The sequence below is a fragment of the Nomascus leucogenys genome, chromosome 7b, assembly GCF_006542625.1.
Source record: "Nomascus leucogenys isolate Asia chromosome 7b, Asia_NLE_v1, whole genome shotgun sequence".
In the NCBI taxonomy this organism is placed as follows: Eukaryota; Metazoa; Chordata; class Mammalia; order Primates; family Hylobatidae; genus Nomascus; species Nomascus leucogenys.
Window position 1 is genome coordinate 106,971,242 of NC_044387.1, and position 288,358 is coordinate 107,259,599.

Genomic DNA, 288,358 nt, shown 5'->3' on the forward strand with positions numbered 1-288,358 from the left:
GCTGGCACCATGCTGCTTTTACAGCCTGCAGAATCATGAGCGACGTAAGCCTCTTTTCTTTAAAATTACCCAGTCTCAGATATTTCTTTTTATTATTATACTTTTAAGTTCTAGGGTACATGTGCACAACGTGCAGGCTTGCTACATATGTATACATGTGCCATGTTGGTGTGCTGCACCCATTAACTCGTCATTTACATTAGGTATATCTCCTAATGCTATCCCTCCCCCCTCCCCCCACCTCACAACAGGCCCTGGTGTGTGATGTTCCCCTTCCTGTGTCCAAGAGTTTTCATTGTTCAATTCCCACCTATGAGTGAGAACATGCGGTGTTTGGTTTTTTTGTCCTTGCAATAGTTTGCTAAGAATGATGGTTTCAGATTCATCCACGTCCCTACAAAGGACATGAACTCATCATTTTTCATGGCTGCATAGTATTCCATGGTGCATATGTGCCACATTTTCTTAATCCAGTCTATCATTGTTGGACATTTGGGTTGGTTCCAAGTCTTTGCTATTGTGTAGTGCCACAATAAACATATGTGTGCATGTGTCTTTATAGCAGGATGATTTATATTCCTTTGGGTAAAACACCAAAAGCAATGGCAACAAAAGCCAAAATTGACAAATGGGATCTAATTAAACTAAAGAGTCTCAGATATTTCTTTATAGTAACACAACAACAGATGAAGACAATGAATGACTCTAATCTGATTCAGTCTTGGTAGGTCATATGTTTCCAGAAATGTGTCCACTTCATCTAGGCCATTCAATTTGTTGATGCACAATTTTTCACAGTACTCTCTTATAAGCCCTTTTAATTTTGTTAAATTGGTTATAATATCCCCTCTTTCACTTTCAATTTTAGTTACTTGAGCCTTCTTTCTTTGTATCTTAGTCATTCGAGCTAAAAGTTTTCAATTTTGTTCATCTTTTTGAAAAATCAACTCAGTTTCATTGATTTTTCTCTATTGTTTTCTATTCTCTAGTTTATTTCTGATCTAATCTTTATTATTTCCCTCTTCTGCTAGCTTTGAGTTTAGTTTGTTCGTTTTCTATTTCTTCGAGGTGTGAGTTTAGGTTGTTGATTTGAGATCTTTCTTCTTTTTTACTGTAGGTATGTACAGCTACAAATTTCCTTCTCAGCACCATTTTCATAGCATCCCAGAAGTTTTGGTATGTTGTTTTCATTTTTATTTGTCTCAAACTATTTTCTAATTTTCCTGTGATTTCTTCTTTGACCTACTGTTTAACAGTGTGCTAATTTCCACATATTTGCGTATTTTCCAGTGTTCCTTTGCCACTGATTTCTAGTTTCATTCCACTGTGGTTGGAAAGGATACTTCGTACTATGATTTTAACCTTTTTAAATTTATTAAGACTTGTTTTATGGCCGAATGTGTGGTTTACCCTGGAGAATGTTCCATGTGGACTTGAGAAAATTGTGCATCTGCTGTTGCTGAGTTCCACGTGTTTCTTAAGTAGAGGAGACTGTCCTGTCAATGTCGTTAATATATCTTTACAGATTTATGTCTTTAATCCATCTCTATTTAGTATGTGGTAAGAAGGAATCCAACTTAATTTTTTATAGAGTCAGTCGGTTTTTCCCACATTATCAAAAAAAAAAAATAAATGACACTTATCTTCAGTCATTAAAATGAAGTCCCACCCATAGCATACATCGAGTTCCTTTTCATACATATACTTGCATTTTTCCTCTGTATTATATAATTTCTAAAAGCATAGTTTGTCTTAAACAAACCGATTCATTACAAAGTAATTGACATGTCTCTTAATCTTTGCTCCCCCCTCTATCTTTTTTTCTTTCAAATATATGTTAGAGTGGTTTCTTCGTACTAAAGATTTGGGTAGAGTTTGGGTTTTGCTGATTGTCTCCTGCAATGTTGTCTAGTATGCTTTCTTGATCCCTACATTTCCTGAAAATTTCTAGTTAAATCAGATTCAGGTTTGAGTTTTAGGAAGGTGAGACTACTTCCTAGATGGTGGTGTGTATTTGCATCTAGTTGTCTCTTTTGCTGATGTTAGCAGCTGCACTGCATTCTAATTAGGTGTGTTCTGTCCCCTTCCTGCTACATGGGAAGCACTTGGGACAATACATGCTGTGTTCATCACTTTCTCCCTACCACCGAGCACTGTTTCTGGAAAACCAAGGGATCCAATATTATCTAAATTTTCAGTGAATACAGGAGCTCATGGTTCAGACTTATCTCTTCTACTAACTCTAACAGATCATTGACAAGATGCTTAATTTTTGTGAATCTTATTTTCACAGTCTGTAAAATGAAGGGATTGGCATTAGCATGGCCCCTAATGTCCCTTGAATGATTCTACAACATGGTCATGCAAAGGTCAAGAAGATAGGCTGTCTTTTTCCTCCAGAAGTTGCAAGAAATAAAGAATTCCATCCTATGCATATAGACTGACCAAGAAATGTTTTCTGGGGGTCTTTTTTGTTTTTTTTTTTTTGCAGAAACACATTTGATTTGTGCAACAAATCTGTACTTAGAATAGAATAGCGTTTGTTGGTTACATATATCAAAATGAAGCAATGTTCAATTATGTTCAGTTCCATTCCATGATGGACTAGAATATAACAATATAATATATATATTATAATGTAGGTATGCACATGAACACATATGAATAACTAATTTAAATTCTGCTGAGAAAAATGCCAAAACCAAAGAGACAGGCCTATTGTCTATAAACAAATGCACGCATTAAGTAATTATAAAACCACCCTCCGTCTTTATTGTTGTTGCTGTTGTTTTAGAAACACGGTCTTGCTCTCTGGCCCAGGCTGGAGTGCAGTGGCGCAATCATAGCTCACTGCAGCTCAAACTCCTGGGCTCAAGCAATCCTTCGACCTTAGCCTCCTGCGTAGCCGGGACTGTAGGTGCATCTCATCTTTACTGGCTAATTTTCTACTTTTTAAGAGACAGGGTCTCGTTGTTGTCCAGGCTGGTCTGAAATTCCTGGCCTCAAGAGATCCTTCCACCTGAACCTCCTGGGCCATTGGGATTACAGGCATGAGCCACCACACCCAGCAACCTTCCATTCTTAACCAACTTTTGTTTAATTTCCAACAAATAACAGGAAAAACAAACTGTCCACCTTGAAAATAATGACATAAAATCATATTCATCTTTTGCCATATATACACATGTGTATACATATACACATATAACTTTTATTAAAACAAATATACACAAGCAAAGATCCCATTAAAGTTCATTCTTGGCAGTAACAAGGTACAGATATGAGTAAAAAGTAGTAAAAACATGCAAGTTTACTACATCATGGGCTGTGTTTTCAAAAATACAAAATTAAATCATCTTTTGGAAAAACAAGCTTCCTCAACTTTTATTAAAATTTATATCCAGACTGCAAGAAAATAGTTACCAGTATAAAACAGTATCAGAACTCAAGTTAACATCTTATCTTTAACTACTTTGAGTTTTCTAAACATTGTCTAAGCAAACACTTATTCTCTAGCACAGCGGTCAGAGAGTTAATGAAGATACAATTTTCTAGGCAGAAATCAGTTATGTTCTACTACGCAAACCAAACAGTTGAATTGATTCTCACTCTTGTATCGTAAGCATTGAGGCTCATCCAGTATTTGTTGGAATGGTGCTTGGTGGATAATCACTAGTCCCTTTGTGCACCAAAACCCAAGAGTTCTTAGAGGCTTGCTGAACATCATCATAGAAAGAGAAGGTACCACTCATTTTTTTATTGTAAGCAATTTTCTCTACTTCTCCTTAGCAAACTAGACACATCTGCTTCACACACTGCAACATAACAGTTCTATCAGAAATTAGAGCACCAGATTATCACAATAAAAGGACAAAGACAAGTGTCTTCTTTCTAAAAGCAATGGTAATCAGTTGGTTTTAAAACAGCCACGTTCATCATATTCTCCTGTAATCGGAACACAGAAGTGTGTCCTCATAATCAAGATACTCTTTTCTAGGAACATAGCATTACTTCATTATTACTAACAACACGGCACAGCACCTAAATAATCTTTTATCTCTTCAAAGCTGTAGAGGCTGTTCATATTCCCTAAGATCAACAACATTACAATTGAAAAAAAAGCAGCTAGCTGGCTAAAACACACACTATGCACACACGCGCACACAGACACACAACCATACACCAACTTGTTCTCTCACGTTAAGCTCTGTAACAGGAAAAAACACTCCTAAATAGTTGTTTCTATTAAACTGTTTCTGTTTCAGAGAAGAAAAATACAATAATAGATATGATTAGGGGTCATGATTCTAAAATCATTAACTTCGTATTTTTTTTATGATTGTGGTTCCATCAATTTAAATTTTCCTTTACCACTTTCAAACAAGGTGGCTGCACACTCGACTCCATTGTTCTTCTGGGGGTAGACAAGTGTGAAGTGACCCCAATTAGGGATGCCCCAACAGGCATTAAGTTGACAGCACAAGAGCTTCAATCACAACCCTCTAAACACTGCAACTGCCACAACAGTCTCTTGGTACTCATTTAGTGTATTACTAAATGTTTCACTTAGTGTATTACTAAATGTTTACCTTGTTAGTGATCATTACATTATGTGGATACTAATTTAGTTAGATATCTCTACCTTTTGGCCTTTGTCTGTCTTTTACGAATTTAGTTTACATTCAATCTTTGGTCTTCTAAAAGACGTTTGGTAAAATAAGTACACACAGCCGGGCGCGGTGGCTCACTCCTGTAATCCCAGCACTTTGGGAGGCCGAGGCTGGCAGATCACGAGGTCAGGAGATCAAGACCACAGTGAAACCCCGTCTCTACTAAAAAAATACAAAATTTAGCCGGGCGTGGTGGCGGGCGCCTGTAGTCCCAGCTACTGGGAGGCTGAGGCAGGAGAATGGCGTGAACCCAGGAGGCGGAGCTTGCAGTGAGCAGAGATCGTGCCACTGCACTCCAGCCTGGGCGACAGAGTGAGACTCCGTCTCAAAATAAATAAATAAATAAAATAAAATAAAATAAGTACACACTTGTCAGCAACATAAATACTGGACACAAGTAAAATCACTTTCATTTATTCCCTAAATTCTCCCCCTACAAGTTCTGGAGATTTCCAAAAACTTGTAATCAACATAGCAAAGTGGGTGCTACCATTGCAAAGATTAGAGCACTTTTTTTTTTTTTTGAGACAGAGTTTCACTTTTGTTGCCCAGGCTGGAATGTAATGGTGCGATCTTGGCTCACTGCAACCTCCGCCTCCTGGGTTCAAGCGATTCTCCTGCCTCAGCCTCCTGAGTAGCTGGGATTACATGTGCCTGCTACCACACCCAGCTAATTTTTGTATTTTTAGTAGAGACGGGGTTTCTCCATGTTGGTCAAGCTGGTCTCAAACTCCCTACCTCAGGTGATCCGCCTGCCTCAGACTCCCAAAGTGCTGGTATTACAGGCGTGAGCCACTGCACCCGGCCTAGAGCATTTTTTTACTGTACACAATAACTTTTTTAAATAGAGATGCTTTATTTTCAAGCATAAAAGTAGAAAAAAGTAAAAGGAAGAATGGAACAAGAAATTTAGAAAATTATGTTTTCAAAAGAAAAAGCTGCATATAGATTATGCTCACGTAATTCTCAAATATAATAATTCAGTCCTTTAAGATGACTTAAAAACATATTCCAAATGTGTTTGCTTATTCACAGTGAAATATTTGGTGATGAATCAGAGGTAGTCCAAAAGATGATCAAAATTCATTACCTAACATTCATGTTGAATGTGTTTAATCACTAAGCAATTATGGATTTAATATCTAAGATTGATTATCCTGTCAAATCGCCTCCCAGAATATTTAAAATCAAGTTGCTCTGCTGCTTTGTCAGAAAAATATGTGATTGCTTATGCATGTCAATGATTTACACATACACACATTTGGTAATGAGACATATAATAGAGCAAACTGAAGTTACTCCTTTCCCAAATCTATAGTATCTATTAACTTGTTATTTAAACAAAGAAAAACCATATTTTATATGACTATGAAGCTTACAGAATATAGTATATTGAGTATGTCCCAAACTCATCTGTTCCAACAGGTATAAAAAAATACAACAATATATGTTTAAAAGTTACATTCACTAAAGGCAAAAAAGATAATCCTACATGGTTTGGATTTTCCATAGGAGAATACAATTGAAGCAAGCTCTCCAGTGATAATATTCAAATAATTTATGTAAATTAGAATGGTCAAATGTTTCTGTCTATGCAATCCAACTGGATGTTAGTGTAGGTACTTAAATTATGGAATGCTTTTAATTGCACAGCATTCCAGTAACTGATAGAAGAAAAGACAATGATAGATGCTGATCCTTACTCCATGTCAAATGGCGTTGTATAGACTTTGCCTAATCAGAGTCTCAGATCCTACTGAGTGCTTTTAAAAAGGGGCATTTTTCCCTGTTATAACACAGGTACTATTTTTGGCCTCACAAAGCCTCCAGCCTAGGCAGTGAAATCCCAGCTATAGATACATGCAAATAATTCTAGAATTTGCAAATATGCCACAGAAAATATCGTTATCTCTTTTATGTCAACCCTCACATCACCACTAGTACTCCCATAGGCTGAGGGGAGACTGGCAAAGATTATTTACACTGGAAACAAGTGATTCTGATAGACTGCAGATACTTACCTCAATATAGGTTGATAGCTCATTAACACAGCTTAGTAGATTTCATGAAACAGTCTGCTTCCTGGCCGGGTGCGGTGGCTCATGCCTGTAATCTCAGCACTTTGGGAGGCCGAGGTAGATAGATCATGAGGTCAAGAGATCGAGACCATCCTGGCCAACATGGTAAAACCCCATCTCTACTAAAAATACAAAAAAAAAAAAAAAATAGCTGGACATGGTGGCACACACCTGTAGTCCCAGCTACTCGGGAGGCTGAGGCAGGAGAATTGCTTGAACCCAGAAGGCGGAGATTGCAGTGAGCCAAGATTGTGCCACTGCACTCCAGCTTGGTGACAGAGCAAGACTCTGTTTCCAAAAAAAAAAAAAAAAGAAAAAGTCTGCTTTCTTGACTAAGGAGCACATCTCCTGTGACACTACACAATATTACCCAGGTACCCATTAGTACTATGCAACAGTTATTTGATAAGTCCTAATCTAATGGTCTTGAAAGAGTTAATCTTCCAAACAGACTACAAAATAATTTCTACACTGAAAATATCAGGCACAACTGATTACATATCTGAGATTTTCAAGAGGAAAAAAACACAGAGCTAAGGACGCTCTACTTATTGATATCACAGTGAGGAAACAGAGAAAACACCTCGAATGATTTGAGACTTCTACATGAGGATTCTAGTAAGGGAAACCTGGGTATTTTACTTTGATCTTTATGAGTAGCTGTTTCATTGGCAATATTCTAACCATCTGATGGTAGTGAAAAATCATTTCAATATTTTAAAGTTACATACTTGATTTTCAGATGAGCTACTCTTGGCAATTTTTTAAAGGGCACAGTTTTCTATTCACTATGTTTGCTGACATACAATTCAAATATAGTACAATACAGAAATAAAGAAATAAAATTCCATAAAGGACAAAAGAATCATACTGTATACACTTAGCAACATAGTAATTCATACCAAGCATCAAGAAAAGAGTGTAAAAAAAAAAAAAACTGCAAAAAGCACTCAGTTAAGCATGGTTGATTTTTTAAGTTTCAGTTATCTGAAATTTGGAACACTGGCCTAAATATTATCTTTACTATTTAAATTTGATTTTGATAAGAACTCAGAACTTTTACACATAAATGACTTGGGTAAAGTTTTGGAGACAACGTACACACATACAAACACACACACACACACACACACACACACACCAACAATGACAAACATACTTTGGTGTTTTCCAAATATGCTTAATGAAAAGAATCATTAGCAAATATATCCAGATAACTTTTTGTCTTACGTATATAGTTGCAAATCGGCAATTTATTCTAGTATGTGACAGCTCTGCTACAGACTTTTAAAATACAAGAAAACATGGCTATCATCTGTAGCAAAACACTTGATACGACATACCTCACAGTAGTCTCAAATAACCATTTGGGGTAAATTCCTGTCAAAGTTTATGAAACCATAGTTTTGTGATGCATTTTTTCTCTCTCAGACTTTCAGTACTATTAGGGCAGTGAAATTCTAAAATGAATTATTGAAGAATATTGTTTTGCAGTATCTATAAAAGAACAGCTATCTGGTTTCAGTTATTTACTTGCACAACTAAAGTGTCAACCTAGAACACATTCAGCACCGTATCAAAAGGTCTACAGCAACTTGATCCTTTGTCATTTTTAACTGAGCTCATTCGACAAATTAATGAATGAACAGAGATCAATTCAAAACAGCTGCTCAGTGACACAATAATAATAAGCCGAATGTCTAATAAAGTTAACTAAAATTTTAAACGTAACTGCTGCTTTAAAGTCCCAGGGTAATTGACATCTGAATAAGAGCTCTGTAACATAATTTCGTTCTTTTTTTTTTTTTTGAGGTGGAGTCTCATTCTGTAGCCCAAGTTGGAGTGCACTGGCGTGATCTCGGCTCACCACAACCTCTGCCTCCGGGGCTCAAGGGATTCTCCTGCCTCTGTCTCCTGAGTAGCTGGGATTACAGGTGTATGCCACCACACCCAGCTAATTGTTTTGTATTTTGTTAGAGATGGGATTTCATCATGTTGCCCAGGGTGGTCTTGAACTCTTGAGCTCAGCTGATCTGCCCGCCTCAGCCTCCCAAACTGCTGAGATTATAGGTGTGAGCAACTGTGCCCGGCCTATAATTTAGTTCTTTATCTGGTTGCATGCACAACTTGTAATATAGAGCAGCAAACATTTATGACCATGAGTATAGCTACCCAATGCTAACTCTGCCAACTGAAAGGTTTGTGGTGTTGGTTGTGGTTGTGATTGTTGATGAGCCATTAACTGACTTATGTTCAGCCTTTCTCTCTGTAATAAGAGGCACTCACCCCACTTTCATTGTTTGTTCCATTTACGGAAAAAAAAAATTGTTCCATATGCTCATTTATAAATAAAATTCTCTATTCATTTTTCTGCTAGAAATCTTCAAAAAGTGAAGAAGAATGCAGTTACCCCTTTTGTGGCACTCATTTACAATAAAAGTTTGCACACTCCTTCCCCTGAATGCATTCAGCAGCTTACTCTCACCCCAGCCCTGAACCACATTCCTCAGTTAACATGTAACTCTCCATACATCCTGTACTTCTCTTGACTAGTAGAATTGGAGGTGTTTATAACGCTGACAGCACATTAGCTCAGAAACTATGGCAGCAGCCAGGTAAAAGTTGGAAGTTTCCCCCCCCACTCTGCTTTTCCAGACATCTGTCAAGAGCGAGGCCTCATGCAGCGTGTGCGTCTCACCGGGAACGTGGTGCTTTTTTAAACGGAGTCCACCTTTACTACATTATTGTTGGTCATCAGTGGAGACGGTTTGCATTTAACCCTATCGGCCACGTGGTTAGAGCTATCCACAAAGAACATCCTGGCTGTGCAGAACGAGACTATAATTCTCCTGTATTCCTTCCTGAAATTGTGGTTCAGTAGCCCGTATATAATGGCATTGAGGCAGCTGTTGAAATACGCCATGTAGTAACTCGCCACAAACAGCCACTCTGGGACCCTAGGCACCATGCTGGCAGGGTCAGAGGCCACGGCCAGGCCAATGAAGTTCAGAGGAGCCCAGCAAATGGCAAAAAGGACAAAAACCACAAACATGGTGACAAAATTCCTGAAGTCCTGTGGTTTGAGTTTGGGTTTGCGGTCAGGTTTCACCCTCTGTCTGACCTGGAGAACCAGGATCCATATTCTCAGGTAACAGAAGATGACTATGATCATGGGGATGAGGAAGTGGAAAACCACCACGGCGATGGTGTAGGCGGAGCTGACGGACTGTGCGAAGGTGCACGAGTAGATCCTGGGGTCGTACTGGAGAGTCCCTGCACGGAGGTTGGGCAGGACGGCCGCCAGCGTCAGGAGCCATATGAGGAGCACGTAGCAGATGGAGTTCTTGCTGCTGTACAGCTTGTCGTACTTGAGACTGTGGCAGATGTAGCAGTAGCGGTTGATGGCAATGCCAGTGATGTTGAATATGGAGCCGATGACGCTCAGGCCCATGAGGAACCCACTGATTTGGCAGTGCAGATAGCCCAGGTTCCACCCATTGTTAAATATCGACATCAGCACCAAAGGGTACGGATAAATGGCCACCACCAGGTCTGCCACCGCTAAGCTCACCACAAAGATGTTTCCTGAAAGAGAATCGTTTAGAAAATACAGTGAATACAAGTTCACAGCGGGTTTTCTGTTATAGTTGTTAAAGAAGGAGCTGCTTCTGCAGCTCTGATGACCTGACGTCACAGCTGCGGCGGCTGCACTGCAAATGAAGTGGAGGCCGTTTCACAGGAAGCCAGCCCAGGGCCGCTCCTGACATATCAAATCCACTGTTCACACACTCCCACCTCCCCAGAACAGGGCCTGTTCCATGTCCAAAACTGCTGTCTTTCAAACCGTTCAGTTTCTCATCTCTTAAAAAGTCCTCAGATCGGAATACTTGCACTGCATCTGTTGTTCTAGAGCCTTCTACATCACCTGAGAAATCGCATATGATGTCAAGCCAGCCACAACTTCCTTAAGTTCAAGTCTTCATTCCCTCTGTAGTCCTTCAGCAGCTCTCAAGGGGCCTCTAGCTTCTGTTCTTGCTGATCCCATGGAGAGGGAGTTAAGGGCAAGAGGGCTCTGTCGTCAGCCGTCTGGATGAGAACACGGCTTCACTCCTTACTAACTGTCCAACCGGGGCAAGTAATGCAAGTTACTTGACCTCCCCAAGCGTCTGCCTCCTCTCCTAGATGATGGGATAATGAGCATCTTCCTCTTAGGGCTGTGGTGAGCATGAGATGAGACTATCTGTGGTGAGTGCCATGCACCGTGTCTTACACCATAAAATGTTCTTATTCTATGACTCCCTCACCGTGAACCAAAGGAAAATGCAGAAATTCTCTTAGATTTTATAAAGAACTTACGTTACAAAACTTAAACCCTAAATAGTCTGCTAATTTTCTCAATTAATATAACAACATATTTAATTACAGAAAAAAAACTCTAGTCACTTTTTTATTTTTATTTTTTTGAGACAGAGTCTTGTTCCGTCACCCAGTCTGGAGTGCAATGGTCCGATCTTGGCTCACTGCAACCTCCGCCTCCAGCACTCAAGCAATCCTCCTACCCCAGCCTCCCAAGTAGCGGGGACCACAGGTGCTGGTGGAATTTATTATAATTTAATCTGAGTAAAAAGCAGTATAAAGTGGTTTTTGTTATTTTTGTAGAGACAGAGTTTTGCCACTTTGTCCAGGATGCTCTTGAACTCCTAGGCTCCAGCCATCCACCCGCCTCGGCCTCCCAAAGTGCTGGGGTGGCAGGTGTGAGCCATTGCTCCCAGCTACATTAGTCAAATATTATGAGATGTTCTGCAAATATGGTTTTTTCTTTTGCAGCTCTTCTGCCTGTTTTGTTTGTTTGTTTGTTTGTTTTTTTGAGACAGAGTCTCGCTCTGTCGCCCAGGCTGGAGTGCAGTGGTGCAATCTCGGCTCACTGCAAGCTCCGCCTCCCGGGTTCACGCCATTCTCCTGCCTCAGCCTCTCTGAGTAGCTGGGACTACAGGCGCCCGCCACCTCGCCCGGCTAATTTTTTGTATTTTTAGTAGAGACGAGGTTTCACCGTGGTCTCGATCTCCTGACCTCATGATCCGCCCGCCTCGGCCTCCCAAAGTGCTGGGATGACAGGCGTGAGCCATGGCGCCCGGCCCTGCCTTTGTTTCTTACTATTCCTTCTGCCTCGAATGGCTCCTCACATCAACTTTCTAAATCCTTCCCGTTCTCCCAAGTCTATCTCAAACAGAAATGCCAGAAGCCTTTGCTCATTTGCCCCCCCTAGTGGTAAGAGCTTCCTCCTTTGAAGGATCTTAAACCACTTTATACTGCTTTTTACTCAGATTAAATTATAATAAATTCAATTCAGTTTACATATTAAATGCATATATTTGGTGCGGGGGAAACAGGAATTGAGAGACAGGAAAAGCCAAAAAGATTACACTAGAGTGGCAGGGCACAGTGGCTCACACCTGTAATCTCAGCACTTTGGGAGGCCAAGGTGGGTGGATCACCTGAAGTCAGGAGTTCAGGACCAGCCTGGCCAACACCGTGAAACCCCGTCTCTAATAAAAATACAAAAATTCGCTGGGCGTGGTGGCGTGTCCCTGTAAGCCCAGCTACTTGGGAGGCTGAGCCAGGAGAATTGCTTGAACCCAGGAGGCGGAGTTTGCAGTGAGCAGAGATTGCGCCACTGCACCCCAGCCTGGGGGACAAGAGCAAAACTCCCTCTCGAAAAAAAGAAAAGAAAAAGAAAATTACACTAGAGTAAGCAGCAGCACCAGAGCACGCACAGAACCAGAAGCAGTGAGGAAAGGGGTGCGCTAGACAGGGACGGAGAGATCCCAGGTGGAGGTACAGAAGATTTCACCTTCTATTCTATTGACCTGTAGGCCAGGCTTCCCTGCGTCTCCAGACGGTGGCCCTCGTGAGTACATTTCCTCATATTTGCGTCCTAGACCACACCCAATAAATACAGTGACTTTTGCTCAAACACTTAATGAGTTCATTAAACTGTCACTTCCCAATATTTGAAATGAGACAGCCCATAGCAGTCAAGATGAAAGAAAGGCAAAATTTGTGCCATTTATTTAGGAATTTCAGGTAAATTGTCATAAAAGCAAATTCTTTAAAAATTGGTTGTATTTGTCCAAATTAAAGTTACAAAGGCAAATTTATTTTTCCCACAGATCACTTGCAATTAGTGTTGAAACATTTAAATTCTTAAGAGGCATATTTTAATAAATTATTAGCTCAAAATGCTTAATGCTTGAAAAGTATCTATAATATGTGAAATTCTGTTCCAAATTAAACTGTCATTGTAACAGCACATTTTTACCCAGTGTCATGATGACAAACTGGCCTAATATGGATTTATTTTTAAAAGAGCTTAAAAATAAAATCACAAATGATGTCATAAATTTCTTTCATGGCTCAAATACCCTGCTCCATTTATTTTATAGTAATTACGTTGCATTACAATTCAAGCAATTACATTAATTAGATCATTAGTTTAATTATTTGAATTAATCCCATTTTACAAATGCTTGGTAAAAGTTAATTAAGCCACAGACTCCATACAGGTGTGGCTGTCAGGTAGCGCACATAAAGCTTTAGCACTGGTGTTCATGTGTGCATGGGGGGTGTGTGGTGTCTGGGGGAGAAGGAAAAAGGGAATTTCCTTTTTTCTTTTATGAACTTCACCAGATAAGAGTAATTAAGTCATCTAATGATAATTATACACATTATAAGTTCATGTATTCCATACTCAAATCTATGTAACTCCAGACATATGGACAATCTACCCGTTTTTACAGATATCCAGGACTGTATGCAACAAGCTTAATAATGCATTCTGAAATGTAAAATAATGTCCGTTCATGGGTAAGAATTTCTTCTCTGTTGAATATAGTTCCAATCCTTACTGTGGCAGAATCATAGAATCATAGGATGTTAAAATTGAGAGATCGGTTAATGATCTCCCTGGATAATTCCCACTTTTTAAATCCGAGAAAACAAAAATATAGAGTTAAATTGGATGAAGTCGTATGACTACTTAGTGAAAGAGTCAGGATTATACCAGTGCTGTGAACTGGCGAGTGTTGTTCAATGCTATCTCCCTGAGGAAACTCCTGTGCTCCTACAGATAGGAGACTCAGAAACTGGGCCCTGTGGCTACGTCCTGGCTTACGGCCTCTCCAGGCACAATTCTAAAGAAGCATATTAGAACTAGAACATTCTCAAGAGAAGATGGGGGAGGAAACACCTAGAAGTCAGCATGCTGGCAACAAGACGAACAGCGATCAGCCTCGCGGTGATTAAAGGCACCAACTATAAAACGCACAGTCAATATTTGTTCCCAGGTATAAAACTTTAAATTGGAAGTGAAATATGGCATAGATATGAACAAAATAAGGTAACAGACAACTAAAATGCCAGCTTGCCAGGAGTGCCTTCCTCAGAACCAGTCCCGTGAGTCCCTTCTGGGAATGACACAGCAACACGGCGTTGCTTTTCTGTTAATCGTGATTATGTCTCTACTCCTTCCCACCTCCCACAGCCCCAGCTATCACCTCGGTGAGGACACTGCCTGTCTTAGACATCTTCTTCCTCCACCTGGAACAGTACCTGGCCGAGGGTTAATCGATGCACAGTGGGTTTATATTGTGCCAACTTCGCGAAGCTGAAAAGACTTTTCCTTGGACCGCTCCGGGTTAGTGTTCCCCACAAGAGGCAACTGCGTGAGATTTTGAAGGTGGAAGTGCAGCAGTAGCTTGCTCTCTGCGCTCAGAACGTCTGTGTCAAGTGCCAGACGCCACCGCAAGCTGGGCACTCCGAGTCTCACCTGCTGCCCTGCAGGGGGTGGGCGGCGGCAGTGTGCTCACAGCTTCTCCAGCTCCTGCTCACCTCCTCCTGGCTTGAGTTTCAACCATCCTCCAGAGCTCCAGTCCCTCCTCCCAGGTTCTAGCTTCCCCTGCGTCCCCTCCTAACATCCAGCTTTCCTTCTCAACTCCGTGGACTTTAGGCAGCAGCACCAGACACAGAAGCGAAAACCTCAAATACACTATTTAATCAGCTCACACAACTGCTCTAGCAATTTTGCTTCTTGGATTGATTGAACCCAGACTGATACAGAATTTGGTTCTGGAAGTGGATCAAGGAGAACCTTCAGGAGGGTTTCTCTGTATTGGTTTTGGGTTACCTGCAGTTGATTCTGTAATAGGACTAGATTTAAAGTATTAGAAACCCTATTTCCAGTAGTTAAGGGACACTGGTAGTCATGGCCTGCAGGGGCAAAAGAATTCCTTAAAAGACCACCTGGGCCGGGTGCAGTGGCTCACGCCTGTAATCCCAGCACTTTGGGAGGCCGAGGCAGGGGATCACAAGGTCACGAGATCAAGACCATTCTGGCCAGCATGGTGAAACCCTGTCTCTACTAAAAATACAAAAATTAGCTGGGCGTGGTGGTGTGCACCTGTAGTCCCAGCTACTAGGGAGGCTGAGGCAGGAGAATCGCTTGAACCCAGGAGGCGGAGGTTGCAGTGAGCTGAGATCGTGCCACTGCACTCCAGCCTGGCAACAGAGCAAGACTCCATAAAAAAAAAAAAAAAAAAACCACCTGTATTCACCTTCCAAGGTGAAAACAATGTCATTGCATCACCCTCCAACCACCAAGATGAAAAACAAAATATACCAACCATACGATGGGTTGGATGTACTAAACCAACCCATTTCCTGAGTGACTCAAAAAGCTGTCAGTGTTGACTGGAACCCAGAACAAGGCCCTGAAGGCTGCTCAGCCACCTGATCCATCTGATCCAATGGCTATGGTCTAAATGTGTCTCCCCCAAAATTTATGTGTTGACACTTAATCGCCAATGTGATAGTATTGAGAGGTGGGGCCTTTAGGAAGTCATTAAATCATGAGGGTGGAGCCCTTACAGATGAGATTAGTGCCTTTATAAAAGAGGTGCCAGGGAGTTGTTCATCCCTCCACCATGTGAGGACTCAGCATTCATCTGCTCCAGAAGACACAGCAAGAAGGCACCATCCTGGAAGCAGAGAGCAGCCCTCACCAGACTCCAAATCTGCCAGTGCCTTGATTTTGGGCTTCCCAGCCTCCAGAACTGTGAGAAACACATTTCAGTTATTTACAACTTCCTAGTCTATATTGTTATAGCAGCAGGAACAGACTAAGACACCAATGGTGCTTGAATTGTTTATAGGGTTGTCCCTTGGTATCAGCAAGGACTGACTCCAGGATCTCCATAGACACCCAAATTCATGGATGCATGTATTAGTCCATTCTCATGCTGCTGATAAAGACATACTCGAGAATGGGCAATTACAAAAGAAAGAGGCTTAATGGACTTACAGTTCCATGTGGCTGGGGATGCCTCACAATCATGGTGAAAGGCAAAGAGGAGCAAGTCACATCTTACCTGGATGGCAGCAGGCAAAGAGAGAGCTTATGCAGGGAAACTCCCCCTTATAGAACTATCAGATCTTGTGAGACTTATTCACTATCTCGAGAACAGCACAGGAAAGACCTGCCCCCCTGATTCAATTACCTCCCGCCAGGTCCCTGACGACACATGGTAATTCGAAATGAGATTTGGGTGGGGACACAGCCAAACCGCATCAATGCTCAAGTCCCACAGTTGGCCCTGCAGAACCTGTGAATATGTGAAGTTGGCCCTGATGTCTTTCAGTTCCACATCCCTCAAATCCTGTATTTTCAATCCATGATTGGTTGAATCCCCGGATGTGGAACCCATGGATATGGAGGGACCACTGCATGTTAATAGGAAAGCTGTAGGGAGGCCTTAGCAGGCACATTCAGATGACTCATAACACAGACCCTTAGTACTTTGCAGCAAATCTGTGCTCTCCTTTGCAGATACCATTTTTTACTTCCTACTTGGCCTTAGTAGAGTCTGAATGCTTGAACATGGACCCCCAAGTGACACGTGATCTGACAGCTCTCTTAAGGACAGGTGCTGTCTGACCTACCAAATCATAAAGTTGCCCATCACAGCATCAAACAGAAGCCATACACCCAAGACCTGGCTCCAGCAGCCCCTGAAGGCACAAGGAAGATGCATGAGCAAGTGGTTCAGAGGCCACAGCCCACATTCCCACCACCCTGCCTCCATTCCCTCAGCATGCTCCTATGGCCTCATGAGGACGTGCCCCTTACCAGCTGAATAACAAAGAAAAAAACCTTCTTGCCTGGTTTCCATATGGCTTTTCATGACCTACTGACACTACCTGAAATTGGATGGTTGCAGCACTACAGACCCAATCCAGTACAGCCCTGAAAAACAAGGATGGAGGAAGACCCTCCCAGGAAGCAGAACTTTGAGCAATGCTTCAAACTGCTTGTTCATTTTTCCTGGAAGGAGAGAGGGCCACAGGTTCAGATCTGCACTGATTAATGGGCAGTGGCTAATGGTCAGCTAGATCAGGGGTCCCCAACCTGAATGGGGACAGTGGCTAATGGTCAGCTAGATTAATGGGCAGTGGCTAACGGTCAGCTCGATCAGGTTGGAGACGCCTGGTCTAGCTGACCATTAGCCACAGACCGGGTCCGTGACCTGTTAGGAACCAGGCTGCACAGCAGGAGGTGAGCAGCATGTGAGCAAGCATTACCGCCTAAGCTCCCCCTCCTGCCAGCTCAGCGGCGGTATTACACTCTCATAGGAGTGCGAACCCTATCGTGAACTCCATGGGAGGGATCTAGATTGCACACTCCTTATGAGAATCTAACTAATGCCTGATGATTTGAGGTGGGACAGTTTCATCCCAAAACCATTCCCCCACCCTGTCCTGTGGAAAAATTGTCTTCCATGAAATTTGTCTTCCTGGTGCCAAAAAGGTTAGGGACCACTGAGCTAGACGGGCAAGGATTTGGAAGAAACATAATTAGAAAACCAGTTATGGGGCTCTGGAGAAGACGTAGCACACAGACCTCTCAGAATGGACACTCAGTGTGAAGACATTTGTGTCTTGATGATGCAACCTGTGTATATCAGTTAATCTGTCTTTGGCCACCAGTCCTTGACCGATGGGCTCACAAAGTTGTCATGGCAGCAAGAATAGAAGTTATTCATGAGCTCAGCAACAGATTACTCCTCATGGAAAGTGATCTGGATGCAGCCACTGCTGCACTGCAGAATACCCAGCCTGCCAAGAGTGGAGATAACACCAGCAGAGCACCATTCCCTGGGAAAATCAACCAGACGCTGCTGGTAGGTGGATTACATACCACTTCCATCACCAAAGGGAGCAGTGGTTTGTTCTGGCTGGAACAGAGGCATACTCTGAATATGGATTTGCCTTTCCTACCTTTTCAGGCCCTTAAGTCTTCCAGCAACCTAACATCCACGGATGTACAGGATGCCTTCTCCACCATGATGGTATTCCTCATGGTGCTGCTTTTGACTAAGGAATTTCTCTGACAGCAAATGAAGCATAGCAATGGGGCCATGTCCTGGGAATTCACTGCCCTTACCAGGTTTCCCATCTCAAAACAGCTGACCTGACAGATTGGTGGAATGGCTTTTGAAAGTTCAGTTTCAGCACCAGGTGGGTGAGCCTAGGGTACAGGTCCCTATCATGTGGCACCTGCTCTAAATCAGTGATTAACACAGAATGTTGTTCATCCCATGGCCAGGATTCATGGATCAGAAAATCAAGGGTGAAAATGGTAGCTCATCCTCCCAAATTACCCTGGTGATACCCTAGCAAAATGTTTGCTTCCTTTCTCTGAAACTTTAGGTTCTGTTGGGCTAAAATTTTAGTTCCCAAGGGAGCAATGCTTCCACCAGGAGACACCCCATTGGTTTCATTAAACTGGAAATTGAGGCTAGGCACAGATCCTGGCACTTTGGGAGGCTGAGTGAGTGGATCACTTGAGCCCAGGGGTTCAAGACCTGCCTGAGCAACATGGTGAAACTCCATCTCTACAAAAAATAAATTAGCCAGGCATGCAGGTGCATGTCTGTATTCCCAGTTACTCCGGAGGCTAAGGTGGGAGAGTCACTTGAGCCTAAGAGTTCAAGGCTGCAGGGAGCCACGATGGCACCACTGAACTCCAGCTCAGGCGACAGAGCAAGATCCTGTCTCAAAAAAAAGAAAACCAAAAAACTGGAGGTTGAGAGTGCCACCTGCTATTTGGGGCTCCTCATTCTAGTGAATCAATAGATAAAGAGGGGGGTTACTGTGCTTAAAGTGTTTAGTCCTGATTATCAAGGGGAAACCGGGTTATTATTACACAATAGGAGCAAGGAAGTATAGGTCTGGCATGCCAGAAATCCCTAAAGTGTCTCAGTACTCCCATGCCCTAGGATTGAAGCCAATGGGAAACCAAAATAACCCAATATAGGCAGGAATGCCAGTGTCCCAGTGTCAGGAATGAAGGCTTCAGCCACCAGAACATGCGAAGAGCCAGAGAGCAGAGGGAGCGGGGAGGGAATGGTAGTTCCAAATACCCACTACGGCCACCTGGCCAACTGCAGACATGAGGGCTAAAATAATTATGAGTATTTCCTGCTTGCTTTACCATGAACAATTTGTGCATATAGTAATAACTTTGTGTCTCTTTCCCTCTGCTATTCCCCTACCATCTCATATAAGATGTATCAGTGAACCTTGTGTCTCAGAATTTAAGTTATAGGATATCAAATGGGGAATGTGACTCAACTAGAATAACAAAAATCATGTAAAGTTGGATAAAGAGACTGTACTTTCTTTTACAAAGAGGGTTAATGTATTTTCAATTTTACAAGGGATAGTAGCTTTGTTAGATGGAAGCATAATTTTGATGTTTCCTTTATTTTGAAGTTAAATATGGTTAAAAGATATAGATAGAACCCAAGTTGCCAAGGGGTGGACTGTGTTGAATTAGTATTGTGTCAACTTAGCTAAATCGGAACTATGCTCCCCAGAATTCTGTTTTCTGCATAATTATAGGATAGCCTCATCCACAAAAGAATTTTGTATAAGATTTGGAAGGTGGAAATGAAGCAGCAGCTGTTTTTTTCATTTTTTCTTCTTGAGATGGAGTCTGGCTCTGTCGCCAGGCTGGAATGCAGTGCTGTGATCTTGGCTCACTGCAACCTCCACCGTCCCCCACCCCTACTGGGTTCAAGCAATTCTCCTGCCTCAGCCTCCTGAGTAGCTGGGACTACAGGTGCACGCCACCACGCCCAGCTAATTTTTGTATTTTTAGTTGAGATGGGATTTCACCATATTGGCGAGGATAGTCTTGATCTCTTGACCTCATGATCCACCCACCTCGTCCTCCCAAAGTACTGGGATTGCAGGCGTGAGCCACCATGCCTGGCCTGCAGCAGCCATTTGTGTAATGCTTTTTTATGCTAGATTTGCCATTATTAACTAGTGAAAGTCTTAGCTAAGTAAATCTACAGGAACTTCCTATCCTGGGCCAGACTCTTACCTTTTATCAGTCATTTCTGCTCTTTGTTAGAAATCCCATACTGCAATCCTCAGGCTGATTTGCATTTGAATGAATACTTCCGAATCACTTTGCTTTTTTGTGAATTACACAGAAATCTATCAACCTCTCTGACGCTGTGCAAAGTTTGGACCCTGTGTCTGAAGTTTTCACGAACAATGAAAATGTGTATTTCTGAAAAACTTCTGTTTCTACAGCTCTAGCCATCTTTTTCCTTATTTGATAATCTACAAATCTGTGCAATGATTAACCCTGCAGAGACTTTATTTCCTTCTGCGTGGGGGTTAGCAGGGCCCATCACCATAGCAAGCCTGGGCTCCAGGCGGCTTCTGCTCATCCTCTGTCTTTCACGGGTGTTGTCGTAGATGCTGCTGGCCTATTTCTCCCCAAAGTGTCTGTGAGTGCTGGGCGCCTTCATTTGGCAAGGACTGCCTCCTTCCCCAGAGACTGCCTTCACTGATCAAAGAGCCACTGAATAGGGTACAAACGACCAGTCCCTTTGCCTCAAGTAATGGCAACTCTGCTGGATTTATGCCCAGAGGCCCCAACTTACGGATGAGGCCAAGTCTCGGCTTTCCCTGAGACCCCATCCTTCCCTGACCCTTCCCCTGCCCTGATCTACTCTCCTCTCTTTCTTACAAGCTCCCCTGAGAGTGCTCCCTCAGCAAAGCACGAGTACCAAGCCTCTGTCTCAGGTTCTGTTTCTAGCAAACCTAAAATAGACCTTCAGCTCTATGATGAGGTTGAGTGGTTTCCTAAAGAGGTCACTGGCTTCTAGATAGAAAAAAGGAGCTACTTACTATGGTGTCTTACAGACATGAACCAACCATACTGGGTAGGACTTACAGACTGTAGCTGCCTCCCAGCATTGCTCTTCCATGCTTCCATCCTCACTACATGTGCATCTGCTTCCAATATCAAGGCAACATGAAAACACACACATTCGCACAGCAGTCTGTCTCCCTCTGAGACTCAGGTCCTCACTGTGGACGTGAACCTTCACATTCTCGCGGTGAGCACAGAGCCTGGCACATAATAGGGGCTCGGAAATAATTTGCTGATTGAATTAACGCACCCTTTGGCCTCTGAACTGCTCCCTCAGAAAAGCAGAAATTACTTGCTGTTCTGCTCGTATCCACTAAGATGCTGGTTTTCCCGGCAGGTCAATATTCACTCCTTCTTTCGTTTCAGCCTGGACTTTAACCATGTGGAAAGCGAGATTAGAGGCCCCCTGAACAGTACTGTTCATGAAGACTAAAAGAAACTGAGTGTGCCTGAGCTTAAGCATCACAAAGACCAGTAATAAAGAACTATTTACAAACTTGGTTTGTATTTTTAAAAATTCCACGTGCATACATGTTACCTGTATGACAAGGGAAAGCTGAGCTACTGCAGGTGTGTAGGGAATATTCTCTGGCAGTACAAGGGAAAGGGAAGGGCTTTACTTCCAGGCATCGAAGCACACAGTCAATGTTTTAGGTTCTTCAATGTAAAGAGAGTATACCTTAGAAACGTGTCTTTTCAGATTACTAGAGGCAGTGTGCACCCTGAGTGTAGAAACAAAAGCCAGATTCAGATCCTGGCCATGCCACTTGCTAATGTGACCTCAGGTAAGTCACAGCTTCCCACAGCCTCAGTCTCTTAATATGGAATAAATCAAGCTGCTTAGGGCCGTGGCGAGGATTTGAGGGCGTGTGGCCCATCTTTCTTTGCAGAATTATTCACTCATGTCTTATTTCTGTTCCCCTGTGATGGAAACCACACGTCTTGCTTCACGGAAGGTTCCTCCCTGGCACACAGTCCTGGCTAGGGAGGCTCCTCCCTGATCCCTGCAATGGAACAGGGGTCTCTCCATAGCCGATGAGCCTCCTCTCAGCCCCCGCCCCTCCTGCCATCAGCCTCACTGCTCCCCTCCACCTTCCACACACGGCTCTCCACAGTAGGCATGACAACTCATCACCCCGCAATACCCAGGCTTAAAGAGCCCCGCAGTATTCAGTGACGTTCTTGGTGACTCCTTCTCCCAGCCTTTAACTCCTTAAACTCTCCAAACTATAATACCCTTTTCATGTGACATGCCATCCACATCATACCCCATTCATGGCACATGTCGTCCACATCACACCCTATTCATGAGACACAATGCTCACCCTGCACCCTGTTCATACAACACACCATCCACCTCGCTCCCTGTTCATGTGACATGCCATCCACATCACACCCTGTTCATGGGACACGTCATACACCTCACATGCTGTTCAAAGGACACACCGTCCTCCTCAAACCCCCTTCATGAGACACGTCATCCGCCTCACACAGTGTTCATGGGACACACTGTCCCCCTCACACCCTGTTCATGGGACACACCGTCCACCTCACACCCTGTTCAAGGGACACATCATCCACCTCACACAGTGTTCATGGGACATGCCATCCACCTCATACCCTGTTCATAGGACACACTGTCCCCCTCACACCCTGTTCACAGGACACGCTGTCCACATGATACCCTGTTCATGGGACACACTGTCCACACCACACTCTGTTCATGGGACACACTGTCCTCACACCCTGTTCACGGGACACGCCGTCCACCCCATACCCTGTTCATGGGACACACTGTCCTCCTCACACCCTGTTCCTGGGACATGCTGTACCCATCAGACCCTGTTCCTGGGACACACCATCCTCCCACACCTGGTTCACAGTACTCGCTGTTGTTTGAACCCCGGTTCCATCCACCTCAGGGCTCCGTTGCCTCCTGGACTCCACGTGTCCTCCTGGCTCATCCCTCTCTCTCTCTCTATCCCACTCTGTCTCCAGTTCCCCATCTGGTCTCTAACTTGACTGTTGACTGCTGCTGTAGAGCAAATCAGTAGACCTTGGTACTGTTTTCTATTATACACGATATTGTACACTGTACACTTCACATCGCATGCTGTATTGCATATACACTGTATATGCAGTACAAGAGACCAAGGGCACCTGAGGTGGCTTTAAGGAATCATACACATTCCTGCTTGTTCCCATCTGGACTTCAGTCAGTGTTAAAGGTGTAACATCCTGCAAATAATCCTGCTCATTTTCTATGCCCAGTTACTGTCTTCTGAGAAGGGTGTTTTAGTGAGGCATTTGTAACTTGTAAAACATCCACAGTATAGCCTGACTGGTTCAGCCTTTCACCCTTAAACGGAAGATGAATTACTGATACTGTACCTCTATTCGTCTTAGAGAATCTAGGATGAAACTTTAACAAAAACAAAATCAGAATACTTCAGCGACGTTAACAGGCAATCAAAAAAAAACTATATGAACTCTCTTTAGGTAGGAGTCTTTTTTCCCTTAGGCACTTTTCGAACCTTGAAGGACTCAGTGAAAACCCCATCTTGAATAAACAGATTAACTGCACTAAATAATAACTCTAAATTGCTAAATCCAAAAGAGAGTTTTATTAAAAATGGTATAATCATAATAGAACCCTATTTATATATGAAAGTTAAATCAACGAGAGGAAAATAAGTTAACGCTACAAAAGTATAAAATAATATTCTCATAAAAGTAATTTTTCAAAAGTTAAAATTTTGACTCTATTTTTATGTACTCACAGAGTATTTAAAGACCTGTAAGTGTGAAATATTGCATTCTGCCTTAAAAATAAAAATATGTTTGCACATCAGAACTCTACACCAAGAATACCAACTAACAAAAGGAATTTATTCTGCCGCTGGGAATGTTATATTTAATTCATAATGCACTTCAAGTATACAGCAAGCCATTTAGTCCTTACGATATTAGTATTGTCCCAAATTAACAAGTGAGGAAACTGAGCAAATTAGGTCACTTGCCCTACGTCACACGCATAGGATGGCAGAGCCAGAGTTTTACTCCAGGCATCTGGCTCCAGAGGCCATGTGCTTCAGAGGGACATATCACAAAAAAAGACCTTAATAGCACTAATCTTCCATAGATAAGGAATGCTTAGTCTATAAAGATATATATATATATATATATATATATATAATATATGTAAAACAATCTTTTAAAAAAAAGTACATGGTAAAAGACTATATGATACCTACACAGACATATGCACAAATGAGAACAGTTGGAAGTATTCCAAATTCAGAGGGAACAATGAAAGGAGCTAAAAAGATAAGTAAATAATAAAAGGAAAAAATAGAATGAAAACTAACTGGCAAAAAAATTTTAAAAGTAAAAATTGCAATTTAAACCACATCTTAAAATAAAAACAAGTGAACCAGAATTTTCTCTTGAAACAAAATCGTGTCCTAAGCTCCTATAGATGGACATAGAGGCATCCAGCAAGTATTTAAATAAAGAAGGAGGGGCCAGGCGCGGTGGCTCACGCTTGTAATCCCAGCACTTTGGGAGGCCGAGGCGGGCGGATCACGAGGTCAGGAGATCGAGACCATGGTGAAACCCCATCTCTACTAAAAATACAAAAAATTAGCCGGGCGTGGTGGCGGGCACCTGTAGTCCCAGCTACTCGGAGAGGCTGAGGCAGGAGAATGGCGTGAACCCGGGAGGCAGAGCTTGCAGTGAGCCGAGATCGCGCCACTGCACTCCAGCCTGGGCGACAGAGCGAGACTCCGTCTCAAAAATAAAATAAAATAAAATAAAATAAAAAATAATAAATAAAGAAGGAGGGAATGAATGCAGGAAGGATGAAAGCACATTATCCCTTCCAAGATCATAAGAGTTTTATATTCCTAAACATGTTCAGAAAATCATCAAAGAGGAAATACTAATTACTAATTACACATTTTTATAATCCACCACTTAATAACTATGTGAGAAAACAAGTATAAACGTGAGTTAGCAGGCTAGTTCTCCAGCAGGTGTTTCTTCAAAAGACCTGAACCAGTGTGTTCTTCACTAATAGTTATGCCGTGTCTCCATCACTGATCAGTTTCTTTGAAATTCTCTCACTAATTCTGTCTCAATCTGCTGCTATTTCACATGTGAACTAGTTTTCACATCTCCCAGTTATTACATTGTTCTCTCCTCCTAAGATAACAACTCTAAAAAATTCTCATGATTGCTTTAAGCTCCAGCTACCATCTACCAACCAACGTTCACATTTCTCTTGAAAAAGTTTTCTGCTATGTAAATATGCTCCTATTTTCATACCTTTATACTCCATGTCTTATCTTTGTTTGAAAATAAAAAGAACACACATTTCTAAAGTGCCCTGATAGAAAGCAATCTCTTTGAAAGTAGGAGGCACGTTTGACCCAAGCTTAGCACAGGACCTTGAATTTTGACAAACCCTCAAAAATTTACCAACCATTTACATTCTGCCTTATACTGTAGGAATGCAGTAAGTATTTATCCAGATAAATGTTCAATTCAATAAGTACCAAAACTACTCAGTATCAAAGCAAGTGAGCACGCTTTTAAACTGTACGCTTAACAACTCAAATTCACCTCCATTAACCTGAAAAACATTCAGCACCATGCAAATGCATTTTCTTTCTTGTCTCTTCTTCTGAGACTGATTCCTTCAATGGGATTGCCGAAGGTGTACAGCTCTGTAGAAAGACAAGTGTCTGAGCACTTCATCCAGAGAATCCAGCAGTTCATTTCTTATCTGCAGCATTATTTAATTGCACTAAAAATCACAGAGATATCACATACAGCTCTCAGGTTTCTGGTCACCTTGATTATTTGAGAGGGGCAGAAGTGAGGCTGCTGATCATCTTCATGAAGAGGCAGAGATGGCACCAATGATAGCATGCAGAGTTCTGTGCATGCATAAACGATTCTTTAACAACAACCCACTAATTGCCTCTTTGGTACTAGAAAACTCTAAAGGAGTATGTGAGTTTCCTTTTTAGAAGAAAGGGTATTTCTGTCAGCGAGGCAACTTACAAATATTTAGAAAGAAAGGGAAAGCTCAAGGCACCTTGTAAAGATCTTACCATTCACGCCAGTTATTCTGGTGATTATTTTTAAAAAGTGCTAAGGAAGAAGGGGCAGAATGAGCTCCAAAGACTCTGTGGAGATTTAAAGTGACTTCCAAGGCATGATACTTTTCAGTGTAGATGTTTTTAAAACAGAACCATCAAATGGCAGTAAATACTAATAGAAGAAGGTTTAATCTAGGACTATTTTATCCTAGGTTAGCTCCCAAAATTGCCAAGAGAAAAATGATGCTGAAAGCAAGCAAAAGCTCTATCTTATCTGTGATTAATTTAACACTGAAAATTCCTGCCAGAAATACTTTCTTATGAAATGAATAGCTGGAGGAACCAAGGTTCAGACCCAAATTCAATCATGTATTTCAGAGTCTGAAACTACTGTCATAAGATTTACAGGGGATTCTGGGAATTACTTTGACATATTTGTAAAAACTTGGGGTTCCATAACAATGTACTATACAAACCAGGATAGAAAGTCATAGAAATCTGAACAACAGCTAAGAATACAAGGGGGAAAAATCAATAAAATGTCTCTAGAGTAAAAAATTGCCCTGAATCAGTAATTTCAAATATTGTGGAAAGCAACAGGAGGGAAACTATAGCAGCGCCAACAAGAAACCTCTCGGCTTGGAGATCACATGAAGTGGGGTTAGCTTGAAATCATTTTCCAAGTCTGTACAGTACAAGTTAGGTCGTAGGTTTTTGAATGGTAGCATGCTTGCCCAAGGAAGCTACTGTAGCTTCCAGAGCTGATTCGCTTAAAATTAGAGAAGAGCTGAATATTGAAATAATCAGTCTTTACATCTCAGGCCTTCTTGCTCCAGAGAGATAACGGTTGTTACAAAAGGGAAAACTCAGACAATGGAGATTTTGTGTATTTTGCATAATGTCACAAATGGGAATTCGATTCTAAACCTTCCATTTCTGGCTGATTTCACTGTTTTCCAGTTCATATTGTCTACTTGTTTTTTTTTAAAAAACATACACTTAAAAAATAAAAACAATCTAAAAAGAACTAATCACCAGATGCATACTAATATTAACATCATAATACTATTATTTGTACCTCAAAATGATAGGTAGGTGGGTGGGTAGGTGGGTGGGTAGGTGAATGGATGGATGGATGGATGGATGGATGGATGGACATTGGGTGGGTGGATGGATGAATGGGTGGTTGGATGTATAGGTGGGTGGATGGGTAGGTAGGTGGAATGATGGGCAGAATCTAAGTTTATCCTTCTAGTATCCCTGTAAGATAAGTGGCATCTTAAAACAGCCGTGGTACATCCAAGATTTGAACCAGATCTCTGAGGCCCAAAGTCCACATTCGCTCCATACTCTATGCATCCTCTCTGAGTGGTAATGCAGAATGGATAAATATAACACTCTATAGAGACCTGAAAGAAACAAGTGCAAGAGAGGCTTAGCACAGTGTCAGCCATCCAGCCACAGAGCCATTCTGGGAAACGATTTTTTAAAACATATACTGACAAGTTTACCCTACTGTGCACACAGATTAAATAATAATAATAATAATAAACTGCTTTTGACAGGTATCTTGCTAAAATGTATTATATCCCTGTCTTCTTAAGTAGAACACACCACTCATGATGACACCTCTCGTTGATGAATCAGGTGATGATAATAAATATGTTACTACACTGTGCTGCTTTCAGGAGCACTGAATGGTGAGCAGGGTTATTTACATCTTTACAATGTAAGCACACTTGCTCTGTTTCTCAGATCTGCATTTAATGAGTCTATTTCAACCCATGCTGCTTGCTATTATGTACTATTTCTTTAAATGTGTCAATCTTCCTCCTAATTTCTTGCTCATAATCTACAGGGACCTAGACACCAGCATCACAGTTTTGTGGCACTCTAAGTTAGAACAAATCCGCTGCAGGTGAAAGCCTGTCATTTTTGCTAATTTCCATTTATTGGCTGTATTCTACCTCAGTTAGACAGCCAGATAATTGAATTTTGAATAGGCAAGATAGTATTGTACTCTTGCCTGATATTTGGTAAAATAAGTTTTATTTGAGTATAATGTACATATAGAAAAGTGCACGAATCATAGGTCTATAGCGCAATGATTTCCAACAAACAGAGCACACCCTTGTTAGGTGTACCCAGAAAACAAACAAGCCAACACAGTATTACTTGTTTTATCCTTTTCAAAGTATTCTCATATGCGCCATTTCACTACAGTCCTTGCAACACTCTTATGAGGCTAAAAGGTTAGGTATTATCTGTAATTCGACAACTGTGGAAAATGAAGTTTGGTATTTAGCTTCACTGATTTCTGAAATCAGAAGGTGCACAGCAAGGATCTAATCCTAGCATTCCATTGCAGGAATCGTCCATTATGCTACCAAATTTACTCAGAAGATACGGTAGCGTCACTTCTATTATCAAATTGTGGACAAGAGTAGAGCGAATATTCTGTTGACGCCACAGATGCCAGTGGTTGTTTGCGGCCTGCGTGGGCTGTGGCTGTCCAGTGTCCCTGCCATGCAGGTTGTTAGCCATTTTTAATTTATTCCCTGGGAAGTCAAATGTCAGTACAGTCCCTTGAGGGGAGGAAGGTGGCATAAATCACCGCAATTATATCAGCTTTCCAAAGGAAAGTGATGGTTCAAAGGTTAGATGCCTTCACATTCTCATTTCTTCCATTCTCTTCTTCCCAACATTTCATCCTTAAAGCCAACAAAATTAATTTAGCTGAAATGAGAGGTCTGAAAATCATCAAAACTTTTAATAAGCATACCAAAACTTATATTTGAATCAGCTATCCTTATCACTGTTTCAAATTACTATCCATTCCAGAAATCCTCAAATGGCTTGAACTGCACATATAAACAAAAAATCCCTATTATAAAAATATGAAACTTCTAAAGCTGTGCGGATTAAAGCTCACTAAGGGTCTCCCAGGCAGCTGCAGGAATATCCTCTTAAGAGCATGCCTTAGCACATAAAATACAAAGTGTGCGTGCGGAGTTCTTAAGTTCTTCTTCAGAAAACACAAGAAGTAAAATTGTTCAGGCATGAACATTTTTCGCTTTTTATTTTATTTTATTTTTTGAGATGGAGTTTCACTCTTATTGCCCAGTCTGGAGTGCAATGGCACAATCTCTGCTCACTGCAACTTCTGCCTCCCGGGTTCCAGCGATTCTCCTGCCTCAAGCTTCCAAGTAGATGGGATTACAGCCGTGGGCCACCACATCCAGCTAATTTTTTGTATTTTTAGTAGAGACAGGGTTTCACCATGTTGGCCAGCTGGTCTCGAACTCCTGACCTCAGGCGATTCACCCGCCTCGGCCTCCCAAAGTGCTGGGATTACAGGCGTGAGCCACCGCGCCCAGCCGTGAACACTTTTTAAAGGTTCTGCAGGATTCAAACTTCCCAAGTGCTGCAGGTGTTGACAGCAAGGAAGCAGGGCGAGCTCTGGAGGCCCCCTCTGGGAATTCAGCCCTGCCCACACTTACAGTCCCTGTGAACAATCTGCAGCCCCGGTTTCTCCTCTGTAAGGTGAGTTAACAATGGCACCACACCACGAGGCTGCGCTGGGATTCAGTTAACCCCTGCTCACAACCTGTTTGGTCCAGAGAAAGCCGTTTTTATTGCTAGGAAGGAAAGAGCCTCTTCTCGAAGGCAGAATTCCTCCAGTTTCTATCAATCACCTACGAAGTGAGCTTATTCAATTTACTGACTCAAACTCAATTCATATTACTAGGTGCTTAACTAATTCTCAAACTACAAACTGTAAAAGCATTACTGGGGGCGGGTGGGGGAGGCAGGGCAGCGGTGAGCCTCCCCAAAAGGAGCTAAGCAAAATTAGAGCTTTTCTTAACCACCTGGTTAAAACGAAAATATTGATCTTGGCAGACATGTAAGTGCACGTTTCCTTCCCCACCCCTTCTCCCAAAAGTGCCTCCAAATAAAAAACTAGTTTCTTCAGAGAACCAAGCATCTAATCATCACTTAGAGCTCTGAACATCCAGTATCCTAAGAACAAACTGTCCACAGGTTCCCGCCACAACAAACCAGTTCAGTGCATTGCTCGGAGGAAAAAGCAAGTTTAACTCAAGCACAAAATTATCTGTAGTTGCATATTATACGTAAGTGTACTCTTTCCTGCTCACGCCTGGCTACCTGCCCACTCTAACACAACAACTTCTGTTTTTAAAGTGTCAACTTGTTTACTTGGAGGAGCTGCGGCCTGCCGGACACAGCACGTTTAGGAGCCTCTTTTTCCACTGTAGGCTCGTAACTGCAGACTACTCCGAAAGACAAAACCACGGCGGCTGCTCCATCATTTTGCCAGCTTCTGTGTTTCCATATTTTAACAATGTTAGGAAAACTACATCACATGTAAGACCAAGCAATTGATCAGTTCGTTGCAGAGGCTGCTTGAGGAACTTTCTGCAGCCTGGACCTGATTCTTCTCAATCTAATAAACCTCAGACAGGACAACCAGACGGGGGTGTCCCCATAGGAAACAGAACCCGACTCTGGTGGAGTGTCCCACGTCTTAGGGGCTGTGACTCCGTGTCTTATGAAAAGGCACTTTCAATGGGCAGGCTGGAGAGGGGTCCTCTCTAATAAGAAAAATAACTCCAAGTCCGCAGTGTTTAGGAAGAAGAACCAAGTGCTTGGGGAAGGCTGGCTGCCCGCGGAGAGGCGCTGCGTCCGGAGCGCTGGCCCAGGGGAGGCGGCGCGGGCCCTACCTGCGTTCCGGAGCTTCTTGTTCCGATACACCGACAGGATGACCAGGAGGTTGCCCAGGATGTCCACCACGATGGTGAAGATGAGGACGCAGGCCAGGGCGGACGCCAGCCACGAGGGCTGCGGCCGCGCGCCGTCCCCGCCGGGCACGGGCTGCGAGGTGTTGGGCAGCGCGCTGCCGTTGCCGTGCATGGTCCCTGTGCGCGTCCCGGCCGCGGGGCCATCGCCCGCCTCGTCCGCCCGCCCGGCCACTTGTTAAGGCTCCGCCCGGCGCTCCTCGCGCCCACGCCCCATCCCGCGCGCTCCTCCACGCCGCGCCCCCGGACGCCCACGCCGCGCCGGACAGGTGACACCTGGTGTCCGCCGCGAGCCCACTTGGACTCCCCGCCCATACCTCGAACCCCGCACCACGGGCCGACAGCGCCCCGGTGCGGGAAGCCGGGCCCAGCCGCCGCGCCCTGGGGGCGGTGTCCCAGAGGCCTCTCCTCGTGGGCGCAAGGCGAGGCCGTTCACTGGGTTTCTTCTCTGGGATGGGACTTTTCACCCAGCAGGGCCAGGCTGCCTGGGCTCAAATGCGAAATGGGATTGGGGCGAGTTCCCCAGCTGTGTGCCCCACCTCCCTTATCTTCCTTATCTGCAAAATGGGAATAAAATACTATCTCACCTGTTAGCCTCATAATTAGTAAAATGTGAAAAAGCAAGGACTCTCTTCCGTTGTGTATAGCACCGCTTAAGATTGTGCTAGATGTTTCCGATAATGAAATGACATTTTCAAAGAAAAAAGTAAAAATCAATATTTGCAGATGATAAAAATGTGTATGTACTTTTGTAAGTATCAGTAAAAATGAGAAAGAAAGCACACTTAGATGGATCGGATACATGACAGCAATGTCAAAGTACCAGGAAATGGCCTCACCCGTTGTGTGCAGTAAGGAAAAAACTTTATGAAAACCATGTAAGGAAATTTAAATAAACGGAGAGACGTAGAGTGTTCCTAGATTCAAAGCCTGAAATTTTCATTTTCCTCATATACTTCATGCCAGCCCAAGAAAAATATCAAATAACCTAAAGTTTCTTTGAAAGAGTAAAAAGAAAGTGTAGGAAAAGGATTTGAATAAGATGAACAGGAGAGAAGTATGACCTACCAGTATCAAAATGTTCATTACAAATTACAATAAGTGGCCGGGCGCGGTGGCTCACGCCTGTAATCCCAGCACTTTGGGAGGCCAAGGTGGGCGGATTACCTGAGGTCAGCAGTTCAAGACCAGCCTGGCCAACATGGTGAAACCCCATCTCTACTAAAAATACAAAAATTAGCCGGGCGAGGTGGCGGGCGCCTATAATCCCAGCTACTTGGGAGGCTGAGGCAGGAGAATTGCTTGAGCCCAGGAGGCGGAGATTGCAGTGAGCTGAGATCGTGCCACTACACTCCAGCCTGGCCAACAGAGCAAGACTCTGTCTCAGAAAAAAAAAAAATTACAATAAGTATGCCAGGCACGGCTGTTCATGCCTGTAATCCTAGCACTTTGGGAAGCCAAAGTGGGAGCATCTCTTTAGCTCAGAAGTTTGAGGCTCGGTGAGCTATGAGTGCACCAGTACACTCCAGCCTGGTGACAGAGCAAAATCTTGTCAAAAAGAAAAAAAAAAAAAAAAAAGCCAGGGCAGTGGCTCATAGCTGTAATCCCAACACTTTGGGAGGCTGAGGCAGGTGGATCACCTGAGGTCAGGAGTTTGAGGCTGGCCTGGCCAACATGGTAAAACCTCATCTCTACTAAAAATACAAAAATTAGCCAGGTGTTGTGGTGGGCGCCTGTAGTCCCAGCTACTCGGGAGGCTGAGGCAGGAGAATCGCTTGAACCCGGGAGGCGGAAGTTGCAGTGAGCCGAGATCGCACCACTGTGCTCCAGCCTGGGCAAAAAGAGTGAGACTCCGTTTCGAAAATAAAATAAAATAAAATAATAAATAAATAAATAAATAAATAATGATTGAGTTCATAATTTGAAAAAGCATATAAAATAAAGATTTTTATAAAGTTAACAGTTAAATCAGTAGGGCTGGGATAGATCACTAAAACAAAAACGCATTTAAAGAAAATGTAGGTAAATATACATATCACTTGAGGTGGAGAAGCACTCTGTAAGCCTGGAAAAAAAGACAGGCAGGAAATAATCCTAACCATAGAAAGAACAGGTAGCAGCTGCCATGGACAGCATGTGTCACTTCTCATCTCTGGCATCGGTGACTTACAACCATTGTTTGCACAACGTGTTAACAATTCCACAAGGTCTGGCACTGCTGTGACCATTTTCTGGACGAGAAACCTCTAGTGCTGAGAGGTTAAGCAATGTACCAAAGTCACGCAGCTAGTAATAAGTAGAGGCCGAACTGGAACTCTGGTCTCTGACTGCCAGGCAAAGAGCCTCATTACTAAGTGATAGTGTTTCTCGGTCGTGATAGATTTGACTACGGAAAAGTTAAAGTCCTATATTCAAAAAACACCACATACAAGTGAAGCTAGATAAATTGGGGAAATGATCTGTGATATATCTAAGAGACAAAGCATTGATAGCCTTCATTATTGTTATGGTTTCAGTATGTCTCCAGAATTTATGTGTGGAAAATTTGGTCCCCAGGGGAAGGCGGGGCCTTCAAGAGGCGATCAGGTCAAGAGGGTTATGACACTCTGTCTGACTGGGTTAATTCTGCAGCCATGAGTCAGTTCTTGCTCTCCTGAGACTGGATTAGTTACAGTGAGAGTGGGTTGTTAAAAAATTACCACTCCAGCCTGGGCGACAGAGAGAGACTCTGCTTCAGGAAAAAAAAAAAAAAAAAAAAAAAAATTATCCAGTCCCAGGTATTGCAGTATTCTTTAACAGCAATGGAAAACAGACTAAGACAATTATATAAAGAGCTAAGGAAAAAAATACAAATATATTTAAAGGTCATAATTAGACAAAAACTAAAAATTTTTGTGTAACCTCTTTTAGCAAAAAAGTTAAAAAAAAAAAAGAAAGTTTCCATTCCAGCGATCACTTTAGAAAACATAAAATATTGGTAGTACCAAGTGTGGTTTGAAACACATGGAGAAAAAGCATTCCTGTGCACCAGATATGAACGTCTTCAAACTGCATACATGGTGTTAGTTGTTTTACTAATAGAAAACAATTGAACAGTGTCCACGTATGTCAGGACACATAGTTATTTCTCCCTGCAGTGTTTGTTGCAGGTAAAACTCCTGTACTTGGGGCTTTGATACACAAATTTGTGAAATCAACAGATGAAATACAAAGGCATAGATGGCTAACTCTCCCCCAAAAGGGGTGGCATACATAATGGTGGGGTGCACATAACAACATTCATGATCCTTCTTCCCTGGGGAATGAGAAAGGTGAAGCTGGGAAACCATGAACACTGAAAATGATGGCAAAATCCCGGAAAACAAAGACCCAGAGAGGGAATGCCCAGACTCTTGACTGCCAGCATCCCTGAACCCAGCACGTGAGGAATAGGCCCAAAGGAAGCAACCAGAGTAAAAGGCCTGAACTGAGGCTGGAGCTGCCACACAAGAAAACAGTTCTAGTTCCAGCCTAGCCAAGAACACTGCCTACTGAGACAAAGAAAAGAAAACTCAACAGAGAAAAATAATAGCATCTAGAATACCCACAGTGTAAGATTTGTATGTCCATGGTACAATTCAAAATTATGTAACATATGAAAATATTGTCTATCTGTCTGTCTATCTATCTATCTATCTATCTATCTGTCTATCATCTATCTATCTATCATCTATCTATCTATCCACATTCTTTAAGATACAATAAGATCAATCAAATCCAGTCCCTAAATGAACCAAATGTTGTAACTAACAGTCTCAGCAAAGAAGTAGGAACTCCCACGAAAGAAATAAAAACAGTTAAAAAGAACGAAGGGGAAATTCTGGAACTGAAAAATACAATTTCTGAAATTAATTCTTTACTCAATGGACTTACTAGCCAAATGGACATGACGGAGTAAGTATACTTAAAGATAAACCAGCAGAAATTGTCCACCATAGAGAAACACAGAGAAAAGATATATTTTAAAATGAACAAAGCTTATAATTCTTATAGATTATATTAATTGGAATACTAGCTGTAGAAATAAAATGGTGCAGAAAAAATATTAGAAGACATCATGATTGAAATTTTCCTGAATTTTAGGAAAGACATAAATTTGCACATGCAAAATGAACACTAAGCAGAATAAACAAAAACAAGCATACTAAGGCACAGCATAGTCAAACTGCTAAAAGCCAAAGACAAAAAGCAATTAAAGTCAAGTTACATATTACGTACTGGTTAGCAATTAATCCAACTAACGGCTGATTTCTCATCAGAAACTGTGCTAATTTTCTATTACTGTCATAACAAATTACCTTAATTAAATTAATTTGGAGACTTAAAACAACATCCATGTATTATGTCACAGTTAAATAGACCAGAAGTCCAGGTACAAAGTGGCTCAGCTGAGCCCTCTGCTTAGGGTCTTATGAGGATAAAACCACAAAGAAGTAGAACTGTTTCTTTCTGGAGGTTCTAAGGGTAAATCCACTTCTGAGCTCATTCAAGTTGCTGGCAGAATCCAGTTTCATGTGGTTGTAAGGTTGAGGTCATTCTCAGCTTCTAGAGGTTGGCTGCATTCCTTGACTCATGGTCCCTTCTCTCATCTTCAAAGCCAACAATGGTGGGCAGAGTCCCACTCACACTTCAAATTTCTCTAACTTTATCTTCTGCTTCATCTCCCCTGCTGTTAGCTGGAGAAAGTTCTCTATTTTAAGGGCATGTGGGTTTAGATTGGGCCCAACTAGACAACCCAGATGAATTTTTCTATCTGAAGGTCCATAGCCTTAATTATATCTGAAAGTCCCTTTTGCCATTGGTCTTACCCCACATTGTGTTGCTATAACAGAAGACCACAGACTGGGTAATTTACAAAGAAAAGGAATGTATTTCTTATGGTTCTGGAGGCTGGGCAATCCAAGGTCAAGGGGCTGCACCTTGTGAAAGCCTTCTCGTTGTGTCATCCCATGGTGGATGAAATACCCGAGACTGAGTAATTTATAAGGAAAAGAGGTTGAATTGGCTCACGGTTTCACAGGCTGTACAGGAGGCATGGCTGCTTCTGCTCGACTTCTGGGGAAGTCTTGGGAGACTTACAATCATGGTGGAAAGTGAAAGGAAGCAGGAATATCTTACATGGCCAGAGCAAGAGGAAGAGAGAGAGGAGGGAGGTGCTACACACTTGTAAACAACCAGATCTCATGACAACTCTATCACAATAACAGAACCAAAGGGGGAAATACACCCCCATGATCCAATCACCTCCCTCCAAGACCCACCTCCAACATTGGCGATTACAATTAGACATGAAACATGGGCGGCGACACAAATTCCAACCATATGAAAGATACATAAAGCAAACAGTAAGCACAAAAAGGCCAGAGTGGCTATATCAATATCAGATTTAAAATGGATCTTGATGTAAAATAGATTTTAAATCAAAATGTATTACCAGAGATAAAGAGAGACATATCATAACGATGAAAGAGTCAATTCAACAGGAAACAACAATAATTTTAAAAATTGTATGTACTCAATAATATAGCTTTCAAATACATAAAGCAAACAAAGATGGCCAGAATATAAGGTAGAAATAGACAATTTCACAATCATAAATGGAAATTATAACATCCCTGCCCTAGCAATGATAGAAAACTAGACAAAAAGTCAGTAGACATAGAAGATCTGAGCAATGCTATCAACAAGCGTGACTTTTCAATTGTACATGGAATATTTACCAGGAAGAAACATATGATGGGCTATAAAAAAAAAATGCCTCAATAAAAATTGTAAAATGGGCCGGATATGTTGGTTCATGCCTGTAAGCCCAGTACTTTGGGAGGCCAATGTTAGAGGATCGCTTGAGGCCAGGAGAGCAGCCTGGGCAACATGACGTAGTGAGACCCTGTCTCTACAAAAAATAAAAATAAAAAATTTTTAATGGAAATCAGGCTAGACACGGTGGATCACATCTCTAATCCAACACCTTGGGAGGCCAAGGTGGGAGGATTACTTGAGCCCAGGGGTTCAAGATTAGCCTGGGCAACATAGGGAGACCCATCCCCGTCTCTACAAAAAAATTTAAAAATTAGCCAGGCAGTGTGTTATGCACCTGTAGTCCCGGGTACTCAGGAGGCTGAGGGAGGATTGCTTGAGCCCAGGAGGTTGAGGCTGCGTGAGCTAGGATTGCATCACTGCACTCCAGCCTGGGTGACAGAATGAGACCCTGTCTGAAGAAAAAAGAAAAGAAAAGAAAAGAAAGAAATTATAATAGAGAATATAGTCTCTGACTATGTGGAATTAAATTAGAAATAATAAAGATGTGATAACCAGAAAAATCCAAACCATTTGGAAATTAAACAACACACTTCTAAATAATTGTTGTGTCAGAGAATAAATGCAACAGAAATTAGAAAATATCTTGATAATATTTTGTTACTGAAATGATGATACTAATCACGGAATAATAATGAAAATGCCACATGTCCAATTGTGCAGGATGCAATCTCTCTCTCTCTCTCTCCCTCCCTCTCCGTGTTTGTGCCCACAGTATGGCTGAGGGGCTGATGCTGGCAGAACAAGTGTTAAGATGTCATACAGAAGTGGCCTTTAAAATTTGCTTTAGGAGGTAAAAATAATGGAGAGTCTGTTGGATTTTTCTTGGTTTTAAAATTTGCAGCCAAAACTGTAAGACAAGAGATCATATTTAACATCCCCGAAGAACGTGATATAGGAAGTACATTATTATCTGTAATTAATTAGAGATCATTTTATCACTGTAAGGAATCTATAAGAGCTTGAGTTAATTATTTCACCAAAATCTTCTGCTTCTCAGGGAGTTGGTAATGGTTGGCTAACCTGGAACAACCCTGTTTATGCTTCAGCCCAGGTTTCCTATCCCCTTGGCCTGATGTGTAATACCTATTATCCTTGGTTCTTTGCACTTCCAAATAACTTCTTTTAAAATTCAGCCTGTCAAGTTTCATAAAACCCCATTTGCAATTTTGACTGAAATTGCATAACACATAAATTAATTTGACATGTTCAAAATAATGAGTTAAAATGTCAATTTTGAATGTAGGTTCTTAATTTTCTTGTAATTCTTTTGGTGTTTGTTTTACATAAGACAATGTTGTGGAGTAAAAATAAATTTAGAATTATTATGTCTTCCAGTGATTTTAAACATATCATTTTGTAGCATCCCTCTTTATTTGTAATAAGACTTTTTGTCTTACAGTCTATTTTGTCAGAGGCATAAATGCAGCTGCATCAGTCTTCCTCTATTTTTTTTTTTTTTTTTTTTGAGACAGAGTTTCGCTCTTGTTGACCAAGCTGGAGTGCGATGGCGCGATCTCGGCTCACTGCAACCTCCCCGTCCTGGGTTCAAGGATTCTCCTGCCTCAGCCTTCTGAGTAGCTGGGATTACAGGCGCCCGCCACCATGCCTGGCTAAATTTTGTATTTTTAGTAGAGAGGCGGTTTCACCATGTTAGCCAGGCTGGTTTCCCACCCCTGACCTCAGGTGATCTGCCTACCTTGGCCTCCCAAAGTGCTGGGATTACAGGCATCAGTCATCACGCCCGGCCTCTTCCTTTTGCTTTATATGTGTCTGTTGTATCTCTCCTTCCTACTTTTTATTCCCAAATGTTCTGGTGTTTTGGGTGAGATTCATGTAAATAGCATACAGCTTCTTTATCTCTATTTTATCTGAATATCTTTTAACTAGAGACTTTAGCTCATTTACATTTGTTATGACTACTAAGGTACTGAAACTTATTTCTACCATTTAATTTTGGGCTTTTTATTGATCCCTTTATTGTGTTTCCCGCCTCCTCATCCTTCATGTTTTTCTTCTTAATTCACTGTTTTTCTGTACATTTCACTTTTCCTTTTACCTAAAGTATCATCACAGTGCATCTATTGATAATAAACTCTTTAAAAAGTTTCTATGTGAATGAATACATATTGATTTCACCCATGTTTTCGAATGACAGCTTAGCTGAGTATAAAATTCTAAATTGCTGGGCGTGGTGGCTCACGCCTATAATCCCAGCACTTTGGGAGGTTGAGGCGGGCAGATCACTTGAGGTCAGGAGTTTGAGACCAGCCTGGCTAACATAGTAAAACCCCGTCTCTACTAAAAATACAAAAATTAGCTGGGCGTGATGGTGGGTGCCTGTAATCCCAGGTACTGGGGAGGCTGAGACAGGAGAATCGCTTGAACCCTGGAGGCGGAGGTTGCAGTAAACCAAGACCTCATCACTGTGCCCCAGCCTGAGCAACAGAGCGAGACTCCATCTGAAAAAAAAAAAAAAAAAAAAAAGAAAGAAAAGAATTCAGAGTTGACAGTTACTATTTTCTCAGCAGTTACAGATTATTATTTGATTACTCCTTCAGGGATTCTACTGCTCTGTGGAAAATCAGCTGACAGTCTAATTGTCATGGCTTCAAAGGTGATCCAGTTTTCCCTCTTGTTACTTGTAATTCTTTAGTGTCCTATTGTTTCACAAGCCTGTAGGTGTACATCTTGTCTTTTATTTATGTGCTGCTTCTACAAAACACTCCATACTATCACCTAACAGGGTCCATTTTTATGTAAATTTCTTGGGTTGGAGCTTCCTCAGCACGCAAACAAAATAAATGTGGAACTCATACCACTCAGAAACTCAGAGAAGACATTTCTGAGTTTTTTATTTACCTCTGGTCAAAACTGAAACAAGCAAATTTCCTTGGCTAGGCAAATCTCCCCCCTAACCCCGCCACCCTCACCAAGTCCATTATTTCACTGTGTGTGGCTATTTGAGGATCTGGCCTTGGGAACGTGGCAGAGGGAGAGGACTCGGTTCCAGCTGTCTGCATCACCGTGGACTGACTCACCCCCTAGTTGCACACGGGCACTAAAACTCAGGTCGCTTGCTTCCTTTGAGGGACAAGCTCCTCAGGCTTATCACAGGCTCAGCTCTTGTATTTCAATTTATTCTTTGTTTTAGGCTCCTGCAAAATGTTCTTTTTATTTTATTTTATTTTATTTTTTGAGACAGAGTCTCGCTCTGTTGCCCAGGCTGGAGTGCAGTGGCACCATCTCGGCTCACTGCAAGCTCCGCCTCCCAGGTTCACGCCATTCTCCTGCCTCCGCCTCCCGAGTAGCTGGGATGACAGGCGCCCGCCACCACGCCCGGCTAATTTTTTGTATTTTTAGTAGAGATGGAGTTTCACCGTGTTGGCCAGGATGGTCTCGATCTCCTGACCTCGTGATCTGCCTGCCTTGGCCTCCCAAAGTGCTGGGATTACAGGCGTGAGCCATCACGCCTGGCCAAAATGTTCTTACTTTCTTGGGCGTGCAGGTGTGCGTTCCTTATCCCGGTACTTCCGACAATGTTATAGGAAAAGAATTTGCAGTCTATAAAATCCAACATTTGCCAGAAACAGGATTAACATTTTAAAAACTTATTTTATAATTTCTTGGAAGATTGTAAAATCTAACTTTCAGTTATGAAACTCTATAATCGTAAATATTTCCTAACTTACTAAAATCTCACTACCCTACTGTTTAAGTACTTTTAATTTTTTATTTTTTTAGAGACAGGGTCTCACTCTATCGCCTAGGCTGGAGTGCAGTGGTGGGATCACAGCTCACTGCAGCCTCTGACTCCCAGGCTCAAATGATTTTCCTGCCTCAGCCTCACAAGTAGCTGTAAGTACCTGTTTTTAATCATAAACTTCGAAGGTTTGAAGGTCATACTGTCTCTTGTTGCTATCTTTATATAGTTTCTCTATCTCTAAATATTGATAGTAAATCTATTAATTTATTTTTACTTTTCTTTTCTTTTTTATTGAGACGGAGTTTCTCATCACCCAGGCTGCAGTGCAATGGTGCGATCTCAGCTCACTGCAACCTCCACCTCCTGGGTCAAACGATTCTCCTGCCTCAGCCTCCTGAGTAGCTGGAATTACAGGCGCACGCCACCATGCCTGGCTAATTTTCATATTTTTAGTAGAGATGGGGTTTCCCCATATTGGCCAGGCTGGTCTTGAACTCCTGATCTCAGGTGATCCGCCTGCCTCTGCCTCCCAAAGTGCTAGGATTACAGGCGTACGCCACTGCGCCCGGCCTACTTTTTTTTTTCTTTTCTTTTCTTTTCTATTTTTGAGACAGGGTCTTGCTCTGTCACCCAGGCTGAAGTGTAGTCGTGTAATCACAGCTCACTGCAGCCTGAACCTCCTGGGCTCAAGTGATCCTCCTGTCTCAGCCTGCCAAGTACCTGAGGGTACACGTATGCATCACCATCCCCAGCTAATGTGTGTATTTTTTGCAGAGATAGGGCTTTGCCATCTTGCCCAGGCTAGGCTCAAACTCCTGGACTCAGGCGATCTGCTCACCTCAGCCTCCCAAAGTGCTGGGATTACAGGTGTGAGCCACTGTGCCCGGCCATAATCTACTCATTTTATTAGTACATTCCTGATGTTCATTTAGAGAGTGTGTGTCCCAAAGTGTAAAATTAATAATATATTAAGCTGTTAAGTTATCCATACCACCTCACGGCCATTAGGATGGCTGTCATCAAAAAGATAAGCTAACAAGTGTCAGTGAGAGTGTGGAGAAAAGAAAACCCTTGTCCACCATTGGTGGGATTATAGACTGGTCCAGCCATCATGGAAAACAACGTGGAGGTTTCTAAAGAAATTAAACGTAGAACTACTCCGTGACCCAGCAATCCCTCTTCTGGGTCTATACCCAAAGGAAAGAAAATCACCAACTCCTAAAGATACCTGCACACCCATGTTTATCACTGTATTATTCACAACAACCAAGATAGGGAAGCAAAATAAGTGTCACCAACAGACAAATGGGTGAAGAAACTGTGACGTAGATGTAGATAGAGGTATGAATGCTATTCAGCCTTAAAGAAGGAGGAGACCCTGCCATCTGCCACAATGTGGATGAACCTGGAGGATTCATCCTAAGTGAATAAGCCAAACACAGACAGAAAAATATTATAGGATCCCATATATGGAATCTTAAAAAAAATACACAGAGATAGGGAATAAAACAGTGGTTGCTGGGGGCAGGATGGGAGGAGGAAATGGGAGATGTAGGTCAAAGAATCAGATTTGTAGGATGAACGAAAAAGTGGCAGGTATATAGGGTGAGCAAGCCTAGAGGTCTAACGTACAACGGGAAGACTGCAGTTAACAATGCTGAGTCATACGCAGGATTTCTGCTGAGTGATTCTAGCTGCTCTTGCCATGCACAAAACGTGGGTACCAGTGGGAGATAATGGATCTGTTAATTTGCTTCACTATCGTAACCATTTTACTGTGTATATGAATGTCATAGCTTCATGCTGTATACCTTATACACAATAACATTTATTTAAAAAATATACGAAGAAGCTAAATTAGCCTGCTGGCATTCCTCTAAAATACTGACTTTCCTGTTTAGGATTTGGGTTGGAAATTTCACTATGCAATGACACAGCATTATTCCTCCCCTCGCTCTGCAGTTAGAGCATCACACTAAGCAGCCGTTGCTAAAATTCAAACTTTATGTGATTCAGGTCTACAGTCACTTTTTCTTTTTAACTCTAAGCAAGGATCTATCATTGAACCTGTAGAATGCTAATTACTTTGTGCATTTATTTGGAAGATAAAAAATTGCTGTTAGCAAATTCCTTGGTATCACACCATGAATGATCACTTGGGAAGATAGGAGGGGATGTGAGTGGAGGTGTAGGCAACATTTTCTAAATTACACAAGGAGCTCCTTGGGTGGATGCGTGTGTCTGTGTGTGTGTGTCTGTCTGTGTGTGTCTGTGCATGTGTGCGTTTGTATGTGTGTCTGTGCATGTGTGTGTGTTTGCAGAGGCATGCTTAGTGTGAAAGTTAGGTGTTGCAATCTTCTCTGCCTCTTGTACCAAATAGAACAAATCTGTTTATTCTAGCTCTTAAATAGCTTCAAATCCATTGCTTTATCTCCATCCCTGGGGCTCCTAACCAAGTTGGGGCCACCATCATGTTTTGCAGAAATTAGTATCACAGCCTCCTAATCAATCCCTCCGGCTCCCATCCTCCTCCCCTTCAATATATTCAAAAGCCAAGAATCTTTTCTAAAATTATAAATCTAACTACAATATTCCTTTGTATAAAAATAAATAGATAAATGCATAGCCACATGTGTGCATAAAACCCATCAATGCACGCCTATTACTCCTGGGTGGGATTCTAGCCGAATTCCACAGGTTTTCCAAGGCCTTCCATAACCCAGCCTTTCCAGCCTCATCCCTCCCGCCCGTCCTCTCCCTCCCCCAGGGAACCTGCTCTACCCTCCAACCCTGTGAACATTCTCCAGTTCCTCAAACCTCATATTCCCTCCTTCCTCCCAGCTTCCCCATATGTGTTCCTTCCGCCGGAAACACCCTTCCCATCCCCAGTCACCCCTGGGATAGCTGATCTGTGAGGTCATCTTTCAAGTCCTGGTTACATTTCCCTCCTTTGTGCCCCTGCGGTTCTCTGTATGTCCTTTAACCCAGCACTCACCACGTGCCGTACCATACCTCTGTTTTCTTGTTGGAATCCTGCAGCAATTAGGCAGGGGTTGGGGCTCGTAAACGGTTGCATCCCCTGTACTTAACACAGTAGCTGGCGTGCAGCCTACACCAACAATTATTTGGTTTTGTTTTTTGTGTTTTTGAGTCAGGGTCTCTCTCTGTTGCCCAGGTTTGAGGGCAGTGGTGCAATCATGGCTCACTGCAGCTTCAACCTCTTGGGCTCAAGAGATCCTCTCACCTCAGCCTCTCAAGTAGCTGGGACCACAGGCGAACACCAGCATGCCTGACTAATTTTTAAATTTTATGTAGCGATGGGTCTACCTATGTTGCCCAGGCTGATTTCAAACTCCTGGGCTCTAGCAATCCTCCTGCCTTGGCCTCCCAAAGTGCTGGGATTACAGGTGTGAGCCACCACGCCTGGCTAACAAGTACTTGTTGAATAAAATGAGAGAATAAATGAATCCATTATTGGCTGGTGGCTATAAAATAACAAAATATTCATGAGATTATGTCTTTCATCATATTTGGAAACTTCCAATTTATCAGAAAAAGATATTATTTGCCAGGCACATGGATTTTTAATGTGTTTGTCACTCTCAAGTCTGGAGATACTTTCCACATGTTTATTTCTCCAGTCAATAGCAGGAAGGAGAACACACATTTTTCACTCAAAGAATTTTGTTGTTGTTTGTTTTTTGTATTTTTTTGAGACACAGCCTTGCTCTGTCGCCCATGTTGGAGTGCAGTGGCGTGATCTCAGCTCACTGCAACCTCTGCCTCCCAGGTTCAAGCCATTCTCGTGCCTCAGACTCCTGAGTAGCTGGAATTACAGGCATGTGCCACCACGCCTGGCAAATTTTTGTATTTTTAGTAGAGACAGGGTTTCACCATGTTGGCCAGGCTGGTCTCGAACTCCCTGACCTCAGGTGATCCACCTGCTTTGGCCTCCCAAAGTGCTGGGATTACAGGCGTGAGCCACTGCGCCCAGCCCAAAGAATTTCTTATGTTCCATCATTATAAAGTGAGCTAATATGGATTTTATTTCTCTGCCTGCTATAAAGAGAGCACTACACTAAGTCCTCTGGAAGACATAAAACAACATGAGAATTTCAATTTTATTTAAAGTACATATATTTTCACTAAATATACATGTACCCTAATTTCAAGACCTAAATATACCATAAAATAAATAATCTTTTAATAATAGTTAATGTTATTCATAAGGTTTCATTTCATACTAACCCAAGTAAAACACTGCCTGCAGAAAAAAGTGACTTGGAAATAATTCCAGTTTTCCCACTGACATACATAAAAATACATGCCCAAAGCAGCTCCGTGCCATGCCTACTATGTGCACTGTGATGGTGGTTATGAAATACAGGTGCCCATAATTGTTGTGAAAAACAGACCGCCTGGAATAGGAATTGGCAAGTGAGGGATGGTTTGGTGAGAAGGTCCTAGGACTGGCCTTCGGATGCAAAGTCTCACCTGCTCACCGCTCGAGAATAGCGGCAGTTGAAGGCACTGCAGGGTCTACTAATGCTTTTGGTGATTTTGGGGGGGAAATTTGAGCACATAGAAAAGAATGCCAGTGAACTTATTATCAAGTTTCTAAGTTTGTATTATAATCATATTTCTGAAAGCAAAGATGAAGTGGATAGGTACTTAAAACTAAAAAAAATTGAGGGAAGTTTTTCCTAAATTGTAAGAATATATAAGGTTTTGGATAGGCAGAAAAAAATGGATGTGGGTGCTATTTCAAACAGAGAAGTATGCCATCATCAAAGGTGCAGGGAGGTTGGGCACGATGGCTCATGCTTGCAAACCCAATACTTTGGAAGGCCAAGGTAGGAGGATCACTTGAGCCTAGGAGTTTGAGGCCACCCTGAGCAACATCGCAAGGCCCTTGTCTCTACAAAAAATGTTAAAATTAGCTGGGTGTGGTGGTTACTTAGGAGGCTGAGGTGGGAGGAGTGCTTGAGCCTGAGTTTCAGACCTCTCTGGGCAACATAGCAAGACCCCACCTTTACAAAAAAAAATTTTTTTTAAGTGCCGGGAGAGGAATAAGCTGGTCCCAGCAGGAGAGGGAGCTCATCTGTCACTGTCACCAGTAGATAGGGATCTGTTTTTCAAGTGGAGGTGGAAAATGGGCTTATTAATTTCTTTACAAATGGATTTGCTGCTCCTCAAAGACATTACTGAACACAAGAGTTAAACACATCAAGACACTTTTTTTTCTGTAATCTAGGGAGAAGGTGCCACAGCCAAATGTGTGGGTTGCTCACTGTCTCAAATGATAAAGTGCAGTGCACACAGCACACACGCGAAAGCCCCACAGCCGAGAGCCATCAAGGATTTCCCTGCGCCAAAGCAGCAGAGACCTGTCAAAGGTTAGAGCAGCTGCGTCCTCCTCAGAGTAACTTTGACTGTGAGCCGAGAGTTCAACCCCAGAGGCTGAGGCCTCATCTTCAACCCCTAGTGAGGGATGTCGGTCCACAGCTTGTATTAGGGCCCCAGCTGCCTTCCCTGAGCGATTTCATATCACGTATGTACTGGGCACTTGTGGGAAATTTCAGTCCGTGTGAACGTTAGTGACCCAGGAAGTGCGAGTGTGTGGATTAGGGGGTTTCCCACACAGAGAAGCATCTGAATCGCGATGTGTGTGTCTGCAGGGGAAGGAGACTCATTATCTGGAACTTGGCACATGCAAATTCAGCACAAGCTACAGATGCCTGCACAGCGCTACCGGCAGAGTTCCCACGGAAAACCACTTCCCTGTCCGCCTCTCCGAGACGCATTAACATTCCAAGCCCATCAACCTCGCCTCTATTATACATGTTGACTGAAGGAGGAGTGGTTTCGCTCTGTGTTCATGTTTCCTTTCTGTGAAGGCATGAGAGCGTCAGCAATCCATGAGAGCAGACGTTGTGTCTGTTATTCTATCTGGAGCTGCAGATTACTTACAAATATTCCTGTTGCCCCCAATTACTGTCCCGCCTAAGGTTCTGCAGCAATGCAGGGCTGAATGAGCATCATGCTGCTTTCATTTCGAGTTAACATATGGGAAATTCGCAAGTGATTAGGAAAACTTTCTGGTTTTGATTTACTCTCTGCTACTCCAAACATGCAACTGTTACTTCAGCACTTACATATGTGAGGGCTTTTTAGGAGTTGGGAGAAAAAAGCCATAAACACCACAGTTCAGTTTTTATTAAACCTGTTGCTTCACAGCACATAACTCCTTGACCACAGCAAATGATTCTTTCTCAGCTACAGGCCATGACTGCTACGAAGCAAGTTCTGTTCACTTTTATGTGCACAGGACATAACAAAGGGCACAGACTAAACGAATACCTCATCAATGCAACCCACCAGGTAACCTGAACTGGGTGAATGAAAGAATGAATGGCTGAGACAAGATGCAGAGGGAGGAAGAGTGTGTGAGCCTCAGTAGCACCAGGGCTTTGAGCCAAGATACGGAGGAGAGTGTGATTTTTTTTTTGTTTGTTTGTTTGTTTGTTTTGAGACGGAGTCTTGCTTTGTCACCCAGGCTGGAGGCAGTGGCACGATCTTGGCTCACTGCAACCTCCACCTCCTGGGTTCAAGTGATTCTCCTGCCTCAGCTTCCCAAGTAACTGGACTACAGGCCCGTGCCACCACATCCAGCTAATTTTTTGTGTTTTTAGTAGAGATGGGGTTTCGCCGTGTCAGTCAGGCTGGTCTCAATCTCCTCACCTTGTGATCCACCCGCCTCGGCCTCCCAAAGTGCTGGGATTACAGGCGTGAGCCACCACGCCGGGCAGGAAGAGAGATTTTTATTTTGTGAAATGAAGCTGGTGAGAAAATGAGGGCATGGGCTAGTGGAGTCGAGTCCAGGCTGCGGCACTGCTGTCTGCATGACAGCCAATAAGTTGGAAGGCAAGGTACTGGGGCACAGAAGGCAACTTTATTTTGAACAGCCAGCAAACCGAGAAGACGACAGATTAGTCTCCTAAAGAACCATCTGGAGGGAATGCAAATTCTCAGGCTTTTATGTTAGGGCAAGGGAGAAGAGGGAGGGAGTTGAGGACAAGAGGTGGCCAATGACCACAGATATCTGGGCACTAGCGAGGGTCCGAGGGGGTTGTGAAGCCTCTTTGTCCCTGGTCAGGCCACAGTGCACCTGTAAATCCTTAACATAACATTGCTACTTGTGTGGCCCTCCTTATCTCTGCGTGGGTTAGTTAGAGGAAGGGACTGCTATCATCCTTGCCTTAAAGTTAAACTGTACACTCAGTTTCTCCCATAGTGAGCTTGGCCTATGTGCAGGGATCAGCAAAAGCAGTTAGCCTAAATGGTATTACTGTGGGGTGGGGCGGGCGAGGAGCGAAATGGAGTTGGTCATGCCCAGCCTCCTTTTCACTGTTACCCTAGGAAGTGGTGAGTTTGACCCTGTACATCTTTATCATAAAGAGCAGAGACAGGCCGGGTGCGGTGGCTCAGGCCTGTAATCCCAGCACTTTGGGAGGCTGAAGCAGGTGGATCACGAGGTCAGGAGTTCAAGACCAGCTTGGCCAAGATGGTGAAACCCCGTCTCTACTAAAAATACAGGAAAAAAAAAAAAATTAGCCAGGCGTGGTGGCAGGCGCCTGTAATCCCGGCTACTCAGGAGGCTGAGGCAGAGAATCGCTTGCACCCGGGAGGCAGGGGTTTGCAGTGAGCTGAGATCGTGCCACTGCACTCCAGCCTGGGCAACAGAGCGAGACTCTGTCTCAAAAAAAAAAAAAGAGCAGGGACGACCTGGTTCCTCCTGCACTAATGGCAAACAGAATGCTTCACAGCACATACTCAGAAAGAATATCTGAATAAATGAACAGCAAGAGTCACTTGCGAACAGTCATTTGTGAGCAGCACCCTGAGCCTTCATCACACCCCACACCCTGTCTAGTCTCCAGTGTTGGACGCACCGAATGGGTGAAAATAGCAAGCATTCGACGCCAGGGTTCCTCTGGACTGGCGAGTGATTCCTCAAATGACCCAAACTAGCTATTTAGAAAATGCGGACATGCGGCGTGTTCTCAAAGGGCATTTACAAAACTAAATGTTCTTAGGATGCACTTTAATAATATTTAACTATTAAAATGCATGTTTGAAGATTGGGATGGGTTAGGGGAAAACAATAACAAAACAGAACAGTAATACAACATTTATTGCACATCTACTTTGTGCCCAACGCCCCGGTGTAAGGGGCTCTACCTTTGTGCCCTTCGGCTCACTCCACAAGGGACTGTCTGGGGAGGAGGTCTGACGGGACAAGCTTTGAGGCCAGAGCCAGGGCTTTGAGTTTCAGTGTCAACACTGACCTCTGGTGTGACCTTCAAAAAAGTCATCCTCTCTGTGCCTCGATTTCCTGATCTGGGAAATGGGGATATTGAGGAGGGTTGCTGGATGGATGAAGTTAGTAATTGTAGGATGCTTAGTATGTAATGAGCATTCAATAAGAACACTTCTCTTACGGCCGGGCACAGTGGCTCACGCCTGTATTCCCAAAGTATGCTCACTTTGGAAAGCATAGGTGGGAGGATCACTTCAGGGCAGGAGTTTGAGACCAACCTCGGGAAGAGAGTGAGATCTCTGTCTCTACAAAAAAACTTCTAAAAATTCGCTGGGCACGGTGGTGCATGCCTGTAGTCCCAGCTACTCTTTGGGAGGCTGAGGTGAGAGGATTGCTTCAGGCCTGGGGTTTGAGGCTGCAGTGAGCCGTGATCGCACCACTGCGCTCCAGCCTGCTCGACAGAGTGAGAACCCGTCTCTCTTTAAAAAAAAAAAAAAAAAGAAAGAAAAAGAAAGAAAAGAAATACAAAAAATTAGCCAGGCGTGGTTGTGGTGGTGGGTGCCTGTAATTCCAGCTACTCAGGAGGCTGAGGCAGGAGAATTGCTTGAACCTGGGAGGTGGAGGTTGCAGTGAGGCAAGATCCCATCATTGCACTTCACTTCAGCCTGGGCGACACAGTGAGACGCTGTTTCAAAAAAAAAAAAAAAACAGAGAGAAAGAGAACAGCTCTCAATGAGATGGTTAGTATTGATTCCTCACAAAACTCCTGTGAGGTATCAGTCATATTCCTTTCAGCTGTGGAAACTAAGTTAAGTAGAAGGTAGGCCGTTGGTTCAACATCCTTCAGCTAAGAAATCACTGTGGGCCGGGCCTGGTGGCTCACGCCTGGAATCTCAGCACTTTGGGAAGCCGAGGCAAGTGGATCATGAGATCAAGATGATTGAGACCATCCTGACCAACATGGTGAAACTGTGACTCTACTGAAAAAAAAACCAAAAAAACATAAAAACAAAAATTAGCAGGGCGTGGTGGCGCACACCTATAGTTCCAGCTACTCAGGAGGCTGAGGCAGGAGAATTGCTTGAACCCGGGAGGTGGAGGTTGCACTGAGCTGAGATCGCGCCACTGCGCTCCAGCCTGAAGACAGAGTGAGACTCTGTCTCAAAAAAAAAAAAAGACTACAGAGTTCAATAATTTTGAACTTGGGTGTGTGCTCTGAAGCCGGCCGTCCCTGCCTGCCACTGGTGCCCAAAGGCCTGGGAGTTTGAAAGTGCACCCTGAGGGTACGTGGTTTTAAAATGCAGCACTCTTTATTGCGGCACTATTCACAATAGCAAAGAGTTGGAACTAACCCAAATGTCCAACAACGATAGACTGGATTAAGAAAATGTGGCACATACACACCATGGAATACTATGCAGCCATAAAAAATGATGAGTTCGTGTCCTTTGTAGGGACATGGATGAAACTGGAAAACATCATTCTCAGTAAACTACCGCAAGGACAAAAACCCAAACACCGCATATTCTCACTCATAGGTGGGAATTGAACAATGAGAACACATGGACACAGGAAGGGGAACATCACACTCCGGGGACTGTTGTGGGGTTGGGGGAGGGGGGAGGGACAGCATTAGGAGATATACCTGATGCTAAATGATGAGTTAATGGGTGCAGCAAAACAACACGGCACATGGATACATATGTAACAAACCTGCACATTGTGCACATGTACCCTAAAACTTAAAGTATAATAATAATAAAAAAAAAGGCAGCACTCTAGCCAACAGAGAGAATGGACTGAACTTTGATCCATTAAATAAATCAAACCCAGAGACTGTGCAGCTACCCAACCGTAGGTGTGGTCACAGTCCAACTCAGTGGTGAAACTGGAACCCCACCAGGTGCAGCAGAGGGACTTGGCAAAGAGCGTGGGCTCAGCCACCAGAGCCCAAGGATGAACTGCAGCTAACGCTACTGAACAGAGCCTGTGCACAGACTCAGCAGAGTTCGCTGATATTTTGGTAAAAAGCACAGAGCTCGCCCTGCGTTCAGTGTGAGCGGTAACAGCTCTAAGCGCATGGCATGCCTGACCTCAGTTTTCAAGGACCTCTGTGTATTTTTAAATTTTGTGAAACTCCCCACTAGAAGTTAAAACTCAGCATTTTTAAGAAATTATTATTAAAAACCATTTCTACCCAATAAGAGCTTTTAGTTGGAGAAGTTTCTGCATCTTGATCATTCAGTTTATTTAATTAGAATAATTTGTTTTTAATAAGGTTTATGAATAACACTTTCTTTGGTCCATACTAATTTAAAGTATCTATTTTAAAGTATACGTAAGCAATCAAGAAGACACAATGGGAAAAAGACAGTCTCTTCAATAAACGGTATTGGCAAAACTAGATACCCACATGCAACAGAATGAAAATGCAGCCCTTATCTTACACCATATACCAAATCAACTCAAAATGGATTACGGACCTAAATGTAAGACCTGAAATCATAAAACTCCTGGAAGAAAACATAAGTAGAAAGCTTCTTAAGATTGAACTTGGCAAGGACTTTTTGGATATCTCACCTTTAAAAGCACAGGCAATAAAAGAGAAAATATGTAAATAAGTAGGGCTACATCAAACTGAAAAGCTTCTGCACAGCAAAGAAAATAACCAACAAAATGAAAACCCAGCCAACAGATTGGGAGAAAATATTTGCAAACCACATATTGGATAAGAGGTTAATATCTGAAAAATATAAGGAACTCGTACAATTCAATAGCAAAATACCAAATAACCCAATTAAAAATGGGCAAAGGGCCGGATACGGTGGCTCACACCTGTAATCCCAGCACTTTGGGAGGCCAAGGTGGGGTGGATCATCTGAGGTCAGGAGTTCGAGCCCAGCCTGGCCAAAATGGTGAAACCCAGTATCTACTAAAAATACAAAAATTAGCCGGGTGAGGTGGTGGGTGCCTGTAATCTCAGCTACTTGGGAGGCTGAGATGGGAGAATTGCTGGAACCTGGGAGCTGGAGGTTGCAGTGAGCCGAGATTGCACCACTGCACTCCAGCCCCTGCTGACAACAGCGAGACTCCATCTCAAAAAAAAAAGGCAAAGAACCTAAATAGACATTTTTCCAAAGAAGAAATAAAAACAGTCAACGGGTATATGAAAAGGTACTCAACACCACTAATCACAAAGGAAATGCAAATTACAACCACAATGAGCCCTTGTTAGAATGGCTATGATAAAAAAGACGAGATAACAAATGTCGGTGAGGGTGTGTAGAAAAGGGACCCCTGGTACGCTGTTGGTGGGACTGTAGATTGGTGTAGACTGTAGATGGAGGCTCCTAAAGAAATTACAATAGCACTGCCATAGGACCCAGCAATCCCTCTGCAAAGTGACATCACCACCTCATAAAAATATCCGTACCCCTGTTTATCACAGCACGATTCGTAAGAGCCAAGATATGTAAACAACCCGTGGGGCCATTGATGGATGAATGGATAAAGAAACTGTGGTATGTGTACACACTAGAATATTTTTTTCAGCTGTATAAAAGGAGATTCTGTGATTTATAATATAATTGATAATGAACTTGAGGACATTATGCAAAATAAGCAAAATAAGCCAGACACAGAAAGAAAGACACTGCATCATCCCTCTTCTATGTGAAATTTAAACAAACAGCAAGTCAGATATACAGAAGCCAAGAGCAGAACTGTGGCTACCAGGGACCACTGGGTGGGGTGGTGGGGTAGTGGGGTGGGGGTGGTGGCGGGAATTGAGGAGATGGAGGTTGAAGTATAGAAAGTGTCCACTATGCAGGATGAATACGCCTGGAGATGTAAAGAATGAAGGCTTCAGTGAATAATATTGTCATGTGTATCGACAGTTGTTGCATTGCTCTAAAGAAACCTCAGACTGGGTGATTGGTAAAGAAAAGAGGTTTAACAGGCTTACGGTTCTGCAGGCCGTACAGGAAGATGGCAGCTTCTGCTTCGTGGGAGGCCTCAGGAAGCTTCCAGTCATGGTGGAAGGGGAAGGGGGAGCAGGCTTCTCACATGGCTGGAGCTGGAAGAATAAAGAGAGGGGGGAAGTGCTACACACATTTAAACGACCAGATGTTGAGAGAACTCACTGTACAGTACCCTTGGGGTGGGGTGGGGGGCAGATGGTGCTAAAGCAGTCACGAGAACTCCACCTCTACGGTCCAATTACCTACCAGGCCCCACCTCCAACAATGAAGTATACAATTTAATGTGAGGTTTGGTGGGGACACACATCCAAATCATGTATGCTGGAAATTTAGTAAGAGAGTAGAATTTAGGGGCTGGGCGCGGTGGCTCATGATTGTAATCCCAGCACTTTGGGAGGCCGAGGCGGGCGGATCACGAGGTCAGGAGATCGAGACCACGGTGAAACCCCGTCTCTACTAAAAAAAAAAATGCAAAAAATTAGCCGGGCGTGGTGGCGGGCGCCTGTAGTCCCAGCTACTCAGAGAGGCTGAGGCAGGAGAATGGCGTGAACCCGGGAGGCGGAGCTTGCAGTGAGCCGAGATTGCGCCACTGCACTCCAGCCTGGGTGAAAGAGCGAGACTCCGTCTCAAAAAATAAAAAAATAAAAAATAAAAAAAAAAAAATATATAAAAAAAAAGACAGTAGAATTTAGGTACTTTGACCACACACACCAAAAAGGGTAACTATGTGAAACGGTAGACATGTCATTTGCTTGACTGAAGTAAACTTCTCACTATGCGTTTGTGTGTATATGTAAGTAAACACGTATTCCTTAAATAGGTAAAATTTTTAAAAGTATACTTTCTCTTCTTTCAAAGGAAGAGAAAAATACTCATTTAAAATTAAAATTTTAAGAACACCAATCACAAAACAGGAGCATCATTTAAAAATGCGTTTGTAATCCTACTTTGCAGGTGGGCTAACATTTCGAACTTGACAAAGACGTGGAACTGTGCTTCCGAGACTGTCAGGCAGGAAGGGCCCACACAGCCTCTGGGGCCAGCCCTTGTTTCTCTCTCCATATTCTCCCCTTATGCTGAAACTTAAGTAGAGCTCATGAACATTAAAATGAAGCAAAGTGCCTGGGTGCGGTGGCTCATGCCTGTAATCCCAGCACTTTGGGAGGCCGAGGCAGGTGGATCACGAGGTCAGGAGACCAAGACCATCCTGTCCAAGATGGTGAAACCCCGTCTCTACTAAAAAAAAAAAAAAATACAAAAAATTAGCCGGGCATGGTGGCGCGCGCTTGTAGTCCCAGCTACTAGGGAGGCTGAGGCAGGAGAATTGCTTGAACCTGGGAGGCAGAGGCTGCAGTGAGCCGAGATCATGCCACTGCACTCCAGCCTGGGTGACAGAGTGAGACCCTGTCTCAAAACAAATAAACAAAAAAACGAAGCAAAGTGATAGTCATTAGACATTTTGAGAATTTTATCTCTTGAGATAATTGGATAATGCTTGGAATTTAGGAATCTGAGCTCATATTTATCTTTTTTTTTGTTTGTTCTGAGACAGTCTTACTCTGTAACCCAGGCTGGAGGGCAGAGGCACTATCTCGGCTCACTACAACCTCTGCTTCCCGGGTTCAAGTGATTCTCCTGCCTCTGCCTCCTGAGTAGTTGGGATTTCAGGCATGCGTTATCACGCCCAGCTAATTTTTGTATTTTTAGTACAGACGGGGTTTCATCATGTTGGCCAGGCTGGTCTTGAACTCCCAACCTCAGGTAATCCGCACGCCTCGGCCTCCCAAAGTGCTGGGATTACAGGCGTGAGCCACTGAGCCAGGCCTGAGCTCATATTTATCATCTCTTCTATAGAGACGTGCACTGTTAGCTCCCTACAGGATATACTTGGTGTGATGACATTTTCATTCAAACGTGTCACACGCTTTTTCTCCTCAAGTCTGGCATCGTTGGAAAATGCAGCTCTTACACATCCACACTTTAACAGCAGTGACAAGTGCAGCAATTGCCTAAGTGTTCACATGAGCAGAGATCTGCTTGGGGAAAAAAAAATACTTGCCATTCTATTCAAGTGGCTCGTTCTGTTTGCAGTAGAGGCAGTAAACTGCTAGCACGGAAATTAAATTCTGACAAACAGCTCTGTCTCTCCGCGGGTGCACTAATTGTAATGGAGCCTAATGCCTTTCATGAAGGGCAGTCAGAAAGTATAGCGAATGCCAGTCGGCCAAAGAGAAAGAGCAGCCGCGTGACCTTCAGAAAGCCACTGACCCAATGCAGTAGACTTGAGTCAAAGTGGGGATTGCGGCGACAGGGGAGCCCATCAAGCAGAAGAGGACGGGAGGTGGCGCGTGGGGGCGGGAGGGTTTTCCAGTGGGCCCGATGGACAGCAAACCTACGCCTTACATTGACCCCAGTCACTGAAAATTGAATCCAAATTAAAGCAAATTTCACAAAGATGATTCCATTCTGGTCTAGACTGTTTCATGGAAATAAATTCACAGGCCAGGCGCGGTGGCTCACACCTGTAATCTCAACACTTTTTGAGGCCGAGGCGGGCGAATCACCCGAGGTCGGGAGTTCAAGACCCACCTGGTCAACATAGTGAAACCCTGTTTCTACTAAAAATATAAAAATTAGCCAGGCATGGTGGCGGGCACCCGTAATCCCAGCTACTCGGAGACTGAGGCAGGAGAATGGCTTGAACCTGGGAGGCCGAGTTTGCAGTGAGCTGAGATCTCACCACTGCACTCCAGCCTGGGAGACAGAGTGAGTCTCTGCCTCAAAAAAAAAAAAAAAAAAAAAAAAAAAAAAAAGGCCGGGCATGGTGGCTCACACCTGTAATCACAGCACTTTGGGGCGCTGAGGCGGGTGGATCACCTGAGGTCAGGAGTTCGAGACCAGCCTGGCCAACATGGTGAAACCCTGTCTCTACTAAAAATACAAAATTAGCTGGGTGTGGTGGTGCATGCCTGTAATCCCAGCTACTTGGGAGGCTGAGGCAGGAGAATTGCTTGAACCCAAGAGGTGGAGGTTGCAGTGAGCTGAGATTGCACCACTGCACTCCAGCCTGGGGGACAGAGCGAGACGCCATCTCGGAAAGAAAGAAAAAGAAAGAAATTCACAGGAAGAGACAGGGAGGCAGGATTATCCGGAGCTGTCTATAGCAGAGCTTCCGTGCACACAGCCTGGTGCTCCAGCCCTCCGGGCTGCTGGGGCAGGCTGGGCGGTTGGGAGGGGCCCACTGTAACCACAGCACTCTGAAATCTCTGGTTTAGAGCAGCCTAGGGCCTTTATGTCACCCACGGTGCCATAAAAAAGTTTTCTACACAGGCCATGACATGGAAAAGGTGGGGGAGACATTGGCATGGAAGTAAGGGCAGAGGACTACATCGGTGTTCAGGAAATCTGAGCACAATCCCATCAGAGTTCCAGTGCTGCAGTTCTAGAATTTTGTTATGTGATAGGTAGTACTTTGAAAACAGATAATCCACACATCTATACATCTGCCCGGAAGAGGAACAAAAATGAATATACAAAGATGTCGTTGTGAAAAAATTTTAAAAATCTTCAAAGTAGCAAAATAAAATAGGCAAATAAGTTATAGTAAATTCATGCTATGAAATAGTACACAGCTCTTTAAAATGGAATTTTTCTGAAAAGGACACGTACTTTAAAGTGAGAAAAGCAGGGCACAAATTTGATGCAAGATACAGATTTTGTAAATCACACTCAGAAAATAAAATCAGATTATTGCATGCAAAATAGTATTTCTGGGTGATATGATTATAATCCTGTATTTTTTCAAAATAGTTTACTTTTTTCAACTGAAATATAAAATATAAAAATTAAAACGTGATGATGTATTCAATGGCAGTTTTAAAATGTAGGATTGCTTGTATCCCAGAAATCTTAAGAAAATGTATCTAATCATTTTGTTTCTACTTTATATACCTGTAACTTACATGGTTGGAATACAGTATGGATGTCCTTTTTTAAAAAATTAAAATATATACAACACCATGAAGGACTTCCTTCTAGTGCAGATGACTGACAAAATGAAGAGGTGACGCGCCTATTCCAGTGATGTCTAGTGATTTGAACAGAAAGAAACTGTGAAGAACCAGGAATGTCATCCTGAGATATGAAGGGGACTGTCTGAAATCCATGTGCCTTTTTGAGGTAGTTTTGTATCATCTCCTGGAAGCAGAAATGCCAAAAAGCAGTGGAAGGAACTGGGGTTTTCCCCCTTGTTGGGGAGTTTAACTTTGGGGAGTTTATTTTTCCCCAACTTTATCAAGGTATGATGGATAAATAAAAATTGTATGTATTTAAGGTGTACAATGTGATGATTTGATATGCATATACATTGTGAAATGATTACATAATCTGTCTAATTAGCATATCCATCCCCTCCCATAATTACCTTTTTTCCGTGGGGAACACACTTACGATCCACTCTCTCAGTGAATGTCCAGTATGCATTATTACTAACTATAATCACTATGCTGTACATTAGAACCTGCTCATCTTATCCTTTAACCAACATTGCCCCACTACCACAACAGATTAGGGATTTAAATCTCTTATAATGCTTATATTTAGACATTTTAGAACTCTAAACTTAAAGAAAAAAACAATTCTGCTTAATAAGAGATTTATCCCCAGATTATTTGAAGACACCAGGAAGAGAGAGGTCAGGGAAGGGAGTGTGGCCCAGGGTGAAGGTTCAGGGAACACCCGCTAGATGCATGCAGGAACGAACATGCCAACAAGCCTTCCCACTGAATGCACCCAAGTAGATGACATGAGAATGCATTCTCTGTCCGCAACATTCTCAGCTTAACTTGCCACTGACTTTAGCAAGCAGCCATGCATTCCTGTGATGCAGTTTTAATGGCCTTTCATTTGCTCACATTGGCTGAGCCCTGTGCAGAGTGGATGCCACCCCCCTCCTTCCTGCAGCCAGCCCTGCCATCATGTCCCCAAGTGTCCTCCCCCAACCCTCCTCCACTCCTGTCACCTCAGTTCCCACAATATCCTTCCTTCTCTTTTTAGCAGGAGATGGTGAGACTAATTTTTCCCCACCCCATCTCGAAACTAAGGACTTGAGATTGCATCTTGGTGTTGCACTTGAAACATCCTAAAGCTAACCTGCAAGCTTGTGGCAGCTCCCGGGAGGTGGCATTTCATAGCTTGGTTTATTTGCTGAGTTCCCTACACTCTTAGGTATCAAAGAATCCAGATGTTCAGTTTCTCCTAATTCCTGTTGATACCCTGCCTACTTTTTATTTTTAAATAATAGCTAGCCCTAATTCCTATATGTCTGAGGATTACAGCTATTTTTTTAAATTTAATTTTTAAAGTTCTACTGGAGATGGGTTCTCACTATGTTGCCCGGGCTGTCTTGAACTCCCAGCCGCAAGTGATCGTCTCACCTTGGCCTCCCGCAGTGCTGGGATTACAGGCATGAACCACCATGCCCAGCCCCGATTTTGAGTTATTGATTAATACCAGCATTAAAGTAGGTGAAATTCTATGACAGTCCATTTGGCAACCCAAAGCCCTGCTTTCCAAGAGCTGATTCCAGTGCTTTCATTAGAAGGGGTAAACTGAAGCTTTTGAGTTCATGTCATCCACATTAGGAATGTGTGTGGGCGCACACACATTGAATGAGTCCCTTATTTCCTAGGCTAATGCTTAGTTTCTGTGCGAAAGTGCATTCAGACTGAGGTAGCATCCACTTTTAATGCTTCTGTGCATTAAAAGTTGTTCCGGGAAGTCAGGGACCCCAAACGGAGGGACCAGCTGGAGCCCCGGCAGAGGAACATAAATTGTGAAGATTTCATGGACATTTATCAGTTCCCAAATACTACTTTTATAATTTCTTATGCCTGTCTTTAATCTCTTAATCCTGTTATCTTCGTAAGCTGAGGATATACGTCACCTCAGGACCACTGTGATAATTGGGTTAACTGTATAAATTAATTGTAAAACATGTGTGTTTGAACAATATGAAATCAGTGCGCCTTGAAAAATAACAGAATAACAGCAATTTTTAGGGAACAAGGGAAGATAACCATAAGGTCTGACCGCCTGCGGGGTTGGGCAAAAAGAGCCATATTTTTCTTCTTGCAGAGAGCCTATAAATGGACATGCAAGTAGGGAAGATATCACTAAATTCTTTTCCTAGCAAGGAATATTATTTGTACCCTGGGAAAGGAATGCATTCCTGGGGGGAGGTCTATAAACGGCCGCTCTGGGAATGTCTGTCTTATGCGGTTGAGATAAGGACTGAGATGTGCCCTGGTCTCCTGCAGTACCCTCAGGCTTATTAGGATGGGAAAAACTCTGCCCTGGTAAATTTGTGGTCAGACTGGTTCTCTGCTCTCAAACCCTGTTTTCTGTTAAGATGTTTATCAAGACAATACGTGCACCGCTGAACATGGACCCTTATCAGTGGTTCTGCTTTTGCCCTTTGTCCTGTTCCCTCAGAAGCATGTGATCTTCGTTAGATCCTTACTAGTAGTTCTGCTTTTTGCCCTTTGAAGCATGTGATCTTTGTGCCTACTCCCTGTTCTTACACCCCCTCCCCTTCTGAAACCCTTAATAAAAACATGGTGGTTTTGAGGCTCAGGCGGGCATCACGGTCCTACCGATATGTGATGTCACCTCCAGCGGCCCAGCTGTAAAATTCCTCTCTTTGTACTGTCTCTATTTCTCAGCCAGCCAACACTTATGGAAAATAGAACCTACGTTGAAATATTGGGGGTGGGCTCCCCCAATAGAAAGTGGCCCCCAAAGGCTAATGCAGCTTCTGGAAAAACATTTGCTGTTTCTGGGCACTGGGAAAGTCTACCTCACTTTTCAGCAGGTTGAGTAGGATGGCTCCACACACTCTAGAATAAAAATGAACGTGACAAGCACAGTGACTTCAATTTATTCTTCCCATCAGACAGACAAAAACAAAAACAACCCCCCTCCAAATTTTAGAGGTAGAATTAAGAAAAATAGAAATTTAAAAGTTTAAATATGGCTGGGCGCGGTGGCTCACGCCTGTAATTCCAGCACTTTGGGAGGCCGAGGCGGGCGGATCACGAGGTCAGGAGATCCAGACCACGGTAAAACCCCGTCTCTACTAAAAATACAAAAAATTAGCCAGGCGGTGGCGGGCGCCTGTGGTCCCAGCTACTTGGAGAGGCTGAGGCAGGAGAATGGCGTGAACCCGGGAGGTGGAGCTTGCAGTGAGCTGAGATCGCGCCACTGCACTCCAGCCTGGGTGACAGAGCAAGACTCCGTCTCAAAAAAAAAAAAAGTGTAAATATTTACTAGCCTTTTTTCTAATGGATATTTAACCTGTATATCTCTTCTTTTAAGCTGAACCACAATTTCCAAGGGTACCAAATAAAGATTGTGACAAATAGTAAGTGGTTTTGAAATCTAGTGTGTGGTGTCTCATAGAATCCAGGTGAAACCTGGGGGCATCAGACCTCATTCCTCTTGTAATTGAAAGCTTGTAACCTTTAACCAACATTTCCCCATTTCCCCCAAGGGATTAAAGATATTTAAATCTTTTATGATATTTATGTTTAGACATTTTAAAACCTTAAACTTCTTAAAAATTATTCTGCTAAATAAGGGAATTATCCCTTAGAAAAAGAACAAGAACCGGCCAGGCGCGGTGGCTCATGCCTGTAATCCCAGCACTTTGGGAGGCCGAAGCAGGCGGATCAACTGAGGTCAGAAGTTCGAGACCAGCCTGACCAATATGGAGAAACCCTGTCTCTACTAAAAATACAAAATTAGCCAGGTGTGGCAGTGCATGCCTGTAATCCCAGCTACTCGGCAGGCTGAGGCAGGAGAATTGCTTGAATCCGGGAGGCAGAGGTTGCAGTGAGCCAAGGTCATGTCATTGCACTCCAGCCTGGGCAACAAGAGTGAAACCCCGTCTCAAAAAATAAATAAATAAAAATAAAATAAAACCAAGAACCAACAAATAGTGCCAGTTTTGGTAGGTAGAAGTCTAAGATGGCCTCAAAGAACCCATCCCTGTCCTGGGGTACATGGTGTAACTCCCCCCACCCCCGAAGGTGAATGGGACTTGTGAATGTGATGGGAATTCCCATGGCTAGGTTACTAACCAGCTGACTTTTAGTTACTCAAACGGAGACTTTATGTCCTGGGTGAGCACCTGACCAAATCACATGAGCCTTTAAAAAGGGATCAGGCCCTTCCTGAGGTCAGGAGGCAGGTGAAGATGTAGCTACCATGTGAGAGGGCCGAGGAGCTAGGACCTGACTCAAGAGAAGCTGTCAAGAAAGTGGGGATGGGCTGGGTGCGGTGACTCACGCCTATAATCCCAGCACTTTGGGAGGCCAAGGCAGGTGGATTATCTGAGCTCAGGAGTTCAATATCAGCCTGAGAAACATGGTGAAACTCCGTCTCTACTAAAAATACAAAAATTAGCTGGGCCTGGTGTCGCATGCCTGTAATCCCAGCTACTCGGGAGGCTGAGGCAGGAGAATCACTTGAACCTGGGAGGCGGAGGTTGCAGTGAGCCAAGATTGCGCCATTGCACTCCAGCCTGGGCAACAGAGCCAGACTCCATCTCAAAAAAAAAAAAAAAAAAAAAAAAAAGTGGGACAGCCAGCAAGAAACAGGGAACCTCTGTCCTGCAGTTAGCAAGAAACTGAGACCAGTTCTACAACTGCAACGGACTGAATTCTGCCAAGAGCCTTGTGAGCTCCCCAGCCTCAGATGAAACCACAGCCCGACAGCTTGATTCCAGCCTGTGAGAAGCTGAGCAGAAAACCTGGCCATGCCATGCCCGGGGGATTTGATCTATGCAGTGAGAAGTAATGGGGGTGATCTTAAGCCACTCAATGTATGGCCATGTCCTGTGGAGCAATAGAACACTGATACCCCAGCGTTCTTCCAAACACTGGAAACGGGTGGTGTGAGCACATTTGGACTTCCAGGTTCAGATGGCGGAGTGCTACATTCCGCCCCCTTTCTTCTCCTGAAAATCAATCAAACAATAAATGTTTAAGTAAACAAAACGTTATTTTAAAAAAGGAAAATGAATCTGAAACAGGAAATGGGGGAAAAAGTTAAAAAGCAATTCCATTTTCAATGCTTTTAAGAGGCGTTGTTAACTGTAAACCACACTACAGCAGATGCAAGGATTGGGCAGCAGAGCCTGGAGGCCACGGGAACAGGCCCCTTTGTCACACACATAGTGAAGAATGGGGCGAGTGGCAGGGATGCTGTCTGAACTGTGTTCAAGCTGTTAGAATGCAGTTTCTCAGCTCTATCCTGAGCTGCCTCGATGATAAAATAGACGGAGAAAGAAGCAGGAATGTTCTTGTAACCCAGAACTAGAGGACTAAGGGAATGACAAATCCCCAGTCCCAGAACTAGAGGACTAAGGGAGTGACAAATCCCCAGTCCCAGAACTAGAAGACTAAGGGAGTGACAAATCCCCAGTCCCAGAACTAGAGGACTAAGGGAATGACAAATCCCCAGTCCCCTTATCTGGCCAACTTCAAAATAAGAGCAATGTTATTTCCCAGGCTGGAAACAGAAGGTCTTTCCTTGGGAGAAACTGAAACTCTTCAAAGACAAAGAAACTGACAAAGCAAGCTGGCCCACAATGTCACAGAGAAGTCCAGGGCCCACAATGTCACAGAGAAGTCCAGGGCCCACAATGTCACAGAGGAGTCCAGGGCCCACAATGTCACAGAGGAGTCCAGGAGCTAAGGAGCACAGCCACGGCTTTCGGCCAGCTCGAGTGCCTCATCAGGCTCAAAATAAGCAAGAGGAAAGCCAGCAAGGTGAAAGGGGAGCAAGGCCTCCACAAAGGAGTAGTTAAAAGCCCTCCCAGGGGGAAACCAGGCAAAATGGAAGGACTTATTCTAAAATACAATGAGCAAAAATGAGATACCAGGGAGCTCCAAAACAGGAAAAATGCCTGTGTAATACAGAAAAGCGACAATCAGGACCAGACCAGTCTCTTAAACATTAAAAATGACAGCAGAAATAAAACTGGTAACGGAAGGAACAGAAGATAAAAGTGGAATGAATCCCAGAAGGGGAACAAAACAAAGATGGACAATAGGAGTTCAATCAAAAAGTGAGAGAATGTAGCAAGTCAAGCAACCTATAGTTATGAGTCTTGACAACAGAACTGAGATCACCTGCTTTGAGAATTAAAAGAAGAACTGAGAAAGCAGAGGGGAAGAAATGATCAAAGAAATACCACAAGAACAGTCCCCACAACATGGGTTTTCATGGTAAAAACTGAGTAGCAATCCCTGGAAAAGGCCCACGCCAGACATCAGCAGGAAATCTCACAATTTTGTAGAGAAGCAGCATGTCCCCACAGGAAGATCCCCGAAGATTTGTGAGAGTAATATCAGGCCACGAATAGTCAACTGGGACTAGGAATGACACCGGACTTTTCAATGTCAACATTAGAAGCTGGAAGACAGTGAGTTCCGTGACTTCAAGATTCTGAAAGTAATTTACCTCCAAACCAGAAATCTACACCCAATCTATCAAGAGTAGAATAAAGACACTTTCAGAAACAGTCACAAAAAATTACTTCCCATGCAACTCTTTCTCAGACAGTACCAGGATATAAAACAAGAGTTAGGCCAAGAGAAAATTATAGAGTCCACGGTAAGGAGAATATTCCAGAACAACAACTATAGATGCCGAAGAGAACAAAAAATGGAGTCTGGGCCACCAAGCTGAGGGGCTCCCTGAGGAGAACGTCCAAGGGAAAAAAAGGCGCAGACAGACTTCCTGCTGTGACCATGTACATGAGAAGCTGCCCTTGTGTTTTCCTTGGGCATTCTCACACTCCTCCCTTTACGGTAGCAGCTAATCTGTCTGCCTGGAACAGTCCCCAGAGAAACCACGTGGTATTCTTCCTCATCAACTTCAGGGTTGGACTCAAATGCCGCTTGCCACTGAGGCCTCCTGTCTTCTCAGAATGTCCCTTCCCATCACAATCTCACACATTCCTTCCTCAATCAGTCTCTCTCCTCAGCACTCACTACTCTAAACACTACCACGTATCTCCTCATCATCTCCTCCTACCACCTGTCCCCACCAAATGTAAACTCCAAGACGGCAGAGGATTTTTGTCTGTCTGTTCAGGCAAAATAATATAGTTATTATTGAGGGAAAATGTTTTCTGAATACACGAGTAGTCACAAGTTTAAAAAATGAGTAAAATAAAAAGACAATTGTTAAAAAAAAGAAAGTTGCTAAGTAAGTGAAAATAAACATCATATACTGCTTGGCACAGCAGTGAATACTTACATAATCAAAATAATGGAAACACTCTATATGGATTAATCCAAAAATTACGTTATAACTAACGGTAGGAAAACAAGTTCAATGGAGGTCTATTGGGTTACATGGTCTTCCTCCAACATCACAGGGAGTCAATAGGCAATTTCTAAATTTAGTGACTCAGGAAAGAATAATATATACATTTGAAAATATGAAAGGAAGAATGAGAAAAACAGCTTAAGGAGTTGTAACTGGGTACAGCAGGTTGCATGGGACTGCTGTTTTATTATATATATTTTAGCTCTCTTTGATGTTTTTAAACTATGTATTTATATTATTTGATGAAAATAAAGGCATTTACTTAAAGGGAAAACATGTTTCTCCCAAGTTCTAAGAAAGCTTAATTCTTTGTCATTCATATCATAGTGGCACATAGTAAGTACTCAATAAATGTGTTGGAAGTAGGGATGGATTTTGACTGTATAAAAATACACAAAAAACAGCTTCTGGATCTCACATTAAATCATACAGTACTGTGTAAGTTGACAACAGAAAGGTATAATGCTTCATAGAGACTGTTTTTGATACAAAACATTGACAAAGGTGAAAAACATGTAAGCATTAAAATTACAACCAATAAATTCATACTAATTAACAATGTATAAAATTTTCTTGGTTTTGTTTAAAAATATTAAAAAGTTATGCTTTTTACTTTTGTGGCTATAGTTTTGAGCCGTATCAAGCAGCTATATACTGCCCCCTGGTGGCTAGCTCTGCATGGACAGCCCGGCTTTTGGTCAGGGTAGAGAGGATTTTCGCATTTACGCCTTGTCCACTAAAAGCAAATACATCAATATCCACCCTTCCATTCATCCATTCTTCTATCTCAATTCAGCCACCGAATCCTGAACAGGAGTATCAATGGGAAGGAAAAAGAGGCAGTAAAGCTCAAGTATTTTATTAATAATTTATTGTCAGTAAGAAAGACTGGCTAATGGTAGTTTTCATTAAAAACCTTTACAAGACCATTGCATCACAAATATACAGACACTATAAAAACTGTGTCATGGTGGTTTTGGTTCTAAACAGGTATGCAGAAGGTCCCCGTTACACTTTCCAATAATGAAAAATGTTTATAATTCTAAATACAGCAACCCATGTAAGACATGTTCATGTATCACATCTCTCCCTCATCCTATGTACAGCTAGAAATGAATGACTACACTGAAATATTCTAACAAAATGTCATACTTCAGTGGAAAAAGACAGAGTGAAACCCTGGTTATAGTAAAAAAAAAAAACAGGGTGCTAGATAATGGCACTAACACCACCAAAATTCAGTTGAAACAAATGCACAAAATATCTTGGAAATCTAGTTAAAACTATGAAAAATCAAATCTGTACATAAAATTTACAAAAAAAAGAGACAGGAAAATTAAAATAATCAAATCTATATAAATACATGAATCATGCTGACAACACAGGACTGATTCTTCGTTTGATTATTTTAACACAGACAGATGTAAATCCCAAAAGACGTTGGGAAACAGCACAGCCGATGAAAACCTCACGATGACAGTAGCTGGGACACTGGAAATGGCTAGCATGTCCAGAGGTGCAGGATCCAGCGCAGCCATGCCCATTCGGCTCACCAAAAAAAGCTTGGAAGCACTGCTGCAAAGAACAATGCGGATTACTCGTATCATCTCTAGGTTCACTAAAGTCAGGCACTTTGGGGGGAGCTGAGAGTCAGACTTCCGTGTGCTGCTGGGAATCCAGGGGCGGGATCGTCACCTCTTCGAAGTGGCCGTCGTCCCCGCTCTCATAGTCACTCATCATGACCTCGGACTCCACTTCGCAGCAGGCCGACACGTCGGAGCAGGAGGCCGTGGAGGCGTACACTGACATGGGCATGCTCTCGACAGCGGGCGCCTCGAAGTGTCTTTGATACCCTGGCGGGTAAGGGGCATGGGATTCTCTACAAGTACGATTCTCACCAGTGCCTTTTGTTTGAGGTTCAGACATATCGAGGGGATAAAAATTGGGCAAATACTGATTCAAGTTGAACCTCTGCCGGTTTCTTGATGAAGAACCCAAGCTACCCGCGGCAGGCATGTCTCTAGGAGGGTGGATGGATTCAAACTGATCGCTGAATTCGGGCGGTAGTGGTGGTAGCTCATCGGCTGCGGGGAAGTCTTCCGGGGGTGGAGGAAAATCACTTTCGATGTCATACCCTCCAGGGTAATAATCCGTATCGATGGCGTTTGGATCTGCTGAGTACAGGGGTGTCTGCTCATCAATCACCTCATAGTTGGGGAACTCCTGTATGTCCGGCAGAGGAACGCTTGGCATCCAGTCTGATGTATCCCAGTGATACCCTTGGTGGGAAAGAAATGAGATGTCAGTGTGTCTTCTCCCAAGCTTTTGTGCCATGGAAAGAGAGCTCAGTGTATCAAAGACACAAAGATGCAACTGCATTTATGCCTTCATTCAAAGTTCACCACTGGAAATTCCTCGTCTTTGCTTTGAAGACATCCCTCAACCCACTCCAGTTTAAAGACCCCTATGAACTAGGCTCTATTTCTAAAATGTGGACTTACAGTTTTATGTACACAACTAACATTCAAGGAAACGAAAGGAGTCCTAAGAGAAATGGGATGCTAGCATCTAAATTCTATACATTTTTCTACAAATGATTCTAACCATCCTTTTAACTTTTCTTCTGTAATGTAGAACCCATTGCTCTATAGGAAGAAAAGTATTGAACCAGTCTTAGGACATTAGTGAAATATCCAGTGTCACTTGATCTGCACTACTTCTCATTAAAAAAATACTGATTAATGCAACTTAAAAAAAAATTTCATTTATATTTTTTGTAGAGACAAGGTCTCACTATGTTGCCCAGGCTGGTCTTAAACTCCTGGCCACAAGCAATCTTGCCAACTCAGCTTCCCAAAGTGCTGGGATTACAGGTGTGAGCCATCAGGCCCAGCCAATGCAACTTTTTAAAGTAATAAAAGTAACCTTTAACATGCTAAAGTTTAGAAAATAAGCTTCCTTCATAATAATGTAGCAAGTTTAATGTTAAAATTACTATTTTTCATTAGCCCTCAGACAACAAATTAACTTAATATAGGTATGTATTAAAGCATGCCCCCAATTCAAGCAAAATACAATTGAACAAGCGTTGCAAGATTATAACACAGCCTCTGATACACTGTAACAATCCATCTGTGTTACTTCCAAAAGGACTGTGATCCTTTTAGACTATATAAAGCATCACTATTTAAAAAAAAAAAAACTTCCAATTTTGGAATAGTTTTTTTTTTTTCCTCCTTAGGATTTAAAAAATCCTTGTAGAGGCGGGAGGAGGTTAGGCAATCCGTGCTTCGAATGCAATGCGCACACACATGCAGCCGTGTACTTAGTTACTGCTGCAAACACCGGGCGACCCAGTGTAGTCAGTCGGCACTGGGGCAAGGCTCGACCCATTGTTTTTAGTGAATATCAATGAATAACTGGCATGCGTAAGTCACCTCTTGGTTTGCTGAGGTCAGGAGCAGCCAAAGATTCTTTTGGTGGCAGAGCAGAAAAAAAAGAAAACATTTGTAATTAAAACAGACGGCTGAAAAGGCAATAAAGGTAAGTACACAGAACAATGAAAACTGCTTATAAAGGCCCAATCAGCCATACAGCATGTCCTTACGCCAGTATCTATGACAATCCCAAATGGCTGAGAAATGTATGTACCACAAATAAAATGGAATATGGAAGTGGAGGAAAAAGACCGCGGAATGATGAACCAGAGATTTGGCCAGAAAACTCAAATATTACTTTCTTTTCCTTGTTTCTGACAATCACAGCCTGAAAACACAGAATTTTCTTAGGAATAATTAAAACAAACAGGCTCTAATAAAATATAAACTGATCAGATTACACAGGTGATAATCCAAACACACCTACAGCTACATAATGCACACACTTTATAGCACATTGCAACTTCAAAGGACATTGAATTCAGAGGAATTCATAGGCAAACTTAAGATACTTAAAGACAGATCTATAAGCTGAAGATCTCTCCAAACTGTATGTATTCTGAATATGATTTAATATTTACACTGTGAGCCATTTCCTAAAGAGACCACGGCTACACTTACCCCCATGTCTGTAATTACACTTGCCCTGCCAGGGCCCCGCATTTATACACAGAAGCCTAGCAGGAAGTGTAACCAAATGCACGTAAATCCCACTATCATTAGGGCCATGAGACGCCTGCCCTGGCCCTGGCTAACCTTCAGGTTCTCTCTTTGAAATGGGGTGAAAATCCCTTCGAGTTGTTAGGAGGATTAAACAGGATAACGCAGGTTAAGCACTGTTAGAAACTACCAATAACTGTGAAAGTAGACATCACAGTAGAAAAACGGTCACATCAGTGAATTTTTTAAACAAGGCTTTCTATGCATTCAACAATGTTATAATTTGGGACAAATATTTGATTGATAGTTCACTTCTAGAAATTTCAATAATTTTAAAAGACTGTGGTGTCTCTAAAAAATGAATACGCCAGCATTTAGGTAACATGTATCTACAGAATCATTTTTAAGTCTAGTAACAAAAGTAGCAATTCCTTTAAACAAAAAAAGATCAACTTTTGTTACTTAGGCACTAGTAATAGCTTTCAACTTTAAATTCAATGTGCACTTCTTGGATATGCCAAAAAATATTTTTCAATGAAGGAGATTGCAATGAAGGAACTGTTGAAATTCTGCTTCTATAAACTTCAATAATATTTAAAATGCTGAAGGTCATCAGTTTAACACTAAAACTTCACTAGACAAAATACAGATATGTTTTTGATTCGCCAAGTGAAAACATGGTACTTCTTAGGAAAAGAAGCGTAGGCGTCATCAGTAACTGTAACGATGAACACTGGAGTATCTAAGCCTCTTCTGCCTGATAGCAAATGGGGCCCAGAGCTATCCTCCCTCCTCCTGAACGCTGACAGCATCATGTCCTAGCATAACGGGTCCCCCGAGCTCCATGATGACGTCTGTGTACTCGATGGCCTCTGTAAGCAGTTCTCAAGTGAGATCTCTAGACCGGTACCATCAGAGCTACCTGCGAACTGGTGAAAATTGCAAATTCTCAAGTCCCAACCCAGACCTATTGGATCAGAAATGCTGGTGCTGGGAACCAGCAATTGGACTTTTAACAGCCCTCCAGGTGATCTGATTCACATTACAGTTTGAAAAGTACGAGCCTGTGCCTTCCCCATGTGATGAATTTCAGTGCACTAATAAAGGGCTATTTTAATTTAAAATAATTTGGGGAAGGTGTTCAATGTCCTTTCTTACAACTCTGAGCAGATAAAGCTTCACATTAAATAATTTTCACTAAACCAAATATGAAAATATTCTTTTACCATGCTCTACACCCTTTTCTTTGATCATACTCAGGGAAAAACCAAAAGTGAAGAGTCAGTTACAGGTTAATTATGAAAGCTTTATGTTATTCAAGTCTTATTCCTCTACATATGAAGAAGAATTTTTGTTTCAAAAAAATTTTAGGTAAAATTACTTCTGAACTTTTTTTATATTGCACCACCTATAGATAAGCTCTCAAGATCTCATGGTTACTTCTGATGTCTGTGTAAATCAATATGAATGGTAAAAAGGAACAAAGACATAACATACATCGAAATATTTTTTGCAAAGCACCCATATTACATATATACACACCTGCATAAAATAAAAGGACTCAACCCCCTCAAAAACACAAACTTTTTTCCTACCATTGCAATGGGCAATGCGGCCGTGTTCTACGACACAGCTGCTGCAAGACAGAGACACAAGCACGAGCACTTACAACTGTACCTTCTGTGCTCGCCGTGTCAACCACAGCATTGACAAGGTGCATTACGGTCACTATGGAAGCTTGCAAAAAGGTACAAAAGCAGTCAATTAGGAACATCTTCAGTTAGTCAGAAAACAGTGCATGAAATAAAGTGTTGTATTATACCATTTCTACCTCAAATTCAAACCCATGAGTGCTTCAATACGACCACATAAGATGCACAGCCTCCTCACTGTTAGTTGTGTGTCTCAGAGACTTTTCTAATCGAGCTATATATTTGTTATTATTAATCAAAAGAATAAAGTAAACATATTTTATTGGAATTTAAAAAAAATTTAGCTTTAAATTTTTTCACAATTACAATTATGGATCATGCCAGGCCAAAACGATTCTTATTTTAACATCTTACAGGCAAGACTCGACATTCCAAGACTACAATCTGTGGTTCGCCACTCTTCTGGCTGCCTAATCACTCACACATTGTCCCCCAAAAAAAGAAATTGAAGGAGAAACATATACAATCTAAAACAAGAATGTTTTTGTCCCTGTTCTGATTGTTTTCCCTGCAAATCTATCTGTTTGCAGATGGACTAATCGCTGGTGAGCTAATGTACCAGTAGAGGAGGAGACTCTGCCCGTCCGTTTCCTGTGTAAATTCCCTTTTCATTTGTGTATCAGATTGTTTTCAAATAGCTATGCCAAGGCAAATATGTACGCATGTGGTAGGCAGAAGGCCGGCCCTCAAATAGTCCACGTCCTAATCCCAGGAGCCTGTGAATATGTCACTATACACGGCAAAAGGGACTTTGTTGATGTGGTTCAGGTAAGGAAATTGAGACGAGGGATTCCCCTGGATTATCTGGGCGGGCCTGATGCAATCATAAGGGTGATTTTTCCGCACAGAGGCTTTCCCAGTTACGGCTGGGGGGGAGCTCTGCTGACAGAAGGGTGGTCAGTGAAAAGCTGTGTTGCTGTCTCTGAGAGATGGAAGAAACCAAGAGCCAAAGAATGTGGGCAGCCTCTAAAAACCAGGAGAGGAAGGAAAACAGGTTCTTCCCTCGAGTTGCAGAAGGGAATGCAGCCCTACCGATTGCGTGATTTTAGCCCTCTGAGACACAGGGGTTGGGCTTCTAAGCTACAGAATGACAGCAACACAAGTCTACGTTGTTTTAAGCCACAGAGTTTGTGGTAATCTGTAACAATGGCCCTGGAAAACTGGGAATACGACGCAGGAACAGACTCTCAGCAGGCTTTCAGTTTACAACTGATAATTACATTACGGTAACGAGTAAAATAAAAACACTCCTGTATACATGTTTTTTCTCTGCACTGCATTATCTGGAAGCTAGTTTTCATAAGTAATTTGACCATAACTTATTAAAAGCACTTGGGAATATTTTTTTTTTTTTTGAGACGGAGTCTTGCTCTGTCGCCCAGGCTGGAGTGCAGTGGCGTGATCTCAGCTCACTGCAAGCTACGACTCCCGGGCTCACGCCATTCTCCTGCCTCAGCCTCCCCAGTAGCTGGGAGTACAGGTGCCCACCACCACACCTGGCTAATTTTTTTTCTATTTTTAGTAGAGACGGGGTTTCACTGCCAGGACGGTCTTGACCTCCTGTCCTCGTGATCTGCCTGCCTCGGCCTCCCAAAGTGCTGGGATTACAGACGTGAGCCACCGCACCTGGCCACTTGGGACTATTATTAAGAAGACTGATGTTTCAACAACAAGAACTAGAAAGAAAATGCTGATAAAATTCTGAAATGTATTTATAAAGAGCATTTAGGGGCCAAGATATACATTATTACATAAACTGGAAAAAGGAACTTCTTAGAATTAAAATTGATAAAAGACATAATTCTATCTTGTTGGTTTAACAAGCAAAGCTATGTCCATATACTCTATTCCTAATAAACACAGGTATATTTTGATACCATATATATAAATATATATATACACATATACACACATATATATGTGTATATATATATATACATACTTGAAATCAGAAATGACAGCACATACTTATAGCTATCTTTAGCTTGAAAAATGACTGCAATAGATGATGACTATATGGATTTATGGACTATATGATATATTATGGACTATATTACTCTGGATTGAATAATTATTAGTGGGGTTACCTTTTTACACCAATATAATATTTGAAATGTATAACATATTAATATGTTAACATATTAATAATGTATAACATATTAATATATGCTTAATAATAAACATTACATGCTTATACAATAAAAAAATTATCATTAAACTTACTAATTCTGAGATTCAAAAATTTCCACTAAAAAATACATTGTGTTACTGAATATTGACAATTTTCTCTACTGGTATGCGTTAATATGGCAAAGCTAGTTATCAATGCGATTTACCCTATAGGGAAACCAGATCAACATAACTGGTGGCAAAGATCCCACTGTCAAACTTTCTTCATTAGAAATAGAATTAAACTTACTAGCAATCTCTTAAACTGTGCTCTGGCAGTACGCTCTGATCCAAATGGGAGCTGGGGCCGCAGTGGGGTTGGGGGAGGAGACAAATAAAACCTTGTAATACCAAAGGTGCTACTGAAATCGAACATTTCAGACTATCACATCTCTTCTTAGAGGGGGTGTGTGTGTGTGTGAGAGAGAGAGAGTGCGTGTGTGTGTTTGTGTGTGTGCTGTGTGGTTAAGAAAGTTGTGAGGAGGATTTCTGACAAACCCACAAAACTGGGGTGATATTTACTGTTGTCAAAAAAAAGCCAATACAAGACTAGTCAATCAGATCCTTCGATGAATATGTTCTTCTCTATTACTGACCAGTTCAAATACCTATCCATTAAGAACAGTTTAGCTATTTTCCCCAGCAGACACTCATGCAAGTACGTATGGTATTGTTTAAAAGTGGTCCAAGAAAAATGAAAATACGGTGAGGCTTTTAAGGGTAGCTAGTGCGTCTACATTGTGAGATAACACAATAACACAACAAGCAAGCAAATCGCAGTGTTGCAGCACACCGCTGCCTCACCATTGTCATCGCACGATTCGGACTGGAAGGAGCTCAGGGACTGCACTTCAGACAGGCTTTCCCGGGCACTGTACGGCTGGGAAGCCTTTTCGTCTAGAGGCTTCTTGGAAAGACAGGGATCGAGATCCACCACTTTCGCTAAAAGGAAGGATGATAAACAGTAAGTATATGGGTCAAGATGGTTTTGTTCACCGCTGAATCCTGAGACACACCACGCATTACCCAACAATGGCCTGAGATTTACTGAATAAATGAACGACTGAAAGAAAAACAGAAACACCTTACAAACTCAAACGAACAAATAAAAAACACCCTGCACAGAAAGACCTACACATCATCTCAGAGATTATTCATAGAGTAGAAATCGCCCATAAGCATGCCTATGGGTATCATTAGACGGTAAAGGCTGCTAAAATTTTGTTTTAAAATAATATGTGTAGCTTTAAAAAAAAAAAGCATCAAATATATGTTACGTCACTAATATAAATATTTCCACTTCTCCAGGTCATATTTTTAAAAATCCTAGCATGAAAACGCTCCCGATTATTTTTCTGACATATTAATAAACTCAAAAAATTATAGATGAGAACCTTTATCAATTATAAAATGAAATGATCTCTCCAGAATATTAACTAAACATTACTAGATTCAATTTCTTAATTAAAATAACATCAAAGCCACAATGCTAACCCAGCAATCAGGACATCCAAAAAAGTTTCAAATCATCATACGGATTTCAGTCTAAGCATACTTGTCGCTAATGAAGCGTACACACATTTTGACTGGACAGAACTTGTGACCTCACTGTTTATCTCAAGTGACATTTTAGTGAGATGAAAAATGGCTCTTACTGTCATAGTCAAAGTCCCAGCTAGGTTTCTGGATGGAGTCGCTGTCAGAAGGGGAGTTTGAAGGAGGTGGGGGAGGCAGGTTTGGCGCCACGCTGCAGACTGCCACTGCTTTTCGGTGCCCGTGCACAGACTCGGGGTTAAAAGTGCTGAATTCGGGATGCTCTGGGATAGCAGATCCTTCGAAGGAATTTCGGTCAAGATTGTTTCTCGAGTCACTTGGAATGCTCGGCGTGTAGGAAATAGGCCGCACAGGCACCTGGGGTGGTATGTCTGAGTAAATGTTCTTATTTAGCTTGGAATCAAAATATGGTCTCTGCAAGAAAGCCGTAGCGGGTCCCAGGTGCTTGTCTTCAGGTTCGGCCTGATGCTTCTTTTTCCGACTAATCATCTTACGGCAGAGAACAAACACCACCACCAGTAAAAATATCCCTGCAATAAACACAACGATTCCGATTCCTTCTGCCAACCCAATGTTCCACGGCGTGGACACGTACTGGTTGGGTGCAGCATCCTCGCAGTGACGTCCCCTGTACTCGTGGCTGCAGTTGCAGTGATAGGAGCCGTGTGTGTTCTCACAGAGGGCCCCGTGCAGGCAGGGGTTTCCAGTGCACTCATCAACATCACTCTGACACCTGCCAAGAAAGTCAGGAATGAGGAGAGACCTGTGTAGCATACGCCAGCGTACGTCAGGCTCAATCCTTATAGACTGAAGACTAATCCCTCCTTGATAATCTATGTGAAGATCAAACCCAGACACAAAACAACTAAAAAATGTAACGTCGACAACCATGAGAAAAGACCTTCTGTGGAGAAAGCAATCATGTGATCGCATGCTTTCGATGTACGTTTGGGAAGGAAACACATCAAGCCACCACTAATGGCCATTTTCCTAGGGTCCAACAGACTACTACATCAACCCCATTGGCTAAACATTAGTTTTTTTCAAGTATTATATATATTATATTCATCTGCTTGATATTTCATTTTAAAGAGTGAAAAGATTATAAATTATATAAGGGGCCAATATGAGGATTATCAAAATCTGACATAATGTAGTTAAAATCACTGAACATCTGTTGCATCTGCCAGTCAATATGACACCATGAAAAGCTATGAATCGAGTTAATGGGTGCAGCACACCAACATGGCACACGCATACATATGTAACAAACCTGCACATGGTGCACATGTACCCTAAAACTTAAAGTATAATAACAATAAAATAAAAAAAGTAAACAAAAATCTAAATTTTAGAAATGATAAAAATTATACAAATACATTTTCAATTAGATATTCCATTATATATATTATACAAATACATTTTCAATTATAGATATTCAATTATATATGTGTGTATGTATGTGTATATAAATATATATATATATATATGTATTTCCGAGGTGTGACTTGTTAGAGAATAGAAACAAAAAAAATGTATAAAGGCAAAGAAAAGTATGTATGAATTGTGAATTTACAAACTTAAAAAATATTATAACAAAATACATCAAAAATTAAACCAATAAAGTCAGGGTCTTCATAAATAAAGTAAAAATTTAAGCAAAAAAAAAAAAAAAAAAAAAAAGAAAAGGTATGAATCTAAATTTGGAAAGAAACCATGTACCTTTCTCCCCTAAAGCCTGAATCACACTGACAAACGGCGCCATCCAAACTGTCAAAGCATGTTCCGCCATTCTTACACGGTTCATCTCTGCAGTATGGACTAAGCTGACACCTAAAGAGTAAGGAGAAACACACGTAAACCTCACGACCCTGTTGCAAATAAATACAGCAAAACAGAACATTAGCAAATTAACGTGGAGACTTTTTACATGCACCATTATATGTTTAAGAAGAATTTTATACTACAATTAATCCTGAAAGTTAAGAAAAATACACATACCTCTGACCAGTATATAATCCTCTACACTGGCAAACAAAGCCTCCGCTGTCGACAACGCACGTGCCCCCATAGAGGCATGGGTTGGAGGAACACGGATTCACGCTTATCTCACAGTGGGTCCCTATGTATAAGGCACTGCATTTGCAGTAATAACCTAAATTGGCAAAAAGGAACAAAAAAGTCCTATCACTCAATGACTCCAAAACCTGGTCTTAATTATATTGCTTTTTAGCTTTAAGACTTAGTTCTCTGAGGTCTGTAAAAGCTTGTAAAATTCTCACTCTCTCTGGGAAAAAAGCTGGCTACATCAACAAGCCTTCCACTGCTGGTATAACCAGAACACCCAGAATTGAAGAGAGAACTCAGTTAGCTTTAGTTCATCATAATTTGCATCAAGATCATTAGGTCACACATATAGAGGAGGAAAATACAGTTCTTTACTTGAGTGACCATGTACATAGACAGCACCACTTAACATCTCAATTTATTTGCAATTCACAAGCATTTAAGGGTTAAATGAGAAAATAATGAATGTGAAAAGCACTTTGAAGACTATAAATTACCTTTCAATATTTTTATTTTTTGAGACAGGTCTCGCTCTGCCACCCAGGCTGGAGTGCAGTGGTGCAATCTCAGCTCATTGCATTCTCAAACTCCCGGGCTCAGGGATCCTCCCACCTCAGACTCCTGAGTAGCTGGGACTAGAGGCATGCCACACGCCTGGCTAATTTTTTAAGTTTTTGTAGACATGGGGTTTCCCTGTATTGCCCAGGCTGCCTCACTCCTAGCCTCAAGCGATCCTCCTGCCTCAGCCTCTCAAACATGTAAAGATTTAAGAAAGGAGATCATCACATCTGTTCAAAGCAGTACGAAGAATGTCGACTCCACTTTGTCAAGTCTGTGACAGGTGGTGTGGCAGATCTTCTAACTGCCTGCCTTGGGGGCACACCACCACAGTGCTTCCCCGCCCCTCCAAAGCTGGTGTGGCCGTGGGTTGTGGTGTGGCAGATCTTCTAACTGCCTGCCTTAGGGGCACACCGCAGCAGTGCTTCCCTGCCCCTCCGAAGCTGGTGTGGCTGTGGGTTGTAGTGTGGCAGGCCACTTCTAACTGCCTGCCTTGGGGGCACACCGCAGCAGTGCTTCCCCGCCCCTCCAAAGCTGGCGTGGCCGTGGGCTGTAGTGTGGCAGGTCACTTCTAAGTGCTTGCCTTAGGGGCACACTGCAGCAGTGCTTCCCCGCCCCTCCAAAGCTGGTGTGGCCATGGGTTGTAGTGTGGCAGGCCACTTCTGCCTGCCTGCCTTGGGGGCACGCCACCACACAGTGCTTCCCCGCCTCTCCAAAGTTGGCGTGGCTGTGGGGTTTTCTCAGGATGAAGAACTGTGGTGCCCTGGGCCAGGGCCTTAGGAGCCAGGGCCCGGCTGCCATGCTCCTTTACTCCTGCTTCGGGACCATGGGAGTGCCTGGCAGGAAAGCACCTCTCTCAGCCTCATCCCTAAGTGACAAAATGAGGACAGCCTCCTTGCTAACCTGGTTTGGATGTGTAACTAATACGATCACAGTATAAACCAGAGTGTTTCTGTGGGGATGGCCTGGCCCACTCTATGCACACAGAATGCAAATACACTTCCCTGAGAGAACAAGAGAAAACCAAAGCTTTGGAAATCCCACTTAATGACAGTATTATTTTTGCTCTGTTCATTATACCAAGCTCTATTTGGCATGACAACTGTCATTTTCCTAACTGTACCCTATTATTGGTAAGTGGGCCTAACAGGAGTCCAGGGTGCAAAAGACACAGAGTACCCCACTACACCAGGGCTTCAAGACAGACAGATATGGCAATACTTCAGGAGGGATTCAGCGCCTTCTGGAAAATCATATTCCCAACTATTATTGCCAGCAAGAATCTAGCAGGCCCTCTACGCTGAGCCATTAGAGAAAAGGTGATACGAAGAACAAAGAAGGGCTAAGCGGTACGAATTGTAAATTCCCCTGGGTCGATGACTATGGAGTTAAAGAAGAGTTCTGAGTCACTTGGAGCGCCTCCTGCTCGGGCGCTGGGATGGCACTGCAGGCGCTCAGCAGTGGGAGCCGCGGCACCTGCAGCCTGGGCAGCGGAAGAGCACCAAACCCAGCTCTGCTCCCGTGTGAGGGATGCTGCTCAATTCCAACACTGACTGCAGTGTCTGACAATATTACCTGAATCAAGAGAGAAGAAAATAAAAAAATACCTGGGGAGCTTCCCCCGAAATGTATACACGTGCGCCATTTTAAAGACGGCAACATTACGGAGCCTACCTCCAGCAGGTGACGGACTGCAAACGCCTCCATTCTGGCAAGGGTTGCTGGCGCAGTCTTCCGCCGCCGTCAGGAAGCAGCCTGGAGACACATCCACCGACTCTTCGATGTGTGCGTAGCTTCTGGGTTTGCTGTTTAAAGGGAGCTCCTGCCCATTCAAATAAATGGAGTCCATACAACCCCTGAAACCATTACCAACTTGAGGACTTCGTCCGTGCCTTGTTCCCTGCTGACGGATGTGGCCGCCGAAAAACACATAGTTATCCAGGTTCAGCGTTTTCAGAGTCCCTGGGGCTGTGCCCGACGCAGTATGAACTTGGTCTAGAACCAAACGAGCATAGTTTCCGTTCACTTCCAGGGACACTGCGTGCCACCGCCCATCATTGACCTGAATGCTCTGAACAGAGACAATTCCAGGGCCACTTCCACAGTCAAACTTGTACTGCAGCCTTCCATGATGAATCTAGGAGAAAAAGAGTGACGGTTCACATTAGTCTCATAGAACCTTCAATGAGAGTGCCTGATCACAAATCTACAGGAGAGGGGTTAGGGAGTGAGGGGAGAAGCTAGGCCTTGCATTTAAGTACTACAGAGCACAGATTCATCTGTCCACCGTACAAATCATTAAAATGCGTCTTTTAGGAATATCAAGTTATAATGCACCTCCACAAAGCATCATGGAAGCGAATAATTGACCACTAACTGAACACATAAGCATTAGGTAATATCAAAAGTCAAAACTGAATAATGTTTTTAAAAAAGGTGGGCAAGATACGTAACACCTGAAACACATGTAGGATGTCTCTATAAACAGTTTTTTTTTGGAGACAGAGTTTCGCTCTTGTCGCCCAGGCTGGAGTGCAGCGGTGTGATCTCAACTCACTGCAACCTCTGCCTCCCCTGGTCAAGTGATTCCTGTGCCTCAGCCTCCCGAGCAGCTGGAATTACAGGCGTCTGCCACCAAGTCTGGCTAATTTTTTGTATTTTTAGTAGAGAGCAGGTTTTGCCATGTTGGCCAGGCTGGTCTCGAACTCCTGACCTCAAGTGATCCACCTGCCTCAGCCTCCCAAAGTGCTGGGACTACAGGCGTAAGCCACCACACCCAGCCAACATTATTAAAGTGTAGTATCACCTAGAGTTTGAATGTTAACTGTCACGTGGACCTAAATTTCTATGTCACGGCAGAGCAAAAAGAGCTCTTCATTCCACAAAGTCTAAAACTTGGATAGGCATCAATGAACTACTTAAATGTGGAATTCAACCATTTCACTTACTTTACTATCTGTGCAAATTAACAATCTGAATATAAAATGAAATTTATGGTTTGAAAGTCACCACTGAGATGCAACACTGCAGAGAAACATACCTCCAAGATGCTATAGTCAGTTCCTCGAGCATACATGACGACTGCATGCATGGAATACGTTCTGAGCCTCATGGTCAGTTTCATCTCTAATTTGTTTTCATTTTCCGTCAGACGATATTTCACATAGCTGTTTCCAGTCAGTGTCATAGACGAACTCCCTGTGAATCACAAAGAGGAAAAAATAAACCAGAACCAAGTTTAAGCATATTTTTTAAAGTATGACTCCCCTGCACCCCTCGAGACTGATTTAGGGTTTTATTTAAGATGATACCATTTTAATATCCAATTCTGTGGGAAAACGTCTATTTGCTTAATGAAAAGCCCAGCATGACTGGCTCTCTGTTTGGAAAGAATAAATTTGACGACCACATCACAGAGAAATGAATTCTAAAGTAATGAAAGATTAAATATAAAAATGTTCAGTATAAAATTATTAGGAGAAAATTTCAGAAAATAGTTATACATAGCCTCAAGGTGATTTAAGAAACCTTCTCAAGCAAAATAAAACAATCCCCATTCCCCAAAGAAGATGCAAATGTCATCAAACTCCAGAGATGGCAACTGTTACATAACATTATGTAGAACTGACTAAATAACAATTGAATTTCAAAATGACAAGAGGCATACCTAACAAATCAAAAGATAATATAAATATAAATGATATAAAGTCAAGAGGTAATTGCAACATTGTAAATGTTAATACTCCTAATACACAAATAACTCTACACATCGGTACTAAGAAACAAATAACCCAGAACATCAAACAACATGAACAGGTAGGCCACAGCAGAGGCAATACTGATAGGAAAAGAACAAATGAGACAAAAACTTTTAAAGTAGCCAGAGAAATGCAAATTATGATAATTAGATATCATTTCACACCCATCAAACAGATGGTGGGGAATTCGTTTTATAATTGAAAATGTTCAGTTATATCAAGAGAATGGAGAGTGAAATCTTCATACATAACTGGAAGAAATAAAAATTAATACGACTTTTTGGAAAACTAATATAGTGACACAAAAAAATTTAAAATGTCATTGATCTTTGAGATAGCAAATTCTAGTTTTATAATCTACACACTGTATAGAAATGAACGCATCAGTATGTAAAGATACATGTATAAAGATTTCTTTATCTGAAAGATACAGAACTTGAAACTTTACACATAAGAACAATGTTGAGTAAGTACAGCCATGCTAGAAAATATTATCCAGCTATCAAAAAGAATCAGGTTTATAGGTGATGGCTTCGAACGATACGAAAGGCGCTCTTTACCATACTGCTAAGTGGAGGGAAAAGGCAGGAGGGAGAGAACTGTGTGAGATACGATCACTCTTGAGTTTCTAGGAAAATTAAACCGCTACATACGGCGCTGCGTTGTTAGCTACATGTTTATATAATCATTGAAGACACAGGAGAAGGAACACCAACTATGAATCAAGGGGTGTGCTGTAATAAGAGGAAGCAAAACTTACTACTGTCCTTCTTTATTCATCTCCACATCTGTCTTCTTACAATAAACATACTTTGCAATATTTTTAGACTCCAATAAAGAAGAAAATGGTAAGAAACAATAAAACTGATTTTTAAAAATAAAAGTATACCCAACCATTCAGCTCTCACCTGGGCACTGACCAAACCTGCCGCCGGGACAGACACAGGTGTGTTTCTCCTCCCGGGGATCAGACACACATTCGGATCCCTCAGGGCATGGATTATCTTCACAGCCATGGTGGACAGGTGGGCATTTTCCCTCTTCATTCAAAGATAAGAGGGGAGAAAGGGAAAAGATAATTAACAGGCATTTCAAGAACATCACCTTTCATGTATAGCCAACAAAGGCTTCCAAGGCCGTCTGAAACAATCTGTGACACCGACTTTCATACACTCATGTGCAGTACCTTTGCAGAGACACACCGCTGCCCTGTGGTGGCGGGGAGTCACAAAACTCAGTCTGGCTGTGCTGTGTGTTGACATCACACTTTCATCCACAGACACCTTTTCATCGCAGAACCTCCAGGGGCAGTCCAGTCCTGCGCAGAGTTTCTGGAATACATTCAGTATCCTAACTCCAATGATTTCCTCAATGTCAGTCACGGAAGAGTTAATCTTGTGCAGAAGTTGTTTTGTTGAAATCTGAGCACTACCTGATTTCTCTACAAAAAGTAAGACGTCCAGATGTGGGTGAGGTTCAGAGGACTGCAAACTAACAATCTGTATGTCGTTCCTCCTCACACCCAGGATGTTCCGTAAAGCTCGCTGGAAGTTGCGCCAGTAGTCGCCAACAAATTCTTCCGGAGTGAGGTTGGCAAAGCGGACCGCGATGGTGTGGTTCAACATCTCCTGTGTGACTTGTCTGATATGCACTGTGATGTCGGCCACCGTCGTGAACTTCCCATCTGTTACGCTGACGTTGAGAAGGTACTGCCCTATGTCTAGCTTTTTGTGTGCTATCAGCTTGCCCCCTGTGCTGGAAACAGAGAACAGGTTGTCCATCTGAGGGTCGAGACTGTAGGTGAGAGTATCATACACGTCCTGGTCTGTGGCATGGATCTTCCCAATGACGCCACCTGAGTACTCTTCTCCAGAAGCGGTGATGAAAATCTCTAGGGGCAAAATCGCAGGGGGATAGATGCTCTCCTCAATGACCCTAATGTCAACGTATGTCAAAGATGATAACTGAGGCTTTCCATTATCTGCCACCTACAAGAAAAGAAAAATAAAATCACCTTTGTCTATGGCACTGTTCGTAACTTCTTCAATAAAAACATTTCTATTACTCAAGTTCCCAAAAAATTACTAACTGGTAGATACCTATTTCTCCACACAAGAAACGTATCAAGGAAAAGGACAAATTTCTTTATAGCACTTCACTAGTTCACCCTGAAACCTAGCTCTGTCAATGACTATGACAAAATAAGCAATGAGCTCCTTCAAACACAACGGGATAAAAATGGAAGGTACGGCAAAAAACAAAGACAGCAATTCTACGAACGTTTGTTTTTGTATGAAACGTAAGCTGTTCACATAGAAGAGGGTAACCACGCCAAGCAGCTCTTCTCGATGAATCCACAACCAAATCATAAAGAAAGCCATTCATACCTTCACCTGCAGTAAGTAATGATCTTTCTCCTTCCTCTTGATGGCAGATGAAGTCAGGAGGACTCCTTGCTGGTTAACTTCAAACGCCTTCTCATCATTTCCAGTTACAATAGTAAAGAAGAAGGGTGGACCGTTATGGGAAGAATCCTCATCTGTTACTACCAGCTGCAGCACGCTGAAGCCCACCGGCTTATTTTCCTGCACAAGATTAGAAACAAAATTGAACAAAAATCCTGGAACACAGCCAAATCTATATGGGATGGATGCATGAGTTTTCTATAATATAAAATACATACAAAACAAAGCCTTACTGCTCTATCCGAAAGGAAGAGAAGAGAGGTGGAGATGGGAGTGTGGTGGTGAGGAGGGAACGGAGAAGGGGTGTAGCAAAAAGGGAAGAAAAAGGAGGCTGAGGAAAGAAACGTGATAAGAAAGGATGTGTGAGGAGGAGGAGGAAGGAAGCAGAAAGGAGGAGGAGTGGGGGACAGGAGGAAGAGCAGAGAGGAGTAGGAGTGCAGGAGAAGAGGAGGACTGGAGGAAAAAAGGAAGAGATGAGGCCAGGTGCGGTGGCTCACGCCTGTAATCCCAGCACTTTGTGAGGCTGAGGTGGGTGGATCACCTGAGGTCAGGAGTTCAAGACCAGCCTGGCCAACGTGGTGAAACCCCGTCTCTACTAAAAATACAAAAATTAACCGGGTGTGGTGGCGGGCGCCTGTAATCTCAGCTACTTGGGGCTGATGCAGGAGAATTGTTTGAAGCCGGGAGGTGGAGGTTGCAGTGAGCTGAGATCGTGCCATTGCACTCCAGCCTGGGCAACAAGAATTAAACTCCATCTCAGAAAAAAAAAAAAAAAAAAAAAAAAAGAGGAAGAGAGGAAGGAAGAGGAGGAGTGGGGAGGAGAAAGAGAAGAGGTTGACAAGAGGAGGAAAAGTGGAGGGGGAGGAGGAGGAGTAGTGAGGGGGAGGGGTGATGAGGAGGAGTGGTGACGAGGTGGAGGGAGGAGAAAGAGTGGAGACAGTGATATGGGGGGAAGTGGAGTACGGAGGAGGTGGGGGAAGGAGGTGGAGTAGGGAAGAGGTAGAGTGGGGAGGAGGAGGAGGAGGAAGAGGAGGAGTGGCAAGGAGGAAGAGGAGGAGGAAAAGAGGTGGAGGGAGGGGGAGGAATGGGGAGGAGTGGGAGGGAGGAGTGGGGAGGAGGAAGAGGAGGAGGAGGAATGGAGAAGAGGCGGAGGGAGGAGGTGTAGGGAGGAAGAAGAGTGAGGTGAAGAAAGTGGAGTAGAAGATGGGGCGGGAAGGAAGGATTGGGGGCTAGAAGAAGAGCAGGAGAGAAGAGGAACGTCAAGAGGGGGAGGAGAGGGCAGAGGAAAAGCACCAGCAGCAGCAGGTCTGATTAAGCAATAAACTCTTAGGAATCCTAGAACGGTGAGAACATCTCAAAAATCAAAGCACGGAAAGAAAAGAGATAAAAGCTTGGCTTTATCTTTAAAATGCTCATCTTTTAATATTGATAGAGACTTCCTTGAATTCTACATTTCCCATTTTGCTAAAAAGAAACCTTTGGATAAGAAAGCAAAGCAACAGAGGCCAATGGAAAAGCTCATTTCAAAGAACCCCAGGACCCCCTTGGCACTCGAAGCCCACCTGGATAATGACACTGTAGTTTCCCCTGGAGAAGACGGGCGCGTTGTCATTGACATCAGACACATCGATGTTCACAGTCGTCGTGTTGACTCTGGGTGGACTGCCATTATCAGAAGCTTGAACCGTGAGCGTGTAACCTGAAATCTTCTCAGGCAAAAGACAGAATGCACGTTCATTTTCACAAGGCCGACAGACAGAGCTCCAATGAGGAGTGTCCTCCTGAGAGTCCTGAAGGGCAGGTCCCAGTGAGCTGCCACTATCTGTTGCATCCTGCCTGTGCGCGATGCCCTAACCTCCTACAAATGAGTGCATGCAAGTAACACACATTTCCCAACAGCAAGAATTACCAATAATGATTAGATTCTCTGATGCCTCTCAAAAATGTACTTATTTTGTAAAAGTGTTTTATCTTGCAGTTCTATTAACAGAAATTAAGACATAAAAGTAATACAAATGATTAGGACAAAGTTAACATATCTCAAATGCTGTTGCTTCGGTAAAAGGGCAGCAGCCTTCCTTAGGGCCCCAAGTTTGCTCTCAGTGGACGTAGACAGACATGAGCTGCCTCCCGCACCTCAGTGCTGACTCATTTCCAACGCCTCAGGACACTCCAGATCACCCTCCCCCTCAATTTCACACTCGGATTATACTCAGCTGTCTAAATCCCTCAGGATTAGCTCGTCATGACCTCCTACAAAAGAAAGTAAGTCAAGTGAGATAGCTTCTTTTTCAGGGCAGTTCCCTGTAAAGCTCCGTCTTCTAGAATGAGTTGTGGGAGAAGCTGGAAAGCTGGCTAGATCCCAGAGTATGTTCTACAGAACGTTAGTCCTGCAAGACGGTGCAACGAAAAAGAATTCTGCTGGCACATTACTTTGGGAAATACCACAGGCTAGCTCCTTTGGTATCTCACAATGGACAGAAATATATTAAAGGATCTGGGTTCTTTTGTCAAAGATACTAAATTTATTCTGCTCCATAGTGGGGGCGATCCTAAGCATGCTTCCCAAATCCTTAGAAAGTCCCTTCTCAACATTCACACATCAAAAGAGAAATTAAAGAATTGAGACTTTAATGAGATATCTCATCACTATCTCCCCCCAAATTCCTTTAATCTTAGATATACCCATTATTCTTCTGAAATTTCATTCTTTGTCATCACCAGTGTCCTTCTCATTCCCAAATCGAAGGCTTCTTTTGGTTCTCCTTCACAGGCCTACCTCTCTGAGGTAGTTCCTGCTCAGCTTCCCTTCCTGGACATGAGTCTGCACAGATGGATGGATAGATGAGTGTTGGATGGATAGGTAACTGGCTAGATAGGTGGGTGGATAAATGGGTGAATGAACAACTATATAGATGGGTGAATGAATGGGTAAGTGGATACATGGGTGGGTGGGTGAGCAGATAGGTGACTACATAGATGGGTAGATGGATAACTAGATGGATGGGTGGGTGGGTGGATGGATGAATAACTAGATAGATGGATGGTGGGTGGATGGACACATAACTGGACAGATGGATGGGTGGGGTAGATGGATGGGTAAGTGAATAGATGTGTAGATGGGTGAGTGAAGAGATAACTAGATAGATCGGTGGGTGGATAGGTCGGTGGGTGGATGGATGGATGGGTAGGTGAATGGGTGGGTAGATGAGTGCGGAGATGCATGGGTGGATGGATAACTGGATGGATGAATAGATGGATGGATGGATAACTGGATAGATGAATGGATGGATGACTGGATAAATGGGTGGATGGATATTGGATAAGTGGGTGGGTGGATGTTCAGCCTTGCTGCCTCTCCTGATTTGTTCATATTTATCTCAATCCCTCATGTCACTTCTATCAACATCTCCAAGGGAAAGTACCGTATCTACAGTTAGGGCTTTCCAGTCTCTAAATCTGACTAAAATCTCCAAATACTGGCTGAGTAATTCTGCCTGAATATGCTATTTCCCTTTAAAAACCAGCATATCGAAAAACACATTCATTAGCCTCTCCCATCCCTTACACGTTTATACCTCATAACTTTTCTTTAATGGTACTACCCAGTCAAAGCAAGACCAAAAAATCAGGCTGCCTCTGACACCAATGCTTTCTACATGGAGCCATATCTAAGCTTTGTGGATTCTAATTTTTCCTTTGCAAATAGTTTCTTCATTTGGTCTTCACAGACACCAAAATCCACAGGTCTTCAAGTCCCTGATATAAAATAGTGTAGTATTTGCACATAACCTATACACATCCTCCCAAACACTTTAAGTCATCTCTAGATTATAGTACCTAATACAATATCAGTGCAATGTAGATGGTTGTTATACTGGGGGTGGGGGTTGTATTGTTGTTGTTGTTGTATTGTTATTTTTTATTGTTTTTCTTTTTCTGGAGGCAGGGTCTCACTATGTTGCCCAGGCTGGTCTTCCACTCCTGGGCTCAATGAATTCTCCCACCTGTGCCTCCTACATAGCTGAGACTATCGGAGGAGGCCACCACACCCAGCATTTTTTCTTTTCTAATACTTTTCGATCCATGGTGGGTTGACTTCACGAATGCAGAATCTGCAGATAGAGAGGAGTGACCCACCTTCCTCAGCTCACAAATGCTCAGACCCTAGGTGCCTGTGGCATCAGGTCCAAACCTCTGGTCCTGGTTTTCTATGTGGCCAATAACCTGTGTGTAAAATACCTTCCTATTTTATCTCACTCTATTTTCTTCGTGTGATTACTCCAATATAACTGGGTAAAGTCCCCTAAATATATTTCTTGGCTTCTATCTGCATGCCTGTGTCCATGCAATTCCTCACTGGAAATTCCCTTCTCTCAACCTCTATGATTTTCCAAACCTCTGCTTTTTATTTAAAAGCCAGCTTCTAGCTTTATGAAGTGTCTCAGAACACTGGAACCAACAGTAATTCGTTCCTGAATACAAAGCTTTATGATCCAAACTTCATCCTAGCATGGAACACATTTCTCACATTGAGATCTTCATAGTGTCACTGCTTTTCCGGTGTTTACATCTTGCCGTCAGTTCTTGAGGTGGTCAGTCCTGCTCACACTACGCCCAGCAGACAGGAGCACAAGGCATTTCTAGTTATTGATGTGGTGATCTGTAAACAATGTCAATCAACCTTTTTCACTTACCGTTTCCCGGTCAAGAAGTTTGGTCACTTTGACTTCTCCCCTGATGGGGTCAATTGTGAACGAGCTTCCCTGGTTGCCATCTATAATTGAGTAGTGGATGTGGCTGTTGGAAGGTCCATCAGCATCATCGGCCATAACCTAGAACACACCACACTCCTGTTTAGGCGACAGCTAAGAAGAGGCCTAAACCTATTACACAAAATTTGTGATATTAATAGCTTAGCTGTTTCTTTTTTTGTTTTTTTTTTTTTTCTTTTGAGACGGAGTCTCGCTCTGCTGCCCAGGCTGGAGTGCAGTGGCGCAATCTCGCTCACCGCAAGCTCCGCCTCCCGGGTTCCCGCCATTCTCCTGCCTCAGCCTCCCGAGCAGCTGGGACTACAGGCACCCGCCACCACGCCCGGCTAATTTTTTTTTTTTGTATTTTTAGTAGAGACGGGGTTAACTTAGCTGTTTTAACACAATTATTCATAACAAAGTCAGCAACTGGTTGGCCTAACAAAAGACACTTTCAAATCTCCAAAATATTTACAAAGGCCGCTATAAAAACTAGATTGACTTTACTAAAAACTTTTGCAAAGATCCAGAAGATACACAGTTTTCACTGTAATGGGGAAAAAATACACACCGTGATGACAGATTGCTCAAGGACGGCGTCTTCACTGATGACTGCTGTGTAGGTGTCTTGGCTGAACACAGGGGTATTATCGTTGATGTCTGTTACATTAATGTTCACAGTGGCAACGTCACTCAGTGAAGGCGTGCCTCCATCAGTGGCTTCTACTGTTAGGTAATACTCATGAGAGCTTTCATAATCCAGATTCTCAATGATAAATACGGCCCCTGAATAGAAATCAAAATTACTTCCAGCATTCTGCGATGCCACCACATTTTGCCACTATGACTGAAATAGATGAACGCTTTTGAGTGCATTTAGTTTTCACTTCAAAAGTTTACTTACCATTTATGTATGTTTCCTATTTTCTTAATTCAACAATTAAAAACCAGGAATCTGCCCATCCCTGGATCTTTATTTCTCTTAATTTCATGATATTCTTCATGATATTTAAATTGCTTTCTCAGTCGACACTACCTACATCCCTGCTGATTATAAAAACATGATGGTTGTATCATCCCTTCCATACCACAGCTCACTCGACTTCACTCTAGTTTAATCAACAAAATAAAAACATAAAAATTCTCCATTGTGTCCTTTAGTTTCATTTTCTGCCTCATCTCTTTAAAATATTTTCCTTCTCATATTTTTAAAATGGAGATTTATATCCTTTTAACTTCTAGATAACCCTTTATTTATATCCTCTCATTTTTAAAAATCTCTTTTTTAACAATTCCTTTTAACATCTTTCATATCATTCTAGTCCTAAGGAGCCCTAAAAATAATTTTATATTATAAATATAAATTTACATAATTTATATAAATATAAATTTGAACGGAGCAGCTTTTTACACTGTTTTAAGACTTAGGACTATTTTCGGCCACAGGTTAGCAAGATGATGAAGCATTCACGCGGCAGGAGTCAGCAGTTCCTATGCCTTTTGAGCTTGTTGGCAGTCTTTCCCTAAGTGTGATTCAAAGTACTCCAACTGCTACAGATAACTAGCACGATAACGAAGTCAACTTAATATATTATCAGAAGCCCACTACAGAAACTAAAAAAGACTAGAATTACTATTTCACTTGGGAAGTTACCATCCATGAGTCTGATTACATAAGGACCTCTACTATCCCCTATTCTTATCTTTACTAACTTGCTATACCTTACATCTCAACTAAATTAATAGAACACGATGCTTTGATTTTCTATTTTAAGTTAATTTGCTTGTATTTTATAATGAACATGCCCAAAATGTATTAAGTAGAACTATAATCTGAAATCTTTCAAACAACATTCAATCCCACTGTAAACAACTAAAAGAAAGCTTGATTTACCTTTTTTAGAACATCTACTGACAACACAGGGTCACTTAATATAAGGCAACGTGGTTAAGCAAATCTAGACTTTTTGGTGGAATGAAGGGTTTCCTCTCAGATACATGGTAGGTTACCTGTTTTAGAATCTATGCTGAATTTCCCATGTTCATTTCCACTTATTATTGAGTAGGTGATTTCTGCATTTGCTTCAATATCCCGACTTGCTGCATACACTTGAAGAACTTCAGTTCCAACAAGAATGTCCTCAGACACGGTGGCACCATATTCACGGTACTCAAACACAGGGGGGTTGTCATTTATGTCAAGAACTGATACGACCACAGTGCCAGTGGCAGTCAGCCTCCTTGGCAAGCCCTGGTCCACAGCTTTCAAAGAGAGGGTGTATACTGCCTGTAGTTCTCTGTCCAAAGGTTTTTCTAACTGAATAATTCCAGATAATTCGTTAATGGAGAACTGTCCATCAGCAGAGTCAATCAGTGAGTATAAAATCTTCCGATTTAATCCTATGAAGACATATAAACATGTCAAAAGATTTTAAACAAAAAAGTTAAACACTTTTTTTTTTTTTTTTTTTTTTTTGAGATGGAGTCTCCCTCTGTCGCCCAGGCTGGAGTGCAGTGGCATGATCTTGGCTCACTGCAACCTCTGTCCCCCAGGTTCAAGCAATTCTCCTGCCTCAGCCTCCCGAGTGGCTGGGGTTACAGACACGCTCTAATTTTTGTATTTTTATTAGAGACAGGGTTTCACCATGTTGGCCAGGCTGGTCTTGAACTCCTGACCTCGTGATCCACCCGCCTCAGCCTCCCAAAGTGCTGGGATCACAGGCGTGAGCCACCACACCCGGCCAACACATTTTTTTTTTAAAAAAACAAACAGGTAGAAAATTTTTTTTAGAAGGTAAATGCTAATATACATTATTTGCAAATTTGTATGACTATGATCTTTAAAAAGTAAACTTTTTTGATTAACAACTTACTCTGTTAAAACAAATGTAAATGTAATTTCATGGGAATCTGGCTTCTTAGACTATTTCATATAGGAGCCAATACTACAGTACCTCACAAACCTTTACAAATCAAATCTGTTTATCATTTAGCTTTGGTGACAAAGATCTGAAAAGCAACATTTTTGCTATTCTTCTGAAATTTCTCAGAATCACAGGATGAGTATCCCTAAACTGAAAATCTGAAATTTGAAATGCTCCAAAATCTATTAACTTTTTGAGTGCAGAACCGATGCTTTTAAAAAAAATGCTCACTGGAGCATTTAGGATTTCAGATTTTTGGAGTTGGGATACCCAACTGGTAAGTACATAATGCAAATATTCCAAAATCTGAAAAATACCCCAAAATCCAAAAATACTTCTAGTTACAACTATAATAAATAAGCAATACTCAACCTGTGGTATGACTGAAGAAGTTATTCTCTGCTATCAAATGCTGCAAATATACATTCTATAGTCCAATTTTCTCTAAAAAAATTTTGAAAGATTTGTAAACCTATAACAATAAAGCATTTGCTTCCGTCATGTTCCAATGATGCTAAAAGCTCTCTCTGTCACCAATGGTTTATTTACAAAATAACACATCACTAATTAATTCAATGGGATATGAAGATCAGTTAATATTCAGTAACCAGAATTTTAGATACCTCACAGCAGTAGGTTCACTGGGCACAACTTTGGAACTTTAAATATTCATTAAAAATTAATTAATTATTCTAAAGATTTCCTTCCACAACAAGGAAGGGCTATGGAACATGCATGAGGTGGAGTGAATGGCACAGGCTGAATCTGGGGTGTGTTTTGAAACAGAGGCTCCTAGGATCTCAGTGAGCAGCATCGGGCAAGGGCATCCCCAGGAGATACCTGCGTCGGCATCCGTGGCCTGCACTCTTGTCAGCAGCGTTCCGGGCTCTGTGTTTTCAAACACAGTGATGGCATAAGGATCGGCAGAGAATTCGGGGGCGCTATCGTTCACGTCTTCTAGCGTGAGCACAACACTGGCTTGGCAGAATCTTCCTCCTCCATCTGTGGCCCTGACGAGAAGATGATAAACAGCTTGCTCCTCACGATCAAGGGGGGTTGACGTTCTCAGTTCACCTACAACCAAAAACAAATGGACTCACTTGTAATTTAAGACGTGACCTGCAGTTGTACATCTTATTTCCTCCCCTTTTGTCTTTCAATTACTTAGTCTGAGTATTCACAGCCTTCCTCTTGAGACCAGTATTATCAGTGACAGATCCAACAGCTCCAAGAGGCGGTGAGCTCCAGGTCTCCAACCCTGCCAGGGGCTAGCTCTTTAAGTCCTGCAGGTCTGAACCCAGGGCCTCTCACCTTGTGTATAAGACTGCACAGGTGAAACAGCTACCTAATTTACCAAAATTTAAAAAATGTTTAAATTGACTCAAAAATTAGATTCACATGTTCACAATTAGTTCTTTAGGAAGAAAATAAAAAGGCTTAACAGGAAACTTAGTTGATTCCAATTTTACCAAAATACAAAAGGAAAACAACTCTATTTTAAAATAAATAAAATACCATAAATCATTTTGTTTAAGAAAATTCTAAATTATCCTAAGTGATAAATTTATGGTCACCAATTCAAGAAAAATACGCTATTTAAATAAAATGGATAAAAAGCAGAAAGCTTGAGTTATACTTTAACTTCTGAGGGTTGTTTTTTTTTAAACAAGTGGTATAAACGCCTTCTAAATTTTAAATCCTTGATTCAGTTAGGTGATATTCTTGCTGTTTTTAAAAAAATCTCACCTGAAATTTTACACACTAAATTGCTGGTAAGATTTCTAAGAGATGTCAGCTTCGGAGCATCAGAATACATTTGAAAAGGGCAAAATGTAATTTCAAATTTTGTGTGTGATCTAAAATCACCCACATATATGATACTGTTGGAATATACAATTTATTTTGTCCCGAACCCCATCATTACCTGTGTCTGGATTTAGTTTGAATTTTTCTGCACCTGAACCCAATAATGTGTACGTAATTTCAGCGTTAGAGCGGATGTCTGCGTCTGTAGCAGAGATCTGCATGATCAGTTTTCCAGGAAGGACGTCTTCAGGAATAGTGTCTGAATATAAAGTCTGCAAAGAGTTTAAACAAAAACGTTAACATAAAAACTGTTATTAACAGGCAGCACAAACATCAAGGAAATGACGGAAAAGAAATCATTCATCTTTGACCACAGAAAACATGGGAAATGACTAAAGATAAAATCCCAAGAGCTTTGAAAACGATTTTTCTCATAAAACATAAAACACATGTGAAACAAGGAACAGCCATGGAGCAGCCACCAGCTCCACATCCCTGAAAGAGCCTGGCCTGGCGTTCAACCTACAAAATGCTATTATATGTCACTAAGCTGGTTTCACATTCAAATCCCTATGAGAAAACCTAAGTAGTAATCGAAAATGTGAGTAGTGCTCCATATTTACCTAAAAACTGCAGAGAATAAATACCTGTTATATCGTATCTGCTTATTTCCAAATACAGGAATTTATTTTTTGCAAATGTTCCTAACATAAATAACTGCAGTTGAGAGAGAAGCAAGTTTCATGTTATGGGAGAAAACGAACATTCTTGTAGGCCACAGAAGGGACTCTGATGAAGGCTCAGGCCCTTCTACTGCCCTGCGTGATCCTGGTGCCCTGTCTTCAGCCCCTTCTACTGCCCTGTGTGATCCTGGTGCCCTCTCTCCTCACATCTGCCCTCATGCTCAAACACGGTGAACACTTGTTTCCAGTTCCAATTATTTAGAAATCCATGCCATAAATTAAAACCTAAGACAAAAAGATTAAGATTCTGTTGATTTTCTTAATCTGAACTCAACTACTAGTGAAGTACTCATGGAAAAGTACTCCATGAAAAAGGACTCAGGAAAAAGGGCATTTCATAATAGGATGAATTTAAAGGATCTAGTGTCCCAGTCTTATTCCTGAAGACGATACAGTATTGTATCGAAATAATATCAAAGGGCTAAAAAACAACCAAAGACACTTAGTTGCTGTAAGAGAGACAGAATGTCACACCCCTCCTGAAAATAAAAAGTTCAGATAAGAACTGGAATTAACTCCTCATCCCTCAGAAGTTCCCCTTCCCCTCATGACTGAAGTTAAGCATTCTTCCATCTTAAGTCCTGCCCTGAGAACAGCCCTATCACTTTCTACAGCCACAAGCATCTCGGACTCACAGAACCTGTGGTGGGTTCCAACTCCTCCATCCTCTTCACAATCACATTCCTCTCTACCCAGCCTTCTCCTGGCCCAGCACACTCCTCCTCCCTGTCACTCTCGGCCTTCTTCCCTGGGCAGGTCTATTTCTTCATCACTTCCCTCTCTGATCTGCCATCAGGCATCCATCCACATCCTGCTACCAAGACCGCCACCAGCACAGCATCGTGGGACCCCAGTGGTCTGTTTCGCATCCCAAACATCCCAGCTCCACTCGCCACCCTGCCTCCCCAGAGTCCTCTTCTCCCCAACCCGGGGTGGCACTGCACTGGTGTCCTCCTCTTCCTTCCAGCTCAGCCCCCTTCTCCCTTTGGAAATGGCTCTCTCTTCTTTTTTCCCCTTTTTGTTAGTATCCTCTCAAATGCAGTCAATTTTCAGCTATCCAGAGACAACGCCAAGTTTCCACACCTTTCCCTAATACCCATCCAACATCTCGCCATCTCTCAATGTCTAAAACACATGGTCAACTGAATGTCTCATTACTTTAGCAAACTGGAATTGGAATTCAACATGGAACTCCTCTAAAACCAGCCCCCGGCTCAGACTCCTCTTTGCCACGGCCTTGGTCGCTCCCCCTACTCCTGTAGAAAGTTGGGCTCGATGGCACGCTGGCCGGCTGTCACACCAGATGGTCCTCCTCGGTGATGGCTTTGACTCGACGGCACGCTGGCCGGCTGTCACACCAGATGGTCCTCCTCGGCGGTGACTTTGGCTTGACGGCACACTGGCTGGCTGTCACACCAGAGGGTCCTCCTTGGTGATGGCTTTGACTCGACAGCACACTGGCCGGCTGTCACACCAGATGGTCCTCCTTGGTGGTGGCTTTGGCTCAATGGCACGCTGGCCGGCTGTCACACCAGATGGTCCTCCTCGGTGATGGCTTTGACTCGACGGCACGCTGGCCGGCTGTCACACCAGATGGTCCTCCTCGGCGGTGACTTTGGCTTGACGGCACACTGGCTGGCTGTCACACCAGATGGTCCTCCTCGGTGGTGGCTTTGGCTCAATGGCACGCTGGCCGGCTGTCACACCAGATGGTCCTCCTCGGCGGTGACTTTGGCTTGACGGCACACTGGCTGGCTGTCACACCAGAGGGTCCTCCTTGGTGATGGCTTTGACTTGACAGCACACTGGCCGGCTGTCACACCAGATGGTCCTCCTTGGTGGTGGCTTTGGCTCAATGGCACACTGGCCGGCTGTCACACCAGATGGTCCTCCTCGGTGATGGCTTTGGCTCAATGGCACACTGGCCGGCTGTCACACCAGATGGTCCTCCTTGGTGGTGGCTTTGGCTTAATGGCACACTGGCCGGCTGTCACACCAGATGGTCCTCCTTGGTGGTGGCTTTGGCTCAATGGCACACTGGCCGGCTGTCACACCAGATGGTCCTCCTCGGCGGTGGCTTTGGCTCAATGGCACACTGGCCGGCTGTCACACCAGATGGTCCTCCTCGGTGATGGCTTTGGCTCAATGGCACACTGGCCGGCTGTCACACCAGATGGTCCTCCTTGGTGGTGGCTTTGGCTTAATGGCACGCTGGCCGGCTGTCACACCAGATGGTCCTCCTCGGTGGTGGCTTTGGCTCGATGGCACACTGGCTGGCTGTCACACCAGATGGTCCTCCTCGGCAGTGACTTTGGCTCAATGGCACGCTGGCCGGCTGTCACACCAGATGGTCCTCCTGGGTGGTGGCTTTGGTCCTTTCACTCCTTCCCCACCTCTGCCTTTCCAGGGCCCCCTTGCATCCACTCCTCCCTGTCTAAATAATGGGCATGATGCTTCCAAACTAAGCTTCTTAAGGAACTCGTCTCATTACTGATATAAAAGGCTCCAAAGTCCCTATTTTCTCTAAGATCGAGTTAAAATCCCCTGGAACGACCGCCACCGCCCACTGTAATCCAGTTCACCCTTTTCCAAGACTCTCAGCGCAGACTCCCCACTTCTGGTAAACCCAGTGGCTACTCCCACAATCCCTCCTCACACTCCACGGCCCCTCCCCACCCACTCCTGACGACCTCGTTACTGTCCCCCGAAGCTGAGCCAGCCCTTTCTCTGGGCAGCCCTTCTCACCCTCTGGCCCCAGGGACCACCCCTGCTCGAGCCACATGGCCCTCATCTAACCTTGGAGGGAGCAGCCCTTCCTATGTCTACTTTTAGTTCTCACTGAATGGTGAGCCACGCAGATGCAGGAAGCACGCTGTCCACCTCTGAGCTTCTCTAGCGTGCAGAAGAGCAGATGCCCCCAAAACTGTCTCACGGCACATCGGCCCTTTGTTTCCTGTCAGATCCTTCCCCCAAAACAGCTGTATCCCCATATTAAGAGAATGCCCTCATGAAAAGTTTACAGAGCATTTTCAGTGTTAGACGCAACTGGAGTCCTGTCCATAATTTAGTTTTCTAGAATGAGGCTTTTGATTTATTTAGCATTCCTGCAAATAGTTCTGAAGCTTTTCCAAGTCTTACCCCATTTAACACCTCTGCTTAATCAGTAAGCGATCATAAAACACATGTGAATTACACCACAGCGACAAATGACGGTCCCATTGAAAGAATTAAGAAATTTAAATTCATAACACGCAAATGTAAGGGAAGAGCTGCTTACCTTTTCACAAACTGGACTGTTGTCATTTGCATCCAGAACTTTCACTTCAACTATCGCTTTTGATGAGAAGGTGCCATCAGTTGCTGTGATAGTAAGAAGGTAATTGTCCCTTTTTTCCCTGTCTAGAGGTTTCTTCACATATACCTTCCATTCATTCTGTATATTTTCAACAGCAAACTGTCCTAAAGGATCCCCTCCTATTAAATCAATAAAGAAGATGATAGTCATATTTGTTGAAAGGATAAAAATAAGTAACAGAAAAAATAAACTGTACAAAAGATGTATAATGTTATCGTTTAAAATAATTGAGTATTAAAAAATTAATTTGGCATATATTAGCCTTCCAATTTACCAAAACAAGGGCAGCATTAAAATGTATAAACATAGCATTAAGATTACTAAATAATAATTTAGCCTGCATTAAAACTATAATGTTTTTAATTATAATATATTTATTATACACTAAGTATAAGGTTCAAAAGAATGAGTCACAAAAATCAAAAACAGTCTAATGAAACAACTGGTAGCTTTGCTCAGGTAACAAGCTTGAAATGAGGCTCAACAGACATTATTTCTACTTATTATTTTAGATATTTTTAAGTAAAATCATCCCTTAAGTCCCCAATTTCCATACAATACAGATCTTATACTTTATGCTTCTAGAAATCATTTTAAATTAAACCGTTTGGTTTGAATTTTTTACCTGTTATGAAATATGTAACTTGTCTGTTGATCTCTTCAGAATCGGCATCCGTGGTACTTAAGATGGCAATCACCCCACCTGGGGGGTCATCCTCACTCACAGTCCCTTTATAGATCTCGGCCGTGAATCGTGGTGGACTATCGTTGACATCGGTGACGGTAACATCCACAATGGCTGTGGAGGATAGATGGATCTTTTCACCATGATCTGATGCAACCACTTTAATCTGGTAATTGTCTCTCTTTTCATGGTCAAGTTCCTTTAAAGTTGTAATCCAGCCCGTTTCCATGTTAATGGCAAAGGATTCAATGACTTCCACACTTTGTGACTGATCCAGGCTATACATAACTTGGCTGTTGGTTCCTGAGTCAGCATCAGATGCCCTGATCTGAATTACTCTACTTCCCCCTGGCAGGTTTTCAACAATGAATGCCTCATATGGACTAGATTCAAAGACCGGGCTGTTGTCATTTGCATCTTTCACTTGGATACTAACATCTACAGACGCCACCACCTCGTGGTCATCCTGAGTGCACCTGGCCAGTATGGAAAACTGATACCACTTAGTGGTCTCATGATCAAGACTCTTCTCCAGCTTCAGTCTCCCGCTCTGTCTGTCAATCACAAAGGACTCATCCCTATTGCTTTCTGGAGTATTCCCTTTGACCAGGCTGTAAAGAACAGTCCCGCTATGTTCTGCTCGGATGAGGTCTATTTCTGTTCCAATAGGCACGTCCTCCGACACTGTATAGGTATAGAAAGGTTCTGAAAATTTTGGAAGCTGCATTTCTGGTGGAAGGATTTTAACATAGACGGGAACAACAGATTCTTTTGATGGAGACCCATTATCTGCAGCTCTAACAAAGAAAGTGAAGAATTCATTTTCCAAGCCAATGAGGCTCTCCTTTGTAGTGACTACGCCAGACAGTTTGTTAATTTCCAAATTCTCTTTTACACTTTCAGAGTCTGCTTCAATGGCATAGGTGACGTCGGCATTGGAGCCCTCATCGGCATCACTTGCAAGAACTTTAATGACTGAAGTCCCTTTAGCAGCACTGGATCCAATATTCACTTCATATTTGGTTGCTCGAAATTGTGGTGCATTATCATTGTCATCTGTAAGGATGACATTCACAGTGCAGAAAGCAACTTTTCCTCCATCATCCTTAGCCATTAAACGGACGGAGATCACTTTCTCCGCTGGGGTTTCTCGATCAAGTTTCTCCAAAGTAAATATCTGTCCTCTCTCATTTATGTAAAATCTGTCTTTGGCAAAGTCATTTACAATATGGTAAGTAACGTGGCCATAAATACCAGAATCCCTATCGGTAGTTTTCACCTCCATCACCAGGGTATGTAGGGGAGCGTTTTCAGCTAGTTCCACTTCATATTCGTTCTGAAGAAAAGCAGGACTGTGCAAATTGCCTCCAATTACAGTTACATGAACCTGGGTGGAACTTCTAAAAACTCCATCAGAAACTGACAGGTTAAGACTGTAAAATGGCTTCAAGGCGTGCCGGCGCAGGTTTGAGAGGGTGATAATCCCTGTTGCACTGTCAATGACAAAATGTTTATGATCATTGCCAGACAGAATGGAATACTGCAACTTGTCTGCGTCTGAACTGTCTGCATCATAGGCTTTTACACAGGTCACAAAATGCCCATGAGGGGCGTGCTCGCTAATTCTGGCTTCGTAAATCTGTTGTTCAAAGAGTGGTGGATTATCATTGAGGTCGGTAACGTCCACCGTGACAATCACATCACTGCTCAGCGGGGGCATACCACCATCAACAGCCCTCACAAAAATCGTGTGCTGCCGGGACTGCTCGTAATCCAGGGTTCTGAGGAGTGAGATGAGGCCGGTGTTGCTGTCTACATGAAAATGATCATGACTCTTGCTGAGATTCCCAAACATGTGGTATGAGATTCCTCTATTTGGTTCTGAATCAGAATCTGTGGCTCGGACTTGAACAACAGATGTTCCAATTACAGATGCCTCAGACAGGGTTGCCGCATAAGACTGCTGAGCAAACACAGGAGGGTTATCATTGATGTCCTCTACTATGATGTCCACAAATACTTCAGCATGAGCGCCTGTCAAGGAGTCAGTTGCGCGTATGCTCAGTTTATATGCCGGGTGGGCCTCAAAGTCCAGAGGAGCTATGACGTTGATAACTCCAGTATTGAAGTTAATAGTGAACTGGCTGAAAGGGTCTCCATCTGTGATGCTGTAGAACACTTTCAAGCCTTCTGGGCTGTTGGCCTGCACGTGGACCACAGGGCTGTGCACCTGGATGTTCTCTGCAATCTCTGCACTGTAGAAAGGTTTTTCAAACACAGGCATGGCTTTATTCATGACAGTGATCGGAACGATAACTTCCGCTGAAAAGGCCGGGTTCCCTCCATCTTTTGCAACCACTGCAACAAGATATTCTTTATTTAAGGTGTCAAGTTCAAATTGCTTTTTCAGTGAAATTTCACCCAAGGGTCCAATCTGAAAGTGTTCATGATGTTCCTTGAGGTAGTAATGCACTTCCCCGTTTCTGCCACTGTCTCTGTCTACAGCAGTGACATAGCGAATGACATGGCCCACCTCAGTGTCCACTTTAACAATGGCGTAGTAGGGAAGGTTGACAAACACCGGTGCATTATCATTCCGGTCTTCTACAATGACCTTCACGACAACGTGGGCCACTGCGGAAGGCTTACGTTCCTCTGTCACTTCTACAACCACATCAAACGCCTCCTGCTGCTCACGATCGAAGGGTATACCAGTGGTTGACAGAACTCCTGAAGTGCGGCTTATTTTAAATCTGCGATCTGGGTTGAGGATGTGATAAAACAAAGGCTCATTGATTGGATTCCCAATAGCAGTAATGACAGCTAATGTTTTCGCCTCGGTGGAATTCTCTTTCACTACTGCAGAGTAGACATCCTGGGTAAACTTTAGGTGACTTTCTTTGCTTTCTTTCACATTAATTTTGACAGAGGTAAGGCCGGCAAATCTGCCGTCGGAAGCTCTAACGGTTAGCTCATAGCGGCTTCTTAACTGAGTTGTGTTTTGGACAGTGAGAGCACCAGTCTTGTAGTCCATAGAAAACTTGTCCCCGATATTGCCTTCGGTGATGGAGTAAATCAACTGTGCGAATGCGCTTGAATCGGCATCCGTAGCATTTACTGTGATGACTTTTACTCCTTTGTATGTTGGCAACAAAAGAGATGCTTCATATAATGGCTTGGCGAACACAGGAGGGCAGTCATTAATGTCAATTACATGTACTGTTACATTGGCTGCATACTCAGCAAATAAACGTGGGGTTCCCATGTCATGCACTTGTACGGTGAAGTGAAAAATACTTGTTTCTTCATAGTCCAGACTTAGTACTGTATGAATAGCACCAGTGCTAGAATCAATAGCAAAATATTTGTGTACAGATGGTTCAACAATGTGATATACAAGCAAAGCATTTGAGTCTTTATCAGCATCAGTTGCTCGAATCACCAGTGGGACATTCCTGTCTGTTAGGACCACACTGTTAATTGAGGCTGATTCACTAATGAGTCCTGTGTATTCTGCCTGCATAAAAACTGGCAAGTTGTCATTCTCATCCTGCAGGTGAACTAGAACCGTTGTATTAGTGGACAAACCAGCCATGTTAGTTCCTTGTATTATCAATGTGTAAATGGGCAAAGTTTCAAAGTCCAGGGCTTTCTGAGTGATGATAGTTCCAGAATGTGGATTAATATCAAAAGCATCACCTATATTTCCATCTTTTATTTCATACACCACTGATGACTGACTATGGGCTGTAACCATCCCAACAAAACTCCCAATGCTGACAGTTTCACTAATTTCAACAGAATATTCTTTTGATGTAAACTTCGGAGAGGCATTGTCAGCAATTGTGATGAAGATACGCACAGAAGTTATTTCACTCATAGGTGGACTGCCCTTATCTGTAGCTTTTACCATTAAATCATACTCCACTTGGTTACTTCGATCTAATTCTTTGGCTGTTTTAATAGAGCCCAAGACAGGATCAATCACAAAAGAATTTCCAATATTTCCTGGAAGGAGAGGAAAAAACACATTAGAGAAAAATACAAGGAGCAATAGCAGTAGTAGTTAGAGAAACAGAAACAAAGGTATCCTCAAAAATTATACTCCGGAATTGAGCAGACACTCAGGGGATGTCAACATTTGAATGGAACCTTCAACTTGTTTTATTTTTATCCACCTAAAACCAGGTATACTTTACAGAATTTTGTCCATAAATGATGAAAAACAAAAAACAGAAGACATAGCACTCTGGTCTTAAAGCCAAAACTCCCTCTCTCGGCTGCACTGGGAATGTGTGGTGGAAAGACAAGCATATCCTTCCACAAAGCAGTTGAGTGAGTCACTTTCCAGGAGTCCCTCAAAACACTTCTGGACCACACTTGTATTTTCAACGGTAATGACTTACGAATTCTTAAGGTTTGTATTCATTACGAAAGATTTTGATTCAATAAGAAATTGACATCAAGCTTCAAGAGACAATTGTCCATGGATAAATGTGTGTAACCCACCCCACTTTATAGGTTTTGAAGACTGCAACAACATTCCCTTCTTATCTTTTTCAGGTCAACTTATCTTCTAGGTCAGTGGTTTTCCCCTGGGGGCGATTCTGCTCCCAAGGAGACATCTGGTAATGCCTGCAAACATTTTTGGTTGTCACTACTTGTCGGAAGAGGCTGCTCCTGGCGTCTCGTGGGTGGAGACCAGGGGTGTTGTTAAGCATCCTACAATGCACAGGACAGCCCTGCACAACAAAAAATATCTGGTTCCAAATGTCAGCAGCGCTGAAGCTGAGAGGCTGCTCGAAGATAGTGTTTTACTGCCTTTTCTTTGGACCTTTTCAGGCTATACTATATGTTTTAGCTGCAACCACAACTCCAGAATATTGTATAATTTCGTATCATCGACTGAATCGTCAAAGAAACAAGCAGTTCTCTACAGCCCTTTTGGATAAATCAGGGTGGCGTTGCAGGCTCTCAGGTTTAATCCATCCACGAGCCCCCCCATCCTTTTTCTGTTTCATGAACAAGCACCCAGAATTCACCATCCCTGTCATAGCACAGAATTTATTTTCCCCAAATGAACTATTACACTTACCCCAAACAAAGCTCACTTGCCACTTAACTGCTTTCTCAAATTCTTGCTCTAGGTTTGCCATGAGTGTGGCATTTCACAGACCAGAACTACTTCGTGTGAGCTGCAAACCAGGGGATTAACCAAGCACTTCTTTCTCCACATCATTAACAGTAAACACTTCCTCTACAGTCTTCACTTCCTTCCTTTAATACATTTTCCAAAAATCCGTGGCCATGTTTTAGAGACCAGATCCAGCCTGGTTTTCATTAAGTCTTACTGGCTCTGCATCCAGGCCCCAAGGCAGCGCCTCAGTCTGCAACAGGGCGGAGGCCCAGGATTTCTCTAGGCCCTGACGCTCTGAGCTGAACCCTGGCCGAGAACTGGGTCCTACTGCCCCTGCCAGGCTTTTGAGACACTAATTTCCGGCCTGTCTGTATTTATGAGTCAGTGATCCCAAGCCCTTCCTGATTGCATTTTTGGCCGTTGTCAGAACTCCAAGATCCTTTTCTCATCCCACCTGTACATCACCCTCACCATCTAAAATTGTGACTGACTGCCTGGCCTGACACAGGAGACTGGGGCAGCCATGGTGACTCTCTTCATCCCCGCCCCTCAGACTTCCCTATGTCTGTACTCACCAGCTGACCTACCATATTTTATATTCATTCTTGTATATCCATTTCTCTCTTATTTTGTACAGGATAATGTTATCTTGCCAATGAAGCTTCAAATATGCAAGGCCTCACGTGGAGGAATGAATAGACTCTATCTGCTGTGGAGGAGCCTGGTGGTGCTAGAACACACGGCTTTCTGCAAAACTTGCTCCCTGCCCTCCAGCCAAGTGGGCATTCTCTTCGTCCTCAATCAGGAGAGCACACTCATCTCAGAGCCCCAGTGTCTGATGCAGCCTCTCCTGGAAGAGTCTTCTCCCGCTATTCTTACTGTTTCTGTCTCATCGCCCTGTGTTTTCTTTACAGCATGGATTACAACCTTGCTCTTTATCGGCCATGCAAGATTCAGAAACATCCTTTACAATCTGGGGCATCATGACTCTGATGAACACAGCTTGGAGCATGTCACTGATAACCAGGTTAAAAACGAACCCAGCTCGTGATGTGATATATGGATCCCACGTGCGTATAGATTAAGGCAGGAATCATCAGATTTGCAGATGGGAAAGCAGCATTGTGTTTATGTGAAGAAACAATGAGGGCTGCTGAGTGGCAGAAAGTACCCCTGCCTGCCCTAACAATAGGTACACAGACACTGAGATGCACTGGTGGTGTTGAACGACTTCCTAAGGTGGCAGAAAAGGTCTGTATGAGGCTGGGGGCTTATTCACTGACTTTAGCTACAACATGAATGATTTTAAAACAACTTTAAATTGTTCCCTGTATTGGAACAGGGCAATTATCTAGACAAATAGGCTAATTTTTGCTCTTAAGCTATTAAGTGTATTACACAGAACTGTGAAGGGGAGTCTGTTTCTTCCCCTGTGGACACACTCTGGATGTTCAGCTGGGGCCTGCTGACTGGCAGAGTGGCACCCTCTATTGACTCTCAAGGCAATTATATTTGACTTAAGTTTGGGGAGGAAAACCAATTTTAATCAATAAGTATATTTACTTATGGAGTGTCTTCTATTGCCAGGTATTAAAATAGTTTAGAAGCAGTACTCTAATAATCTACTTTTTTAAAAAGACGTAAGAAGAAAACACCACACAGACCAGAGTATGGCACTGACATGTCTCCAGCATGTAACTCAACGGTTACTGAAAATCTCTCTTAATTAATTCCTTTTTCCCTGAAGACTCCTAATCAGACCAAACCTTTTACTCAATTAATTGCTGCTAATTAAACATGCAGTGTTACGTACTGAATTTATAGCTAGTCTTTTTGAACTTTAAATGTAATCCGACACAAATTAGAAGCAGATAATTATCAATAAACTTAAATGAAAGGCATTTGTATGAACATTTTATAGTTTGTACTATTCCAACAGACATCCACCTCCATCTCCAACACATGCACACACCCCCTCCACAAAATTCTACTGCATTTTAATGGTAGTGGTCTCCTACAAAGTAACTGCTGAGCATAATTTTTATATTACCAAAACTATAAAAATAGCTTCTTACAAGTCCTAATTCTATGCCAGAATAGGCCACTGGTATTATCTATTCATGGAGTAGGGAGTTCCATTCTCCAAATACCAGATTCCTAATCCTGTCAGTCATTAGAGGCATTCAAAGAATGCACATGCTTCTACTCAGACACCAACAATCATATTTTAACCACCCAGTTGTTGAAAATTATGTGAAAGCTAAGGGGAAGTTTAACATTTTCTCCTGCATAAACCCAGTCAGTTTGTCTATGACAGAATTACTTGATTGAAGTACTCAGGCATGCACAAATGGAATGCACTGTTTTTCTAACTGCAAATTTCTCAACCAGTGGAAAAAAACTTCATCTTTACTCAAGGCACTAACTACACCACATTTTAACACTGCAACCACAGGCCGTGTATGAGATCTTATTTGTGACTAATGAACTCAATTTGGTTGTTTTAAGGGAAACAAATGAAACTTCAAATACGTTAAATAAACATAGTTTAACCACCTAGAACACATCAGTCAGTTTTTTTAAATTACTCTCCATTTCCTCAAATTTTGATTACATGATCTATAGTTAATCTATACCTGTACCAATTCTAATGCCTGGGAGAGAGAATTTCTAAATATGTAGAGCTATAGACTTAAAAAAAAAAGTTAAATGGAATATTTTAATTCTCTAAACTCATTACGAAGAAGACTGAAAGGGACGATATTCCTTGTACTAACAATGGCACTGAAGAAAACGGAAAACTGTAAACTGTCTTCTCAACATTTCATCACTTTCAGAGGATCTGGCATGAGCAGGAACATCCTAAAGCAACGTGACTTCTGACTGTACAGATCGTATGCTCTAAAGCAGAGCCCTGTTTCTATCGGGGTGGAATTTTTACAAGACATGCATTGTGGACCCTATGGCAATGCCCACCTACCATGCCCAAGAGGAACACTCCCAACATGGCACCTGGCACATAAAGCGAGCTTCACCAGCTCACGGAATGAATGTATGAATGAGGGACCAACATGGCACCTGGCACATAAAGCGAGCTTCACCAGCCCACGGAATGAATGAATGAGGGACCAACATGGCACCTGGCACATAAAGCGAGCTTCATCAGCCCATGGAATGAATGAATGAATGAGGGACCAACATGGCACCTGGCACATAAAGCGAGCTTCATCAGCCCACGGAATGAATGCATGAATGAATGAGGGACCAACATGGCACCTGGCACATAAAGCGAGCTTCATCAGCCCACGGAATGAATGAATGAATGAATGAGGGACCAACATGGCACCTGGCACATAAAGCGAGCTTCACCAGCCCACGGAATGAATGAATGAGGGACCAACATGGTGCCTGGCACATAAAGCGAGCTTCACCAGCCCACGGAATGAATGAATGAATGAATGAATGAGGGACCAACATGGCACCTGGCACATAAAGCGAGCTTCACCAGCCCACGGAATGAATGAATGAATGAATGAATGAGGGACCAACATGGCACCTGGCACATAAAGCGAGCTTCACCAGCCCACGGAATGAATGAATGAATGAGGGACCAACATGGCACCTGGCACATAAAGCGAGCTTCACCAGCCCACGGAATGAATGAATGAATGAGGGAATGGCAGCGGAAAACAGACCAGAAACATCCTGCTATGCCAGGACTGCTTCCGGTGGTCCCCCTTGTTATCCCGATTCTGGATCTCTTGGCCTCTGGGTCCCGGAACCGTCCAGGCCCACAGCTCCAGCTGTTTTTTTTTCTGCCCTTGCTGCCTCAAGCCGCACCCCAGCAGGCCCCAGCTCTGGGGTCTAGTCCTCACCCAATTCCATGAGGGAAATTCACCTGTTAAAGGCGAAGGGCAAATATCCAGGTAAATGTGGAAGGGGTGGGAGGTCATGGCACCTCTTTCTGAGGTTTCAGCCAATTACAATGAGTCAACACTGTTATGAAGCTTCCTGCTCTGCTCAAGAGAAAATACTCTCCGACAAAAAAGTGAAACGTTAAATTTCTAGGCAAACAGCTTCCTAAGTGTGTTTAATTTAACCAATATTACAGAAGAAAGTGTGGTCAAAATCATTTCAGAAATACTGAATTGGTCAAATAAAGTTTCCTTTACTACGAGGCTTCTCAGAGCCTTGAACTGTGCTAATATTGTGAATCCCCCAGAACTTTCCCCAAACACTCTGATGGGCTAAAAGTTAAAAAAAAAAAAAAAAATTCCTCTTTCTCCTAACATGTAAAATTGTATCTACAGATGAATTTAAGCAATTTTTGCAGATACACAGAAATGCTTCAATACCCAGAACTAATTTTGGAAAAGTAGAAACAGCCTTTTAACAACTGCAAACTTAAAATGCCACTGAATGCTCCAAAAATACCTGACTCGATAGAGTACAGCACTTCAGCATTTTTCCCTTTGTCCTTGTCCAGAGCCGTCACCTGCAACACAACTGAGCCAACGGCTGCCGATTCATAAACCCGCCCTTTGTAGGAGGAAGCGGTGAACCACGGGGCGTGGTCATTTGTGTCGCTGACATTGACCACAATCCTTGCAAAGTTGCGTTTTACAGGCACATCTTGATCTCGTACCTAAAAGAATCGACACATTATCAATCCCATTGGTGTTTTCCTTATACTAATTAAAAATCACACTCAAACACACAAAGGCCTCAGGACCAAATGGTGGGAGGAGAGCGGGCAGAGCGCCTACCATGACCGTGAGGGTGTGCTGGTGAACGGCTTCATGATCGAGCTTCTCAGAAGTATAGAGAGAGCCGGTTGCAGGATCAAGACGAAATTTCTTGAGACTCAATGGATCTCTACTGCTCTGCAGAGTGTAGATTAGTTTGTTTTTCTCATCCTGATCCACAGCACTGATCTGCAAAATTTCTGTTTCTGGCGCTGTATCTTCAGGAATAACAACTTCATACTTTGATGTAGAAAACTGAGGACGATGGTCATTTGTGTCTATTACTTTGATGAATACCTGTAACGGATGACAAAATGACTCATACGATATTTCCAATTATGATGTTTTAATACTTAAAGAATCATGAACAAGTCACGTACATTGAAACAATGATACTGTGGCAAAATAAAATACAAATATGAGAAAGGCAACAAAAACCCAGAATCACACATTTCTTAGAACATTTCTCATGGTATATTACTTATCTAAATATGAGTAAGATAATGATGACCTTTCTTCATTCTTATAACTAACTCTGGGACAAAATATGTATACTTTTCACACTTGCCATGTCTTTACGTGGGCTTAACTTCTCTTATGCCTCCATGGAGAAGGTATCTGTAGATTACTCATATACAGATAACAATTTACTTTACCAGGATTTATAGAAGACTAATTTCTTAAATCAGATTTGAATCTGCAACTACCAACCCACTGAGGTAAGATAGATGATTACACCATCTAAATTTCTCATTCTCATTTTTGACATCCCAAGCCCCCGATCATAGGTTTTCCTAATATGTAAAAAGAAAAAATAAGAAATGTGTTAAGAAATCACTGTATTTCTGTGACCATAAACCTACATCTATGTAGTAAATACGTTTATTCCCTAAAAGCAATTTAGTCAATAGATTGGAAAAACAAACTCTCTTAACTACATCTACATAAAGTAAAAACCTTTAGAGGAAAAAAAGCAAATGTTAAGAAACTTGGTACTAAGCTAAATTAGAAACAAACAAAACTTTGACAGTGAGAGGATTAATTTTCATAATGAAAAGACCTATGGGTTTGGCACAGCGGAAATCACTGCCAATTATAAAACATGCTTTAGAGTTTAAGAAGAAAACTGCGCTTCGCAGGAGCATACGGAACAAAGGGATCTGCTAGTCCAAGCGGCACAGGGGGCCAGGGTCCCAGGCAGAGCTGTCAGCCACATGGTGCAGGCCATGAACAGAGGCCTTCCATGAGGGCTACATCAGTGTTCTCACAGAAGACCAAAATATCAAGGATGTTTTAGTTAAATAAAACGTAAAACATTACATTTTGTATGAATTCTAGATGCATCCACCAAACCATGGAAAGGTTGCATGTGAAAGCTATGTAAACCTTTACAACTACAGATGCCTCACTTTTACAGGTCAATGAAGATCCAGAAGGGATGGCTATAAAGGCAATTACCATAAATTAGATTATATATTCATTTCCACTATAAATTTAAAAATTATTTTTCCCATGTAGTGGGTACTGAGCAGAGAAGTTTAATCCTGCTCCAAGCTCAACCATTATTAAGTAGAAAGAACTGAAAGTCAAAGCAATTCAATTGAAACACACTGATTGTGCATTTCCATGCCCAATGCTTGCCTGGGTGTGAAATCAGCGTGCAATAGTCTCTGCCCTCATAGAGCTACCAGGCAATGTTCTGCACATGCACAGCCTAACCATGTCTCATATATTATCAAGTAAAGTTTTTAAGAGTCCAGAGACTGGCTGAGATGCTCAGAAAGCTCTCAAGAGGGAGATAATGCTTTCTTGGGTACATTTTTGGTTGGCAGGTGAGTAAGTATGAGGAAGGGCTGCGTCAAAGACATGAAGGCAAGCAGTGGGACAGAACATCCTGCCTTTCAGAGGTTGGAGAGGACTTGGAACTCAGGGGTGATACAGTAAAGGAGCAAGAAGAAAGCAGAATCAAATATGTGGAGCCTCGACTCCAGTACTGATGTGGGCGGATTACACAGCTCCTTTTGGTCAGAAGAAACTCGCTTCCAAGGTGAGTGGCAGGGATGAAGAATGGCAACTGGAAGGTGAATTGAGTGTCCGTGGGACAAGAACCCAAACCAGTGCTGATGTGCAACAAAACTATGGCTTTCTGAGTGCTAACTGGGTGACAGGCTCTCAGAACGTGAAGAACAAGCACCCTGCGGGTCACCTTATCAACCTCCCCTAAGACCTCCAAAAGGATGATTACCACCACCCCCGCTTTGTGGATGAGAACATGGACACACAGAGAGTTACAGCTATTTGCCTGCGGAAAGGAGTACAAGAGATGGAGCCGGGATTCAAACCAAGCGACCTGCCCCAGAGGCCACGATGCTGATGCTCGAGAGAAAGTGAAAGAAGATATGAAAGCAAAGTTGTTTGAATGAAAGAAAAAAAAGGTAACTGGATTTGGTAAGTTACCTGGAGACACAAGATGAAGCCAAGTGACTGGAGTCAATGGCGGTCAGCATCCTAAGCCACACACACAGGACAGGAAAGCCGGGAGAAGAGCTATTTCCGCAGGGCACTGGCAGTTCTCCCACTGTCCTGCCGCCTACCTCTGCTGGAGGCTGCCCGCTTGACCCACCAATGCTCACCTAAACCTTCTCAAATCGGCATCTGTTGCCCCTGACCTGGATACACAATGGCTGCTCTGTTGACTTCTGAGTGTTACTTCCAAGCCCCAAACCATCCCCGCGGTATCCTGGTGTCTCACCGCCCAGCTGATCCCTCTGCTCTTCAATCCATCTCCGCGGTATCCTAGTGTCTCACTGCCCAGCTGATCCCTCTGCTCTTCAATCCATTCCTGCGGTATCCTAGTGTCTCACCGCCCAGCTGATCCCTCTGCTCTTCAATCCATCTCCGCAGTATCCTAGTGTCTCACCGCCCAGCTGATCCCTCTGCTCTTCAATCCATCCCCGTGGTATCCTAGTGTCTCACTGCCCAGCTGATTCCTCTGCTCTTCAATCCATCCCCGCTGTATCCTGGTGCCTCTCATTGCCCAGCTGATTCCTGTGCTCTTCTCCAGGTGGCAGCTGCTGCACCCCCCACCCGCCCCCGCCCAAATTCGTATTTCCAGGTTCTCAGCTAAAGAGGAAAAATAATCTAAACACAAATCATTCCCTTTGTCCCACACCTTAACAGGTCAACCTGGGCTCACCGTTCTCTTAGAGTCCAACTGCCTTTCTCTGCCAGCGATTAGGATAGCATCTAGAGTCTATTGACAATGGCCCAAAATAAGTTACAGAAGTATAAAGGAAGCAATGAAATTTAAGATATTTTGTGTTTCCAAGAAAGAAAACTAGAATATATTTCTTGGGTTTTATAGGAATTTTAGTTGAGGCACATGATATTTCATGCTAAACTTTTAACTGCACTAACTAAAAATATAATTATTGGGAAAGAGGTACACTGTTAATTATTCATAGATGTATGGTCTTTAGTAATGAGAATGCTTGGCAAAGAGGGACATCTCCACTGTTTATGAAGCTCCTTTTGTTAGATTTCTGGGTAGTCGATTCTGTGAACTGGTCTACAGTTATACCCCTTAAATCCTTCTCTCAGAATTATCCTATTAGATTTATTACAATTTATGATGTTTTTATTCTCATTTTTGTGCTCTAAAATTTTACAAGGGCTTATGTTTAAAGAGAGAAAATCAGAAGATTTTGCTTGTCTCTAGAATGAGAACAGCTACCAACTAAATTGAAATTTTAACACCACACTAGAACTTTTACAAGACAATCTCAAAATGACCCCAAAAGCATACAATGTACATGTATCAATTTTATATACACTAAAAATCACAAGCATTTGGAGAAATATTTTTGTAAATGGCTTTAAATTATCTACCCATTTATTAATCGAAAAGACATCACAGACTATAATTTTTATCTTTTAATACAGGTAAATGACTTAGCAGATGATCTGTCTTGCTTAGGACTTAAAACGGTATAATCTAACGCTAGAAAATTGAAACTCAGAAGCATCTTGTTCTCTGACATTTAACTTCTTTCTTTTTCATTTAGGCCACTAGGTTATAAACAAGCCTTTAGCTTCTGCCATCCTAGTGGAAGCTCCAAGAAGGCAAGATTGTTGTGTCTTTTGTTTACTATTATTCCCCTTCCGGAACGGTACCTGGCATGTAACAAGTGTTCAACAAATACTTGTTAAATAAATGAGTGAATGACACTCTGCTTGCTCCTGAAAGCTCAGGATGATTCTTCTGTCTAGGAATGTTCCTTCTGTACATTCCAAACGGCCCACACCGAGAACCAAAGAAAAGTAATAAGAAAGAAGAGAATTTAAATTTCACTTACAGGATTTAACACTTAAGTTTGAAATCCCCATAATCTGGCCATCTCAATTACCAGATAGGAACAAATAAAGGTGGTAAAGGAGTTATTAGAACAATTTTATTGGTCATTTTATATAGCCATGAGGAATCCAAAAAAAGCGATTTAGAAGATTAATCACTTTAACCAGTTTTACTGAAAATGATTTAAACAATTCATTCTCAACAGTGATGTACTTTACGTTAGTATAGTTTAAAATGAGTATAAAATCCGAAGATTTTGATGGTATAACATTGCTTTTGTTTTGTTTTGTTTTTGAAGTCTTCTCTCAAAATTCTCAAAACTCCTTAATTATATTCAAAACCTAAATTGGGATACGGAATTAATTTTCTTTCCCTAAATAAAAATTGTTAGTGTGCATGTGTGTAAACTTCTGATTTTAGACCCTCACAGGGCAGAATCCACCGCTCATATTGCCCGCGGACCCCCAAGGCAGAACGTTATCTCCATCCTCCTCTGACAAGTGCATCATTAGTAACTCACTTACCTGGGTGAGGATAGTGGTGGTTCCTCCTCTGACAAGAGCATCATTGGTAACTCACTTACCTGGGTGAGGATAGTGGTGGTTCCATCTGTAGCCTCGACTGTGAGGTTGTAGTTTGACTTCTGTTCTGCATCAAGAGGTTTGGCGACAATGATGGTTCCAGTTCCCTTGTCCACATCGAAGTGACTGTCATAGTTGCCACCTAAATTAGGACAAAAAAAGTAAAAACGGGTCACAGGATAACACTCTGTAGTTCATTTTGTGGCTTTCTAATACTTAATGGCACTGAAAAAACTTCTAATATACCAGCAAAGAGCTTCTAAGGAGGAGCGTTTTGAAAGACAAGAGTGGCCAATTAGAAAGACAATGCTTGTTAAGGCAAAGTGAACCCTAATTGTCCAGGAAGCAACTAACTGAAAGAAAGCAAGAAAGCAACTCTGAAAACAAAGGCATTGCTAATATTGCCAATGAGTTACTTCCACTTTGCTTTTTCAGGGGTTCTGAATTTCTCTTCAATTTGTATCTCAGTAGTTATATGAACCATCACTGGGCCATTTAAAAGTTTACTTACTAACAAAACTTTTTGATACTTTGAGCAAATTGGCCTAATAAAATAGCTATTAAAAATCAACATTAACTCTAAAAAAAATAGTGGTCGTTAACTTCAATTAGTTCTGGCTGCTATAAACTATTTGAAAAGAATTTTTTTTCTCATTTTTGACAAACACAAAGCCTAAGGAAACAAAAGTTTCTATCCTACTAATATTATTCAAATATTTTTGATAAAACTCTCTTTTCAAATCCATTGACCTAGATATAAAATGAAATGGGATGAAAATAGAGGTTTAATGTCATGATGAAATTCTACTACTAAATCTAACCAAGAAACAAAACAACACACACGACGTCTTAAGAGAAACCTAAAACCACAGAGCTAGGTGAGCATTACGTGTCAACACGCTGGCGAGTGGGATGGGTGACCACGTGCACACTATGGAAAAAAAAAAAACAGCGATGGAAGATAGTCATTGGAAATAAAAAAGTTAAAAAAAAACAAGGCTTTTATTTTAGATCTCATAATCTGAGGCAAATTATGTGATCTCAGCAGATACCTTCTGCTGTACAGTTCGGGTCACAAGTCATCTGAAAGATGTAAAAAACTTCTCTAGCAAGCGTGTCTCCTGGCACAGCCAAAAAGAAGCAAGCGCGCATGGAAAGCAAGCACAGAATAAGAGCGATCAATCAAACCAGGTCCAAGCACAGCAAGGTTACACAGCGAGGTCAGGTACTGCACAGCAGCAGCCTGTTGATCTGGAAATGTGATAAAAGTTAACAGAATGCAAACAAACGGTTTTGAGCATCGTTAACTATGAAAATAGTCTCTTTTTCCCCTTCCCTTGAAAGTAGGCTGTAAGGGTTTCATAGGTGCTGATGACATCAATTTCACACAATCACCAAATTGGTAAAACAGCCAAACCATTTAGCATGGAAGTTCCAAAGGTAAGGCCTGGCCTGACACGCTCAGTGATCTGGGTCCGTCAGCTGCAACTTTTGGGGGCTTGGGGGTAACATGACTAAGGGGCAGAAGAGGAAAAATGGACATAAAGTCCCCCCTAGAGAGATGAATCGCAACAGAGACTCTTGTTCTTAAATACCCTTGTAACTAAAATGTGAGGAAACAATTAAAAGAAAAAAACTCTAAGATGCCAAACTCTAACATGAAATTTAAAAAATATGTTGAATAGGGTATTACATTCAATGTCTTATCTAAATTACATGACAAATAAGGAGAAATGGCTTTAGCAAGTAAACTTTATTGGAGGATGAAATAATCTAACGAATCCTCCTTCCTGTTGAAAATGAGGTAATATAAAACTAAAAACCCATAACTGGTACCGTAACTTTAAAGGTATACGAATCAAACTTTGTAAGCTTATTCCCTATTAAATATTGACATGTGACAGTCACACAGGCATAGTTACTTTAAATGTTCCAAACATATTCACTAAAAATAACAATGTGCCATAGGTTATGTGTCAATAAATAAACATTAAGAAGCTGTGCTTCTGGACCAAAACATTGAGGGCTTTTGTCTGTAACTCTTTGATGAACTTTTTAAAAATTTTATTTTTATATTAATAACTTGGTAGAATAGAGCACCTATTTTAAACAAGTTTAATATATGCTATATATTGTGAAAAATTTTGCAATCAAAATATTATAGTTTAAAGCAAATTCTCCACCTGTCGATCTTATTCCCAATTTTAAATCCTGACATGTGCCCCAAACTCATCAAACCGTATGCAGATTCTCCTCAGTGTAACCCATACGGACAATGAAAACGAGGGGGAGTGCTTACCAGTGATGTCAAACCAAAGGGGTATGCCAGGAGGCTCAACAGATATTACTCCAATCATGTGGGCAACGGGGTCACTTTCCATCACAGTAAAGGTAAAAAATGATTCTTCAAATGAAATGGGCTCCGGGGACGGTTTGGGTTTGGAGATCCATTCAATATGGAGTCTGGTGGTTGATGACTTTTGAGGGCGACCATTGTCAACTGCCTTAATCTACAACATTGGGGCAGAGGGGATTAAACATAGCAAATCAGGAGTTACAACCCAGAAATGAATGAAGCACAGATTGGTTTGGTCTTAAACTGAGCCAATTTCAAACCTTTCACATTTGTATACTGTGTACTGAATGTCTGATAAAAGAACAATGATTTCATGACCACATTCAACATAAACAATAAGTACCCTGATGCTCAAACATCATCCGGCCTTGCCTAATGGGGCCATTAGGTCACAAACACTTCAGCCGTTTACAAAACAGAAATAAAGTTACTAAAGAAGAAATACAAAATAAGGTTTATAGTCACAACATATAAAAAATTACAGTACTCCAATCTTAACTCACCGAAAGAATATCATATTCTCCAGCTGCTGAAAACCTCCTGGACGAAACCACTCCAGTTTTTGGTTCGATGAAAAATTTGCCGTGTTCATTCCCGTCTTCGATGCTGTAGGAGATTTCCGCATTGGGGCCGTCATCCTTGTCGGTGGCGATCACGCGATAGAGGGGCTCCCGTTTGGCATTTCTGTCTCGGTCTGGCTTTTCTCGCTCAGGGAGTCTGATTTTGTAGAACTTTTGCAGAAACTGAGGTTTGTTGTCATTTTCATCAAGGATTTTCACAATGACTCTTGCAATGGTTGATTTGGGGGGACTACCACTGTCTGTCACAGTAACCTGTTTTTTTAAAGTTAACAGATTAACATGTTAAGATATACTATATAAAAAGTGAGTATCTTCTTCCTAATGCTACTCCGCATGTGTGTAAAGCTCTACATTTCGCAGGGCACGAGGACACATACACAGCAGCTCCTCCTTCCAACAACAGCACTGTAAGGAGGTGAGGCAGCACCTCCCATCTCTACAGGGAGAGAGTCAGGGGGCCGGGCATGGCTAAGAAAGAAACAGCCGCACCCCTGCGCGCCTTCCTGACCGTGCAGGCTCTCTTCTCGCACTACTGTAAGTGCAAAGTGAACCTCGGCCAAATGTTAAGCTACCAAAAACTTAATACCTTTAGGCCATGGAAGAGATACGTAAAGATTCTGCTTTACACATTTAAAGAGCCTTCTTAAAAACAATACACTCTACGTACTTAAAAATAAAATGTCCATATATCACATTAAAAATGTTAAGCTTCGTCAATAAAATATGCTAAATTGTCATTTTAAAGTATGTGTCAAATAAATAGTACACCTTTTAATACTAGTAATCACCATTTTATTTTGGCTGTTTTCCTCCACAGATGTTTTATAGGAGTGGACCTAAACATTTAAATTTAAGACCAACTCATTAAAAAAGATTTTCAGTAAAATGAAGGTAAAATAACTTTCATTTTAAGTAAACTATCCATATATTCTTATATTCTATTTAGGTAAAAATATCAGAGAGTCTTGAGAACTGCACTGATGACTGTTTCTAGATCCATAAGAGACCATTTCACCCTTAAATCAAACGTTCACGTTTACGTCAACGGGCACATTAAATGTAACGACATTAGTAACGCTTATTCTCCCCTCATCCACACCCCCACCTTCTTCCCAACGAATTACCAAAACACTAAAAACAGTCAAGGAGACTGAAGTCTGGCAGTTGTAAATCCTGTTTATTAAAGTGTGACTATATCCCGATGGTGCTTGTCACAAGTATTTAAGTAGTTGCTTTACTTTATATTATTTACCTTCCTAAGCTTTTTCAAAATAAAAGTTTTACTATTTTAATTTTACACTCTCGAAACATTTCCTTTTCATCAGTTTGCATATGAGCTTTAGAAAAACAACAAAGAGAAATACAAGCAACCACTATGTTTTTTAGTATTCATCACCAAATTGTTCCCAACTTTGGGTTCAAGAACCAGTAGCTAGTCACAGCTTTCAACATGTAATGGAGACAAACTATCTTGAAGACAGCCAAATCAATGCCAGCACTGGCTCTCAAATATACCAACCCAAAAGGACCCTACTGAAAAATATACTAATTATGTATGTTGAAGGGAAAATTTATTTCCCATCAATGTCCAAATACTACTTTCAAAGTGCTATATATCTGGCATCTGCTTCCACCTAGCCTTTGATATTCACTGAGAAAAGAGGGCTCTGGAGTGAGGTATGCAATTAATGTGAAATTTGAAAGGACTGGAGCAAAATATCAATGTAACTACTGCTCTCCTATCTTCCCATCTGTTTATCTTTGTCAGTGACCGCATTCGCCCCTTCTGTCAATCCTTGTAGTGACAGAATGAAAATTCAAAACTCTGCTCTATCATAAAGAAAATGAATTCAAGGGAACTTTACACCCCATGAACTAAAAACTCAGATGTAATACATGAAGCAACTCCTAATGGGGAAAGCACTGTGGCTGTGAAACCACCTTTTCTAGAGGGTATTCCCAATTCCCAACGCACACACACGTGTATGCATGCACACACACACTGCACAACTACAAAAAACTAAGTATTTACTGACAACGTTAAGAAAATTTGACCAAGGATAAAATGAAATTAAGCAGGCGGCATTATAAACAGCAATATTAAAGGAAATTTTCAAAAGTTACAGTTCAGAATTTTGTCACTTATACTGTCACAGTGGAAGAAGGGCACTCAATTAAACAAAGGCAGGTGGCCTTTTCCAAGGCTGGCTCTGATAATGAACACCAGCCTTCCACACAGGACAGAGGGATGTCTCTATGCCCCCTCTCCGCGGTCTGCCTGTCTCTCGGCCCCTTCCTGATGACACGGCCCAGAGATCTCATCAACCTGATGTCCATGTTATGCTCCACCTTCCCTCTCCAAATTACTCGTGGTCTTTTTCTGCAATGTATTTACTATTAGCCAAAAACCAGGTGACCAATACATGATAACAAGCTGTGGGTTTTCTAAGGACTAAAAGGCATTGTAAATTATCCATGAGAATGAGAAGCCTTATTAGAACTTTCTAGAAGAGCACATCTGAGACTTCAATCTACTTTTACTTTTGAGGTATTTAAGAAGCACAAACTAAGTAATTCATAGTTTAAAATGCAAAAATAATGCAATTGTTTCAGAGCAAAAAAATGAATCTGGAAACAAATTACCTCTAGTTAAAAAGGTTGAAATAGATCTATAAATACCAACATAAATATATCTCAAAAACATAATAGTAAGGGGAAAAAAGATGGATACAGAAAAATATCACTTATGTAAATGCAAATGAATTCCACGTGACACTGTTTACAGTTCTGTTTGCCCCCTTTGTGTGTACGCAAGCATAAAACACAAAGAGCTGAACGGGGCCCATGACAGTGGCCGTGTATTCTGGGAATGGTATTGAGGGATAAAGGGCACGAGAGCTGTATTCATTAACAATTTCCTCATATTCCTTTTTCCTAATAACCAGTAAATAATATTAATACAACAAAATATTAATGGCTAAGAATACCAGTTAATGGGAACAAGATTGTTCTTTCCCATGATACTTATAACTACGAATCTTTAAGTATTAAAAAAATATTTACCTCTAATATGTGTTCATCTTGCTGTTCTCGGTCTAGCTTCCTTGATGTAGTTGTGATGAGACCTGTAAAATGATAACAGTTCATTAATCCTCACAAAATAAGGTCAATTTCAAAATATTGCAATTAAAATCACACTCTTGGCCAGGCGCAGTAGCTCACGCCTGTAATCCCAGCACTTTGGGAGGCCCAGGTGGGTGGATCACTTGAGGTCAGGAGTTGGAGGCCAGCCTGGCCTCCTGATGAAACCCTGTATCTACAAAAAGTTAGCCGGGCGTGACGGCGCGTGACTGTAATCTCAGCTAACTGGGAGGCTGAGGCAGGAGAACTGCTTGAACCTGGGAGGTGGAGGTTGCAGAGATCACACCAGTGCACTCCAGCCTGGGCAAAAGAGTGAGACTCCATCTCAAAAATAAAATAAAAAACAAAACCACACTCTTGTAAAAGTCTGAGCAAATTTCTCAAGAAAAAAAGAAAGAAATTTCTTACTAAAGAAATTTAATTTCCAGGTACGGTTAGTTATTTTGTCTACAAACAACAACATACTTTATACTTTCTCATTTTAATGACTCATAAACATATTGGATAAATGACAAATAGTAAGAAAGTGGAAAAACTCAAATCAGTTACATTTTCTATTTGTTAGTGGTTTCAATATACATTTTGTCAGAAAAGATTTTTTAAAAGTGAGATGAAGTTATCCAGGATTTCAATCTCATCCATCTCCTTTAACTGCTCAAGAGACAACTGAGAGTTGACAGAAATAACTTCTATAACTATATTAATAAGGGCTACTGAAAATAAAATGTTAACTCTAACTTATTACCTTTGAATTATCCACTCTTATAAATAAAGAACTGTTACAAAAAGTAATGTAATTTTCCAGGTAATCTTGCTCACTTAATTTCCTATAAAAGAAAACTAATGATTCTCAAATTCCATATTCTAGAAAAGAAATTTCCTATCAAACTAGAATATCTATGAGTTTTGACCTCTCGAGAACTTTAATAATTGCTCAACTGACAGCATATGTTGGAACTAGAAGGCAATCACAATTTATAAAATGTATTCTTATGCTTCACCAAAACCACAAACAAAATTCCCCTAACCACTAAAATGTCATCCCCCATCTGTGTTGACGGTGAACAGGTGCATCCAGGATCATCTGCACCTCCGACGTTAACATCAGGTGGAGCCTGTGTGGCAGGACAATTATCAGGGCTAAACGTTCTCCTCCCAGCGCTGTGGTGTTTTTCCCATAGGGAAATACCTCAAATAATTCACATTCAAGAATAGACTTTATTAATCTATTTTCTCCCATAATCTTAACTAATTTCACAGAACTATCAATTAAGGGATATTCAAAATGTTTCTCTGCAGCAATAAGTGAAAGGTTTGTGTTTTCACTTAATTCAAAGCTTTCTTTTTTCCTTAAGTAGTTACTAAGAATCTAAATCAACATTATTTTCCTCACGATTCAAGGAAACAGTGTTCTCTTTTTAACAAGGACAACAGAAGGCTATATCATACCTCCATACCGAGGTTTTTCCGGATCTTACGTATAGATTAAAAGGGGCTAAAGGGAAATACTTCACACTGCTTAAGGGTGTAAAAATGACGTTTAAATGTGGCACAAGCTTAATTTTCATTAGTCAAAAACCTTTTAAGTTAATCTCTTTTTTTCCCCTATCGAAAATGTACCACCCTCTCCTAACTGTGGTTGTAAACAGTTCAGGAACGACAGGGAGCCACTTGATTAGTCCCACATCTGATTATTGTAATGTGTCCACCAAGAAGTTGTGATCGATGGTAACATCACGTGGAACAGCAGCTTGACATGTTCCCAGGAAAACAGTATTCTTCTGTAGAGCGCTTAATCGCTCACCAACAGCACTGTGCAAATACTTGTGAGCAAGTACAACTCCCCACTTTACGATTTACTTACAGCACACGAGAAAGTTAACGGAAGCTGTACCTGTGTCCATATTACCAATTCCACGTAAAAAGGCTGGGCATGGTGGCTCACACCTGTAATCCCAGCACTTTGGGAGGCTGAGGCAGGCAGATCACCTGAGCTCAGAAGTTCAAGACCAGCCTGGCCAACATGGAGAAACCCTGTCTCTACTAAAAATACAAAAAGTTATCCGACATGGTGGCACACACCTGTAATCCCAGCTACTCAGGAGGCTGAGGCAGAAGAATCACTTGAACCTGGGAAGAGGAGGCCACAGTGAGCCGAGATTGCGCCACAGCACTCCAGCCTGGGCGACAGAGCAAAACTCTGTCTTAAACAAAACAAAACAAAACAAAAAAACCCATAAAGCCAAAAGGCTACCTGACCACCTCCTTCCTGGGTCTGAAATTATTTGCATGTTCCATACTCCTCAAATTAATTCTCCTCTGTTAACTCAGATGGACCTTTAATTTCATCCTAATGCAATGAATGGTAATGCCCCTTTCTTTCCACTTCGGCCTGACTACCCTGAGTCACTGCCTCACCCTTCAGTTTAAACTGAAGTGGGTTTAAACTTTTAAACTCACTGCGGGGCCTGGCGTGGGTTCCTGCTGCTGGATTCTCCAAGTCCTAATATTTCTTCTATCATAATATTACTCCACAGTATTAAAGCCCCTCATTTAAAAATTAGTCTTCTTTTCTGTACTGGAAAACTCATGAGGACAGAGGCTGTCTTTCTTGCATAGCTTGCTCACAGAGCTATCTCTCCGTCATCCTCAAGAAACACTTAAACGTGTGAACATGTGAATTTCTTAAAACTATGAACGAGCAGAATTAAAAATATGTGCTAGAGTGAGAGAGACACATAAACTACTGTAAACCTGAAAATGATACAAATTCACAGCCCATAAGTGAGCCAACAGAGAATGCGTTAGTGCATATTTATAGGCAGGGTGTGCCAGGTGCTGCGATGGGTGGCTAGGTGCTGGCGGCACCCTGCAGGTATTTAGAAGCACAGACCTGAAGTGCAGGGAAGCTGTGGGCATACAGACAGGTGTGAGTCAGACCCCACGCACAGAAGTGAGTATAATACTAAAGAGAACAGTGGGCCTATAAAAAAGGCAAAGAAAATAGCGGGCCGATCTTCAGCCTGGGAAGCAATCTGCTGGAAGAGAAGCTTCGTGTCCCTGAAGCCAAAGGCAGAGGATTTTAAAGAGGACGTCCTTTGGAGAAGCCTGAAAGAAAAGAGAAAGTGAGGCAGGAAGTAGACCAGAAGTATTACTTTTATGAAGAGGAGATTGTCTCACATGTAACTGTAAACAAGAGAGAAGACGAAGATCTAGACTTCCACTAACAAATACAGTCACCACTAGCCTCCTGAGACCAGTGGAATTTAAATTAATCAAAATTCAGTAAAGTTTACATGTCAGTTTCTTAATCACACTAAGCCAGATTTCCAGGGTGCGGCAGCCCCCAGGGGCCGGTGACAACAGCATGGAGCAAGGCAGATGCAGAACGTGCTCCCCAGGGCAGGAAGCTCTGCTGGACGGCACCAGTCTACACAGGAGACACAATTCACAAATCAAGGTCCTGCAAGAAACCCTGCAAGGTGGGTTTACTTTTCTGTGGAGAACACGTAAGATATTTCAGACTGACAAAAACAAACAAATAACAACAATGACAACAACAAACTTTCTAAATTCACAACACTCTTAGCAAAAAGAATCTTAGCAAGGCTGCCGTAGCGCTTTTCCCTAATGCCGTCTCCAGAGAGAGGCCGTGTATGAGTGTCCTATGGGGGTGGCACCAGGTGCTGCTCCCCCTCTGCGAAAAATTACAATAAAATTGGGGCTTCCTGTGGGATTTTCATACAAAATGAAAACAGAATTTCCTAATGAAGCAATGAAATACTAGGCATTCTGGATGTCTTTTAGAGGTGCGCTTTACCTTACAGCAATCAACCACACTGAGTGCCTAATCCCCAGGAATGCTATCCGAACCCCCTGCACTCAGGCCATGCAAAACAATCTACCGAATGTGTTCTGTGTTCATACTCATTCATGCCTCTGTGAGTATCACTCCAGCTCATCATCCCCCCACCCCCGCCCACTTGAAACAGCTACTTCAAACATAATTCCAAAGTACAACCGCTCCATATACCCACTACATGTTATTAACCTAGTAGGTAGCAAGTGTCCTAGTAAGTATATCCCCTTCTTTCATTTTCGACATCTGTGCTCATCTGCATTATTTTTTGCCAAATCCCAGAAAGATATATACTTAAAGGAAACTGTACAGAACTTCAGAACTAGAGAGAAACCTTTAAGATTATCAAGTTGAGCTGCCTGAACCAAAGAGCAGTTAAAATTTTCCAAGGCCACTAGCAAGTCATTAACAAAACCAGGAGTAGGGTTTCGCTCTCTTGAGGCTCAGATGAGCGTCTTTTTCTCCCTATCACACCTAACTGCGTAATTTGCTGCATTATAGTATTTCAACTCTCCATGAACTCTGAACTGTGACTTTCATAAACTGTAAGGAAAAAAACAGGAATGATTCATCATCAGTCATTTAATAGGTCCAAAAAAGCAAGTTAGGAGATAAAAGAGGAGGCAAAAGCAGAAAAACGTATATGCAACTGTTGTCTTTTTGTAACTTTGTGTTTTATCTTCCTCTTCTGCCAAGCACTGATAATTTAAAAATAGAAAGGAAGAAAAACTAGACATTTTTCTTTCCTTGGTCCAGGAAAACATTGCATTCTATATAATAAAACTATGATAAATGTAGGTGGGCTGAGACAGCAGACACAGTATATTCTCACCAATGAGCAGTTACCAGTTCACCCCATAAATGTATGCACAATGCAGGAACCAAAGTTTACCGCACTTGATGAACATCATTAAAAACCACTCATGGCCTTTCAACGCCACTTAAGACATTTAGAGATGAGTTCATTTAGAACAGAGAGAACGTCAGATCAGCTATAGTGTTTCAGTATAAAATCGTACTCTTTGACATTTCTTATAAATCAATAACAAAACCATCTCCAAACTTCTCAAAATTCAAGAGATAAAGTAGACTTCGCAAAGTAGATAGATGTAAAAGTGAATGTCAAAGGACTAGTAGGTGAAGACAGTCATGTGACATGGTCCACACAGCTGGAGCAATGAATGCATTCAGTCAACTGTGTTGTACTGTCCACTCAGAAAGTGGAGATAAGACAGTCTTGTTTGCAAGAAACCAGGATGAAGGCTAGAAGTTGGCAAAGACTACTTTATATGTGAGAAACAATAAGACAGGATAGATTGTAGGGCACTGACAGAAAACACGGCGCAGGAGCTACACACAGAAAACAGGAAGCAGGAGGAAGGCTCTTGCCAGCAACTCTGTGTTCCAGGAAAGTGTGGACTTGGTTGGATGAGAAGACATGTGGTCTAGTCATTTGTGCTGCTCCAGCAGACAAACCACCCACCATTGCCTGACATGTGAGTGAGGCCACTGAGGACCAGCCGGTCACCAGCCAAGCCTGCACAAGAGTGGAAGAAGCACCCAGCAGAACCCTAAACTAAATTATGAGTTATTTCAAGAGTGGAAGAACCGCCCAGCAGAACCCTAAACTAAATTATGACAGTTATTTCAAGCCACTCAATTTTGACAGTTAGCTAAGGTATTATGCTTTAATAGATACTTCATTACATATATATATATATAAATCTAAGCCTGTAAAAAACTGAGATATATCCACGTATGTATATGTGTATATTTTTGTATATGATGTGTAAATATGTGACGATATCTCCATTTTTACAGGCTTAGAGAGATTAAGTTGCCGACTCAACGTCATTTAGCAAAGTATTGAAGTTGGGGGTTCAATAAATCTAGTAAGTCTACATTAAAAGTGAAAGAAACCAGGGAGGGACTGAAGACTGTGGTTCTGTAAAAAATAAATTTCAACATCAGCACAGTGGATAAAAATAGATGGCATAATCCCAGCACTTTGGGAGGCCAAGGCAGGTGAATCACTTGAGGCTAGGAGTTTGAGACCAGCCTGGTCAACATGGAGAAACCCCATCTCTACTAAAAATTCAAAAATTAGCTGGCTGTGGTGGCGTGCACCTATAATCCTAGCTACTTGGGAGGCTAAGGCATGAGACTCACTTGGACTTGCGAAGTGGAGGATGCAGTGAGAGTGGGCCACTGCAATTGAGCCTAGGTAACAGAGTGAGACTGTCTCCAAAAAAAAAAAAAACAAGCAAAACAAAATATACACACACACAAACACACATATAAGAAAGATGGCAGCTAGAAAAGGAAAAACACAGGATTTCTGAATAGGATTCAGGTCCAACTGCAACAAGAGAGCAAGCATTTGCGATCTGTAGTAAGAGTCATCGATGACCCCACACTGTAAAAGGCAGGGTCCTGGCTCTAAAGGAAGGAATCTCTGCAGCCCTATGTTCACCTCACTGGCGGGAAATTTACTTGGAACACTTTTCAATTACTCTACTAGAGAATAAGCAGAGGAAGGGAAAAGATCAAGGGAAAACGGTAAAAATCTGGTCACCAGATACCTTCCTTTTACTCTGATTATTTTCCTCTACCCCCCTGCAATGATTTTGGCCTTTCCACCCTTTTATTTTACAGTAATTCATGAACCACAGCCATATACGTTCTAGAAAAGCACTGTCCAACAGAAATTTCTGTGATGACTTGTGTGTTCTATAATTTGCACTGTCCAATATGGTAGCACCTGGTCACATGTGGGCACTACACACTTGAAATGGAGCTAATGTCACCATAGAACTGAATTTTAAATTTAAACAATTTAAATTTAAATAGTCACCAATTATGTCTGATCCTTTATAGCATCTCCAATTTCAAATGCTGCCTGTCAAAACTAAAAACTTTAACATCTGCAATATTCAAAATCTTTTTCTGTGGTTAAAATTTGAAGCAAAAATATTTATCTAAATCCAAATTTTTATAGACGTCTGTCTTAATCCCACATAGAAAAAAAAAAAAGTAAAATTTTCCTAGATTTTGACTGTGTTGATACTCCCCACCATGCTCCTGCCCACCGTTCCCTGCTATGAGTCTCCACTTGGCTCAGAGGGCAAAGAAGAGGCCTGCTTTAGAATTGCTGATTTACTGCTTCACCTGAACACGTACCAGTCAAGAGGCTCTGTGCTTAGCTGTGACTTGGAGAATCATTACTCTACTAATTTGTTTTGTTTTTGCTTTTTTTTCCTAAGCACTAAAAGTGAATAAATTAAATCTATGTTCATAAACAGTAGTGATGTCATAATGTTTACGATCTGTCACCCACTTGTTCCATCTGCACTGTTATTCAACTGCTCAGAATGCTGTTCCCAAATGTCACCATGAGAGACATATACGAAAGCCTAAGACAAGGCTCTTGTCCTCAAAGGCATGCAATTTATTTAAGGAAACAACTCCCACATGTAAAAGGCTGGGGTGAATATTAAACTATCCTCTCACAGTTCGCTTTTTAGCCAACACTAATTATGTGCTTCCCAAGACCCAGCTCTGAGGTAGGCATTTTATATACGTCACTCTCACTGGATACTCACAGCAACCCTAGAAGAGAGCGGTACCAATATACTATCTTTATTTTGAAGATATCTGAGGTTTAGAGAGGTAAAATCATCGCCAGCTAAATGCAAAGCTGAGATTTGACCCCAAGTCTGTCTGATTCCGGAGTCCAAGCTCTTAATTCACAGACAACTCTAAATGTGTCAATCATATTTAATACATATAATGATTATACAACAAAATTATTGTGATCTCACTTTCCTCTAGGATTAGAATGTTCTCTCCACCAAGCCCAGCTCCTTTTGCAGGAAGGAGTCCTCTGGGCTCCATCCCTTTCTCACAATGTTTTATTAATTGCAGCATTATTTTGACGAACCCTTGACTGCAGGCATGCACTTCAGGTACATACCATTTTCACCCAATGATTTCTCTGAAACACTTTCATATATTCTACTCGACACTAAGTTTAAGAACTGTAATCGTAGCATATTTGGTGGTAAAGGAAGTGTCTAGTTTAAGTTTTAGGGGTCTTCAGTGTAATTTCTTCAGGAGTTGTTACCACCAGGATCTGGATGTTAGATTTCTACCCTTCAATCCTGACTGTGGCAGGGACTGCTCCCAGGGACATTCAGTGTGCTTTAAGGATCAGCAACATTAGGACAGTTAATAATAAAACACCTGTAATACACTCATGGGCGGACTGTGAAACTTACACTGCTCGGGTAACTTTTAGACAAGGAGTACTACAAAAACAAGTAAGGCAAGGTGCTGAGGAGACATGCATATGTGTGTACAGATGTAATGTGTACACACACTCCTGTGCATAGAAGTTATGACACATTCAACCCTGAAATATTACTTCTGGCTACTCCTGGGAAATGGAACAGGTAGCTGGAGGGAAGAGAGGAGAGAGGAGGAGAACTTCATTTTATACACTACTTTATTGTGGCAATCTTTAATCTTTAATGAGCATAGTACTCAAATAAATTTAAACATTAAAACATTTTAAAGCTCAGAGTGAAAATAACGGAAATATTTGATGGCTGAAAACTAAACTTAGGCTGGAAAATCTCAAATCAATTATTTTTTAAGCCTTATATATACTAATATACGGCCATGTATATAAAAAACTCAAACTTCTTGGAAATATTAAAGTGGCATATCCTATACGACTTTTTCTAATGTTTTTGAGTTGCAGCAAATTTTTAATGAAATGGATCATGGGTGCTAAGTATCCTCTTACCATAAAAATAAAGTTTGCTAAAGCCAGAGGGTCTTTCACGATGCTCTAGCCCAAATCCTGTACCTTAAAACATGAGGAAATGAGGTCTAGGCACGTGGAATAAATTCCTGAAGGTCTGAGTCAGCAGAAGAAACTTTCCTACCGAGGAAAGTGTTCAGAAGGCTCTACTGCTCGAGCCTTTTCCGGCAGAGGTGTGCATCGGGATCATGGAGTGTGAATGCCAAACCCCCCTTCTTCCCGCCCCATGCCAGAGCCACCAAATCACACTCTCCACTCATGAGGACCCAGCCTGTACCGTCTCATAAAGGTTTCCCGGTGATTCCATCCCATGCTGACCTTCTCAGTACAGGTGCTGACAGAAGTTGAAAAAAATTCACTCTTATTTTAACAGTTTTGTTTTCAGTCATTATAATAATTACTACTGGACATATTCTGGAACAAAGCATATTATCTATTTCTTTAAAATACTATTTGAGATACAGAGAAACACAATAGGGCTATGGACATATGAGAAATACACAGTATTTCTCAAGTATGGTTCTTACGTACCATAAGAAGCATAATTAACGTTGCAAAAAATGCAACAAAGAAGTGGCCGGGAGAGCCCACCTGAAGATTCCACCTGTTCCTCAACTGCTTATTAAGTCCTAAAACATCACCCAGAATCTTCCTGACAAGTCTGCAACTACTGACCAAGTCATTAAAGCCTGTTGGAACATAAATGAAATGTAGTCTTTACAACATTAACAAAAAAATAAGAGGATTCTAAATGGCTATATACATTTCCACTGAACAGCACATTTTCCATCTTCTTGGAAATACCTTTGTGGTGGACTGAATGGTGGCTCCTGCCCAAAAGATATGTACAACCCTGGAAGCTGTGAGTGTGAACTGATGTGGATAAGCATCCCTGAAGATGTAATTAAGAACCTCAAGATGAGACCACCTTGGATTTATGGTGGACCCTAAATTCAATAGCAAGAGTCTTTTTAAGAGAAAGGTAGAGGAGATTTGAGTCAGAGACCCAGGGAAGAAGGGCGTCTGATGACAGAGGCAGAGACTGGAGTGGTGCCATCACAAGCCAGCAGGTGCCTGGAGACTGGGAGGAGCGAGGATGGGTCCTTCCTTAGCACCTGCAGAGGGAGTGAGGCCCTCACGGCACCTGGAATTCAAACTCCTGGCCTCCAGAACTGCGAGGGAATCCACCTGTCATTTAAATTTATGGAAAGTAGCCTTAGGGAAATACACCTTTTTTTTTTTTTAATTAATGGCTTTATTGAGGTATAACTGATATACAAAAAACTACGTATGTTTAATGTATACAATTTGATGAGTCTGGATATACACACTAATACACCTTTTTATCTGGATAGCAAATGAAAGTACTGAAAAAATGTTTTCTAAAAGAATTGGGTAACACTGGCGAACAATTCCATAATTGAGAGATAAGCACTTTTATTCCTTTCTGTATTTTGTTAGTGTCTTCACTTGAAATGTTTTATGGTTTAGTAGGATTATCACTCTACACACAAGACAAAAAGCAGAGGATTAAACAAGTGACTCGGCTCCAAAGGCGATCTGGGATGAAACAAAACTCCCAAGTGCAGTCCTGCTTTCCCTCAGGAGGAGGAGAGGGCAGGACGCCTCGGCTCTGGAAAGGGACTCCTTCAACATCTCTGCTGAGAACCACAACTCAGCTACGGCTTTTGTTTTCGGTTATGAATATATAAAATATGGCACAAATTATACATCAGTTCTGAGTATATTATTTCTCATTTTCTTTCCTCTCCATAATAGAAGAAAAACTCCCTAAATATGGATGTAGTAACTCTATTCATAATTATACATTCTAGCTTAATGCCTGTAACACAAAAGTTCCAACTCTAACGCTGTTTTAACTAGGGACCAAGACAGAACAGACTCTTTGATTCTGAGTAAAGCAAAATAGCCTCTCTGTCCTCAAGAGTTCACTTCACCAGCAACATGGGCCTCAGGGTACAATGAGTTAATCAAAATTTTTTTTTCAAAAATAATTTGCCTAATGTTATCATTAGTCAGGGAAATTTACCTGTGCTCACCCTGTGTTTACCCAAACTGTGCTTTCGATTTTAACCATACCTCTTGCTTCTCTTATACAGCAGCTAAGAAAGAACAGTAAATGGACCTAATACCAGGAAAAATGAACATAAATTACATAAATATGGAAGATATGAGAGGTCAGAGATTTAAGTAGAAGTGCTTCAGAACTTTATAGGATATGTGTTACAACGCCACTGGTCCAGGGTCAACCAATTGCATGGAAAACAGAGAGGGCAACACCACTGGTCATTATTTTGATTTTTTACAATGAAGTATTAAGTAAATAATTAACAAATTATTTATTATTAAATAAATTATTTTATTAATAATTGATAAATTATTATTTGATACTTTATTATTAATTTATAATTAATAAATTAATAAATAAAGCACCATGAGATACAGAAATAACAGACTGTAACTGGAACTCAAGGTAGCACCTGACTGTCCCTTTGTAAACATGTCATCCATGGAACATTCTAGTCTACGGATCTGTACCCAACCAGCTTAAATAAAATGAAACAGCCCCAGAACAAAGCTGTGTATGTGACTTAGAGATCACAGTGCAGTGCTGAGAGCTGTACAGTGGGTAGACAGAAGGCGCAGGTGAGCGGGAGTGACAGAAACTACATCAAGGGCAGCGTTTGTCTGTGTGAACTGCTATGCCTCCTCTTCCAATGGGTGAAAGGGAAAATCCTTCAAATGTGGCTGCTTTTAAAAATCTTTCATGAGTATCATGCCTGGTTCTGTGGTGGAAACAATAATGAATGAAGGTGGTCCTGGCCCATAAGGACCTGAGCCAACACTGGATCCCCCCGAAACACACACCAGAGCCAACACTGAACATGCACAGCCGACAAGCGGACAGGGAGGTATCACGCCTTCCGCTTCTGCAAAACACAGATTGCCATGAGCAAACACGCAACTTCTCCTTCACTTACCACTCAGCATCCAGCCCCTCAGAGCTCTAGACTGTGAGCTCAGAGACCCTCTGCAGCACCACACTGTCTTTATTTAGGTGGTGTTGTGAGACCGCATTTCACTACAGCCTGCTGCGAGCTCTTTTGGCAGCTGTGGCCATCTCAGCAGCTATTGTTTGTCACTGCAGTACTGGTGCCGACAGGATTAGGCATGGAGCCAAAAATGGAATTCTATTCATAGACTGGCAAGGCTGGAAAGCAGCTCAGAACTCATTTAGTTCAAATTTTCAGAGTTCCAAAGAAAACACTAATAAAATTCATCAAATGACTAGTCTAAAGTCAGACGGGGAGTCATACAGGGAGCCTGTACCCTACAGTCTTCAGACATCTCTTCTGGTTTCAGTTCTATCTCACTAGCTGTTTCTTGTTGAAAATTGATGGTATTAAAACATAAGATCGACAGCAAAACTCAATTTACAGGGAATTGCCTTCAGTGATCCTATAAATGTCAGATATAGCACGGTCAGAAAAAGAGGATAGGGTACACAACCCATTTTATAAGGTTAACATCATGTTGACATAAAAAGACTAATCTCAGGCACCCAAATGCAAAATCTTCACTATAATTTTAGCAAATAATATTCAGCAGCTACAGAAAAACCAAATGCTCCTCACAGAATTTATCATAAAGATTCAAGTTAACTGATTTGAGAAGGAAAAAGCTTGTCATCCTCAACATCAGCAGAAATGCACTGAATAAAATTTGACTTCTCGCAAACTTTAGGGATGATACACTCCACTTATTTTATAAAATAATAATGAGCACAAGAAAAAGATAGGAAAAAAATCTACAGATTCCTCCTTAAAATATCTGTGTATCTTGGTAAAAAGACTGCAAATAGGTAATTTTTTTAAAAAATGAATTCCTGCCATTGTAATGCAACTGGCCCGTCCTTTCCTTCCTTTGCAGCTATCAAATGTTACCGGAAACCCTTGGAAGTTGTTTGCAGCTTTAGTTATTTCCTATTGCACTTTGTTCAGGATTCGTTCCAGCCACAATAAAATGCCATTTACTTTGGTTCAGAAAAAAATAGTTGTAAAGTGTTACTGGACTAACACATGATGAGTACCCAATATACCTACTAGCTATTCTACCATTTTGTAACTTTACTACATGCTTTAGGGATTACCACACATAAACTATACATTTCTACCCAATCTGTCTGCAATCACAAATCACATTTCCTATAGTAAACATAAAATAATTCTATACTAAATACAGTATTTTACATGCAAAGAAGCGAATAAAAAACAGACCACCGTATAACGCCGTCCTCTAAAAAGCATACGAAATGGAAACTGAGTAATTTGAGTGTAACATCTCAACACAGAATAAGAGAATAAACAAAATGGGGGAAACGATAAAATCCTGCTAAGTATACTTACAGCCACCTGTTTGAGCTGAAATTGGGAGCTCTGAAAACTTCTTAACAGGACACATCAACACAAAAAAAGTATGAAAACCTCAAAATCTAGGAAAATTTATCTTCTAATAAGAAACGATTACTTCCCAATGTAGAAGAGATCTAATAGTCTACTAACCAACTTGTGAAATCTTATCTGAGATCTCAACCTTGATAACTGATACTCTAATTGCCCTTCTTTAAAGAATAATTTTGTTATTAACAACCAAGAGAAGCAAAATACAAACAATCCTTTCTAAGCACTCTTGCTTAGAGCAATGGGAGGGATTCAATTTTTACTTCAGAAATATATGTCTATCCCTTCAAAATAATTTTAAAAAATTAGCAATCATCGAAATCGTTTAACTAGTCCCACTAGTGAATACGTCCACTCATCAGGAGTCAGGAAACCACAGTAGCTTGTTTTTGTGTGGCTGGCTAGTGAAGAATGGCTTTCGCATTTTTAAATGGTTGAAAAAAGCTTTTGTGATACACGAAAGGGGCAGAAAATTCAAATTTTATTGAATTTATTTCGTTTATTTATAAAGTTTTACTGGAACACAGCCGTGCTCACTCATTCCCATATCATCTACAGCAGCTTCTGGGCTACGTGACACGGCTGAGTGGTGTGACAGAGACTGTATGGCCCACAAACCCAAAAGCCCTGTGTGGCCCTTTATGGAAACAGTTTGATGACCCCTGCGGTACACGGTTCATAAAACTAAGTTTAAAAATCTAGTGTTACTTAAAAGTTTCCCATTTTTGGTCTGATGGCCCCATAGGAATAAGATTAGCCTGAAAAGCAACTATTGTATGAAACAGAATCCCTCACTGCAAAGAGTAGGTAAGAGACAGAAAAACTGAATCCACAACCACATTTACACCCAAACGCAAAGGCACAGGGCCTGGGAGTGGCACCATGCACCGAGAAGCGGCAGCCAGGAAATCCACATTGCCTGACCTCTGGTAGCTCTGACCTCTGTGAAGTCTCAAGATTATTTGTAAAATGAAGAAAATGTAAATAAGGAACACACAGCAGGCTATTGGTATCTGCAGTCACCATCTCGCAGGGCTCTTGTAAAGATGAAGTCTGTGGAAGCTGCTCTAATAGATGAGACACACTTGTCAATGTTCCTCTGACTCCTGATGAAAGTTCTGTTCCAGCCCTATCCAAAAGTGATGGCAAGACACAGGAGACGGGTGGAAGAGTGGTATAAAAAGACTTCAGAGAATAAGACAGAAAGGGGCAAAAGAAGGAAAATTAGGCTTTGCTGGTTTCCCTTGGGCTGTCTCCCTCAAGCTCAGCTCTCCAAGGGAACAGGCAGGAGATAGCTGACGGAAGTCTGCTCAAAGAGAACGAACCGGCAGGACCAACGAGATTCTAACAGTGCGATGTGCTCCACAATAATGGGACGGGATTTTGAGTAACGATCACTCTCCAAAATACACGAAATTTTTATTCTACAGGTTGGGCGCAGTGGCTCATGCCTATAAAAATCCCACTTTGGGAGGCCAAGATGGCAGGATTGTTTGAGCTCAGAAGTTGGAGACCAGCCTGAGCAACATGGTGAGACCCCTGTCTCCACAAAAAATATAAAAACTAGCTGGTCGTGGTGGTACATGTCTGTGGTCCCAGCTACTCAGGAGACCGAGGAAGGAAGAACTTGGGCAGAGGAGTTCGAGGCTGCAGTGAGCCAAGACTGCACCACTGCACTCCAGCCTGGACAACAGAGTGAGACGCTGTCTCGAAAAAAAAACAAAACAAACTTCGCTCTACAGGATCGAGGAAGGAAAACCTAAGAAACATTAAGCTGAAACAAACTCAAAAGACAAAACCTCCGTTAAGAAGATTCACTATTTCTCAAATGAGGTTTTTATGGTATACACATATTGAATTGTGTACTACGTGATTGCATTACATATTTAAAATCTCAAGAAGATAGAAATACAGGTAGCAGCTGTCAAAGAGCCTAAAACCTTTTAAGATGCAAATATAGACACACAGAAATCACAAACATACACATATAGTCAAAGAGGATGCCCTATACCATTAACTACTAAACTTTTCTGATAAATTTATTTTTAGTCATAAATAAATTTCTTTCTTACTGTATTTGTTTTCAAAGAGGAAGATGAATGAGAAGAGGTAAAAGGTAAATACTGGTTAGATATCAGTAGATGAGTGAAATGGACAGTGAAAGGTACATGGATATGCACATATATTCCTATAATAATGTGGCAAATTCATCAGTAACCACAATAAGGTGATTTTTTTTTTTTTTGCGATGTAGTCTCACTCTGTTGCCTAGGTTGGAGTGCATGGAGCGATCTCGGCTCACTGCAACCTCTGCCTCCTGGGTTCAAGCGATTCTCATGCCTCAGCCTCCCAAGTAGCTGGGATTACAGGTGTGCAGCACCATGCCCAGCTAATTTTTGTTTTTAGCAGAGACGGGGTTTTGCCATGTTGGCCAGGCTGGTCTCCAACTCCTGACCTCAAGTGATCTGCATGCCTCAGCCTCCCAAAGTGCTGGGATTACAGGCACGAGCCACCACGCCCGGCCAAGGTGCTCTTAAAAGCACAGCATCCAATACTGTTATGGAAAAACCCAAGATGCATATCCATGTATACAGTATGCTATCTGTGTAAAAAGATGAGGAAAAAACCAACATATTCTTTCTTGCTTGTATACAAGTGAAAGAAAATGCAAATACTAGTTGCCTCTAAGTAGACTTAATTATTCAAGTATGGTGAGGCAACAGATCAAGTACGACCACCAGTACCTGAAAGTACCTGAAAAGGCAGTTTGGTACTTCCCCCCAAGAGGAGGCTATACCACCCCCACTAAAGGTGGCAAAGGCCGAAGGCTGTGCTGGGCCATACGGGGCCGTGCTGGGCCATACGGGACCGTGCCAGGGTTGGTCTGGAGGTAGAAGGAACCGGGAAAGCTTGACTGAGGATCTCACAGAAAGGCAAGGGCGAGAGGCTCAGGATTGGCTGGTTTAAGTAATTTCAAAGGCTCTGGGGCATAGCCGTCCCCAGTTGTCTAGCACTAGCTCTGAGATGACTTGGGTGTGACACAGGCTGTGGTGTGGAGTGTGACTCTGGACTGGTCAGCTTGCGTATGAAAAGCATGGTCCTGCACCAGTCATTTGCTATCCCGAGTCCTGGAGGGGGCAGTCCCAGTCAATGAGGGCCCAGATGCCACAGCATTCAGGATAGAGAAAATAAGAAAAGAGAGTTAATATACTAAGGAAGGGAACTGAGTGTATGGAGAACTAGGTAAAAGTAAAACTTGACTGGGTATCTTCTTGTACTTTTTGCATGTTGTGCCATGTGATTGCATTACCTACTTAAAACAAGTGATAGGATTTATGAGGTGTGCTACCCACACGTGCGCATACATCACAAACACACGTCACAAACACACATCTGCCTTCCGGCCTTGCTGAGCAGGGTAAACTGATGATGAATGGTACCTGGGGAAGGAGGACAGAGGAGTGCCATGCCGGCTACTGGGTGCAACACAACAGCACAATTCGGGAGGGACAAAAAGTACATACATATCTGTATTTCCACAAACTCCAGAAACATAACCAGGATATTGCTAAGTTTCGATTTAAAATAAACCTAGAAATTCAGTTTTTACTCCTTCAAGACACAAAAACCCCGGTTAAGAAGATTCACTGTTTATTAAAGGAGGTGTTTATAGTACATACATATTGATGGCACTTCTAAACTTAAAAAGGCATCTTTTTCTGATTTAAAAGCAATAGCTGACCTTCCACTTCTAGTAAGGGGATCAGATATATGCTTTAACATAAAACCACCAACAAGCAGACAAAATGAATGCACTGGCAGTTACACTAGACATCAGGCAAAGAAAGGCAGGGATCCCTGAGAGAAATAGATGAGGGGAGACCCACGATCACAGCAGCTTGCTGCCTTGAGACAGTTTCCAGACAGCTATGCACCCCTATGTGATGTCCAAGAGAAATGGAAGTATGTGTCCACAGAAGGGTTTGTACTCAATGTTCACAGCGGTTTTATTTACAAACAGCCAAAAACTGGCAGCAATACAAATGCCTATTACCAGGTGAGTAGATAAACAAATTATAATATTAATCTATCTATATAAAGGATACACAGCAATGAAAAGAAACGTAGTCTTGATACACGCTAAAACATGCATGAATCTCAAAATAAACATGTGAAGTGTAAGAAGCCTTACCAAAAAGAGTATATGCCACGTGAGTTCACTAATATAAAATTCCAGGAAATGCAAACAATTATTTAGTGCTAAAAAGCACACCAGCAGTTGACTAGAGATGGAGGTGGAAGGGTTGGGAGGGGGAATACAGAGAAGTGTGAGGAGACCTTTGGGAATGATGGGTGTGTTCATTGCCTGATAGTGGTGATGCTTTCTCAGGTGTAAAAGCTATGTCAAAGCTTATCAAATTGTAGACTTTAAATATGTGCAATTTACTGTAAGTCAATTACACCTCAAAAAAGCTTTTTAAAAATAAAGATCAATACTTGGTTTGTAGCAAAAACTTGAAAAATATCAAACATACAGATAAGAGAGTAAGACCATGGTCTCTTCTAAAGGACACACATGTCTAAAAGTAACACTTCAAAATTATTAATAAATGCCAACCGTAAGTTGCATATCAACCCCCCCAAGTTCAAACCAGTAACTTTAACTAAAAAGACTCTTTGCAAGGGTGGTGTTGATTTCCCGAGGTTGTTCGTGAATAATGAGTCATGAGAAGCTCACACTAGTCTCTTTTGTTTGGGACTCCCTTTCTTCTCTGTCCTTGACATACCACAAAGCTGTGATGCTTTTGTTTGCAGGCGCTGCAGCTGCCAAGGCTCCAAACAATCTGAATTCTATGCTTCTGTCTCTCTTCCACCTTGAGCAAGTGCGCAACTTATGTTAAAAGAAGCACGTTTACCCTATAACTGATAATGGACACAGTCAAACAAAAAACGTTATAAAAATTAGTGATGTCAACAAAAGTGTATATATCACAAAAGGAGAATGGATACAGTCTTTCACTTGTATGTCCTAAAAATGAAAACCTACTGCCCCCCTACTTGTAAAGAATATAATAAGAATTGTCTGAAATGCAGAAAGATAGTCCTTGGCACCATAATTAAGCACAAAAACCTTGAAGAGAAAAAGCATTCAAAAAAGTTCACTCAAACTTCTTGTTTAGAGCACAAAATTCATAAGATCACTCACTAAACCTATTCCTAGGAAGCTTTTTTGTTGTGGCTTTTAAAATATTTTGTTACACTATGACAAAAGGGGAAGGAGAAAAAGATATTGAGGAGATGCCTCCCTCTTTTCCAAAAAGACTTTGAGTGAGGTCATTTTATTTAAGTTTATCCAAAATGTTGCAAGGCACTTTATACCGACTCTCAAAAAGAGGTCCCTTTTATTAATAAAAATAACAAATATTCTCTTTAATCCTTATTCTGGCATTTGAGGTTTTCCACTGAGGGTAGCCGTCTCCCATACACTTATTTCTTGGTCTCCAACTCACCATTCCTTCAAATTGCCGCCAACATGAAAACATCTCCTACCTCCTCTCCATCAATCTATTGTTACCATCTTCACAATCACCCAGTACCTGTTCCAAGGGGCTCATCTTCCCAACCATACCCACTGCCAGTTTCCCACTTCCACTGGACCCGTGAGGGCCCGTGCCACACCTCCACCGGACCCGTGAGGGCCCGTGCCACACCTCCACCGGACCCGTGAGGGCCCCTGCCACACCTCCACCGGACCCGTGAGGGCCCGTGCCACACCTCCACCGGACCCGTGAGGGCCCGTGCCACACCTCCACCGGACCCGTGAGGGCCCGTGCCACACCTCCACCGGACCCGTGAGGGCCCGTGCCACACCTCCACCGGACCCGTGAGGGCCCGTGCCACACCTCCACCGGACCCGTGAGGGCCTGTGCCACACTGCTGCAAACACCTGTTCTTCTTATTTCACTTTTGTAGATGACGAATTTTCAAAGATTTGGTAAAAAAAATTTCAAAGTTCGGTAAATAAATACGGCCAAGCACTGCATAACGACGTTTCAGTTAACCACGGGCTGCATATACGATCGAACCGCACATACAACCGTGGTTGTGAAAGATTAATACCATATTTTTACTGCACCTTTTCTACATTTAGCTATGTCTGGATACACAAATGTGTTACAACTGCCCGCAGTGTTCGGTACAGGATCACGGCATACAGGTCTGTAGACTAGAACGGGCCATCCCATACAGCCTGGGTGTGTAGTAGGCTAGACCATCTAGGTTTGGGTAAGTACACTCTATGTCGTCCACACAATGACAAAATCGCCTGATGACGCGTTTCTCAAAATGCATCCCTGGCATTCAGCCACGCATGACTGTACTTGATGCATAAACAAATGCTTTAAATGAGGATAAACGTAGGTATTCTCTAGCTGCTGGGTGTTTAGGATAATCACCAGGGTCCCAAATTCATGTTTCCCACAAGAAACAAGTGGGCCCACTTTATTCTAGCAAATTTATTTATCCAAAGGCACAAGTTTATTAATCTACTAGATTCTTGATTGTCTTATATTCATTAACAGAGCAACTGTAACACCTGCAAGTAGAAGTGGCTGTGGCACCTGTCCCCTGAACGACCCTGGGTGCGCCTGCACTCTACACACACAAGCCTCAACAGGGGGGCAGAAACACCACGAATCACAAAATCAAAGGACCTGAAAGTCAGTTTGCCCCAAGATCCCAGAGGGAAGGCCTCACTATGGTCCAGATCTCTGGATTTCCAGCCCAGTGATTTCCTTGCTCAGCCATTAATCATTAGGTAACATGACTTAGGGTCTCCAGGTGGCGAGATGGGTCGGTAACTCCGAAGCACTTTTTCCCACCAGACGGACTTTCATCAGCCTTCACAATCAGGCCGCCACGACACTGACCTCCCTGGGAACAGTCAGTCTGCTTTAAAGGTTGTGAGATGAGTCATGTGCAGCCCTTCGGGCCCTTCGGATCACACCCCAATTTTCTGCTGAGTTGGGGGAACAGAATTATCTAGAAACAGATCTTATGAAGCTATATTTACTATATTATTTAATAATTCCATGCTAAAATATGGTTCTTTCTTCATCTTCAGAGACTTTAGGTGATTTGAGGAATGCTGAGACTTCTTTACTAACCACATAGTTTTTAACATACTTCACAACAAACACTGCTGTGTACTAACTATGGTATCTTCCACTATTACCTGACTTCAACTCCTAAGGAAAGAAAGCCTGTGTGTGCACTCCACTGAACTTCCTCCCGCCGCCCTGCCAGCGGAATGCCTGTACTCCCACCAGGGCTGGGGTGCTGGCTGTGGACACCTGGAAAGGGTTTATTCCTTCTGAAGATAACAGCAAAGACATCTCTGCAAACACCTTTTCTTTAGAGTTGTCGGAATGGAGAGATTTAAAAGGGAGAGGCAATGTCGTATTAATCACGTTTCTACAACAAGACCTAACGCCACGGCAGCCACATCATTTCTGGGGTCCCAGGAAGAACCAAGGGTTTTCAAGGCTCCCCACAGCAACGCTAAACTACATAATCTCCTCAGTTTCTTTCTCCTCCTACTCCTCAAACATATATTATGCCCAGACCTATGCCATGTGCTCAGATATCCCAAAGGATATTTATTGCTTGTCATCTGTCTCTTCACAGAGGACTTACTCCAATCTAAAAGAGAGACAGAACACACACGAAAACTGAAAACACTGCTTAGTCTAATTCATCAAACAAATTACTATAGGGGTAGTTCTGGTCTTGAATTGCCACCTGAGATATGACATACACGTGTGCTGTGGGGAGGGGTGTATATTTGTTTCTGTCCATGGTTCCTGGCTCGTAACTCCCATAACCCCTGTTAGTCTTTGGTTATAATGTTGTGGCACTTTTTGCCTCAGGAAACAGAACTTCTCTGCGGGCCACCTGCCACTCTCCCTTCACCTGCCATGGCAGGACTCCAATCTGACTGTGTGTCATAAGCCCCTCATTCCAGAGAGGGTCCCGCTCCATATCCTGGAGGCGGAAACGCTGCAGACAGAGGCCAAGAACAATCTCAAGAGACAGGCCTTTGTCAACCACATGTTGACACGGCTGTCCATGCGTCAATCATGCCTAGGCAATGAAGTTTCCATAAAAGGCCCAAGAAAGCAGAGTTCAGAGTTTCTCGCCGCTGAACACGTGGAGGCTACAGGAAGGTGCACAAGAACTCATCCAGGTGCCGGGAGGGTGGTGCACCCTGACTCTACTGGGACAGAAATGCCTGTGCGTGGGACCCTTGCAGACTTTGCCCCCGTGTATCTCTTCATCTGGCTGTTTATTTGTATCCTTTAAAATATCCTCTGTAATAAACAGGTAAATGTAAGTGTTTCCCTGAGTTCTGTGAGCCGCTCTAATAAAGTCACAGAAGCCAAAGAGAGGTCATGGGAACCCTCCCTTGGAGGTGGTCGGTCAGGAGTTTCAGAGGCCTGGGCTTGCAACTGGTGGGAAGAAGGGAAGACTCTTGGGAACTGAGCCCTTAACCTGCAGAATCTGAGGCTGTCTCCAGGTAAAAAAACGTCAGAATTGAATGAGAGGACTCCCAAGGTGTCTGCTGCTTGGTGTGCAGGGACTCTTCCCCGCAAACACACCCTTGTTCCCAGAAGTCTTCTGTGATGATGACTGTTGAGGTTTGGGAAGAGGGTAGGAAAACATCTCTTTGAGGGTTTTTGTTCACACTCACATTGTGTCAATCAAGGCTTTTACTTCCAGATTTCTCTCTCTCGAGGTCTGGGGCCGCCACTAGAGAGGCATACATTCTGGACTCCGAATTCATCCTCACAATTCTTATATACTTCTGACTTTCTTCTCTTATGTTTGACAATGCCTTCAAATTTTCAGCACTTAGTTCTTAGCTCACTTTCGCTTTATTTCACAAGGAGGGTGAACGCAGTCACCACTTGTGCAGTAAAGGAACAAAGATTAGAAGTTTATAAAAATTTCGGAGGAGGATTTTGAGGTCAAGGAGCTATCTTGTTGGAAGCAGGGGAGTCAGTCACAGACATCGATGGAAAAAAATGTCAGAAGCAAAAGGCCTGGGGTGTCACTTCAGGAAAGTAACCACTTCCAATCTGAAAACGGGTTAATCCCAATCCCTTACCACTTGCAGATACAGCACTGCTCTATGGGAAAAACTTAAAACATTAAAAAACTAGCCAACTGTGAAATAAACTCTTAATATTCTTTACAAAAAGCCGACTTAGGACAATTCAAATTCTTAGCAGCAGTAAATTTGCTGTAAGTTTAAGATATATCACTAATTTAGGAGCTATTACTGAAATAACAATGTTTGCTTTTTAACCTGAAAGTGAAACCCCACTAATGAGCATAATCATAAAACAGCTTTATAAAAGCAAACTCAAAGTTTAAAAAGCACATTTAAGCTAACTTTTTTTTTTTTTTTAGACGGAGTCTCACTCTGTTGCCCAGGCTGGAGTGCAGTGGCACCATCTCAGCTCACTGCAAGCTCCGCCTCCCGGGTTCACGCCATTCTCCTGTCTCAGCCTCTGGAGTAGCTGGGACTACAGACGCCCACCACCACGCCCAGCTAATTTTTTGTACTTTTACCAAAGATGGGGTTTCACCATGTTAGCCAGGATGGTCTTGATCTCCTGACCTCGTGATCTGCCCACCTCGGCCTCCCAAAGTGCTGGGATTACAGGCGTGAGCCACCGTGCCTGGTTAGGCTAAATTTTTATCCAAAATAAAGGCTTATTTTGAATAATTCAAAAGGAAAACAATTTATCAAGAAACGAAAGTATGTAACAGATAAATGCTAATTCTTACCTTTCCCCCTAACAGAAGAGCAAAAGCATGAACATTTCCTATAGTAGCATTAACACATACCTGTTTTAGGATGTATTGAAAAGAATCCTTGTGGATTTCCACTTGTAATTTTGTACATGAGCTTGTCACTAGAGCTCGAATCTGGATCGAATGCCTCGATCTGGACCACAGATACATCTTTAGGAGAATTTTCCATGATTTCTGGGTAATAAACAGGCTCTGATGTCTGTGGTGCATTGTCATTGACATCCCCAACCTCTATGTAGATCTCCATAAACGATGAAAGAGGCACGACACCCTGATCGGTTGCAAAGACTGTCAGCCAATAATGGGAGGTCGATTCATGGTCCAGTCGATCTGACGTCTCTATGACACCTAGAGAGAAAAAAGAAAAGCGTAAAGCAGCACGTCAACAACCAAAACTGCCAGCTTGAGAAAGTGTCAACAGCTCCGGCTTACTGAGGGCTTTCTGTGCCTCTCACTAGGTGCATAACCTTGAGCAAGTTAACCAGCCTTTCTGCGACTCGGCTTCCTTTCTTCTAAAATGGAGATAATAATAGTATGCTCAACTAACATGCATATCATGATTAGAACACTTGGCACATAATATAGGCTATTAAAGTATTTGTTATTAGAATCAGGTGTCAGGCACTAAATGGAGCACTTTAAAAATATTATCTCATTGAAGTCTCAAAATAGGTGAGCACTAAGAGATCATCTAACGGCCCAACACTTCATTTTTCGATACGTGAAGTTTATAGTTGGCTGAGAGACGTGCTGACTTTCCTGGAGGCTACTCAGGAAGACAGGGACAACAGCAGAGCCATGGCCCAGATCTGAGACCGCACAGTCCAGCACCCCCGCTCCCCACACTGCATCCCTGTGGTGGCCACTGTCTAAGGAAAAAGGCAGCAGCAGCATCCTCCAGACAGCTCGGTCTGCACACACACCCCTTCTCACAGTGGCTAAGGAAAGAAAGTGTAACCTTCAAAGTCCACAATAAGGGGCTGCTCAGATCTCCTGAGTGTTGAGGTCCTTTTATTTCTTTCAAACGCCTCAAACAAATGGGAAGACAACCAGCATACTATAAAAATATAAACTCTCCAACTACACTATAAACTCCAAAAGGGCAGAGGCCACATCATTCTTAAATACCAGTATCCCCAGCACCTTGCACAAAGCACAATAATGTATTAAATACACAAATGAAATACCTAAGTATCTTTAACAAGGTTGGTACAGAAAAGTCCTCAACTGGGACCCAAACTAGGATACATTTCTTAGTAAGTCAACTAGCAAGAGATGAAATTACATGATTACAAAGAAGAGGGTTAGAGTATCTGTAATGTTTTGGTCCAGCCACTGAAACCAGTCAAAACTTAACTTCAAGCCAGGATTTACCTCCTCTGGGGATAAGAAGTAGAAATATCCATTTCTCTTTGGCAAGACCCACCTTTTTATTCAATGGTGCAATCTTGCCCTTTGTCTACCAAAAACATATCACTGCACTTTTTCTCATGGATTGATCACTCAGGACTAAAGATACTTTCAGTGTTCTTCTACACCATGGTACAGGCTGGACTCTGGAAATGCTGAAGCTCTAGAATCACTGAAGTTTCCCGTCAAATGCAAAATACTGTGAGAAAAATAACCAGTTACCAATTTTACCTATGCTCAGCAATGAAACATTTGGTTGAGAAAAATACACTGTTGCAATTCGTAATTCTGATCACACAAAATTAAATATTAACTTATTCGAGGTTAATATCAGAAAAACTCATTTTTTGAATGAATGATAATTATATCTAACACTCCCAAAAGGTCTTACAACTTAAAAATAGAAAACTTAGCTAAATAAAATGTGAAATTACCATAAAATGAATCTTTACTGCCATTCAGAAGCATTACAATGATTTGTTAGTGCTTCATTAATTCATACTGAACCTTCAGAAAGGGGGTATAATACTGCTTCTAGAAACATGGAAGAAACCTCAGAACCAAATGGTATTTCTAGTTCTAGATCCTTGAGGAACCGCCACACTGACTTCCGCAATGGTTAAACTAGTTTACAGTCCCACCAACAGTGTAAAAGTGTTCCTATTTCTCCACATCCTCTCCAGCACCTGTTGTTTCCTGACTTTTTAATTATTGCTATTCTAACTGGTGTGAGATGGTATCTCATTGTGGTTTTGATTTGCATTTCTCTGATGGCCAGTGATGATGAGCATTTTTTCATGTGTCTGTTGGCTGCATAAATGTCTTCTTTTGAGAAGTGTCTGTTCATATCCTTTGCCCACTTTTTGATGGGGTTGTTTTTTTCTTGTAAATTTGAGTTCTTTGTAGATTCTGATATTGGCCCTTTGTCAGATGAGTAGGTTGTGAAAATTTTCTCCCATTTTGTAGGTTGCCTGTTCACTCTGATGGTAGTTTCTTTTGCTGTGCAGAAGCTCTTTAGTTTAATTAGATACCATTTGTCAATTTTGGCTTTTGTTGCCATTGCTTTTGGTTTATTGTGGCACTGTTCACAATAGTGAAGACTTGGAACCAACCCAAATGTCCATCAATGATAGACTGGATTAAGAAAATGTGGCACATTATACACCATGGAATACTATGCAGCCATAAAAAAGGATAAGTTTATGTCCTTTGTAGAGACATGGATGAAGCTGGAAACCATCATTCTCAGCAAACTATCGCAAGGACAAAAAACCAAATACTGCATGTTCTCACTCATAGGTGGGAACTGAACAATGAGAACACTTGGACACAGGAAGGGGAACATCACACACTGGGGCCTGTCGTGGGGTGGGGGGAGGGGAGAGGGATAGCATTAGGAGATGTACCTAATGCAAATGACAAGTTAATGGGTGCAGCACACCAACATGGCACATGTATACATATGTAACAAACCTGCACATTGTGCCCATGTACCCTAGAACTTATAGTAAAAAAAATAATAATAAAATAAACCTCAAAACCAAATAAAAATGAGCTAACTGGTTCCTCTGTACAGCAGACAACTGAAGATCAACTCAAACATGCTTCCCTTGTTCTCTAACCTAAGCATAATCCACACACACTCAATTGGTCTGCTAAATTAGCAAAATTATATCTGTCTGTAGGCTCAAACAATAACCTTTCCCCGTTTCTCTGATTCATCACATCTATCCACAGATACAAAGACGTCAGGGGGTAACAGAATGTTCTCTCCGGGAGGATTACACATTAACAAAATGTACACAACTCCTCCTGTGTGCTGCCACTTCATTAAAATGCAATAAAATTCACTTGACAGGTGAAGTATTATTAGAAAATCTCAAGAAGACAGGTACGTCGTGCTTTTATCTACCTCTTTTGAGTTCTAATCCTCCAACAATTCATGCTTCTATCCAGTTTTAAAATGTGCCCCTCTAAATGTGACACAGAGGCATTTAAAGACAGTGATAATTACAGAAACAATTTGCTCACTGTTTACTAAATGTCAGGCCCTGTGATAAGTGTCTTACATGCATTATCTTATATAATCTTTACATCCAACCTGCCTAGATATGTGATACTATTAACTCCATTTCACTAATGAAAAACTCAGATTGAGAGAAATGAGGAACTTTCCCAGGGCCACAGTGAATGGCAGAGCTGAAGGGTGGATACCACAAATCTTGTCTTTAGCGCCCAGCAATATCCTTGTCAGTCCCATGGCTGTTATGACAAGAGTAAACAAAACTTAATGTGGTAATTTGGGAAAGGTGAGTCAAACTTCTTATTTCATCCATCTGTTTTACATGTCAGTATTCAGCAGGAATGCATTAAATGTTCACTCATACACAAGAGCTTTCTCTAATCTCAAGGGAAAAAAGAAGTATGAAATGGAAGTATATCACCCTCACATCTGAGGTTTGCAATCACAGATAGAAACAGCCATGATTTTCCATCGTGCCCTATTTCTAGTTTGGGCCGTAAGCGTCCATACTGCACTGTGCAATTCTGAGATGGCTTCTGCTGGTCCCTGCCGACCCATCAGCTGCACAATCAGTGTGTGGGAGACAGCCATGTCCATCAGGAGGGGATTGTCAGAGTCCCCGGTAATCTACGGATATTACTCAAGGTTAAGACTGAGGCAACAAAGCGGCTCTATTCAAATATGGTAGAAAACTAGGATTGTGTAATTCGCAATTAAAATAGTAAGTACGAATGAGTGAGATGCTGGATGTTCCTATTTCATGAATTCATGACTGTATACTTTTATAATGCCTATCTTGATTGCTGAGATAAGCTTCTGCTTCGATGCGTTTTAATTATTACCTCTTTGTAAGATAAAAAATTACTGAATACAACTTACGGAGAACTATAAATTTCAACTGCCAAAGGGAAAGGAGGGCACGCCGAAGAATCTCATCTTCTAACCAAAATCCTCAGATTCCTCATGTACACCAATCACGTCACTAGATGCTTTACGTGCATTAAATCATTGAAAGAACATGGAAGTTGCATGATTTTCATCCCAGCTTTACACATGAGGAAACAGAAGCTTAGATCCATGAAGAAACTTGCTTAAGCCCTGGAGTGGTAAGGAAACAAGGCCACGTCAGCAGCTAGCTGGTGGAATCCAGGGCCGAGCCGGACAGTCTGACTCCAGGCCTCAGGGCCTTCTCCACTGAGCGGTGGGCTGCTGCCACTATCAATCAACAGCAACACTGTCGGACACCAAAGGTGCTGGGGACCTGGTGGGGCTATAACCATGAGGAAAAGCCACAAGGAGTTTCCCAGTGTGGAAAGAAGGGTCTTCCTCATGCATGCAGGACAACAGAGGGGAGAGGATCTGAGGACTCTGCTCAGAGTTTTGGGGTTCAGTACCTAGGCGCTATTCTAGTCACTGCAGAAAACCTTCGTACACACACAAAGTAGGTGGAAGGAAGCCTTAAGCGTGCCAAGTTATTTTGTTTTCCGCTTTTTAATCTGTCAACCCAGTTGCATGATACACTCCTCAAGAGCCCTGGGCAGAAACTTCCAAAGTGGACCTATCGCGCTAGCCCGAGATATCTAGGTCAAAACCCTGAAGCTTCCCATCTTGAATCGGAGGCAGGACGAAGGTCCAGGACGGCTGAGTGAGAGTCTAGGTAACGTGCGAAGAAAGACCAGAGGTAGAGCTAGCATTCACCATCTCAAAATCAAGCATTAGACTGGGAACGCCTTCAAAACCCTCCAGTGCAACTCCCTTGTTCTTAAAGAATGTTGAAATGATTTATCCAACTCCAAGAAGCTAAACAGGTGTAGTTCAGAATCCAGAGTGAAGGACCTCCTTAATCAGGGGTTCATCACGATCCAAACCATTCTTTAAGGGAGTCCTGGTTTCTGCAGGGAGCGACACACCAGCTGTCTCCAAGCCTGACCGAAGCTGCCTTTACTCGTTAAGTCATTAGGAGTTCTTGTTCCTACACTTTATCATCCTTTCACCAGTCCTTCCTAAAGCCACAACTGGCATTTACAGATTACAGATTGATTTCTTCTGTAACTTTAGCAGTTACCTCAATTCCATACAGAGAAACAAATTTTCACATTTCCATCAGGAAGACTTTTAATTAGTGCCTTTAACACAGAGAAAAACAAAAATAAAACTAGAGACATCCAGCCATCACTGGACGTGAATCAAACCGTAGTCACTCTCAAACCTCTATCCCCGTCTATTTCTCTTAATCCATGAATGTATACTAATCAACTTTCAATAAGTACTTTTTTATATAGTGGGTTATAAACTCACCCTGGAGACAAAAGGAACCAACAAAAACTATAGTTTTTACAGGTGTCTTTCTATTTACACATATTCACTACGTCACCTTTTCGGGCACCTATGTATATCCACCCCCAAACTCTTCTCTGCAGTCTCCCTCCTGTCTTCGGCATCTCCTCCTCTCTGCGCTCCCCTCCTTCTACCTTTCTGAAAGCAAACACAGCATGCAGCCAGAAGGTGCATGCGCCCAGGCTGTGAGGAGGGAGGGGGGCAGCCCAGGCCTTCTGCAGGATTCCCTTCAGCCAGATGCCCGGAGCAACAGAGCTGTGAGGGGGGTGACAGAGAAACTCCATCGCCACTCCTGTCAGGAGGTTGCCATGCACACGCAGTGAGAGCGGTCGTGATGCTGCTGTGTGATGCTATGACGCGAATTTGGAGCACAGAAGACAGGTTTAGACAGGCTTGTTACGTGTGCCACTCAGCAGTGCCATCAGAAATCATGCCTTTACCTGAATGAAGCATTACAGAAGGAATCAGTGCCTAGCTTTCCAACCTCCAGAATACAATGAAGTTGTTAATAACCTGAAAAATCTAAAAGAAGCCGGAAATTTGGAGTTATTAAGTAAGAATATCGATCATTCCAAACATACTCTCCAGGATTTCAAAACCACCACCAGATGTCACTATGGAAACTCATTTTAAATATGCATCCAGTGGAGAACTAGACTGAAGGAGGAAAAATGTAATTTCTAAAAGAACTTGACCAATATAGTTGAAAATAGAGCTCACAGCAAAATTTCTTTATGGAAGGACTCATTAATGTCCACTTATTTAATTAAACGGATACTGATGTTGTCTTTCCACAGCCTGATTATTCAAAGCTTATAGGGTTGCTCCAATAAATGGTTCAAAAGTAAATCAAAGTTTCCAACACTAACTCCTACTCCCCGCCACTGCTGGCTGCTGCTGTTAAGGAATAGTCCTTGATCAGGAAAGGCCAGCATTCCCTCCAGCTGACACAGGTGGAACAGGACTCTTGCAACACAGTAATTTTTAAGGCAAAAATAAAGTTATAGCTATGATGTTTGCCAAAAATAATTTAACTGATTCAAATTCCCATGGCCACAGAATACCTTTCCTCCTAGAATTTTCCTATTTTCTTCAACAGGCCTTGGCCCCCAGTCAAGCCTTAATGCCAAGGCTTTCAACAAAGCCTTATTATTTCTGACTCTCAAAAATACTTATCATCAGCAACAACCCAGCAACATAAATCTGCAAACGCTACCCTCCTTTCTGATATGTCACATACTTAATTTTCTAAACTTTTCATACAACTGCTTGAGGCAGCAATTGTATTAAAAGCTGCTTTGTTCAATCACAAGAAAAACTTAAATGTGAGATATAATTTTAATGATATTTTCCCTACAGGCAACAACAGACTAGAAACTCTTTTCTCCAATTCAATATCCTCAGCGTAAACAGGGTAACTCTTTTGAAAATAAGCATTTTCCCAAATATGAAAACAATACTCCCTGAAAAAGAAGAGACATACCATCAACACACTAAAAGCCAATATCTCCGTTGCTGCAATTAATCCATAGACAGTTATTCAATTTTTCCTGCTAATTATGCAAAGACTAAACAGCTCAGAATTGTCATATTAAATGTTAATCACTAAAAGACATCAAGTCTTCCTTAAAATTAAATTTTAAAAGCAGATTGTAAGCTTCCTATTAGAATGCAAACTTTTTAAGGACAAAGAATTGTTATGTGTTTGGTTCAAGGCCGGGTCAATAGTGAGTGCTTAATAAGCAGGTGTTAAAAAAAGGATATCCATTACAGACAAGCAAAGGATGAGAAAAAAGGATATCCATTACAGACAAGCAAAGGATAAGAAACAGTCACAGGCAAGAGGAGCCCAGAGAGAAGTAACTAAATGTCATGTGGGAGCCTGGACCATAGAAGGCACCTTAGGTAAGAACTCAGAAAATGTGCATGTATTATGGACTTTAGTTAGTAACAATGTACCAATACTGATTCTTTAATTGTAACATCTTACATACTCGTGTGAGATATCAACAACAGGAGAAGGTGGGGCAGGGAGCAGGGAGTTACGTGAGCACTCTACTTTCTGCTCCATTTTTCTGCAAATGTTTTATTTTTGGAAAAAGTTGTCTATGAGAGCTCATAATATGTAGATTTTTCCTTCCTTCAGTTAAAAACTCTTTTGAACTTACCGGTTTTTAATCTCATTTTCATTAAATACTAGATTTAGACTGATGTTAATATTTCCACATCTTGATGATACCTTGAGAGAGCTTAATGTGTGTATAAGAAACTTTACATGTTAAAGGCTAAAGATTTAAATAACAATCTAATTCAAAATATAATTTACTGTAAATTAAGAAAAAATTATTACTTGTTTTGCCTATTATATACAAAGAAATGCTGTAAAACGAGTTTAATAGAAAAAGCAAAATTTCTGCAATTTAGCCTTTCTTTAAAATAACTGGGCTGGGCGCAGTGGCTCATGCCTGTAATCCCAGCACTTTGGGAGGCCGAGGCCGGCAGATCACCTGAGGTCAGGAGTTAAAGACCAGCCTGCCCAACATGTTGAAACCCCGTCTCTACTGAAAACACAAAAAATGAGCTGGGCGTGGTGGCAGGTGCCTGTAATCCCAGCTACTTGGGAGGCTGAGGCAGGAGAATCACTTGAACCTGGGAGGTGGAGGCTGCAGGGAGCCGAGATTGTGTCACTGCACTCCAGCCTGGGCAACAAAAGCAAAACTCTGTCTCAAAAAAAAATAAATAAATAAAAATAAAAATAACGATTCCAGTTTGACATGCAGTATTATCTCATAAATCAAAACCTTTGAATTCTTTTAGAAACAATACAGTAGATCGTGTGTGTGTGTTTGTGTGTGTGTGTGTGTAAATATACATTTAATGTTCTTGCTTCTGCCATCAGTTGGCAAAGTTATGTTACTACTGTGGACTAAAACGGAACAAGAAATGAAAAAGGAGGAGTCTATTGGGCTGAAGGCATTTAAGATTTTAAAATGGCTATTCAGTCTACTTTCTCAGAGAATGACACAGGAAATGCTCTCAGAACTAAAATCAACATTTTTTACTTTCCTTTCACCTGAAGTTTATAAGATAGTACTATTTACTTCATTGGTGTTGCTAATCATAAAACATAAGGAATATGTAAAGACCAATGTTTAATGGTTTATTTTGCAGAAGAGAAAAACAAGTTCTAGTTACTTTTAAAAATAGAATGTTCTATTATGTGTATACATATTAATAAATAAAATTTTAATTGCTAGAGACCACTTCTATAAATATTTTATGCTTTTGAAAATTAAAAAAAAGTCAAAAATAAGTAAAAGAAAATAAGTCAACCAAGAAGCATCCCTCATGCGCCAATCAAACTGCTAGGCAGTATCCTAGTGTACCGTACAGGTGCCTCTCCGCCCCCTTACAGATAAAAATACAGTAAATCATGTGTAGTACCTTTCTCTGCAGTTTAACTGAAGCCATGTTACTGACCACCATGACCCAATCTTTCAAAACCAGTGATGTGCCATGAGTGCCATTTTGTGAGAAGCCATTTGTATTTTGAGCACTCAGTGGCCTGATGGTGACTGACAGGGATGGCAACATAACAGCATATAAGGACTCATGATATAGCAGAGAAGAACTTCTTATACATCAGCTCATTTACTCCTTACAGCAACCCTAAGAAGTAGGTAACGTTATCATATCCTATTTCATAGAGAGGAAACAGACAGTACAAGCAATGTGCCGGAAGTCACACAGTCCATTAGTGGGGAACTGGGATTCAACCCTAAAAGTCAGGTTCCAGACAATCGTGCTAAATGTTTGGAGTCCCTGGCTGCCCTTCAATTGGAGGGAAGATTAAGGGGCAACTGAACACAACCTGCAAATTTCACCAGAGAAGTTGTGACTTGAATGCAATCCAGAAATGTAGCTGCCAGATGCCGTTTTCCCAACATTTGAAAATCTGGGCTAAAGCGAATTTCATTGTATCAGGAGGGAAAAGGAATGAATGGACTTATTATATGATGGTACATACACAGCTTTAAAAAAGAAGATATGCATATTAATTACACAGAAGAATGTCAGTGATACAGAAATTGAGTGAAAAACATAAATGCATAAAAGTATATAAAATATGATGTTACTGCTGTTCAGAAAAATTTTTTAAACACACATACACAATTACATGTGCAGAGAAAAAGGGTTTGAAATAAACAAGGTGATCAGCAGATATATCCATCCAGTGAACAGAAACTTTTTTAAACTGTAAATTTCTGTAACCATGGATTTAAAAATCTGTATTTAAAATGTATACAACAAAAGTCAAATAAAACAATACCTGCAGCCCAGTATCAGAAGGTTTTATGTACAGAACCTTCTTGTTTTATTTTTCTATGTCTTAGATGTACTTTCACTTTTAAGTATTTCTGTTTCATTTAAGTTGAGTAGATATGTGACAGTGGATATTCTGGCAGCTTTGATAACTAACACTTAAGTATTGATGTATGTAACTACTTACACAAAGCTTTAGGTCTAGGAAATTCTATAATCACATTGCCCAGAATCAGATCATAAGTTAATGATAAAAGGAAAAGCAAAAACGCAACTGTCACTGTTTGCATTATTTAGATTGCCTATTTAAATCATTTTAATTAAAACATATACCTATCAATTCTTTTAATTAAAATTGCTGCAATAACTTTAAAATTAGCTGAGGAAGCTTTCTGACTTGCAAACTTACTAAAACATATTACTAATTAAGTACATAATCAGATTTTAAGCATCATGTTTCAAGCCCAGGGATTTCTTTAGCTCTGCAAAGAGTCATTCCTAGGGTAAGCTCTGCTAAACCATGTTGTCCCGCTTTGTTGAGGAATGATTCCAAGTTCTGACTTCCCTGTCAGAATCATTGATATTGTCAATGACGGCTTTTGTGAATAAGCTCTCCTGTTAAAGAGGATCACCCTTGGGTATCAAAACTTATCATCTGGATGCCTATTAATTGGATAAAACTACATCCACAAGACAGCCTTCGGAGGCATTAAGATACAGAGGATATATTTTACCTACCAATGGCAATGCTTCTAAAGTTCGTTTTAAATTTTAGAAGATATGCAATTTCAGTGTTGATTACTCTTCTCCCCTTATACGGACTGGATGCAGACTTAGCAAAAGCTTTAATATGCCATATTGTTTAATCTTCACAATTAGCCCAGTGGTCTCTCCCCATTTTCCATATTCAGAAGCAGAGGCTTAAGGCTCAAAAGTCACTGGTCTAAAGTTATTTACTCAGTAATAAAGTAAGCAATGAATTAAGGGATTACCTTACCAGTTGGTCATCTTAGAGCTCTGCATCTAACAACTCAGCCTGAAAACTTAAGGGAGTCATCCTAAGTTATCCAACTTCGGTAGCAGAGAAGCCAGAACCCCAAACCTGGCTGACTGGCTCCAGAGCCCACACATAAAACCACAGGGTACTATCTCTATGAGATGCAGAGCTGTGATTCAACAGCCAGGTCTGACTCTCATCAATCAATCACTGTTAGTGGAAAAACAGGCGACACATCCACCAAGGTGGACCAGCACTTGCCTGTGGTGGGAGGAGCGACGGAACTTAAGTTATAACTCAACTAGAGGAATGCCAAACAGATCCCTGTACAGAGTTCAAGAACTCCGTGTGACCAGGTTTTTTTAGGATAAAAAAGAAAAAAGGATACAAAAAAAGAATCCAACACTGCTCTCTATTTAGGAAGTTACTGTGTTTATCATATCTTCTTTATGTATTAAAATGTGGCCAGGTACAGTGGGTCACACCTTTAATCCCAACACTTTGGAAGGCTGAGGTGGGTGGATCACTTGAGCCCAAGAGTTCCAGTACAGCCTGGGCAACGTGGCGAAACCTCGTCTTTACAAAAAATACAAAAATTAGCCAAGCATGGTGGCAGGCACCTGCAGTCCCAGCTACTTGGGTGCCTGAGGCAGGGGCATCGCTTGAGCCTGGTAGGTCAAGGTTGCAGTGAGCCGAGATCATGCTGCTGTACTCAAGCCTGGGCAACAGAGTGAGACCTTGTCTCAAAAACAAAAACAAAAACAAAAACAAAAAACCTGCATAGGCTAAATTAACTGAAATATACTAGGTGTAAGTAGGTATAAGGCATGATACTAAGAGTACTGAATCTAAGTATGAGAATATCATAACTGAGTCTTGAATACTGTTATTAACTATAAAAAAACTGAGTGGTAGGTGGCAGATCTAGAGCTCTGAACTGTAAATCAGCTGTAAAAGTTTTGTGACAGATCAACAGAAATGTTTTAAGGAAAAACCCTCTTTAGGAAAGAAATCTCATTAAAAACAAAAAAAAAAACTAGCCTCATGCATGGTGGCATGCCCTGCAGTACCAGTTACTCAGGAGGCTGAGGCAGGAGAATCGCTTGAACCCAGGAGGAGGAGGTTGCAGTGAGTTGAGATTGCGTCACCCCACTACATCCTGTGCAATAAATAAAAAAAAAGAAAGAAAGAAAGAAAGAAAAAAAACAGCCAGATATAGTGGCTCATGCCTGTAATTCCACCACTTTGCACTCTGGGAGACTGAAGTGGGAGGATCACTTGAGTCCAGGAGTTCTAGACCAGGCTGGGCAACATGGCAGAACTCTGTGTCTACTAAAAATACAAAAACTTTGCCAAGCATGGTGGCACACACCTGTAGCTCCAGGCTGAGGTGGGAGGATCACCGAGGCTGCAGTGAACTGTGATCACACTACTGCACTCCAGCCCAGATGACAGAGTAAGACCATGTCTAAAACACACACACACACACACACACAATTAATTTTTAAAAGCTGCACCTTATTTTTCAACAAGGGACTTAATGTTGTTTGTACTGGCTTAGATCTTAATCTGGAACCTGGCTTTATTGATTTACCCATTTTAATTCATTCAACACAGAATGAGTTCCTACCATGTGCCAGGTATGCTACAAGGTGCAAAAGAAACAAAAAGAAGAGCAAAATGGGGTCTTATGAGAAGACAGTTAAATAAAAGAGTAACTTATTCCTTGGACCGGCAGAGAGAGAAGAAAAAGAATCGTGCACCTGTTTGAGAAGGGAAACATAGTATTTTAACAACTAGGTACTTTAATAATTATTTTCCATTTATTGTATAAGTATCTTTTACACAAAGGTCAAACAAATCCTTTCTTCAGTTATGAGTTCCTGCTTGAATTTTATAATGCAACATGTAATAAAGTGATTTTAAAAAATTAAGTGTCAATTCATTTTGTGGAAAAAAAAAAAACCAGGGAGAAGAGGATATGCAAGAGAAACGGTGAGTTATACCGATGAGTTAATTTTATCTTCTTCCTGTTAATATTTTCTAATGTTTCCAGAAAAAACACATATGCATTATATAAAAATATTTTTTAAACCAGCATGTATAAACGGTTAATCTGAAGTACATAAGGAGAACTTAACGAATTTCAGAAATGTAAAAGCAACCTTTAAAAGTTAAGAGTGACTTACAGGTTTTCACAGGCTGAATAACAACTGCCTAAAGCACTTGTACTGCAAGTGTGTGTTCCAGCATGGAGACAAGGCACTATTCAATGATTAAAATGTCAGTTGAAATGACTAAGCCTCATGCCAAACTCCTTAAAGCACTCCCTTGCTAAAGAAGGAATGGAATGAGATTCCTCCTGTTACAGTCAAGCGCTACACTGGTCACTGTATAAACAGAACTCTCTCCAGACAGACAGTTGTCCCTGGAGTCCTAGAACGCCCACAGCTGGTAGAAGGGCCAGTTTTCCTGTTTCTAAGGTTTGTTTAGGCACCTGTAAACAGATTATAAATATAGAAAACCACAACTATTGCTCTCAAAATAAAACCTAAGAATCATATGCAATTCAGTTCTACAAAAAGAAAGATATGTTTTACATGAACTGAATGCCCACTGAAGCAAATAAAAGTCCCGTTGACTTTCTGGTCCCTGTGGTCATGGACTGTATGTATAACCTGCCCCCTTGCCCATCCATTCCCAAGTAGCATTTTCCTTTACTCCAGCCTCCACTTTTATCAAATTTTTAAAAACTTCTTTTTCTATTAAATTTTATTTCAATTACAAAGCAGTTCTTAAATTTTAATTCAAATCTTTAAACCTTAACAATTGCCAACTAAAGACGAACTATTTACAAATAGTATTCAGCTACTTCTAATACCCAATTTGCTGCCAAACCCAATACCTGTAAGAACTCAGAAACTTAAGTTAGGTCAAGCCAACCTAATCATGAAGTGATTCACTGACACTGATAACCTAGGATAAACTTCAGATATGTCCTTTTATGCTAACGCTTCATATTAAATCAAACATCCCTATCTAATAATTTAAATGCACTGCAAGATTTGATGTTAAACCTTGCTAAGAATCTTCGTTAAGGCAAAACATCAATTTGTAAATGCATATTAATCCCATAACTCGCCTGTTTTCTAAATTCTTTTTTTTTATGAAGAATGGTGTAACATACTTATATAACTGAAGATTTCTAATTTTATATATTTTTTGAAATCACAAAAGAGGGCACACTTGTATGTATCAGGATTCTAAATTGAGAGGTGAGCAATCAAAACTCAGCAACCTCCTACAACACCCAGTACATGCTCAGACATTGAACAATCTTAACCAAGATTTCTCAGTGGTAACTGCGGGGCAGACAAATGAAGTATTTAATCTGCACTATTTTATGCAAACAGGAAACAAATCTCATAAAGTACTTTGAAACAGAATTAAAACAGGAGGAAAACGGATTACTGCTAATTCATCACTTTGGAGACCATGAAGACAATTCTTGCTGGAGACATTAAAAGACTATATAAGAATAGATTGGCAAGTCTCAAATAACTGTCATGTATCTACATTACTAAAAATTAAAGCACAGAACTGAAACAAGAAACAATGAAAAATAGAGAATAACTGCAGTAGTTCTTACATTATCTCTGCCCTTAACTTTCTCTGAGAGCAAAGTTGTTCATTAAGAGAGCTGTTCTTTAACAAAGTAATAATAAACATGTCGTGTTAAAGTGACATTTTCTTCTTTAATACCATTAATAAAAGAAAGTGATAACAGAAGATGTAGAATATGAAAATAAACATCACAGGGATATCAAGCAGTTGCAGGTATTTGAAAAGTGTATATTCAAACTAACCACTAGAAAAAACAAATTCAAAAACACACAAGTGTTCCTTATAACACACTAATTGTAATTAAGTAGCAGGGTGGTTACTAAAATATATGTATCACAGAAGATAAAAATATAAATAAATAGCTAGGCGCAGTGGCTCATGCTGGTAATCCCAGCACTTTGCGGGGCCAATCTAGTAGGATCCTTGAGCCCAGGAGGTGGAGGCCAGCCTGGCTTACTGTATTAATTTATTATAATATAATAATAAATAAATATTTATTATTGTAAATTAATGTAATAGAACATTATACAGTATGTCATATTATAGACGAATATATTCTATTATCACTTTATTTTATACATGTATAGCTATGTAAATATACCACATATATTGTCATTAATATTGATTATTGTATATTATTATGTATTATATGTTATTAATATCTTATTACTTTTATATACATATTATATACATAAATATATTTACATAAGCCTGCATGTAAGAAATTACAGGGGAATGGAAAGGCTGTGGAGAAATAGGAACGCTTTTACTGTTGATGGGAGTGTAAATTAGTTCAACCATTGGGAAAGATAGTGTGGCGATTCCTTAAGGATCTAGAACCAGAAATACAATTTGACCCAGCAATCCCATTACTGGCTATATACCCAAAGGAATATTAATTACTATAAAGACACATGCACATGTATGTTTACTGCAGCACTATGCACAATAGCAAAGACTTGGAACCAGTCCAAATGTCCATCAGTGATAGACTAGATAAAGAAAATGTGGTACATATACTTGATGGAATACTGTGCAGTCACAAAAAGGAATGAGATCATGTGCCCTGTAATTTCTTCAGTGACTGGAACAGTAAAAGTACCTTTTGTTTAAAAAAAGATTTAGGCTGAGCCAGGCACAGTGCCTCACGCCTGTAATCCCAGCACTTCGGGAGGCCGAGGCGGGCGGATCACGAGGTCAGGAGATCGAGACCATCCTGGCTAACACGGTGAAACCCCGACTCTACTAAAAATACAAAAAAATTAGCCGGGCGTGGTGGCGGGTGCCTATAGTCCCAGCTACTCAGGAGGCTGAGGCAGGAGAATGGCGTGAACCCGGGAGGTGGAGCTTGCAGTGAGCCGAGATCGCACCATTGCACTCCAGCCTGGGTGACAGAGTGAGACTCTGTCTCAAAAAAAAAAAAAAAAAAAAAAAATGTTGGGGCTGGGGGGATCCCCACACATCTGGTGTCAGAAGCATGTTCTGAAAGTCTAATTCAGGAAACTGAGTTTGTTTTCTATCCATAGGCAGGAAGTATCTCACATCTTATTTAAAAAACTATCTGCTTTTTCCAAAACCTAAATACAAATTCAACATGGGAAAAAAAAATAGCATACTACTTAAAACACTGTTGCAATTCCTAAAGCTGAGATATTTCCAGCTCATGACAGAGTATCAGATATACAGGTTCAAAAGGAAAAGCATGTTATCAAGTCTACAGTTTAAAAGATGATTTTTGAAAAATGACTTTGTGCTAAACTCTTGGATTGAGACTGCCTTTTCATTCAGCAATTTATGAAAGAGGTGGTGAAGCAATCATATACTTTTTCCCACTTATTTTACTGCATTGGTTGGTTTGCTGTGGCAGGCTATTTGTTAAAATCTGAAACTCAAAAATTTTTTAAAAGGTGCCATTTAAAGAACTACTTCATAATTTTACAAATTCTCAATCAACCATAATTCGCAGGCCCAGTAAACTAACCTGTTTACGGCTAACTGTACCCATTAATAGAAAATCATGAGTATCTTCCAATGCTTTCATTACATAATTAGAACAGGGAAATATCCCAACACGACTGCAAATTTAAAGCCTCGATTAATTTAACCTAATACTGAAGACATTTTACAGATGTCCCCTTGATAAGCCTATTTTGAAATAATGCTGGCATATCCCTGGCTTTAATTATTGTCTTTAAAAAAGAAATACAACTCAACAGACTAACACAATCTGTTCAACAGAGACATGCAAAGGGTACCAGTGTTGAGAAGCAAAGGCTAAGCCATCCTATTATGTTCTTCAGTAAGACAAAACTAACAAATTCGAGTAATACAGCATATGACATAACCATGAAATGTGACTACGACTGAGTTTATCATTGTTGGTGACGCCACCGTGAAAACACTGAATAGGCTTTAATTACACATGACCGTTTCTGTAATGTTTCTGTCTTTAGGCACCACTCCTCCCCTGCCCCTCTGGAAGGGAAGAAAAACATTCCCAAATACCTTTACAAAGGCACATGTGATGGGCAGCCGACCTCCTACATGAACACTACCTCATGGAGTTCCAAGACCACCGTAAGTTCTAAAGCATGGTGTTTGGTTATCTTAAATAATCAAACCAAAGAATCAGCAAAGAACAAGAGTTAAAAGAGAGCAATAAAGATCATCTAGTACAACCCTCTAATTTTACAGATAAGGAAGCCAAGGTCCAGGGAATAAATGACTTCATAAGTTACTAGGTTGCAGAGCTTGAATCAAAGCCATAACTGGAACCCAAGTCTCTTGAAATCTCAGCCTACTTTTGAGAGTGGCACCTAGGAGAGAGGTGCATGCTTGCATTAGCACAAATCTCATAAGACTGAAATCGGCTTTTCTGATTGGTGAGGGAAATGACTCACATTAGGAAAAGCAAGAGTCAATGATACTATCTCAGAGTTAAAGATCTGCCAACCAAATCCTAAGAAAGCTTAAAAAATAATCGGCCCTACCTTAACATGGTATCAGTGATTTTGACCTAGTCACACATCCCAATCACTCACTGGTCAAGAGTATTACTGAATTATTTCGGAATGGGAGAGGGAAACAAGAGTGAATGTAGGTTTTATTCTCAAAGTCTGTTACTTCAAAGTATTGGTCTTATAATCAACCATCCTTACAGCATGCCTGTTAACTGTCCCAACTCAGTATTTTAATAAATGTGTGACTTTGGCAATTTATTATACCTCTCTATATTTACTATTTATACCTATATTTATTATTCCTCTTATTTAAAAGTGGGAGATATATGGGTTATAAGAATTACTATAAAAATAAAGTTATTTAATCTATTAAATCTATTTTGATGTTTGAGAAACTAAAGCAAAACCAAGATTTAGAAAGATGCTTAAAGAGGTATGACACCTTAATCCCTAACTCTCTATTTACACGGATGCTATTATTCAAGACAGAAACTGGCTACTAACAGAAATCACATGATGATGGAAGTGGTTTTCGGAATAGAACTTAGGATCACTTATTGTAAAGGCAAGGTGACTATTCCTTATAAAGACAAGGGACCGGCACTAGCAGTGCTCTGAAGTGAAATACACACATACATACGTGCAGCACAAAAGACATTTAGAATCCACAGCAACGTTGTTCACTGAGACACATCAACGAGTTATTTCAATTGACGGTATAAAAAATGTTTAACGTGCACAGTATGCATCAGTGCCGCTGAAGTGGCAGTGAGGTCTGCTACAAGCTTTCCCTCCAGCCCCAAATGAAGAGCTACTTTTATAAAACATTTCAAAGTTTCATTTCAAATATGAAATGATAATAAAAACTAGGAAAAGTCAAATTCGGGATTTCTGGGACAGAGAAAGGAATGTTAGTCTACCTTTGCCTCCATAACTATCTTTCCCCACTTATTTTCGTTACATTTTGTCACAACTACTTTTTCAGAATTGGTTACAGATCTACAAGTAAAGACTAACCAAGTTCAAAAGAAGTCACTGCTAGAAGATATCATGATTACCAAAATAAAAGTAAAGCATAATAGTTTGTGTTTAGTCACCAAATATATAAAATTATTAGTTGTCATATGGAGGAGATAAGGGACGTTGGATGATCTCCTTATCTAACGGCTGGGAAGAAAACCTAGGCTGCCACCCAGATTCAGGAATAGGAAGCAGACACCTCCTAAGATTTCTTTCAAAATATTATTACTTATCTTCTGAATTGCTGAAAGTTGTAAATGTTAGCCAGGTGCGGTGGCTCACGCCTGTAATCCCAGCACTTTGGGAGACTAAGGCAGGTGGATCACCTGAGGTCAGGAGTTCAAGACCAGCCTGGCCAACATGGGGAAACCCCATCTCTACTAAAAATACAAAAATTAGCCAGGCGTGGTGGTGGACGTCTGTAATCCCAGCTACTCGGGAGGCTGAGGCAGGAGAATGCCTTGAACTCAGGAGGTGGAGGTTGCAATGAGCCGAGATTACATCACTGCACTCCAGCCTGGGCAAAAGAGCGAGACTCTGTCTCAAAAAAAAAAAAAAAAAAAAAAGGGAAAGAAAGAAAGTTGTAATGTTTCTAACATGAAGCATACGCATGAAGACAGACTTTTTGGAACTAAAAGCATGCTTCTGAAAGAAAACAACTGGTTTTAATGATTTGTTTTTAAAGTAGTTAAAACAGCAATCTTATTTCAAGGGTTTACATCCAAAAGAAAGTCTATTACAGCAAAGAGGACACTGGGTCTGGCAGGACGCGGCCACTGAAAGGAGCAGCCGGCAGATCAGAGGAGCATCCTCCTTCTTTTCTCCATGTCATCAGTGACTACAAACATCACTGAGGGCCCCAAGGGGGAACCAGGCAGAAAGCTTGGACTGGAATAAAACCTAGCAATGGGACTCTGGGACAGCAGGACAGTCGGCAGCAGGAAAAAGGAAGAGCGTGTGCCACAGAACAGGGAGTCCTCTCCCATGGGAAGGCAGGGTCACTCCCGTGTAAGGGGCCCTGGACTGACTGCCCTGGTACTCCTACCATTCCCTTCAGCCACAGACCACAGCCTCATGTCCTGGCCACGCACCTACCTTACCTACCTCATCCCAGACCTTCCACCATACAAGCTTGTGTTTCAGGGCTACTATCATTCCCTCTAATTAAAAATTGTCTTCAAATAGTTGGCTCTTTGTTCTTGTCATTCAGGTGGCCACTCCATCTAAGGAGGCCATGCACATCCTGCAAACATCCCTAACACATGCCCTGTTTTCCTCCACAGCACCGCTCAGCTGAAACTGTGTGTGCTTTTCTCCTCGTCTCTGTGTTGACTCGTGTCTCCTCTCTCCAGAAGAAAAGCTCCAAGAAGGGCACAGCACCATCGACCTTGCAAACTGTGGAGTCCTGGGCACCTAGAGCAGGTTCTGGCATTCTAGAGGCAGTCAATAAACGTCAACTACCAAACGAATGAATGCATGGAAGGGCATTCACCCAAGCCTTCTTTCATCCTCTGAAATCTTGCCTCTGTGAAATTCTCCAAAAGTTTTGCTTTCAAAGGCCACTTGTGATTTCTCCAAAGCCTTTTTCCTTCCGAGACCTACAGCAGGACTTGCAGCTGCTGACCTGCGGCCCCGGAGCAGGCACACTTGCCACTCTTCTCCCTCCTGCTCTCATTTCCCCACAACCTCCTCCTAGGATTCTAGACTAGTCCAATAAACGACTTCTCCCTGTGGTCATGGACCCATCAAGGATCATCAGAATGGGGAGCTTCATTCTGCTCTCTCTGGAGTTATTATTAATCCTTTTGGGTATCAGAGATCCCTATGAAAAATGTAAAAGTGCTTAAATTCCCTCGGTGACCCTTCCAAAAAGCTTCAGAGGGATTTTTTTTATCACAAAATATTGCATGTAATAGTTAACAAAACTGAGTTTTTCAGCTGTTTTTCAATAGCTACAAAACAGTAAGATTGCTACTTCATTAAATCCACCGAGCCAGCACACAGGCATTACATAATTCACTTATCCAAATAATTGAATAAGTAAATTAACAGTTTAGATAGAACTATAAACATATGCTTACCTACTGAAGAAAATAAGCCAGGATTTTTCTTGTTTACTGTATTTAAGAACGTATTAAATCTGTAAGAAATTCTTCATTACATAGGAGTCTTAACTGCCAACTCAGGTCATTATGAACTATGGGTATTTGACAATATTAAACTACATTCTCTTGTTTTTTAATCGTCTCATCTAGACTGAATCTCCTCTCCAATTATAACTATATCCAATCCCAGATGAAGGTCCCACTGCACTGTTACAGGAGTGCTTCCGTGCTGGACCCTGGGAAGGGGATGCTTTAGAAGGGCCAGGACAGTACCTGCGAGGGGGTGAAGGTACTCTTGCAGATTTCCTGCCGGCTCTCATACAAGACTTAGGACCATGAACTGTGCTTCTCCTCAGGATGCACCTGCCTCCACCTGAACACTGCCATGCACAGAAAATGGAACCGACGCTCGGCCCATTTTCAACAGAATGAAACAGCTACCACATTTCTTTAGGATACTTTAAATAATCACCATGTATTTTCTAAAGCAGCTAACATTCCTCTCACAAGTGAATGACTGGATGTTAGTCACTAACTTGGGGGATAACAGGGAAAAAAAACAAACCTCAAACTCCCTTTACCCCACCAGTATTAATGCAGCACAGTGAAACACTTTCAGACACGTAATACAAACAGGGTAACAATTGTTTTAATTTAACAAATTTAAACAAAAAGGGTCACCTCTGGATAGGGTGTAACATATTAAACAGAAGAGGTGTGGTTTTCATTTGCTATTCTGTTTAGTTTTGACTAACTGGAAATGTTCATCTCTTCTTATTTCGGCAATTCCTTTTATGCCACAACCAAGTCATGAATTCAGGCAGGAAGCAGCCAAGTCTGATTTGTGCATGAAACATTATCTAAAGGGAAGAAAGTCAGCCAGTGCCCTCGCTAATCCCTTGGGCAAGAAAGCTAAAGTATACAGCCACAGTCTCAAAGCCGGAATGACCCAGGAGTAACCAGGAGCGCACATTCCTGCCTTATCTGGCGTTACTTTGATTCACCTCACCTTTCTTTCATGACAGGAAGGGCACTCCAAGGGCGTTGCACTGAGATCAAACAAAGCATTCCAGAAAGGCAAAGGCTCTTCTCACAGGGAAAGGAAGAATAAGTCTTACATTTCATGAATGAATAAGCTGTAACGAAGCACTTCTATATCCTTAAATAAAATTTCAAATAGCTGACAGGATATGGAACTGCAGAGAACGTTAAACCACCACCACAATGACAGCAACTTAGCCAAACTCCTCTATTTTTCAGTAACACCATAAAATATATGAAGGTTAAAAATTCCTATCTCAAATGAAACATCTTCACTAAGATTTTCTAAAATTCACAGCAGAGTTTCTAACCAGCATATGTGGCCTGGGGTTGCTTTAGTGTTTCTGATTATATTCCTTAGGGAAGGATTACGCAGTCAGTATTTTTTGACTCTGGTTAATTTTTCCTTTGAATGCATCTCAGAGGTTCCTTTAACTTTTCAAAGCACTTAACCAGTGGTTATTTTCAACCTGATAATGCTTTTTACATATGGTATTCTACAATTAAAACATAACTCTGATTTCCATAAAACCAACATACATTTGGTTACTGTAAAAGACAGTCAAGACATCTGTAAAAGACTCGTATTCCCTTCAACTGAGGTGAACAATGTTCTCTCTACTAAAAAAGAGAATACTGGCAGGTCCTGAGCTTTGCTCTATCTGGTAGGTTGCATTTGTAGATGAGTCCGTCTCTAAGCAGCCAGCAGCTGTAAGCACACCGGTTGTGAGAATCTGTATAAGGAAATCTACTTCCCTCAGTTAAACTCTCTACACCAGAGTAAATTCATCAACCTCAGATCCTACTCTAAATTCTTGGACTCTGACTCACGACAATCCTGGAACCTGGAACTCAAATATCTATGGGCAGTAAGCAAATAAAGGCCTGAAGAGCTGTAACCAACCAACTGTTCCATTAAAACAGACAACTACTGTCTGGTTTAGAAAAATAATGGATTTCTTACTTCCAGATGATTAAAGATGCATTCATTTGGTACTGCTGCCTTTAGAAGAGTTCCCCATGGTGCAGGAAGGCAGAAGGTCTGTGCACCATAATTATTTGTGAATTTTCACCACCCACCCCCCCCCCACCAAATTCTGAAGAAAACATGTAGAGACTTTTTTCCTGCATTCTTCCTCCACATTCATCATTTTATTGGTAAATCAGACTCTATATTGCAGTTTTTATGAGATACCAGAATTATGTAAGTATGCAACACTAAGCTAACGAAGAATAAAATATCTGTCAATTTTTGAATGAGTGTTCTTTTTTCCAAAGGCCCAAGGAAAGCATCTTGGCATAGTAATCTCATAACATCTGGGCCTGATCTGTTGAAATGCAACCCTCTGCCTCAATACAAATCTCATTTTAATATTTAATTATTGAATCTATTGCCTAAAGTCAGCAACTTTAAACTGGTTTGCTTAGCGCTGCTTGTTTTAAGCTGTTCTTTTCCCAACTGCATTGTGAACAGAAACCTGTGCCTTTTATCCGCCTCATACTCTTTTCCAAGTTCTTAACATGAATGAATAGCTGCCAAGGAACTGCTTATTGCCTAGTATCACATCCTTGATAATGTGTTCTCAGATGATCCCATGAAACAGTCTATCTGTTTGGATCCAATCACTACACTGCTGATGATACACTATGGACACAGGTGAGTGAATTAACTCACAGGGACACTTGGGAAGGAAAAGAGAACTTATATTCTTGATTTCAACAGAAAATTACATTTTTTAATTTAATTTGACAAGCCTGATAGCAGCTAAAACGAAAAATTCAACTACTTATGATTTTATGGAGTAAGTAGCATCTAGCCAATGAAATGAAAAGTGAAAGCATATTTTACAGTCTGTCCATCCCCCATTAGCCTTTATGTGGCATACAAGAGAGACTTTTTAAAAAATTAATTAATGTAAAGAAATAAGCCTCAATATGCATTGGGGACAAAGATCTAGAAAAGGTAAGTTAAATCAGAGAATATGATCCCAAAAAGTTGGCTTATAAAAATCAGAATTTTTAAACACACAACCAGAACTACAGCCACAAAACTAACAACTACTGTTTCAATTATGATAGTTCCCTGACTGAAGTAGTATTTTTCACTTATAAATCTGCCATCATTTTGATTTCTGTTTCTAAATCCAAATATTCAGTGGCAGCAAGAATGCAGAGAAATGGGCACTCACAAACTGCTGATGGGATGTCTAGTTCCCATAAAAAAAAAAAAAAAAAAAACAGCTTTTAAAAATTTCATTACCTTTCACCCAGCAATTTCACTTCCTGTTATTTATGCTAAGGCAACAGAGATACACACAAACAAGGAACTTACATGTTCAAAAATTGAGTATTACTATACAAACAGGATGAGTGTCCCAAATCAAAAAATCTGAAATGCTACAAAATCTGAAACTTTGGAGCACCAACATGGTGCGTTGGGCATTGTGGATTTCAGATTTCTGGATTTAGGATGTCAGCTGGTATAATGCAAATATCTCAAAATCCAAAGAAATCCAAAACACTTCTAGTCCCAAGTATTTCAGATAAAGATGCTCAACTTCTATTAGTTTGTCTCTGTGCTGGCACTCCATATTACTAAAAATCACATTCTTTAAGAATATTTACCAACCAGAAAATGTTCTGGATATAGCAAAAGGTAGTCAACAAAACGACATGTTCAGTATATGTTTTATGTTCACCATTTTTACAATCCCGTACCTGGCATTAGAAAGGTATGTTTGTGTAGATACACATGAGTTAGGGGAAAGTTCACCAGTGTTCTAGGTAGTAAAATTTTAGTCATGTTTTCTCCTTTCCAGTAGTCTACATTTTCCCAGGCCTCTACAATGACTATATACTGCCTTTCTATTGGAAATAAAGATCATTTTTTTAATGAGGGCAGTTCGCTAATTCTGTCCAAATGCTATGGAGTCTCAAAGCTAAAAAAAAAAAGCCAACACTATGTAATCATTTCCAAATTCCCTTTTCATGATCTTAAATGGGACTTCTAAAGCTAAGCAGATGCCCCAGCAGGAAATAAATTTGCAACTCAACAGAGGCACCCACAGAGATATGGCAAGATGCACCTTCAGTGGCTTTGGCAATAATTTCCTTTCATTATTCCTTCACTCTCCAGTGCTTTTCAAGGCAAAGAGAAGCCTGTAGAAGTTAATAGGTCCTTAATATGTATCTGCTCCCTGAACTGATTCCTGTTCATAAGGTAATCGCGGACCCCACGTGGTCCTTTCACAAGGGCTTCAGCAAATCCCCTGCAGTGAGATGGCCCCTGGGCAGCTCTGTTTTCTGCAGATCAGGCTGTGACCTAATCAATAGGGTTCCAAGCAAGACAATCCCTACATTCAACAGCTCGGAAGAAATGAAGGGGGACGGAATTCAAGCTTTATTGACGAATTCCATTTACCTGTCATAGTGATGGTTCACCCAGCAAGAGTCCTCCCACCCAAAAAAAAACACACACCCTTCAGCTGCTACAGTAGGACTTTCCAGCCAGCAGTCAGCACAAAGTAAACATATTTACTTAAGCTTCAGTCACAACTCTTGACGTGAAACTGATGAAGCCCAAATGAAACAGGTCTATCTGTGAGATACAAAGGCAGCAGCGACAGTGTGGCAGGGTAGGTTTTAATAACCTGTATTCGTTTAAACCCAAGGACACAAAAAGTATCATAATAAATATAAAGCAGAAAATCACCCCAGCGTGCAGATGCCAAAATTTGCATGGAAAATTCCATAAACCTGAAAATGACCTTTTTAACTCTGAAAAGAATAAACAGGCCATTGAAACAACAGAAAGGTCAAGTTTACAGAAAGCAACTACTTTTCAAAAAGAAGTGTGAAAAGTATGGGTTTGGAATTAATTATACATGTTAGCAATTTTGGAAGCCCACAGGAACTTTATGGTTAATCAATAAAGATTTCACTTCACTTGGAAATGATGGACCTGGTCTAAATAAATCTTTTGGAAAAATCACTGCAAAAATATCACTTTAAGATGTCATATACTTTAACATAAAGAAGATTTGTATCTTGTACGTCAAATCAAATTAGAATTATGCTACAAATCCAAATTATGCCACCCAAAAAGCTATTTAAATGAGGTAACTTCAATAACAAATGTTTAACCTCAAAAAGACATATGATTTACTCAGAATTTTACAAAAGCTATCACTGGACATTTTTTTTTCTTTTTGCATTCACATCCAATGACCTATCATGGACAATTTTTAATTGAAAACAAAGTTCTGATTTTAAATTAACTTCTGGGCTGTTTTCCCACACTAATTAACACAAAGCAAGAGAGAACCCAAGTCAAAAGATTGCAAGATGAGCTCAGACACTCGCTTAACATCACGAGAATTGCTTCACTGTAATATTTTTAAAGCCATGCCAGGATCTAGGCCACCAGCCTCTTCAACAAATAAATTTTCAGCAACACCAGCATAATAGGCTTTTAATGTCCTCATTGAATGCCCTTAGTCCAGGGTATCTGGCACCCACCCACACCAGGCTAATTCAACAGGCAGAACTAGTTAACTCTTCCACCTCCTTTCCCACAAGGGCACGCACACCCGCCACACGATTAGACTCCGCACATCACCTCACCTGGGCGATCGAGCCTTGCTTTGTTGGTGGTGATCTCTTAATATCCACAGGAAAATTAACACACCATGTGACTCTTTAAAGAGACTACCACACTCACAAGCCCATTAGAAGATCTCATACCTACTTTTTCCCATCACCCAAATGAAGGGAAAGAGTAACTTTGCCATCATTTTTTCTCAGGTTTTAGTAGCCCCTTCCTCAGTTACTATTCAATTAGATTTTCCCTATCTCTACAGGATAGCTATAAATAAACAAAAAACATGTCACTGCATTGCGTTACAGAAAAGTGTAGTAGAATTCAAAGCTGTATTTCTCTAAAAAGAAACATTTTAAAAGAAGAGTAAACACTTGAGACTATAAATTATACTTGTTAGGCATGAAGCCGTTATCTCAAGTTTACTATTCATTAGAATGCTAGTAATTTTAGGACAGTTGAGAAAGTAAAAACCATCAGAAACAAAACCATTTCCACCAACCCCAAAAGATTCCAGCATAGGTGATTTGCACAAAATTATAACTAATCAAAGTGAATGATCAGTGAAATAGCTCTAGGTCAATTATTTCGTGTATGCCATTCACAGAAGAAAATCTAATAGACTGCATGGTGGCTCACGCCTCTAATCCCAGCACCTGGAGGCCAAGGCGGGTGGATCATATGAGGTCCAGAGTTCGTGACCAGCCTGACCAACATGGTTAAAACTCCGTCTCTAATAAAAATACAAAAATTTAGCTGGGCATGGTGGCTCCCACCTGTAATCCCAGCTACTTGGGAGGCTGAGGCAGGAGAATCGCTTGAACCCAGAAGGAGAATCACTTGAACCCAGGAGTTGCAGTGAGTGGAGATCACGCTACCGCGCTCCAGCCTGGGCGACACAGTGAGACTCTGCCTCAAAAAAAAAAAAAAAAAAAAAAAAAATCTAGTAGTCCACTATCCAAATTTAAAGTCACAAATATCTTTAAGGCAGTTGAACTCTACATAAGTCTCTAAACTTGCATTTGCAATGGGGCTAGTCGAAACTGAAATTTTCTGTAAGGGTGGAATATACACCGATTTAAAGACTTCACAGGAAAAAATGAATGTTAAAGGTCTCATTAATACTTATGCTAATCACATGCTGTAATTGTACTTTTTGATATGTTGGACTAAATAAAATATATTATTAAAATTTCACCTGTTATATTCTTTTTTATTGTGGCTACTAAAATATATAAAATTACATACAAAGACAGTCCTATTGGGCAGTGCTGCTTTGACCTGTTACACTAACTCCTTTGATTTAAAAAATAACAAGTTACAGTAAAAAGTGGCAGAATTTGCACAACTGTGTTAATATAAATTGTAAAAATCAGTTCACCTTTCACATATGAACACCTGTATCTAAAAACACTAAACTTTGGAATATTTCTAATAAGTGGTTTCATGGTCTACTCTGGGACATGAATCACTGTTGTGTTTTGTTTTAGTTTATACAGAGTACACCGTGCTGATTAGGTGCAGATTCATCTCTAACACAAAAAGAAACAATTTAAGACTTTTATTCTCTTAGCTCGCATGATCTTCTATATACTATATCCAAGACTTACTGTTTATGAGAATATCACATTTTAAGTCACCATCTCTACATCAGGTTTCTAACAAAGTTTGTCAACTAACTTGCTACAGAATCTTCATTTCATGAGAAAATGTTTTGTTAGCAACAAGGCCGCTGAGCCAGGTGTGACGGGCATGATGGCTCACATCTGTAATGTCAGTGCTTTGGGAGGCCAAGGTGATAGGATGGATCACTTGAGCCGAGCACTTCAAGACCAGCCTGGGCAACATAGCAAGACCCCACCTCTGCAAAAAAAGTAAAAAAAACTTAGCCAGGCATGGTGGCATGTGCCTGTAGTCCCAGCTACTCAGGAGGCTGTGGTGGGAGGATTGCTTGAGCCCAGGAGTTCAAGGCTGCAGTAAGCCCTGATTATGCTACTGTACTCCAGCCTGAGAAAGTGAGTTACCATCTCTAAATAAAAACAAAATAAAATATAAAAAAAACAGAAACAAGACCATTCGTTTTGATATTTAATGATCATTGAACCTTTCTACAAGCAATAAACATGTATGTTTTACTGTGGCTACTATTTTTTTTTTAACCTATAATAATGATTATTTTTATGTGGTTCTTTTTCTAATCTCTTTGAGGAGAAGAATGGCAGCTGGGACTTATTACTTCTCTAAAAATCTCTGTTAAAGAAGGCCACAAGTTTGTTTTTTTTTTCCCCATGTATATGTCAATGTGTTCAAAGACATCCACTCCCAAAATTTCCAAAGAGAAATAATGTCAAAATGCTTGGTGAGTCAATACAGTTACACGCTTCTACTTCAAATCCTAAGATTTCTATTTCAACTTACCACAGAGCACTTTCCTACTAACTGTTGCACATATGTCCCATAACAACTCTAATATAAGCTAAATTTAGCATAATACTAAGTGGTATTAAAATACATCTTAGGTTATTTTAAAAACATTTCCATTTAAGCTGAAACTTAAGCAGAGATGTCAGAGGGCTGCATGAAACCTAAAGATATCAAATCAACACTCCCAAATTCTCTCCTCATTTCAGTGTCTATTTCCACAGCCCCCAAAGTCTCCCATGGACTTCCAATTCCATTTCCCCAACTATTCCATTCTCTACAGGACAGCAATAAATCAATGAGATAGTTTGTGACAAATGAATTAGCAGGAAGTGGTGCTCATGAGAAAAACGACCATCTGCAGGCCAAAGTCTATCGTGAAGAACCCCTTGCTGCCCTTTACCAGACACTCCATCTCTCCGCCTTTCACTTTAGAAGCACAATAACTGGAATTCTCCAATTCCTTTGGGGGTAGGAAACTTCAGAGATCTTTGTGATAGAAAATGAAGTAGGAAAAAGATGGAAGAGCATTGCTTTGGTATCTTCAGACTTCAAGCATACCCCTGGTATCTCTGCTTAGGTTCTAGTTTAAATGGAAACGTGCTAAAAATAACTTGAAGATATACTGTAATGCCATTACATGTTTGAACAGTATTACAAACTGAAAGTATTGCTGACTATGTAAGACAGAAAAGTTTTAAGACCATATTGATATTTTCACAATTTTCAAAAGCCTTTATACAGTAATGCACATTTAACACTCCGAAGGGATTCCCTCAAAGGGAAACGCAATCGGGTAAAAGCGCCTCTGGTAGAAGGAACATGAACACAGTACTCGGCAGCTCCTCTCAGCAAGGTTAGCCTATCTCCCTACCTGTGGCTGGATGAACCACTGTGTCACAGCACATGGAAGATGACAGTGGACGAGTTCTGAGCCTTGGCCCAGAGGATTTGCTGCTTTCCTCCAGCTCCTGGAACCCCGAGACCACCATGTGAACGGTCCAGGACAGGCTGCGGGATGATCACAGACACAGGGCCTAGGGGCTGCTGCCTGCAGCCAACACCCGGCCACCTCCCAGGAGCAGGGACCTCGATCTCAACAGCAACTGATCAAACATGAGTCAGCCCGTGGAACACAGCCAAGGAAACACCCAGCTGAGCCCAGCCCAAATCGCCCACCCACAGAATGGTGACCCAAGTAAGTGGAGGCTGTTGTAGGCTATGAGGTTTGGGATGGTTTCTTTCCCAACAAAAGGCTAAATGCCATTCTCTGTAATTTCCTTCACAATACTTAATATTGGCCCAGAGACAATAAATGCTTCAGTTCAGCTCTGGATTTGCCCACACTTATTCCACTTGAGTTTCTCATCTATTTCATCTAACCTAACAGCCACCTCCGCATTCCTCACAAGATTCAACCTCTCCCAAACTCAACCTGCCTCTCATCTAACCCAACCACCATCTCCCCACTCTTTATAACACTCAACCCCTCCCAAACTCAACCCGCCTCTCATCTAATCCAACCACCATTTCCCCACTCTTTATAACACTCAACCTCTCCCAAATTCAACCTGCCTCTCATCTAACCCAACCACCATCTCCCCACTCTTTATAACACTCAACCTCTCCCAAATTCAACCTGCCTCTCATCTAACCCAACCACCATCTTCCTATTTCTCACAACACTCAACCTCTCCCAAATTCAACCTGTCTCTCATCTAACACCATCACCATCTTCCTATTTCTCACAACACTCAACCTCTCCCAAATTCAACCTGCCTCTCATCTAACCCAACCACCATTTCCCCACTCTTTATAACACTCAACCTCTCCCAAATTCAACCTGCCTCTCATCTAACCCAACCACCATCTCCCCACTCTTTATAACACTCAACCTCTCCCAAATTCAACCTGCCTCTCATCTAACCCAACCACCATCTTCCTATTTCTCACAACACTCAACCTCTCCCAAATTCAACCTGTCTCTCATCTAACACCATCACCATCTTCCTATTTCTCACAACACTCAACCTCTCCCAAATTCAACCTGCCTCTCATCTAACCCAACCACCATCTCCCCATTCCTCACAACACTCAAACTCTCCCAAACTCAACCTGTCTCTCATCTAACACCACCGCCATCTTCTGATTTCTCATAAAACTCAACCTCTCCCAAATTCAACCTGCCTCTCATCTAACCCAACCACCATCTCCCCATTCCTCACAACACTCAACCTCTCCCAAACTCAACCTGCCTCTCATCTAACACAACCGCCATCTTCCAATTTCTCACAACACTGAACCTCGCCCAAACTCAACCTGCCTCTCATCTAACCCAACCGCCATCTTCCTATTTCTCACAACACTCAACCTCTCCCAAATTCAACCTGCCTCTCATCTAACCCAACCACTCATCTCCCCATTTCTCGAATGCTCACCCTCTCCCAACTCAACCTGCCTCTCATCTAACCCAACCACTCATCTCCCCATTTCTCGAATGCTCACCCTCTCCCAAACTCAACCTGCCTCTCATCTAACCTAACCACCATCTCCCCATTCCTCATAACGCTGAACCTCTCTCAAATGCAACTTGCTATGAGCAGATTTCTACTCAAATACACAGTGAACAACTTCCACAATGGTTTCCTTTCCTTCCTTTAATCATCCTAAAGAGCTACTTTTAAATAGAATAATGAAGTTAACTGAACTAGCTACTGATAATTTTCTGTTTATATGAGTGGAAGGTTTGGAATCAGAGTTCCTAAGTAGCAAGAAGAGCAGACAAAGAACAAATGAGTTTTAAAAAACTTTTACTTAGATGTCGTTACTAAAATAAGACAACTACTTTTAGTTTACATACATATTATTTTTCTTAAAAGAGTCTGGTCACTAAATTTCCCCCCATTATTCAACCAGGCTTTAAAAGAAAGGGTTTGGTTTTAAGTAAATTGCACCTCTCCACAGAAGCAACCAAGACACTTAAAACACAAAACAGGCCGGGTACAGTGGTTCACGCCAGTAATCCCAGCACTTTGGGAGGCTGAGGCAGGCGCATCACCTGAGGTCAGGAGTTCATGATCGGCTGGCCAACATGGTGACACCTGAGGTCAGGAGTTCATGATCAGCTACCCAACATGGTGAAACCCCGTCTCTACAAAAAATACAAAAATTAGCCAGGCATGATGGCGGGTACCTGTAATCCCAGCTACTTGGGAGGCTGAAGCAGAAGAATCGCTTGAACCCAGGAGGCAGAGGTTGCAGGGAGCCAAGATCGTGTCACTGCACTCCAGCCTGGGCAATAGAGCAAGACTCCGTCTCAAAACAAAACAAAACAAAAATACAAAACAGCTTTTTCAAAGGATAGTTGGGTGCACTCAATTTAATCCAGAAAACCAACAGTTTCAAAAATAATCTGTGAATCTCTAGAAGTAACTATTTTCTTAAGTTTTAAGAAATTCATCAATAATGATACTAACAAAAATAGATCCTACTAATCTGAACGTTTTTTTAGAGTTCAAGTTTTTGCTGAATAATGTGCAATGTCAATGGATACTCATCTTTTATACTTGAAACAAAAGAAATACTTTTCAATCCAGAGGATGATACAGGCAAGAGCACTACTCTACAGCCCAAGGACACAACACGTAACTCAGGTATATTCACCTGGAAGGCCAGCCTCAGAATCTAGATACTCAATCTCACAAAGCAGGCTGCTCCTAGGTAAGCAAAGCAAAAACAAAGAGGAACCCACACTGCTACTAAACTGCTTTGTTGTTCTTATTCTTGCAATTTTGGAAGGTATGGGAGACAGGGTGCCTCAAGTGGAAGAGCAGACTTAACTATATTAAAAAGGACAAATTTAAAAGGGATGTCCCCACAATAGTTATTTAGATAACCGTTTCCCTTTAATATTTTGTTACAATCTATTTCAATTTTAAATTTTGCGCATTCAACCAGTATTGACTAGATGTCTAGATGCCAGTCAGTTCCTAAGTAAGTGATACAGACACGGACACAGTCAAGTTTCAGCTTTATATTCTGGTGGAAGTCAAATGACAAAAGCAGATTTTTTAAACACACTAAAATAATTTTTAATATGTACTATATACAAAACACACACACACACACACACACACACACACACACACACACACACACACGTTTTTGAGATGGAGTTTCACTCTTGACCCCCAGGCTGGAGGGCAGTAGCACAATCTTGACTCACGGCAACCTCCAGCTCCCAGATTCAAGCAATTCTCCTGCCTCAGCCTCTGGAGCAGCTGGGACTACAGGTGTGCGCCACTAAGCCCAGCTAATTTTGTATTTTTAGTAAAGACAGGGTTTCACCATGTTGGCCAGGCTGATCTTGAACTCCTGACCTCAGATGATCTGCCCACCTCCACCTCCCAAAGTGTTGGGATTACAGGCGGCAGCCACGGGGCCTGGCTGCAGGCCGTAGAGCCCTTATTTTAAAAATCACTGACCTTGAACTCTAAACTTGATACTTTGTAGATATGAAACTTCGTGTGACTTCTTTCTGAAATCAACATTCAGCCAATTAAAACCAAATATGGATATGACTCATGTTCATACTTTCCTAATCGGTTTCCATCTTCTAAATGAGCTTGCCACACTATTAAGGAAAAACACTTTCTTTTTAAAATTTTTTAGATCCTTAAAAAATAACTGATTTCCATTTTGTTGCCTCAACCAACGAACTAACTTGGTATTTACATGACAAACCCACCTTTTTTCATTTAAATATGTAAACACCTTCAGCTGGGCAACAAATCAAAAGAAGAGGATCATGTTACAAGCATGTACAGGATCTATTGAAAGATGAACACCCCTGAGCAGGCAGTTACTCGGTACCAGCCCTGTGCCAAGCACTGTGGTAAGAGGAACACGGACGTCTGAGACAGTCTAATGTCAAGCAGCCCTAAGAATAAAAAGGGAAGTAAAAAAATTAATAGAAAGCTAAAAGCAAATCAGGACCCACAAATGCATTTTGGAGAATCTTTTAACTAAGAACTTATGGCAGGGCTATTTTTCCATAGAGGTCAAAGAACATATGGCAAGTCCATTTAAATAAAAATTCTGGACTGGGCACAGCGGCTCACGCCTGTAATTCCAGCACTTTGGGAAGCCAAGGTGGGCAGATCACTTGAGATCAGCAGTTTGAGACCAGCCTGGCCAACATGGCAAAAACTCGTCTCTACTAAAAATACAAAAATTAGCTGGGTGTGGTGGTGCACACCTGTAATCCCAGCTACTTGGGAGGCTGAGGCAGGAGAATCGCTTGAACTTGGAGGTGGAGGCTGTAGCAGGCAGAGCTTGAGCCACTGCAACTCGACTCTGGCCTGGGCAACAAAGCGAGACTCTGTCTCAGAAAATAAATAAATAAATAAATAAATAATTCTGTCTGCCAAGGGAGCTAACTTTATCATTAGAGGCCTGAGTTTCCTGACAGATTGCCTTAATAAGTAAAGCAATACTAGTGGCGTGGCATCAAGGGTTTTCCATGGTAAGCTGGCAACACTGAAGACCAAAGCCTGGCCTAGAAAGCTGCTTAACTTAAATAAGATACCGATGACCCTTGGACAACACGAGTTTGAACTGCACAGGCCCATTTACACATGAACTCTTTTCAACTGAAGGCGAATCAAAAATGCAGTACTCACAGCACGCGAAAGCACAGCGTCTGTGGAGGGCCGGCCGTGGGACCTCAGTATGCACAGATGTGGGTGTGCGCGGACGGTCTGGAAACTGATCCCCATGCTCTCCGAGGGATGATGCACACTATTCATTATATCTGTTTTATTTGTGTTGCATGCCTCAATGGGGAGACAGAACATCTGATGAAACAGGTGTATAAAGAACTACAGGTTCTTATTTCACTTGGAAACAGCCTTGAATGACGGTTTCTCCTAAATCATTTCAGGCACATGTACAAATACATAGAAAAGTGATCTGTCCATTGTAAAGGTTTATCCAGCTCATTTATAATTTTTATACAGGTTTTATTTCTGTATTACATTAAGCACCACATAATGTATGTAGAAATACTTGTAGGTTGTAGGGCATTATAAAAATGCTTGTCGCTATCACTGTCATCACCGTCATCATCATCATCACCATTATCCTTACCCGCTGGTCCTCCTTTATGAGAATTTGTGAGGACTGACAACCCTGGAACCTCTAGAACAGAAGATCTCAAAACCAGAGTTCCCAGAAGACTCACAGTGCATGAACACAGGTTCGGCACTTCACTGAGCCCCTTGGTATTGAATCAAATCACTGTCTCTCTGAAGAAAGAATATACAGCTTTCAACAGATTCTCAAAGTTTCTGTGATGCCAAAACCATTAAGAACCACTGTTTTGGAGGGCTACAAATAGGTGTCCAGGGTGGCAGAAAAGAAGCTTCGCTCAACCTTCACAACTACAATGACCGTATGTTACAACCTATTTGCTCACAGAACAAATGAGGGCTACTTACTGCTCTATCAGCCACTGTGCTTGGAAGAGGGTAGAAAGATGATTACCCTGGACTCTATCCTTCAGTTCATGGAGACAGGTTTAAGTCACAGACAGGCCTCACTCTGAGTCATACACTACAACAGAGGAACATACAGGAAGTGCCCCCGCAGCGAGGAGAAGCAAACGCTCCCTGGCTCTAAGGAAAGGTTTCCCCGGAGACCCCACGATGGCTTACCAGGCCAGCCTAACCATTATGCACTGAGTGCCTGTTATATAAATCAAGCATTGAAAGACTTAGGATGCACCCACAAAGAGCTGACAAGCTAGAGGAAAGGTGCACGTAAATAAACAATTATACTAGAGTCATACTGCAGTAATATTTTTAAGTACATAAAAGATAAGAAATAGCTCCATGTAATGAAGAGGGCTGTCAAGAAAGCTTTATTAAGCAGAGTTATCAGATAATACGAGCTGACCACTGTATACCCAAAGGCAGGGAGACAGAAAACGGCGAGGCACAGAGGGGTAGAAGGCTGCACAGGACAGGGGCTGAGGCACCAGGGCTGCACAGGAGCCAATGAGGGAGGCACAGGTGATGTTAAATGGGAGAGCAGGGAGGCCTGTTAGGGCAATGCGGCTCTGCCAAGGAGAGACTGGACCCTGTGCGATGGGAGACAGTGAAACGGGTTAAGGAGGATTCTGTGACAGATGGAACACCTCAGCTCAAGAATCATGTCTGTATTATCAGAAGGCCTTCTAATGCATCACACCATAAACTACATCAACTTGCATGCACTACTTTCCTTAAAAATTCAACAGAATATTTCAAAATTCAATGGCACAAAGTCGATGTGCATCATAATTTCCATCATTTGTCTTTTCATAATTTGGCACAGACATGAACTACATGAGCAGAGTATGACACCACCTAACTCTACTCAGTCATTACTGTGACAATCTAATGAGACAGTCTATGGAAAGAGCATAAAATAGGGCCTGTACACGGCAAGTACTCACTAAACATTAACTATAATTACATGCTGATGATGATTAAGAAGAAAAAGCTTACCAGTGATAAGAATATGGTTAAATTATCACAAACTAGAAAGCAGTCTTCAGAAACTACGTAAATAGCTGAGTAACTTTTATTTAAAAAAAACAAACAAAAACCAATTGGTTTAAAACTAAAAAGACTGTATTAGTAGACTCTCCCCAACATGAAAGGAGTAAGACATTCTAAAGAATCTCATTCAACAGGTTGAACCACTTGGAGACCTAGCAATGCACCGAGTTCAACATGGTATCAGATATTTGAAGGAGATATGGTATCGTTGAACTGGCAAGGCAAGTTAATTGATAAGACTGGCCCTTGAAGTATATACGTGAATAGTTTCCTAGACTTACTGTCACTGCTGTGAAACTGGAGAACTGCCAATTCAACAAGTACAGGCATGTGCCCTTGAACGGCAATCTTTCCAAGTCCATTTATTCCCAGTAACAAAGGCAGAAAAGACTGTGCTTTGTGGCACTATGTCTTGTATGGTGAGCGTGCACTATTTATAAGCAGCATGGTCTGCTGTTTAAAAAAAAAAAAAAAAATGCCAGGAAGGCAACTGCAAAATAACAGTACACAAAACACACACTAATAAATAAAAACGTGACAAACCCAGCCCTACGAACTAAAATAATCCAAAAAGTAAACACACTGGGAACTAAATGGTAAGAAAATCTCCAACGTTTAAACTAACAGCTAAAGCTTACAATCTTTTCAATTTTCATAGTTGTACGAGGTAGGTAATTGGAAAGAACAGACCATGTATTAAGTGAACATTAAACCTCCACACACACAGGTCACTCAACAAATTACGAACACCCAATCCTTAAACATCCTTAGGACACAAAACAGCTCCCTGGCAAGGGGGACGGTGAGTAAGCTTGCTCTGGCTTTCTCGCCCCATACCAGATGGCCAGGGGGACAGCTGCTGACGCCAAAGCACCAAGGAGGACAAGGCAAAGGAACGATGGCCTCACGTAACTCGATGCAGAGGGAGGTACAAATCAGGTTAGCTTCGGCTGTGCAGGCGTGAAAGCTGGGACCCTAACCACCATCTTAGACATGGTTTCCACGAGAAAAGCCTTCCAACAACTAACGTCCTGTCCAGTTCAGATGGGCAGCATTTTTACCGATGAAATCACACTTTTACAATTGCAAACACAAATATGACACTTGTCCGTCTCTTCAATGGCCAGTGAGACAAGGGAAGCTACCTGCACTCAGCTGGATTCACCCACGCCTTCACTGGCATGATCTTGACTTGCTGAATGCCACCGCGGCGGAATTCAAACTCCTGTCCTCCTAATCGTGCTAAATAGCAATATGTCATTCAGAGTAAAAATGCTGGGAGATTCTTACATTCAAGACTCCTTCAGGACCACGCACCAAATCTAGGATTCAAGTCTGCACCCCAGCCTAATCCAGCTTAGCACAGAAACCCACGTAACTAGTCGTTTTTGAACAGGCTCCCTTACAGCATCTGGAGATCATTCTTGAAAGAGTAAAAGGAGTAAAATGTGGTTCTGGCACTTAGCACCCAAGAAGTCTTGGGCAAGTTACTTAACCTCTCATTCACGTTTCATCCTGTAACGTGGGGATAACAGAGTCCACCCGGTGGTTGTGAGAATTAAACGGATTGGCACACACAGGATGCTGGGCCCAGTACCCAGCTGTGACACTCAGTGTCGTGGTTATTACTACACTGATGCTCACCACCAGTGTCATTACCACTGACAGCATGAGGACAAAGCCGGCCTGTTTGACGTACGCTGTTTCCACCCCACACCTCCGGGTCCTGGCCCCTGCACACTCTGAGAATTACATCACAGCACCGCAAGCGTCACCGCGTGCTGCCCCACAAGGTGGGATGGCCCTGAATCACGGTCCCCCGAGTTTCCCATCCCAAAACCTCTCCAGACTAGACCTGTTCAGTCAGTAAAGCATCAACGTGTTACACATCATACAAATAACTAAAGAAAAGCTGAGTCTCTGTTTTGTTTAGTAAGAAAATGGAACTTCCTTAGGGTTTCGACTAGATCCTATTTTCACCTTAACATCTTCCTGCTTCAAAGAAGGACCCTTCCCCTGGCAGAAATTATTACCGTGCCCTGCTTGACTCAGAACCACACACACACACACACACACACGATTTTGATCCCAGAATGCAGCAACAGCACACTGTGGTACCATCACTTCTGCCAAAACACAACTTCCAGTCTCCCTGTGGCTGGGAAATGAGTTTCTTTTCTCTTAAGCTTTCCTAGGAGGAGAACAAAAAGAGCCAAGAGGACAGCAGCTGCTGCCACTTCAGGGAGGAGCCAGCAACACAAAAGCCCTTTCACCAGCACATTTTTTAACTCTCTGCTGGGCCTCCCACCAGTCTCTAATCAAGTTCCTGCTGCCAGGAATTCCAGCCCCAGCTCTCACAGGGCATCAGGTCCCACCACAGCAGGCCAGGCTTCCAGCAGCCACCCAGCTCTCAGCCACTTGTAGCCCCTTCAGTCAGGATCCGGGGCCCATCAGCCACCTCCTCACTCCATCTCCTGTCACAGGAGGACGTGCAGCAGGAGCAGGGGTCCCAGGGTGTATGTAAAATATCCTACTTCATAAGAGGAAAAGGGTTTCTAACTTGAATGAATAATAAATAGCTGAAATATTCAGAGTTCTGCAGAACCAGACAGAAGCTCCAGAAACATTTTCCCTGACTGAGGTCAACAATCAGGTTAGCCTGGGCCGGGATTCCCTTCCGTTCCCACTGTAGAAATGCACTCACCTTGTGCTCACCTAAGTGGGGAGGCCGGAGCCGACCTCCACACAGGTGACACAGAGACAAGGCCAGGAGCCGACCTCCACACAGGTGACAGAGACGAGGCCAGGAGCCGACCTCCACACAGGTGACAGAGAGACGAGGCCAGGAGCCGACCTCCACACAGGTGACAGAGAGACGAGGCCAGGAGCCGACCTCCACACAGGTGACAGAGACGAGGCCAGGAGCCGACCTGCACACAGGTGACACAGAGACGAGGCCAGGAGCCGACCTCCACACAGGTGACAAGAGACGAGGCCAGGAGCCGACCTCCACACAGGTGACACAGAGATGAGGCCAGGAGCCGACCTGCACACAGGTGACACAGAGACGAGGCCAGGAGCCGACCTGCACACAGGTGACACAGAGACGAGGCCAGGAGCCACCTGCACACAGGTGACACAGAGACGAGGCCAGGAGCCGACCTGCACACAGGTGACACAGAGACGAGGCCAGGAGCCGACCTCCACACAGGTGACACAGAGACGAGGCCAGGAGCCGACCTCCACACTGGTGACAGAGACGAGGCCAGGAGCCAACCTCCACACAGGTGACACAGAGATGGTGCTCCAACACTCTCCATCATGTGAATGCAGCCCTTTTCTCTTAAGAAAAATGTCCTCATTTCCCTTCCCGTATTTCATAAATGCTGACTTGACTTGTGACAACGGCTGCACTTCCATATTAATTCATTCCCAGTCTTTTCATCAAAACGTAAATTTCAATCCTGAAACCAGGATTGGGATGCTAAAAGCAACACAGCAGTAATATGTTTAGAAATCTGCTCTTATCTTAATGAAAAACATGGTCTCCCCAAATAAGTAGAGTCAGAAGGGGAAACACTTGTCCTGGGCTGCTTTGTATACTAACATAACAGCCAAAAACAGAACCAAACTACTCCAGACTGAAGGTCAAACACCTTCCAGGGCATCCTGTACGCAATACACACATCAGGGAACAGACCTCAACCCAACACTGCTTCAATACCGACTTCTATTCACAATTTCTACAAAATCTTCTGGCCAGGCATTTTTCTAGACTTTATCTTAGTTTTAAAAGGGAACAAAAAGCTGCAGCATTTCATTGGTGCTCAAGTAATAATTAACTTGGTTAGTACCCATCAGCTAAGAACACTATACCAAATTTATTCCACACACCCACAGGAGGGATGCTCCAGATTTTATTCTGCTTTAATTACAGGAAAACCTGTTGAAACTTAGAACAAAGCAACAGAGAATGGATCTGAAGTAGAAGAGGGGGCTGGATGCTGAGAAGCATGTCAGGCAGACCAAACCCTGAATGTGGGATTACACATGCTTCAAAGATCTTTACTCCCCTAAACATCTTTGTTAAATCTACTTTATAATCCTCACTGTAGACCTTATGGATAGCAATCTAAGGAGGAGAATCCTAATTAGAGCTCTGGAAACTGGCTCTCTAAGGAGACCGACTTTCCAAATAATTTTTCACATGGCCCTCCTCTCCCCTTCCAAACCTCACATGGAAGGGCAGTCACGTGGCATGGATCTGTCAGAACAGTTCACCAACATCCAGAGGCCTCTCCAGGAAGGGCAGATGATACCGCGAGGCCTGCAGGAGTCCGCGCCTGCCATCCCCACACTGACACTACGCTTTCTCTCGCTGCAAAGCCGTTTGTGGAACATGTACAAAACACAGAGCTAACAACACAGAGCTAACAGGACTGTCCATTTGGTGACAGATTTTTAGGTAGTCCATAGAATTTCTACTTCTACAAAAACAGAAAACTACTTTTCAGAGGATGTTTCCAATCTAAGCAGATTTAAAGAGAAGAAAAGGAAAGATCTTAAATAGAACTTCATTCAGCTTGCTGGATAGGTTCTCCGTTCTGTGAAAAGTACATAAATGATACACATATTTGACTAGGTTGAAATAGGTAAAATATGACAAAAATTTGGTTATAATACTCAACCAACACTAGTAGCTTTAAGTCAAAGACAAGAAGCAAACAGTTATGTGGACAGGTTGTTGGTCCCCAGGGCCACAGCACTCCTGCACAGGCTCATGTTAATTAGCGCAATATTAAATGCACCAGAGTTAGGCAAAGAAGACCTGGCGGACATGGGCAATGGGCAGGGAGTGAAGTTCCAGCAAGCGCCAGCCTGGCCTGGGCCGGGTGCACGCCAAGGCACACTGAACTGTAGTGCAGTCTCCGGCGGCCCCCACGGGTGTTCCCCAACTGCCCCCCATCTCTTCACCTGACACGCATCTTTCCACACTTCCTTCATGCCCTAGAAATTAGTTAAGACACACTCCAAGTGAATAATTAGCATGCCTAATTTTAGCCAACAAAATATACTGATTTTTCCTAAAGGAGTTTCTACACTGTGATACCAATTGTCCTGCCGGGAATCTCTGAAGAAATAACCTGGGCTGATAATTCTTCTGCCAAAAAAATGTATCTTGTAATGAATATGAGGTCCAATGTGTAAATATTATTCCATCACTTTTATTCATTTCCAAAAGCATATAAACATAAGTCTACTGTACACTACTTTCTCTGTAAAGCAAGGACCACAGAATAAATGACCTACAAATTTCCAGCTTCTCTCTCACCTTTAAATCTCAATATTTACACAAATGTGTAACAGTTTCTTACATACTTACCAACCCCACTGCCCACAATCCCAACACCTCCCCGCCCTCCCACTAAATTACTACCGGAAAAGACTGGCACTGCCCTTTCTGGAAAATACCATAAACCTATTCTGGGACACCACCTCGTCTGGCTGGTTGTTTCCTTATTTTTCTTTTCTTGGTAGTAAAAATATCCCAATGTCTTAAATGTATAGGGGAAAAATACTAGTTTCGAAATGATTCCTTAAAAAGCAACAATAAAAATACTCTTCTTCACTTGAAAGAATAAACCCAAAAGGCAGTGTTCATACAAAGTCATGAAGAGAATTTAAATTAAGGTTTTGGTTCCATTTTCTGTCTCAACTTTAACTTTTAACAGTTTATAGGCTTTTGAAACCTACTTTGGAGAAGAAAAAAAAGTAGAAATAACTGTTCTTTAAAAATTTTACAAAACAGTTTGATGCAGCTTCAGTTATTAAATTTGGGGTATTTTCCTATGTTGAAACGGTATCTGAAAATTCTAACTTATATTGGACAGATAAAATGATAAAAAAGACATTCTACTCTTCAGAGGATTATCAAATGCTGTTGCTTACGCTATTTTCTCTTGAAATATGGGTATTTTAAAGAGTGATACACAGTCTGCAGACTTAATACATAGGCCATATGCTAGTGGCACATAACTAACAGAAAAAGAATTCCTTGCATTAATAGAAGCACAAAAAATATATTACAACTTCCAAAATAACTTCTTTTTTTTTTTTTTTTTTTTGAGACAGTCTGGCTCTGTTGCCCAGGCTGGAGCGCAACAGCACAATCACAGCTCACTCCAGCCTTGACCTCCTGGACTCAAGCCATCCTCCCACCTCAGCCTCCCAAGTAGCTGGGACTACAGGTGTACCACCAGCCCAGCTTTTTTTTTTTTTTTTTTTTGGTAGACACGAGGTTTTGCTATTACCCAGGCTGGTCTTGAACTCTTGGCCTCAAGCAATCCTCCCACCTGTGCCTCCCAAAGTGCTGTGAATACAGGCCGTGAGCCATTGCACCCAGCCCAAAATAATGTACTTCTAAACAGCAGTTACATTTTTCACGTGCTACACACCTATTAGATGTGGGCATGGATCCCAGGGCGGGTGTTGACTGAAGACTTCTGTATTTTTGTGTGTGTGGTATTACTGAATATATAAAGTTTAAAGGTAATTTTTAAAAGGGCCCTTTTAAAATGCACAGATTTATAAAGTACACATGGGTGAGATTAGTAAACAAATTGAGCCCCACCTATTGCTGATGACTGCTATGATCACCCTTCTATTTCCACTATCATTCTCAGAGGGCAGGACATGAAAAGCCAACACATCCACTCATGCAGTCTTTTAACGCTGACTGAACAGCTTCTATGTGCCAGGCACTTTTTGCTAGGTGCTGAAGACAGAAGATGCAGGGGCTAAAAGCCTGCCCTGAAAGGCTCACACTCTACCCGGACATATTGACATATAACTACAATATCTGTGCAGCAAGACTGAGGTACGTACAAAGTGCAACACATGCACATTCTAGCTTGGACTGCGCCTTGGAGGTCCCGGTTTCAGAACCTTCAGTATTACAACAAAGCACTGCTACCATGAATAAACCTACTACATGTCAGGGGTTTCCCCATGTTATTTCACTTTACCTTCACTTACACCTTCCAGTAATTCTAAGCGTCCCCATGTAGTAGAGGAAAAAGTTAGTTCTAAGAAGTCATTTGCTTGTCCAAGATCACCAATTACCAACTAGAAGAGCCAGGATTCCAAGCAGGTCTTTTCAGTTCAGCATGCCACTACCCTGCCTCTGCCTCTCAACCAAAACCTAGACGAGGTACTACGTGAAGACCACATTAGAGAAGTTTTGGCACATAATCTCTGCGTGCACTGGATAACTTCGCAGGTGTGCAACAACCTCTGAATGGCATGCCAGATGGTAGCAGTAGTTGTTCTAAGTATGAGCCTGCAAATATAGTGACTGAAAAAAGTTGGAAAGGCTTCTCAAAGTTAGAACAAAACCATAATGATGCTTTTGATAATAGAGTACAAATTTGGAGATCAGTATCAGTGGTAACAATTTCAACGTATCCCTGGTCTTTTACTCACTTTACGCCACTTAAATCATTCAGGCCCTTTTGTTTCCATCTTGATGGCTTACTACGAATAAACACACCTACATACAGCAGCCGGGCCAAAAAAAAATTCACACACACTTCTATACCGAGCCCAAAGAGCAACCGGGAATTTTAAAGAAGCTGCCACAGGGCAGATGGTTTAAAAAAAAAAATGGAAGAGGGCATCAAATGAGGGCAATAAAAACATATTTACCTGTCTCTTCACCTATTCTGAAAACACCAACGCCAGAACCATCTCTGATGGAGTATCGGATCTCCCCATCTCTTCCGGCGTCCTCATCATGAGCCGACACTGTCATTACCAATGAACCAATAGGCACATCTTCTTTCACTGTCCCCTTTTCCACAAAGCTGGAAAACACGGGTGGGTGCAAGTTCTCATTCACATCAACCACCTCAACTTCAACATAGCAGGTAGAGGACAGAGAAACTGGCTTTCCCTTGTCTTTGGCCCTCACAGTGAGATTATACACTTGCTTCTTCTCAAAGTCCAACTGCTGGACGATTCTAACTGCTCCACTGAGTTTATCCACATCAAAGTTTCCTTCTCCGTGGTCCATAAGGCTGTATCTCACTTGACCAGACTGACCTAAATCAGGATCGTGCGCTTCTAACCACATGATGACGGTTCCTTCTGGAAGATCCTCTCGGACTTTCACACGATAATTAGGTGGAATAAATTTAGGTGGGTTGTCATTAACATCTTCTAGTGATACTTTCAAAACGACAGTGGAGAACAGCTGAGGCTCTTCTCTGGCTTGGTCCCTGGCTTCAATCTTCAAGTAGTGTTCATGCTGCAGCTCTCGATCCAGAGGGCGCGCAATTTTAACAACACCCGTCACACTGTCAATTGAAAATGTATCTGTGTCTGTAAGAATCGAGTATGTCACGTGTCCGTTGGGCCCTAGGTCTTTATCTGTGGCTTCAACCTGGATGATTTCACTATGTACCTCCTTGTCTTCACTCACTTCCACAAAATAGCTCTCCTGTAAAAACTCGGGTGGATTATCATTGGCATCAACAACCACGACATGTAGAAGACGCCATGCAGCTTTCTGGGGTATCCCAAGGTCATAGACGGTAATATTCAAGGTGTATTTGTCTGTTGTTTCACGGTCAAGAGGAGATAAAATTTTCAGCATTCCTGTTTCCATGTCAATCACGAAGCAACTATCCTCATTTCCTCCAGAAATAGCATAGACCAGTTTTCCATTGAAGCCAGTGTCAAGGTCAGTGGAATTCATGAAAATTACACTGGAACCCACAGGCTGGTTTTCCTTTACCTGAATACCAGTCGGAAGAGTGCTTCTAAACTGTGGTATGTGAGCATTGACAGAGTGAGAATCAAAGAAAATATCCTCCACCTCTCCCTGGTTGTGTAATTTATTTGCCTGCAGAAGCTTCTCTGCCAGCATTTTGGCAACACCAGTCTCTTCACACTGCAAGTTTACCAGCTTGCGACTGGCAGCCACTGTTATGTTGATATATAACGGTGTGGCAAAATTTTCTCCATCTGTAGCTGTGATTCTCAGACTGTGAAAAGACATCTTTGCAGCTAAGCCATCCATTAGCGACTGCTTTAATGACAATACCCCAGCGTTGGGGTTTAAACTAAACAAATCCAGTTCATTTCCAGCTTCAATCTGATACTGTACCAGCTGAAGTTCATCTGCATCAATAGCAGAAACAGTGGTTATTTGCTCTCCCACGCCTAGATCTCTGGGAATTGTCCCTTCACAATTTATTTTCTCAAACAAAGGTGTGTTGTCATTCAAGTTATTGAGAGTAATTGTAGCAAGGACTTCGACTTCCCGGCGGTACGGCAAGCCCCAGTCTGATGCACGAATCCTCAGAGTATAAACCCGAGGCATCAGTTCGTAGTCCAGGTTTTCTGACGTACTCACAGCACCAGTGAAATGGTCAATCGCAAATGGCACGTGATTTAAATTTGCGATACTGTATGTCACATACCCATTCTCACCCTCATCAGGGTCTACGGCACTCAAGCTCATGACAGTAGTACCAATGGGCACGTTCTCATCAAAAGCAGCTTTGTACGCTGTCTGGGTAAATTCAGGCGGATTGCTATTTGCACCTAAGACTTTCACCAAGACCTTGGTGGACACTTTTCTGTCACTTGTTGTTACTTCAAGTTCAAAATGGGCTGCCTGCTGTCTTTTAACTGGTTCTAAAATAGAAATGAGACCAGTGTTGTAATTTAAACTGAATTTAGCTTTTCCGGGTGTACTTTTAAAAACATACCTCAAATGGGAATAACCAGGAATGGCTTTTACCATGACCACAGGTGTGTTGGGAGGAGCAAATTCACTTATTTCTGCTCTGTAAACATCCTTTTCAAACTTGACTGGCCCGGCTTTGAACTGTGGAGAAGTCACGTGAATTACTTTAACAGAAGAGAACTGGGGCGGAGTTCCTTTATCTTTAGCCTGTAGTGTGAGATTGTAGCCGAAAGGATGACTGTCCCAATCAACGCCACCGATGGCTTTGACTTTATACTCCTTACTCCCTGGAAAGGACCTCACTGTTCTGAACTGCTGGAGAAGGTCGCCTGCCACGATGCTTAAAGATGCTATGTCACCATTGGCACCCTGATCGCAGTCATCCACTGTCACAATTGCATATGCTGGGTCCCTGTCCAGTTCTGACGGTGACAATGTCACTGCTGTAATCACCGGGGCACATTCATTGGCCTGTTCGACGTGCGCCGTTAGCTTGGCCATGCTGCTGATGCCACTGCTCCCATACAATTTCATTCCACGGTCCACAGCGAGGATTTCCATCTCATAGAGCTTGGTCTCTAGGTAATCAAGTCTACCAGTTAACACTATCACACCACTGGTTGGGTGAATAGCAAACATATCTGTTCGATCTTTAAAACTGTAGTAAAATTCTCCGTTGGTTCCTATGTCTGCGTCTGTGGCGCTGACTCTTGCAATACTGGTCCTTATGGCTGTGTTTTCAGGTAAAGAAACGCTGTATGAGGTGGGTGAGAATAACGGCCTCAAGTCATTTGTATCCAGCACCTGCACCCTGACCTTCGTTCGCGCCTCCACATTAGTATTTTTTTCAAGTGCTTTCACTATCAATGTGTAGTGGTCTTTCACTTCTCTATTAAGAATAGCTGTATTTCCTCCTTTGGTCCTTATTCTTAGAAAGCAAAAGTCTCCGAGAATGTACTCTTCAGCTTTGAACAGGTTTTCACTGTCTCCGGAAACAATTTTGTACCTTACTTCCCACGATGGCTGTGTAATGTAAATACCCATCTTGACAGGATGCCCCACGTAAGTCTTAGCTGCAGAGTTCTCATGCACAGTGACGTTGTACTCGAGGTGTGTAAACTGTAGAGGAGTCTGTTCAAGTCGTTGACTGCCATCACTGTCTCCAAAATGTTGGAAGAGGAGGAGGAGAAGCAGGAGCAAGGCCAAATGTCTCCCCATTGCTTAACTGTCGGGAATCTGAAACAGAAGAAACCAGAATCATTACCTTGGGGAAATAAAACAAGCGAAAGTGTGTACATTGTTTTAAACCTCTCATTTAAAAAAATATTTTCCATACACATGGAATGTAAATAAATGCAACGGTTTTGGATTTTTTCATGTTTTCCAATTAAGTATCGACATTCTTGTAACATGTCTAGAATTACTAAGCTTAACAAAAACTTTCTTTTCATTTTTGAACAAGGTCCTATCTTTCATATTTAAATGACTCAAAAATCTTCGTGAGTATCAAATGAAAGGCTACTAAGTGTAACAAGTTATATTTTTATATTTAAATCGTTAAGGCAAATATAAGCAACTGTTAAAAAGTAACGAACATTGTTTACATTTACTTACATACAACGAATTAAATGATCAAAAGCTGGCAAATGTAATGCCCCTACAGTATTGTGAGAATGCAAAGCTTCTGACAACTAATTCAGAAAAAAACAAAAACTAGCAGTGGTTTTACATGGCGCCCCATAACAACAGCTTGTAATCTCATTTCAAAATTTATCCTGAAATTATATTATTTCTGTAAGAATGGTTAAGTAGACTCCCTACATAATGTAAGGGTTTATTGTCTCACTTAGCTTTATATAACTACTTAAAAGTATTAAAATAATTATATCAAGTCTGATACTTATCACTAACATAAGCCCCAAAGAAAGGTGATTTACAAAATAAAAACCAGAATTCAGCAGCCTGATGTCAAACAGCGTTTTTCCTAAGCCAGTGAAGCAAACCTTACCAACTGTATCAATGTTTTATCACTGCTGCTGTCAACAACCAGTTGTTCACAGAATGTCTCCTATCTTCGGGGCATCGAACAACCTGTCATCCTGGGCCCCTCCATGAGAAGATGACACACACACACACAAAAGCTAAATCTTCCAAGCTAACACACGTTAAGGGTCAAATCAGTCTATTAATACATGGTGGCAGACCCTGCAGGACAGTCCCTGGGTGACTGGCGGAGGAAAGAGAGAAACTGAAGAAATGAAGAAAACATTGTCCTTAACAAATGACAAATGGGAAGGTGGGCGAAGTCCACTGGGCTGAGGTCTGGCCAGGGAAGCAGGACAGTTATTTTCAGATCAACCGTTCCCCTTTGCCAACAGATTCATCTTGTAAATCAACGCGGCTTCACAAAGGACAGCACTGTCATCTTGTAAAGTGACTCTCAAATTAATATTCACAAAATGTGAATGCTACCAGAGGTAAATGAATGGCAAACTGGAGGGTGGGTTTGACAGCCCAGTTGAAATTGGTACAACAACATTAATTTATAGTATCTTAACTTAGCTACTGCCAACTCTGCCCCATAAGTCATTGCATTAGGGGGAAAAAAAGACCTGATGTGCTTAAAGCAATTAAAGCTTAATTGATATTGAATCACGGTCAAGTTGGCCACCCTAACTTGTTCTTTAGCTATGACGCCTTCTCCTCTCCAGATAAAGTCAGAAATTAAACAGATTTTTGGCTTCCAGGAGAACAATTATCATTTAAACGAAATAAGAAAACAATTTGCTCCCAAAACTATCTCTTTAAGTATCTCCATTTAGTCAACAGTTCTAATACTCAGGGAAATTTGAATATTATAAAATAATCTTGTAATTTTATCAAAACAAATGAAAAGTTCAACCTACAGGTATGGAGGACCTTATTAGACAGAACCTTGCACGGTGTTAAGGAATAAAAGACAAAGATCCCAATCCCAAGAGATTTACAAACTAGAAATAAAAATACATATAAAGAGGCTGGGCACGGTGGCTCACACCTGTAATCCCAGCACTTTGGGAGGCCAAGGCAGGTGGATCCCTTGAGCTCAGGAGTTCAAGACTAGCCTGGCCAACATGGTGAAACCCCATCTCTACTAAAAATACAAAAATTAGCAGGATGTGGTGGAGCAAGCCTGTAATCTCAGTTACTCCAGAGGCTGAGGCAGGAGAATCACTGGAACCCAGGAGGCAGAGATTGCAGTGAGCCGAGATCATGCCACTGCACTCCAGCCTGGGCAAAAGAGCTAGAATCTGTCTCAAAAACAAAAAAACAAAACCAAAAACACTTGGATGATGTTTAGCAAGCAGTGTCTTTTGTTTTAGAAGTCACATTATGTTTTAGGAGACATTTTTACCATCATCCACTGTACAACAAAATATTATACCAGGACTCTACTGCAAGCACTAGAAGTATTTTGCTTAATTCTACATATAAAGTTACCATGCAGCCATTAAAAGGTAAGATAGCACTCTGTATGTTGACATATGTCTAGCTATATTAACTGGAAAAACTAAGCTGATCCTATTTATGTTTATTTAAAAAAGAGGAGAAGAGGGGCAGATAAAATGTACCCACGGATATACTTAGAAATGGACCGAAAAGTCCAGGCAGACAAGCAACTGTTAACAGTGGTAACTTCTGGAGAACCGGTAGAGAAACAGGTAGCTGAGGGAATGATTACTGTGGCATTTTTCTCTACTATGGTTTTTTTTAGCACGAGTATGTGTTACCTTTATCATCTACTCACCCCTTTCATTAATTATTTAATTCCTTTTACATAAGTTTAATGAGCATCAACTATGTATCAGGTGCAGTTCTAGATGCTGGGGATTCAAAAGTGAACTAAATTACCAACAAGTCCTGATGGAAGATACATTTCCTGGCCAGACACAGACAGACAGACAGACAAATAAACAGAGTATATCCGATGCTGATAGTTAAGTGCTAAGGAGAAAACTAAAGCAGGGCAAAGAGAGACCAGGGTCAGGAACCTGAAGGAAAAGAGGGAAACCTAAATTCAAAGGGTCAGGGCTTACACTAGTGACATGCTGGGCAACTTTTAGATTCTTTGGGGCGACGTAGAGTGTTCAATATGATTCCTGGTCCCCACCAGTTAGAAGCCTGTGGCATCCCCCTCATCACCCAGCTATGATGACTAAAGATACCTCTATCTCGAGACATTGCCAAACATCCACTAGGGCAGAAGGTCACACCCCGCAGAGAAGCACTAGATTAGGGAAGCCAGAAAGAGACCACGTGGCTGGAGCACAGTGGTTGACGGACAGCGGTAAGGCCGGGGCACATCCTGGGAGAGAACCTATCGTGAAGGGGGTTCTTTTTTAAAAAATAAACCTTATTTTAGAATGCTTCTAGATTTACAGAAAAGCTGCAAAGACAGCTTCCCCTACTGTTAACATCTCACATTAGTACATCATACTAGATACAACTAACAAACCAGTACCGACACATCACCATTAACTACAGTCCATACTTCACTCAGATTTTACGCAAGGCTTTCTCTCCATCCCAGAATCCCTTCCAAGACACCACCTTACATTCAGCTGTCATGTCTCCTAAGGCTCCTCTGGAATGTACGTTTCTCAGATTTTCCTTCTTTTAATGATCTGGACAGTTTCCAGAAGTACTAGTCAGGTATTTTGTAGGATGTCCCTCACCTGGAAGCTGCTGTTTCTCTCCTGATTAGATGGGGTTATGTTTGGGGAGAAAAGCCACAGAGGTAAAGTGTCACTCCCAGCACACCGCAGCAAGGGGTAAAATCAACACGATTTATCGATGCTGACGCTGCCCCTGACCACGTGGCTGAGGTAGTGTCTGCCAGGTGTCTTCACAGTCAGGTTACTTTCACCCCTTCCTGTACTGTATTCTCGGTAAGGAAGTCACTGCACGCAGTCCATGCTTAAGAGGTAGAGAGTTTCGCTACCCAAAATATTTAGAATTCTTCTAGAAACTGATTTGTCTATCTTCCTCCATTTATTTATTCAATTTTTTTTCTTTTTTAGACAGAGTCTCGCTCTCTCACCCAAGCTGGAGTGCAGTGGCGCGATCACGGCTCACCGAAGCTTTGAGCTTTAAGGGCCCCAGTCTCAGCCTCTTGAGTAGCTGGGACTATAGGTGTGCCTGCAGATTTAGACTGGGAATTTTACATACTCAGGGACTACAGCACGCCTGGCTCATGTCTGTATTTTTTATAGCGACGGGGTTTCACCATGTTGCCCAGGCTGGTCTCAAACACCCAGGCTCAAGCGATCCGCCCACTCGGCCTCCCGAACTGCTGGGATTACAGGTGTGAGCCACTGCATCCAGTCTGAATCTTTTTTTTTCTCAAGATCTGTATGGACTCATGGATAAAGGATGATTTTTAGGACTTTAGAGTTTAGTATAAATCAAATGAGAAGCCCCCCAGCTGATTCTGAACAGAGGAGTGCCATGGTCTCAGTAAAACGGAAAAGCCAGTGGGCAGCCAGGGCAGAAGCTGGAGGGCGACCAGAGCAGTCAGAGGCTGCAGCCACAACACAGGCGGAGCGTGTGCGGGCCAGGGCACAACGGGGGGCAGGGGCGTGTGCGGGCCAGGGCACAACGGGGGTGGGGCAGACTCAGGCGGAGCGTGTGCGGGCCAGGGCACAACGGGGGTGGGGGGCAGATTCTGAATCTATTTCAAGGTTGCCTGATGCACTGTAGTGGGGCGAGGGAGGGAAAGGAGGAGAGAGCATTACCACAGAAGATGCCAAAGGCTGCTGAGCACAGAGAACAAGGGGGCCAGGAACCAAGAGGGAGACAGAAGGAGGAGCAGCCTCGGGGAGCAGATCGGGAGGTCAGTTTTGGACAGGGTAAGACAGGAACAGCTACCGGCTATCCAAGTAAAGATTGTGAGTGGGCAGCAGATATGTGGGAGACTCCAGCCGGCAGATAGAAATTTGAGAGTTGTCTGAATATGAAAGATGGTATTTAAAACCACAGAACTGAATGAGATCACCAAGGAAGAGAGCAGGCAGAAGAAAAAAATCCAAGAGCAGAGCCCCAAGATTTGAAGGGTCCAAATGGGAGGCCCTGACAGCAGAGATGGCGGCCACTGAGAGGAAAAGGGAACCACAGCACAGTGGTGTAGTAAGAAACAGTCAGCAAATAAAGATTTTTGTAGAGCTGAAGCCCAACATTAGAACTTGGAGTTCTATATAATATAAATACTCACTAATCCAGATGGGTGCGGTGGCTCACACCTGTAATCCCAGCACTTTGGGAGGCCGAGGTGGGTGGATCACAAAGTCAAGAGATCGAGACCATCCTGGCCAACATGGTGAAACCCTGTCTCTACTAAAAATACAAAAATTAGCTGGATGTGGTGGTGTGAGCCTGTAGTCCCAGCTACTTGGGAGGCAGAGGCAGGAGAATCCCTTGAACAAGGGAGACGGAGGTTGCACTGAGCTGAGATCGCACCACTGCACTCCAGCCTAGGTGACAGAGCAAGACTCTGTCTCAAAAACAAAAAAAAATACTCGCTAATGCGCCACGCTGCTTCCCCCTGTATCCCCCCACCAGAAGGCTCTGGCACCGTTCCATCCCCTAAGACACACAGACCATGCCCAACACGTCAGATTGCTACAGCTGTTCTCTCCCCATGGTGTCCCAGGTGCTCAGTCCCACCACAGCCCCCGCCACCACCCACTCATCTCCAACTGGATTCCCAAACATGCAATTACCTTCCACATCCTACTCACCAGTTCCACAATACAGCTGGGAGGGACTTGTGGACCACATTCCTAACTGAGACCTTCGAAAACCCTGAATGTACTCTGCAAACTTGGCTAACAGAAGGCTACTGTGAGTAGAATAAATTATTAAATGAAAAAATACACTTTTTGGAAGATATTGTTAACCCTGCAGTAATGCAACCAAGAACCACGAACTCAGGTTTCACTATAAAAACCACCCTGATCAAAACAATGGCTGTGGCTCTTATGCAAAACAAACAGTAAAGCTGAAGGGGGGAAAGACTCAAAACACCATTTCATCTAAAAAGGACCTTATCGCCTACTCCTTTGCTTACGGAAATTAAACTCCCAAGACCATCTGAGCCAAGGGCTATACTTTGATTTTTAGAAGGTGATCACGCTACTTAAACTCACTGTAATTTCGGATTTCTAAAATGCATTTTCCAAAGCAAAAACAAAGAGTGTTTACTTATTTCAGCCTTGAAGGAGAAGGGCTCCCAGTCCAAAGCTTAAATATCTTTAGCATAAATCTCTGAAAATCTACAAATACGGGAGAAAAACAACTTTTCCAGTAAAAATCAGATATTAATATCTTCGTATTTCTTCATCAGGGAGACCTTCATGTAAAATGCTTCAATCAATTACCGTGACTGCACATTCTTCACAAAACAGAACACAGCCCCTGTGCTGAAAACATAACTGCATATATTCAAGTGTTTAGATGACCTCAAGCTCAAGTCTTTGAAGGGTTTCAAACGCCACAGAGACACATTAGGTGAGACACAGCATCACACAATGCATCAATTCTGTTAAACGCTGCACATTTATTACTGAGAGGTCACAATTCTTACAAGCACAAGTAGTCATTCTAGCCTTTATGGAACAGGACAACATTATTAAACTTTTCATTCCACATGTTATGATAAAAACACAAAATTATTAAGTTGAGAACTTTGTGCTCTCCCTCACTGTGCTCTTCTCCACTCTCATTTTCTATCAACATAGTGAAAGCGTCAGTAGAATTTAACTCATGATTAAAATTTGGAATTTCGAGTTCAGTTCAGTGTCACATTTTTAAAGCACTTTTAAGAGATCTCTAAATTGCAAGCATCTTTTTTTTTCCCCCACTGAGACAGGGTCTTGCTCTGTCTTCCAGGCTGGAGAGCAGTGGCACCATCATAGCTCACTGCAGCACCAACCTTCCAGGCTCGAGGGATCCTCCCGCTTCAGCCTCCGGGGTACCTGGGCGTACCACCATGCCCAGCTAATTTTTTGTAGAGATGGGGTTTCACCATGTTGCCCAGGCTGGTCTCGAACTCCTGAGCTCAACTGATAGACCTGCCTGGACCTCCCAAAATGCTGGGATTACAGTCGTGAGCCCCTGTGCCTGGCCGGCAAACACATTTTCAAAGCAGGATCATGAAGCTGTCAAGAGATTACGAATTGTAAATGAGTTTTTTTGATTTTTGTTTGTTTGTTTTTTGTTTAAGACAGTCTTGTTCTGTCACCTAGACTGGAGCACGGTGGTGCAATCATGGCTCACTGCAACCTCCGCCTTCTGGGTTTAAGCGATTCTCGTGCCTCAGCCTCCTGAGTAGCTAGGACTACAGGCATGCGCCACCATGACCAGCTAACTTTTGTATTTCAGTAGAGACGGGGTTTCACCATGTTGGCCAGGCTAATCTCGAATTCCTGGCTGCCAGTGATCCACCCATCTCAGCCTCCCAAAGTGCTGGGATTACAGGCACGAGCCACCGCACCCAACGTAAATGGCTTTTTAAAAATACTGTATATTAAAAAAAATGTTGAATGATTTCTAAAATTTCAGACATTCCAGATAAAATTTACAACAGGAAAAAAAATTCTCGATTTTTCTAGTTCAATTATCATAGCCATGTCGGTACTTTTAAAAGCTTTCATCCTTACACTGAAATACTAATGAGTAGATCCTGTTTATTTTCTGGGTATATACTAATTCTTTTCAATCCATCTTCATATGATTTTCAGTATGAACGGAGGAAGCTGTGACCCTAGAAATTGAGCAGCAGCCTTAGGCTTGGTATGTGTCATTTAATTACTTCTGCTAACTCCATTCATATGTTATCTTTGACTGGGGCTGCAATAATCTAGTAACTCTAGCAAGACTTAATTTAAATATTGCCTTCACATGATCAACAACCGCTTCCAATTTAACCCTGAGAATGGTAAAAATAGGACATCTGCTTAACTTTCTTAAGGGCAAGAACACTTCAGGAATCTATTTGGGATTGATTAAATCATGCACATGCTGAAGCTTTCTGAAAGAGTCAGATTCTGAAGAGTCAGTGACAGTGTGGAACTACAATGACTCTTTCAGAAAACTTCAGCATGTGCATGATTTAATCAATCCCAAATAGATTCCTGAAGTGTTCTTGCCCTTAAGAAAGTTAAGCAGATGTCCTATTTTTCAAACGGCCTCTAGATAAAACCTACTTATCTACATGAACCTATAAAACATGTCTGCTGGCATTATGAAGATGACGGGTTCTAGTTGTTCCGTGCTCCGGGGAACGACAAGACAGGACAGGTAGGCAGCGGCTGTGTGTCTATTTCTGGCAGGGTGAGGCATTCCTGTGCTATTCTCTTCTTTCCCCTCTCTCTATATTCCTTATCCTCCAACCACTTTCTCCTCATCCACATTCCAGGACAAATTTTGCCCAAGGAGAAGCTCAATAAACAGATTGTTTACCTCTTGTGAGTGGAGATCACCTCATCTAATGTATTTTTCTCCACAAATAGAAGTAATTTAAACGACATCTTGGCAGAGTAGCTAATAATCAACCATGGCCACTTCTTCCACTCCCAAGTTGGTGACTTTATTTTATACGTTGAATTGGGCTCCCTGTATAATCAGATTCGGTCAACCCTTCACTAAATGACGGACCAGGAAAGTGAATGTTCTACATACAGCAAGAAAATGGAAATCTTCAGGGAGAAAAGTCCATCTTCCCTCCTCTTCTTAAAATGTTCTCTTCACCTGTTCTCTCTTCTTACACCTCAGAAGAGATGCCACCCATCCCAGTTGCAAATAAAGATACTCTGATGCCACAAAATCCTGCCTCTTCTACAGCTCCTCCCACTCCTGACACCTTGTGCAGAATCCATACACACACAGGTTCTTCCCCTACTTAAAAAACAAGCTTGGCCAGGCATGGTGGCTCACGCCTGTAATCCCAGTACTTTGGGAGGCTAAGGTGGGCAGATCATGAGGTCAAGAGATTGAGACCATCCTGGCCAACATGGCGAAACCCCGTCTCTATTAAAAATACAAAAATTAGCCGGGCGTGGTGGCATGCACCTGTAGTACCAGCTACTCAGGAGGCTGAAGCAAGAGAATCGCTTGAACCCAGGAGGCGGAGGTTGCAGGGAGCCGAGATTGCGCCACTGCACTCCAACCTGGGTGACAGAGCCAGACTCCATCTCAAAAAATAAATAAATAAATTAATTAATTAAAATAAAATAAGATAAATAAACTTCATTCAAACCTTTGCTTCTTTCAAACAAACACTCTTGTTCTTCTCTTTCTTTATACTGGCGAAGATTGCAAGAAAAGGAGTTTCACAGCACCGCCCTGGCTTCCTTAGAACTCCCTCTCCAAGGCCGGGCGCGGTGGCTCAAGCTTGTAATCTCAGCACTTTGGGAGGCTGAGGCGGGCGGATCACGAGGTCAGGAGATCGAGACCACGGTGAAACCCCGTGTCTACTAAAAATACAAAAAAATTAGTCGGGCGTAGTGGCGGGCACCTGTAGTCCCAGCTACTCGGAGAGGCTGAGGCAGGAGAATGGCGTGAACCCAGGAGGCGGAGCTTGCAGTGAGCCCAGATCACGCCACTGCACTCCAGCCTGGGTGACAGAGTGAGACTCCGTCTCAAAAAAAAAAAAAAAAAAAAAAAAAAAAAAACTCCCTCTCCACTAAACGCTGCTCCACAGAGATCCTGCAGGTCCACCCTGGCAGAACAGCTGTTCCCGCATCACAAGCTAATGTCAAACCAATGACCTTTTCTCAGTGCTCATCCTCCTTGATTTCATGACACCTTTGACACTACTCACTCCCCTCCCCACCACTCCTGATCCTTCATATGGTCAGAGTCCCCCAAAACAAAGAGGCAATCCATAGGTATGAAAAATGAATGACAACATTCTCCTGATTCTCTTCCACACTCTTTTATACTCTACACTGACTCACCTAAAACTCTGGCATTACAAACTTGTCTTCCAACTCTTCCTCCACACGCATTTATTACCACCCTTAAAGATCTCATCCACTCTGCCTCAAATCATGAAGGATCAGTGCACCAAATCTGCAATTTCAGCTCTAACCTCTCTCAAACACCTCCTAACACTCCTCCTGAAATACCATCAAACCTAAGTTATATGATTGGCCTTCACTATAGAAGAGTTCTGCATCCATGGATCCAACCAACCTCAGGTTGAGAGCGTCTTTAAAATGAACAATAAAACAGTAAAAATATAAATAGTACCCCATTTTATATCAGGGACTTGAGCATCCTCAGATTTCGGTATAAAATCCCAAATCTCCCCTTAGAGACCAAGGGACAACTATATAGACTTTTCACCCTTTCACCATTACAAAGTAACAGCTCTTCCAGTGTATTTTCCAATCTCACCACTTCCCAAATCAACCAAGTTTGCAAACTAACAAATCAAACAAAAAGGAAGGGGTTGGGAGAACATCAAATGTGGAACCTAGCTCCAGCTTTGTTACTAATCAACTGTGTGAATTCAAGGAACTTGCTTAATCCTTTCGACTCCATGTATTTGAGAAATTGAAGGATGGACTAAAATCTTTGCAGCCTCCTGGCTCTCACACCTTCATTTCTCAAAAGTTATCCAGACTTGACATTTCTTTCTCAATTTCTCAAAATGATTCCCTTTGCATTTCTGCCGCTACCACCTAGTTCAAATGGGTATTTTGTTCATGCAGAGTATTCCTACAGTCTTTTGGTATTCCTGCTTTCTACCCCCAATCTCAGTCAACCTATTCAAACTTCTTTGTGACATTATTCTTTAGTTTGAAAATATTCAGTATTTCCCCTTAGCCTGCTAAGTATATTATTCTTAACCTTGCATTAAAGACCTTTGATAAACTGATCTCTAACTAATTTCCTAATTTCCCAACACTACTTCTTACTCTAAAACAAAAAGGCATACTTCCCAGACTTGCAACAAGTTCAGTAGCCAAGCTGTCTTGAGCCAATAACACCACCTAGTGGTGAAGGCTCTAAACTAATGTAACATCTTGACCTCTTCCCTTCCGAAAGATAATGCAAACATTACTATTTTGTTTCCTGCCCTCCACTCCTCACATACAGCTTATTTGTTTTCACCTTTCCTCTTCAACATTTCTTTCTTTTTCTCTCTCCTTAACCTCTGCCTCATAAAAACAATCCTCCCTTTTTTAGTAAGATTATTTAAGTCATAGTCAAGATTATCTATGTTCTATGTAGACAAAAAAAAGAAGACAATCCTTTCCCTCAGATAACATGGTACGGTGAGGTCTTCAGAATTTCTCTCCACTCATCACACCACAAGCCACACTATGCTTTCTATAACTTGCTCTTCACACATCATTTCCTCTGCTTGAATTGTTCCCCTCTGATTCACACTTCCCTCAGAACTCATATTATCCTAAATCCACCTGCCCCAGATCCCCCAGCTCACTGAGGTGCTGCTACGGACCACCTTGACCTGAATGGATTTCTTATCACACTGGTCTACAAGAAACTGTGTACTTGTCCTCTCCCTTATCAGACTACAAGCTGCTTGAGGGCAGGAAACACGATTTGTTCAGCACTAGATGTTGTATCTGGCTCAATGTTTGACACAGCGGAGGTCCACTATTGTTGGACTGGTAAATGGACAGATGAATAAAGCATTAAGAGTGAGAAATGGGAGGCAGGACTGTGTTGGGGAGGGGATATAGAGAGGGATAACATATGAAAATAAAACATCCATCCTCAAATTAACAGAAAATCCAGGCACAACCACGAGGCTGGTAACAACACTGCAGGTGGCTGCTCTGTAGAGGACTCATTTCCAATAGCTCAGAAAGAGGTCACCACCCACCTTACACTGCCTCAAAATTGGCTATAGATAATGCCAGGTCAGTGTCTGTGTTGCAGATTATCACGAAGCTCTAACCTTAATATTCTATGAAGGATACAGATTAAATCATGACTAATTTTCCTAAGCAGTGTGTAGACGACTTTATTATTTTTACTTTATAGACTTATCTTCACATACATAATGAACCCTTGGAATTAAGCAAGAATTCAGGCAATGTATTTAAATCTGGGACTTACAGCAAAAGATGACTTAAAAAACTTAAAAGAGTGAAATATGCGGATTCCTCATCAGAATATATTTTTGAAATGAAAAGTTCCCCTCAGATATAAGAGAAAACGGCAACTTCCTGATCTTAATTGACGTATATCACTCATTTCAAAAACTCTTCTCCAGTGTCTAAGGATAAATAAGCATTTGCAAACTGAACAATTAAGTGAGACCAAAAGATAGAGTTTGGCTTCAACTTCTATATAATTTGGTCAAAAGAACAATTATCTAGCGCAAATCCCACTCATAAAGATTAAACAGCACATCAAGCCTTACGGCTCCCTGCTATTAAATCAGGTCCTTTAGGCTACAAATTATGCCACTGAGACAGAATCTAATGCAATAATAATGTACTAATTTGATTTGGCTGATTGATTCTACATAAAATCAGCCAAATTTGGGTGGAAAGCAAGTGGGTAAAGTGTTAAAACATAATCTCTAAGATCCTATCCACCTCTAACATTCAAAGAAACGACTGCTTCAAAGGGACCTCAAAGCAAAGTCTAAAGGCAATGGAAAGGTAGAGGATGATCAAGGGAATGAAAACAGAATTAGTTTGTGCATAATTTTTAAAGATTTTTCTTCTCTTTTTTCTTTTTCTTCTTTTTTTTTTTCCCCAGGCTGAATTGCAACGGCACGATCTCGGCTTACCGCAACCTCCACCTCCCGGGTTGAAGCGATCCTCCTGCCTCAGCCTCCCAAGTAGCTAGGATTAACAGGCATGCGCCACCACACTCGGCTAATTTTGTATTTTTAGTAGAGACAGGGTTTCTCCATGTTGGTCAGGTTGGTCTCGAACCCCCGACCTCCGGTGATCCGCCCGCCTCGACCTCCCATAGGGCTGGGTTTACAGACGTGAGCCACCGCGCCTGGCCATAATTTTTAAATATTTTTCTGTTGGCACCTGTCCGGACCATGGATTTAAATGATCTACTAACATGATGAGAACCCAACGGGGATACTTCTAGTGACAAAAGAGACAAATGAATATACAGGTGGCCCGAAATGATTTTATAAAGTCCTCTAACAACCACACTTCTTTTCAGAGTGCCAAATAATTTGGCTCATTTAAGGTGTTCATTTTTCAAAAAATGGTTATACAAATGCAAACTTCATTCAAATCAAACCTTACCTTGAGCTTGTTAAATGCCATGTTTAGCATAACTCAAGGCTTATACCAATTGTTGTTTTAAAAAATTACATAGTGTTTTAAGTATTTTTACATCTTAAATACAAAGGAATAATTCTAATTGTGGAATCAGAGCTGTCTTCCTAAGACAAAAAGACAAAGACAAATATCACAATTAACTATTAACTGGAGAAACACCTTTTCAAACGTCCCTGTAACAACTAGATGTGTTGGACAGCATAACCAAACTCATTAAGAATAGTGTGAAAAACAACACCATTACCTAGTTCTCACACACAGATACCTTCTTAAACTATCGAAACCTGTATCTGAATATATGAAGCACTAAGAATCTGCTTTTGAAAAAGAAATGAATAGCTGAAGGTCATTTTCTTTTCAATCTTTTCTCATACTAATAATCACTGTTAATATCCACTTAAAAAAGTAATCGCCTCTATCAGGCACCCGGGAATTGCTTAACAAAAGCCACTTAATGAAACCACAGTTCAGACAAAAAAAAAAAAAAAACTTAACTGCATAGAAAATATTTATGAGTTTACTTTCCTAACTCATACAATTGCGTCCTTGTTTCCAAAGCCTTGCAATTCACATCAGCGGAAACAAAAAAATCTAACACACAGCAGAAAGCTGGCTCTCTAAAAGAAAGCACCGAGTTTTTTGTTTTTTTTTTTTAAGGCAATGAAGGACCAAAACCTCTTTCTTTTAAAAAGATCTTAGAAGTTCCTCCTCCAGAGAAGACAGAAAACACCGACAAACCGCACACTCTGCAGATGTTCAGCCCCGTAATGCAGCCTCGCAGCCCTTCCCTCCGCAGTCCACCGGTTGCATCCGCACCTCCTGCAGGGCGCAAACACCCAGAGACCCAGGGACCCGGCAGCCCCGCGCAGGCCTCCCGCGTGCACCGCTCAGCGAGCGGGTCTTTCGCAGACGGCGGGATGCCCCAGGAGACCGCGAGGCCGGCGCAGCCCAGCGAGCTCCCGGAGGGAAGGCGGCGCGTCAGAAAGGATCGGACCCCAGCAATGGCTCCGGACCGGCCCCGCGCGGTCGCCTCTTTTTCCCGCTCCGCCGCCGGGACCCCCCTAGCCAGTGCTGAACTTCCCAATTGGGAAGGACCGAGTCACTCCACCCCCCGGGAGGTCGCGCACTCATCCGTTTTCGGCAGCGCCGGAGCCCGAGCCGGGGACCGGGCGGACACTCACGGAGCCCGCACCGCAGCGCGCTGCACGCTCTCGCCCCCGCCGGCCGGCCCGCACCCCAGCGAACTTACCGCAAAGTTTGCCCGAAGTGGCGACGGTGCTCTCGTGGAGCTCACCCGCCGTCTCAGCGCGCCCCCGAGCAGGGACCGGGCCTGCCGGGGGCCTCGCCGGGCTCGCGCGTCCGCATGGTACCTGCCGCGCGACCCGCACCCGCTCCCGCTCCTGCGCCCTCTCCCCGCGCCCGGCCGCCCAGCTCGGCCCCGGCGCCGGCGCCTCACGCTCCCCGAGCGCAGGAGATCCCTCCGCCCCGGCCCCGCCCGCCGGCGCCGGCGCTCGTTTCTCGGGCGCGGAAACTCGAGCCGACTTTCCCCGGCTGCCGGCTCGGGGCCCGCGGGTTCGGCCACGCCGTCCCGCCCGGGCCCAAAGAGCCCCAGTCCCTGCGAACGCCAGGTCCGTGCTGGGAGACGAGAAGGCGCCCAGCGGGGTCTAGCGTGGCTCCGAGGGGCAGGGCGAGGCTTGTGATGCTGAGGTTAGTTACGGCCAGCCACAGGCGCTGTGCAAGGAATTGGGGAGTGCTCCAAGCCAAGAAAGGGAAACGTTAGCTTAGCTAAAAAAAAAAAAAAAAAAAAAAAAAAAAAAAGGCTGGGGCCTAATGAGAAAGCTTCCTAGAGGCATCCCTTTAGCTTTTCCATAGCCTTCTGGGAGCCCCTGAATCTGCATTTGAATGGCGCGGCTCTGGGTCCGCGGAGGTTTGGTGGGCTGAAGTCGTCCCCCAGGTCTCCAAAGGAATGCAGCTAGGTCGGAATGTACTTCCTCCTTCAGTCCACACTGAGTCCCCAGAAAATGGAAACGCTTCCCCCGCGACCTTTTTCTGCCGAGTTAGACCCCAGGCCCTCCCCGCCGCGGGCGCCTGGCGTCCCCCGCTGACACCCCGGACGCCCAGGCCTGCGGGACAAAAGGCAGTCGCGGCGTCCCGAGGGCTTCCTAGCTGGGAGTCGGCCCCAGGGGCCCCAAAGCGTGACCCCAGGCCGACAACTGCAAGTTCCTAGGCAGAGGGGAAGCCCCAGCGCCGAGACGCCCGCTCCGAGAACTCCCCGCGCCGGGCGCCCAGCCTGAACGTCCCGGGCGCGGAGCCCATCCCCGGCGCGGGCAGGGCTCCAGCCGCAGGCTCGGCGCAGGGCGGACTCGGCCGAAGCCCGGAGGGCCGGAGGCGCTGGGACGCAGCCTGGACAAGAGGGCGGACTTGATCTCGGAAAGTTTGTGGGACTCAGGCATTTTAACACTGGGAAGACAAAGAGATCCGATTTCCCGGGGACCGGTGGAGGGAGCTTGGCGGGGAGGGGAACGGCAGGGCAGTCAAGTGTGAAAGAGAATTTCCTGGGTTCAAAGTTAACGCAGTCACCTTATAAGCCATCTTAGAGGTGACCGGAAAAAATAATAATAAAAGTGTCTAGCAGGTTGTGGCTGGGAAGGAAAAATAATGCCTGCAAGATGAGTGTGCCGATTCGTAGCCCTATATTCCCTGCCCGCCAGTTGGAATATTCACAGATTCACACATCCAGCAATGCAAACTCCATCATCCAAAGACGTGTTTGCCCCGGCCATAATTGCTGCAAGTGCTTACAGGTCAATTTCATACATGGAACACCTCGAAAGTGGGTGACCTGATCTCCAAGCCCAACCGGCTTGTGCCGCTTGCCGAATTGTAAATCTCAGCAAAACCCAACCACACCGGAACTCCAGCCGTTTCCTGGGAGCGAGGGAGCGGGAGTAGTGCTAAAAGGGGAAAAGAAGAACAGTAAAAAAGTACAAAGATACCATTCCCTGACGTAAAATCACGGGATTTTTTTAAAATGGCACAAAAGAATTCCTGGAGAAGATTACCATTAATTAATAAGTAATAACGCTTCCTAGGGCTTACTAGATGTTTTACATCTGTTTGGGAATCCCGATTTTCCAGGCTCCCTGAGAAATCTATCTGCCTGGAAGAAGTTGCACTTGGTCGCCACAGGAGCCGCCGAGAGCCAGGGATGGAGATTTCAGACTTAGGACTCTGCCACGATTCTACTGATCCTTAAGCGCCAACAGAACGAAATGGACATGCCTGTTAGCTACCGCAAATCGAATTATTTTCATGAGAGAGAGAAATGTGGTTCAAGTTCCACATTTGTCCTTTAAATAATCGACCCTCCCTAACCCTGTCCCCAAAGGCTCGTGGAAATTAGGGAGGGGGTTGGGGAGACGGTTCCAGAAACAAAACGCTTTCCTCCAGCACGGCCTCTACATCCAGTCCACCCAAGCTGATTTTTGTAACTCATATAAAGAATGGGCCCGGGTGGGTGGTCAGTGAAGACTGGGGTGAGCAAGCGCCCACGTCGCCGAGCGCCGGGGAGGTCCAGGTTCGCCCCCGCGCAGAACCCGGCAAGGAGTGCGCCTCGCCAGGTGCCCGGACTAGAGGGCGCTGCGCCCCTGCAAATCTCGCGGCCCCGATGCGCCCTCCCTAGGCACCATTGCTATAATAAGTTACCTTCAAAATAATGCACAAACAGCATTGCCTCTCAAGTTCTTTTGAACAGTGCTCTATATGTATTTTATGAATTCCCAAAGCTATGCATACGAATCTTTCATCGCCGAGCCGCACAAAGCCAGAGGGATGCGCAGCTCCTGGAGCCGAGAACCCGTAGGGCGCACACGCTTCCCCGCACTCGCTTAGAGCCACACACCCCACGTAATTTCATTTACGGTTTAAACTTAAATGCCAAAAGGCATGCACGATTTGAACAAAGAACTCACCAGTCTAGCCGAGTCCTCGGCCCTGGGCTCTAAAGTCCCCGGCAGCTCCGTGATCCCCCCGCGGTGTAGATATGTGTTACGAGCCGGGTTTGAAGTACCAACTTTGCCTCCCCGGGATCTTCAGCGTGTCCCTAACCAGAGTGCCAACGTCCGTGCCGCCGGGACCCAGGCGGCCGCATCTCCGGAGGCTTCCGACCAGGACAAACTTAAGCACCAAACGCAGGCGAAAAGAGAGTGCGCGGGGCCGGAACGAGGGCCCGGGAGCAGCCAAGTTTGTCAGGACGTGCCCAGGCAGCCAGCCGCCGAGTTGAGGAGTTGCGGCCGGCGGCTGCGGCGACTCGCTGCCTCTTTCCCGACTCCCTCCCTCTTGGAGGCGGTGGGGGAGGGGAGGTGACGTCAGCGCCCCGCCTCGCCCCCCGCCCCGGGCGCGGACGGGATTCTCCGGCTGGGCGCGCCACTCCGGCAGTCGCAGCAGCGGGCGCGGAGGCTGCGGGGGGTCCCGGCCTCTGCGGTCTCTCTGGCCGGCCGCAGCTGTGGCGCGGGTGAAACGCCTGCCCTCCTCCTTCGGCTGCGTTTCCCGGGCGCCGGCGAGCGCGGGCGTTCCTCGCACTCAGCGCCTGAGCCGCCCGGAGCCCCGCTGCGCGCACTTCCCCGGCTCGCGGAGCCCCTCCGGCGGCGTTTCCCACGCCGCGGACTGCAGGTGATGCTCTTCCTCTTCTGCAGCTGAAATTCGTCGCGACGTGTCGCCTTCCAGATTTTTGCTGGGCGGAAGCATGAACAGTCTCTGCAGACTGGCCTGGGCGACTTGTACTTTGTGGCCCTCCAACTTCTGGATGTGAATTTTTTTTCACGACTGACTATGCTGTTCGTGGTCTTTATGTTGAAAATCACGGAGCTGTATTTTTATTTTCAAATTCTTTCCCAATGCTACTCTTGCCTTGACCGTACTCTGAAGCTTATATGGTTCTGAGAGGAGGGGGCGAAGGGATAAGGGAGGAGCCAGTTCCTAACGTGTCTTACAAGTCATCCGTAGTGATAGGGGCTAATACACAAATCACTGTCTCCTCCTCGAAATAATACCCATTTAGATAAATGCAAACACTATTGAGGTTTAATTTATAAAAGAATGCGTCGTCTTTATGTAAGTGTCCAGCCTCCAGGAAATTATCTGCTGTGGAATATATTTTTAATGCCGCCACTAAAGTACCAAAATATCTCCCTGAACAGCGTGAAATTCCGAGGGAGCCATTTCTGTGAGTTGACATTGTCCCCAGAAGATTGTCATTAACATTCAAGATCCTTGCAAAAGGGGGCTGGGGGCGTTTCTATCATATATTTGCATCCCTTGGTATAAATATGTTGATCAGTTTAGCTGGTCGTTCTTTTGCAAAGGTCAAGAGCAAAATTCTGAGCACAGAGGAAACTGGGCAGGGAGCTAAACAGTAAGGAGAGAACAAGATTAGGTGATTGGAATGTTGTGTGTGTTTAGCCTTGAGGTCATAACTTGTCTAAATGTCAGTGTCCTCATCTGTGATATGGGACTAATACCTGCTTCGTGTGGTAAAAATGTATTCATATGTTTATCCATTCAAAAAAAAAGTACTGAACTCTACTTGCCAGGGAGATAGCAGTTATTCATGCAGGCAAAACATTTTTACTGAGCATCATATGAAGTGTCTAGCACGCACATAGTAGGTACTTAAACAATATTAGTTTTCCTGCCCTCCCCCGCTCCCTTCCCTCACTTCTTTGCAGTCTCAGTTTTTAATCCATAAAATCAGCATCATCACCACTGATTCGAGATTCTGCCAGGCAGGTCTCCAGACTCAAATCAGGTCTCCTGGGCTCAAGAGATCCTCCTGCCTAAGCCTCTCCCTCAAGGTACATTTTGATTTGGAAGGGAGGAGAGGATCCAGGGAGCTAGGACACGGAGGGATACAGGAAGGGACTTTAGAGCTCCTGCAGACCGCGAGGGCAGCTAGAGGGTGCCAGATTCCTGAGGAGGGAGGAGGCTGGCTTGAGAGGCCAGTCTGTCAGTGCCCAGCGGACTTCTCCTGCTTCCCCGTTTCAACTACAAAGGCTCTCTCCTTTTGTGTCAATAGTTGAAATTAGAAATTGACCACATATTGCAAGTCCTCAAAATGATTCACAATAAATTCACCCCGAGAGGCTTCTGGTTGAAGTCCATTTGGTTTGCTGTACTAACTTTAAAGTTGTCATAAATAAACCAAATTACTTATATTAAAAAAGATAAAAATCACAAATGACAGAAACTGATGAATAACAATTGATGATATTAGTCAAAATAGCTAGTTTTCAAAGTGAGATGGGCAGAAAACTTTTAACAAAACCTCTAGAGCTGTGCTAATGTAGTGTGTAGCCACTTGCCACATGTGGCTACTTTCATTTAAACTAAATTAAAATGTACTTCCTTAGTCTTACTAGCTACATTCCAAGTTTCAATGACCATGTGTGGCTAGTGATTATTGTATTGATCCGAGCAGATCAAAGAACATTTTCGGCATGACAGAGTTCCACTGGACACCTTGGTATAGATCTTTAAAAACACTGCTATTTTATGGAAGGCTACATCAAATGTAAAATTTCAGTGTGTCCAATAGTGAGTCACTTCTGGAGTATAAGGGAGGACCCAGAATCACAGAACGGTTCATTCATTCAGCAAATATTTATCAAGTACCAACAATATGCTGGGTGAAAATATGTAAGACCCAAGATTTAATGAGGTAGGTGTGTTTAGTGATTAAGAAATATTAACATGCCTTTTAGTTGTTTTCTCTCTTTGCTGACTAGTAAAACCAGGGGAAATCATAGATTTAAAGCAGGAAACAATTCTGAGACATTTTTTGGAATAGCCCTAGGACCAAACACTTGTAAGTAGGCTTGACTGACTCCTGGCATCCCACCCTCTCTGCTGCTTTCACTGCTTTCTCATCTGCCTGCGTGCCCATTGCGGCCTCCCGTTCCTGGAGGTGAGAGGAAGTATCAGCCCTCTCCACCTCCCCTACGCCTTGGAATTATTCTACCCTTTGCATTCAAATATAGCTCTTCTCCAGAATCAGCTTGTACGCTCAGAGGGAGCCATCAGAACATCAGACACCTGGCCGGGCGCGGTGACTCATGCCTGTAATCCCAACACTTTGGGAGGCTGAGGCGGGTGGATCACCTGAGGGAAAGAGTTTGAGACCACCCTGGCCAATATGGTGAAACCCCGTCTCTACTAGAAATACAAAAATTAGCTGGGCATGGTGGCGGGTGCCTGTAATCCCAGCTACTCGGGAGGCTGAGGCAGGAGAATCACTTGAACCCGGGAGGCAGAGGTTGCAGTGAGCTGAGATGGCACCACTGCACTCCAGCCTGGTGACAGAACGAGACTCCGTCTCAAAAAAAAAAAAAGAACATTAGACACCTAGTCAATCTGATGGGAATCAGTGCTGGTTAACTATGGGTATGAGTATGTTATAATAATATCCTTCCACCCTTCCCAGTGCATTATAGCAAGGGCTTTCTTAAAGCTATACTTAAAACATGAAATTTCTAATGCCATAACCAGTCACTTGGGAAAGTATTTGGAGGTATTACAAATCAACTACTATTGGCTAACAATTTTTTAAAAAGGTACAAAGTATACTTTCATTTTAAAGACAGATCCATAGTGGAGTAGGGCAGCTATAGACATTCTGTCCCTCAAATATAAGATAAACATCCCCAAGTGGTTTGGGAACAGATGTTGCAAAATAAATAGAATTTTTGTGATGCTTTCCCAGCTCAGTGATTGAAGGATTCTGAGTCTAACTTTTTCAACAATAGGCAACAAGTCGTCCAGCAACTTACTGTTGAAGCTACTTTCTCAACAGAAGTGTGCAGTAGAAAGAGCACTAGACTTGAGGTTAGAAGACCTGTTTTGAATCTTGTCTTTGACATCTATAGTTTGAATTTATTTGGTTATAACTGAATTTTGGGAGTCTCACTTTCCTCTATAAAGATAGATCTCTAAAATGGACACATACACACACAAAAAATCTACCTCACTGGTTGTGAGAGATACCAGTAAAGAATAATTGTGGCGGAGCACAGTGGCTCCTGTAATCCCAGCACTTTGGGAGGCTGAGGCGGGTGGATCACCTGAGGTCAGGAGTTCCAGGCCAGCCTGACCAACATGGCAAAATCCTGTCTCTACTAAAAACACAAAAATTAGCTGGGCATGGTGGTGTGTGCCTATAATCCCAGCTACTCAGGAGGCTGAGGCAGGAGAATCACTTGAACTCATGAGGCAAAGGTTGCAGTGAGCTGAGATTGTGCCATTGCCCTCCAGCCTGGGCAACAAGAGTGAAACTCCATCTAAAAAAAAAAAAAAAAGAAGAATTGTGACTACAACATCATTATTCTCCTCAAATTTACCTGCTGTGTCTCACCCTGCCACTCCCATCTCAGCTATGAAGCTCTGTAGAACCAATGGCCAGTAACATGTATTTACGGCCAGTTATGCTCCAGACTTGGTTCCAACTTCTTTAGATGCATTATCTCATGTCATTCTTACAAAATCCTGGGAAGCATTAGCAATTAATCCCCTACCCCGATTTTACAGATGAAAACTGAGGTTTGAGGTAGATTAAATAACACACTGGGTCACCTTTCAGACTGAAACCCAAGGCTGGCCGCCTCCAAAGCAAACACTCTTGCCTGCTGTAGTGCACTAGCTCCTCATAGCCTGCACCTCATTTGCACCCTTCAGGAACCATGACAGTTTTACACTAAAGGTCAGCAATGTTGTGGTTTAAGACTTGGCCTAGGAGGGGAGCAAAAAACTATCAAATAATAGCTGCAGGAAAATGCTCTCTTGTAGCAGCTACGAGTTTGGATAAATAATTGTGTAAAAGTAGGTCCTTTAATCAGAGTGAGAGCATCAGTGACTGTGTTCAGGAATACATACATAAAATACATCCATTATTTGTTTGGATTACATATTTATATATATATATATATGCATACTGTTAGACACATTGCTTTTCAATTCAAAAATTATAGTCTGGCTTTTAACTTGTTTAGACTGAACGGCAGAAAAATACACACCAATGCTTCTCAATGAATTCTGACAAGGACTGTCACATGCTTTCATGATCAGCATTTGGATTTAGACCTCGCTTTTCTCTTTCCTGGACTGGAACCACTAGTGTTTTGTTTTTTTCTCTCTCCAATTCTCCTTTCTCTCCATTTCTGTTTTACATATGACAACAAGTAATTTTACCCTTGGAATATTCCCTCTAGCTATACTTCTTTACTATTAAATCTCATCCCTTTTCCTGGTAGAATTTCTTAGTCACAAAAGCTAATCTTATATAGAAACTTTAATGCGGTATGGTGATATTTTCTCAGCATCCATTCTCTAACAGATCATCTATCTAAACCCGTCAGGGTAGTTCTCTATTTCTTGTCATGGGCATGTTGATCAATGGTAGTCGGTGAGATATTAAAGGAAGTTTCTTGGAGGCTTCTGGAAAAAAAATTCCTCCCTCCTAAGAAAGAACCACAAGAGATATTATCTGAGAAAGAAGTTTTTAGATACAAAATGATTCAGTCTTGCAGACTATTGTTCTATCATAATGGCAGACAAAAATAAGGACGTCATGGTTGGGACTACAGTAGTTATCTTGATTAGTGAGGATGAGGCCTAAACCAAGGAAGGCAGATGAAGGGCCTGGATGACATTGAAAGAACCATCCCTGTAGGCCACGCAAACTAAAGACGTGTTTTTTTGTTTGTTTGTTTTGTTTTTAATGGGAGAGCATAAGTTTCTATATTGTTTAATCTGAGTTGTGTTGGGATTAGCATTACTTGCAGTTGACATCATCTATTTCAACTAAGCAATCCCTTTTAAAATATCCTAGGAATTATTTTAAAGAAAACATAAATTGATGTACTTCAGCTCATTGGTCAGCAGGAATTGGGCCTAACTCCAATGATAAGATTGAAGGATTCTTGAAGCTTTCTCTTAATGGTGAGTATACTAAACTACTTGGGCTGCCATAACAAAATGCCATCGAATGGGTGGCTTAAATAATAGAAGTGTATCTTCTCATGTTTCTGAGGGCTGGGAATCCAAGATCAAGGTGCCCACAGTGTCATTTCTGGTGTGGCCTCTTTTCCTGCTTTGTAGGTGGACACACTCTCTCTGTATCCTCACATGGCCTTGCTCGGTGCCTCAGAGAGAGCAAGCTCTGGTGTCTTCCTCTTACAAGGATACAAGTCCTGTTGGATTAAGGCCCCACCCTTATGGCCTCAGTTAACCTTAATTGCCTTCCTAAAGGCCCTGTTTCCAAATACAGTCACATAGAGGGTTAGGGCTTCAACACATGAATTGGGGAGATGGAAGAAAGATTCAGTCCATAACAGTGAGAAAGAAGTTTTTAGATGCAAAATTATTTAGTCTTGCAGACTATTGTTCTATCATAATGGCAGACAAAATAAGAACATGAAATTTTATTTGTTTAACCAGAAGATTCTTCTCCACTCCCACTGCTCTTTCCTCAAGTACCCAAAACCTTCTAGTATATTTTCCAATTTTGTAAAGGAACTCCCGGAAGTGAATATTAACCAAACTCAGATATCCAATACTTACCAGAGGATAAATAGTCAGCTGGAAACACCGACTGTCAGCAAATCTATGAACATTTGGAATTTGAATTTCTTTGTACCTGTAACTGTCAATATCAAATTTCGAGCCAAAAACTGAAGTCAGCTTATATTTGGCGATATGGCCTACTTTGTTCACACTTTGTCCTTTATTTGAAATAGAATCATTCAAAAAAAAAAAATTAAGACTTGTGCCATGTTGGCCAGTCACGGTAGCTCACACCTGTAATCCCAGCAGTTTGGGAGGCCAAGGTGGGTGGATCACAAGGTCAGGATATCAAGACCATCCTGGCCAACACGGTGAAACCACGTCTCTACTAAAAATACAAAAAAAAAAAAAAAAAATTAGCCGGGCGTGGTGGCTTGCACCTGTAGTCCCAGCTACTCGAGAGGCTGAGGCAGGAGAATCGCTTGAACCTGGGAGGTGGAGCTTGCAGTGAGCCGAGATTGTTCCACTGCACTCTAGCCTGGGCGACAGAGCGAGACTCCGTCTCAACAAAAAAAAAAAGAAAAAAGACTTGTGCCGTGTTAAGGATAAGATTCTTTAAGTGGGTTTGGTTGTTTTGCATGTTTAGGAAGGAACATCGTTTGCCCCTGCCCCCAACCCATCCTTTTCTATGCAACAATTTGTGAAATATTGCCTCTCCTGTATGGTTAGGTGTATGAAAGACCCAGAACAAATAACAACCTTTCCCTGATTTTTTTCCCTCTGCTAGACGTTTGTTCTAGAGTAGAGTGAAGCTGGAAAGGCAGGCTGTGTGTTCAGTGCTACTGAGACAGCTGTAAGGCACTGCAGTGGGGTCTTACCGTGGGGAGAGAGACTGGGCTCAACTCCAAACACAACTAGGAGAACTGGGGATTTATAGCCAGGGAGCAAAGTGGGGAGGGTCTGTGGATGGAAAATAACTACAATGATACATCAGGAGTGAGAGGAGTTCTGGTTAAAGAGACTCACAGGATTCTTGCTGCAAGTGGTCAGTGCAGGTCCAACAAGGACAGACAGCAAGGTCACGGCCTGGGGGGCTGGCAGGAGCCCGACTAAAGTTTGGCTCAGGAGAAGATCTTTGTCAGTAGCAGGCTCTTTCTGTTTTTTTTCTACTGTCTTATGATTATTTTGTCCTGAAAAAGCAATGAAAGGAGAGGGATATTTGTTATTAATAAAGCTTCTGAGACCTTTTGAATCTTAGCTGTAACATTTGCAGGTTAACATTATTCGTCTGTGTCATCGATTTATTAGAAGCCAAATTGTTTAAGGGGGTTGGGGTGGTGCCTAGATGGGTAAAGGTAGAGTGCTGTAGAGAAAAGGAGTTAAAAGTCAGGATTGAGGTGAGCGTTCTGCCGCTAACATTTACGGGCTGTGTGTAAACTTCGCAAATTACTTGGCTTCTTAAGTGGCAATGGGGGATTAGCTAAAATGTGATTAGCTAAGACGCTAAGCTGAGCCTCAGGGATCCTAACTCCTGATCCTCACACTTTGGTGTCATCTCCCCCATCTCTTATCCACCAGGGTCTGTGTAATAGAATAATACAGAAAGGACAGGATGTCACTTCTGAGATTAGGTTATTGTCTTAGTCCATTTTGTGCTGCTGTAATAGAATAGCACAGACTGGGTAATTTACAATGAACAGAAATTGCTTGGCTCACGCTCTTGGAGGCTGAGAAGTCCAAGACTGAGGGCCCAGCATCTGGCAAGGGCCTTCTCTTTATCAGCATTCCATGGTGGAAGGCGAGAGGGTGATAGAAGGCAAGAGAAAGAACAAGAGGAGACTGAACTTGTGTTTTTATAAGGGACCCACTCCCTCCATAATAGCATTAATCTGTCCATGAGTGATGCCACCATGCCCAAATGCCTCTCCCTAGGCCCCACCTCCCAACATGGCCACACTGGGGATCATGTTTTCAACACCTGAGCTCTGGGGGCACATTCAACCCACAGCAATTATAAAAGACACCGAGGTCTCTCCTCATTCTCTCTCTCTCTCTCTCATAGTCTCTTCCGTTATTCACTCTGGGGAAAGCCAGAAGCCCAGGTGACGAGGAATGGAAGGCTTCTTCTAACAGCCACATGCGTGAGCTAGAAAGTGGGTCCCCAGCCCTAGACGTACCTTCAGATGACTGCAGCCCCAGCAGACATCTTGACTTGTGCCCTCATGAGGGACCGTGAGCCACATCACCCAGCCGACCACGCCCAGACCCCTGACCATCAGAAACGATGGGAGGTAACAAATGTTTGTTGTTTAAATGGCTATGTTTTGAGGGAATCTGCTACTCAGCAATTGATAAAGAAATTTGGAATAAATTATTATTGGCTATTAATAAAATATTATTGGCTTTCTACCAATAATGTTATGAGGATGAGAAAACACTTGGTAAACCATTAAGGAATACCACGAATGTTAGAACCCTGTACATAGACTGGAAGAAAATGTATAGAATAGTTTTATCCAAAGTCTATGTGATGATGGGAATGTTCTATCTATGCTGCCCCGGGTGGCACTACTGAGTACCTGACATGTGGCTAGTGCAAAGTGAGGAACTGAAGTTTTAATTTTATTTAATTTTAATTCATTTAAATTTAAACGGTTATATGTGGCTAACGCCTACCATTTTGGGCAAAGCAGGTCTAGAGACTTTCTAAGCCAACAAATGACTTGCAAAATCTGGTCAGTGAGAATACAGTACATACAGCTCGTGGGCATGTTTTCTTCTCCCATTGTGCCTTTTCTAAAGGAAGACTTGTGTTATTTATGAGGTCCAGAAGTGATGGATTGAGTTACACTGAACAATTATTTCCTTCCTTGTTTAAAAAAGAACTATGCATTTTGTAAAACTGGGTTTTCTGAGACCTCAGATTTCTCTTTGTATGTACATGTTCAATTTATCAGACATGAAATTATGGATTCAGTGGACTGTCTCACCCAACTGGCTAATTTGCATGACTAATTGAAGAGGCATGCAATGCAACTGTGCCCAGTTTCCTTAACCACACCAGGCACTGCTGATTCATCCACCTGGTGGATGAGAACGACTTAAAACCTGAGGGCTTGTTGGCCACACTCTATTTATTCAGTGATGTCACTTGGCAAATATGCAACACAAAATACAGCTTGAATGGCACTAAGTTACTGGTGGTTATAGCTAAACTTGACTAGAGATAGGCTCCAATATATGCAAAATTATATTAGAGCTTATAGGATAGCACGTATTTCATGCTGTTATCAGAGTAGGGAGGTTGATCTAGATTTGCTTATTCTTTTTTGTTGTTGTTGTTTTTTCTGAGACGGAGTCTCGCTCTGTCACCCAGGAGGCTGGAGTGCAGTGTTGTGATCTCGGCTCACTGCAACCTCCACCTCCTGGGTTCGAGCGATTCTCCTGCCTCAGCCTCCTGAGTAGCTGGGATTATAGGCACCCAGCACTATGCCCAGCAAATTTTTGTATTTGTAGTAGAGACGGGGTTTCACCATGTTGGCCAGGTTGGTCTTGAACTCCTGACCTCAGGTGATCCGCCAGCCTCAGCCTCTCAAAGTGCTGGGAATACAATGATACATGTTGAGTTGTGCTCTGTAATAAAGCTAATGGTCACTTCAGTGTTGACGGCATCCCATCCCTCAGTCATGTCAAGTCACGCCTTTATTCTCAACCTTGCAGTCACATTATTACAAGGTAACCACAGCTGCTCTAGACATTCATCAAGGCGGGATGAGGGGCATTGGTTATCTCCACTCACGTAAAAAAGAAAAACTGCATCCTTACTGCACACTACTATAAACATAAACATTTTCTTGATGAATTAAAATGTAAAACTCTAAGGCCAATTGTCAAATGATTTAGAAGAAAATATAAGAAAATAATGTATTTGGGACTGTGGAAGGATTTACTAGTAAAACGCAAAGTGTTTTTAAAATGAAAAGATTGATAAATTCAATTACATAAAAAATTAAGAACCTCTATTAAAATGTGAAAATATACAGACTGGGAGAATATTCATACAATACTGTAGTATTCAAGCAATACTATATTATTGGATGAATACTGCGGACCACCTGAGGTCAGGAGTTCGAGATCAGCCTGGACGACATGGTGAAACCCTGTCTCTACTAAAAATGCAAAAATTAGCTGGGTGTGGTGGCAGGTGCCTGTAATCCCAGCTACTGGGGAGGCTGAGGCAGGAGAATCACTTGAACCCGGGAAGCAGAGATTGCAGTGAGCCGAGATCGTGCCACTGCACTCCTTCCTTTGAGATGTCATCTCAAAAAAAGAAAAAAAAAGAAAAGAAAAACAGGCAAAGATTAGATAGAAAAATGGAAAAAAATCATGAACCTATATTTCAGGAAGAGAAAATATGAATAGGGATTGTACATGCAGTGGGTTGAATGGTAACTACCATAGGGACATGTCCTAACCCCCAGAACCTGTGAATCCTTTTGTGGAAACAGGGTCTCTGCGGATGTAATTAAGAATCTTGAAATGAGATCATCCTGGATTATTTGGGTGGGTCCTAAATCCAATGACACGCATCCTTACAACAGCCATCCCGGGGAGAAACACACGGAGGAGAAGGCCACCTGCAGGCAGAGGCAGAGACTGAGGTATGCAGCCACAAGCCAGGGAGCGTCTGGAACCAGCAAGAGGTGGAGATGCAAGCAAGGATTCTTCTGAGAGCCTTCAGAGGAAGCACAGCTCCGCCAACACCTTGATTTTGGGTTTCTAGCCTCCAGAACTGTGAGCGAATGAATTTTTGTTATTATTAAGCCACCCAGTTTGTGGTCATTTGTTATGGCAGCCCTGAGAAACTAATATAGTGTGTAAGAATAAATCATTTCTTTTCGAGACAGGGTCTCGCTCTGTCACCCAGGCTGGAGTGCAGGGGCCCAATCACAACTCACTTGCAGTTCCTCCAGCTCCCCAGGGTCAAGTGATCCTTCTGCCTCAGCCTCTGAGTAGCTGGGACTATACGTGCATGCCACCACGCCTGGCTAATTCTAGTATTTTTTGTAGAGATGGCTTTTTACTATGTTGCCCAGGCTGGTTTCAAAGTCCTCAGCTCAAGCAACCCATCTGCCTCAGCCTCCCAAAGTGCTGGGACTACAGGTGTGAGCCACCATGACTGGCTGAGATAATTAATTTCACTAGCTATGAGAGAAATGGAACTCATACAATACTGGTAGGACTGGGGGTTGGTGCAACTACTTTGGGAAACAATTTGATATTACCTTATGAAGATGGTAATATAATATAAAGATGCATGTATCTTATAATTGAGCAATTCTACTACTAGTTTTAGGAGACCCAAGATAAACTCTAAAGCGTGTACACCAGGAAGTATCTTTAAGAAAATTCATAGCAGCGTTGTGAATAATAACAAAAACTGGAAAACACTCAAGTATCTAGCAACAGAATGAATAAATAATTTATACCATATTCCCATTATGAAATTTACACAGGGAAAATGAATGTACTGTTGTTGCATGTAACAATATGAATAATTCTTAGAACTATAAGGGAGTGGAAAATACAAATTACAGAAAATGTGCCCAAACCAGCAAAACTAAACAATACGTTGCTTAGGGAAATATACAGAAGAGATAGCATATTGGTTTTTTTTTTTTTTTTTTTTTTTTTTTGAGACAGAGTTTCACTCTTGTTGCCCAGGCTGGAGTGCAATGGCATGATCTTGGCTCACCACAACCTCTGCCTCCCAGATTCAAGCAATTCTCCTGCCTCAGCCTCCCCAGTAGCTGGGATTACAGGCATGTGCCACCATGCCCAGCTAATTTTTTTTTTTTTTTGTATTTTTATTAGAGGCAGGGTTTCTCCTTGTTAGTCAGGCTGGTCTCCAACTCCCGACCTCAGGTGATCCCCCAACTCAGCCTCCCAAAGTGCTGGGATTACAGGTGTGCGCCCAGCCCCGTAATCATTTTTTAAAAAGATGAGAAGATATATGCAGGAAGGGGGTATATTCTAGTCCTGAGATGGGAAATGGGTTTCTAATAGCTGGTATTTATTTTGTACAGAACTTAAAAATGTTTTATATGTTATTTAAAATATTTATCACTATTAAAATATCTAACATCAAAACAAAACAAGGCCAGATGCGGTGGCTCATGCCTATAATCCCAACAATTTGGAAGGCCAAGGCAGGTGGATTACCTGAGGTCAGGCGTTCGAGACCAGCCTGACCAATATGGTGAAACCCTGTCTCTACTAAAGACACAAAAAAATTACCCGGACATGGTGGCGGGTGTCTGTAATCCCAGCTACTTGGGAGGCTGAGGCCAGAGAATCACTTGAACCCGGAAGATGGAGACTGTGGCGAGCTGAGATCGCTCCACTGCACTCCAGTCTGGGCTGGACGGAGCGAGACTCCGTCTCAATAAATAAATAAATAAATAAATAAGATAAAAATAAATAAAAGGAGAATGCTGGAAAATTGGACAGGGTCACATCAAGACCATCTGTAACCTGAAAGCTATCAGTGTGTCAGTTTAATACCCTTTTGACAAGCATATGAAGAAACAGAGTAGCAAGAATGGATATAACCTCCAGCCTAGAAATGGAAAGGAAAATGCTCTGCACGTGTGTGGAAGTGAGGAGCGCTGTTATCCTGAGTAATAGAGAAATGTGCTATAGATCAGCTGGTAAGATAAAAGTTTTATCCATCACAAAAAAGCTTTTCTAGATGCTTAAAATCACAAGAGTCATGCTTTGAGTAAAGATGAATTAGTGTGACGAAGAGGAAAAGGCCACCAAGTGCTCTTGGAGAAAAAAACAAGTTGCAGAGGGTACAGCTGGAATACCTGCTTAGGCCTTTTAGCTAGCCTGCAGATCGAGGTCGCCCGGTCACCTGACTTGTGTCAGCTATTTTCAATGAGTGAAGACGGGCAGAGTTCAATTTCTTACCTGTGTGCTTAGGTCTTTAGTACAAAACCTCAGGGCCTTGAGAGGTTTGCACATTCACTGACTGGCTGTAGGGAATTATCCTATTTGAAGCGCACCATCTGTTTCCAGTTGGGACCCTAACTGATACAAGCAGGCCTATTAATTATCTCTCTCAAACCAGCTGTTGGCAATTCTGGGCGTGGTTTCTTGGCAGCAGTTGCCGTCCACTTTTTGCCTATATTCCTTGTAAACAAAGGTGTCTATAAAGCAGCAGCAGTTTTCAAAGGTGGCCTCAGATTTGTGAGAAATGCCAACGTCCGGGCCCCACCCAAGACCTAGTGAATTCCACAAGTTGGGGTTGGGGCCGGCCACCTGCTTTAATAAGCCCTTCGGGTGCTGACGGTAAGTGCTACAGCGTGAGAACCATTAGCACAGGAGAATGGGGAGGAATAGGCAGCATCTTGATGCTAGCAGCAGCTGAACGTTTAACACAGCCTGAAGGGACGAGGGAAGGCAGGCATTCCTAGAACCCAGGAAGAAAAAGTCAGATTGCGCCACCTGGAGAAAGCAGCCATGTGCCACTGAAGGACACAGCCAGCCCCACGTAGCTTCCCAGGGAACAAATACCATGTCTTCACTAGCCTCCCTCCCTGCATCTCCCATCTGGGCTCCCACTGAAGCAAGGAAGAGCAGGAGGTGCATTGATAGGAGCAGCTCGACCCCCTTAGCAGACTGCAGAAGGGTGGAAGGTAGAGGCAAGCGAAAGGTATTAGGCCCTGCCATCCCTGCCTTTGGTTTAGCAGCCCACGCTCAAGATTGAGAGTCGAGGGTGAGGCGATGGCACCAGAGACAGCACCATAAACCCTGAGTGCTTGTCCCATTTTCTGATCTTATGCTAGGAGTAGCACCGTCTGAGTTGGATGACTGATCTTTATAGAATTTAATACTGCAGACGTGGAAGAAGTGAGGAGGGAAGCTTAAAGACTAGGGAAAACATACTGCTTGTGGAAGGACTTCATATGAGGCGAGTCTCGGGATCATTATGCCATCATCTTAAGTGACTCAAGGCTGTTTCAACAATCTTCTAAACAGATTACTTTTTTGGAGATTAATGAATTGAGGGATCATGTGGAAAGTCGTGTCAATGAAATCATCACCTAATTCTTCTTTTGTTTTTTTTGTTTTTTTTTTTTTGAGACAGAGTTTTGCTCCTGTTGCCCAGGCTGGAGTGCCATGGCACGACGTCAGCTCACTGCAACCTCTGCCTCCCGGGTTCAAGTGCTTCTCCTGCCTCAGCCTCCAGAGTAGCTGAGATTACAGGCGCATGCCACCACGCCTGGCTAATTTTTGTATTTTTAGTAGAGACAGGGTTTTGCCATGTTGGTCAGGCTGGTCTTGAACTCCTGACCTCAGGTGATCCACCTCCCTCAACTCCTGACCTCAGGTAATCCACTCGACTTGGCCTCCAAAAGTGCTGGGATTACAGGCATGAGTCACCGCGCCCGGCCCATCATCTAATTCTATAGCCCATACCCTCCCCACATTTGGCAATGAGGGGGGAAAAATCCCTAAAATGATTGTGACAATTACTTTAGTCACAATAACAGAGCAAAAGTAGCCCAGGGTCTAGTACCTTGAGTTCAGGAAATCGCTTGGTAGCTTATTGAGGGGATAAACATTCACTACGTTCATTTTGTGGATGAGTTATTACCACGCCCCTAGAACTGTGATAGTCAGGAGGGGCACGCTTTGTATCTCCCAAGAGGATTTTCCATGTAAGGGGATGTCTTAGGAGGTTTTGGTACTCCTACTAGCTTTCAGTGCTTTGCAGAGAGATGATAAACCTACAGTGTAAGCGGATAATATCACCACCTTTGGGAGATGTTATAAGAGCTTTAGCAACAGTTCCCTAAAGTCCTGTGCATTTCACATAATGGCTACAAATGATCTTATGAAAAAATAGGACCCCCTTAATTATTTTCTCAGGACCCCCTAAATTATTGATAGCATAATATTCCAAGACTGGTGCCACCACCCCCTGGAGTCAGCTTCCAGGAAGGAAGGCCTTCTTGGGGTTCAGTATTTATTCATTTATTTTTGAGACAGGGTCTCTCTCTGTCATCCAGGCTGGAATGCAGTGGCATGATCTCAGCTCACCTCGGCCTCCTGGGCTCAAGCCGTGCTCCCACCTCAGCAACCCAAGTAGCTGGTACTACAGGCATGCATCACTACTCCTGGCTAGTTTTTGTATTTTTTGTAGAGGCAGGGTTTTGCCATGTTGCCCAGGCTGGTCTTAAACTCCTGGACTCAAGCAACCCTTCCACCTTGGCCTCCCAAAGTGCTGGGATTACAGTTGTGAGCCACCAAACCCGGCCTGGGTTCAGTATTTAATGTGTCCTATATGGGCACAGCACCTGTGTAGATAAACCCATCAAAACCTCATTGCTGAATCTTTAGTTTAATAAAAGTTACTGTTTCTTCACTCTTAACATTTCTTGATTTTTTTTTTTTTTGGAAAGCCTCCTTAATTATGTCTCTTAATGCCTCTCTGAGGTAAAGCGCATTTTGATTAAATAGCCATAAAATGCATTTACATGCGCTTCATTTGGCAGTGGCACTCTGATATCATATTGCTTGGATGTGAAATGAAAGGTTCTGGAAATGAGTTGAGTACTTTGACTGCAGAAGGCTAAATAACTGGCCTACCTCTGTTTATTTTTTTGGCTTTTTGTTTTTCTTTTTTGAACTTATGTGTGTCATCTCTGGTCTATTTATTTCTATTGTGAAGAGGCAATGTTGAGGTTATGCTGTAAATTTAAGAGACTGAGATAAAGATTTTATAAATATATTTAAGAAGCATCCATCTTCTGGAAATGTTCTAATTCCAAGATATCCTATTTGGGTAAAAACGTATCCAATATGCCTTTTGATTGTGTATATGTGTTTTGAAAAGGTTTAGCTGTGGGAACATTCTAGATTCCCTTTATGTCCAGATATTTCCTGTTGGATAGTTATTTTTGAATAGTGGTTTTATTTTAGTGTGTGTTTTAAATATAGTGACTGTATTAAGAGGGATAACTTTCTGGTAGACTTTAGTCTGCCAAGTCAAGTGAATCCATTTCTGAAAATCTTCAGGATTCTTTTTTGTGAAGCTTCATGTTCTTCGGAAAAGGATGAGAAGTTTTTGAATTCCACTATGCGGGCCATCTGTGTTTGCTATTGCAATATATTTCAAATGTTTATTCTGTAAAACTTCAGTATTTTCACAATTAGCTGTGGGAATATTCAACAGGAAGCAAGAGAGTAGTGGTGTAAACATCACATCACGGTGCTTAGACCGTCGAGCATCACCCTCTCATGTGCTGCCCCGCCCAGGCCGCACACACGGGACACGGTGACTGTGATCCAGACACTTCTGGAAAAGGAACAAGGCAGGCGCGGGACCCAGGAGAGTGGCCATGAATACTTGCTATGTTCATTAAGCAGCAGTTCCACAACTAATTGTGTCACTGTGATCATTATCTTGGCATGCTGCACTGATTCATTTTTGGACACTGTTACATAGCCAAATGTAGAAAGCTAATCGGAAATACCCACTTTAAAAAAAAAACCCGAATAATCCATGGTGACTGTTTCTATGCATTTTATGAAATTACCTTCCAGTTTTATTTTAGGCTCAGATCTGACTCCTGCTTGGCTAGGTTCATATTGCATTTTTCATGTGCCAAGACTCCCTTTTTAATGCATCTACTTGGGAATTATTCGTGGAAACTTCATGGAAAGATTGTTTTGCTGAAGAATACAAATGATAGGGCAAGAATGCAGGCTTTGCCGTCAGGCACACCGAGGTTAGACTGCCACTTGGGACTTGGAACAAGTTACTTAACAGTTCTGAGCCCCAGTTTTCTTATCTAAAAATGTACATAATAATAGTTACCTAATAGGCTCGTATTGACCGAACATATGTAAGCACCTAAAAAAGTCTGAGACACAGCAATTACTCCAACATAGGTTCCAACTTTCTGCATCCTTTATGTATTTGTTACCTATTGATTGTTGTAAAACGTATTCAAATTCTATTTACTTGAGCAATAACCTAAAAGTCTTCTTTATATCTTTAAAAGGCACAGATTAGATAATTGTTATATAGGAAATTTGATCTCCTGGCATAATACAACTCTTCAAGCTGAACTCTAATAAGATTTCTTCCATAGACTTGGGTCTTTCAACTATCTTATCCCTGTTATCAGTGTTTCAGATAGGGCCATTTGGATGCAAATTAGCCAGAAAATGAACTCGGGAGAAGTGTTCGTTTAGAGACCAATATTGTAGTACACTGATCCAAAGAACTTTGTCACAAAATGGGATCACGCAAATGTCAGTAGTAATAAAACAAAAACATAAAGTAGAATCTTCCTATAAATTAATAGCAGTACACTCAGCTATCATCACATCAATCGGAATTATTTATTAAGATGTCAATAAGTAGTATAGTATCTCTTGGTTTCTTCGTGTTTCATAGTTTATGCAATTGCAAATACTTTATAATGTAACCCTTTGCAGTGTAAAAAGAATCCCATTGTTTAATAAATATCTATTCATTTTTCCACCTTCAGGACATTCAGGAGCACATACATGTTCTCACTTTACTACTGATCTTACGATGTTTATTACTGTTAATTCTTTATTCTTCTGTGCTGGTGGTTTTTGGACTTTATCAGGCATCAATCACCCAAGGGATTGTTGAAACACGGGTTGCTGGTTCTTCCCACCCACTCAGATTTTCAGAATTAGGAGGACTTGGTTGGGGCCTCACAATCTGCGTTTCTTACAAAGTTCTCGAGTAATGCTGACGCTGCTGGTTCAGAGACCAGGCTTTGAAATACCACTATTCGAGTCCTACCAGGTCTAGTGTACTAAACATATCATTTTAAACATATAATTACGGGGAAGTTTTTATGACTTGGTTCAGGTAGAAGATGAGGTATTTGTGGAAGCGAAAAGGTGTAAGGTGTGTTGAGAAATGCTTAACAACCAGTTCTGGAGTGGGGGGAGGGGAAGGGGAACAGAAGGGAGAGCTCTCCTAACTGTGGTGTAGATATTCCCACCATGGCTGACGTCAGACTGTCCACCTAACATCTGCATGCAAAGTCGGGAAGAGTGTTTTACACAGTCGCAGCGATGAGCTGGTGGTTGCTGGTTCTAGCACACCAGTGAAACAAGCTGTGGTGGTATTATAAAAGCAAATGAGAGGAAGAGATGGTAATGAGCACTTGTTTTCTAAACAAGCACAAATAAACCCTCACAATAATTGATGTTTAGTGGGCTACAAAACAAGCCTCAAAAAATATCAAACTATTAATAGAATATTGACTATTTTCCTTATATAATTGTCTTGCTGGACCCTTATTAACTCCAGCAGGATGGCACCAGGTTTGACAGGCCGAAGAAGAGACCCAGAGCCAGCAAATGAGATATAGGGTTGATTGAAGGGGACTTACATACAGGGCAGTGCAGTGATGGCAGGCTGCATGGGAGAACTGCTGCCACTGCAGGAAGCTTGTGGTTTATATACGTGCAGGAAGCGTGTAGTTTATATAGCACCTTCACTTAGCACTCTTCCCCCACAACCTCCATGTGGCAATCCTCATTTAACCCAAAAGGCCTCAATCCCTTCATAAAGCCCATATTCCATGGGACGCACTGGGGCTCAGATGTTCCTCATAGACAAGGAATGAATTTCGGAGTTCAGCACTTTGGGATTCTTTACTTCAGAGCTCCACACACACATTCAGGTGTGTCTGCCATACAGGGTCATTCTCAGGTGTGTTAAGTTAGTGCTGTCAGGTGCATCTACCATGCAACAATGCAATTCACAAGACAACTTTTTAAAATTTACATAGCAGATTCTGGTTCCAAATAATATGGAGCAAGTACACTCTACTCGATGTCTCTCCCACTGAACTGCAGCCGTAAAACTAAGACAGAATGCATGGAGCAGCTATTTGAAGATCCTGGGAAGTAAATAGTAGGAGGCAGAACACAGACGATCAGAATTCAAGTAGCATGTAACTGGTAGTGAGTTATATAGGAAATTTGATCTCCTGGCATAATACAACTTTACATTTTTTTTTCCTTCTTTTACTCTCCCTGGCCAGCTCTGGAGTAAGGACAGAGAGCTCCAGAAGAACACTCTAGTCCAGCTCGAACAGTAGGAAAGGGAATATATAATTCTTAGGCTACGGAAATTTCCTGTTTTTCTTTTCCTTTTCTCTGTTCCCTCATGCCCCAGTTTTATTTTTATGAAGTCATGCTCTGTCACCCAGGCTGGAGTGCAATGGCATGATCTTGGCTCACTGCAACCTCTGCCTCCAAGGTTCAAGCAATTCTTCTGCCTCAGCCTCCCGAGTAGCTGGGATTACAGGCACCCACCACCATACCCAGCTAATTTTTTTGTATTTTTAGTAGAGACCAGGTGTCGCCATGGGGGCCAGGCTGGTCTCGAACTCCTGACCTCAAGTGATCCGCCCACCTCAGCTTGTCAAAAGTGCTGAGATTCCAGGTGTGAGCCACTGCATCCGGCCCCTCATGCCCCAGTTTTAGAGTTGAACTATCTCCAAACCACGATCTCACTGAGAGAAAAATAAATGTTTTGTGTTGTAAGCCTCTGAGACTTGAGGGTTGTTTATTACTCTGGCACAAGGTGACTAATGCATATCAGTTCACTGCAATGTTGCTTAAATAGTGATGTTTGAAAATGACACAAATGTCCATTAAAAAAGATGACTAAATACATTGTGGAATATTCAGATGGTGGAATAAAAGGTAGTTATATTGAATGAACAAATGCCGTATATGTCAAAATAACGTAAGTATTAAACACAATGTTTATTCCAAAGCTTTCTGGAGAAGGCTAAATACAGTATAATAAAACATAATTTTACAAAATGTCAAATACTGTTCTGTATTACTTATGGATACATATGTAGTGAAATTGTTAAAATGTAAGTAGAATAATTTTTTTTTTTTTGAGACATCGTCTTACTTGTTGCCCAGGCTGGAGCACAGTGCAGCAACCATCGCAGCCTCAAACTCCTGGGCTCAAATGATTCTCCTGCCTTAGCCACCCAAGTACCTGGGACTACAGGTATGTGCCACTGTGCCTAATTTTTTATTATTTCTTTTTTGTAGAGACAAGGTCTCGCTATGTTGCCCAGGCTGGTCTCAAACTCCTGGCCTCAAGTGATTCTCCTGCCTCGGCCTCCCAAAGTGCTGGGATTATAGGTGTGAGTCACCACACCTAATATATTTATATTCAGAAAAGTGGTTATGTCTCCAAGGGGAGTGAGAAGAATGAGATTGATGAGTGGGTAACAAAGCTTCTTATCTATAATGTTTTGTTTCTTAAAAGAAGAGGAAAAGATGTCAAGATTTGACAAAACTAGATGATACTGTGTACCATTCCGTATACTTTTCTGTATAGTTGGAGTTGTTCATAGCACAGCGAAACATATTTTAAACAAACTAGCTTCCTTTAGTAATGTTTTGGTGACAACTTATTAGCTCCAGCAGTTTTCGGTGTTGGCAGATGAGTGAGGCTGGGATTTTGAGAGTCTCACTGACTAAAAAAACAATAGCAATAAGCGTTCAAAACCATCTGCAGCTTAGGTTATATATCCAGCACGGACACAGACATTGAGTTGTGTAGTGACAATAAGGATTCAGTACCCATGATTTCTTCTGTTTTGAATGCAGATTTACTTAATTGGATGGAAAATTTGATTATTTCTGTAAAAATGCTTGAATAGACTTGAGAGCTTACACATGAAGCCCAATTTTTCTTCCATTTTAAAAAAATGGAGGCAAGAAAAGAGAATAGCTGGGGTAGGTAGGTGTGATTATTTCAAAACTTCATCCACTTTCTTCCCTCCCCTTCAGTAGGAAGACAAGGGTATGAGAATTGCTTCTAAAACCCAATTGTACAACAGAATAATCGGAGAGCTTTAGAAAGGGACAATTGTCTAGGCCCCATCTCAGCTCTTCCTAAATCTGAATTTCTCAAATATGAAGCAGAGAATCTTTATTTCTACAAAGGCTTCCTATAGTTACTGTCAATTCCAAGAAACCAAAATCCCCCAAACCTTTTCTTTTTCCTTAACTTTTATTTTAGGTTGAGGAGTACATATGCAGATGTTATATAAACTTGTGTCATGGGGGTTTGTTGTACAGATTATTTCATCATCCAGGTATTAAGACTAGTATCCATTAGTTATTTTTCCTGATCCTCTCCCTCCTCCCACCCACCACTCACTAAAAGGCCCCAGTGGGTGTTGTTCCCCTCTATGTGTCCATATATTCTCATCATTTAGTTCCCATTTATATGTGAGAATATATGATATTTGGTTTTCTGTTCCTGTGTTAGTTTAAGGACAATGGTCTCCAGCTCCATCTATGTTGCTACAAAGGACATGATCACGTTCTTTTTTTATGGCTGCATTGTATTTGATGCTGTATATGTACCACATTTTCTTTATCCAGTCTACCATTGGTGAGCATTTAGGTTGATTCCATGTCTTTGCTATTGTGAATAGTGCTGCAGTGAACATAACGCATGCATGTATCTTTACGGGAGAATGATTTATATTCCTTCAGGTGTATACCCAGTCATGGGATTGCTGGGTCTAATAGTAGTTCTGCTTTTTAGCTCTTTGAGAAATCTCCATACTGCTTTCCACAATCAAACCTCCTTTTCTTGATTTGCCACTCACTGCCGGCTGCGGTCCAATTAATTTACTGTATAAAAAAATAAGCAAATACTAAAAACAAAGCAAACCAAGCCATGTCAAATAATAACACTATCTATAAATTGATTTGTGCATGTGTTATAAACTTTGGTGAATCTGTTAAGAGGAGAGCAAACCAGTTACAGAGTTACTCTGCTGGGCCCTGGATTCTGAGTTTTATTTAAGAGTGAATTATGTAAAGGATTTCCTTGCAGCTGTGCCAAGAGCATTGCGTTCCCTGGTTTGGAAGTGTCAAAAGTGTGCACCATAACTCTTCTGTTCAAGGTGTTGGGTATGAAAATGCAAAGCTTAGGAGAGGATTGTTTTGTCAGCTGATGTCTTTCAAACTCAAATTATTGTAACAATAATGATTTTACAGGTTTTTAAGGAAGGTATTTGTGTGCTCTTAACTGAAAATGTGTTGTGGCTATTTATTGAAATGTTAATATATATTTATCGTTAAAACTTAAAACTTACATGCTAACTTTTTATAGAGGGGTGTGTGGGTGTGGGTGTGTGTGGTATAACCGAGGGAAGCGAAAATGAGGATAAAAGAAAAAAGAGGCAAAGAAGAAGGGAAGCAAATATAAAAGAGCACATCGCTGACCAGCTGGAATTCTAGGAAACACAGCTGGCTGCCAGGTCAGCAGGGATATCGTCTGAGAGGTGACATGAAATCATTGCGTCCTGAAACAATGTTAGCAAGAAGGAAGGGTAAATAATCGGCCAGCCCCTTCCTGTCTCTCTTCTCCCACTGGTCAAAGTTTGCCTCACTTCCTGCTTCTCTTGCTGGGGCCCTTTGGGCAGCCTGACAAATAGCGCCTCAGTATGCCAAGCACACTAGTGTGCAGGTGCAAGTTATGGCCCCCCTGGCTGCAGCCTGCAGCATGTAGGCAGCCAGGTGAGCAGCTGTGCTCTAGTGATGACCTACAAACCCCTGGTGGGGACAGAGGCCTACAGTCCAAGGCCTGAAATGAGGTGCTCGGGTCATGCCAGGAGTGAATTAGAGGACTGGAAGCAGCTGCTTCGATGTGCCTGACCGATAAGTAGGAGTATCCTAGAACTACTGGCCTCCACCACGAAGGGGGTGATGAAACTGATGAGCTTTCTTAATCAAAGCTCCCTGTAGCTGTGATTAGTGCCAGCTGGCCTTCCCGGTGGGTCTTCAACAGCACTGAGCAAAAGACGATGGCCAAGCCAATCCAGGGAGGCACACACCAAGTGCAGACAGCGTACGACATGATACTCGGTCATCTTATCATGCCAGAAAGAAAGGAGGCTGCCAAACTTGGGTCCTCTCAAAACGACACAAGAGCCAATTTGAGAACTCCTGTTGGTCAAAAACGGGGCAATTTCAGCAGCAAAGAGAATACGTGCAGTGGATGACGACATATCAAATATGTGAAATAAAAATTCAGGAGACAATAGTGATATTCCAAAAAACGGATTGAAGATAAAACTTTAGAAAGGGAAAAAAAGGCATCTATCTTGCCTTCCCTGTACTTTCTCTCAGGAAAACCAGATAGTGGATGAGCAAAATTCTTTCCTTGTAATAGAATCCCAGTTCACAAATGCAGGAGGAAGGAGAGCCTCTTTGAAACATTAGGTAAAAGGTTGAAGAGAAACCTTATAACGGTGGGGCAGTCTGACAACACCTGAGCCCAGTGATGAATCTTGTCCCTAAAAGGGGGATAGACAGCTGCACATAGGATGTCCTACCTCCTATGAGGTATTAGAGCCTGAAGACTGAGCCTGACTCTAACTAAGCATCTTGATCCACCAGTTTATAGAAAATGTGAGGGATTGAGGAACATGTTAATTGACTCATTAAAGATGCAATCTCCCAAACTCAGAATAAGGGAAATCCTGAAAGACAAAATAACCCATTTTTGAACAAAGGGCATAGTAAAAATGGGAGTAGGTGAAAGGGGAGGGGAGAAAGTAAAATATTTAAGGAGACTTAGAAAACAAACTGAATATGTTAGGATCTTGTTTGGATTTTGATTCAAACCAATTTTTAAATATGTTTTAAAGAAAATTTGGAAAAACTGAATACAAATTAAATGTTAGATGTATTACAGATTTATTACTAACTTTGTCAAGTGTGATAATGACATTGTGATTATCTATTTTCTTTTTTTATGAGATGAAATCTCGCTCTGTTGCCCAGGCTGGAGTGCAGTGGTGCGATCTCGGGTCACTGCAACCTCTGCCTCCCAGGTTCAAGCAATTGTCCTGCCTCAGTCTCCCGAGTAGCTGGGATTACAGGCACCCACACCACACCCAGCTAATTTTGCTATTTTTAGTAGAGATGGGGTTTATCATGTTGGCCAGGCTGGTCTCGAACTCCTGACCTCAGGTGATCCACCCACCTCGGCCTCCCAAAGTGCTGGCGTTACAAGCACGAGCCACCGTGCCCGGCCCTTTTTTAAGTCTCTGTTAGATATACACACTGATGAACTTATGGAGAAAATGATACAATGACTGGGATTTACTTTTAAAAATTTAGAAGTGGGCAAAAAAGGGGGGAGGAATAAATGAGAAAATATGGACAAATGTTGGTAGTTTGTTGAAGTCGGGTGAGGATACATGGCATGCATTATGTAGTACTGTCTACTTTTGTGAATGTTTGAAAATGTCCATAATCAAAGGTTAAAAAATTAAAATACATGAACAAATTCTTTTTAAGCCAACAAAACAAGCTTCCCCAGTGGATTCTGATTAATCAAATAGCCTTGGGACCCAGGTAGAGAGGACCTCAGAACAAAGCAGAGGTGAGTGCAGAGAAGCTGGTACTACCCTCTGCGCCCAGCAACCCTCTTCCCCCAGAATCTCAGCCCTTCTACTCTCAGCTGCTTTTCCACTCCCAGATTTCTATGTAGGGCTCACAATCTCAGGGATGGGCCGATGGTACAGAGGAATTCAGGATGCAGGAGAACCTGTTTGATGTTACAGCTTGTAGATCTATTAAAATTCCTCTGCAGATTTGGGAAAAAGATTAATGAGTGTTAATATTTAGCTCTGTTTCCATGAGAAAGCTTGTGGAAAAACATCTTTTAAAGCATCTATAGTAACTAATCCAGAACATAAATCAAATTAGTCACTGTCGAGGGCTTGCATTATAGTCTAAAATAAGAGAAACTTTTTGATGAGTGGCTAGCTTGGGGGTAGAACTTTGTGGTGTATTTACTATTAATTATTTAAAAGTTAGTTTAGCTTGTACCCTAGGATAATATTTTGCAAAGAGCACCAAGCTGGATATCCTGAGACCGGGGTTTTGATTTTAGACCTCCCACTGATAAGCTGTGTGACTTTCTTCAAGTTACCCTCTCTGGGGGTTAATTTTCTCATTTCTAAACAGAAGAAAAACTAGATATTTGAGGTTCTTCCAGCTCTAATATTCTATTTGTCTATGAATAAAAATGTATTTACTCATTTTCACGTAGTATTTCATTTACACCTACAGACTCAGGCATGAAATGAGGTGCTCGGGTCACACCAGGAGTGACTTAGACGACTGGAAGCAGCTGCTTCCATGTGCCTGACCGACCAAGTAAGAGTGTCCTAGAACTATGCATTACACCTAACAACAACATGATGATATAAGAAATCTTATTATTCACACTTGGCAGACACAGAAACTGAGAATTAGGAAGAAGGGGTAATCTGACAAAGAGATTCTCAACAGATGTTGAAAATGAAAGTTTAGGTGTGGCCCAATTTTGATTCTCCATGGAAATATCCAGCCACGGACTTTTCACGTGTGCTGTAGAGCTTGTTAGCAGTTGAGGTCCAAAGATTTTGAAGTCTTTTGAAACTCTGAAACGTTAGAAAAGTTTGGTTTCTCCAAATGTTATGAAAATTTTGCATCTCAATACAAGCCATTTATAACATGTAAGAACATTTCTACAAAATAGATTCTTTCCAGCTGGATTCATGTATGTATGCATGTAAGTCAGTCTCCTAAAATTTCAAGGGCAGTAATGAATCAATAGTATGTCTTAAATCTGAGATGTCTGATAAAACACAGAAAGATATATACATTCTAAAATATCAAGTTGATTAACAAATATTTAGTGAGCATACCACTATGGACTTTTTTGTTCCAAATGAATTTGAGTCTTTAATGTGGTTCATGAACTACCTGCATGGGATCACAGCCAGTTCCCATCTATGTGCCCCAGGACACAGCCTGTTCCCTACCTGATTTCCAAGGCCATGGCCCTATTAGACCACACACAATGCAGATTCTGTAATTAGTATCTTGGCATCCATGAGAAAGTTCACAATGTCAAACTGTATGTGGGGCATGACACAGAATCTTAACAGGTACTTGGTGAGTAAACATTGAATGAAAGCTAACGTGAAAATATTCTCCTTTTGAAAAAACATAGACAAGTTTAAGGCCATTTCAGCAAGCGAGATTTCAGGTGGCAATAAATGATGTTAATTATAAGGGCAAAAAGTACATGGTTGCTCATGGCTTTTCTTGTTTTCTTGTGCCCAAGCAGACCTGCGCTTTATTAAATTTTCAATTTCCTCATGACAAAGAAAAGTACTGATACTAGTTTTTCACTTTATACTTTTTTTTTTTTTTTTGAGACAGAGTTTCGCTCTTTTCACCCAGGCTGGAGTACAATGGTGCAATCTTGACTCACTGCAACCTCCACCTCCTGGGTGCAAGAGATTCTCCTGCCTCAGCCTCCCGAGTAGCGGGGATTACAGGTGCCCACCACCATGTCCAGCTAATTTTTGTATTTTCAGTAGAGAAAGAGTTTCATCATGCTGGCCAGGCTGGTCTTGAACTCCTGACCTCAGGTGATCCACTCGCCTTGGCCTCCCAAAGTGCAGAGATTACAGGCATGAGCCACCACGCCCAGCCTACTTTATACTTTCAAAAACACTTTGATTATATTTCATTGGATTTGTGTGTTATGTTTTTCTTTTTGTACAGAAAAACTGGAATGGATTTTTTATATAAGTTATTGAAAGACATTTTCATGTAAATATTGACTTAAATTTTATGTGGAGATGAACAACTCGTTTTGTTTTTGTTTTCCTTTTTGTTTCTGCAATAGTATCTTCTGGCTAAAAAGAATAGTTGCTTTTACAAGTAACAAAAGAAATAAAAGTGTACTTTGGAGGCAGCCGTCACTTATGTATTTTTTGAGGAGTCCAGGTTGTTGGCTAAAAAGATATTTTTGGGGGAAAACTTCTTTTACACAAATGCTGCCTATTTAGGTCTAAATGCTGTGATGAAATGGAGAACTTTGAGAACTAAAAGCCATGCCACCCTGTTTTAAGTTGTATGACCAGGAAAATAAGCCTTTACCAAACTGTTTTTCTAATTCACAGTGCATTTTAATAAGCATAATTCAGTTGTCCAGTTCTCAGTAGCATCAAATAGAGAGCGACACTGTAGGTGGCCGATTAATATTTTATGTTTATCTTTAGTAACTAACCATGTCAATATGTGACGATGTTCTGAAAGAAACAACATATTCAAAACAGACTTCCTTTGCTATGCAATTTCTTTGGGGTATTTTATTTTTAAGACTGTTTATGTTAAAGCTTTTAAAATGTTGTACAATGTATCCAAATAGTAGTAGTACCTCACATTTAATAAACTCTATATAAAAGTGTAAGGATGGAAAATTACTGGCTCAACAACTGGGGAAAGTTTCTCTTCTATTATCACCTGCTATATTGCAAATATCTTTCTGAGTATTATTTAAATTGTTTAACCTTAATATACTTTTGAATAAACTAGCTGAGTCCAGGTCATTGCCTTTTACATTTCTCAGAGTTTTTCCACATTTTCCTTTATGTTGGCAATAATCATGTTATTTTCTTTCTTTTGTACTATCATGTAGCACTAATGTATATTTTCCCAACTAATCACAAAGAGCTAGGTGTATCAAAGCTTCATTTTTCTGGTCATACATATTATTTAGTAGAAGGTTTTATCTTTCTTAAAGGAAGTAATGTCAGTCAAAATCATCATTTAGATGATTCTCATGAACTCATTAAAGAGAGAGACCATATTTTATAAATATTTATAAAATATTTAAGACATTTAACAACTGATAAGGCTCAGGCACCAACCAATCAGAACAGACACTGGCCATAAAGCTGAACGAAGTCGTGCAGGCTCACTTTGGGGCATACGTGAACACTTCAGTGGCTTGTATGGAGAAAGTGGGAGAGGCAGAACCTAGGGAGACGCCACGGCAGGGTGGGGACACTGGCAGGGACCTCATAATCTTGACTAGATTCCTGCTTTTCTTAAACGTGGTGCTACTGACATTTTGGGGAGCGATAATTCTTTGCTGTTGGGGGCTGCTGTCCTGATGTAGGATATTTAGGAATCTGGCTTCTACCCACTAGTTGCCATTTTCACGTCCCCCTCAGTTATGACAACCAAAAAATGTCACCAGATATTTTCAAATGTCTCCTGGGAAGTAAAATCACCCTAGTTGACAACCACTGTGATATACCCTCTGATGCAGCAATATTTCCATATTCTAACAGCCATTACATTCCTACCATCACCAACAGGGTCTTGAACTGTTGCCTGTTTTACAGAGCTTAGTAAAGATTTGTCAAATAAATGAATGATTCATGTAGTCAGTCAACATACTGGGAATAACCTTTTAGGAAAGGTTGACTCATAAATTATCTCCTGTACTTGGAGTGTGGGTACATCTCGATTTATGACTACACAGGTGTTTGGTGAGAGACCCTTCAACCTATTGACCACAAAGCTTGACACCCTGGGAGCCTCTGAAGCATGAAGCCTAGAGCTCATTGCTTGCAGCTCGTCTCACTTTGTACACGTTCCTTAGTTCAATCCATCCACTCTCATGGTTTTTACTTGTATGCAGATAAATTCTATCCTTGTATCTCTATCCCTCAACCCCTGTCTGAACTTAAGCTGCAGATCTACTGGCCCTGTATATATATTTACCTTACACACAACATGCAGAGAACTGAACTCAGCTTTGGTCTCCCTCCACTGCCATAGGGCAAGCTTCACTTCCTGTCTTGTCTAACTGAATTAGACAATTATTACGTCATCCTTGGTGGTAATCTGCATAACTCTTTCTCCTGCGACTCCTACATGCACGTAATAGTCCCAAAGTCCAGTGAACTTAACCACCAATAGTTTGGATTTCTTTCCTTCTTCCTTGCTTTCTGCTCCCTGGACTAATTCTAGGCTCCTGACTGGTCTTCCATAGTGTCTTCTATCTCAAATCCAAACCTCACATGGTTCCACCATCATCTATCAAAATGGCAACTTAACACCATATTGAAATGCTTCTGTTTTCCAAGGGGTAAAATCTACACTCCTTGGCACGCCTTTCTAGGTCCTCCACAACCTGGCCTCTGCTCAGTGGAGGAGCCTCCACAGTGGCATTTCATGCTCCAGCAATTCTTTTTTTTTTTTTTTTAATTAAAGTTCTGGGATACATGTGCAGAATGTGCAGCTTTGTTACGTAGGTGTACACGTGCCATGGTGGTTTGCTGCACCCATCAACCTGTCATCTACATTAGGTATTTCTCCTAATGCTATCCCTTCCCTAGCTCCCCACTCTCCAACAGGCCCCAGTGTGTGATGTTCCCCTCCCTGTCTCCATGTGTTCTCATTGTTCAACTCCCACTTATAAGTGAGAACATGCGGTGTTTGGTTTTCTGTCCCTGTGTTAGTTTGCTGAGGATGATGGTTCCCAGCTTCATCCATGTCCCTGCAAATGATATGAACTCATCTTTTTTTATGGCTGCATAGTATTCCATGGTATATATGTGGCACATTTTCTTTATGCATTCTATCACTGATGGGCATTTGGGTTGGTTCCAAGTCTTTGCTACTGTGGATAGTGTATGCTCCAGCAATTCTGAACAGCTATTAATATGCTGTTACCATCGACCCGCTCCTCTGACCTGGTACACCCACTTCACCCTGTGTCATCTAATCAACTCCTCATCCTTCCATGCAGGTGACACCTCTTCTGGGAAGCTTTGTCTGCCTTGTTTAACCTGGGTCCAGGAGTGCTCTCATTTGTGGCACTCTGGGCCTTCCTTGAGGAAGCATTATCACCCAGGGGTGAATGATCTGTTTAACTGTTATGTGATTCATCTCCAGGGCAGAGATTATGTCCCGTTCATCTTTATATCCTTAATCTCAGCCATAGTTGCTCAGTAGATGCTGCTGATGTGATCTCCATTTTGGGGGAAAATCAGATGCGTATACAGACACAGAAAAAACGACTGGAAGGATACCCAGGTAACATGACTGGATACTTACAACATTTTACTGGAACTTTCTCCCACTTCAGCCACAAAAAGTATCAGTGTGAGGTTTACTCACATTACTATATTACATAAGGAAACAAAGCTGCTTTTCAAATTTTGGGGTAGGCTGGAAAGGAGTGGGGTCAAGGGGGAGAAAGAAAGCACAAAGAGCACGAGTTTTGCTAATTGTAAGACATTAATCCAGGATTCTCCAAACCTCCAGCCCAATTTCTACTGAGAATTTTTTTTTTTTTGTAGAGATAGAGTCTGACTATGTTGCCCAGGCTGGTCTTGCATTCCTGGCAAGCAATCAAGCAATCCTCCAGCCTTGGCCTCCCAAAGTCCTGGGATTACAGTTGTAAGCCACTGTGCCTGGCCCTACTGAGAACATTTTGAAACGCAGAATTAAAATCCAATTATAACAGCTCCTCTTACTTCCTTTGTAAATTACGAACATGCCCTTCCCTCTTTCCTCACCACTTCACCACCACGTCCCCTCCTCTCTGCAAAACTTACTGAAATAACAATTACGTTTTGTAATTTTCCTTTCCTTTTGCTTTCAGGACTTAAGCTCTGTTGAGGACATGAGGCCACCAGATGGGCATAGTTTTAAAGAAGCTATAGTATTTGAGTTGAAATTCCCTACTCTGTTAATTACAGCCCTGAAGACTTCTTGTCACAAATGCAAAATTTCACAACCCCCTGACATTGAGAATGTTGATACTCAGGCCCTCGTGCAGCTGCTTGCTCATGAGGCCAACAGATGGGCATAGTATTTAAAAAAAAAAAAAAAAAAAAAAAAGGGCTGCAATGACGAGGTTGGAATTCTCGAATCCAGGCACCGAGGCTCTTAAAGCTCAGTGCATAGTCAGGAGTTGCACTGCCTCATGGTCCTTTGGGGCCCTTCCTGCCCGCCCAGCTCTGCACCTGGAGCCACTGGGAGAAGAGTGTCAAAAAGCCACAGCTGACTTAATTCATGTGTTATGGGAAACATTCCTGGGGTTGGCTTATAATGGTGATCCTAACCCTCTCCTGGTGCCGTTCGAAAAGAACACTTAGGAAGGGGAACAAAGACAGTAAGACAATAATGTGGAAAACACATAATAATCCTACTTTTTTCTTTTTCCTTTTTTTTTTGAGACGGAGTCTTACTCTGTTACCCTGGCTGCTACACAGTGGCATGATCTTGACTCACTGCAACTTTTGCCTCCCAGGTTCAAGCGATTCTCCTGCCTCAGCCTCCTGAGTAGCTGGGACTACAGGCATGTGCCACCACTCCTGGCTAATTTTTGTATTTTTAGTAGGGATGGAGTTTCACCATGTTGGTCAGGCTGGTCTCTAACTCCTGACCTCAAGTGATCCACCTGCCTCAGCCTCCCAAAGTGCTGGGATTACAGGGGTGAGCCACTCTGCCCGGCCTTAATCCTACTTTCATATTGTTACTGCACCATGGCAAATCAAATGTACAAATCAACAAGGATCTATTTTATAGTCAGTCAACAAACAACAAGATAAGCACTACAGACTCTTTTATTTACAACAGTCTTTCAAAAGAAACCTTTCTTCTCCATCCATGTGCAAGTTAAGTAAGCTTGAGGAACATCATCAAGAATGGGATGGTGAATATATGAATAGAAAAGCTGCAACCTCAAGTCAGTTGAATTTAATCACTAGAGCAGCTGTGTCCCGTCTTCAGTACCATGGTGTGGGCGGTGTATTAGCCTGTTTTCATGCTGCTGATAAAGACATACCAGAGACTGGGAAGAAAAAGAAGTTTAATTGGACTTACAGTTCCACATGGCTGGGGAGGCCTCAGAATCATGGTGCGAGGCGAAAGACGTTTCTTACACAGCAGGGGCAAGAGAAAATAAGGAGAAAACAAACGTGGAAACTCCTGATAAACCCATTAGATCTCGTGAGACGTATTCACTCTCGCGAGAATAACGCGGGAAAGACCCGCCCCCATGATTCAACTACCTCCCCCTGGGTCCCTCCCACAACATGGGGGAATTCTGAGGGACACAATTCAAGTTGAGATTTGAATGGCGACACAGCCAAACCATATCGGGGGAATGGGCACGACTCAAGTTCCAGTCTTTTCTCCAGTAACGTACTTATTAGCCATGTGACTTTAGGTACATCATTTCTCCTGAGTCCCGGTTTACTCACACGTAAAACTGGAGAAATAGGAACCACCTCACAGGTCTTGTTGAGCTGAAACATTTGAGTTTAACTGGCGCCTCCTGACGCTGATTCAGTTTGTTCATCATTGGTGCGCGCTGTGTCCCGTGAGCCTGCGCTCGGCCCTCGGGCCCTTCCCGGCCGCTTGCTTTTCATCCTCCCTGGTGGGACTCGCCCGGAGAGAACAGCGTTTCAGCTCCGCGTCGTCTGTGATTCTGTAGCTTCGCGGATCCTCTTCTAAACTGTAAGGATGTTTTAGATGTCTATCATTTATTTTTATTTTCTGTTTAGAAGGAAATGACATACAAACAACTATGGTTTGCATTTCACTTATTTATACGTAGATCCATTTCCTTGTCCAACACACTGATATTAAGTTTTTATGGGAGTAAAAAAAAACCTAGCTATGAAGAAAGTCCAAAGATATTGAGACGAATACGGAAATATGTATTGAGCATTGCATTGATATTAATTGGGACTTTAAAACATATCGACAAAAAGAACCGCCTCACAGCTTCCACACGAAAGCGGGCCCATCTGCCAAACGCTTCCAGTGTTTGTGGGTGGCTACGTGCAGATTGCTTTAGCTAATAAGGAATTTAGTGCAGTGAAGGAGGGAAAAAAGACGTTTCGGTAAATCTTTTGTTCTTACTAACTGATTCTAGAACAAGCTGCAGCAAGCCCTACCAGTCCTCTCCAAGCCTGGGCGTATACTTGGCTAGGACAGAGAATCACTTCCTTGCTTTCCCTTAGTCACCCGCCGAGGGGGCTGTGGGGTTAGCTCAGAGGGCCTAGTTTAAGGAAAGGAGCTCAGAATCCATCGCCGTCGATTCTTGTGGACTGAATACCAACAAGGTCTGCTCTCTGGACACAGCTCTCCTCGTGGGGAGTTCATGACACTGGTGCCTCTTCAATCCATTTTGTCCCTAGAGAGCAGACTACTAAATAAAACTCTCCAGATTCTATAAAAATCGAAACCTTATAAAAAATAATGGTTGTCTACAACCACCTTCTTACTCCTATTCAACAAACACTCCTGTACGGGTCTGATGTTTCAACAATTTTGAAGGCTACAAACTTGTCTCTGGGTCCCTACCCTTTATTATTTTATTTACCCGTGACCTACTCTAGGGCACACAACCCCCATTCCACCACCCTACAGCCCCCGTGTGTCTGTGTTCACCACTGCTGTTAAATGCTGGCTCCTGGGTGCACGCTGAATCCAGCGGTGTGTAACCTAATTTGAATTTTAAAGTCAAAGGGGATCCGAGGTACTCAAGTATCATGCATGAGGTTGGAATTGTGAAATGGAGGGCCTTTCCGTTTGTTGCTGGCGTGTGAAGCGCTAGCAAGCTGGTATGAGAAAGCATTTTATACTGGGATGGAGGGGAGGAGGGGTGGGAAAATGGAATCTTCTGACTAATGAAATGGCTAAATACAGATGGACTAAACGTTGGAATGCATGGTTGGATGAACTGAATTGTTTTGAGAAGACGATGGAATTGAATGAAAACTTAGGATTGATGTTTTTTTGAAAATGCAGAATGCATGGTGCTGGAATGTGACATACCCAGGTTTGTCCCATCATCATTCCAAAAGGCACCACTGCAAACGATGTGAGTTCCTTCTTCCCTACATTATACATCTGGTTTCTTTCTCCCCATCTTCCCTTCTCGACTTCTATCAGCTTTGGCCACACACTCATCCAGAACTAAAACAATGCAAGCACTGAAATACATTTTCTTGGTTGTAAAGAAAAGCTTGTTCTGAATTTGGCACCGTGACCTCCATATGTGCTACCTTTATTCATACATTCAATGTATAATATTAATCATATATTGTGTGTTATAAGAAAAGGCTTTCTTTGAGATCTCCACCTGAAACCGATTGTAAAATATTGCATCATATTCAAGTGCATTCCTCTTGGGTATACCCATGCCTTGCAGGGCCTCAGATTTAGCAAGTGAGAGAGATAGAGATTTGTTTCTCTAATTGTCCTTTCATGGGTTGAGGCAATAACAACAACACTAACCAAATAAAAGCTAACAGTGTTGAAGGCTTTCCAGATAGCAGGCATTGTGCTAAGCACTTTATGTGGATGAATTTATTTAATCCGAATGACATTTAATCTGCATGACAATCCCAGAGGGACGATACTAATAGTCTACTCATAAGAGATATGCACTGAAGCCTGTGCCAGTCTTAAACTTGCCTAAGAAGGTGCCAGATTATGTGCTGGGTCTTTGCCTGAGTCCAAGAACAGTTTCTAGGCAACCAAATGCCAATGTCAGTCCTCATAGGGATCCCTACCAAAGTTTGACCCAGGGGCCTGAGGCCAGCATGGATTTGCCAGAGAGTTGATTTAATCCTATTCATGGGAGCTGAACACTTCCTTTATTAAGAATAATGGATTAAAGCAAGAAAACAAGAAAAGTTAAATTAGATCTAAAAGTCTCATAAAATAAATACTGAGCATGAACCATTGAAGGCCAAACGTCATAATTAATAGAAAATGAGTATTGGCAACACATTTCTGAAGTATGCTTTGTTTTAGTATCCACCTTAATTGATTCAATTTAGCACTTCACATTTGCTTTTTAAATTTTTTATTTTTTTGAGTTGGGTTCTCACTCTGTCACCCAGGCTGGAGTACAGTGGTACAGTCACGGCTCACTGCAGCCTTGACCTTCTGGGCTCAAGTGATCCTCTGCCTCAGCCACCCAAGTAGCTGGAACTACAGGCACATGCCGCTATGCCCAACTAATTTTTGTGTTTTTTGTAGAGATAGAGTTTGACCATGTTGCCCAGGCTGGGCAACTTCTAGGCTCAAGCAATTCATCTGCATAGGCCTCCCGAAGTGCCGGGATTACAGGCATGAGCTATAATGCCCAGCCTTAATTTCTAAAATAAGAAGTGAATTGATGTGCTGAAGACTTGTTCTAATGATTGTTTTCACTTAGCTTTTTGCTATTAAAAGCTAACCCATTAAACAAAATACTTAATGAAGAGCATGAACTACAGATTTTATCATAAACTGAACTGCCTGATTTTCCTTATGCATTTGAAAACTGTACTGCTGCTGTAAAAGCTATGTGTTTTGACCTTGGCTAATCTGGTCTCCACTTGCACAACTTTGCTCGGTAGGAGAATCCAGCCTTGGTTAGTGAGGCGTGTGGATTTAGGTGATGGCACACAGACTTTGACTCAGATGATTGAGCAGATACAGGTGCAATTCAGAATTATGGGTTGAAGTGAACAAGGATTTGTTAAAAACTTTCAAACTTTGAAGCTGAAGATTTGGCTTTCGCTCATCATTGCTAAATAACAAATTTCTCCTTAGCAAAAACATATATTGAGTGATAATTTTGGTTGATATTTATCACCAGCCTCACCTTCTACCTGTCCAAAAGTCCTTTGAAGTCTGCAAAGTAAAAAAAAAATGAAGAAAAACTGGCCAATTGTGAATCATTATTTAATTATTCATGAGGTATATAGAGTATGTCAAAGAAAGAGATTAAAAATGTTTGCTGTATTCTGCCTGAGAGACAAGTATTATCCTGGGGAAATATTTATCATCAGATAGAGAATATAAAACAAGAGGAGTCGTATATTGTAGAGCACGGAAAGGAAAGGGAGGTAAATTTTGTCTTTTACGGACTGAGCGACACTTGGAGACATGCCATCAAACAGAGGGCTAGCAAATGTCACATAGAACTCGAAGATCACAGTGGATTATTAACATCTGCCCTTTTGGATTGTTCCCTGACATCTACAATGTTTGCAAAGGCAAAACTTCTACTTGCAGGTGAACATGAAACTCCCACTGTTTAAGTTTAGGGCATTATAAATATTACAAGGTCTACTTTAATAAGAATAAGATATGGTACAAAGAGCTAATCTTGGTAGCACCCACTGACAGGCTAGCCTAAATTTTGACTTTAGCAAACTTTCTAGCATTGGGTCGTGGAGAAATGAAATAGGGTTAGTGTTCTAATCTTAGTAACTATTTTAATAATAGTGATGACCTGCACTAATTGGGTGCTCACTATGTTTCAAGTAGGAGTGTAGCAGTAGAAGGGTCTATGGACCTGGATGTTGTGGAACCTCCTATAAAGAGTCTGGGAGACCGGAAAATAAAGTATAAAAAATAATAGCTTGGAGCAACTTGACTCCCAGCCTGCTTATAGGAAGCAAGATGTCTAACTGTTTCAACTATGTCACAAATTTTCATAGGATAGTTACAGATTATAATGTGTTTCAAAAGAAAAGAAAATTTTGAAATCCAAAATAATTGCATATTGTCTTAATCACTAATCTTGATTAAAATTTCATTCAAATTGTGTGATTTCAGCCGGGAGTGGTGGCTCACGCCTGTAATCCCGGCACTTTGGGAGACCGAGTTGGGTGGATCACTTGAGGTCAGGAGTTTGAGACCAGCCTGGCAACATGGTGAAACCCTGTCTCTACTAAAATTACAAAAATTAGCTGGGTGTGGTGTCGGGCACCTGTAATCCCAGCTACTTGGGAGATTGAGGCAGGAGAATGGCTTGAACCCGGGAGGCGGAGTTTATAGTGAGCTGAGATTGCACCATTGCACTCCAGCCTGGGCGACAGAGAGAGACTCTGTCTCAAATAAATAAATAAATAAAAAATAAATAAATAAAATATATAAATTTATAAATAAATAAATAAATGAACAAACAAACTATGTGATTTCCATTTCAGGTATGGTCCCACTCTCTGTGTGATTTGTAAACAATAAGCTTCTGAGTACTGATAATTTGATGTTGATGGGCTGAACAAAATTAGCATTTTGATCCCTAATTAGAAAAATGAACACCTGCAAGAAGGAGAATGGAAATGAATTGTTAGATTCTCATTTCCAGAGAATATAATTGTTTAAGGGGGAAAAAATCCAAAGGTAATGGTTACAAATCAATGTTTGGAAGGTTCTGAATTGTTTTTGAATCTTGTCTTTAGTGTATTATTTGAATGAGTGTTCTTTTTAAAACAAGTAATGGTAAAAATAAAAATATTGAAAAACTTTCAGCCCAGGCAGAGAGGGAGGGTCTTTCATTTTGTCACAGTATTTTTTTGTTTTTTGTTTTGAGACAGGGCCTTGCTCTGTCACCCAGGCTGGAGAACAGTGGTGTGATCACAGCTCATTGTAGCCTTGACCTCCTGGGCTCAAACGATCCTCCTGTCTCAGCCTCCTACCATCATGTCTGGCAATTTTTTTTTTTTTTTGGTAGATACAGGGTCTCACTATGTTGCCCAGCCTGGTCTAGAACTAAGTTCAAGCAATCCTCTTGTCTCGGTTTCCCAAAGTGCTGGGATTATGGGTTTGAGCCACCATGCCTGGTCGCAGCATTTTAAAACAGGCTAGATATATTCTCTTAATAAAGTAAAGGAAGAAAGGGTGCTATTAGAAAAAGAGAAATCAACCTGGAGGTCCATAATTATTATGAATTGGCTCTCCCTCAAAACTTAGCAGAAAAAAAATTATAAGTAGTAATCACTTGTAAATTATTTATGTTTTCTAATGTGCTCTAACTTTCCATTTCTGTGCTTATAAACTTTGCTTTTACAATCTGTTTGTGTTTATTTACTGAGTTACAGATAATGAATAGATATTATTATTGTGCAAGTGGCTTAGACTATAATAAGCTATCCTTTGGTTATTGTTGGCATACTACAACATTTTTAAGAAAGGGGGAAAAGGCTCAGTGGATAAAGTTGTACGTGTTTGATGTCCTGTTGTTGCCTAGGGCTTTAGCAACCCTGAGTGTGCCCAGTTGTCAGCACATTTGGATTCCTGAGGGGTTCTTAGCAGTGGCTGGTGGTAGTCATTGCATCTGCCAACTTTCTGAAAGCAGATGTGGCCGGTGAATGTGGGTGTGACCGGTGAATGTGGGTGTGGCTGGTGATTGTGGGTTTGGCTGATCTGGCCGTGGCTCTGCCTCAAATCTCCAATCATGCAGACAGATGTGCCTGAGGCATCCATCAAGGAGGGGGGCTGCAAAAAGGAGTTGTGAATGTTGGTGTTTTTATATAATTTATGTTCCATTCCATCTCACCCCATGTAAGCCAAGAGAGAGGGCCATTTCCTACTCTCTTGTAAATTTAAGTTCTTTTCCTTTTAGAAAATGAACGTATTTTGAGCTACCTTTTATGTAGCTGGTGCAGATATTTTAAAAAAAGGAATATACCAGAAGCAGTATTTTTTCCTGGTATTAATGATTAGTATGAGTCACTACATGATTGAGGGAACACCATAGCCTGTTGATTCATCTTGGAGACTGTCAGGGCTGAACTGGGCTAATCATGTTTGCTTTTTGCAGCCCCGTGGTGTGGTTAGCCTTCTGTCTTCCTTGTAATGTGCTAGGGTGTGCTTGCGGCCTGTGTCCTGTCCTCCCTGCAGACAGCTGAATGACAGGCCTTCACCAGCGCTCTCTGTATGCCCTGCACTGTGCCCTGACTGGCCAGGAGCCTAATGGGAAATGGCCTTCAACCTCTGCACCTACGTTCATGAAAAGCCATTGCTCTTACATAATCAAAGTGCTCAGGCTCTCGCTGATGAATCCAGAGACTAACCACGTAATCTAGAAGAAATTCATCTTTGTCCCCAAGGCTCCCAGCATTTGGCAATTATTGAACAGGTGGTAGATACTTCCTCTGTTGACAGGAACAAAAGGCAAAGGGCCTGCCTAGGAGGTTGAGGAGCTATTAAAGAAGGCTGCCCCAGGACAACTCTCTAGCAGCAGAAGTGAAAGAGCAGGAAGACCCATGCTAAATCAGTGACTGGGAACACTTGCATTTACCATCCCAGAGATCAGATCATGTTAGGGTGCAGCTAGCAGGATCCCAGCTTATCTGGTCCTTTCTCACCCAGCTGCTGCCTTGATTCTTACCTGCTACCCTGTGGGGAGAGGTGGCAGGGTGGGTTGGCTGATATGATCTTAGAGCTATTTACCTAGATGGGGAGAGGCTCTTAAAACATATCTACAATGCGGCGGGGTGCAGTGGCTCACGTCTGTAATCCCAGCACTTTGGGAGGCTGAGGCGGACAGATCACCTGAGGTTAGGAGTTTGAGGCCAGCCTGACCAACATGGTGAAACCCTGTCTCTACTAAAAATACAAAACTTAGCCGTCGTGGTGGCGGGCGCCTGTAATCCCAGCTAGTCAGAAGGCTGAGGCAGGAGAATTGCTTGAACCCTGGGGGCAGAGGTTGCAGTGAGCCGAGATTGTGCCATTGCACTCCAGCCTGGGTGACAGAGCAAGACTCTGTCTCAAAACAAAACATATCTATAATGCGTAAGATTCCACAGGTCAGGGATGTAGTCAACCCTGTGGTATAGAAAATTGTGACCTTGAGAAGCCTCCTATTGTTCACCTAATGGTTTAGGGATATTTGAGAGGCCAACTTTTATTGTGCATAGACTTGAATCATTAAATGGTAGTGTTAGAACTAGAAAATCAGAGACAATTCAATCACTTTAGCTTTAGTTCCTGCCCAGAAAAATCACTTTGCCTGGTGATCCGCATGAGATTTGCTGTTGTTTTCGCTAAGCAGCCTGTGGCGACAGCACCACGCAGGTCATCTCACTTGATCCAATAGATCTTATTTATTAGTCTAAGTAGCCGGTGGCGACAGCACCATGCACGTCATCTCACTTGATCCAATAGATCTTATTGATTAGTCTAAGTAGCCTGTGGCAACAGCACCATGCAGGTCATCTCACTTGATCCAATAGATCTTATTTATTAGTTGGATCTTATTTATTCCCACTTACAGATGTGGCACCTGAGAACAAACTTTGACTTTCTCTTGTGTAAAGGCCCATGCTCCTTCCACTACTGTGAAGGCTCTTGTCTTGAATGAGAGGAGACGACAAGATAGAAATATATTGAGATTTTCTTTTCTCTTTTGATACAGGGTCTCGCTCTGTCACCCATACTGGAGGGCAAGTGGTGCAATCAGAGCTCACTGCAGCCTCAACCTCCCAGGCTCAAGGGATCCTCCCACCTCAGCCTTCCAAGTAGCTGGGACAGCAGGCATGCACCACTATGCCTGGCTAATTAAAAAAAAAATTTTTTTTTTACTGAGATGTGGTCTCATTATGTTGCCCAGGCTGGTTTTGAATTCCTGAGCTCAAGTGATCCTCCCACCTTGGCCTCCCAAAGTGTTGGGATTACAGGTGTGAGCCACTGCACCCAGCCTGTTTTCTCTTTAAAATTATCCAGATTTTTATTTTAATCTGGTTCCATCTACAGAAAAATATGATCTGCTGCCCTGATTCTTTCCTCCCTACTCCCCGTAGATCCACTGCCCAGAGCTAGTCCCAGCATTAAGGGGCCTCCACTTCAGGAATATTACTTTTTGCAATCTTGTATTTGCAGCATTTTCATGGCTGTTTCTCAGTAGAACTCAACTCATAAAATGAATTACATAGCCAGCTTATGGTCCTTTGAAAGCTATACATATGCTAAAATTAATATGTAAGAAGGTATTAATTAATATGTAAGAATATTATATGGAAACTTAGCTGATGCTATTGGATGGGATTAATGTCACAGAACATTTCTTATTCCCACAGAATTTGTTCTCCCCTTTGTTAACAGTAATCTAGCTTAGCCAAAGGCAGCCTGGCCTCCCTAGGGCCACATTTCCCATAAGCCCCTAGCCAGGTTTGATCACATGACTATGTTCTTACTCTTGGGATGTGAGTGGAAGTAATGGGCAAAACTGCTCTATCCCTTGTCCAGAAGGAAATTGCTTGCCCTCCAACTCTGGTCTTTTTTTCTTCCTGAAAGCTGGATCATGGATGTGGCACTCATTCAATGAGGTAGGCAAAGAGAATGCCCTAAGGCAGCAGTTCTCAATTTGCCATCCCTTGGATCCCTAGGGACCCCTGGGACAGTTTCAGTGGGTCTGAATTGTCAGAGCCATTTCAATAATTGTACTAAGTTGTTGGCCTTTTTCACTGAGTTGACCTTTGTACTGATGTTGGCAGTGCTGATTCCTTGAGTCAAGGCAGCAACACCAAGTAGTCCCTGAATTCTTCACTGCTGTACACCCACAGAAGAAAAGTGCCAGTTGCACTTAGAAGTATCCTTGGTGAAGCTGTAACAATGATTGATATTATGAAACCCAGAACTTTGAGTACCTGGCTTTAAGTAGTATGTGTAAACATATAAGGAGTATGCATAAAACCGTTGTGCATATGAAGCATAAGGATTGTTTGGAAGAGAAGTGCTTGTGCAACTCTTTGAGCTGAGAACTGAGCCATTCTTTTTTTTTTTTTTTTTTTTTGGTAACACCATTTTACTTGCAAAAACTACTGATAGACAAATCCTGGTTATTCAGACTTGGGGACTTGGCAGACATTTCCTTGGAAATGAGCGATGGAAGCCTGTTGCTTCAAGGAAAATAACTGATGGTGTTTGTTGCCAGAGATAGAATTCAAGCTCTATCAAAAGGAAATCGGAACTGGAAAACCTGTATCTGCTGCTATGAACTTGATAGCTTCCCAATGCTCCATTTAAAGACTTTTCTGATATGATTGGTGTTACTATTAACGAATTTTTAAAACATTGTATAATATATTTTCTAAATTCCAAAGGTATACACAATTCATGGGGAAAAGACACATTCAAGTTGCAACATAAACCAATTTTCCTCTGACAGAATATGAGAAGTTCATGAATATTGTTTCAGATAATACATTGCAACCAACCTTTAAAAACCTACCTCTTGTTAAGTTTTGGCGTGGTATTAAATAAGCATATCTACATTATCTGATAAGTCTTCTAAAATGCTTCTCCATTTTACAGATATGTGACTGTAGGAAGATAGATTTTTTTTCGTATAATTAACCACAATAACACATCAGGGTGGACTGAATACAGAAGTAAGTATGAGAATTCAGCTGTCTTTTATTAATCCAGTCATGGAAGACATTTGCAAAATATAAAACAATGTCACCCTTACTATAGTCTGTGCTTTGGGAAATACAGTTTTTTTTTTCCATAAACATCTGTTTTAGTCATGTTGACATTAATGGCTTAATTAATGTTTGTGGTAAGCTGAGCAATGCCCCCCCCCCAAAGCATCCTCTTCCTCATCACTGGAAACTGTAAATATGTTATTTCATATGGCAAAAGGGATTTTGTAAATGTAATAAAGTTAAGGATCTTCAGGGAGAAGATATTCTGGTGTATGCAAGCGGCCACAATGTAATCAGCATGATCCTTACAAGAAGGAGACAGGAATGTCAGAAGAAAAAAAAAAAAAGGAAGTAAGAAAGAGCTGGAGACTGAGGGATAAGGAAGTGCTTTGAAGATTGAAGAGGTCATAATCCAAGTAATACAGGAAGCTTCTGGAAGCTGAGAAAGGCAAAGAAACCAACTCCCCTCTGCAGCCTCCAGAAGGATTTCAACCCTGCTGATGCCTCGACTTTAAAGATCTGACCTCCAGAACTCTAAGCAAATCATGTTGTGTTGCTTTGAGCCTCCAAGGTTGTGGTAATTAGTTACAACAGAACTAGGAACTGAGTATAATGTTGTATTTTAAAGAGTCAAATAAATGCTCTAGTTTTCATTTTGACTGTATGAATAGTGGTAGATATAGCACATACAAACAAAAGCTCTATGGAGTCCTCAGTAGTTTTTTAAAGTGTAAATTCTGAGACCAAAAATTTGAGAATTGTTGCTCTAAGAAATGGTAGAGCGAGAGGGAAGAAACATAAGTCTCTGAATGAGTTCCTAAGCTCAACTGTCTTGCCAGGGTGGACTGTGCCCATCTTCTGGACTGTTATGTGTGTGAGAAATAAACCTCTATCTTATTTAAGCAACTGCGTTTAGGGTTTCTTTTTACAGCAACCCAACCTGTACCTAACTAACACAATCAACTATTGCTATCCTTAGATTCTCTTCTGAGATTAGAGGTCCACTTTAAAACCATTTTCTTAATTGATTTAATGAAGACATAAAAATCTCATTGGATTTTTAATGAAAAAGGGCCAAAATAAAATTAGTAATAGTTTTAGGAAAATTTATCTTTCTCCGATTAAACCTTTTTTCTTACTAATATTGAGATGGTCTTTTTCTGCCTTAAAGGGGAAAATGGCTTTAATAGGATTTTCTTAGTCCTTAGAGTACACGAGAATTTTTTTAGTGATTACTGGTGTGATCTCTTGCTGTTAACTCTTCTGTTAATTCTTAACACTGTTTGGATCTATCAGGAAATTGAAATCATTTTGAGGAATTAATTATGCTTCTGATTTTGCCTTTTAATGTAGTTTTATTTTTTATTCTTAAAATTTCTAATGACTTGACAAGGTAGGTTCAGAAGATACCATTTCCATTTGACCAGTGAGGATATGCAAGGAATCTAGAAAGCATAAGAGACTTGACTGAAATGATATATCTATTTTCTGGCAGGGCGAGACCAAAAATCAATTTTATATGCATCCACTAAAAGAGCACATTTTTGTTGACAACATGCAACTTGTTCATTTCAGCACATTTGGTAGGTTATTAACTGGTAACTGTTTAAATAACTGGTTCTCCAGATACCTAATCTATGTGAATAGCTTTTGAAATGTGTAACCGCGTTCCTATCAACTTTCCAAGACATGATATGGGCAGGGAATATAAGTAATAATCATTAGGATCACAATTTAAGCACATTAGCGAATAGTGCCATCATGTTCTTTACTGTGCCATTTACTTAAAACATGACTCAGGGTCCAGGAACAGTAAGTGAACAATGCGAAGCCCAGAAACGTGACGTCAATGAAGTAAAAATAAGTTAGAAGACATACACAGTTAGAGAGACCACCAAGTCTGTATACATAAAAGGATGCAGTGAGAATAGACAAGATGTCACATCACAGGGCATGTCCTTTGTGAGAAAAAGCTAAGAAACGCAGAACAACCATGTTTGACAGAACTTGCATATATTCACATGACACATGACGTTGTGATTATTTTCTTCTGACAGAAATAAGTTACATAAGTAGGACATCAAAAGGAGTGTGTAGCTTTGATCTCATTTCTAATTAATTGCACCCGAAGAAGATACAGATCGCACAAGCGAGGGATAGGAAGTGTTACTTACGTAAATAATTAATAAGCATCTATGATCTATCGGGCTTTAATCTGTCCTTCCAAGGGGGGGAATGTTATCTACAGTTCAGCCAGTAAGAAATAAACTTGTCATTTCACTCTCTTCTCCAGGCTTGTTTCTTTACAACTTGGTGATTTCCTCAAGAGCGAAACCATTTCTGTTATTTAATTTGGAATGTTCTAGAGCACAAGCCACAATTAAGTTTCTTTTTGAAGATACTTGTGGCAATGATTTGTTGTTGTTGTTCACTACCAATGTCTATTCTCTTCTTCTTCCTTAGAAGTAGAACTTTAGTTGGGGAGGGATTGCGCAGCAAGGGACTACATTTTCTTAGCTCCTAGCGATGAAGCTTGTCGCTTGTCCCTTGGACACACCAAAGAAATATAAATGGAAGGGATGTGTTTGTTTCTGCCTAACTTCCTTAAGAGGATATTTTTGTCCCTGGACAAATGATGTCCAGAGCAACCCTGAAAACCACTGTTAAAGATGGAGGCGCTGTCATCACCCTGGGTCCCTGAAACACTGTGTAGAGTAGAACTGACCTCTGACAAACAATGCGCACTTCAGACTGTAACTTGAAGGAGAAATAAACTCCTTTGTTCTTTATTAGGGGGTCGGCTCTGCTACAGTTTGGCTTGCTCATACGTTGTTGAAGAAATTACATTGTATCAAGTAGGAGTTTTAAATTATTTCTGATCCTCAGCGATAATTTATAATACCTAATCAATCTAGTCTGCTTCTGTGGAGTAGGTGAAATCTACCTATAGAATTGGATCGTGGTGACATACCACAGTCTCTGTTCAGTGTAAGATTGTGTTGAGAAGTGGAAAAATAAAAATTGGGGCCATTCTGTACAAGCACCCTTAAATTCTCTCCCCATCAAAATTTCTCTCTAAATATATTCTTTCTATATTCTCTTCACCCAGAATCTTTACATTATGCCCTCAGCCACTGGCTCTGTTGGTTTTCCCTCCTCTGTCTTGGGTATCATATTCCCTTCCTTTGTCTTTTCTAGTCAGCTCTCCCATGTATTCTAAAGCGTCTTCATTTAGTTGTACCTCCATCTCAAGCTACCACCTTATCTTGTTGCTTTCCTTATTTTTCTCCTCCTTTATCCTATCTTATCTCTCTCAAAGCTTTCAAGCGTATTCAACCTTTCCCGTTCCAGTTTCACATGATTAGTTTGCCAACCCCATCCTTATACAGAAACTTCTTTCTTTTTTTTTGAGAAGGAGTCTCTCTCTGTCACCCAGGCTGGAGTGCAATGATGCTATCTTGGCTCACTGCAACCTCTGCCTCCTGGGTTCAAGTCATTCTCCTGCTTCAGCCTCCCAAGTAGCTGGGATTATAGGCAGATGCCATCCTGCCTGGCTAATTTTTGTATTTTCGTAGAGATGGGGCTTCACCATGTTGGCCAGGCTGGTCCTAAACTCTTGACCTCAGGTGATCCCCCCGCCCTCGGTCTCCCAAAGTGTTGGGATTACAGGCGTGAGCCACCTCGCCTGGCCACAGAAACTTCTTTCCTTACTTAGTAGACATAAATCCAATCATGTCTTTTTGAGTGTTATTCTTTTGGATGAATTCTGCAGCACTGATGGCTCTTCTCTTTTTCTTCTACTTCTTGGTTCTTCTTTTGTTCTACTTCTTTGACCATTCCTTCCTTCCTTTGACTAGTTACCTGCAAGTGAAGTGACCATCTCTCCATTTCATTCCTGCCTGGCTCAACACATTTCTGTAATTCCTAAATTCTGTCTTTTAACTTCTTTTAACTCTCTTTCTCTTCCCTCCCTTGACTCTTATGTCTACTACTATGCATCCTCTCATGGGGGTGGAACACCATCCATTATGTATTTATGTTATATGTTTATATGAATACCCTACCAATAACTCAAGCTCACCATCCCCAAAATGGAAATTGCATTCTTCTCACCCAAACCCCTTCTTTTTTTTTTTTTTTTACTTTAAATGCAATGCTGTTATTCTATTTTTTTATTTTATTTTATTATTATTATACTTTAAGTTTTAGGGTACATGTGCACAATCTGCAGGTTTGTTACATATGTATACATGTGCCATGTTGGTGTGCTGCACCCATTAACTCATCATTTAACATTAGGTATATCTCCTAATGCTATCCCTCCCCCCTCCCCCTACCCCACAACAGTCCCCGGAGTGTGATGTTCCCCTTTCTGTGTCCATGTGTTGTCATTGTTCAATTCCCACCCAGGAGTGAGAACATGTGGTGTTTGGTTTTTTGTCCTTGTGATAGTTTACTGAGAATGATGATTTCCAGTTTCATCCATGTCCCTACAAAGGACATGAACTCATCATTTTATATGGCTGCATAGTATTCCATGGTGTATATGTGCCACATTTTCTTAATCCAGTCTATCGTTGTTGGACATTTGGGTTGGTTCCAAGTCTTTGCTATTGTGAATAGTGCCACAATAAACATACGTGTGCATGTGTCTTTATAGCAGCATGATTTATAGTCCTTTGGGTATATACCCAGTAATGGGATGGCTGGGTCAAATGGTATTTCTAGTTCTAGATCCCTGAGGAATTGCCACACCGTCTTCCACAATGGTTGAACTAGTTTACAGTCCCACGAACAGTGTAAAAGTGTTCCTATTTCTCCACATCCTCTCCAGCACCTGTTGTTTCCTGACTTTTTAATGATGCCATTCTAACTGGTGTGAGATGGTATCTCATTGTGGTTTTGATTTGCATTTCTCTGATGGCCAGTGATGATGAGCATTTTTTCGTGTGTTTTTTGGCTGCATAAATGTCTTCTTTTGAGAAGTGTCTGTTCATGTCCTTCACCCACTTTTTGATGGGGTTGTTTGTTTTTTTCTTGTAAATTTGTTTGAGTTCATTGTAGATTCTGGATATTAGCCCTTTGTCAGATGAGTAGGTTGTGAAAATTTTCTCCCATTTTGTAGGTTGCCTGTTCACTCTGATGGTAGTTTCTTTTGCTGTGCAGAAGCTCTTAGTTTAATTAGATCCCATTTGTCAATTTTGGCTTTTGTTGCCATTGCTTTTGGTGTTTTAGACATGAAGTCCTTGCCCATGCCTACATCCTGAATGGTAACGCCTAGGTTTTCTTCTAGGGTTTTTATGATTTTAGGTCTAACATGTAAGTCTTTAATCCATCTTGAATTAATTTTTGTATAAGGTGTAAGGAAGGGATCCAGTTTCAGCTTTCTACATATGGCTAGCCAGTTTTCCCAGCACCATTTATTAAATAGGGAATCCTTTCCCCCTTTCTTGTTTTTGTCAGGTTTGTCAAAGATCAGATAGTTGTAGATATGCGGCATTATTTCTGAGGGCTCTGTTCTGTTCCATTGATCTATATCTCTGTTGTGGTACCAGTACCATGCTGTTTTGGTTACTGTAGCCTTATACTATAGTTTGAAGTCAGGTAACATGATGCCTCCAGCTTTGTTCTTTTTGCTTAGGATTGACTTGGCAATGCAGGCTCTTTTTTGGTTCCATATGAACTTTAAAGTAGTTTTTTCCAATTCTGTGAAGAAAGTCATTGGTAGCTTGATGGGGATGGCATTGAATCTATAAATTACCTTGGGCAGTATGGCCATTTTCACGATATTGATTCTTCCAACCTAGGAGCATGGAATGTTCTTCCATTTGTTTGTTTCCTCTTTTATTTCATTGAGCAGTGGTTTGTAGTTCTCCTTGAAGAGGTCCTTCACATCCCTCATAAGTTGGATTCCTAGGTATTTTATTCTCTTTGAAGCAATCAATTGTGAATGGGAGTTCACTCATGATTTGGCTCTTTGTTTGTCTATTATTGGTGTATAAGAATGCTCGTGATTTTTTTTTTTTTTTTTTTTGAGACGGAGTCTCGCTCTGTCGCCTAGGCTGGAGTGCAGTGGCGCGATCTCGGCTCACTGCAAGCTCTGCCTCCCGGGTTCAAGCGATTCTCCTGCCTCAGCCTCCTGAGTAGCTGGAACTACAGGCGCCCGCCACCATGCCCAGCTAATTTTTTGTATTTTTAGTAGAGATGGGGTTTCACCATGTTAGCCAGGATGGTCTCAATCTCCTGACCTCGTGATCCACCTGCCTCAGCCTCCCAAAGTGCTGGAATTAGAGGCGTGAGCCACCGTGCCCAGCCAAGAATGCTTGTGATTTTTGTACATTGATTTTGTATCCTAAGACTTTGCTGAAGTTGCTTATCAGCTTAAGGAGATTTGGGGCTGAGACAATGGAGTTTTCTAGATATACAATCATGTCATCTGCAAACAGGGACAATTTGACTTCCTCTTTTCCTAATTGAATATGCTTTATTTCCTTCTCCTGCCTAATTGCCCTGGCCAGAACTTCCAACACTATGTTGAATAGGAGTGGTGAGAGAGGGCATCCCTGTCTTGTGCCAGTTTTCAAAAGGAATGCTTCCAGTTTTTGCCCATTCAGTATGATATTGGCTGTGGGTTTGTCTTAGATAGCTCTTATTATTTTGAGATACGTCCCATCAGTACCTAATTTATTGAGAGTTTTTAGCATGAAGGGTTGTTGAATTTTGTCAAAGTCCTTTTCTGCATCTATTGGGATAATCATGTGGTTTTTGTCTTTGGTTCTGTTTATATGCTGGATTGCATTTATTGATTTGCATATGTTGAACCAGCCTTGCATCCCAGGGATGAAGCCCACTTGATCATGGTGTATAAGCTTTTTGATGTGCTGCTGGATTCGGTTTGCCAGTATTTTATTGAGGATTTTTGCACCAATGTTCATCAAGGATATTTGTCTAAAATTCTCTTTTTTGGTTGTGTCTCTGTCAGGCTTTGGTATCAGGATGATGCTGGCCTCATAAAATGAGTTAGGGAGGATTCCCTCTTTTTCTATCAATTGGAATAGTTTCAGAAGGAACGGTACCAGTTCCTCCTTGTACCTCTGGTAGAATTCGGCTGTGAATCCATCTGGTCCTGGACTCTTTTTGGTTGGTAAGCTATTGATTATTGCCACAATTTCAGAGCCTGTTATTGGTCTATTCAGAGATTCAACTTCTTCCTGGTTTAGTCTTGGGAGGGTGTATGTGTCGAGGAATTTATCCATTTCTTCTAGATTTTCTAGTTTATTTGCGTAGAGGTGTTTGTAGTATTCTCTGATGGTAATTTATATTTCTGTGGATCAGTGGTGATATCCCCTTTATCATTTTTTATTGCACCTATTTGATTCTTCTCTCTTTTCTTCTTTATTAGTCTTGCTAGCAGTCTATCAATTTTGTTGATCTTTTCAAAAAACCAGCTCCTGGATTCATTAATTTTTTGAAGGGTTTTTTGTTTCTCTATTTCCTTCAGTTCTGCTCTGATTTTAGTTATTTCTAGCCTTCTGCTAGCTTTTGAGTGTGTTTGCTCTTGCTTTTCTAGTTCTTTTAATTGTGATGTTAGGGTGTCAATTTTGGATCTTTCCTGCTTTCTCTTGTGGGCATTTAGTGTTATAAATTTCCCTCTACACACTGCTTTGAATGTGTCCCAGAGATTCTGGTATGTTTTGTCTTTGTTCTCATTGGTTTCAAAGAACATCTTTATTTCTGCCTTCATTTCGTTATGTACCCAGTAGTCATTCAGGAGCAGGTTGTTCAGTTTCCATGTAGTTGAGTGGTTTTGAGTGAGTTTCATAATCCTGAGTTCTAGTTTGATTGCACTGTGGTCTGAGAGACAGTTTGTTATAATTTCTGTTCTTTTACATTTGCTGAGGAGAGCTTTACTTCCAACTATGTGGTCAATTTTAGAATAGGTGTGGTGTGGTGCTGAAAATAATGTATATTCTGTTGATTTGGGGTGGAGAGTTGTGTAGATGTCTATTAGGTCTGCTTGGTGCAGAGCTGAGTTCAATTCCTGGATATCCTTGTTAACTTTCTGTCTCGTTGATCTGTCTAATGTTGACAGTGGGGTGTTAAAATCTCCCATTATTATTGTGTGGGAGTTTAAGTCCCTTCATAGGTCACTCAGGACTTGCTTTATGAATCTGGGTGCTCCTGTGTTGGGTGCATATATATTTAGGATAGTTAGCTCTTCTTGTTGAATTGATCCCTTTACCATTATGTAATGGCCTTCTTTGTCTCTTTTGATCTTTGTTGGTCTGAAGTCTGTTTTATCAGAGACTAGGATTGCAACCCCTGCCTTTTTTTGTTTTCCATTTGCTTGGTAGACCTTCCTCCATCCTTTTATTTTGAGCCTATGTGTGTCTCTGCACGTGAGATGGGTTTCCTGAATACAGCACACTGATGGGTCTTGACTCTTTATCCAGTTTGCCAGTCTGTGTCTTTTAATTGGAGCATTTAGTCCATTTACATTTAAAGTTAATATTGTTATGTGTGAATTTGATCCTGTCATTATGATGTTAGTGGTTATTTTGCTTATTAGTGGATGCAGTTTCTTCCTAGCCTTGATGGTCTTTACAGTTTGGCATGATTTTGCAGTGGCTGGTAGCGGTTGTTCCTTTCCATGTTTAGTGTTTCTTTCAGGAGCTCTTTTAGGGCAGGCCTGGTGGGGACAAAATGTCTCAGCATTTGCTTGTCTATAAAGTATTTTATTTCTCCTTCACTTATGAAGCTTAGTTTGGCTGGATATGAAATTCTGGGTTCAAAATTCTTTTCTTTAAGAATGTTGAATGTTGGCCCCCACTCTCTTCTGGCTTGTAGAGTTTCTGCCGAGAGATCAGCTGTTAGTCTGATGGGCTTCCCTTTGTGGGTAACTCGACCTTTCTCTCTGCCTGCTTTTAACATTTTTTCCTTCATTTCAACTTTGGTGAATCTGACAATTATATGTCTTGGAGTTGCTCTTCTCGAGGAGTATCTTTGTGGCGTTCTCTGTATTTCCTGAATCTGAATGTTGGCCTGCCTTGCTAGATTGGGGAAGTTCTCCTGGGTAATATCCTGCAGAGTGTTTTCCAACTTGGTTCCATTCTCCCCGTCGCTTTCAGGTACACCAATCAGACATAGATTTGGTCTTTTCACATATTCCCATATTTCATGGAGGCTTTGTTCGTTTGTTTTTATTCTTTTTTCTCTAAACTTCCCTTCTCGCTTCATTTCATTCATTTCATCTTCCATCACTGATACCATTTCTTCTGGTTGATCGCTTCGGCTACTGAGGCTTCTGCATTCTTCACATAGTTCTGGAGCCTTGGCTTTCAGCTCCATCAGCTCCTTTAAGCACTTCTCTGTATTGGTTATTCTAGTTATACCTTCGTCTAATTTTTTTTTCAAAGTTTTTAACTTCTTTGCCATTGGTTTGAATTTCCTCCTGTAGCTTGGAGTAGCTTGATTGTCTGAAGCCTTCTTCTCTCAACTCGTCCAAGTCATTCTCCGTCCAGGTTTATTCCATTGCTGGTGAGGAACTGCGTTCCTTTGGAGGAGGAGAGGCCCTCTGCTTTTTAGAGTTTCCAGTTTTTCTGCTCTGTTTTTTCCCCATCTTTGTGGTTTTATCTACTTTTTGTCTTTGATGATGGTGATGTACAGATGGGTTTTTGGTGTGGATGTCCTTTCTGTTTGTTAGTTTTCCTTCTACCAGACAGGACCCTCAGCTGCAGGTCTGTTGGAGTTTGCTAGAGGTCCACTCCAGATCCTGTTTGCCTGGGTATCAGCAGTATTGGCTGCAGAACATCGGATTTTCGTGAACTGCGAATGCTGCTGCCTGATCGTTCCTCTGGAAGTTTTGTCTCAGAGGAGTACCCAACCGTGTGAGGTGTCAGTCTGCCCCTACTGGGGGGTGCCTCCCAGTTAGGCTGTTCAGGGGTTAGGGACCCACTTGAGGAGGCAGTCTGCCCGTTCTCAGATCTCCAGCTGCGTGCTGGGAGAACCACTACTCTCTTCAAAGCTGTCAGACAGGGACATTTAAGTCTGCAGAGGTTCCTGCTGTCTTTTTGTTTGTCTGTGCCCTGCCCACAGAGGTGGAGCCTACAGAGGCAGGCAGGCCTCCTTGAGCTGTGGTGGGCTCCACCCAGTTTGACCTTCCCAGCTGCTTTGCTTACCTAAGCAAGCCTGGGCAATGGCAGGTGCCCCTCCCCCAGGCTTGCTGCTGCCTTGCAGTTTGATCTCAGACTGCTGTGCTAGCAATCAGCCAGACTCCGTGGGCGTAGGACTCTCCTAGCCAGGTGCAGGATATCATCTCCTGGTGTGCCATTTTTTAAGCCTGTCGGAAAAGTGCAGTATTAGGGTGGGAGTGACCCGATTTTCCAGGTGCCATCTGTCACCCCTTTCTTTGACTAGGAAAGGGACCTCCCTGACCCCTTGTGCTTCCCAAGTGAGGCAATGCTTTGCCCTGCTTTGGCTGGCACACGGTGTGCTGCACCCACTGTCCTGCACCCACTGTCTGGCACTCCCTAGTGAGATGAACCCGGTATCTCAGATGGAAATGCAGAAATCACCTGTCTTCTGCATTGCTCACGCTGGGAGCTGTAGACCGGAGCTGTTCCTATTTGGCCATCTTGGCTCAACCCCAAACCACTTCTACTCCACGTATCTGTGGAACAGACTTCCATATTTCTGTTGATGCTACCATTGTTTTCCTCACACCCAGGCTTGAAATTTTAGAATAAATTTTAACAAGTCTCCCTATTTTCCTTCTCAACAGTTAACTATGTGCTATGTCTGCAGTCCTTTTGTCTTTTTGCTTCTACTTTCGAAATAATCCTCCTATCCATTCCTGTGTTTACCTTTCTCCCACTAACACTTCCATGCAGGTCTTCATTCTTATTTTTCCTGGGCTTTTGCCATATTCCTCTCATGTCTACATCATTCTTTCTTCAAACCCATTCATAAACCACTGTCATAGTAATTTTCCTATTGTCCGAATCTTAGTTTATTATTTTCCCAACCAAATAATCTCCAGAAGCTCCCTATTAACTTAGTAAAGTGAAGAGACTTTTGCCTGATTTCAAAGACCCCTTGCATTGTCATTTCAAAATGCCTTTTAGCCCTATTTTGCACAAGATAATGCATAATCCAGCCAAATTTGATCCCCTCATCTTTCCCGAGTATGTCCTGTCCTTTCCCTCCTGCATGCCTTTCCTTATGTGATTCTATTTCCTGGAATGTTATTGCCCTTGCCTCCATAGGACGAATTCTTACTCCATCTTCCTGCTACCTCTTTCATCAGATGAAACATCACCCTGGTAAACACTACAGCAAATTGTCTGAATCACTCTCATGTCACCCTTCAATGCTTTCTGAGTTAAATGTTATTTGGTGCAATAGAAACAACAGTAGTCTAATACTGCAATTACTGGCTCCAATCTTGGCTCTACCATTAAGTGAGCAGGTTATTTTACCTGCTGAGTCTTCATTTCTTCCTCTATAAAATGGAGATAGTGATATCTGTTCTAGTTCAGAAGAATCTCAAAGAATCATATTAGATGAGGTATGTGGTGGAGTTTGGTGAATTGTTAAATACTTATTATTATGATTATCACCCCAAATATATTTTTTCCTAAATATGTTTTAAGCTTCTTAGAAATAGGAATAATGTGCTCATTTTTTTCTTATTTGCTATAATGATTACCAGAAAGAACTTGTAGATAGAACTTACTTAGTAAGTGTTTGCTGACCACCACCAACAAAACAACGTGATAACCAAAAGTTAAGGTAAAACCTGCCTACATAATACTAAGCACATAAATGTAATAAAATAGAGTTAAAAGAAATTTTACTTTTTAATTTAATAGTTGAGATGTATATATATATATATACATCTCAACTATTATATATATTTTTTTTGAGACAGAATTTCACTCTTGTCACCCAGGCTGGAGTGCAGTGGTGTGATCTCGGCTCACTGCAACCTCCATCTCCCAGGTTCAAGCAATTCTCCTGCCTCAGCCTCCTGAGTAGCTGGGATTACAGGCATCCATCACCATGCCCGGCTAATTTTTTGTATTTTTAGTAGAGACGGGGTTTCACCATGTTGGTCAGGCTGGTCTCGTACCACTGACCTCAGGTGATCCACCCACCTTGGCCTCCCAAAGTGCTAGAATTACAGGCGTGAGCCACCACACGTGGCCTATATTTCTTAATATGCAAAATGACTACATACTTTAGTGTACAGAATGAAGGAAAAGAAATGGATGTAAATGTGCTCTCTCTCAAATATTAAGGTACCTAAAATATTTGATACATAGAAAGAAATTATTTCCCTCATCTTTAAAACAGAACAAAGATTAAATGCAGGTGGCATTGCCACAACAGAACATGTCAATTCCTTTGTAAGCTTAGGTGGATGGTATTCATTATTTCCAGGCAAATTTGTGCAAGTGAAATCATCAGGCAAAAGCATTTGTTGATATTGCACAGTGATTTGTATAAATCAAAACAAGAACACCTCTGTTCAGACAATTAATTCCTCTGGAAGTTGATTAGAACAAGAGAATTTTTAAAGAGGATTAGAAGACAATCTTCAGCAGGAGGCAAATTGACATATAAAAATACAGTCATTAGCATTCTCTAGGGATGAATAAGAGTTAGACAAGCTAGATGAAACAAGGCGTTCTGATCTCTGCTGAGGGGCTTCAAAATTAAATGCTGAAACCATCTTATCAAAGAGTGAGTGCTTTATCTATAATTGTTTTACTAATAGGGTTTTTTCAGAGAAAATAATTTATAGATCTGTATCTCCCCAAATGAAAAACAAAGTATTTTTGTCCGAATGAGTGTATATTATTACAAGAAACTTGAATTTTTATTTGGCTAGTTTTTTGTCTAGCAACATGAACCATATTTTAACATTTGTATCTCAGGCTAGATGAGTAACTGCTGATTGACATCAAAGTCTCTCCAATGGCAGGATTCTCCCTCCCCTCCTGCCCCACCCCGTCTTTCCTCCCCACAGGCACATGCCTGCCCAGCGGAAGGAGACACTGCGGCCTCTCTTTCCTGCGCACAAGGACTGTTGATTCTAGAAGCCCCATGTGCTCCCTGGGCAGGGCATCTCTGCCCATGAGCTTTCATCTGCTTTTCAATAGCAGGCTGGGAATTTTCTGGAATCTCTGCTGTGACTTGCTGCTGTCAGGAAGCCCCTCCATCATTCCCCTCCGTTGTTCTCCGCTTTGCCGTTCAAAGTAGCACCAAAACCACAGCGAGTCGGGAGTAGGAAGACGGTTGTTTCTCTTCCTCGGCAGTTCTAAAGGAAACCTTTGTAACAGACTTGTAAAGTGTTGACAAAGTTGTGAAAACTAAAATGAAAGGAGGCTAGAGGAAGTAATGAGAACCCCAGGCTCTGAAATCCACCTAGAAGGTAGTTGGTAGGAGGGAGGTCTGTGGCCTGTTTATGAGCTCACTTTCCCATCAACTGCTAGAATAGGCAGATCACCCCCACCCAACCTGGCACATGGAGCCCAAGATCCCCTAGTCTCCTCCCCAGCCCCTTCCCCTGAGCTTAGATTCGGCCTTCTCTGAGTAACACCACCTTTCTGACATTTTTCTCTAGGCCCGAGTCCCCAGCGGTGCGGGTCTACCTTATTTTTGGGAGGGTGGAGGTGAGCAGTGGCTGTGTCTTTGAAGGACGCTGAAAACAATTGTCCCAAATTACAGGCAAGTGACAAACACTCAGGCACCTACTTCCCTGGAGGCGAACCCACCTAGGCCCCCTTCTTTCCCTGTTTGGGCTTGTTGGAGGATCTTCCTTTTATGTTGTATTTTTACTTGTTTTTTTGTTTGCTCTCTAACTGCACTCATTGCATCCTGGATCTGAGATTGGGCATTTGCTCTTACTTTGGGCTTCCCATTACATACGCATTTTGTAGTATATTGAGCTGGTCAAGTGCAAGCCCCAAGCCTTGGCAGCTTCCACGTGTACCCTGCAAAGCCACAGGTCTGGGCTCCCAAAGACCGTGGGAGTCCACCTCTTGCATCAGCATGACCTAGATGTGAGGCATAGAGTCAAAGAAGATCATTTCGGAGCTTTAAGATTTAATGACTTCCCCACTGGATTTCAGACTTGCATGGGACCGGTAGCCCTTTTATTTTGGTTAGTTTCCCCCATTTGGAACAGGCGCATTTACCCAGTGCATATGCCCCTATTATATCTAGGGAGTAACTAACTTGCTTTTGATTGTACAGGCTCATAGGTGGAAGGGACTTGCCTATCTCAGATGAGACTTTGGACTTGGATTTTTGAGTTAATGCTGAAATGAGTAAAGACTTGGGGGACTGTTGGGAAGGCATGATTGGTTTTGAAATGTGAAAAGACATAAGATTTGGGAGGAGCCGGGGCAGAATGATATGGTTTGGCTCTATGTTCTAACCCAAATCTCATCTTGAATTGTTGTCCCCACGTGTTGAGGGAGGGACCTGTCATCTTCACGCATTGAGGGAAGAATGTGATTGGCTCATAGGCGCAGTTTCCCACATGCTGTTCTCGTGCTAGTGAGTTCTCACAAGATCTGATGGTTTTATGAGAGGCTCTTCCCGCTTCCTTTCATGGTTTCTTGTCTGCCACCATGTAAGATGTACCTGCTTCCCCTTCTGCCATAATTGTAAGTTTACTGAGGCCTCCCCAGCCATATGGAACTGGGAGTCAATTAAACCTCTTTTCTTTATAAATTACGGAATCTCAGGTAGTATCTTTGTAGCAGTGTGAAAATGGACTAACACATGAAGTATTCAATACAAAACTATTTCACAAACAGAAATATGGAATTTTATTTAGAAGAATTCTATTGGAATATTTAGACTCAAAATAATATATTGGGAAGAAAATGCAAACATATATACAAATATTCCATATGTTTTTATTACAAGTTCCTTTATTTTCTAACTTTGAAGTTGATACAATTCTCAGGGACAAAAATGTGTTAGGTCATTCTTGATCTTCTGTATGGAAACTTTTCTCTTTTTTTGAGACAGGTCTCACTGTTTCCCAGGCTGGAGTGCAATGGCATAATCTCAGCTCACTGCAACTTCTGCCTCCTGGGTTCAAGTGATTCTCCTGCCTCAGCCTTCCAAGTAGCTGGGATTACAGGCAAGCACCACCGTGCCTGGCTAATTTTTGTGTTTTTAGGAGAGACGGGGTTTCATCATGTTGGCCAGGTTGGTCTTGAACCTCAGGTGATCTGCCCACCTTGGCCTCCCAAAGTGCAGGGATTACAGGTGTGAGCCACTGCGCCTGGCTGGGAAACTTTGCTTTAATAATGTAATAATAATAATTTATTTGTTCAACAAATGACTGTTTTACTACTGCCTTGAAAGTGCCAGACAAATGTTAGGCATGTGTAGGTTTGGGGACAAGGGGGATAGGTTAGGGATGAAATAATGATCTAGAAGACATCCACTGTGCCATGAAGGACCCATCATTTAACAGGCCACAAGAGGAAAGAGACAGACATGTAATAAATCATTTTACTTCAACTCATTAAGTGTTTCAATAAAAGTAGCCATAAAGTCCTGAGGTGGCAATTACTAGGGATTGGCCAACTGTGGCTCAAGGAACCAGGAAGTGCCTTATGGAGGAGCCTAATAATTATGATGGTTCTGCTGTACTTCGTACTATTGTTCAAGATTCATGCCCAATCTAATACCTGATGACCTAATCTTTTTATTGCTTGTGGCGCTCCTTGAGGAAGATGATGAAGAGAGGTGAAAACTGCTTCAGCCACCCTCCCACCGAGGACTGCTGCCCCTCCTTCTTTTCCTTAAGTTTCTGCGCCATGCCTCCAACAGAAGAGAAAGTTTATCCCAGGGGAGGCAAGTGGAGATGAGGCCTAGCATTCCATATGGAGATCCTGGATCCCCTTCCTTTTGCCCAGTATAGACCTGGGGAAGAGTTCAGGGAATCGGAGAAAACAGTACGTTCCTGAAGGCAGAGCTCATTCATCTGGGAAACTCCCTTTAGGGGCTGGCTGTGCGTGTCATGCTTGTCTGAGGTGGCTAACTCAGAGGGGCCATGGTAGGACCTGTACCCCTTTGCTAGAATTAGAAGCTTGCAATGTATGCATCATCTGTCTGTCACTGCAGTTTCTGCTAAAAAATACATGTCTTTCTTAGGCGGTGATATTTCCTGAGTTACTCTTTCCAAAATATTGTGCTCATCCAGATAATCTTATATTGGACCTAGGACATTGCAGTGCAAATGAAGGCAATCTTAAGCTTCCCATATCCTGAATTAGTCTTTTCAAAATATGGTGCCCGTCTAGATAAATCTTACACACCGGACCTCAGACAGTACAGTGCATATGAAGGCAATCTGTCCATTGCCATATTGTGAATACCTCAATCAGTATTATCTCTAGCTGTAGAGATCCCCCTTTGAAGCCCATATAAACTATGCATATTTAGGCTGCTAAGATAGAAATATCATTTGCCATCAACTTTCAGAAAGACTCTTTCTTCTCTTGTATTTCTTGTGATGAGAGTGTAGCCACACATCTGCTAGCCAGGCTCTAGGGCTTTTTACTCACTCCCTTCAACCATCTTCAGGGACAAAGCACAAGAAAGAGTTTTCTGAGAGTTTGCTTCTCTGCAATCTTTGACAGCTACCTTGGCTTGCTGGGGCTGGAGTTTGAGCTGCGTTTTTTTCCTATGAAGATGTAAAGTTTGTCTTTCCGTACAGAGGACCAGTGTTTATCACATCTTTTATTTGGCCTTCCATTTGTCTTTCAATACATTTTCAATCTTTTTCTCCAACCAATACAGATTGTTTATTTTCCTCCAAAAAAGAAGATAAATGCCTTACCTAGCTTGTCTTGTCTAAGCCTGCCCCTTTCCCTACTAACAGTACTTCAATTGTTAACAAGACGTTTATGTTTCCACAAGTCTTTTTTGAATCATGGGCCACAGTGTTTGACATGGTGAGATAGCTGCTGTAGCTATTCAGGAAATGAAGAACATTAGTGAAATTCCTCTCATTAAAAAATAAATAAAAAAGAAACAATATTTTAAAAATTATGTGAATACAGAACTTTTATTTATTAAAGCTAAACAGAAGTACTTTCAAAAAATTATAATCCCAATTAATCTATATTTTATTTACTTTGGCTCCTGTAGACACGTAATGTGATAATGTGTCAACTTCTGCTTTTTGCTCTATTGGTATTTTATAGTCATTAGATCAAAATATTATTTATTTTTAATGTCGTCTAATGTTTAAAAATGTAGGCTTAGCATCAAAGGACTAGAAAACTCTCAGCACCTGTTTCTTTTCTCTTTGTATTCTGTTTCCTATTACTTATCTACATTTTCAGTGACATATGTTTTAAAGGAGTTCACCAGTTTCTCTTCTTAGGAACTAAGGATAAACTCCTTGATAATGAATTCTGGTCCTTTCTTCTCTTAAAGTAACAATTATGACTAAGTAACATCCCTCAGAAGATACTATTTTATTCTTTTTTACCTTTTTTCCTTTTACTTACTGTTACGGATTGAAAGTTTATGCCTCCAAAAATTCATATGTTGAAATCACTGTAATACCTAATACCTAATATGATGGTATTAGAAGATGGGGTCTTTGGGAGGTGACTGGGTCACAAGGGTGGAGCCCTCATGAATGGATTAGTGCTCTTACAATAGAGAGCCTGGGGAGCGCCCTGGCCCCTTTTCCACCAACTGAGGACACAGCAAGAAGACAGCCAACTATGGACCAAGAAGCTGGCTTTCCCCAGAACTGGACCATGCTGACACTCTGACTTCCAGCTTCCTGAAATGTGGGATATAAATTTCTGTGGTTTACAAGCTACCCAGTCTATGACACTTCATTATAGCAGCCTGAGATAGGATACTTACTCCTATGTGCATTAACTATAACAATCTGAGAAGTGGCTATAGGCAATCAGTTCACAGTTCACTGTTATTCCCATGAATGGGATCTGAGACTGACAATTGCAACAAAAAGAACATTTCCATTTCTACCAATACTTCAGCCACAGCCCTGAATCCCTGTCCTGTAGCAGTTCTCAATGTAGTTATAAAACTGTATTTCAGTTAGTAAAAATGATACCACTCCTCTGGTGGCTGTACTGGTCTTGCAAATGTTTCCAATGTAAAGGAGATTACAGTTATGCCCAGAAGTTCTTAGAGAGCTGTCCTGTGTGAACTAAGGAAGCATCATTGTTTATTGCCAACACAGATACTGCTACAGGAATGCTTCATCGTATTCCAGACTGTATTTTGACATCCCCTTCCCATTCTCTCCAATTTGCCTCCTTTTCCCCATGAACATTTGTCTTGGGTCCTGGCCCTATTCCTCCAAGTTACTGGTAAGCAAATTATAAATAGATAACCAGATAGGCTAATTTGAGCATTAATATTAATCTAACATGTTTCTCTGTCCATATGATACCTGCATTTTTAACCAAAGTTTTAGGCTTTCAAATCAGATGAATGACCAATGAGAGAATATTAGAAACTCATAGCCTAATATTTATATTTATATATCCACAGAACCTTTAAACCTTTAAAAAGAATGAAGAAACTTGGCCTTGGAGGAAGCTCGTACTCACTGCTACTATGGACTGCATGCCTTCCTTTCCCTTTCATTCCTCCATTCATTCCATAGTTACTGTTTCTACTTTGCGTCAAGCACTGTAGCAGGCATGTGGTAATTAACAAGGCAGTAAGCTTTTAAAAGTAAGAGGTTTCCCCCTAATATATCAAGGACCTGAGTTCCTTTTACCTTCCTCCTCCACCATCACAATGTGAGTGTCCTTATGGGGCTAAATTGTCATTTATTCCATTACATCCAGACGTCACTCATGAGCTCAGAAGGGAGAGGAGGAGACAACATGCCAAAGATGAAGGGCGGTAGACACAGGCCAACTCAATCTCTTTCTTTAGAAAATCCTTTTGGGGCTGGGCACAGTGGCTCATGTCTGTAATCCCAGCACTTTGGGAGGCCAAGGGGGTGGATCATGGGGTGAGGAGATCAAGACCGTCCTGGCTAACATGGTGAAACCCCATCTGTACTAAAATACAAAAAATTAGCCTGGCATGGTGGCACATGCATGTAGTCCCAGCTACTCGGGAGGCTGAGGCAGGAGAATCACTTGAACTGGGGAGGCGGAGGTTGCAGTGAGCTGAGATGGTGCCACTGCCCTCCAGCCTGGGCGACAGAGCAAGACTCCATCTCAAAAAAAAAAAGAAAATCTTTTTGGTAAGCCCCACTGGAAGACTTCCAATGACCTGTTATTGGCCAGAAGTGGGTCACATAATCACCTCAACACAGAAGATGAGCACATTGCTACCCTGAATAAAATCTAGATTCTGTTATTATGAAAGATGGGGAGAGTGAATTTGGCATAGGAAACTAGCCGTGTGTGCCAAAGCGATGGAACTCGACTGAAAACTGGAGAAGGCAGATTTTCTTCCTTCTTCCAGCTCTATTAAGATATATTTGACAAATAAAAATTGCTTATATTTACAGTGCACAATGGGATGTTTTGATCTATGTATAGGCTGTGAAATGATTAAATGAAGCTAATTAACATATCCATCACTTCATATACTTATCTTTTTTGTGTGTAGTGAGAACATTTAAATCTACTCTCTTAGCAGCTGTCAGGAATACAATACATCATTATTAACTGTGATCACTGTGTTGTGCAGATCTCCAGAGCTCATTCGTACTGTCTAACTGAACCCTTGTTCTCGTTGACCAACATCTCCCTGTATCCCCCTCACCTACACCCCACGCTCCTTCCCCAGTCCTGGTAAACACCATTCTACTCTCTGTTTCTATAAGTTCAACTTTTCTAAGATTCCACAGATAAGTGAGAGCATGTGGTGTTTGTATTTTCATGCCTGGCTCATTTTACTTAGCACAGTATCCTCCAGGTCCATCCATATTGCTGCAAATAACAGAATTTGTTTTCTCTTTTTGTTAAAGCCGAATACTATCCCATTGCGTGTATACATATCACATTTTTTATTGTGTCTATTTAGGTGTACAATATGTTTTGATATACATACACATAGTGATGTGATTACTTCACTCAAGTAAATTAAAATAACCACCATCTCACATAGTTACCTTTCCCTTTTGTGCGTGTGGTTAGAATATCTAAAATTTTTGTTGTTGCAAATTTCTAGTATACAATTCAACATTATTAACTGAAGTCCTCACGGTGCACATGGGAGCTGTAGGTACATTCTTCCTATTTAACTGCAGCTTCGCATTCTTTGACCTGCATCTCCCCATTTCCCCCGCTTCCCAGTCCCTGGGAACCACCGTTCTTCTCTGTTTCTATGTATTGATTTTATCGCGTTTTAAAAATGTGTTCATCCAGTGATGGAGGCTGATGTTGATTCCTCAGTGTCTTGGAATTCCATATCTTGTCTATTATGAGAAACTCAGCAATGAGCATGGGAGTGCAGCTATCTCTTCAGCACACTGATCTCATTTCCTTTGAACATATCTCCAGAAGTGGGATGGCTGGATCATATGGTAGCTCTATTTTTAATTTCTTAACGACTTCCATACTGTTTTCCATAATGGCTTACTAATTTATATTCATGCCAACAGAATACAAGGATTCTCTTTTCTCTATATCCTCACCAACACCTATCTATTTATTTATTTTTGAGGCGGAGTTTCACTCTTGTTGTCCAGGTTGGAGTACAATGGCACAATCTTGGCTCACTGCAACCTCCACCTCCTAGGTTCAAGCAATTCTGCTACCTCAGCTTCCTAAGTAGCTGGGACTACAGGCACCTGCCACCACGCCCAGCTAATTTTGTAGTTTTAGTAGAGACGGGGTTTCACCATGTTGGTCAGGCTGGTCTCGAACTCCTGACCTCTGCCTGCCTCAGCCTCCCAAAAGTGCTGGGATTACAGGCATGAGCCATTGCGCCCCAGCCCACTTATCTTTTTATTAATAATCACTGCCATTCTGACAGGTATGGGGTGATATCTCGTGGTTTTGATTTGCATTTCCCTGATGATTTGTGAAGTTGGGCACCTTTTTACATACGTGCTGACCATATTTATGTCTTATTTTGAGAAATGTTTATTAAGGTGTTTTGCTCACTTTTTATTTGAGTCATTTCTTATTTATTTGTTGTTTTAGTCTGTTCGGTTTGCTGTAACAAAACACCTGAGACCGGGTAATTCTTAAAAAGCAGAAATCGATGTTCTCAGGTTCTGGGGAAGGGAAGTGTTGGCTCAAGATGCCAGCATTTGGTGCCTTCTGAAGGCTGCTTTCTCTGCTTTCAAGATGGTGCCTTGCTGCTGTGTCCTCTGGAGAAGACAAACTCTGTGCGTGTGGCAAAAAGTGGAAGGGCAAAAAAGGGCTACCTGTTTCCCTCTAGCTCTTTTGAAGGCACTGATCCCACCCAGGAGAGTGGAGACCTCATGGCCTAATCACTCCTAAAGGCCCCACCTCTTGATACTGTTGCATTGCAGATTCAGTGCCAACATATGAAACGTGGAGGGGCACAGACATTCAAACCACAGCTCTGTTTTCTTGTTTACTTCTTAAAAATGATATTATTACCAATGCTAAGAAAAAATAGCCAGGCCAAAGCAAGGGTTGGGGTGAAGTCAGGTTTGAGCTGAGAGAACAATCTGGAATGGAAGTAAACACTGAGGTGAGCTGGAGCTTGGTTCTTAAAAAAAAAAAATAAATGAAAATGATGCTGGTAGAGAGAATAGTAACGTCCAGCTAAAGCTAGGCAAGCCTTTCTTTCATGCAATATTAAGACTTTTGTATTTGAACCCATGAATAACTGGAAAGTGTTGACATACTATAGTAGGGAATTGGCTTGCTGACTTTTGCATTTTTTTTTTTTTTTGAGACAGAGTCTTGCTCTGTCACCTAGGCTGGAGTGCAGTGGTGCAATCTAGGTTCACTGTAACCTCCACCTCCTGGGTTCAAGCAATTCTGCCTCAGCCTCCTGAGTAGCTGAGACTGCAGGCATGTGCCGCCAAGCCCGGCTAATTTTTGTATTTTAGTAGAGTTGGGGTTTCATCATGTTGGCCAGGCTGATCTCGAACTCCTGACCTCAGCTGATTCACCTGCCTTGGCTTCCCAAAGAGCTGGGATTACAGTCATGAGCCACTGCACCTGACCTGAGTTTTGCATTTTTCAGAAAGAACATTCTGGATCTTTTGGGGGGAGGCTAACAAGGGCAGAAGATAATATAGAAACAGTAGTTAGAAGCTTCCACAGAGGCAGGAGATGATGTTAGTGTGGACTGGGCTTGAAACAGTGGGATAGGGAACTGTAGAATTCTTCAGAATGACAGGACCAAGTGATTGTTTAGATGTGTGTGTAGGAGAAAGATGAGTCCCGTGAATAGAAATGAAAGGCCCAGGGTGAATTCCCAGAGCAATGGTAATAGCATTGTGCTGAGATGGGAGACTCAGCCTTTGGGGAGGGTGGACAATGATGAGTTCCATTATTGACATTGTGTTTGAGGGGTCTGCTGGGTATCGCAGAGCAGTCATCCAGTGCACAGCTGGGCATTAGGGCCTAGAAATCAAGACAACTCCAAGAGGAAGACCTGGGGGAGGGTGTTTTGGATGTAAAGATCATCAGTGAAGCTATGGGAATGGATGATATTGTCTCTGGAGAGTGGGTAGAGTGAGAAGCACAAAACAGATCTCCTGGATTTTGGACTGAGAAAATACTCAGGTGGCTGGAGGAGCAGAGAGACGTTGAAAAGACAGCTCCAAAAAGAGGACAGAGATGTGAGATAGAGTTTCCAGATGAATCATGTAATAGTGGCTTGTTGCATGTGAAGGAGTGTGCGCATGTTGCAGGAGATCTCATGAAATAGCAGGTGGTACTGGCCCAGCAGGGCAGAGGAGTTGGCCCCACCTAGGCAATGTCAGGCAGAATGCAGGTCAAGGCACTTTGTTCCCAGCCATGCAGAATCTTCAATACCAAAAGTGCCTCTGCCTATCTTCCATTGCCATCACTAAGGAGACACGCAGGCCCTCGCTCAGACTGTGAACTCTGTGAACTGCTGGAGTGAATTGTGCCTTCCGCCTTTGGCTTGTCCTTTCTGTTTCTTCACCTCCCCTGGTATCCCTGCCCCCAGTGCAGCTCCTATTTAATAGTTAGCTACAGAGATTCCTCTCGAGTAAACTAAGGCAATATTTACAGTTACTTACTTTTTTTTTTTCTTTTGGAGATGGAGTCTCACTCTGTTGCCCAGGCTGGATAGCAGTGATGCGATCTTGGCTCACGGCAACCTCCGCCTCCCGGGTTCAAGTGATTCTCCTGCCTCAGCCTCCCGAGTAGCTGGGATTACAGGCACCCACCACCACACTTGGCTATCTTTTGTATTTTTAGTAGAGATGGGGTTTCACCATGTTGGCCAAGACAGTCTCGAACTCCCGACCTCAGGTGATCTGCCTGCCTCGGCCTCCCAAAGTGCTGGGATTATGGGCATGAGCCACCGCACCGGCCACGTTATTTACTCTTTATAGAAAATGTGTTTATGCCAAAGTGTAATTTTGCAGGTTAAAAAATATTTCTTAAATTTCTTTAATAATTGAACACCAACATTTATTTTATTTTAAATTTTTAAATGAGAACAGTAGGTTATTGGGACAATGGGGCCTTTGAAAACAATTTACCTTTCAAAGAATGCTCAAGGCATTGGGTAAGAACATATAAGAAATGTCCCTTCTTAGCCTCGCCATTCACCTAAAGAGGTTGTGGTCTGCATGCAGTCCTGAGGGGCTTAATGCCGAGGCTCTGGGCACACATGGCCAGCTGTGGCTACATTTTACAGCCATCCCTTTGCTCTATCCCCTCCTTGCTTCGCCACTTTAGCTCTCCTCGTCTTTTCCTCCCACAGGCCATCTCTCTGCCCCAAGATTCCCAGAGGCACACTTCAGAGAACATTCTCCTGGAGTTTTTCTCCTCTCACTACTCCTTTGAACCCTGGCTGGAACTTCTCACTCTTCCAGGCTGGGAGGCTGGCCTACTGCTCCAAGGATGCCTGGACTGTGAGAGAGAGAGGGAGGCACTGGGCAGAGACGTAATGCCCTTCATAAAGCTGGGGAATCTCAGGTTAAGATCTGGATATGATGGCTGAAAGGGGAGAGAGGGAATTACAGTTAATGAGAATTGCATCAGAAGATTTTACCTGCTTACATATGGGCAATGTATGTGTAGGTGGGTGGGTGTGACTGGGGAAAACAGGAGATGAGGTAGGCTGGCTGGGATAGTTGGTGCCAGGTTGACCAAGATGAATTAAAAAAATGCATGGTTTCAGATTTTACATATTAGCCTTGGATTTTGGATATTAGAATACAGAAGAAAAGCAAAACTGCTGAAAGTAAAATTGTTTCATCATTAAAGTAAGGTCTTTTTAACATATATACAGAATAATTATATAGATTAATATGTTTGCATATCATACTGTATAGACAAAGAAATACACATATATCTAACATATATGAGTTGCCTCCGTGCGCATATTACACCTTTGTTCAATTAAGAAATTTCATAGTTGCCGGAACTACTACCTCGTTCTCTGCCTTCCCTCAGGAGCTTTCTTGAACTGTCATCTTTAAACACCTGATTTTCAAGGCATTGTCTATGGAAGGCACCAAAGCAAAGGTCTGCCTTTTTTTAACAGGTCTCTAAGGTCCACCTTCTGTTAACAGGTCTATGATCAGACAGTCTGGGTTGCTAACAGGCTACTGTCACGTTTTTTTTGAAGTTGACTTGCTTGAGAAAGTGATGTAAAAGCTAAAATGAATTATTAAACTCTTTTTCTGTGTAATCTTAAACAACCTAAAGGAGAAACAATTCACAATGTAGAAAGAATGCAGAAGAGATTCCTCAGCTCTACAGAATGGTTGCCATGGAGTGGACCGTATTTGCCTTTTGAAAGCCAATCTTTCAATTGCATTCATCTGTGACAATAAATTTAAGGCTTACACCAGTGAAGAGAGTGGAGAGAGAAAAATGAAACCCTTTGCCAGAGCTAGGCTGGACAGCTGCTGGATTTCTGTAAGGGATATAAGAGTTTACAGGAAAGTGCCCCTCCAAGAATGAAATGCTTATATGAGCATTCTTTGTCGATGAAACTCTTTAAGAAAGACTCGCCGCGAGAATCCTGTAAACATCCATGTGCAGAAACAGATGCAGGCATAAGTGACACTATTTCAAGTCATCTAATAGATCTTTGAAAGCAAGAACAGTGCAATAAAAAATCTATTTCTATTTTCCTTTATAAATAATTCATTTCTATATTTCTCTTTTCAAATAATGCCACCACTGTCCACAGCCTGGAACCTTCCAACCCCCTGAGAAGACCTGGACTGCTCTCCTTGATGAACTGGTGTTCCTCATCTCCCAGGGAGTGGAACTGAAACTGTAGCCTGGAGGTTAAGCTCTGGGTGCTTTCCAAGCCCCTGTCCAGGATTCTGATTGAGCTGGCCTGGGATGAAAACATGGATCTGCATGTTTAACAAACAAACCAGTGGATTTTTAACGCAGGGGGTTTAGGAAATTATACAAAGTAAACACTCTCCCAGGGCTAATCTTGTTATTAATTAATTATTGTCAGTTAAAAGCATTTCTTCACTAGAGATGAGGAAAAAACCCAAACTTAAAGCGTCAATAAAACTTTCAAATTGAAGATTATTTTTAAATGTTTTTCTCCTAAATTTCAAGTCTGCTATTCCAGATAGTATCATTCTCATAATCAAAATCATAAAGTCATCAAAAAAATAAAATTCTCATAATTGAAATTTAATGTTCTTCATTCTACTTAGAATCAGAGAAAGTCTATGAACAGCAGGTAAGACCTAGAGTCACTACAGCATGTACCTTCTGGCTCCAGCTCCAGGACTGAACACACACAGCCAATGTTCAGAATTATGATTCTGGAATTCCACAATGTTCTGGCAGTTAAATCATTGTGGGTGTCCTTAATTATTTCTTTAGGCTGAATTCCTAAAAGTGGAATTAGTGGGGCAAAAGCTAATATTTAATTTAAAGGCTTTTGTTTGTATTGGCAAACCAGGATATTAAAAATAATCATAATCATAATAAAACCAAACTTATGAATGCTTGCAGTGCACTGAGCTCTGTGTCTCAGTCTTTATGACAGCATTTCAGATTTAGTGTTATCAACATACCCATTTTAAAGATGATTAGGGAATGAGGCTTCATTGGGCATGGTGGCTCATGCCTGGAATCCCAGGACTTTTGGAGGCCAAGGCAGGAGGGCTGCTTGAGCCCAGGAGTTTGAGACTAACCTGGGCAACGAGACCTGGTCTCTACAAAAATAAATAAATAATCATAATAATAAAGATAAAGAGGCTTAAAGGACGTAAAATATTGACGAAGGTCTTATAACCAGTAAGTAAGAAAACCAGAAGTGGGACTCAGGTCTTCCTGATGCCAAAACCTTGTTGCTAATCAGTAGCTGCCTTTTGAAAGGTGGTGCTAATTGGCACACTCACCAGAAGCATATGAGAATTCCTGTTTCCCCACACCTTAACCAACTTTGGATGCTACTCTTCTTTTTTTTTTTTTGAGACGGAGTCTCGCTCTGCCCCCCAGGCTGGAGTGCAGTGGCGCCATCTTGGCTCGCTGTAAGCTCCGCCTCCTGGGTTCAAGTCATTCTCCTGCCTCAGCCACCCAAATAGCTGGGACTACAGGCACCCACCACCACCCCAGGCTAATTTTTTCTTTTTTTCTTTTTTTTTTTTTTTTTTTTTTTGGTTATTTTTAGTAGAGACTGGGTTTCACTGTGTTAGCCAGGATGGTCTTGATCTCCTGACCTCGTGATCTGCCCGCCTGGGCCTCTCAAAGTGCTGAGATTACAGGCATGAGCCACCGTGCCCGGCCTACTTTTCTTTTAAATTTACTAGTTCAGTGGGACCAATTGTTTGTTTAAGAAATGAACTTTTTTTTTGAAAGCAGTTCTAGAATGTGGGTTAAGCAACTCATATTTATACCCATATACAGACATTAATTCCTTCCCAAAGATTTTCTATCATGTAGTTGCAAACTGAGGCTAGATTTTAGGCTTTATATACTAGGTGGCAGAATGGTTCTCAGACCCTTTCTAGTGCCATGTTTAGCTGAACCAGGTGGCACGGTGAGACCGGGAGTGATGGAGAAGTAGCAGTCACTGACTATATGAGTTGGAGGAGGAATTGTCATTGACCTCTATGTAATATGTGTATGACTTCTGAGCTCGATTTCTTCCAAAAGGGATTCAATATTGCTTTGAATATTCAATACATATGAGGTGGACAGTTAAAACGAAAAGAGAAAGAAATGCAGTTAAACAGAAAGGTGAATAGATATATCTGAGGTAGAGTTCATTTACTGGATCAGCTAAGTCCTAAATTTAGCTCTGAGTTCTTGACAAAGGAAACACAAAGATTTCTATAGTTCCCACTGTCCTCCCCAGAGGGAAATACAGGAGCTTTTCTGGAGAGAAAACTACTGGTGATGTCCAAGAGGGCTCGAAAATAAGGGAAACCAAGTGAAATTATAGACAAAGCCTTCAGATTTTAGGGTTTTAAACAGAAATCGGCTTTTAAACAAGGCTTAAAAGGAATATTTTTCATATTTGACATGAAACAGATATACTTTTTAATAAAACAATATTTGTTAAAATTGTCTAATAAAAGTTTCAGAAAATGAATTGATAACCTACTCCAAATGGGAAATAATTGCCCAAATGATTCAATTTCTACATGGTTCAATTTCTACATGGTTCAATTTCTTTTTTTCTGACCCATGAATGTGTGGTATTCCACAATCAAAGTTGTCTGTGGTTAAGTAGGACACTGAACATTTTTTTAATATGGGTCATCCATGCTTTGAAACACATTATTTCTTCTTTTTTTAAATTTTACTTTACAAGTGCAGAACGTGTAGATTTGTTACATAGGTATACATGTGCCATGGTGGTTTGCTGCACCTACAACCCGTCATCTAGGTTTTAAGCCCCTCATGCCTTAGCCATTTGTCCTAATGTTCTCTCTCCCCTAGTTCCCCACTCTCCAACTGGCCCCAGTGTGTGTTGTTCCCCTCACTGTGTCCAAGAAACATATTATTTCTTGAAGCTTTTACGTATATCCGAATATTGGAAATTTACACAATTTTCTCTAATCACAGTTCATCACTTGTACATAAAATCTACCCTCCAAAAAAGATTTTGCTGTGCAAAGCTATTCTTTGAGGACAGTGTAACTGAACTGTATTAGCTTAGCTTAGGTCTTAGGTAACTTATACTTTACCAAAGGCTAAATTTATTCTCTACATGGTCAGAAATTAGAGTGTCAGGAATCATCATTTTATCTAATTTCCAAAATGAACTAACAATATTTTCACTAAACTTTATTTCACTACATTTTGATATATATTTACATGTTTATATTTTACGGATAGATGCTAACTGAATTATTTTAAAGACCAGGTATATATTCCTTAAAATAGTGTCAGAAACTTTTGACCCAATAGTTCAATTTCTGGATATCCAGTCTAAAAAAATTCAAAATCTAGGCAAACATTTTGATTGTTACTAATGCTATTTGTAACAATGGGAAGCTACGAACTCTGAATACCTGATTGTATGGAAGTATTTAACTATGGTACACTGGACTATTGAGCTATTGATCCACTTAGAGAATATTTAGAATATAAGCTCCTTGAGGAAGATAATCTTGTATAGTTTATTCTCTCCCATATCTCCAGTGTGAAAAAGTGTTCATCATATACATGCACTCCACAAGTAGTCATGGAATTGATGCCCCCAAATAGGGGGCTTAGCTCAGGAGGGTTCTTGGCTTTGCCCGGGAAAGAATTCAAGGACATGCCAGTAGTGTTAGCAATTTTTATTGACTGGTACTGCTCCTAGTGGAGCAGGGCTAACTCTTAGGCAGTGGGCCCAGAGTCAGCAACATATGGGCTGTTGGCAGCTATATTTACACTCACTTTTACACACTTCAATTCTGTGCAAACTCAGGGGCAGGTTAATGCAAATTGAGGAGTGGGTTATTTAGGATGTTCCAGGAAAGGGATGGTAACTTCCTGGTGGCAGCCATAGAAGGGATGGTAACTTCTGGTTTGTTGCCGTGGCATTTGTAAACTGTGATGGTGCTGATGGAAGTGTCTTATGCAACTAAGCAATGAGGGCAGCCAGGGATCAGCCTCTCTGCCATCTGTTGGTTTCTGCTGATTTCTTCAGTTTCTCCTCTCTGGACCAGATCCTGTTTTGGTCAGCAGGGTTATGACCAGAAAGCAAATCTTGCTGGTCTCTTACCTCAGAATGAATGTGTATTTCATTATTAGCTAACTTTTACCGAGCTAAGCTTAAGTAGGTGCCTGGCATTGGTCTAAGTGCTTTAAATGCATTAACCCTTTTAATCCTTACAACACAACCATAAGGTAGCTAAAATTATTAGCTTCACTTTACAAATGAGGACAGTGAGACACCGGAAATCAAAGAATTTGTTCAGGGTTGTACAGCTATAAGAGCTTTCGCTGGTGTTTGAACAGATACATGTTATTTTAGTGTCCAAGTTCTTCACAACTGGCTGGTTTGATAATGTATGCAAAAATGGTAATTTGAAAGAATAGAGAACTGTGTTCCAATCCTTTAACTTGGTTTTTTGGTTGAACTGTGAAATATTCTTTGGCATAACCAGAGAATTCCCTATGTCCAAACTATGGCTTATTATGAAGGATGAGGAAATGGTTTTAAAAAGCTGAGCCTGGCTGGTCACTGTGGCTCATGCCTGTAATCCCAACACTTTGAGAAGCCAAGGCAGGAGGATTGCTTGAGGCTAGGAGTTCAAGACCAGCCTAGGCAACATAGCAGGACCCTGTCTGTACAAAAAATTTAAAAATTAGCCAGCAGTAGTGGCATGTGCCTGTAGTCCCAGCTACTCTGGAAGCTAAGACTGGAGGGTTCCTTGAGGCTGGGAGTTTGAAGCTGCAGTGAATTATGATGGCACTACTGCACTGTAGCCTGGGTGACAGAGTGAGACTTTGTCTCAAAGAAAAAAAAAAAAAAAAGCAAGCTGAGCCAAATGGCTACAATTTTCTGAAATAATATGTTAATGTATTCCATATTTACCTCTTTCACAGCTGCCTGAGGTAAAAACAAAGCTACTATAGCAGAATCAAAGTAATGATTTACCGTCTCCCTGGCACACGCTATGGAAATCCCAACCAGCTCTAATTCTTTTCGATTCCTTTGGGAGATGCTCTTCAGGGAGACTCCATGAGGTGTTTGGATTTTCCTTTGGGGGATGCTGTTTGGGGAGACTCCATGAGGTGTTTGGATTTTCCTTTGGGAGATGCTCTTCGGGGAGACTCCATGAGGTGTTTGGATTTTCCTTTGGGGGATGCTGTTTGGGGAGACCCCATGAGGTGTTTGGATTTTTCTTCTGGGTCCTTCTTTCTCTTTGTTGTGAGTAATTCCGTGCAGAGGGCTCTGCTGAGTGGCACTGGCTGAGAGATCTTCCTGATGAGCCTCTGCCTACCAGGCCTCCCCTGGGCTTCCCGGCAGTTGTTGGTCCAACAATCCTGGGCAGTCTAGGGCATCACAATTCGGACCTTGACTTGAGCTACACTCTTGCAGAAATGAGAAAGCAGCGCTGTCTGGTCATGCTTTTATTTTTTTATTTTATTTTATTTTTTTGAGACGGAGTCTTGCTTTGTCACTCAGGCTGGAGTGCAGTGGTGCGATCTCGGCTCACGGCAACCTCCGCATCCTGGATTCAAGCAATTCTCCCGCCTCAGCCTCCCAAATAGCTGGGATTACAGGCGTGAGCCACCACACTCAGCTACTTTTTGTATTTTTAGTAGAGATGGGGTTTCACCATGTTGGCCAGGCTGGTCTTGAACTCCTGATGTCGTGATCCACCAGCCTCAGCCTCCCAAAGTGATGGGATTGCAGGTGTGAGCCACCGCACTCGGCCTGGTTGCACTTTTGTTCTGAATGAGATTGTAATAAGCAGCCTTGGGTTTTGGACATTGTTCTATCGCAGTTCCTTTCCCTAGGTCTTAGGCATGGGCCCACGTCGAATCCTAGGCTTAACTTCATGCAGGCTCAAACTGGGGTTCATGCTATGCTAATATCAAATATGTGCAAAGCAAAAATGATTGACTTTTTCAGATATTCTTGACAGTTTGGGAGGGTTTCAGTGTGCTGTCCCCTTAGAGTTGTGTAGGGTAGAAGCAGGAATATCTTTTCTCACCAATCATTAGGTTCGGGGCTGAGGCACCTATAATAAAAGGCAGATTAGCAAGAGAAAAACATACACATTTATTCAATATAAGTTTTATGTGATACAGAAGATTTCAGAATGAAGACCCAAAGAAACAGGAAAATGTATGTTTTTATGTTGAGGTTTGATGAACAGTGGGCTCCATGCAGAAGTTTGATTGGATAAGAGGTGTGCTCTCATGGTAGCAAACTGGGAAAACTTAGCAAGGCCTATTTGTTCAGATCCTTCTCTGTCCTCAGAAATAGGAACATCACTTTCCTCTGGGTATAGGAGAGTATATCTCTCATGAGAATTCGTTTATGGCCTGCATCAGGGAGGAGAGTGGGAGAAGGTCAGAGAGACCTTCTTGTTTCTGCTGTTTCCTCAAATACTAAAGCTGCCATATTTCAGGGTAGTGTGTCCTCAACTCCATAACTTGAAATGGAGAGGAAAATATTTCCCTCTAGAAAATTAAGCTGTAAGATCAACTTGTGAATTGATCATTTCTTGACAGGGAGAAAAGAAAATTACTTTTGAGTTTGCGAGACTCTAACTGCTGTGAGGGTGGTAATACATTAAAAAAACAGTAACAATTATCAATGAAAAGAGAGATTGGGCAACGATGGAAGACTAGAAAATGAAAATTAAAGAAATAATGGCGGCCAGGTGCGGTGGCTCATGCCTGTAATCCCAGCACTTTTGGAGGCCAAGGCAGATGGATCACAAGGTCAGGAGTTTGAGACCAGCCTGGCCAATATGGTGAAACCCCGTCTCTACTAAAAATACAAAAATTAGTTGGACGTGGTGGTATGTGCCTATAGTCCCAGCTACTCGGGAGGCTGAGATAGGAGAAATCATTTGAACCCGGGAGGCGGAGGTTGCAGTGAGCCAAGATCGTACCACTGCACTCCAGCCTGGGCAACAGAGGAAGACTGTGTCTCAAAAAAAAAAAAAAAAGAGAAATAATGGCAGAGCCAGCCAAGGACAAGGACAAGAGCCTTTGGTCAACAGACTTCAATTATTTCTATCCTATTAGCAAAGACATTCCTAATGAAGAAAGATTCCAGAATGTCTGTCTGCACAGACTATTTGACCCCACGGGCGGCAGCATACTATTTGTGAGATTGATGAGTCGGATTATCATGCCTAATGTCATGAAAAATTTAATTCAGGTGCTTCTTGTCTTTCTCATTCATGTACTTTCACATTACAACTCTTGTTACTGCTGCTACTACTATTAATATTTTTAAATGCTGAAGGCAATAAGCATTCATGTACATTATTTCATTTAACTCGCAGATCAATCCTTGGAGGTGAGGACTGTTGTCATAATTATCAGGGTGAAGAAGCTGAGGTTCAAAAATGTGAGTCCAGATTTGCATGACGATGTGTCTCTGAAAAAATAAGGGAGGATCGATGGGACATGAACTACTCTTATAAAACAACTAACTTCTCCTTTAGGGGTTAGGTGAATTACTAGCATTATGCATCCAATGATGTTCACGTAAGCCAAATAATCGCTGTTTTCCAAAATAAGATTTTATTTTCTTTTAATAAAATTGGATTTTTAAGGAATAAGTTTTACTTCTTTTGTTGGATGTTATTTATTGTTTTAATAACAGTAGAAAAATATATAGAGTATAAAAAAATCAAAAGTTGATTTACTATGGAAATTGAACTAATGTAGCTAAGATTTATGGTTTTCACCCTCGCAATTCCACATATTTTCCCATCTTTGGCTTATGGCTCCTTTTTGTCTCCACACACTTCATGATTCTTGTGTTCTGGGTTCCTGTACAAGGTTAAAATTGATTTTTTCAGAACTTCCAATAAGAATTTATAAAAGATATAACTCCAAAGGTGGCATTTCCAACTGAAGTGCTTAGCTTATATCTGTTAGTTTAATATCACGAACTCTTTTCTTTAGCACAATAATTTACTTCTTAACAGAGGATGTGTGGAGGACAAAAAGAATGCTAAGTTAAATGGTACCATTGCTGCCATTGTGTTCTTGAGACATTCATACTATATATGGAATGTAATAGCCACTATTGTTAACTCCAAAGTGCACTGATGTGAGGGAAGATCTCTTAACATATACTACAGTGGTTGTCCAAAATGTAAGCTTTATTTACTAAGTTATGTATCTACAACTTACTAACAGTAGAGCATATGATTGGCTGGGTGCAGTGGCTCACGCCTGTAATCCCAGCACTTTGGGAGGCCGAGGCGGGTGGATCACGAGGTCAGGAGATTGAGACCACGGTGAAACCCCGTCTCTACTAAAAATAGAAAAAATTAGCTGGGCGTGGTGGTGGCGCCTGTAGTCCCAGCTACTCTGGAGGCTGAGGCAGGAGAATGGCGTGAACCCGGGAGACGGAGCTTGCAGTGAGCCAAGATCGCGCCACTGCACTCCAGCCTGGGCGACAGAGCAAGACTCTGTCTCAAAAAAAAAAAAAAAAAAAAAAATAGAGCATATGATTTTCTCTTATTTTTACTGTTACTTTGGCTGCATTATTTGCAGCTGTTCAAGGTGTGTTCACTGTCCTCAATTTGATATCTTGAAAGGCTCCATACAGATTGTACTACATAAGTTCTCTCCTAATTCTATGCATTGCCAAATACTGGTCTCATGAGAGAGAAGCTTTCAAAAATCTAGATTAGCGCAACAGGTGCCTTCTTTATATATTCAAAATGTTTCTCAACTGATTTGTTTTTCGTTTGGCTGATTTCTCTTTTTTCTTTCCTTTTTTTTAAGAGACAGGGACTCACTGTGTCACCCAGGCTGGAGTGCAGTGGCGTGATCTCAGCTCACTGAAACCTCCACTTCCTGGGTTCAAGTGATTCTCATTCCTCAGCCTCTTGAGCAGCTGGGACTTCAGGTGCCTGCCACTACGTCTGGCTAATATTTGTATTTTTAGTAGAGAGGAGATTTCACCATGTTGGCCAGGCTGGTCTTGAACTTCTGGCCTCAAGTGATCCACCCACCTCAGCCTCCCAAAATGCTGGGATTATAGGCATGAGCCACCATGTCTGGCCAGCATGTTGCTTTCTATATAGGGTAACAATTGTTACTGTTGTTATGGTTACCTAATATGGCTTGGGGATTAAGGTGATTTTGGATTTAAATTCCAAAAATATATTTCTAAACTATTATGCAGTATTGTTAAGGAATATTCATAATCAGGCTTTAAATAAATCACTGTCAGCCTCTATTACTTCAGTGTGTGTATCTGCTTTTAGTTACTTGCAGGTCATCTTGGTAATGCCAGTGCCTAGGACCTGGCGTGTCCTAGGACCTGGCATGATAGGTGCTGCTAGAATGCCAACTGGCAGACTTGGGTTCACCTGAGAGCAAGATTACAGATGATCTGGAATCAAGTATTATGCAGCACCAGCAGTTTTCTTCTTGAATGTATCTTAGAAAGGACAGTTTGAAAGTCTTTCTTGGGAACTCTATAAAGAAAGCTACAGCATTAGTAAGCCCCATATATCTTAGGTCCTGTTTTATTATTTGCCGAGAAACTGAACAACATGTTAAAATAAACACTATCATACTCTCAGGAGTTTCTGCTGTTTCTTTAGAACTTTAAGGTAGGAGTGAGGATCTCATTAGACCCAGTGAGTTGGTTTCCCTATAGCTATTCTTGTACCAATGAGGAGACACGTAAGTAAACCAATTCCTAATTTCAGGAAATGTTTGTTCCAAAGTAAGATAGTCTTTGCTCAGTTTTTGCTCAACCAAGTTTTCCTGGCATCTTTTTGCTCTTCTCTCCCTTCCTTCAGTAGCTCCTAACCACTTAATGAGTTGAAGACTTCAGTCTGTCTTGAAATAAGGAAAGTTAGTATAATATTGTGGAATGTAAATTAAGTTTTTTTTTCCAACTTGGAAGATTGTTCTTTATTCTGGTATTGTACTCTTTTCACTATTTTATGGCTAGAACATCCTTTTCTAAAAAATATGATCATTGCTAAAATAATTTTTTTCTTTTCAAAATGTTCTTACCTGACCACAAGCTTTAAAGGTTGGCAACTGTACATTAATCCCCAAATTTATATTTCAATTCTTATTGATCTATGAAATTCAAAGTCTGGCAACCATAACTATTGACAAAACCTGTAACTGTTGTAATATTTACTTCCAGATTTCCTTGGGAGAGGACATACTTGGCAACAGCCACTAGAAATATTTTCAAGGATATGACAGATGATTTTTCACAACAGATTGGTGCTAAGTCACCACCTCTCAAGTTTTCACTTAACTGTTATCTTTTATCCAGCATTGACCCCTGCCACATGGTAATACATCACAGCTTTAGTACTTTCACATTTACTCTGAAGATAGTCACCACTTGGGTCAAACTCCAAGGAAAGAGGCTATCAGATTTGTTTGTCTTGTGGTTCTCATCTCATGTCAATGTGTGCTTTACAAATGCTTTTGCTTGAGCCTGAATATGACTCAAGCCACAAACTTAAGAGAAGTTTTGAACACCTTCTTTCAATTTTTAAGTAATTATCTGAATAGGAGTAAAACCAAGTTGAAGAATTTCACCACAAAGTTTACTTCTGAGTTGTGGTTTATGTTGAATTAGGGATATTTTTTTCTCTTTGGTTTTCAGGAGAAGAAGATTACCTGGTAAATCTAACTATGCAGAAAAAGGTGGGGATTTTCCATCTCAGACACTCCATTAGGATGGTGTTAGATCTTTTCTCCACCTAGCTGTTCAGTATAATGCACAATGAAACAAATAACATGCATAATTTTGCCAAATGCTAGTGTTGGAAGAGGACTCTTTTTGGTATGAACAAATTAGAATGAATTTATAAGGTCTGGGTAAACAATGTTATTTCCAAGTATAAAATGTAATTCCTAACTATAACAGGCAGAAGGGAGTTATCTAATCTCAATTTTCACATAGATATTAAAAGCACTAAAAGATTATTTTGTTTATACACCACTGTGCCTTATACATGGAAGGCAGAAAATAATATCTTTGAATGACTGGATGAATTCTGTTTCTATCAATCTCATTTACCAATGAAAACCCTATACAGAGTTGTATTATTTAAAATGATACATTATTTTCTGTCAATATGAAACTATAGTTTGCCATATGCTTGAAAGTCCATAGAGAAACAAATAAAACGTGATATGTTATCCATATTTCAAACAATTCTGAAGTTACTTTATTGTCAGAGTTAAATAATATTAGTTTGATATTCATCTTAATTTTTTCTGTAATTAACATTTAAAATACAGCTATGTGAATAGTAAATTTTGAAGTAAACTTATAATAATACAGTGTAGTCCTAGATACAAGCAACATTTTGTCTTTCAATTTTCTTTTCTATCCACAGTTTAGGGTCAGTGTCTAAAGTTACCACAAATCAAAAAGCAACATATTGAGTTAATTCTTAAAATCTGAGGTAGAGTATCATTGTGGAGTTATAGAATTAGAGAAAGAAGATCTGAGCTCTAATTCTGCTCTTTCTTCATAAAATAAGGCAGTCGAGACTGGGTGCTGTGGCTCACACGTGTAATCCCAGCACTTTGGGAGGCCGAGGTGGGTGGATTACTTGAGGTCAGGAGTTCAAGACTAGCCTGGCCAACATGGCAAAACCACATCTCTACTAAAAATACAAAAATGAGCTGGGTTTGGTGGCAGGCATCTATAATTCCAGCTACTCAGGAGGCTGAGGCAGGAGAATCGCTTGAACCCAGGAGGCAGAGGTTGCAGTGAGCTAAGATTGTGCCACTGCACTCCAGCCTGAGTGACAGAGCGAGACCCTGTCTCAAAAAAATAAATAAGGTTGTTGGACTACCATATCTTTAACATTTCTTCAGTTTCATGTTTCTCAGCTATAAGAATGGCATTTTTGAACATTAGATAAAAGGATAGTAAAAAGAGTGAAAGGTTCATTCAAAAATGTGAACATCATTTAACAGCTTTTGGACAACTTGTTGGATGAAGTATTTTGCATCTCACTAAAAAGTTTGACACCTCCTTCCTGAAACCTTCTCTATTCCTCTGCTAATTTGCAGAAAAATCTGCTTACTTTTTTTTTGTTTTTTTTTTGAGACAGAGTCTCGCTGTGTCACCCAGGCTTGAGGGCAGTGGTGCTGTCTCGGCTCACTGCAACCTCCAACTCCAGGGTTCAAGCAATCCTCCTGCCTCAGCCTCCTGAGTAGCTGGGACAATAGGCACGTGCCACCACGCCCAGCTAACTTTTTTGTATTTTTAGTAGAGACAGGGTTTCACCATGTTAGCCAGGATAGTCTCGATCTCCTGACCTTGTGATCCCCCTGCCTCGGCCTCCCAAAGTGCTGGGATTACAGGTGTGAGCCACCGCGCCCGGCCTGCTTACATTTTTTTATGGCACCTATAGGGCTTTATCCTTTATACTTTGAATGCAGTGACCTGTGCATATTAGTTATCTTCTCTCTCAAAGCACAAGTACTTTGCCACACCTTGTTCAGTTTTGTATTCTATGACAGTGCCTGACATAGTATCTTACACAGAATGCCAAATAAACATTTATTAAATAATTGGTCAGACCATTACAGAAGGTATTCTCCAGGGATTTACTAAACTATAACATTGAATTATTCAGTTATTCATTCAATAAACACTTGCTGAAGGTTTGCTGTATACCCCACACTAGATAAGGGCTGGAGGTATCAAGGTAAATACCGTTGCTGGAATTAAGGAGCTCCTGAAATAGTAGGCTGACATCTAACCAATGATTTGCCATATAACGTGATACATCAGCAGCATAGGATATGATAGTGTGTGGATCACGATAAAGATTTTCTAGACAAGAGGATGTAGTTTCTGAGCTAGGTATTAAGGCATTAACACGTGTTTATAAAGCACAGCGTCTCTGCAGAGGTAAGAACCAGCAAGGCATACCAGGGGCAGGGGTGGTGGGAGAGAGGCTAGAAGCAGCCAGGAGGGTCCAGAGGGAAGTTGGTGAGGGCAGAGACTGAATAACTATGGGCAGAGGTACAGTTGTAATTTGTTGGAAACAAGTGCTCAGTGTAGCCAAAAGAAACCTGCCCTTTGACAGAAAATTCCTCCTCAGCAAGGCACCTTTACTTCTGCAGAAGGGTGCTGCTTGCACCTGTTACAATCACAAGAGCACACCGAACAAAGGAAGGAAGGGGTTTTTAACCCTAACGCAATTCCTGTTTCTGTGTCCTTCCCCTATTGGCTGGGGTTGGACAGCACAATCTAAGCTGATCCCGATTGACTTAAGTTTAAATTTTCCCAATAGGGTAAACTCGGGTTTTAAAGGGGGGTGGAGGGGAAGACAAAGAAGAAACGGTTAGGCTTAACAGAAGAGGGGGTAGGATTGTTTACAACTTATGACCAGGAGGTTGAGTCTTTGAAGAGGAACTCAGTTGTCCCAACAGAGTGATGGAAGCCAATGACAGGTTTTAAACAGGAAGAGTATCACCCCTCCAGTAGCGCCGTGGATGACGGTTTAGGGTTGAGAGATTCCAGAGGTGGGAAGACCTACTTGGGCAGACGCTTCAAAAGTCCAGGCTAGAGCTAAGGGAGAGCTGGGCCCCCGTGGATGTCGGAGGTGACCAAAGGAAGCAGATGGTTACTCACCTGCTTGTTGTCCTGACACAGAAGACTGTAGCTTTACATTCGTATTAACTGGGATGGATTCTTTCTAGAAAAACATTAGAACTTAAACCTGAAAATTATGGCCAAGAAGATTAATAGAGAAGTCCAAAAGTTATGTACACAAGAGGGAAAAAAATGGGAAAAAGAAAGGCATAACTATATCCTTGTTAATTGGGTTTTGGAGCGTGGTAAAAAGCTTCCTTACTGTTTTGCATATGTCAAATCTGTCATAATACAATTTTTCTGAACTAATGAAAACATCTTTCTCTTTAGTTGACTTTATTGGACACGAGCTGAATTATCAGTGTCAACATTTTTGTTGTTGGTGTATGCATTTGTTCATGACAGATTCATTTCACCTTGTGACTATAAGAAAGAACATTCACAGAAACCTTTCTCAGGGGAGGCAGGGTGAGCTTGCATAGTAGGTAAGTTTTAACAAGCAGCCTACAAGAGGAGAGGGGATAAAAGTTTAGTAGGTTTGAAAATAGAAGGCAAGTGTAGGAAGTGGAGCACAGAGCTGTGTGTGTTCTCCGTGGTGGTTTCTGCATAAACCCTGGGCAGAGACACTCTCCCCTTCCCGGGGAAGAAATGGAGAAGACAGACATGGAGCTTGGTCCACTGGAACTCAAGCGAAACTGCCCTTTACACAGAAGACCCAGAGAAAGTGTTATTTGAATAAAATTTATGTAGGATTGTGTACAGGATTTTAAGTTTTAAAGACAAAATACAAGGTCATACTGGAAATGAACAAATAACCATCGATCCTACACTTCTCAAACTTTATTAAATGAAACTGCTTAGTTTTCTAAAAAAAAAAATCTATTGATTACTGCTAATCAGATAGTGAATTTTTTTCTTTAAGCTAATAATGGAATTCTATATTTAAATAAATTACTTATAGCTATTTCTTTTATTACCAGTAATTGGCAAAAATAATAATAAAGAAGCATCTTATATCCCTTATATATATTAACTATTATGGAAATTTAAGATATATACAAAAGTGGATACAGCATAGTAAACCTTAATGTGTCCATCCTCCAGTGTAAACATTTATTATTTCATTACAATCTAGTTTCATTTTACCCTCCCTTACTCCTTCCCTTATTATTTTTTATTTTAGTATTTAAATTATTTGTTATTATTTTGAAGTAAATCCTAAGCATCCATTATCATTTCATCCTCAGAATTTTAGCTGTGTCCCTAAAGATGAAAATTCTTAAAAAAAAAACATAACCACAACAATATCTTTATGCCAACAACAATACTTTTATGGCATTTACAGATTAACAATAATTTTTTTATTGTATATCTAGCCAAGCCTCACATTTCTAATTCTCTTAAAGGTCATG

The 288,358-nt window shown here is 41.9% G+C and overlaps 2 protein-coding genes across 13 annotated transcripts; both read right to left on the minus strand.

The window, feature by feature from the left end:
• Positions 1-9,430: 9,430 nt before the first annotated feature.
• MTNR1A (melatonin receptor 1A) lies at positions 9,431-31,262 on the minus strand. Its single transcript, XM_003271501.2, has 2 exons — positions 30,880-31,262; positions 9,431-10,333 (listed from the first exon to the last, which is right to left on the minus strand). Exons 1-2 carry the CDS (start codon positions 31,067-31,069, stop codon positions 9,465-9,467), a joined length of 1,059 nt encoding a protein of 352 aa, XP_003271549.2. The 5' UTR covers positions 31,070-31,262; the 3' UTR covers positions 9,431-9,464.
• Positions 31,263-65,064: 33,802 nt separating this feature from the next.
• Positions 65,065-206,236, minus strand: FAT1 (FAT atypical cadherin 1). 12 transcript variants are annotated; one of them, XM_030816422.1, is made up of 30 exons: positions 205,308-206,235; positions 184,960-188,242; positions 140,830-141,144; positions 117,675-117,736; positions 114,534-114,863; positions 113,974-114,184; positions 112,727-112,795; positions 111,677-111,816; positions 106,761-107,036; positions 106,429-106,639; positions 96,798-100,865; positions 96,095-96,291; positions 92,193-92,346; positions 91,109-91,342; positions 89,355-89,744; positions 87,916-88,130; positions 87,291-87,428; positions 84,156-84,299; positions 82,516-82,713; positions 81,315-82,116; positions 81,037-81,168; positions 79,411-79,568; positions 78,045-78,507; positions 75,747-75,900; positions 75,468-75,578; positions 73,847-74,478; positions 72,996-73,133; positions 70,001-70,047; positions 67,651-67,686; positions 65,065-66,492 (listed from the first exon to the last, which is right to left on the minus strand). In XM_030816422.1, the coding sequence occupies exons 2-30, from the start codon at positions 188,222-188,224 to the stop codon at positions 66,415-66,417; spliced, it is 13,368 nt and encodes a 4,455-aa protein (XP_030672282.1). In that variant the 5' UTR covers positions 188,225-188,242; positions 205,308-206,235; the 3' UTR covers positions 65,065-66,414. The 12 variants fall into 12 exon arrangements, 9 of the variants coding, with proteins under 9 accessions (XP_030672282.1, XP_030672281.1, XP_030672274.1 ...); XM_030816421.1 differs by having other exon boundaries at positions 69,980-70,047; XM_030816414.1 differs by having other exon boundaries at positions 69,988-70,047; positions 205,308-206,230.
• Between the last annotated feature and the right edge of the window lie 82,122 nt (positions 206,237-288,358).

What these genes read in the sequence shown, in the direction of transcription:
- MTNR1A (XM_003271501.2), bottom strand. Translation starts at nt 31,069, where the DNA reads ATGCACGGCAACGGCAGCGCGCTGCCCAACACCTCGCAGCCCGTGCCC. An exon ending in CAAGAAGCTCCGGAACGCAG is followed by an intron (nt 10,334 to 30,879) that starts GTAGGGCCCGCG and finishes ATTCTCTTTCAG; the next exon opens with GAAACATCTTTGTGGTGAGC.
- FAT1 (XM_030816414.1), bottom strand. Translation starts at nt 188,224, where the DNA reads ATGGGGAGACATTTGGCCTTGCTCCTGCTTCTCCTCCTCCTCTTCCAA. An exon ending in TCAGGCTTTAGGGGAGAAAG is followed by an intron (nt 74,479 to 75,467) that starts GTACATGGTTTC and finishes CTTTCTTGGCAG; the next exon opens with GTGTCAGAGTGATGTTGATG. An exon ending in CGAATCGTGCGATGACAATG is followed by an intron (nt 70,048 to 72,995) that starts GTGAGGCAGCGG and finishes CCTTTTTGCAAG; the next exon opens with CTTCCATAGTGACCGTAATG.